Here is a 288,358-nt window from a genome sequence, read left to right as displayed (position 1 = left end):
TGGTTTTTCTTAAATTATCTATCTGCTCTAATGTTGAAATTATATGTACATTGCATCTAAATTTCGTTAAGACCTGGTGAAGGTGTAGGATATCAATTTTGCACCGGAGAAGAATCACCGAGTCCGCAATAATGGCTACATCATCAGCAAATAGTAAGATTGATAGATTTTGTATAGTTTCTTCGATAGATATTCCTCTTGTATCGCTGGATAATACTTCATTCACTACTTCTTCAATGTATAACAGAAAAAGTACAGGAGACAAAACGCAACCCTGTCTTTCACCAGCATATGTCATAAATATACCTGTCATATCATGTATTATTGGCTTTTACAGATGCTCATACCGTGGAGTACATTTTCTTTAACAGGCGTTTCAATTTCTCATGTATGCCAGATTGTAATAAAACGTACAGGAATTTGGATCTATCTGCAGAATCGAAGGCTTTATTAAATCAACACCGTTTCTTAGGTAAATACTTATGTTGAAGACTGTAGAGGGTAAATGCATGGTCGGTGGTAGATTAACTCTCTCTAAACCCCGACTCCATAATAACAATTGTTTGGTCGATATCCAAGATATTATACGATTGTCGAGGATTGTAGTAAATATACTACCGCATACTGCAGTATTATATAAGGAATTATATTTTCTCCCGTTTGTCATAAGTACAATACTATTTCATAACCATATACACACTAATGCACGTGTGATATTGTGTCTTTACGTATCAAAATGTATCTAACTTATCAAATACTACTATTTTTACAAAACATATGCTATGAAAGGTGTTGACGCAAATCCATCAATCTGCGCTGATAGATGTTAACATCATCGTATTGAGTTTACTGATGTTTTGTTGCGCTGAATGGTTTGACAGTGGACGTGAACTGTATGATTATTTTCATTTATATAGGAAATATAACAACGGAAGGTGTCTGAAATTACAATCATTGCTACAAATGGGTGAGTAGTGAGACATGCAATGAAACAAGTTACCCAGCCTGAACATACGATCCTTCGGTCTGGTGGTGTACAAGCAAGCCCATTCACCTCGTACGTATACTATCCCTTACAATCCACTATTGACACGTTTACGCCATGATACCGCCCGACTCGTGATCCGTGGTAGAATAGGTCTTCACCCACCCGTGCCTCAGCAACCCATGCTTGCCGTAAAACGCGACTATGCTTGTCGTAACTAACCGAATCAGATGGTCGGGCTCGCTGACTTGGTTGATGCATGTCATCGTATCCCCATTGGGTGGATGGATGTGTATGATGTCAATCACTGGATTGTCTGGTCCAGACTCGATTAATTACAGACCGCCGTCATATAGCTGGAATAGTGCGGCGTTAAACAGCAACAACAACAACAACATAATACTGTCCGGATGTTATTCGGATGTAACCATTAACTTCTAGAATTTAGTAAGCAGACAGTGGATAATGGTGATTACTTGAATCAAACTTGTAGGGACTGCAAGTCAAGTTATTTCGGAAGGTAACGCCAAGCTTAGAATTGGATCAGGTGGATAGGCTCGATGACTTGGTTAAGAGCGTGTCAACGTACTCCAACGGTTGGTATCGTTGTTCACGCTATCAATCACTGGACTGTCTGGTCCAGATTCGATTATTTACCAGCAGCCGTCACATAGCTGGAGCACTGCTTAGTGCGATGTTTAACAACAAAGAAACAACTCAGAAGAGCTCATCAAGCACGGACGGGGACGTTACGACAGGGCCATGCATGACACACGCACTGGGAGGCCCATGAATACCTATGTGTAATTACACATCTGCATTATATCATCGGTGTCGTTACAGGAGACGTTTACGAACGGCTTCTTGTGGACTTATTAAATTACATGTATTGATTTATTTGCCAATCCGACGTCGAGTCTCTTTCTCGGACTTATCCTGACGGGTCGCCATAATGAATTATTGAATCCGACATTGTAATCACATTTTTGTCGAGTCATCATAAACTCTCATGATAAACTACACTAAACTATTGTCAGTTATGTTTTTGACACATGAAATAAAATAAAATTTTCGTTTTAGTTTTGTGCACTCTGAAATTATACATAAATACATGTTTATCAATATTCCAGCAATATCACGATAGGGGACACCAGGCTGGGCTTCACACAGTGTACCCATGTGGGGAATCGAACCCAGGTTTTCGGCATGACGAGCGAATACTTTAACCACTAGGCTACCCGACCGCCCCTACTACAACCAGAAGCGGTAAGAACCTAATGGTATTTACTGACGGTGAAATGATAGTATTTATACACGTATTCGTTTTACTGAACCAAAATCAATCTAGAAAATAAAAAAGTAAGTCTAGCCAGCTCTAATCAACATAGGAAATCAGCATTAGAAACAAATAATTAGAGGACAGAAATGTATTGTGATAAAACATTTCATGCACTATATTATTAGTCTACCACTGGAGATGCACCATTAATTATCAGTTCGGCCAAATCAATATGTCTAACCAGATGAAACAGCGGATGTAGTAACTGATGCTGAACAGTACGTATTATCACTTTCACGTTATGTCTGACTTCACACAATGCAATATGAAGCAGCTCTGCTAAACACGTTTATTCAAGACTACCGTTATGGTAGACTGTAACTGTCTGTGTATGTCACGGTATAAAATATCAAAATCGCCTTTAAAATTATTCACACATGAGATGAGGTGAAATTGGGCTTAACCTCGCTTTCACTATGAATGCACTTTTATACCGACTATTCACTCATTAATTAAATACTTTCATAGGGAGTGAGTGACATGGGTTTAACGCCGCTGTTAACAGTATTCCAGTTATATCACGACGTGTCAGCTTCATGTGGAAAGCCCGAAGTGATGTAAGTGCCAGACGTTGTATGCTGACAAACACAGAAACATAATCAGGTCAAACCGGGAATCTAACCCACGATCATAGGTTTCTGGCGAGCACAAGGGACGCAACTCTGCACAACAATTTGCAGCGCCTAAGATTATTGGGCCACCCGTGCCCCCTTTTCAGTAGATAAACATTTTCAGTTGGGTGTCTAACAACTTCCCGAGGCAAGAGAGTTAACGGACTATAAACGTCCAGTTTCCACCCTTGCCGAACTGGGCTGGTATTATGGAGTTAGATTTTGGCTAGACTAGAGCATATGCATAACACTATGCATAGTCAAATCAAAATCTCGCAACGAAATCGAAATCCGGTTCTGTCGTGCAGATTTCGGTCGATATGCACCGCCAACTCGTTGTCAACAGATATTTTCCAAATCTCTTCATGTTTTTGATCAAGGTGCTCGCGTGATGTGATGCATATCGCGATGTAAGAACCGTTTTATCCCAATATAGATCCTGATTATCGATCAGATCGTCTTGACTTGGCGCCGCCATTTTGTTTGAAACAAATGCAAGTGATACATTAGATGGAATCTGATTGGTCCATAGGAGAGGCATAGAAGGGACATAACTCGTAATAACCACTGGCGGCACTACGATCGAGCCTAGGAATTCCAGCCTAGTTCGACAAGGATGGAAACTGGACGTTTAAAGTCAGTTAACTCTCTCGCCTCGGGAAGATGAGTGCCTAAGTGTGGAACAAGTGATGTTCTCACGCATTATTAGATGACACTGAAGGTCAAGTTCACTTAGTGTGAATGAGGCGTAAACATGCTTATATACACGATAACTTGATTATTGGGGATTGGAATTTACTATGATTTGTAACAACACATATGCTTTCAATCTGAAATTTTATGGCAGTGCCCAAGACTGAGTTTAAAGGTCAAGGTCATTAGACAGGAAATGCTTATAACTTTCTAAATAGGGTTGCTATTGGGGCATAGGAAATTCTGTTTTTACATTCTGCTGCATGTGGCATGTCTTTTCCTAAATGCCGAAGTGCGTATAGGCTAGAGCCATATGCCTAAGTTCTACAACATTAGAAATCAAACATGAATATCCCGACCGTGCAATCAACCCGTTTTGATTTCCTTGATCTTTCAGCTGAATTTACATCCTGGTCGTACCATTTGTGATGAGGGAAATCAGAGTGCTTACCAAAGACGTTCGTGTTAACTGATACGGCACTATACTGAAGAAGTGAAAATCCGCAAACTAGAGTCTGCTTGCATATTCTGTCAGTGGCAGCTTACAGCGAAAACCACCATCAGAATAAGAAAAAACAACCGTGATCTACAGAAGCCTTTTACATTACATGTGTGATGTTTGGGGTCGCAACATCTGACGCCAGAAGCACCTCCGTGGATGTTGCAAGAATTAGAGAATTGAAAATAGATGTGTTACAATGATTTGGTAATTTCAACAGAACTTGTTTAAATTTCAGTTCCTCGCGACGCCTTGACTGTCGTAAATCTACGCACGGCGGAGCCTGTCATTATCTGCATTACCAACCAGTCTCTTGGTTACAATGAGAGATCGATAGCGAATGTTATTGTTCATATTGGGGATGCTTTGGACCAAAAAATATGACGTCAGGCACACTTACAAGAAGCTTCCGTATGATTTGTATCGGGACTGATCGATTCGAGTGATCTGATCGCGCAGTTGTGTACGTTCATATATATAAACAAACACTTTCGGAGACTGTGCCACAAAATAGGGAGCACTGATGGTACAGCCAGATCATCCAACGTATACGTAGGTCTTAGTCTGTCTTACAGACCCTGATACTAATCTATATCAAATACAGCCCATGCAAGTCTATAATGTTTGGCAAGTCTAGATTTATCAGGAAATCTGAAGAGAGTCACTGGGCTCCCTTTTATTACTTTTTTATAAAGATAATTGAACAAAGGTTGTTGTTTTCTGTACGATATGTTCATTTCAGAGACTAGATGCTAGTCTGACGTAGGTCTAGATATCCCTCCAATATATAGTTTAAACTGACTTCACTTCGCCACACTTTACTTTTTACATTGTAAATTGAAAGTCGCGAAAGTGGCCGGTGCTTCGAGCCCATACAGACTATGATCTATCGGTAGTCATACATGGCAAATTGGTATAGCTCAATTATATCATGTCTGTGGTAGATCTATGCGAACTTGATGCATGTGGCGATCTTGTTTTGTTTATTTTTGTCTTACTTTCGGAATAGTCTTCTTATTGTTCATGAATAATATAATTAAACAAAGTTACAGCTTGACATTTCATGTCAACCTTGTTCGACACACGTGTGATGTATATATAGTATCTCACCACCTGACTCGTGACCCGTTAACATTATTCCAACGGCGCCTTCGTCGGCGGCGTCAAAGACATAAAGAATATTTTACAATTAAGTCTTGATGTCATTCAAATAGGTGTCAACCTTTCTGTAATTTACAACATTTGATTATCAGTATTCCATTAGTAGTTCATCTTCCCGAGGCAAGTGAGTTAACTGACTATAAAAGTCCAGTTTCCACTGGACTTTAATGTCAGTTAACTCTCTTGCCTCGGGAAGATGTTAATAGCTAGGCAACATGGCTCAAATCACATTTGCACAGGGGTCCTGACTATTTTTTGTCTAAGAGAGGGCCAACCGTTTATAGCTATATAACACGGTATTATTTTATTATTTTTTAGGGGGTACGATTTCATAATATATTATGTTATGATTTGCGATTATACCTGTAATTTTGGTTTCAGTATCCATGTGTGTGATAGAACAGTTTATTTACTTTACTTGGGCAAAACCATACGAAAATGCATTAGATCAGTAGCAAAAGCTCTCCACGACGAGCCATGTACAATGGCCTAGCGGACTTATGCTCCATTTGTGTCTGTTGACCTCATATACGATTTTCGTCTTTTATGACGAGTTATTTTTCGTATCGAATGTGCCAAGTCATACATAAGCTTCCAAATCAATATGATTTATTATGATTTTCTTCAGCTACTAGGCAGTAGTTTACATAATTCATTCATTTTATTTCCAATACATATAGGCCATAGGCCTTTGTGTACAAAAGGTGAGTACAGACAGGTTTTAAGCTTTCAGTTTCGCATTTCTTACTTCATTTGCATAATATAGATATTTTGCAAGATTTGTTATAATATGTGTATCTGGTGATGACAGAAGCATATTAAATTTATGAACGTTAGGATGACAATAGAACTTTGCTTTGGGATATAGTTGCCGTAACTTGACATACGATGGAAAAATAAGCAGGAAGTGGTACTCGGTTTCAACACAGTCTAATTTACAAAGTTTGCATTTTCTTAAATTTACATAATGCTGTCACAATAAAAAAAAATTTCACACAGTTCTTTTCTCGGTGAACGATTAAAAGCGTTCTTATTGAAACATGACAAATATTCGGACAACCTTTAACGCTGTTTGTCTTTCAAACCAAGATTATAGTTGTACAATTTTATACCTTAGGATAGGAATTTTAATATTCTACATTTCTGGTAATGATATAGTTGGTGGTTGACCCAGTTGCGGGCGACCGCAGTTCTGGCACAACATATAATTTAAAGAATTTATAAAACTCTGCCTCAGACATTGAACTCGGCTTCCAGAGAGTATGTACAAATCTCCACTTATCAGAGATCGCTGCATGGGTATTGATCAGCAGTTATTCTGCCAAAACAGAGATCCCTGCAGGGACATATTGGAATTTGTACCGCGAAACGACAAGACCTTGGGTAGTGAAATTGTTCCGCCAAATGAGAACATCCTAGTTATATAGATTTTTTCCCCGCCAAATGAGAACACCCTAGTTATATAGAAAATGTTCCACCAAATGAGAACACCCTAGTTATATAGAAGTTGTTCCGCCAAATGAGAACACCCTAGTTATATAGAAAATGTTCCGCCAAATGAGAACACCCTAGTTATATAGAAGTTGTTCCGCCAAATGAGAACACCGTAGTTATATAGAAATTGTTATGACAAATGAGAACACCCTAGGTATATAGACATTGTTCCACTAAATTAGAAACATCTGTTTGGGGAAGTGAATTTGTTATTAACGTCGCGTTCAAGATTACTGAATTTATATATACTATATATATAGGGTCGAGCACATGAAACTCTGACAATCTAATGTTTGTTTGAACGTTGTTTACATGGGAAATTTACAAATGTCGTGTCCTATGCTGTATTTCCTATCTTTAGACGTCAATGTTCATAGCTGCAGCCTGCACGTACTTTCTATTCTGGAATGTGTATGTATTTCCTTTGGAGTTTAATATTCATTCCTTTATTTCATTTAAGCAGGACAATGAATAGCCATTTCTTTTTATATTTTAATTAAAACTGAATATATTATTTTAATAAAATTATTGATATTTGTAATACGTATATGCACATATTATCATAAGGAACACGTGTTTCAAAATTGTTTTTGGTCGTTTGATTGACAGAACATTGACGCCAGGTGCCATGCGTATTTATCACAAACGATTTACAATTACTCCGCTGCGTGTTGAATACTTTGATAACGTTCCATAATTTCTTAAATGTTGTGTTCAAAGGATATTTGTATGCTTACTATATGTCTATCAAAATAGTAAATATACCCAATCCGTTCGGATCCGCCCAATACGATTTGTCCCGATAATTCCACATTAGAAAGGCCTTCTTCGCATCTTTTATTCTTAAAATATATGTATAAAACTGAGACAAAATGAAGAGAGTAACCACATTTTAATGAAACACATACACGTCTGATATTTAGTTATATCTATTTGTTTGTTTAGATTTCTTTTTGAGTATTTGAATTTATGTAATATTAGTATCTAACAGGTGCGCGTCTCGTCAAAGTATATAAACGAACTCATTTTCTATCATTTCAAAGACATTATTTACATGGTAAAAGCAACATTCAAGTACTGTCCCGAAAACGGTTTCAATCGAGTTGGGTTTTTTTCTTTTACAAAACGAAAATTAGGCGAGATATATATTAATCAATATAGCAGTATCGTCTTTTTGTGAAGTCACAAAAGACATAAAACAAGCCATGGCGTCAAAGGTTGTCAAATTTCATTTCATTTCATAAGATGATAATTGTTTGAGGCTAATGCTCCATTAATAATGGTGCAACATCAATTACACTGACACAATCAGTGAACGTGTGTTTGTTTGTTGTTTAACGCCGCACTCAGCAATATACCAGCTATATGACGGCGGTATGTAAATGATCCAGTATAGACCAGACAATCCAGTGATTGATATCATGAGCATCAATCCACGCAATTGGAATACGATGCCATGCATCAACCAAGTCAGCGAGCCTGACCACCAGATCCTGTTTTAGTCGCCTCTTACGACAAGCATAGCTCGCCTTTTACCATATGTTTTCGACAAGCATGGGTTGCGGAAGACCTATTCTACCTCGGATCTTTACGGGTCATCAGTGAATGAGTGCATATTCTAGGCGCTAATTCACGTGTTAGGGCTATCCATATCGCTATTACTTCCTTTTTTGTGTAGTATTATATCACCATTTCTTATTATTTGTGATGACGTTACTAAACGTAAACGGTTTCAATATTGATGTTAGTGTTGGAATAGATTGGTTAACCGTGAACAAATCAATACGAACATTTTATATTGTGGTTATCCACAGCAAATTCGCACCAAATGAGCTGACTAAGAATGGACTAGTTCTAAGTATGTCGGAGTTAATATTCTACATGCCGGAGTAAGGTTATATATATAGCCTGCGGTAGGCCCATGCAGTTCCGAACGACTGCACAATATTCACTTTTCAGATCTTATAATAAAGTGCGAAATAGAATTATCATGGCATCCAGATTGTTAATTCAATTCCTCCCAAATTATAAGCTGATTCTGAAAAACCGTTTTGTCCAAACTCATTCAACTTTATTATACAGATCCTTGATGAAAGGCAATGTTCAGGTGAAAAATGTTAGCTTTTTATCGTGTCCCATGTTTCGGTGATCTTTCTGATAACACCGAATTAACTTGTCACTTGATTTGCTAGAATTAGGTCATACACGTTGCTGTAAACATTATCATATTTGTCTTATAAATTACGACGTAAAGCCATCGTCTATGAGGAAATATCGCCTGATCTGACAGCATACGGAATAGAGACTAGAATAATCAAGATCTGCACTGTGAATGAAATGTACCAGTTGACCCCGTGACCTTCAATTCACGCATGCTCAAAAGTTGTTTACAAGCAAAATGTAGCCCACGTGACCATGATGGCGGCCATTAGCTGAGTCGTCCTTGAGTTGTGACAGAGAGAAAGCTCGGGTGTTTTGCAATCAAACCCAGTGTAATATCCACTATCGGATGCACGCGCTACAATGTGAATTCTTTGCTAAATCCATGATGTGAGCTGACAGCGGTGTTGCAGGACTGAAAATGGATTCTGCAATCCCGATGTGGATTGAGCTGATGAGGATGGGCTAGCAATGCACTAACTGGCCTAATATGTGATCGGGCATTGACCCACCTGTGAGATGGGCATTTGAAACAGGGCAAGAGTTTGGTGACGAAATGGCATTATTTGTCATAAGAACCAAGTTTGACAACGACTGACCAAATCTGACGTCAACATTCGCTAAAGTTAAGTCGAAATAGATCGAAACATGGCCTCGGAACGATTTGACAAGGGTCGGATCATTCCTCAAGCTTTTGAAAGGCCGGGATCGGATATTAGAAGAATGGGATACCTTAAGAAACTCAAGGTTCGTATGTCACGTTATGTACAGATGACCTTTGACCCTTATAGGAATTTTGTTATATTTTAGTGCATGCAACGTGTTTTATTACGTGCTTCTCCCTTCCTTTCGCCGAGGTGAATGACCCCACATGGAACAGATACTAATCGCTTCACAACAAATTCCAACACTTCTCCAGACACCCTGTTGGTTTAACTGTTTCCAACACATGTTTTGAAAATTGTTGTTTTGTCATTTCCTCGCAGATGGGAAATAGAATATTGAATACAATGTTGATAAGGACAGAAATGTTTTCACATCTCTATATGACAACAGGATTTTGTACCCTCGTCCTATATCCCAACGTCACCTGAATTTGACGGTCTCCTGTTTTCGGCAGTCATATTTCTTGCGTTATTGTCCAAGAGCATCGGCTGTGTCAGAGCTTTTCGTCTTCAGGTCATCTCGACCCCCCCAAATCAAAATTTTCTCCCAAGTGGAAATCAGGAAGGTATTATTGCTATAGATCTAGTTACCCCGGTGCTAAAACGTTGATGTATACTCTGGAAACTTTTTACCTATCGTATCCTAGTGTTGAAAATCGCAGAACCGAACTTCTTAAAATTCGCCTGTTGGCATTGTCTGCTTAGTTAACAATGTTTGTTGACGTTATACCATTGACTGACGTCATCCGGTGACGACTGGTTATAAACATGATAAAGGTATGGAAGCGTTTTCAGGGCATCTCTTATAATACTTGACCATTTGGTTGGATCCCCGACATGGGTACAATGTGTCAAGCCCCTTTCTGATGTCCCCCGACGTGATATTGCTGGAATATTGCTAAAAGCAGCGTAAAACCATACTCACTCACTCACTCCAATGGTTTCTAGATATTTCTTTACCCGGTATGTTCTTTCAGACCAGTATGACTGACCATTATAGATTAAAATACAGCATTGATGACTTGAATAACGCCTATATAAACTTGTAGTTGAAGAAAATGTACCGGCACAGTGGGATGCAGCTAGGTTGGGGGTCCAAGTCGCAACGCTTAAAAGCCTTCTCCTTGGAAATGTCAATCTTGGTACAGACAAAGTCAGAACCAATGGAGTTATTTATGTCAACTTAGAGTTTGTTTTTGCCAGTCATGTTTGGTTTTTGTCACACTCGTCAAAAGACTGTCAACCTTGCAAGATTATGCTGTCCACCAGGATCGTTCTCATCCATTGAACTTATGGTGGTTGTACAGCTTCACTGACATGTGGCCAGAACCTAAAGTCCAGATATCATGCAAACTACAACATGTGCAAGGGGGAGATCAGCAACTAAGGAGAACATTGCAAGGTATTTTGAAGAGCTATCAGAGTTTTTAAGAAACACAGGTTGGATAATTCTCCTCATTCTGTCTTTAACATTGATGAGAAAGTCCTCTCAACCTATGTTTCACCCCCCAAGATTGTTGTCAGTGTTAACTGCAAGCCACAGACTGTGATGTCAGCAAGTCTTAAACAGTCACGATAATCGCAGCTGTCAGTGCTGTTGAAAGGATTGTTTCTCCTTATTTTGTACTTCCTGGTCATTGAATCAGAGAAGAACTGTTGTCTGAAGCACCTCCTGGAGCCTCTGGCACTGTGTATGAGACCGGACAGTCGAATAAGGACATATTCTGCGTCTACGTGAAGGATCACTTGGCGAAATTCTGCCCCGCTTGTGACTCAGATTCACCCCTTCTTATTTTATATGACAGCCACAAGAGAAATGTGTCACTTGGTTTGATTGAATGAGCAAGGCAAAATCACATCATATTGTTTGTTCTTCCACCCAAAACTAGTCACCTTCTGCAGGCGCTTGTTATTTGGTGTTACAGTCCTTTTGAGACCACCTGGATTAGAGCCTGTCATTCATTTCTCATAAAAAAGTCCGAGAGAACCATCAATAAAAACGACATCTGCAGCTTAGCGTGTAAAGTGTTTAATTCCACTTTGACAATTATTAATATTGTATCTTCCTTCAGAATATCTGGAATCAACCCGTTCAACTCTGATGTTGTTGACGATTTACTGGTCATACCTGCCTTTTACCAGGCACCCCCAGTTGTGTGATTGAGAAGGAATGCATGCGGTTGTTGCCAATTCTAATTGTACTGTACAAGATTTTCAGGATCCAAGGTGGTGAAGTCTTGAAGAAAGCAAAAACTGACCATACTTAACAAAATCACAGAGCATCTTGACAGACAGAAGAAAGTAGGCAAACAGGATCAGTGTAAGAGGAAACAGGACACTCGACATGATCCATGTACCGACCACTCAACACCATCAGGCGTAGGGGCGGTCGGGTAGCCTAGTGGTTAAAGCGTTCGCTCGTCACGCCGAAGACCCGGTTTCGATTCCCGACATGGGTACAATGTGTGAAGCCCATTTCTGGTGTCCCCCGCAGTGATATTGCTGGAATATTGCTAAAAGCAGTGTAAAACCATACTCACTCACTAACCATCAGGCATGGACATATCTTTGGGAAAAGGAAGAGATCTAGTTGAGCGGCGCTGCTGCTAAAGCTACAACCACACCTGTATTCCCCGCCTAATGACAGTTTCACAATCAGTACGACGAATGATAACAAAGTCTTTTGTATATGCGGGAAATTCACTTCTGACACCTAAGGGCACACTAACAATCTCATTTGTAAAGTAGGCAGAGAGCAGTAAATGTAGACATTGGGTGCTTCTTTTATTTTGCACGAAGTTGAGATTTGTTTGCACTCATCAGAGCTGCAGGTAAGCAGAGTAATTGCACAAAGTACCCCCACCCCCACCCCCCCACCCCCCAAATATTCAAGACCCAATTACCTTCAATTAACTTGCGTACAGAAACATTAAATAAAAAAACTCAAATGTATAAAATAACCAATGAAGCTTTTCCAGCCATCTTCCCGAGGCATGAGAGTTAACTGACTATAAATGTCCAGTTTCCACCCTTGCCGAACTAGGCTGGTATTATGGCGTTACATTTTGGCTTGACTAACGAGTCTATGCATAGTCCAATCAAAATCTCGCAACGAAATCGAAATCCAGTTTGTAAACTGCTATGCACATTTCGGTCGATTGCAGGATTTGCAAAGCATGTGCATTGCCAACTCGTTGTGAACAGATATTTTCCAAACCTTTTCATGTTTTTGATCAAGGTACTCGCGTGATTTGATGTAAATCATGATGTAAGACCCGTTTTATCACAATATAGATCTTGATTATCGATCAGATAGTCTTGACTTGGCGCCACCATTTTGTTTGAAACAAATGCAAGTGATGGAATCGGATTGGTCCATAGGAGAGGCTCAGACGGGACATAACTCATAATAACCACTAGTGGCGCTACGATTGAGCCCAGGAATTCCAGCCTTGTTCGGCAAGGGTGGAAACTGGACTTTTTAAAGTCAGTTAACTCTCTTGCCTCGGGAAGATGTTTTCAACATGTGTACAAAGGAGCTAATTTCCAAAACAAAATTACAAGATAATTTACTTTCCTAGCCAAGCCTATATATTTAGAACAGTAGTAAACATCTAAAACATTATTTCATTTTTTTAAAATCTTAAGATGTTCACTCCTTTGGGAAAAAACTCAATAGAGTAATGAATAGATGAGTGAAAAAGTATTGGTCCAATGAAAAATGTAATAACCCAATTAAAATAGAAACCCGAGAGACAAAACTCAATTGCTCAAAAAGTTATCTGGAGCTCTGACTCGAACACAATTTATTTGTGACCACTGTGTGCCAATGACAGAAAAGTAAAATCTCATGAACTCATTCAATATTTCTCAATTAACATGTTTAATGCTGGAACTATGTAGAGTATGGTTATGTTTTCATGAAAAACATATCAACTAATGTGTATGAAACATAATCATGATAATGTTGACTTTCATCAACGGCGCAATGTACATTCTCCGTGTGAAACGTCATCGCCGAAAACATGTGACATAGGACACATCTTCCAAATATGGGACCCTGCAGCAATGGGGGCAAGCGACAGCTGAGTCTGACAAGTGCAGTCGCAAAAATCTGAGTGAATATCCTTTGACAGACGTGTGGTGACATGAATGAAAAATGAAATAATTTTATTAAAACGTTTATAATTTTACTGCGCATAAGTTGTACATAACCGAAACCAGGATAGAACTGCTACCCACAGTCATGTTATAGTTTACTATTTAATACATTAACACAGTGTCCATAAGTGTAGGCTTGTCAGAGGAGTCTCAGTAAAAACAGCCAGTGTTTGAAAAATCCTAGCTCCTTAGATCTAAGTGTCATCTTCCTCGACACCGGTTGACTAGATTAATTCTAGAACCATGTGACTGCATATTGTGGGTCCCCAGACCTGTATTGTTTTCACGAAAAAGACAGATGATTCTTCCTGCATAGTAATTACATTGTACCATTTGACTACTTCAATAGTACTGTGATTAGTACTGCTTGATCATTGATACAATATTACCCATTGTTATGAACACTCTTTATTATGTGAAGTTTCTTTTGGAGACAATGTGCCTCAAGGAATTTTGCCATGGGCTACGTATGGGCTTGCCATTTTACACTCAAGCTTGCTTGTCTGATGGCAATGTAGTTCTGTAGACAGAATTAACTGGTCACCTCACTGGAATGTGACAGCTTCACGGGTCACTAGATTCACTGCCTGAATTATATATAATAAGTCTGGAGCTAAACCAGACATTTGATTGAAGAAATGAGCCATACCAACAGGACCAACCTCTGGCAATAACCTAAACAATTATTTTTATTCAGTGCTGATAGAGGCAATAGATATCATGGTTATAGATTTGAAATCCTGTCTGTATGCTTAAAATACAAAAATATCGTGGTGTGCTGGCTCTTGATACTCCCCTGACTTGTCAAATCGGTAACTTAGCCACTAGTCCGAAGCCAGAGTCAAATTCTGTTCAGTTTCGATCAACTTATAAACTCTATATGATAACACTACAATTTAATGAAAATGATGCGAAGTGCCAAGTTCGGGCTTGTGGAATCAAAAGTTTTTAGCATAGACTGCTTGTCTACACTAATGATCACAATGTTAGTGTAATAGTAAACTATTGCATGAATGTGATATAAATAAAGGTGGCAGTTCTACTGTTTTTGTTTGTTGTCCGGCAATATTCCACCTATGTTCAAGCAGTCTGTAGATGGTCAAGTCTGGACCAGACAAGCCAGTGATTGACATCATGAGCATCAATCTACGCGATTAGGATACAAAGACACACATAAGTCAACAAGCTTCACCACATGATCATAACCAACCGACCCTCTTAGTCGCCTCGAACGAGAAGCATGGGTTGCTGCAGGCCAATTCTAACCCGGATCTTCCCGAGTTCTAAATGACGAGGATACAAAATACTGTTTTGTCACATAGAGATGTGATTTGCCTGTTAAGGCATTTTTGCGGTATTGCACGTTCTTGCATCCCTAGTCACATGCCATATTTTTCTCCTTGAAGATTTTCTCTACTTTCTTTATATCAAACGACCTGATTTCCTAAATTCAATAAAAATAAAAGTGTGTTCCATTTTATCAGTTGATGATTGCATGAAACATGTTTAAACTGAATCATGTGACGAGAGGACGTTTTCGTTTATCTTCCTGAGGCTAGCGTATCCACTAGTTATATCTAGCGTCTAGTTTCCACCTCGCCATTTCAAGCCTATTTTTCTGTGCAGATATCTGAGTGGACTATCACACATATCGAAAGTCAAATCCGAGAAAGTTTTACAAAATCAACATCTGTGTTATGAAAATGTGGTCGCTGCTTAGGCCACAGTCATCTTCTGTCGAATTTGTGCTGAAAGTATTCCAAAAAATGATTTAGCTAAGAGAAATATTTTCAACATGTTCAAAGTGGTTCAAAGTTATCAATCAACCACCCAATTACTTTAAATATATATTTGAGTGCACAAAGTGATCTTTTATTCAAATGACTGAATACTTATTGCAGCGACTGAGATCCAGTGCTATTTTTAGACGACTCCCCTACCTGAGTGTTTCATTTAGCTGCAATGTGTAGTCTCATTAGTCTGTTTGCCTCTGTTATTGTGAGAGTGGAAAAATGCAACAGCAATAAGTATCTTTCCTGTGGTAATCTGTCATTTTGTTTGTCTGTCAGGGATGAAATCTCAAATTTTTTCGTTATCTGATTTGTGAAGCCACTCAAAATAAGAACTGATCTGATTGGATATCACATTTTCACAACTCACATTCTACATGGGGTGGCACCATGTTTAGGCAAGAAAAGTAGAAAATAAGTTTTTATATAGGCGAGTAGACACTCTTGCCTCGGGAAGATGGATCATGTCTTTCTGTACATCATCCATATTATTAAGGCTCTGCAGGAGTAAATTAAAAAGCAAATATTATATTCTGCAACTGAAATAGCTGAGCTGCTTGTAAACATGATAAAAGAATTCACTGGACAACATGGCCTTGTGAACAAATTAGCCTTCCTAGCACTGTTGGGGGCACGGGTGGCCCAGTCGTCTGAGGTGCCGCGATTGGCTGTGCAGAGTTGCGTCCCTTGGGCACGCCAGAAACCTATGATTGCGGGTTCGAATTCTGTTTCACCCTGTTAATGTTTCCAGGTTTGTCAACACCGTACCCGTGCTCGTGGGTTTCACCAAAGTGGTAAATGTCGGAGACCTGCATCACTTCGGGCTTTCCTCCCAAGCTGACACGTTGCAATGTAACTGGAATACTGTTTAAAGTGGCGTTAAACCCAACTCACTCACTCATTCCTAGCACTGTTGATCTCTTGAATGTCGGACATGCCAGGTATGGTGATCAATTTGATTTTCAATCCTGACTGGGATATCACTATGACATACACAGATTACAATGAGCCTGTTTAGGATATAATGATAGATCAAACTAGTGATGAATTGCAATGGTTTGTGGCAGATCATATTGCATTGATGACAAGTTGAGATATAAAATAACAGTAGACATAGTTGACAGAGGTGTCACAATAACCTACCTAGTATATCAGTACATATCGCAATACTTAACATTTGCATTGTTTATTCATGAAATTCGACGAGTCAAATACAAAAGGTGGTGCTATTAACTAGTGCTGAATTTGACGTAATTAGTGCCCAGGGGGCTCTCAAAATTAGAAATAAGGGTCTCTCATAAGAGTTGAAAGATAAATTTCATGGTTTATGCTGACAACCTGAAATGTTTGTTTATGACAGATACTGTTTTTTTCCAGAATATAATTGCCCATAATTAAGGGTGCATATAACACACGAGTGCGTATTATACGCGAATAAATAAGTCTTGTGTACATTGATCAATCGGAAGGGGTGCTTATCGGGATTGTCCACTAGCCAATATCTTTGCAAATGTCGCTGTGGGCGCTTATTAGAGCGGGGCGTTTATTAGGTCGAATACGGTATGTGTTAACTTGCATGATTGGTTATTTGAGGCTCATTCTAATAGTATTATACAATCTAGCATTTTGTTATATAAGAGGCAGTGAGGTAGCGCTGACCATGACCCTTGTAATGAACTGTTAATGTGGTCTGATCACTCGTTAAATACAATCCAACCCCGGCAATGTCGGACAACTCTATTTTATGACCAGAGGGGTTAAGTTTGGTATTTCCCCAATATTCTCACAATTTAGATGTTGATTATCCATACCTTTTCTTCCAATACCAATTGTCATACCTGTGCCACTCTTAGACATGATCGTTCGGCCACTGCATTTATCTACATTGCCCACCCACATCTATGGGGAACTCACTTGACACTTCTCATGAATTGTTTTTGCTCATGAATTGCTCAAATATATTTCATAAATTTTTTTTAAATATAACTTTGTGTAAATAACTTAATTGGGAATATATTAACTTGGTCTTGTCCCTATATGGCTGAAATAATGCTGATGCAATGATAATTTTTTTTAACTCACTCACTTGACACTTCCCGCTAAAAATAGCGTCCAGTTAATGACATCATCAAGTTGCGAGGGTACGTTTGAATGATAAAACAATGTGAAATAAACCTTGCTTCATATATCACGGAGCGATCTTTTATATCACAATATACCCTTATTACGATTATATACACGTCTGTGATCTAGCCCCCTGAAGTTCCGGGTTAGAATAGGTCTACAGCAACCCATGCTTGCAGTAACAGGCAACTATATGCTTGTTGTAAGAGGCGACTAACGGGATCAGGGGGTTAGGCTCGCTGACTTGGTTGATACATGTCACCATATCCCAGTTGCGTGGATCAATGCTCATGACTTCAATGACTGGATTGTCTGGTCCAAACTTGATTATTTACGGACCACCGTCATATAGCTGGAATATTGCTGAGTGCAGCGTTAAACAAGAAACAAACAAACCTGTGATCTATGAATTATAGTATAACAGAAACAGTATGGTAGATTAATCATGGTCATGACTCACTATGTCATGTAGGTTGTGAGGCGTTTCAAACATTGTTTTTGTTTCAACAAAATCTGTAAACATGCTGTCATGTCACTGTATTATCTGGTCCAGACCAGCAATAACTGGATTGTGTGGACTTGATTGTTTACAGGATGCTGTTGTGAGGCAGGAGAATAGCTGGTGCAAAGTTTGGCAACAAACACTCGCTGTTTTATGTAAATTGTTTGAGTGGCATTTGCTACCATTAGAGCAAGACATGCATAGTGTGGCATGCTGGATTTAATAAAATATAGACAGACCAAGAACCCAACAAAGACAGCCTTGAAAATGACAGTTGGTAGCCTTGAAAAGCCTTGAAAAGCCTTGAATAGGCCATGAATTTTAGTGTTCCATATCTGTATGAACTTTGATTGCTGGCACCTGGTGTCAATGATTTTCAGTGATCCATTCATATAATTTTCATAACTATTTTGCCTTTTATGGGCAATCGGGTGATAATCGAGAATGAATACAGCCTGTGATTTTATCCACTAGTCCGAAGACCAAGTCAAGTAAAATTCTTGGTAAGTTTTGTTAATTAGAGTCTATACAATAACACTAAAATCTACTTAAAATTAACTCAAGTATAAGATTTGGACTACAGGTACTAGACTGAAATGTTTTGGCACAGACCGTGTACTCTCTAGCACTGATGTTTCGAATTAACAGTATCAGCTGAAATATGGTTGTACATATTGTTTGGAGTAACTGCCTTCTACAAGCCTGAACATGGTCTTAGCATAGTGTCAGTAGCTTTTACTGTTATTTTTAGATGATCTTACTAGATATCATGTACAAGGCTGTTCAGAAATTTACTAGACTGGGACTTTTGACGAGTGAGTAATCATGGCCTACTTCAAGTCTGTTGTTTCTGCCTATATCTAATACCTCCGAACAGAACGTGCAGCAAAGTGATTTTTTTGTTTTCCTTTAGCATATTACAGGGAAATAAGACTCAATTTGCAGTCTGGGCTAATTTGTTTCAACATGTTCATGTCAGTGATTATTTTCCTGTCTGTGGAGATAAATTTTGAGCATCTGAGTAAGGGAGTTAGCATTATCTTTATCCACTTTGGCCTCTTGATCCGCAACTTTGGTTCATGGTCCTGACCCTAGCCATTAGCGTACAACAGTGCTTCAGATATTCAGGGGCCTGGTCACTCACCGTGGTTTTCTAATGTAACGCTTGACCTAAGACTAATGTTTTTTCAGACAGTAGACATCTATCATGTCTATTGGGTCTATATTAATGGTATTTCTGAAGACAGGCACATTTGTTTTCATGGGTAACAGGTTACCATGGTTACATGAATGTATCCAAATCAGTCTAAACCCCAGAATAATGAAGGGGTTAAATTTTAAGGCATCAAAACCAGAAATTCAGTATTGGTGCCACTGGTAGCAATTGTGGATTTTAAGATAATCTGCTCCTCAAGAAACTAAACCAACAAGGCTTTTGGGACTGTAACGTTTGTAATAAATGCAAGCTTATGTAGTTCTTAATCTGTTAATTAGTTCAAGACATCATCATCATCAACATGTTTAAAGGAAAACAAGTACAGTAACACCTGGGGCTGGGACGATACACCAACTGTGCGATCCGATACATATCAAGATACCTTGCTCATAATCCAATATGTATCACAATACTTGCATGTGCTCTTACATGTGGTGCGTAAGCCATCTTATTCATAGACAGGATGGTCAAATATACCGGGCAGTCAGGCACACTGATGATTTACAGTTGGCAGTGTCAAGTATGGCGCAATGGATAAAAATATTTGTTTTCACTTTAACTGGCACTACTGATTAGTGTTTAAGGGAATAGTTATTAAAGCAAACATTTCAGGTCAGAATCGAAATTTTTTACTTAGCGTGCGACTGTGATCAATACTTGTATCAAGAAGTAAAAAAAACTCAATCCAACGATTCATTGATGTACAGTCCCACCACTAGTAACAACCTCTGATGACCCACTTGGCTGAAATAACAAAATGCCACTATGTTTGTGAGAAATAGCTTGATCTGTTGATTGAGTTTAGCTTTTACATGTGTGCTCCAAGGGCAGAGGTACGGAAGAAGCTTTAACCTACGATGAAAAGTGACTTCAAAACAAGGCAATCTAGTTAGTGCTGTTCTGATAAATTGATTTAATCAATGTCTAGACAGTAGACGCCAAGACAGGGTAAACGATCAGGATTTCTGAAGATTGATCTTATTTGAACTGAACAAGTTGCCTAAATGTTGTAATGGCTTGGGCGCAGTGTAGTATGTCAATGCCTGTGTACATGGATGCGTTTGAAGAGATTCAGACTGATGTGACTGGGTCAAGCTGCCCATTGCCAGTCAACATGGTCAAATGATGGGTTTCGGAAATATGTGGTAACGGGTGACATATTCATATTTCTATAATGGAATGTAATATGTTTTTCCGAAATCCAGGCCCTTTTATATTTTGAAACAGCTGATTTTATACACAGACATTTGTGACATGATTTGAGAACATGATTCTGATAAGTATGAATGTGATGTTATTTTTATTATTAGCTATAACCTCCAATAGTGACCTGGCAGATAGCATCATTAGAAATCCATGCTTGGTCGCTATTCATAGACTACTAAATTGTGCTGAAGACTGAAAAAAAAACAATAATGGTAGTTCTCATTGACTAGTACCATTTGAGGGTTATATAATATACCAGTTCTTAATGCTTCAATTGTGCTGCAAACTGGAACTGGATAAGATTGAAAGAATATGTAAACACAGAGAATGTTGTTGTCTCGTTCAAGCAGGACTAGCTTCACACTCTTATGACTGCTGGAATTAGGTTTCCACTAGTCCTCTGGACTTGTTTTAAAAAAATAATTTCTAAGGCAGAGATTTTAAGAGTCAATCTCTAATTCCTAAAAATTTCAAAGCAATTGGATCAAACTTTTGCAATGCCATCCTCCATGATCATGGCATTTGTCATCCAGATCATGGCATCTGTCATCCAAGGCACTGAAATGTTCCACATAGTTTCATCTATTAGATATGCCAGAAAGCTATTATTTTGGTTTTGATTCTCAGTCCACCCTGATTGTGTTTCGAGGTTTGTCAGAACCATATTGGTGCTCTTAGTGCGAACCCCGACTCTGTCAACAGATTATGTTGTCTTTACTGGTTTTCTTGTCTTTACTGGTCAAGGGTGGATCCAGCATTTTAAAAAGGGAGATCCAAACATATCATACACCTGTGAAGATCCGGGGTAGAATTGGTCTTCAGCAACCCAAGCTTGCTTTAAAAGGCGACTATGCTTGTCGTAAGAGGCGGCTAACGGGATCGGGTGGTCAGGCTCGCTGACTTGGTTGATGCATGTCATCAATCCCAATTGTGTGAACCGATGCTCATGATGTCAATCACTGAATTGTCTGGTCCAGACTCGATTATTTACAGACAGCTATAGCTGGAATATTGCTGCATGCGGTGTTAAACAACAAACCAACCAACCAAAATATCATTATCCTGTCTCAGATACCTGTAGTTTTGCTGACTACAACATACTACATTTGGTTTTCTTGTCTTTTCTAAATATCTTGTCTTTACTGATTATTTCATCATACATATCCATTACCTTAATCGGTTTACATTTTTTCTTCCAGACCAACAAAAAGAAATTTTTTGTGTTGAGGTCAACTAGTAGCAGTGGTCCAGCTAGGCTGGAATATTATGATTCTGAGAAAAAGTTCCGCAATGGTCAACTTCCAAAGCGCTCCATACAACTGCACACACTTCTCAACATCAACAAGAAGTATGACAGTAAGCATAAATATGCCATTGCCCTGTACACCAAAGATGATTGTTTTTCTGTGATGGCGGACGATGAGAGCGAGCAGGAGGATTGGTATGCGTTGTTGCTGGACTACCAGTGTGAATACCTGAGAGAGGGGGACAACAGGAGAGAACACTATGGTGAGTATAGACTAAACTTTACTTCCAGAAATAAAATATATATCTACGATATAAAAATACATTCTTAATGGAGCCCATAACAATGCTGGCACAAATATTCCACAGTCTTAGAAGTAAAGTTTTGTTTTATTAGTCTGCAAAAAAGATCCTGTGAAGATCCGGGGTAGAATAGGTTTTGAGCAACCCATGCTTGCCGTAAAAGGTGACTATGCTTGTCGTAAAAGGCGACTAACGGGATCGGGTGGTCAGACTTGCTGACTTGGTTGATGCATGTCATCGATAGCAATTGCATGGATCAATGCTCATGATATGAATCACTGAATTTTCTGGTCCAGACTCGATTATCGACAGACCGCTGTCATATAGCTGGAATATTGCTGAGTACTGCGTTAAACAACAAACCATCCAAACAAACAACCTTTAGCGAATTCATGTGAACGAACAGGTATGGCAAACTAGGACAATAAATACATGAAATTACGTATAAAACATCACTAGACATGATGATTTACCATTTAAATTGTATTTCCTGCTCTCCAAGGCATTGTTTTATATGCAGAGATTAAGATTACCGTGTGTATTTTCTTGTAAACTAAGCCGGAAATAGCAATCAGCTGCATGCATCTTTTCTCCCAATCTACCGGTTATTCAGTTAAAAAGAACGAAATGATGTAACTTCAAAGAATTTGATGCTGATGTCGGAAGAAATTGTGTCTGACATCACTGTTTTATCGGGAATAATATATTCCAACATCATGTTCTTTTAGTTGCAGCTTTTACTATATATATTTAAAATTGTAAGAACCATAAGCGTAGCACTTTGGTACAGCCGATTACTATTGTAGAATATATTTATATATGGAACAATCTGACCAGTCACCTTAGGGACTGTACATGCTACATGTATTTCAACTGAGAAAACATTATGTTGACAAATAATAGTGAAATTGCCACAAATATGACTTTTAACGAGTCAAAGTATGGCATTTATGATATATATGTGTATCCATTCTCTGGCAACTAGAGTTTGTTTCAAGGCATCAACAGCAGTAATCTGACTGTGGTTCTGTAAATATAAGTGAGTTGTGCGATCTATATCGATCACTTCACACACAATTTCACAGAATTTAATGTAATGAAATTTTGAATAAAATTAATCAAATATATCATAAACATGACTGGTATTTGCGGTGTTACGTGATCAGCTGATAATGTTTTTTTGAGATGGGGGAAAAACATCGCATCAGTGTAAAACTTTGTTTAGAGTTTAGTTAAAATGTCAGTAAATGTTGGTAGGCATGTGTAAGCTGTTTCAGTCATCACATCTTTTTTTCAGAAACACATGTCGGAACAGACCAATTAATGAGCAATAATTTCAGCCTTGGTAAACATTGTAAAAGAAAATGCGTTTGTAAATATCCTTTTCAAGTATGGTGGGGTACCCTTGTGACTTAAGTGTTCGCTCGTCACACTGAAGACCTGGGTTCGATTCCCCACACGGGTAAAGTGTGTGAAGCCAATTTCTGGTGTACTCCGCAATGATACTTCTGGAATATTGCCTAAAGCGAAGTTAAACCTCACTCAATCACACACTCGGTCATTATTTAAACATTATTTGACAAAAGCCATGTGGATTTTGCACTTGCACATTTTGTCATTAAAATATGTTCTGATCCTGCTCCCATGAACTGCCTCATTGAAAGTTACCCAGTTGGAGTCGCTACAATAGCTATTGAATCTCACTCAAGCGGTGTGCCTGGCGCATTTGAATATAACAAAGTACTCATCACCATTTCAAATTCTGGGATGGGCTTGGAATTTCATTTTTGAGAAATAATTTATTCTAGAAAGTAATTTTGCATCGTGTGTTACAACAATATGTTCACTAGAAATGCTTGATACTCAGGGAAAAACATGTTGTTGGTAAAAAAAAATTGTTTGTCGCAGTTGAAAAGCAGAAGTCTCTAAGTAGGCTGGCCTATGTGTGAGCTACACCTCACAGGGAGACACACACAGCGACACAAATGGTGATCACCACGTCATGATCTTGGGTATTCAGTATTTCAATGGAGTTTTACATGTACATTGTGTTTTCCAACACTCGCACAACAGGAAGTTTTTCAGACAGACGATCAGATGGTTTCTGCTTTCCTGAGAAATGGTTAAAAAGGTGTCACAAGCACCACTGTACTTTTCGTCAGTTGGATCAGACTAGTCTTGTTATTTTATTTACGTATCTTGATAATGTTTTATTTTAATGAAAGTGTTCATTAGCTGCCTATCGCTGAGAAATATGTTTGTTAAACATTACTGTTTGTTTTGGAAGCTGCTCATGCAAATTGCAAAATTTATAGAAATAATATTTGTCCAAATGTACATAAAGTGTGTAAACAAAACCATTAATTTCCCAGGTTTGAAGTGACCTTTCTGGTAAGAATGTCTGTAACATGAAGCGAGTCCTGGCATGGTGTATTCAAGAAATAGTGAAAGTCCCATAGCTTTAAGTCTGGTCTATATCTAAAACATTCACCTTCCCCTGTGCTGAGCAGTGAAACAGTAGCTTGTAGTGTGTCATTATTAACTAGATTAAGTGATCAGGAATAATGCCAACAGTCTCTCTGGTTACTTAATCCATATTTCTGCAGCAATAGTGCGTGGGTGTAGTCCCATCGTGATAAAGCCACAAGCTGTGTCGTTATGGTCATACAGCCTGCAAACTCGCAATGTGTAGTGACAGTCTTGGTGCACACGGACTGATGGTTGATGATGAGAGCCTGTTTCTAGTTTTACAGTTTAAATTGATTAAAATGTCCTTAATGCATTGTAACTTATTATGTGGAGGGGGGGGTTACGTGGACTTGACTTTAAGGATACAGTGCACCTGTTCAACAGTATTTCTGTTATATCACATGAGGTTTCATTGATTGGAAATTTTAGCATCCATATATCATGTATATAAACTCAAAAGTATCACAATATATCAATATCAATAATAAATTAGTTATTCTGTATGTGTATAGACAAAGATACCTCTTATTTATGCCTACTAAAGTGCTCGGTTCCAAATTAAAATATGAAGTAACTAATCCACGTTTAGACAACCTCAAATTTGAAAGGACAGTAGGGTTTATCTCCTAAGCAAATACAGAAGGGTGATTGAGTGATTGAGTGAGTGAGTGATTATGGTTTTAAGCCACTTTTAGCAATATTCCAGCAATTAAACATTGTACCCATATCAGGAATTGAACCCGGGTCTTCGGCGTGACGAGTGATGTCTTTAGCCACTAGGCCACCCGACAGCTCCTTGAGGGGTGATTGACAAGTTTCCTCATAATAACTGCGATAATAAATGTATGTTGTAGTACTATCCACCTGTTACTCAATTTTCAATCAAAATACCCTTGTTATAGTTCCTTGCGGGAAGAATTGGTCCCCAGTAATCTATGCTTATTGTTAAAGTCAACTAAACCCAGAGACTTGGTTGATTGGGTGTCATCAGGGCCAAAAGATGTTGCTGAAATAAAGCATGGAAGTTAAATGTTCCTGGTCATAACCATAATGTTAAAGAGCTGGGCCTAGATTTTCGAAACGATCTTAGCCCTAAGATTATCGTAAAGTTATCGTAAGGAAATCGTTGGCTATCGTAGTCTATTTTCAAAACTATCGTAGCCCTAAGATGAACGATCTGCGACAGGTTTACGATAGTTTCGAAAATCTATCTTATCTAAGCCTTAAGATATCTTATCTTTGAACGTAAGTTGTTAAGATTTATCTTAGCTAAGATCGTTTCGAAAATCTAGGCCCTGAAGATTTGGGGGGATTTTTCAAGTTGTATAGAAGATTCCTCAAGGATCACAGAACCCTAGTCTGTCATAGAGACCCTGAAACAAACATATCCAATACAGCCCATGCAAGTTTATAATGTTTGGCAAGTCTAGATTACTGCAGGAAGTCTCTTGTTATAACTGTAACAACTTTTTTCTTCTGTAAAGTATGATCATTTCAGAGACTAAATGTTAGCCTAGTAGAACCCCTTTAATCATGATGTTAATCTTTTACTGAAATGTTAGTGCAGCAGAAACTGTAGCAGTGTTATTTGTGGGGGTGAGGGGTGGGTGTCCCCCACCGTGATATTTCTGGAATATTGCTAAAAGCGGCATAAATCCAAACTCATTCATTCATTCATTATTTGTGGGACACTGAATAACAATGATGGACAGTGCTGGGGAATAATGGCAGAGTGGCAATCTTTGTGAGCAGTTGAGTCTTATGACTGCAGCTCAAACTTCATCTTTAATGCACAATCATCAATCAGACCACTGTAAATTACATTCAGTATAATTCCAGAGTACCAATATCTCCAGGGCAGTATATGTAATTGATATTTTAGTTTGTCTGACAGACACTAAAAAAAATGACAGTGTGCCAGATGATTGAAACATTTTTTAGTAGTGATGATGAAATACCTGACCATAACTGATACTTTCTGCTGACAAAAGAATGGTTACTCCATTTGATGATTCTCCAATCTTGAATCAAGATCAAGTTTTCTACCTCAATGTCTGCTATGAAATCTGTAACATCATGATATAAGGATTTTGACAAGGACCCCTTGATTGTTCTTATTTTCTAAAACTGTTTGAACGAAGCAGTGTTTGAAATTAAGCAATAAATCAATAGGTCCTTCTGATGACTGTAAAGTTTAAAGTGTAAGATTAAATTTAAAGGTACCCTGCATTTTAATTCAGCAAACGTAAACATGGTAAAAGACTCCAGGAACACCCTAAATTTCAAATGCTGCTAAGCTTGCTGAATATTAAGTTAAATTGCTCCCTCACTCACTCACTCACCCACTCACTCACTCATCCTACCAGGAGGATATTTCAGTTACCTTTTTGTACTTACCTGGTAGTGGCCACCAAGTTCGCCTAATTTGGGGGTAAAAGATAGATAAAAGTTATTAGGTGATGTAGATTTACTATGCTTGACTGGATTCGGGTAATTAGGCAGAGGTAGAAACTAACAGCTTTAGTCCACTAGTCCTTATAATGATAACAAATAGCAAAACCCTTAAAAATGGCAAATTTATACTAGTCCATATGACACCTTAGCTATTGGGCAGTTTGGCAAAGACGACAGGACAATTTCTGATGCTGTTTGGTGGTGTGGGTGTGGAAGATTCCACTCTTCGAGTTCTTAGGGGTTCACAAGAACTAAACAAATAAATAGAGGATGGCGTTTATGGCTTTTATTTCAGATGTACATGCACCATACAATTCCAACAGACAATGATCATAGAAAAAGTCATCATATACTCAAGTTTATGCCAGTGTATTCAGGAAAGCAAAAACCAACTATGCATAATGCTGTCACAGTACTGGCACCCCTTTGTGCTCAATGATGGACACTACCAATGTTAATCTGGCAGTTTTTGGGGCCTGGATGGCAGTATTTGGGGCATTGTGTTTTTGTTGTCATCTGGTGCTACTCAATGTATTGTCAGTGTTGCTGTGCTGTGCTGTGCTTTAGGAGGTAATAGATACTTTGTCCTTGAAATTTATGTTGTTTACGTGTCTGCCAGTCAGTGTCTGGTGTGTGCCTTGTAACTCAGATTAATGGCCGGATCTAGGTGACCTACCCTGGTCCTTTTCAAGATTGAAAATATATTTCATAAGCATTACAAAAGATGTATGTCTCATGTTCACTGAGCTGGAAGATGTATCTTGCTGGTATTGGAGCTATTACAGGCCAGAAGTGGGGCAAGTAGGAGTGTGATGGGATCATTTGAGTCTAAAGTTTACTGGCTTTGCCATTAACAATTATTGTTATCTCCTGTACTTGCTTAAAAGATCTGGTAAAATCAATAAATATTTCAAGAGGCTTCAAAATCGTTTAGCTTTTCAAGTTATTTCATTTGAGCACTATGCCCCAATGAGTTATGAACATGGTCAGTACAATATTCAAGGTCATGTTAAGAGACCAGTGTGTTTCAGGTAGATGTCGACATTGGTATCAAGCAGCGGTGGAAACTAACATTTTTAGCCCACTACTCCTTATAATGATAACATAAAGCAAAACCCATTAAAGTGGCAAATCTCTACTAGTCCTCATGATACTTTAACTATTGGGCAGCTTGGCAAGGACAACAGGACTAGTGCCCATTTCTAACGCTGTATCTAGTCTTCCGAGTTAGTCCAGGGGTTCTTAATGCATTGTGTGCCAGAATATTTTGAGACTACTAATCTGAACATGGCACTCAGCATCATTTTCAGTGGAGTTACTTTTTGTTTTGATTTGTTGTTTAACACCACACTCAGCAATATTCCGGCTATATGACAGCCGCCTCTAAATAATTGAGTCTGGACCAGACTATCCAGTAATTGACATCATGAGCATTGATCCATGCAATTGGGATACGATGACATGTATCAACCAAGTCTGCGAGTCTTACCATCCGATCCCGTTAGTCGCCTCTTACAACAAGCATAGCCACCTTTTATGGCAACCATGGGTTGCTGGAGACCTATTCTACCCTGGATCTTCCCAGGTGCACAATATTACTGGGATTTTGCTAAAACTGGCCGAGGAGTCACTGGAGTAAAGCCCAGCTTTTCAATCAAGCAATTAGTACCAGTGAATCAACATTTCTTTAGATTTTTTTATGTGATGATGTTAACATATAATATACAAATCTTTAAACTTTGACATGTTCAGAAACATGTACCGTATTTTCTAGAGTATAGTGCGCACTTTTTTTCCAAAAAACACAGCTGTGTATAAGGGGGTGCGCATTATACACGAATAAATGAGTTTTGATGTTTTTTCCCCCATGGAAAGACATTACTGTGAGCACGTAACACCGGAAATACCATGTCAACAAATCCATACTGAAGTTCGCAAATTAGTCATGTAATTACACTGTCTGGCTATAAAAAGTGTTCTTTTATACATCTGGACTTATGTTTGTAACTTATTTCACTAATTTTATTCAAAATTCCTTTTAATATTATTTTAATTAATTTCGTCGAAATCGTTTGTGAAGCCATCGGAAGATCGCACAACTCACCGTTATTAACAGCAGCCACGGTCAGATTACCGCTATTGACGCCTTGAAACGAACTATAGTTGACAGAGAATGGATACATATATCATAAATGCCATACTTTGATTCGTTAAAAGTCACATTTGTTTTGGTTGGACGAATCTATGTCAACACGTAATTCTCGCGATCACGCCATCATGCGATCACGTGCACGGGAGCCTTGACGGTGACTGGTCAGACTGAAAAAATAATACCCGGCAATAGCGATCAGCTGCTTTGCTTAGGGTTATTATCATTTTAAATATGTTTAGCATGTGTTTAGTAAAAGCTGCATCTAAATTAACAAGATATTGGAATATATTATTCCTGATAAAAAAATAGTTTCAGATACAACTTTTGCCTATCCTTGCATTAAAATCCTGTAAAGTTATATCACTGGGTGTGTCTTGACCGAATCACCGGTAGATTCCAAGAAAATGTGTACAGCTGATTGCTGTGTCCGCCTTAGTTTACGAGAAAGTACACAAGGTAATCTTAATCCCTAGATATATAACAATGCCTAGCTGAACAAAAAATACAATTTAAACGGTAAATCAACATGTCTGGTGATTATTTATCTCAAATGTTGAATTTGTACTGACGAAGTTTCTCATCACCCGTTCGTTTGCCGGACTTCGCTGAAGGGGTACGGTGTAATATTTGTTCTGCGTATAATATTCAAATTATACATGGGTGCGCAGTACACTCAAGAAAATACGGTATGTTGAAATATTAAAAGAGTAATCATGGAAACAAAATGTGATGATCAGCCTTTATAATGAAACATCACAGTTTGGGCCAAATGTGTCATTTAGCATGTTCAATTCCATCAGTGGTTCTATTGATTACGGTTGTATGGACTGCTGTCTGAGTTACTGAGTTAGTCAGTGACACTGTCAGGTCATATGGATCATTATCTAGCTGCGTGTGGACATGTTTGTTATGTTCAGTCAAGACCAACAGATGTTGCTTGAAGCTCTGCTGGTGTCCATGCAATGGCCCTGCTACAAGCTGATAACATATGTCCTTCACCTTCCCAGTTATCCTGTTTGGCTGCCTTTTCCAATCTGCTTGACAACAAAACCTGTCCAAGAAATAAGTCACTTAGTTATATATTGGTATCACAGTCACTAGGTTATTTTCATTTATTGTGCTGATCTGATTCCTAGAAATGGTTGCGTGTTTACTCGGAGTACAGCTAGCCTTGAGTTGTTTATCTACAAATATCTTGTGTGTTATGTTACTGGTCTAACATGGAAGAAATCAATACTGCCTTAAATAGAAACACCTTATCAACCCCACTTTGAAAGTAAGCTGCCATGGATGATCTCCTCCTTGTGTTGTCGGAGGGCATGTCAGGCACATATAGTCTGGCGCTTTCAGGCGTGGGGAGTAATAATAACATGTTATTGCCGGGGAATAAAAGCTGTGGTGCTCAGTGTTTGCACATGCATGTATAGCTGCTGGGATGTGAGGAGCAATTACTGTGATGACTGCCCTTGGTGGGGGGACTGTTGTTGATGAAAACCTGACATGTGTTGAAAGCAGTGGCAGGAATATTAAATGCACTAAATATTTGAACATCAAACCTATGCTGCACTGTTTAGGTATAACATGTTGTGCAGTTAATGAGTATTGTTATTTTTGTACATTATTTTGTCCACAGCTTTGTTCAGTTCAGCATCATTGTATGAAAAGACATATATAATAGGATGTTATTGATGTGGTGTACATGGTGTAGAAGTGTATTAAGTGTGTTTAAATCACTGTGAACCTATTTCTGGATTTTAGATTTTAGTGTATCATTGAGTTAAGTAACATCATTGCCTTATCATATTTTACTGGTAAAAAAAACCGGTATTTACCTATGGAAACGCAGTTGTGCCAGAAGTAGTCCGAAATGTAGTCAGTTTAGTGCTTGTAACATCAACGTTTTAGTGTATTACATATGCAGTCAAGTCAAGTTAATCTGACGTGGTTGGTTGCATATGATTATGTCGGATTAATGCGTATGTTCGATTAACCAAATTAAGTAGTATCAACGTTCGTGATTGAAAATCGGACAACTACACAATAGGTTACGATATAAACACGTAAGAATAAAATGTAATATTCATATTGTTATGTAACATTGTTTGTGGAATATGTTTCCTAATCATGCAACCTCTAAAGCTGAACACAAAACTACTGTTACGGGCTGTATGACTCATTCAACATACTTTTGAAAGCATAGTCTGGAATGAAACGAGTTTGAAACTAGTGCCGCAAAGGTCAAGAAAGCTGCTTTCTTAGTGGCTAATGTTGACTTTCATTTCATTGGATGGTCAAAGTTCGTGAAAGGTCATTCTGACGCTACCTGTAATGGGATAACCTCAGCGGTAGTCGTGGTAGCAAGAACTTATATCTGATTTTAATGAGATTGGGGTAATCTAAGCATCATCATCATTGATATTATATGTTTAGTTAATTCTCATAGTAGGCCGGTGCATTATTTGATCATTGTCCATAATTATCTCTGTGTATTGTGTTCATTGTGATCATGAACATGTGACCAGTCTATTTTCTTGTAAAACTCACCTGTACTGATGAGTCAGGCTTCTGACATAATCTTCTTCTTTTGTAATCTGTGAAATTGGCAAATAAGTTTCACTGGCTGCATGGATAGAAAGTAACCCATGCGAGTCTGGTAAGCATACTAATAGTTTATAATAACGTATGGCAAGGACACACCATATATGTATTATACAATTATCATTACTCACTCTTGAAGAGATCACCCACTTTTATTAAACAGTGTTTAATAATGTCTGTGGATGAGGCTCTTTTAACATTGTTTAACATCAGCTGGTAATTTGAATGGAGACGTTGGTAGTACTGTGCAACTGAACCCTGCGACTCCATTACGGATAATCTACTCCTGATAGGCACTATTATCTTTCACAAAACAGCAGAGATGCATAGACACACTACGCATGCATCTCAAAACTGTTTTACTTGAATAAGTCTGTGAGTTATGCCAGTTGCCTATCCCAGCGACTCGCGAACAAGTCATTAGAGTACACAAACTCTTACTTTTCATAGTACTAGTAGTAGTGTGAGCATCATGTTATTCTTAAAAAATTCTACGAATCCTTATGATACCTTAACTATTGGGCAGTTTGGCAAGGACTACAGGACTAGTGCCAATTTCTAACGCTGAAAAAACAAAATGAGAGCAACCTAACTTGGTATTTCTGATAAACTAAACAGTGTCCATACTAAACATGCATGCAACCTGATTCTTTCATGTTACTATAGTTGATCTGTCATACCAGATTAACTATAGTAATATGAAAGAATGGGATGATCCTAAACTTCACTTTAAATAGACTTATATGTGCAGACTGACACAATTATTGACTTTGACCTTGGTGCGGTCATGTACAGGGACTGTATGAATAACATACTGATATTGTTCCACGTGTCCTGCATGACGACTATGGGAGGGCTGTTATCAGTCTGGTTATCAGCACGATCAGTGTTTGAAATTTGGCCTGAAAGTCAAGTGGTCATGTCAGATTCAGGAAGTCCCTGTATTCAGGGTAGTATAGCATCAAACATCAAGGCTGAGCATTTGATATTTTGCTATCCTTGGAGCTCGTCAGAAACCTATTCTAGGTTTGTCAGCACCATGTTTGTGGGTTTCACTGAAGTGGTAAACGTCTAAGACCTGCATTACTTGGGGCTTTCCTCCCACATTAAGCTGACACGCCGTGATATAAATGGAATCTATAGTGTTAAAAGCGGCGTTAAACCCAACTCACTCACTCACTCACTCACTCACTCACTCGGGACGTCCTGGTATTTTTTACCCCAAAAATGATATGTTCAAGATAAATGCAGAAAAAAAAAATTTGGCCTCCAACTTTCAAGGAAAATAGGCTGGACGTCCTGAAACGTGTTGTGGTTTGTTCTCCGAAGGAATTATTTGGTTCTTCTTTTCCAGAAAAAATAAATGCATGTCTTGAACATGTTGAAACAGTGGGAGAAAAAATGAAACTATCAAAAATGAATAATATGTGTGAACCTTGTCTTCGTTTGGAAAATTTCCTTTGACAGACATCTGTTAATACCTTCTTCTGCTAGACTTGGTGAGGATTGTGACTCATTGCATTGACATCTTGTCTACAATGATTTACACGACTCCACACAGCAGCACTATCTATTTGTAATCACCAGGCTGCTCACTGTCAACCTGTCGGAACAAATTATGACTCCATTATAATCTTGTCACTATCAAGAGTACATCCATCTTGGGGTGTCAGTGATTGGAAATTTTAGTAGTGATATATCAGCTGAATGGTATCATGATATATCTACTCAAAATTAACATGCCTGGCCAGTCTGTGTTTGTTTATTGGTTGTTTAACAACGCACTCAGCAATATTCCAGCTCTATGACTGCGGTCTGTAAATAATCAAGTCTGGACCAGACAATCCAGGCATTATGAGCATCGATCCAGGCAACTAGGATACGATGACATGCATCATCAACCAAGTCAGTGAGCCTGACCACCCAAGTCAGGTCATCTCCTTAGACAAACATGGCTTGCTGAAGATCCATTCTCTATGCAGATCTTCACGGATCCCAGTCAGCTGCCTATAGCATGTCAGTCTACCACTGTACCACCCATTTTTACCCAGAAAATGTTGTTTTGCATTATATTTCAATAGATGTTAATGGGTTTTTTTGTTGTCTATGTTTTGGAGAGCTGACCATTGCTTACGGGACTGAATATGAATTTTTTACAAGATGGACACTTCACATAAATGGCTTAAGTTACCACTTCAAATGAAGCTCTGATATTCCTCTTTACAAAAAGAAAAAAAGACAAGAAATGCACGATCTTAAACCATGTTGGGAGGTCCATGTTTGATTCTTGATTCACTTTGGATGACATCAAGAGCCTCTTTGACATGCTTGAACATGACGGAAAGCTTGATTACTTCAAATGTTACATGAATTAACCATAACCTTGATCACTAGCAAGTAAACTTGCCTCGCTGCAGCAGTGGTGAGTTCCATCGGATGACTCAGTGCATGGTTAGGCCACGCTTGATGAACTCTGTGACTTAACAGTTTCCATTTGGCAAAGTCATGTGTCATGTACAAAGCTTAACTAAATAAAAAACTTCAAGGCATTGAGTTTTGTCAAGCGTGTTAACCATGCACTGAGTCATCCGATGGAACACACCACTGCTGCAGCGAAGCATGTTTATATCTCTTGTAACATGGATGGCCCTGGGGCTGTACACAACACATCCCTCCTGATCAAAGTGTGTATATGCACTGAGGATGGCATTGTGTCGGCTGCTGGGATCAGTGGTGTAATCTGCAGCCAAACACAGGTCAGTGACCAGTTCTGGAATGTCACCTGACACCACTGATGGGGTCGTGTGTGATTAGCACTGTTGACGTTATGAGCACTCAACATGCAATCAGTTGTAGATAGCAGAAAGTTGAGAGTATTTTTGAAATTCTTATGGCTGTCAAAATAGTTTAGGCAACAACAAAACAATCCTGAAGTATATGTTGTGTACAAATATAGGGATTTATCCAGGATTCCAAACCAAATTCCCATGGCAGACAAATTGGGAAAAAATAATTATTATGTTCATATTTTCTTAACAATGATTAAATTCAGAGGTATTCTAACCTTGTATTTTGAGATTGCTTTACAGCAATAGAAAGTAAGAGTTTTAGACCACTAGTCCTCATAATGATAACATATACCAAAATCCTTGAAAAGGGCACATTTCTTCTGGTCCTTACGATACCTAAACTATTAGGCAGTTTGACAAGGACTACAGGACCAGTGCCAATATGTAATGCTGTATTATGATACAATAGTATAAAACTAAGTATTCAAACCTCTTCCTATTTATGGTCCCGATATCAGTGAAATACAGGTAATCTCTACAAAGACATAAATCTTTTACACACTTGTTATATATTAACATATGAATTGGGAAATTGTAAATTCCAATTTGGGAATTTTAAATGACATTTGCTGCTCACTTGGAGCCAAATATCAGTTTCTGAGCAGGACTACATAAACCTCTGAAATGTGTATTTTTTCTCAGAAAATTCAGTTCTAATTTGAATAGTGTGTCTTTTGCATAACCTGCCTTGATCTTGGCCATAAGTGTCATTTTCTGTAGATTTTATTATTTCCAGTCTGTGCCCAAAGCTTGGCACCTGTCATAATTTTAGCAGAGACAAGTGTTATCATATGGACTATTATTAGCTGAGTTTACTAGACTCAGGCATCAGACCAGCAGCTAAAGTCATGCTGTTATAGTTATGACTAATGTTATGATTTGTAGAGGTGACTTGGATGTCACTGGTAACAGGACCAATATAGAGGAAGAGGCATAGTTCTTAGTTTAACATTTGCATTGAATGCAATGCTAAAATTCAATATTATAATGCCTCTCAATTTAGGTAAAAAATAACTATAAAAAAACAACTATTGTATCTTTCCCAATTTGTCTGCCATGGCACTTAGTTTGGAATCCTAGATAAATCCCTTGGCGTGCCAGACACCAGAATTGTGGGTTCAAAACCCAGATTCGCCCTGATTATGTTTCTGTTTGATATGACTGAAATACTGAGACATTGAACCTAAACACATTTGCTCAGTGTAAGTCAGTGCATGTTCTGAGGTCATTAGGAGGCTGATTCTAAAGCTTTGATATTTGTGGTTGCAGAGCACGTGTGGCAGGTGACCATCCAGCAGAAGGGGCTGGGGACGGGGAAGACGCTGAGGGGAAACTTCCGCCTTTGTCTCTCCAAGCAGAGCCTCAGTCTCTTTAGAATCAACTCCGACAAACCACAGGTGTCTTTCCAGGTAAAACCATATTCAAGGATTGAGCACAGAGGGTCATCACAGTAATCGATTAAAAGCAAGCATTTAGGATATGTGAAATGTTTGGTGAAATCTTGATTCTGAATCTTTTCGGGAATGATGTCTCAAAACATAACTCACTCAATAATCTTTGTGTATTTTAAAAAACACAGATATGCTCCTCCATTGTCTTTTTGAATCCTTATCCTGACCTTAAGTACAGTCAAGGTGAAACTGTTTCTGTTTCAGTGCATTGATTTGTGTTATATTGTCCTGGCTGTGGCAGATGCTGTCTTCATCAGGACTCAACTGTGTATTCTGTTGTTTCAGCTGGCCACAGTAAGGTCCCTGGCTCACCATGACAATCTGTTCCGTATGGAGGTGGGGAGCTGGGCTCCTACTGGAGCCGGGGAGCTCTGGATGCATGTTGAGGACTCAGTGATAGCACAGAGCATGCATGAAGCTATACTGAAGTAAGTGCTGGAACTCAACCATGCATGAACCGATTTGAAAACAATGTCATTCTTAACATTCTAGAGTTATTGCAGGCAGTATGTGCAAACTTTATGCCTTCTAGCTAGAACTTTCCTTCAGTAGATTTACTTCTTAAGGGGCATTAACACGGTACAACTAGTTGTATACAATTTATTATATACAACTCATTGTTCGTGTGAACGTGCAAGTTCAGGCAACTTTTGACATATGTAGGTTGGACGTGAGTTATACGAACATGCTCTATTTTCATGTGACAAGTTGTACGCACGCAGCCAATCAAAACTTGTATTAAAACTATGTGATTTTTACACGTCAATTTGTAAACATAAATGACGACTCAGATATACTTTGGTAACTTCTGCTTTTCGGCACCACTCTAAAAAGGACCTATGAAAAGTAGGTACATAGATCAACCCTGTAACAAATTATTACTTTTGACATCTCTCTTATTCTCGAGATGAAACTTTCACTGTGTTATTTGAAATGACAGGCTATGTGACTGTACACTGTAGGCCTTGATGAGTTTAAGTCCATAATTTGTTTCTAAAACTCAAAATACATCAAGCACATAAATACACTTTATAGTTTTAGAATCGGCAGGAAAGTATCTATTATCTAATGCCATTAACAACAATTTTAGGAAAAGTACAAAAAGCAACATCTGAAAGTATAAAAAACGAAATTATCGTACTTTTCACATTTTACTGAGTCCGCATTCTCAATGTAATTATTTATTTGAATAATGGATAGCTACATGGGAAGTTCAATTACAAAATCATTGGGTGTGTGCTCTTTTTCAAAACATGAATTATCATTTAAGAAAGCCTCCAATAACTTTATATTCATTTTTGAAATGTCAAAAAAAATCAAGAGCTGCAGTGAACTACCATGTTGGATAGTGTTTAAAATTCGCGATTCTTTTCACGTATGAAGAAATGCCTATCACATCACATATATTTCACACTCAGCTTCGATACATACATCCCTGACATCCCTGAATTCATCATAACATTAACAATTATTAGACTAATTGTCTAAGTCACTAATACAAATGGTCCAATGAAATCAATCGAAGTAATCAAATGTGAAACCGAACCCTGTGCCCGGAACCTACCAGTAGGCCTACTCGTTTGAAAATGAAAACGAACAAACTTCTAGTTTTACTGTTAACATTTTCTTCTGTTTCGAGAGATCCAGTCGTCAATTTGTTGCATACATTTTCATACATTCCAGTGGTAATGTAGTGAATCAAAAGCTTTTGGTTAGAGATCTCGCGAGATCTGAGTTGTATGCAACTCGACGCTGTGTGAATGTAGGATTGTATACAACTTCAGTTTGTACAACTAATTCCATACAAGTTGTACCAACTAGTTCTGCCATGTGAATGCCCCCTTAGATATGCATGGTCATAAGACTACTCTAAGGAAAGTAATTTTCACTTGATTCTGGATTTGAACTAAACTCGTAAATTGTATTATGAGTATGAGCATGTAGAATTTTCCGAGAAGTCATGTGATAGGTGGTTGGGTAGTCTGGTAGTTAATGTGCTCACCCCTCACACCAAAGGTCCAGGTTTGATTCTCCATATAGGTACAATAGGTTCCCTTTCTTGGTGCTGGAATATGCTAAGCCTTTTGAAAAGATTGTCTCGATTCCTGACAAGAACATTTCTGAAATTTTGATACCATCGTAATTTTCTTCTCAGTTGTATGAAGGATGCCACTGCAATGAGCAGTTTTGACGAGTCTGACAGTGGTCGCTTTGAGAAGCGGTCGGAAAGTATAGCTTACCGCAACCGACCACACAGCCAGGACTTCCGACCTCGCACAGTCAGTGAAAGTCACACACAGAGGTAAGAAAGTTCACACCACCCCCACTGTCACCCTTAAACCCACTGTAGTGAGTACACGTAGGGACAAATGTACAATTTGAAGAATACTCAATTCTGATTGGTGAATATAGTAGCAAATCTTCTTCAGAACACCTCAGAGTCCATTGTTGTGGGGATTTCAGGTTAGAATCGCTTCCCAGCCACCTTTGCTGGGGGTAAGAGGCAACCGGGTGGTCAGACTTGCTAACTTGGTTGATTGCGTGTCATTGTACCCTGACAGTGTAGATACTGCTGACAATATCAATAGCTGGATTGTCCTTCATGGAACTATGAAGAAATTCTTTTTCATAAGGCACTCCTTTCCTGAACTCATCGCAAGACATGGATTTAGTCTAGATAAGTCCACATTTTGCAGAATTTTTACAGTTCTGTTTTCTCAATATATATCATTTTAGTATGATTAGGGTTTGGGAAGAACACACATGTACAAAGTACAGTGACCACACACATTAGCAGACACAGTCTGACATGCACACCACCAGTAACCATGGAAACATGCATTAAAAGCATTGAATTCTAAAGTGACAGGTGAATTAGAAGTATAGTGTGAAAGTAATCGCCACCACTTACCGTATCTGACTGTAGATAAGCCCATCTCATTGTTACATATAGTCTTTATTCATTATGTATTGTAGGCCACAGGCCCATTATACATTACAGAGTATACAGCGAGAGAGAAACATAATACAAAATTTTAGGTAATTTACACAAGACGTAGTTTCATTGCTTTGTGAATGAATACGGATAGATTTTGAATGATTATTACATTATTTGATGCCATTAAAATATTAAACGTATGTATGGAGGGGTACATAAAAAAACTTTTTGGGTATATATTTTAGTCTTAAATGTACATATCGATCACAAATTATTATAAAATGAAATTCATCTTCAATTTGATTTTAATTGCAAGCCAGACACAACCTTTCAGATTTTAACTCTCATAGTTAAACCAAGGTATTAACTTGGTCCTTGGAACGTATCAAAATAGTATGTCTGGTACATAAACAGCATGGTTATGGCTATGGTAATTATTTTGAAGATATAGTAAAACCTGCAATTAAAATAACACAATATCAGAATACATTATTCCTGGTAAAATAGTTCAGATACTATTTTTGGTGATCATTCAATCAGTATTCTTTTCCTGTTGTATTATCGTATATGTTTAAACTTTATCGCCAGTATGTTGGGAGAAAATGTGCGTACAACTGATTGCTTAGTTTACGAGACAATACACATGGTAATCTTAATCAATGGCATATAACAAAATGCCCAGCATATCAAGAATACAATTGAAATAGTCAATCGTTTCGTCTAGTGACATTTTATCTCAAACTTCAAATTTTTATTGATCAAGTTTGTTATCATATGTTAGGCCGATGTACAATTGTGTTGGTTATTTACAAATCCACCTCGGTTAAACGGGTGTTTGTCTATAACGCTCATCAATTATTTGGACCCCTGGTTGTCTAGCGATGCGTAATTGCAAATTGCAAATTTTCATTTACACAAGTTTGTTATCGTGTTGTTTGTTCACCTGAACAATGCTGCAGCTATACTATGTAGTTTTTTCACAAACAGAAAAATAGTCTTTACAGTCTTTTTTTTGTGATCTTTCTATTTAAGGGAATCCCAAATTCAATTCAGAAATGATATGTAAAGAAATGACATTGTGGAATTCAATCTTCACAGTAAGTTCAATATCTCGTACATGCCCCGTGAGCATTGATGCAGGTTGACAGGATTCAGGATATACAGCAGTGATGTAATAGAGATAGTATTCTTAGAATTATACACAATGATAACTATTGTTTCATTTCACTCGAAACCTCTCCTTAACTCATTCAATTGTATTCAAGATGTTTTCAAGTATAAACAGTGACCTACCTCAGTTTTCAAAACACAGAAGGTTTTTCTCCAATTTTGTTTTGAATTACCTTCTCGCATCCTGTAGAAACTGCAAAACTTCAGTCTTTTAACTGTGTCTCTGTGTATTTCAGTCCTCATAGAGTGAGAGTGAAGCAGATTGATGACCATCCACGGCCGGTGTCAACAGTCTATCCAACCAATCGCTCAACCTCACTGCCAGCAGATACTATTTCCCCAGGAACTAGTCCACTAATGTATGTGCTGCTGTGACTTCTGCTACTTGTTGGGTCTAGTTCTCAGCCCAACTTACACCCTCCCTGCTCTACTGTGTCTGTTAATCTGCACTCTTTGATGTACTGTAAAACCAGGCTTCTTGTCATCATCAGTTATATATATTTCTATACTTTTCTTCACACTCATGATCTTGTCATGGAATAATTAACTTTGAGTTTGTGTTTTCAAACATCTAAATTCATTCTGAAAAATTAAATGTTTTCCTACTTCAGCTATGGTAATAACGTTTCTGACAGTTATCATATGCTTTATGTGAGCATTTTATGACATCGACTATATATGTGACAAGTTGCCTGATTTGTTAAAATATTCTTTGAACATCTCATGTCTTCAGTTACAGTTTAGCCTGGTATGTAATAGTCTTAACCCCAGGGGGGAATTCCAGGGTAGAATCAGTCCCCTGCAACTAATGCTGGTCGTAAGAGGGGACCATGTTGATTGGGTGGTCACACTCACTGACTAGGCTGATTGCATGTCATCGTACCCCAAATGTGTGGATCGTTGATCACAATATCAATCGCTGGATTGTCTGGTCAAGACTTGAAAACAAGTGTACAATTTGGAGAACACTCAATTCTGATTTGTGAATAAGATTAGAATAGCAATCCAACATGGTATCTCCATGAAATACTGTACAATATTGCTCTGTGTTGGATATGTTCACTTCTGAAAATCAATTCTTTGCCTCTAATGGTCATGAGCATTATGGTCAAAATGTATTCGTCTGTATCATAAATGTGACACGGGTGGCCCAGTCATCTAAGGCGCTGCGATTCCTATGACTGTGGGTTCGAATCATTGTTCGGCCTATTATGTTTCTAGGTTTGTCAGCACCATACCCATGCTCGTAGTTTTCACCGAAATGGTAAACGTTTGAGACCCGCATCACTTTTGGCTCTCCTCCCACATTATGCTGACATGCTATAACTGGAATACTGTTAAAAGCAGCGTTAAACCTCTCTCTCACTCACTCACTCACTCACTCACTCACTCACATACATAGTATTGAGAAAAACTCTATTTTTGAGAACAGCTAATTTTTTTTATCTAATCCAGTAATGCAGGATAAGTATCAAAATGTAAAAGAAACAAACTTATATTTTACTAATATTTTTTTTCCAGGCACCTAGACATGCACCTGGGCCCTCATCGGTTCCGGTCCGACAGCGCGGAGTCCCGGGCATCCCGTTCCAGTATGCTGGCCGGAGCAGAGGATCTCAGTCCAATGGAATTCTTGTGAGGACACCTTTTCTCCTGTAAAACAAGCCCCACCCATTCTGTTATTAGCCATTCAGGAAACAGTAGACTGTTAGTGGGCATGGCCTAATATGTTTTTGGTTTATGGACACATCAATGCACAAATATTTGCTCAGTTACCCAATGAAATGCCATGGAATCATTTGCAATTTTTTATATTTTAACATGACTAGATTCTGGGGGAAAGTCACTTGTCTTTGACTTGTGGTCTTGGGGCTGTGTCTATCCCAACCACATTTCGAGCCTTTCTGCTACTAATTGCTTCTGGTGCTTCTGAAGCTACTCATTAGTCATGTGCTAATGTTCAACATCCTTCTGTTCCCAGACCTCCATCGTATGCAGGGACAATGTCAGAACATTCACCCCAAGTGATTGATGAGGAGGATGACAGCTACTTCGAACAGGACTTTAGTTCTCATGACTTCACGTCCATCTCCTCCTCCCCTGCTGAAGGTAGGTGTTTAGTGCCTGTTTTACTGTTGTATGACCTGGTGAAGGTAAGTGTTCCATCGTTATACATGCTGGCTGTTTAGTGCCTGTTTTACTGTTGTTGGACCTGGTGAAGGTAAGTGTTGCATCGGTAGACATGCTGGCTGTTTAGTGCCTGTTTTACTGTTGTTGGACCTGGTGAAGGTAAGTGTTCCATCGGTAGACATGCTGGCTGTTTAGGGCCTGTTTTACTGTTGTATGACCTGGTGAAGGTAAGTGTTTCATCGGTAGACATTCTGGCTGTTTAGTGCCTGTTTTACTGTTGTATGACTTGGTGAAGGTAAGTGTTCCATCGGTAGACATGCTGGCTGTTTATTGCCTGTTTTACTGTTGTATGACCTGGTGAAGGTAAGTGTTGCATCGGTAGACATGCTGGCTGTTTATTGCCTGTTTTACTGTTGTATGACCTGGTGAAGGTAAGTGTTGCATCGGTAGACATGCTGGCTGTTTATTGCCTGTTTTACTGTTGTATGACCTGGTGAAGGTAAGTGTTCCATCGTTAGACATGCTGGCTGTTTAGTGCCTGTTAGTTAGTGAATGCTTTATGCCACGATGAGGCAAATGTTCAGCTATGTCACAGCAGCCTGTAAATACTTTGCCTAAACAAACCAGTGGTTGATAGCATGAGAATCGATCCAGCTACAATGACACACATGAGCCATTTGGCACGTCCTCTCTATCTAATGCCCATTCTCGATGTCCCTTTGTTCTAGCCAGACATCATAACATCATGACAGGATCCAATGGGGGGGATTCAATGTTATTATGAACATGAGATGTCTTTTAATTTTTCTCAAGGGTACACAATGTAGGAAGCCCATTTCTGGTGCCCCCCGCTGTGATTTTGCTGAAATATTGCTAAAAGCAGCGTAAAACTTTACTCTGTCACTCACTCTTATATTTTTTCTGCCAATTATTATCCAAGAGTTCAGTAGGTACTATTTACATGTTCTGCCATGTTAAAGGAGACAGTGGGGCAGCCTAATGGTTAAGGCGTTTGTTCCACAATGTTGATGATCGGTTCCCCGCATGGGTACAATGTGTGAAGTCCTTTGCTGGAAGCAGTGTAAAACCAAACTCACTTAACTTCCATGTTTCAGTGAAAACTCCTCTGGAGGAAGATGCTGGCCAGGCAAGCCCATATATGGACATGCGTCCCGGAAACACCACTCCTCCCACAGCCACTAGTGGGGGAGGGTATGTCGCCATGAACCTTGGCTCCACCCATTCAGGTAGGCCGTGGAGATGTCACAATGCGGATTCCTTAGTGCCATCAACTGAGGCTGTAGGATTGTAGCATGGTTAGGATTAGTGCTGTGGAAAATAGCATGTGAGAAATTTGAATAGACTCAAAGACTTAATTTTTCAGTTTGATGTAGAGGTGTGTCACTCTATGTGGACATAGGATTCAATTTATATGAGGCCAAAAGAAATACCAGTACTTGTGTTTCCAGTGTCTTGATCAATAATCATGACACGTGAAACTATTACTTGTTAAAGTCTCCACTTCTTCGTCACAGCTCTAGTTGTCAAGAAAACTAATACAAACTTCAATATGTTAAAAATATAAAAAAACTACCCACCTACCAGTCCCTATGCGTCATGTGCATGTAATCTAAGACACCAGTATTTCTGTTGCTGAATCATATACATCAATTCACTTTGTCCTCGAAGAATAGATAGAGATTATTATACATGCATGTGTGTCATACTGAATTTTAAAATGAGTGTCAGAATCCTTGTTTCCTCAACGATAGCGAGGGTAATACATGAATTCACAAGTTTCCTAAAATCAGTATGAGACACAAGACTGTAATAATTTCTTTATTACCCATTATTTTTTGTTGAGACCTCCTTTAGAAAAATGCTCAGATCACGACCACCATCATAGAAAAGCACAATTGTCGAATGACAACAACAATCAGCCATGGATTTTCTTTTGTGACGTCATTCCAACAATAAGATATGAATGACGTCAACAATGGCGTCTGGATGTCGTTAACAATACAATGGTGCCCGGGTGAAGTGATATTTGCACTGGTGATAAGATTTTTATGAACTTGGTTATCTCTTACCCTATGGGTAATAATAGATTCTTAGAGATGGGTAGAATTGTTCTGTTGTAAGAAGGACTTTTCCAAAGTATTTTCTTACCTCTGAAGTGGATGTTATACTTGGGGGATGGCCGAGCTGTCTAGAACACCACTGTTCACAAGGAGTGTTGTCTTACTTTGGACACTACATGTCAAGCTCCTTACAGCGATAGTCCTTTCACGTAGCTCTCACCAGTCACAGTCACCAGTCAAAGCTCCCCACTGTGACAGGCGGCCACAACCATGCATAGAGCTGAACCCACAACCAAATAACCATTTTGTTTACAAACAAGTTACGTCTGTCATGATGCGGAATACTAAGTTATTTTCTTTGTTGTCAATTTTTAATTTCTATTTCATTCAACTATCTGTATATAAGAATGAAAGGAGAAAGTTGGGTGCTTTTCTGTTGTCTGGAATCTCCAACCAATCTGATTAAACAAACTAAATGTAAATTCGTCCGTAAATAATAAGTCAATTGTAGTTCTTTTCAAAATTCCCCCCAAAATACACAAAAATATAAATGTCACTACATCTGGGGTTAAAGGGCAAATTTCAAGATTCTTGTAATGGCAACATCCACCCTGGTTGCAGGGTTTTAACGGGAGTGTAACGAAGGTGTCGCAGTGGGAAGGAGCTTGACACATGTTGGAATCACTGATTTCTAATTCGAAAGTGAGGTAAACATCTAAGACCTGCATCAGCCTTGGCTTTCCTCCCACATAAGCTGACTCACCACAATGTAACTGAATTATTAGTTGAAGCAGCATTTGACACAACTCACACACTCACTACCTCACACTGAGCTGAATTCCTCTTTCAGCTCCTCATGATGTAAGCACAGCCAGTGCCGAGATTGACGCCTACATGACGATGGGGCCAGGGAGGACCGTATCAGAACCTATCCCCATCAAGTCCGGGGTGCCTACCACAACTAGCAGTGGGGTTGGGGCTGGCGTGGGGGGCGGCGCCGGCTACATGGACATGAGTCACAGCTCCCATCTCCCCACAGTCAGAGAGGGTGGCAGTAAGTCAGACATTCCTCTCTCAGAAGCTGTTAGTAAACTGAAATTATATGATATTGTTGAATTGATTTAATCTGAAAAATACAACCATTTTACATGAATTATTACAAGTTTTCTTCTTAGTTTATACAGTTTTGATTTGGGCATTATCTGTTCCTATTGTTACCATAGATAATAAGCAGGGTTTAAGGTTTCTTTGGAATTTGAACGTTTCACAGTTGTTTGTTTTCTCTGTTTTCAATAACAATTGTGTTTGAGTCATACACCCCATCATGAAATCTAGAAGAATGAATTATTTTGTTTAACATCATGTTCCTTTGATGACAGGTAATGAAGGCTACCTCCCCATGACCCCGAACAGTGGACAGAGTCCCATAGACAGTAGCCACCTGCGCCCCGAGCCGGCCGTGTATATGTTGTCGGATGATGCCAGTGAGTTCCCTAAGAGAACATATTCTCTGGGCAGCAGACCGCCTACCAAGCCCACTGCCAGGATCCCAAATGTGCATGACCCTGTTCCAATCAAGCGCGGAATCTTGGATAATGATGGTCGAAGTTGTAGTGCACCTCACCTCATCACTCACCGAGGTCGAAGTCTAAACGTGGAGTCTCCTACTCCTAGTGCCAGCCCTCTCAGTATGTCATATAAATCGGAGTCATCTTACAGATCTGATGATTCTGATTCCTTCATGGAGCTGGACTTCCACCGACCTCGCACAGCCAGTGACAGTCATGGCTACCGCCCCCGAGCATCCAGCTTCGGCAAGTCCCCCATGCAGGCAATGCAGGGTCATCGACCCCGGTCATCTAGTTATGGACAGAGTGCTCGGACATACAAGCTGAAACATGGAGCAAGACTGGGATCTTATGAATCTGTGAGAACTACATCTCAAGAGCTGCTACATAAATCATCCATAGATTCATTGAGTCATCGTAGCTCGCGAGATTCACTTAGGGTATCTTCTAATGAGTCATTGAGGAAGTTGTCAGAGGAACTGAGAACAAAGACACACTTGTTAAACACGGACTACATTGACATGTCAGTGGAGAAGCGTAAGACTCCCTCCCCTCAGCCTCCGAATCGAGGGCGGGAGAACGGATACATGGACATGACCCTAGGTAGTCGCACAACCTCCCCAAGTCGGAGCAAGTCCTCTCATGACTCAGGTAACACTAGTAAGTCCCAGAGCTCAGAGAAGCTTCATGTCCAGGGGCATTTAGAAGACACTTACATCAATGTGGAACCTTCTGAAATGACCTCTTCATCTTCATCAGGGTCTGCCTATATCAATATAGACCTTCAAGATCAAGGTCAAGGTCATCATGCTCGGCATTCAGGTTCTGTTCAAAGTCAGTGTCGATCAGATTTCAAAGGCTCGGACAAAGTGAAACAGACAAATGAAACCTCCGATTCCTATGTTATGTATGAACCGAGTGTGAAGGGTGGTGGGCATGCAGCTGACGAGGGTCATCAGCCAGTGACATTGAGACATGGAAGTGGAAGTACAGACTCGCTGAAGAAGAAGTCAAGGCAGTCTGGAAGCCAAGAGAAAAGCAAAAGTAGAGATCACCGACGTAAAAGTGGGGTATCTTCTTCGAAGAGGAAGTCTCACATTGATGAAACTAGAGATGTTCATGTTTCCAAGGTGATACAGTCGTCCCATGTGACGAAGAGAGACTCTTCTGCTGCTGCCACTGGTGATGAGTACGTAGAGTTTGCTCCAGCAGGACATGCTGCGAAAGGAGCTCCTTCAGGCTTGAAGACAGACAGATCCAGAAGTGAGCCATTACGTGCTGAATCTGAGTATGTAGGCTTCGAACCAGGGAATGTAAGCTCTGGATCAGGGTTGTCTAAACCCCAACCAGTGAAATCATTCTTTTCTTCTGGGACAAAATCTGAAAAAGAGCCACCAAAATCTGCCTCAGGAGATTCACGGGTAACAACATCTCAAAGTGGTCTTGCTTCATCCAAATCTGCGAAAGCACAAGAAAGTGACTATGTGTTGAGTTCCCCAATAGGGAGCACCCCTAGCATACCTAAAGTGGGAGACAATCAGGGTGACTATGTACTCAGTTCTCCTTTAAAAAGTTGTGCACCCCCCACCTCGGGGACGGGGGATGCCAGTGACTACATGGTTAGTGCTCCTGTGAGACACACAGGTACATTTGTTCGGGATGAGGGGAAGAAGAAAGCCTCAGGTTGTGTTGGTGATGCTGCAGCTACTCGGAAGAAGTGTTCCAATATAATCCCACAGTCTGCCAGTAGCGCATATTGTAACTTACAAATTTCTCAGAGAACAATGGCATGTCATGAGGGCACATCCGTGGATCCTCCATTATCTAATACTGACAAACTGACTCAACAGAATACAGGAGAAATGTACAGGGGTATTGCACCTAGTGGAGTCAGAGAAATACCAAAGCCTCAGTCCAGAGTAGAGACTGTGAAGTCCCCATCAGGAAACAGGAAGGAATTTGAAGGGACGAGAGCCAAGCATTTTTCAGGAAGTGCTGTTACTGCTTCCCCAGCACCTGCTAAGACTGCTGGCATGTCAGGAGGTGAAGGTGAACTCAAGGTCAAGGATGGTCAGTTTCTGGAAGAACCAAATGCCAAGACCTTGACCCGCCCAGGGAGCACACCGGCCATGCTGACCTTGGATGAGACCCAGTCCAAACCGGCTGCTACCGGGGCCACACTCAGTGTTGACCCAAATCCTCGTAGCCGGCACAGCATCAGTGATCTCAGTGCGTATGAGCAGATGACGTTCCCTAGCAACACGCTGTCGTCACAACAACACTCATCTAGCAACACACTGTCGTCACAACAAAACTCGTCTGGCAACACACTGTCCTCGTCACAGCAATTGGCAGCCAGCAGTGAAAAGGTGCTGAATTACGCCTCTCTAGATCTTGGATCTTCCGAGGCCGTGGGTGACAGTGACAGTAACTTGCGCTCACCACGGACAAAAAGTCGCCATTGTTCTGCTGCTGACGATAAGGGGGAGCCACCTCTTTCTTATGCTCAGATAGACTTTGAGAAATCAGAGACTCTGAAAGCTGCAGCTGGAAACAAGGATGTTAAGTTTACATTATGAGCTGTTAATTTGTTAATTGATACAAGAGTCATTTTGTCTTCATATTAGAATTGAATCGCATTATAATCAGATCTTAGTGCCCACTTCTGCTACACAAAGACCCGAGGACATCCATTACAGGTCGTGTCAGAATTACCTTTCAAATACCAACAAAAACCGACAATTAAATGACATTAGCCAATCAGAAAGCAGCTCACTCCATGTCTAAAGTTCTCAATTCAAAATTTGAAAACTGAATAAAAGACAATTCTGAAATGTCTACTAGATGGCCGAGATAGTATGGCTGTACTCTTTCATTCGAAATGTTTATTCCACTGAAACGAGAGACAGATGATGATATTGATGTTCGGAATACCCCGTGATAATCTTTTTGAGGTTGCATGATAAAAAAAAAAAAATTCTGACTCACTTTCCCTGTCTGGTAAGCGATGTTCTGATTGGTCGGGTGAAAGGTCATTCTGATGTGACCCTTAGTGGGATGTCTGCAGATCCTTGTTTGGTGGTAGCAAACACTAAGATCTGATTGTATTGAGATTGTATTAGAATTTCTCTTCAGTGGGTTTCTCTCACAATGATAAATTGTCGACTGCCTAGGAGAAGCAAGTTCAACATATCCTGTCATCTGGATGCTATATTTGGTGTGAATGTGTGCTGATGTTACTGATTCTATATGAAATTGCTTTTGTAATGTGGCTCTTGTTGGTAGAGCATGGCCAGCTCTTCTATACTGTCAGAGTGTTGACAAGATCTCCTGTATATGTGGCCGGCGTGACAGTGCAGGGAATTTTTATATATTAAATCTATTCATTTAGATATTTAAATATATCTTAAACTGCAATATATTGCTGAGTAGCCTCATTTGTTTATTACCATGTGACCTTAAACTGTGAGATTGATGTCAGCGTCAACGCACATAAACATGGCATGTTTCAATATTCTCTGCTGAGATTTAACTCTGCATATCAAATACGTTTATACCAGACACTATTCTACTGCTTGTTAGCTCACCTGGCCTAAGGGGTCATGTGAATTTGTGTCATGATAAGTCATCCATTGTCACATGAGTTTTCGTAAGGTTTAACTTCACTTGAGCGGCTATTGAGCTAAAATTTGCAGAAATATGGCGACTTCTCTTTAGATTGTAAATTGATGCTGGCCCATATGGCAACTACAGCAGCCATATTGGATTTCATAGAATTAACTTCTTTTCTGAACTCTTGAGTTTGTTTGGCTTATTTCGCTGCTATGTAATACCTCGTGGCACCACTAGAGTAGTGTTCCTTGCAATTTCACTCAAGCCAAACCCAAACAACAGCGACTGTGAAGTCTTGTGCAGACATTCTTGTCACATTTTGGGTGTCCTCTTGGCCATCGTGACAGCCATATTGCAGGGAAGGGATTCTTACCCACTATTCTGAGGCAGTCTGCCCCACATTAATCCTTTGGGTAAAATAGAAAAAGTAAAAAATTGTTTGTTTGCCCAATTGTTATCACATTATTTTGGCGAATGTTGAGGAATTTCAACTGTTATCCCAATACTGACTTTCATTCAAGATTTTGTGCTGTGGATCTTTAACTCTTTCCTTCCTCAAGTTAGTCAATCAGGCAGAGCAAGTAAGCAAAAGGGCTTTTTATATATTCATATATGACATTTAAGGCGTTGTGCTGGCACAATATGAACCTATAGGAATGATAATAGAATGTTTTTGGGGAAAAGCTGTTGATTTTAACCTTGGAAATGATATTTGTATTTTTAATGTGTTTGTGGTTATGATTTTGATTAGCTGTTTGATAAAATAATGATTAACTGTAGCGTATGAAATGTAGAATTTACTCCCATGTGAGGCAAATCTTTCTCGTGATTATTGGACTGAACCACTGATGATTGATTTATCAAGATGATAAGCACATAAAGATTTTGATAATCAAAATTCTGGTTGGCAAGTTGAAAAAAATGTATTATAAAAAAATCCAATTTGAAATACTTTGTTTTGATTTCCTCAAAATGTTAAAAAAATGGGGGGCAGGAAAAGTGTTTTAAATAATTTATGCATATTGATAGCAACAGTAAAAAAGTTGGGTTTTTTGAGCATTTTACTAGTTCTGGTCAACAGAATGAAAAATACCCGCTGCTTTATTTTATTTTATTTTTCAATTTTAGATTTTTTCGAGTTGGCAGATTCGTAGACCAAGTTTTATTGAATTTTCTGGCCTAAGGAGAAATAAAGGTGAATCCTGACATCACAGAACAACAAAAAAACGCTGGTAAACCTGGCTAAATCTCATGCACCATCATAACATGAGACCTGAGAGGTAGTCGTTCAGTCTGATAGTTGTGATAGAGTGCTTGCTGTTTCTCCACAAGGGGGCCTAAATCCATCTGTTGTTATGACAACAGAGATCTTGTCCCCAGTTCCTTGTTTCTCTAGGGTCTCACTGTTGCCTCCTATATTGTTACGGGTGCCAAACATGTATCTGTTACCATGGTTACTGTTAATTTTTAATGGCACACTATTAAAGTTGAAGTTTGTTGATCATGAAAGATAGCAGACAAATTATTTACCGGTTGCAGTATATTTTCAGCCACAAGTGCATTGTAAGTTGTGTTCTCTGCTGTGCTGTTCCGGGGGAGCTCGGACTAGCGATGATTTATATTTTGTAAATGTTTAAATATGAAGAAACATTGCAGGGAAAACCCAGCACTGTATTTTGTGCACTTTTAATCAGTTGTGTTTTGCGAATGAGTACCGATCTACCAAAGATGACCAGTATTGGATGAAATATTGTACTATTGGAATTGTTGAATTTGACGAAATTAATGATGGTAATGTGCTAGAAAGGGCTGAAACTATATATATGTTCATTATTGATATTGCTAGACTGTATCACTGTCTGCACAGTATATGATGGAAAGACTTAGTGAGGACTTTGTTGTTTACAATGCTGATTTATACACTTGGTCACTATGCTGATCGACTGATCCAGAGAAGTTTGAATCTGTGTATGCCAATCTGATTGGTTATTTAATTGTTCCTTTGAACTGTTTGGCTGATCAAAGTGTGTCCTTGGATGTGATTGGCTGATGTTTTGTTACCTTGGAATTGATTGGCTTGTTGAATCATCTGCTTCTAAAACTTCTAAGTGTATGGCTGCTAGACATGTATATTATATATATTGTTCTTTTATTTGCTTTACTTGAAATGAGTATGATCATTATTGTCTGAAAGTTCTAAGTTGTGTTGGTCCAAATAATTTACAAAGTTTTATATGGTTGTTTGATTTTATTGGTGAACGTGAAGAAGAAAAATGTTGCCTGAGATAAACATGGGAGACGTGTGACCAAGCCAGTTGAAGCTGGAGCCCATTGTATACAGGCACCACATGGGACGTTATTGTTTGGATAACTAATGCATAAATATCACCTCTAATTGAACACACTTTCACACAGTATATTTAACATTTAATCTATGAAGAGGAGTGATAGTGAGTGAGTGAATAGGGTTTTAAGCCACTTTTAGCAATATTCCAGCAATGTCATGGCAGGGACACAAGATATGGGCTTCACACATTGTACCCATGTGAGGAATCAAACCTGGGATTTAGTTGCTACAAGCAAAAGTTTCAATGATGAAGCTTCCCTGCAGCCCAAGAATTAATCAAAGTCTTTGATTGGCATTTATATGTGAAACAGATAGGTGATGAAGGAGTAAGTGTATACTCCGAAACATTGTATTCCTCATAATAAAGAAGTTGACATCCATAAATTGTAATTGTTCTTCAGCAAGTCGGATACATTTATGAAATTCATAATTGTTTGTATCAGTTCCACATTTATTTCTGAAACATTTTTGAACAACCAAGGTTGAATGACCTCACTGAAATGGCTACTTCAGGTAGAAAGATAACAATGTGATGTATGCTTGAACTAGGCCCCATGCATGAGAGTGTCTGCGAGATATTTGCAACGCTATATTGGTAATGCAATCATGTGTCTTACACATGTACACATGATGTGACATGCAGTAAGAAAGGTGGAACTAGCTTGGTGGAAAACATCATGTAATATATATGACTGTAAAAGAGCTTTACAATTTCTCAGGTAAACGTCAGACTTGCGTCCAGATAGTGCCAGTGTTTTATTATATTTGCTAGCTGCTAATATATCCCCAGCCCCCCGTCTCTGCATGTAGACCTGTCCGTAGACATAGTGTCCTTTGATGGAGACAGAAGAACAGTTGCTTCAAAGACTTTTCGTAAAGGGAGCAAAGTATGTTTTAGATAAGTTTTTTGTCATTTCAATACGTGTGCTGCCTCCCAGATTTGACACATCCTTAGAAACAAGATTTTCGATTTTAGCCTTTTAAGGTTCCTGTGTATAATCTCTGCCTGTGAAAGTCTGGGTGTTTTATGTCTCTCTCACTGCAAGCATCATGTACCACATGTACTTGTAGCTTTGCTCTTACAGCTTCTTTAGGTTTAAGTTCTTGATAATGTAGTCGTTCCAAATCCAAGAGTATAACTTTAAAATGTAAAATTTCATCACAGCAAGAATTTATTTCTTCACGAAAGGCATGTAAGCAACATTTATGGAATGCAACTTCATTGCATATTAATGCATGTGTACCAGCAATGGTCTCTTTTTTAGTGTGAAGTACTACAATTAACAACTCTATTAAAATTACACAACTCTCTAACTATCCATTCAAACAACTATGACTTTCCTCAGATCAGGCACAGCAGATTCCATTGTATCAGGAGATGTTTACCTGTGTGAAAAAGGCACAGGTGTTTTACAAGCTAATGTTTTATACCTTGCAATAAATTCATCTTGATTAGTGATGATTGTTGATAGATCTTGATTTCCTGTTGTCAATGAGTTATATATTTTATGTCAGATTTTATGATGGATATGTTTTTTATTTCTGTTGTGAAACATGCAATGCCACTCAATGCCATGTTGTAAATGTAGTCACATAAGGATTTTATTTGTATTTTATGATTGTCAATTTCAAAATATATTACATCATGTGCCCATTCCCAATCAAAGCATAATATTGTTTCTAACAACAATAGAATAATAGAAATCTCATTTGAAATTTACTTGGCTCATCAATGTGATTTTTTAGTGATTCTGAGTGTCTTTGACTCCGAAGTTTGCATATTGTCGTGTTTACAAATGTACATAACTGCATAATTAAACCGGACAGTATACATAACAAAGCTCGGTAAGAAATTCATTAATTCTCTGTCAATGTTTAATAGTTTCTTTTTTTTCTTAATTTTACTTTTAACAATATTATTTTTAAAATCAACTTTCGGAAGTTTGTTTTGAATTAAAAATTCACTTTTATGAGCATATACCTTTTTTTATCTTTAAGAAGAGACACGCCTTCTGACCACTACAGTTTTTATATAGCCCTCTTTGTCGTCCAAGTTCACATTGATTCCAAACTCTACAACTCCTACTACTTCAGTTATCCAGAGAACATTGAACAATGGTTGTCACATGGTGTATGTATTTGAAAGCAAGGCGTCTAGCAGCCATACAAATTTGTGTACATGTCAGCATGATTCTGCCGGCCCGAGAGCTGGCTGGCTAGCTGGGGGACAGTCCGAGGAAGTCATTCCCTGTATGTTCTCATTACCAGAAAGTGAATGTCATGTATACATACAACTTGTTTTCTGTTGTTTGTTCTTTATGTCCTTATAGAGCTCTCATCATCATTTGGGCAATAGGGTAGCCTTGTGGTCGTGCTCGCCAATAATGCTGAAGGCCCAGGTTTGATTCCCCACATGGGTGAATGAATGAAGGTGCCATGGCTGGAACACTTTAGCCCTGAAATGCATCCTTTTCAGTGAAGACTACCTCCATATTGATCGCCAGACCCGTGAAGATTCCGGGATAGAATAGGTCTTCAGCAACCCATTCTTGCCGTAAAAGGTGACTATGCTTGTCGTATAAGGCGACTAACAGGATCAGGTGGTCAGGCTCGCTGACTTGGTTGATGCATGTCATTGATCCCAATTGTGTGGATCGATGCTCATGATATTTATCACTTGACTGTCTGGTCCACACTCGATTATTTACAGACCGCCGTCATATAGCTGGAATATTGCTGAGTGCAGCGTTAAACAACCAACCAACCAACCAGCCAACCATTGATCGCTGACTTGGTTGATGCACATCATCGTATCCTAATTGCGTGGAATCGTGCTCATGGTATCAATCACTGGACTGTCTGTTCCAGACATGATTATTTACAAACCGCTGTTATATGGCAGGAATATTGCTGAGTGCAGCGTTCAACAACCAACAAACCTTCATTGAAGTTTTAATTTGTCCTCGGCACAATTTAGTTGTCTCCAGCTGGTGTGTTTTGAAGGCTGTATATGACCAAGCTGATTGTGTATCATTGCACATGTTTGTGGTATAAACAGACTATTATGGGTTGGGCGGATTCCATGTATAAACTCTGCTTGGATGGTTGACCACCAGGATCGAGTCAGTATCTTTATCTCGGCTTTATCTGTGGATTGTTGCTCACATCATCATCCACACTCTAGTCATGGGACTGTCTCTGTGGTTCACTGGAAGAGCATCTGCCCAGAGAGCAGAGGGTCGGGGGTTCGATCCCCAGCCGCATCATACCAAAAGATGTTTAAAGATGGTACTTGCTGTTACCTTGGCTTGGCATTAAGGGGCTGGTTGGCTTGGCTTGGAGTCAGTATACTGTGTATGAATGAGGTGTTCAGGTTAAAATCCTCAGGATGATATCTAATTGGCTAGCACTATAAAATCATCATAAGTCCAGACTTTCCTCTATTCTCTCATTTTAACTGATCGGGGTAGAATAGGTTTTCAGCAACCTATTCTTGTAAGAGGCGACTAACGGGATCGGGCTCGCTGACTAGGTTAAAGCATGTCATCATCCGAATTGCGTGGATCGATGCTCATGATATCAATCACTCGAATGTCTGGTCCAGGCTTAATTATTTACAGACCGCCATCATATAGCTGGAATATTGCTGAGTATACCAACCACAACCAAATCTCATTTCAACTATTAATCGAAGCGTTCGTAAAATACGCACATTACCTTGACATGAAGTCCTGCCTAAGACGGCCTTATAGAAATGTAATATGTATTTAACCACGTCACTCTATTTTTAAAAGAAACAAAAAAAAACATTTCGAGGTTGGTTATTAGATTCGTGTCATTTTAAACGAATCTAAGGCAGGTTCTGGGTATTTACCCAATCTCATTACTATCAGATCTTTAACCCTGCACAATCAAAATGAAGAATGCATAGGTTCTTCAGCCATTCAGATGTAAACTATCTTAAGTGTTTGCTTAACGCCGCACTCAGCAATATGACAGCTATATGATGGCGGTCTGTAAATAATTGAGTCTGGACCAAACAATCCAGTGATTGACATAATGAGCATCGATCCACGCAATTGGAATACGATGACATGCATCAACCAAGTAAGGGAACCTGAACACTCGATCCCGTTAGTCGCCCCTTATGACAAGCATGGGTTGCTGAAGACCTTTTCTTTCCCTGATCTTCAAAAGTGATAGGGCGTCATTTCATTACCACCATGATTCGGAAAGTTCGATCATAAATAAAGGAAACCTGACCCAGAACACCAATGTTTCTTCCATGCACTCCATTTTGGTTGTAGGTGTCGTTGAGCGCAGAAACGACCGTGTTTAAAATGCCCACAACAAAATAGTAGCGCGGCCTTTATAATTCTCATTCGGAACTGCTCGTATTTTTATGTTCCTATGAGACATGGAGAAATCAGATATGCTGCTCTGAATGCTTCGCCTCTCAAAGCCTTGATACAATATTGGCTGTGTGAAAGTTGGCTCGATGCTACACACTATGGGGTGTTTGTGCCTGATATTCACGCAAAAAGGTTTGGTATCGGAGAAAAAGGTCTGCTTTTGATGAGAATGATTAATAGAGATAGGATACACTTGTCGCTATATGGCTGAAACAAGGCCGATGCGACGTTATATTATAACTTCCTCATATGATACACTTAATAATCGAGGGTTATGCGTTGAGAGTTCAAATTATAACAGTGCTCATATTCAGACACAGACACAGACACATTACTGACATATTCACTGGTTCAAGAAATATCGCTTTGACCACTTCGTTGACCCCAGCCTGTGGAATACCCAGAGTATCTTACCTGTCTATTTAATATACGATCTCGATTGTTGAGGTCCAGTGATCAGCACATTCTGCAATTTCATCTCCAGGCACAAAAACGTATGTGCGATCGCTCTTTCGAAAGATAAATTCACATTTTTACACTGTATGGAATATTTTCCTTCGTTACGGTACAGTTACATAAACAGGGGGATAAGCGTCCGTCCGCTTCTTAAAGGGGTCAAATTTTCTCAAAAACTATTTAAGTCAGGGAAATGAAATTTTACACACTAAATTTACTGGTCATGGTCACAACTGAAGTTACTTGAATGAAAGTTTGCGTGCACTTCTAAGAGATACTTGTCAAGACTGAGTTCGTTAATTGGTCCTGTAAGTTATTCTTTTGATAGAGTTATGACCCTTGATCCACGTTCATATACTTGGTGCGGGGCGGTCGGGTAGCCTAGTGGTTAAAGCGTTCGCTCGTCACGCCGAAGACCCAGGTTCGATTCCCGACATGGGTACAATGTGTGAAGCCCATTTCTGGTGTCCCCTCACCGTGATATTGCTGGAATATTGCTAAAAGCGGCGTAAAACCATACTCACTCACTCACTAATTATACTTGGTGCATAGTGTCTGCAAGTGAACAGGTTTTCTCAGAAACTACTGAAGTTAGCTTATCTAAGAGATACTTATCAACACTAAGTTATATTTTCCAGTGAGGCCTTTTGTGTGTATTGATTTCACATTTAATCATTTTTTCTGATGACATAAAGTGGCCCAAGTGCTTTATAGGACTCTTTTTTATAGTTTATATTCACTACTATATGAAAAAACATGGCGGGGGATAGTGATAACGCTATTTTCTTGTCAGAATACATTAGCCAAACCACTTGTTTCCTTCATATACATGACAGGCAGAGAAATGTCCGACGTCTGGAATAGTTCGTATTTTCATTATTACTCTTCCATATGGGATCGCGGTTACTGATTTTAAACAATCTCGTTATAATTAGATCTGTAACACCTGCATTGGTCTCTTCATGTGAACGGGGGCACGGGTGGCCCAGTCGTCTAAGGCGCCGCGATTCACTGTGCATAGTTGCGTCCCTTGGGCATGCCAGAAACCTATGATTGTGGGTCCAAATCCCGGTTCGCCCCGATTATGTTTCTAGGTTTGTCAGCACCATACCCGTGCTCGTGGGTTTCACCGAAGTGGTAAACGTCTGAGACCTGCATCACTTCGGGCTTTCCTCCCACATTAAGCTTACACGTCGTGATATGACTGGACTACTGTTAAAAGCGGCGTTAAACCCAACTCACTCACTCTTCATGTAAACTTTACAATCAGCGTCGAGGTCTAGATTCTCAGTACGATTTAGCTAAGCATTCAGACCTTCATCTCTAGTTTCTATATCAATAAAACGAATTGGCTTGTTCCCCGCTCTTATTACTGTTGTGGGTATTTTATAGTCTGTCAAACAGTCCTGAAACAAATATATCCAGTACAACCTGTGTAAGTCTATACTACTGCAGGTTTTATGTGATGAGAATCCCTTTGTATCATATTTTATATTATTTTATATTATTATTTTACAATTAAATTCGAAGTGAAGCTGAATCGTTTTAGAAAGGTGACATCTGAATTGGGCCACACTTCCTTCGTTTAGATTCCTTCTTGATGCAGAGAGGCGTCGTAACAGATCTGATTTGAATGAGATTTCATTTTTAAATTCGTTATCATTATTTATGTTTAGTGCAATCTATCTGTTTTGACATGTGGCCATGCCGATGTAAGCACGTATTTCACGTCCTGGTAGATATGTTTCCCCTTGGCTAGATGTGATATCCTACATTGTGACAGTTTACAGGAGACAGCTACAAGATATCACAAGGACATCCTGAACATGTAACAATGACACATACCATGACACACGCAGACACGCACACACTCACACACAGTGTAGTGAGTGCGCAGTGTATGTGTGTTTTAGTGTGTGTGTCTGTGTGTTTTGATGTGTATGTTGTGTGTTTGCGAGTTTATCTACAGTAGTCATTTAGTGGAATGTTTGTGTGTGAGTGCGTGCGTGCCTGCGTGCGCGTGTGTGTGTACACTAGATCCTCGATTCACAATCACTGGATTGCCTGGCCATGACCATCGTGGTCAGCCAAATGGACACTGAAATTTTTGGCATCGCATCACATTGTCTTGTAACGGCTTAATATCGAACTGGAGCGGTAGGGTAGCCGAAGGTCGGGGTTAAATTCCCCACATGGGTACAATGGCTCATGGCTGGTGTCCCTCGCCGTGATATTGCAAGAATAGTGTTAAAAGCGGCGTAATACCATACTCACTCACGCACGCACGCACCAATTCCCTCCTCACACAGTAATTACTTTCGATGAAATAATCTTATCACGAAGAAGATTCCAAGAGCTTCACATCTTGCATGGCGAGGAGAATATTACCCACGTGGCTACCCTCAGTACGCATGTACATTTTAGTAATATTTACCATTGATTGTATACTGGGACCAGTAAAAAATATTGTAGGTCACCGGAGGTGAAATCCCTCTTCAGCATCAAGGGTGCGACCATGAAGTCCTGCTTTACGACGCTACGTCGACCAGCTGGAATGCCAATGATCCTCGAGAGGTTTTCCTTTGGTGAGGCATGATATGATAGAAAGTGCAGACTGCTGTCTGGCATTCGGATATTCGCGCTGAGCGTTCCTGCACTTCAAGCGTTCGTGAATGGAGGGAATTGAGAAACACGTGTTTTACTGGATAAGACACTACATGTCTTAACATTCGTAAAGAGATGTAAGTGTTTGTTGAACTTTGTTCGTCTATAAGAAAAGTATGAGACGATGATTTCTTAAACCCGATGAAAGTACTTGTCGAGTCATTTAAGGTGCTGCGATGTTCTGTTAGAGACAGGATATTTATTTCGATCAATGGATTACAACATGACATTTTATCATCTTTTTCTATCGAATAATGTAATTTGGGGGGAAAAACCTCAGAACATTATTTCTGGAATAAAATAGTTGCTCCTTATAATGTGTTACCTGCTGTCCCCAAACACCCCCCCCCCCCCCTTCCCTCACACACACACCCACCCTCACCCTCACACCCCATCCCCACAAGCCCAGCCTCTCACCCCCACCCTTACCCCCGCCTCCACACCCCACCCACACACAGGTAGCAGGTGAGCTATAGTATCACATTGAATGTACGTGTAATAGGTTAGCTATGGTATCACTCTGAATCTAACATGTAGCGGGTGAGCTATAGTATCACATTGAATGTGCATGTGAAAGGTGAGATTTGTCTTTATACTGTGTCATATTTTGCTGCCCCACCACCACCCAACCACACACACACACACACACACACGCACGCACGCACGCACGCACGCACGCACGCACGCACACACACACACACACACACACGCTCGCGAACACACGCATTCCTCATGATGTAACATTTGCTTTAAGCACACCTACCAATACATGTTACATTTTTTTATGACACCTCCTCTCTATTAATTAATGACCACTCCCTACATAATATCCAAATTCTTTACAAAAAAAACCATCCCCACTGTCCTTTTTCATGAAGCCACTTAATCCCCCACCCCAACCCCAACCCCTACCCCAACCCCTACCCCAACCCCAACCCCTACCCCTACCCCTACCCCAACCTCTACCCCAACCCCAACCCCTACCCCAACCCCTACCCCAACCCCTACCCCTACCCCAACCCCTACCCCAACCCTTACCCCTACCCCAACCCCTACCCCAACCCCTACCCCTACCCCCACCCCAACCCCTACCCCTACCCCCACCCCAACCCTTACCCCTACCCCTACCCCTACCCCTACCCCAACCCCAACCCCTACCCCTACCCCAACCCCTACCCCTACCCCCACCCCAACCCTTACCCCTACCCCAACCCTTACCCCTACCCCAACCCTTACCCCTACCCCAACCCCTACCCCAACCCCAACCCCTACCCCTACCCCTACCCCAACCCCTACCCCTACCCCCACCCCAACCCTTACCCCTACCCCTACCCCTACCCCTACCCCTACCCCAACCCCAACCCCAACCCTTATAATATATGACCAGTACAAAAGTTTCAATCATCGTTTCATGCATGTGTAATGCATTGAAAGTCAAACTACAATGTATAATGGTCCGGCGCCTGGTAACAGCCCCTTTAAATTACACGGACTCAGTTTACGAGGTGTAGATCGGCGAGATACCATTACATGTATTACTTTCCTGATAACTTGTCGAGAAAGTAATCCGAGGTCCGGCCTGAAGCGACACGAGGCAGACACCGACTGTGTGGTCTAATGTACTGCACAGTTGGGAATTCGCTTGCTGGGCGCTGGAAAGCTCGGATTTGTCCAGCAGCTTGGATCGCGATGCTTATATATACGAACCGGTCGAGAGGAGACACAGTTCTCGAAACGTAAATACGGCTATCGACAACAACTGACCTCATTCAATCAACGATATTTACTCGAGGCGCCAAAAGTTAAATAAAAAAGGTGGATGTATTTCTACGTGTTTTATTAACAATAAAAGGTTTGAAATTACAAAGTACTTACGAAAGAAAATCAAGGATATGCTACTGGACTACATCCTCTTAAGAGCCCTGAAGCAATGAATTCTCAACACAAATAGACCCCGTACCTATACATTAAGGTGTACAGAGTTTGCAATTCCAACGCATAACATTAAGTAACTAGCCGCGTAACCCGATATTCATTAATTTGACCACTCTTGATACAACCCTGGGTAAGCTGCAGGAACAATGTTTGCTCGTCGATATAGCTTTTGTGAAGAGAGTCTGAGGTTGCGCTGTAGTCACGTCGGGGCGTGAGGTTTTGCGAGAATTCTTGACCTAGACAGGAAATAATCACCAAGTCTGATAGTGCAGACAAAATGACGGGAATTAGTTTGTGAAAGTCACACACGAACCATACCTTTTCGGGTGAGACTTGCTGTTATATTTTATATTGTCTTTTACAGAGACAGTCGACCGCCATTAAAAGTACAGTAGTAAAGGGAGGCTGCGAGGGATACACTGTCCCTACTGATGATTCACGAGTTCAGCAGAAACAGCGAGTGAGTGAGTTGGGTTTAACGCCGCTTATAACGCTATTCTAGTTGACGATGACGGAGGAAAGCCCGAAGTGATGCAGGTCTCAGACGTTTACCACTTCGGTGGAACCCACGAGCACGGGTATGGTGCTGACAAACCTAGAAACGGGGCGAACCCATCTTCCCGAGGCAAGAGAGTTCACTGACTTTAAAAGTCCAGTTTCCACCCTTGCCGAACTAGACTGGAATTCCTGGGCTCGATCGTAGCGCCACCAGTGGCTATTACGAGTTATGTCCTTTCTATGCCTCTCATATTGACCAATCAGATTCAACCTCTCGTATCACTTGCATTTGCTTCAAACAAAACGGTGGCGCCCAGTCAAGACGATCTGATTGATAATCAAGATCTATATTGTGATGAAACGAGTCTTACATCGCGAAGTGCATCAAATCACGCGAGCACCTTGATTAAAAGCATGAAAAGATTTAGAAAATATATGTTGACAACTAGTTAGCGGTGCACATGCTTTGCAAATCCTGCAGTCGACCGAAAATCTGCATGACACTTTACGAACCGGATTTCGATTTCGGTGCGCGATTTTGATTGGACTATGCATAGACTCGTTAGTCCAGCCAAAATGTAACTCAATAAAACCAGCCTAGTTCGGCAAGGGTGGAAACTGGACTTTTATAGTCAGTTAACTCACTTGCCTCGGGAAGATGCTTTTAGCATTAATGCAGCTGGTTGTGCTCTCGGTAATCTCGCATAACAAGTTAACAACTGTCGTCGATTCATCACGTGAGTACAACACGTGAAGAAGCTTTCTCTTGTGTTCTGTCGTGAAATAGCTGATAAAATACTTAATGTCCGTAGATCCACTCACTCCATCTTGGATTCTTGATCCGACCCACTGCTGCATGAGCGTGTATCGAGGGCGCCAGCGTGGTTCTGTAGTGGGCTTTCTGCATCTCAGCAAAAGTATTAACCTTGAAGAAACATCGCTGGAGAAATTCCCTTACGCCAAGCATCCTTATCTTGAGTAGCATTTCAATTTCCACGATAACGACATTTAATGATCAGCATATATGCCCGTTACCTTGCGGGCAGCCGGGCGTGTGCGGAATGTATCGCAACTGAGCTGTGAATAGGCACTGATGGAAACAGTGATCTGTTTCTGTAGAGGTGGGAGGCTTTAGTGGAGAGGTGTCGTTGATCTGAGCGTTAAGATGAAGAGGGGATGAAGACTGGAGCGGTGAAGTGGAGAGGGGATGTTGATCTGATCGGAGCAGTGTTGTAGATCGGAGCGGTGTGGTTTGGAGGGGTTGCAGACTGAAAGTAGTCTGTCTCAAAGTCCTTAAACCATATTACTTTCCCTTCCACCCAGCCCCTTTGGGTGGAATGCAAAAGCCCTACATGAAGCAGTTTAGATTTTTCTCTGAATGTTCTCACTGGGGCTCCGAAAATGAAGTTATTTGTTTTTATCAAAACTTCATATTTTCAGAGACTATGCGTTAGTCTAACTTGAGAGGTGAGGTGGAGAGGTGCTGTAGAATGTAGAGGTGTTGTAGAAAGGAGATGTGTTGTAGAATGGAGAAGTGCTGTAGAAAGGAGAGGTGCTGTAGAAAGGAGAGGTGCTGTAGAAAGGAGGAATGCTGTAGAAAGGAGAAATGCTGTAGAAAGGAGAGGTGCTGTAGAAAGGAGAGGTGTTGTAGAATGGAAAAGTGCTGTAGAAAGGAGAGGTGCTGTAGAAAGGAGGAATGCTGTAGAAAGGAGAAATGCTGTAGAAAGGAGAAATGTTGTAGAAAGGAGAGGTGCTGTAGAATGGAGAGGTGCTGTAGAAAGGAGAAATGCTGTAGAAAGGAGAAATGCTGTAGAAAGGAGAGGTGTTGTAGAAAGGAGAAATGCTGTAGAAAGGAGAAATGCTGTAGAAAGGAGAGGTGTTGTAGAAAGGAGAAATGCTGTAGAAAGGAGAGGTGCTGTAGAAAGGAGAGGTGCTGTAGAAAGGAGAGGTGCTGTAGAGTGGTATAGTGGATTGATGCTGCAGAGTGGTATAATGGATTGATGCTGCGGAGTGGTATAGTGGATTGATGCTGCAGAGTGGTATAATGGATTGATGCTGCTTAGTGGTATAGTGGAGTGACGTTGCAGAGTGGTATAATGGATTGATGCTGCAGAGTGGTATAATGGATTGATGCTGCAGAGTGGTATAGTGGATTGATGCTGCAGAGTGGTATAATGGATTGATGCTGTAGAGTGGTATAATTGATTGATGCTGCAGAGTGGTATAATGGATTGATGCTGCTTAGTGGTATAATGGATTGATGCTGCGGAGTGGTATAGTGGATTGATGCTGCTCAGTGGTATAGTTGAGTGATGCTGCAGAGTGGTATCATGGATTGATGCTGCAGAGTGGTATAGTGGATTGATGCTGCAGAGTGGTATAATGTATTGATGCTGCAGAGTGGTATAATGGATTGATGCTGCAGAGTGGTATAATGGATTGATGCTGCTAAGTGGTATAGTGGAGTGACGTTGCAGAGTGGTATAGTGGATTGATGCTGCAGAGTGGTATAATGGATTGATGCTGCAGAGTGGTATAATGGATTGATGCTGCAGAGTGGTATAATGGATTGATGCTGCAGAGTGGTAAAATGGATTGATGCTGCTTAGTGGTATAGTGGAGTGACGTTGCAGAGTGGTATAATGGATTGATGCTGCTTAGTGGTATAATGGATTGATGCTGCGGAGTGGTACAGTGGATTGATGCTGCTTAGTGGTATAGTGGAGTGACGTTGCAGAGTGGTATAATGGATTGATGCTGCTTAGTGGTATAGTGGATTGATGCTGCAGGGTGGTATAATGGATTGATGCTGCTTAGTGGTATAGTGGAGTGACGTTGCAGAGTGGTATAATGGATTGATGCTGCTTAGTGGTATAGTGGATTGATGCTGCGGAGTGGTATGGTGTTTTTTTGTGGACTGGTATGGTGGTGTGACGCTGCGCAGTGGCATAGTAATGTGATGTGTCTGAGTGGTATAGTGGTGTGATGTGGCGGAGCGGTACAGTTGAGTGGTGTTGCGGAGTGGTATAGTTGAGTGGTGTTGCGGAGTGGTATAGTTGAGTGATGTTGCGGAGTGGTATAGTTGAGTGGTGTTGAGGAGTGGTATAGTTGAGTGATGTTGCGGAGTGGTATAGTTGAGTGGTGTTGCGGAGTGGTATAGTTGAGTGATGTTGCGGAGTGGTATAGTTGAGTGGTGTTGCAGAGTGGTATAGTTGAGTGATGTTGCGGAGTGGTATAGTTGAGTGGTGTTGTGGAGTGGTATAGTTGAGTGATGCTGCAGAGTGGTATAGTTGAGTGGTGTTGTGCCCTGGTATAGTGGTGGGATGTTGCGAAGCGGTATAGTTGAGTGGTGTTGTGCCTTGGTATAGTGGTTTGATGTTGTGGAGTGGTATACTGGTGTGATGGTGTGGAGTGGTATAGTGGTGTGATGATGTGGAGTGGTATAGTGGTGTGATGATGTGGAGGGTATAGTGGTTTGATGTTGTGGAGGGTATAGTAGTATGATGGTGTGGAGTGGTATAGTGGTTTGATGTTGTGGAGGGTATAGTAGTATGATGGTGTGGAGTGGTATAGTGGTTTGATGTTGTGGAGTGGTATACTGGTGTGATGGTGTGGAGTGGTATAGTAGTATGATGGTGTGGAGGGTATAGTAGTATGATGGTGTGGAGTGGTATAGTAGTATGATGGTGTGGAGTGGTATAGTGGTGTGATGTTGTGGAGGGTATAGTAGTATGATGATGTGGAGTGGTATAGTGGTGTGATGTTGCGGAGTGGTATAGTGGTGTGATGTTGTGGAGGGTTTAGTAGTATGATGGTGTGGAGTGGTATACTGGTGTGATGGTGTGAGTGGTATAGTGGTGTGATGTTGCGGAGTGGTATACTGGTGTGATGTTGCGGAGGGGTATAGTGGTGTGATGTTGTGGAGGGTATAGTAGTATGATGGTGTGGAGTGGTATACTGGTGTGATGGTGTGGAGTGGTATACTGGTGTGATGGTGTGGAGTGGTATAGTGGTGTGATGTTGCGGAGGGTATAGTGGTGTGATGTTGTGGAGGGTATAGTAGTATGATGGTGTGGAGTGGTATACTGGTGTGATGGTGTGGAGTGGTATACTGGTGTGATGGTGTCGAGGGTATAGTAGTATGATGGTGTGGAGTGGTATAGTGGTGTGGTGTTGTGGAGGGTATAGTGGTGTGATGTTGCGGAGTGGTATAGTAGTATGATGGTGTGGAGTGGTATACTGGTGTGATGGTGTGGAGTGGTATAGTGGTGTGATGTTGTGGAGGGGTATAGTGGAGTGATGTTGTGGAGTTGTGTTACATAGTGGTAAAGGGGAGTGGTGTTGTGAAGTTGTATAGTGGAGTGGTATTGCAGACCTGTGTTGGAACAGTGGTGATGCCGAATATAGATGTCTGAAGCATTTTTCTCGTGGATTTCACTAAAGTGGTAATGTCGACGGCCTGTGTCATTGCGACTTATTCTCTTACATTAACCTGGCACTGAAATAACGCTCAAGGCGACGAAGACGCAACTCACTCACTCTATCCCCTGTTACAAGATGATATCATCCTTGACTTCCGTCTGAAGTGAGATCATCGAGAGTAAAGGGTATACACCATTACATAAACAGCGCTACTGTAAATGTTAGGAACAATATCAATTAACAAGCCTTCATGTTTCGAGGTCGGACTGAGAAATGTCAAAGCTTTTAAACTTTATTTTTTAATGAAGCAACAGTTGTAAATGCATATCCTAGCTGACAAACCTGCTTCAGAATTCGTGTTCCTCCGCCGTGTAGGGCGAGGGTTAGTTTGGGCCAGACACAACACGGCGTCGCCAGGCGCCTGCAGCAGGGAACAAGTGAGAGAGTATCTCGCGTGTTCAGATGTACAAACATCTCCCTGTTCCCTGACGTGATCAATAGAACATGCTGAACCAACAAGATATTGTTGATACCACAGCAGATACTGTTTTGTTTGGACAATAACTACCATCCGTTATAGATTTGCGTGGTTACAAAACTATATCTGTTTTATATAGTTTACATTTCGCCTCCGCCATAGATCCCAGCCATGGGCTTCTCCGGTAGTCAGTGGGATGTTTCATTTGGTTCTTCGGTAAACGTTGACGTTATTCGACGTATAGAATTCGACGGGATAGTTTCATGATTGTTAGATGTGTCAATGGTTTTACTAATATCACGGTGGGGACACCTAGACTATGTTTATACGTTGTACTAGACTGTAATACAGACCCTGATACAAATATATCCAATACAGCCCATGTTTGGCAAGTCTAGATTACTGCAGTATCTGAAAATGAAGAGAGTCTCTGGGCTCCTTTTTATAATATTTTTATTTAGACAATTTTTTCTGTAAGATATGTTAATTTCAGAGACTAGACGTTAGTCTAACGTTGTACCCACGAGGGGTCATAACACCGCTCTGTGACGTGAAGAAGTAAGGTCTTAACAGAAGACTACCCTCCCCATCCTAGTTTAATAAGATGATGGCAAATCATCGTTCCTCTGTCATTTCTACTGTGCTGATGACGGAAATGTCACCGGTACGCAAACAAATAAAAATATCCAGCTTGTGCAAATAGAAATTGGCTATTTGTTCAGGAAATTACCAAAGCAAAATGGTACAGGCTATTCTTCCAGTGTGTGCTTATGTAAAAATACACACTTCACACATGTACTGAATGAATAACCACACGTGTAAGCTATTTTCATCTCAAAACAGAAGTTTACATTTAGGATAGCATGAACAGCATTCATGAGATGTCATCTCAGTGCGAGTGATGGGGCCAAATGAGAAATGTTTCTTGATTGTTTAACGCCGCACTCAGCAATATTCCAGTTATATGACGGCGGTCAGTAAATAATCGTGTCTGGAACAGATAATCCAGTGATTGATATCATGAGCATCGATCCACGCAATTGGGATACGATGACATGCATCAACCAAGCCAGCGAGCCTGACCACCCGATCGCGTTAGTCGCCTCTTACGACAAGCATAGTCACCTTTTACGACAAGCATAGTCGCCTTTTACGGCAAGCATGGTCGCCTCTTACGGCAGGCACGGGTTGCTGATTCTGTCCCGGATCTTCACGGGTCAGATGAGAAATGACAGTGACTCGTATTGACATGCTTACAGTCGGGTGCTTCTCCTTCCCTGCTGCCATCTGTCTCGCACATGCATTCATGGTATGAAGGTATCCCGTCATGCCTTTTGTAAACTGTCAAATGCATGAAAAGGCACTGGACAGTGGGAACAAGAGTGACCAATTTACTGACAAACACTGACTCCCTCCATGTCCGTTGTGTGCCGCAGCAGTGTATTCTTCTGCTCTGATCATCCAGCTGCATTGTGATTAGTTGTCCGTGTCCACTGTGTTTAAGAATGGCCTCCAACCTCCAGGTCTTGAGTGCTGGACTGTGAAGACTCTATACAACAACCGCCCTGTCGCTCCGTTTGATTCCAGGACGAGGGGTCGTATCAACAATCAACATCAACAATCTAGATCAACATCTAGTTCATAACAATCTGGCCACAACCACTTCCGTACTACTACCGCTGTGCAACTACTACCGTGCAACTACAACCGTGCAACTACTACCGTGAAACTACCGCCGTGCAACTACCACCGTGCAATTACTACCGAGCACCTACCACAGTGAAACTACCACCGTGCAACTACCGCCGTGTAACTACCGACGTACTACTAACGTGCCACTACCACCGTGCAACTACTTCCGTGCAACTACTGCCGTGCTGCTACTGCCGTACAACTACCACTGTGCCACTACTGCCGTGCAACTACTTCCGTGCAACTACCACCGTGCAACTACTGCCGTGCTACTACCGCCGTACAACTACTGTCGTACAGCTACTGATTGGTCAGTGAGCGAGTTCGGTTAAACGCTTTCAAAGTAGTATTTCAGTATTACACCTGCAAGTCAGCTGTATTTGAGAGGAAAGCACGATGTGACAGACCAAAGACGTTTACTGCTGAAGTGAATCTCAGCAGCACTGGTGGGGTGCTGACTAAGGTTACCTCTTCCGACATGACATGGTATCACCCCAACCCACAGGTGCGTCGTGTTTTAAGAAGATGAAATCAGTCCCCATTATTGTGTGAAACACATTCCCATAACGATGATTTGAAGACCTTGAGACAACCCCCAGCTTATTGTCACTGTACCACCCCAGCCCACAGGTGCGTCGTGTTTTAAGAAGATGAAATCGGTCCTCATTATTGTGTGAAACACATTCCCATAACGATGATTTGAAGACCTTGAGACAACCCCCAGCTTATTGTCACTGTCCAGTGGCGTTCGGTTGACTGGTTTTCGTGACCGACGTTGAACTGTCCAGCGTGATTGTACTTATAAAGCTGCTACTTAAGGCCACACAAATAACTTTGACGTTTCAAGTAAACGGTGACACGAGGTAGGCACGACGTACACCATGTCTGTAATGTCAGATTTTGTGTTCACGCTAAATACATTTATAGTACATTGATAAGTATAAACTTATTTTATTTGACACATTACCACACGCTGATTTGAGGATGATAGAAATAGTGTGCGGTTGTTCGTTAATGTCCGCTTTCAGAGGCATGGCAATAACACCTCTGATGTGCTAGGCACGACTGGTGCAGGGAAGGACTGATGTTTTATGAAAAAGTTGAAGCGACCCCACGTGGAGTAGGGTGGTCAGTCCCCGTGCTTAAGGTAACACATGGAGTAGGGTGGTGAGTCCCCGTGCTAGCAGTAACACATGAAGTATAGTGAAGGTCAGTGCTTACAGTAACACATGGAGTAGGGTGGTCAGTGCTTACAGTAACACATGGAGTAAGGTGGTCAGTGCTTACAGTAACACATAGAGTAGGGTGGTCAGTGCTTACAGTAACATATAGAGTAGGGTGGTCAGTGCTTACAGTAACACATGGAGTAAGGTGGTCAGTGCTTACAGTAACACATGGAGTAAGGTGGTCAGTGCTTACAGTAACACATGGAGTAGGGTGGTCAGTGCTTACAGTAACACATGGAGTAGGGTGATCAGTGCTTACAGTAACACATGGAGTAAGGTGGTCAGTGCTTACAGTAACACATGGAGTAGGGTGATCAGTGCTTACAGTAACACATGGAGTAAGGTGGTCAGTGCTTACAGTAACACATGGAGTAAGGTGGTCAGTGCTTACAGTAACACATGGAGTAAAGGGGGTCGGTGCTTACAGTAACACAAGGAGTAGGGTGGTCAGTGCTTACAGTAACACATGGAGTAGGGTGATCAGTGCTTACAGTAACACATGGAGTAAGGTGGTCAGTGCTTACAGTAACACATGGAGTAGGGTGATCAGTGCTTACAGTAACACATGGAGTAAGGTGGTCAGTGCTTACAGTAACACATGGAGTAAGGTGGTCAGTGCTTACAGTAACACATGGAGTAAAGGGGGTCGGTGCTTACAGTAACACATGGAGTAGGGTGATCAGTGCTTGCAGTAACACATGGAGTAAAGGGGGTCGGTGCTTACAGTAACACATGGAGTAGGGTGGTCAGTGCTTACAGTAACACATGGAGTAAAGGTGGTCAGTGCTTACAGTAACACATAGAGTAGGGTGGTCAGTGCTCACAGTAACACATGGAGTAGGGTGATCAGTGCTTACAGTAACACATGGAGTAGGGTGGTCAGTGCTTACAGTAACACATGGAGTAGGGTGGTCAGTGCTTACAGTAACATATAAAGTAAGGTGGTCAGTGATCACAGTAACATATAAAGTAGGGTGGTCAGTGCTCACAGTAACATATAAAGTAGGGTGGTCAGTGCTCACAGTAACATATAGAGTAGGGTGGTCAGTGCTTACAGTAACACATAGAGTAGGGTGGTCAGTGCTTACAGTAACATATAAAGTAGGGTGGTCAGTGCTCACAGAAACACATGGAGTAGGGTGGTCAGTGCTGACAGTAACACATGGATTAAAGGGGGTCAGTGCTTACAGTAACACATGGAGTAAAGGGGGTCGGTGCTTACAGTAACACATGGAGTAGGGTGATCAGTGCTTACAATAATATATAGAGTAGGGTGGTCAGTGCTTACAATAACATATAGAGTAGGGTGGTCAGTGCTTACAGTAACACATGGAGTAGGGTGGTCAGTGCTTACAGTAACATATAGAGTAGGGTGATCAGTGCTTGCAGTAACATATAGAGTAGGGTGGTCAGTGCTTAAAATAACATATAGAGTAGGGTGGTCAGTGCTTACAATAACATATAGAGTAGGGTGGTCAGTGCTTACAGTTACACATGGAGTAGGGTGGTCAGTGCTTACAGTAACACATGGAGTAGGGTGGTCAGTGCTTACAGTAACACATATAGTAGGGTGGTCAGTGCTTACAATAACATATAGAGTAGGGTGGTCAGTGCTTACAATAACATATAAAGTAGGGTGGTCAGTGCTAACAGTAACACATATAGTAGGGTGGTCAGTGCTTACAGTAACACATGGAGTAGGGTGGTCAGTGCTTACAGTAACACATGGAGTAGGGTGGTCAGTGCTTACAATAACATATAGAGTAGGGTGGTCAGTGCTTACAGTAACACATGGAGTAGGGTGATCAGTGTTTACAGTAACACATGGAGTAGGGTGATCAGTGCTTACAGTAACACATATAGTAGGGTGGTCAGTGCTTACAGTAACATATAGAGTAGGGTGGTCAGTGCGAACAGTAACACATGGAGTAGGGTGATCAGTGCTTACAGTAACACATGGAGTAGGGTGATCAGTGCTTACAGTAACACATATAGTAGGGTGGTCAGTGCTTACAGTAACACATGGAGTAGGGTGGTCAGTGCTTACAGTAACACATATAGTAGGGTGGTCAGTGCTTACAGTAACACAAGGAGTAGGGTGATCAGTGCTTACAGTAACACATATAGTAGGGTGGTCAGTGCTTACAGTAACATATCGAGTAGGGTGATCAGTGCTTGCAGTAACACATGGAGTAGGGTGGTCAGTGCTTACAGTAACACATGGAGTAGGGTGATCAGTGTTTACAGTAACACATGGAGTAGGGTGATCAGTGCTTACAGTAACACATATAGTAGGGTGGTCAGTGCTTACAGTAACATATAGAGTAGGGTGGTCAGTGCGAACAGTAACACATGGAGTAGGGTGATCAGTGCTTACAGTAACACATGGAGTAGGGTGATCAGTGCTTACAGTAACACATATAGTAGGGTGGTCAGTGCTTACAGTAACACATGGAGTAGGGTGGTCAGTGCTTACAGTAACACATATAGTAGGGTGGTCAGTGCTTACAGTAACACATGGAGTAGGGTGATCAGTGCTTACAGTAACACATATAGTAGGGTGGTCAGTGCTTACAGTAACATATAGAGTAGGGTGGTCAGTGCGAACAGTAACACATGGAGTAGGGTGATCAGTGCTTACAGTAACACATGGAGTAGGGTGATCAGTGCTTACAGTAACACATATAGTAGGGTGGTCAGTGCTTACAGTAACACATGGAGTAGGGTGATCAGTGCTTACAGTAACATATAGAGTAGGGTGATCAGTGCTTACAGTAACATATAGAGTAGGGTGGTCAGTGCTTACAGTAACATATAGAGTAGGGTGGTCAGTGCTTACAGTAACACATGGAGTAGGGTGATCAGTGCTTACAGTAACATATAGAGTAGGGTGGTCAGTGCGAACAGTAACACATGGAGTAGGGTGGTCAGTGCTTACAGTAACACATATAGTAGGGTGGTCAGTGCTTACAGTAACACATGGAGTAGGGTGATCAGTGCTTACAGTAACACAAGGAGTAGGGTGGTCAGTGCGAACAGTAACACATGGAGTAGGGTGATCAGTGCTTACAGTAACACATATAGTAGGGTGGTCAGTGCTTACAGTAACATATAGAGTAGGGTGGTCAGTGCGAACAGTAACACATGGAGTAGGGTGATCAGTGCTTACAGTAACACATGGAGTAGGGTGGTCAGTGCTTACAGTAACATATAGAGTAGGGTGGTCAGTGCGAACAGTAACACATGGAGTAGGGTGATCAGTGCTTACAGTAACACATATAGTAGGGTGGTCAGTGCTTACAGTAACACATGGAGTAAAGGGGGTCGGTGCTTACAGTAACACATGGAGTAGGGTGGTCAGTGCTTACAGTAACACATGGAGTAAAGGTGGTCAGTGCTTACAGTAACACATAGAGTAGGGTGGTCAGTGCTCACAGTAACACATGGAGTAGGGTGATCAGTGCTTACAGTAACACATGGAGTAGGGTGGTCAGTGCTTACAGTAACACATGGAGTAGGGTGGTCAGTGCTTACAGTAACATATAAAGTAAGGTGGTCAGTGATCACAGTAACATATAAAGTAGGGTGGTCAGTGCTCACAGTAACATATAAAGTAGGGTGGTCAGTGCTCACAGTAACATATAAAGTAGGGTGGTCAGTGCTCACAGAAACACATGGAGTAGGGTGGTCAGTGCTGACAGTAACACATGGATTAAAGGGGGTCAGTGCTTACAATAACACATGGAGTAAAGGGGGTCGGTGCTTACAGTAACACATGGAGTAGGGTGATCAGTGCTTACAATAATATATAGAGTAGGGTGGTCAGTGCTTACAATAACATATAGAGTAGGGTGGTCAGTGCTTACAGTAACACATGGAGTAGGGTGGTCAGTGCTTACAGTAACATATAGAGTAGGGTGATCAGTGCTTGCAGTAACATATAGAGTAGGGTGGTCAGTGCTTAAAATAACATATAGAGTAGGGTGGTCAGTGCTTACAATAACATATAGAGTAGGGTGGTCAGTGCTAACAGTAACACATATAGTAGGGTGGTCAGTGCTTACAGTAACACATGGAGTAGGGTGGTCAGTGCTTACAGTAACACATGGAGTAGGGTGGTCAGTGCTTACAATAACATATAGAGTAGGGTGGTCAGTGCTTACAGTAACACATGGAGTAGGGTGATCAGTGTTTACAGTAACACATGGAGTAGGGTGATCAGTGCTTACAGTAACACATATAGTAGGGTGGTCAGTGCTTACAGTAACATATAGAGTAGGGTGGTCAGTGCGAACAGTAACACATGGAGTAGGGTGATCAGTGCTTACAGTAACACATGGAGTAGGGTGATCAGTGCTTACAGTAACACATATAGTAGGGTGGTCAGTGCTTACAGTAACACATGGAGTAGGGTGGTCAGTGCTTACAGTAACACATATAGTAGGGTGGTCAGTGCTTACAGTAACACAAGGAGTAGGGTGATCAGTGCTTACAGTAACACATATAGTAGGGTGGTCAGTGCTTACAGTAACATATCGAGTAGGGTGATCAGTGCTTGCAGTAACACATGGAGTAGGGTGGTCAGTGCTTACAGTAACACATGGAGTAGGGTGATCAGTGTTTACAGTAACACATGGAGTAGGGTGATCAGTGCTTACAGTAACACATATAGTAGGGTGGTCAGTGCTTACAGTAACATATAGAGTAGGGTGGTCAGTGCGAACAGTAACACATGGAGTAGGGTGATCAGTGCTTACAGTAACACATGGAGTAGGGTGATCAGTGCTTACAGTAACACATATAGTAGGGTGGTCAGTGCTTACAGTAACACATGGAGTAGGGTGGTCAGTGCTTACAGTAACACATATAGTAGGGTGGTCAGTGCTTACAGTAACACATGGAGTAGGGTGATCAGTGCTTACAGTAACACATATAGTAGGGTGGTCAGTGCTTACAGTAACATATAGAGTAGGGTGGTCAGTGCGAACAGTAACACATGGAGTAGGGTGATCAGTGCTTACAGTAACACATGGAGTAGGGTGATCAGTGCTTACAGTAACACATATAGTAGGGTGGTCAGTGCTTACAGTAACACATGGAGTAGGGTGATCAGTGCTTACAGTAACATATAGAGTAGGGTGATCAGTGCTTACAGTAACATATAGAGTAGGGTGGTCAGTGCTTACAGTAACATATAGAGCAGGGTGGTCAGTGCTTACAGTAACACATGGAGTAGGGTGATCAGTGCTTACAGTAACATATAGAGTAGGGTGGTCAGTGCGAACAGTAACACATGGAGTAGGGTGGTCAGTGCTTACAGTAACACATATAGTAGGGTGGTCAGTGCTTACAGTAACACATGGAGTAGGGTGATCAGTGCTTACAGTAACACAAGGAGTAGGGTGGTCAGTGCGAACAGTAACACATGGAGTAGGGTGATCAGTGCTTACAGTAACACATATAGTAGGGTGGTCAGTGCTTACAGTAACATATAGAGTAGGGTGGTCAGTGCGAACAGTAACACATGGAGTAGGGTGATCAGTGCTTACAGTAACACATGGAGTAGGGTGGTCAGTGCTTACAGTAACATATAGAGTAGGGTGGTCAGTGCGAACAGTAACACATGGAGTAGGGTGATCAGTGCTTACAGTAACACATATAGTAGGGTGGTCAGTGCTTACAGTAACACATGGAGTAGGGTGATCAGTGCTTACAGTAACATATAGAGTAGGGTGATCAGTGCTTACAGTAACATATAGAGTAGGGTGGTCAGTGCTTACAGTAACATATAGAGTAGGGTGGTCAGTGCTTACAGTAACACATGGAGTAGGGTGATCAGTGCTTACAGTAACATATAGAGTAGGGTGGTCAGTGCGAACAGTACCACATAGAGTAGGGTGGTCAGTGCTTACAGTAACACATATAGTAGGGTGGTCAGTGCTTACAGTAACACATGGAGTAGGGTGGTCAGTGCTTACAGTAACACATGGAGTAGGGTGATCAGTGCTTACAGTAACATATAGAGTAGGGTGATCAGTGCTTACAGTAACATATAGAGTAGGGTGATCAGTGCTTACAGTAACATATAGAGTAGGGTGGTCAGTGCGAACAGTAACACATAGAGTAGGGTGGTCAGTGCTTACAGTTACCAATGGAGTAGGGTGGTCAGTGCTTACAGTAACACATGGAGTAGGGTGATCAGTGCTTACAGTTACCAATGGAGTTGGATGGTCAGTGCTTGCAGTAACACATGGAGTAAGGTGGTCAGTGCTTACAGTAACATATAGAGTAGGGTGATCAGTGCTTACAGTAACATATCGAGTAGGGTGATCAGTGCTTACAGTAACATATAGAGTAGGGTGGTCAGTGCGAACAGTAACATATAGAGTAGGGTGGTCAGTGCTTGCAGTAACACATGGAGTAGGGTGGTCAGTGCTTACAGTAACACATGGAGTAGGGTGATCAGTGCTTACAGTTACCAATGGAGTTGGATGGTCAGTGCTTACAGTAACACATGGAGTAGGGTGATCAGTGCTTACAGTAACACATGGAGTAGGGTGATCAGTGCTTACAGTAACACATATAGTAGGGTGGTCAGTGCTTACAGTAACACATGGAGTAGGGTGGTCAGTGCTTACAGTAACACATATAGTAGGGTGGTCAGTGCTTACAGTAACACATGGAGTAGGGTGATCAGTGCTTACAGTAACACATATAGTAGGGTGGTCAGTGCTTACAGTAACATATAGAGTAGGGTGGTCAGTGCGAACAGTAACACATGGAGTAGGGTGATCAGTGCTTACAGTAACACATGGAGTAGGGTGATCAGTGCTTACAGTAACACATATAGTAGGGTGGTCAGTGCTTACAGTAACACATGGAGTAGGGTGATCAGTGCTTACAGTAACATATAGAGTAGGGTGATCAGTGCTTACAGTAACATATAGAGTAGGGTGGTCAGTGCTTACAGTAACATATAGAGCAGGGTGGTCAGTGCTTACAGTAACACATGGAGTAGGGTGATCAGTGCTTACAGTAACATATAGAGTAGGGTGGTCAGTGCGAACAGTAACACATGGAGTAGGGTGGTCAGTGCTTACAGTAACACATATAGTAGGGTGGTCAGTGCTTACAGTAACACATGGAGTAGGGTGATCAGTGCTTACAGTAACACATGGAGTAGGGTGGTCAGTGCGAACAGTAACACATGGAGTAGGGTGATCAGTGCTTACAGTAACACATATAGTAGGGTGGTCAGTGCTTACAGTAACATATAGAGTAGGGTGGTCAGTGCGAACAGTAACACATGGAGTAGGGTGATCAGTGCTTACAGTAACACATGGAGTAGGGTGGTCAGTGCTTACAGTAACATATAGAGTAGGGTGGTCAGTGCGAACAGTAACACATGGAGTAGGGTGATCAGTGCTTACAGTAACACATATAGTAGGGTGGTCAGTGCTTACAGTAACACATGGAGTAGGGTGATCAGTGCTTACAGTAACATATAGAGTAGGGTGATCAGTGCTTACAGTAACATATAGAGTAGGGTGGTCAGTGCTTACAGTAACATATAGAGTAGGGTGGTCAGTGCTTACAGTAACACATGGAGTAGGGTGATCAGTGCTTACAGTAACATATAGAGTAGGGTGGTCAGTGCGAACAGTACCACATAGAGTAGGGTGGTCAGTGCTTACAGTAACACATATAGTAGGGTGGTCAGTGCTTACAGTAACACATGGAGTAGGGTGGTCAGTGCTTACAGTAACACATGGAGTAGGGTGATCAGTGCTTACAGTAACATATAGAGTAGGGTGATCAGTGCTTACAGTAACATATAGAGTAGGGTGATCAGTGCTTACAGTAACATATAGAGTAGGGTGGTCAGTGCGAACAGTAACACATAGAGTAGGGTGGTCAGTGCTTACAGTTACCAATGGAGTAGGGTGGTCAGTGCTTACAGTAACACATGGAGTAGGGTGATCAGTGCTTACAGTTACCAATGGAGTTGGATGGTCAGTGCTTGCAGTAACACATGGAGTAAGGTGGTCAGTGCTTACAGTAACATATAGAGTAGGGTGATCAGTGCTTACAGTAACATATCGAGTAGGGTGATCAGTGCTTACAGTAACATATAGAGTAGGGTGGTCAGTGCGAACAGTAACATATAGAGTAGGGTGGTCAGTGCTTGCAGTAACACATGGAGTAGGGTGGTCAGTGCTTACAGTAACACATGGAGTAGGGTGATCAGTGCTTACAGTTACCAATGGAGTTGGATGGTCAGTGCTTACAGTAACACATGGAGTAGTGTGGTCAGTGCTTACAGTAACACATAGAGTAGGGTGATCAGTGCTTGCAGTAACACATGGAGTAAGGTGGTCAGTGCTTACAGTAACACATGGAGTAGTGTGGTCATTGCTTACAGTAACACATAGAGTAGGGTGATCAGTGCTTGCAGTAACACATGGAGTAAGGTGGTCAGTGCTTACAGTAACACATGGAGTAGGGTGGTCAGTGCTTACAGTAACACATAGAGTAGGGTGATCAGTGCTTGCAGTAACACATGGAGTAGGGTGATCAGTGCTTACAGTAACACATAGAGTAGGGTGGTCAGTGCTTACAGTTACCAATGGAGTTGGATGGTCAGTGCTTACAGTAACACATGGAATAGAGGGGGGTGGGGGGTGGGAGAGGGGTGCAGTACTCGTGCTTACAGTAACACATAGAGTAGGGTGATCAGTGCTTACAGTAACACATAGAGTAGGGTGGTCAGTGCTTACAGTAACACATGGAGTAGGGTGATCAGTGCTTACAATAGTACATAGAGTATGGTGGTCAATGTTTACAGTAACACATAGAGTAGAGGGGGTCAGTGCTTACAGTAGTACATAGAGTATGGTGGTCAATGTTTACAGTAACACATAGAGTAGAGGGGGTCAGTGCTTACAGTAACACATGGAGTAGGGTGATCAGTGCTTACAGTACCACATAGAGTAGGGTGGTCAGTGCTTACAGTAACATATAGAGTAGGGTGGTCAGTGCTTACAGTAACACATGGAGTAAGGTGGTCAGTGCTCACAGTAACACATGGAGTAGGGTGGTCAGTGCTTACAGTAACACATGGAGTAGGGTGATCAGTGCTTACAGTAACATATAGTAGGGTGGTCAGTGCTTACAGTAACACATGGAGTAGGGTGGTCAGTGCTTACAGTAACACATGGAGTAGAGGGGGTCAATGTTTACAGTAACACATGGAGTAGGGTGATCAGTGCTTACAGTAACACATAGAGTAGGGTGATCAGTGCTTACAGTAACACATGGAGTAGAGGGGGTCAATGTTTACAGTAACACATGGAGTAGGGTGATCAGTGCTTACAGTAACATATAGTAGGGTGGTCAATGTTTACAGTAACACATGGAGTAGGGTGGTCAGTGCTTACAGTAACACATGGAGTAGAGGGGGTCAATGTTTACAGTACCACATAGAGTAGGGTGGTCAGTGCTTACAGTAACATATAGAGTAGGGTGGTCAGTGCTTACAGTAACACATGGAGTAAGGTGGTCAGTGCTCACAGTGACACATGGAGTAGGGTGGTCAGTGCTTACAGTAACACATGGAGTAGGGTGATCAGTGCTTACAGTAACATATAGTAGGGTGGTCAGTGCTTACAGTAACACATGGAGTAGGGTGGTCAGTGCTTACAGTAACACATGGAGTAGAGGGGGTCAATGTTTACAGTAACACATAGAGTAGAGGGGGTCAGTGATCGTGTTTAGAGTAACACATGGAGTAGGGTGGTCAGCTTCCGTGCCTACGGGAACACAGGCGGTTAGAGTGGTCATTGACCCTTCTTACTCAGTCCGTGTAACGACACGAAGTAAACATTAGTCGTGCGATATCCCCCGTGCCGGGAGCGCTTGTTATACCTGGAAGACCACCACGTTGATTAATATCAGGAATCGACCCCACCGTGACTGTACAAGAGCAATGTGTGGGAGGCATCCACGCCCCGGCCACTCCTCCGTCAGTGCCATGCTCGAAATAACACAGTCTGCAGGGTAGTCCATCACTCACTTCGTGCTGATCCGAAGTCCAACTTACCTGTTCCGACTGACTGCTGGTTGAGGCTTCACCTCACCACCGTTCTTCCTTCTATGTGCTATTTCTGGTGACAATTACACGGCCAGAACTCGCGTGTATTCTTGTTCTACGTCGTGAGGAAGTGGAAGTGGAAGTGGATTAAGATAAATCATTGTGGGTTTTGTCAGTTGAGTATAATAGATTGCGTTCGGAACGGATTACAATGTACTCAAGAATATAATTACATGAATTTACATGATTCTCAAAGATCCAGAGAACCGCCTTTCCAACTTTGTTTTACCTCACGCCGTGGTGTAACTGAATTCTTGCATGAAGTGGCGTTAAACTGAACTGACTCACTACTTGACTCCTAAAGGCAGGGGGGAAATGTTGGACGAATAAATAGCCTGTGGAAATAAAGGCTCTTTGGCGATAAAAAGGGGCCAGTTGGAAAAATAAAAGTCTCACGTTAAATAAAAGGACCTAAGAGAAATGAGTGAGTGAGTAAGGTTTTACGCAGCTTTTAGCAATATTCCAGCAATATCACGGCAGGGGACACCAGAAATGGGCATCACACATTGTACCCATGTCGGGAATCGAATCCGGGTCTTCGGTGTGACGAGCGAACCCTGTAACCACTAGGCTACCCGACTGCCCCCTAAGAGAAATGAAGGACCTTGACTATTTTTGTATTGTTTATATTACTAGTATGGTATGCACATGATTTTTGATTTTTTGAAAATGATATAATTTTATTGCAGCTCTGAGGAGATATGTTCGAGTGAGTGACCATCGTTCACAAATAGAGTTAGATTGGCCTTCGCTTTGACATCTCTTGGCTTTAGGAGGTCTGCGATGGAAACCTGATCCAAACTGCAATTCATTTTTTTAAGAATGACAAGGGGGATCTTGCATATTTACACCATTACTACTTTCATATCTTTTTAATTTCTACTTTTACTGTGGTATGTAAGGTGGGGGACTATAAGGGTCTGTGGTATGAAAGGTAGGGGAATATAGGGCATGTGGTATGTAAGGTGGGGGAATATAGGGCATGCGGTACGTAAGGTTGGGGAATATTGAGCCTGTGGTATGACTGTGTTTGCAAGGAAGGCGATTGTAGGGCCTGTGGTATGACTGTGTATGTAAATAAGGGCATTGTAGGGCATGTTGTATGTCTGTGTATGTAAGGAGGGGGATTGTAGGGCCTGTGGTATGTCTGTGTATGTAAGGAGGGGGATTGTAGGGCCTGTGGTATGTCTGTGTATGTAAGGAGGGGCATTGTAGGGCCTGTGGTATGTCTGTGTATGTAAGGAGGGGGATTGTAGGGCCTGTGGTATGTCTGTGTATGTAAGGAGGGGGATTGTAGGGCCTGTTGTATGTCTGTGTATGTAAGGAGGGGGATTGTAGGGCCTGTGGTATGTCTGTGTATGTAAGGAGGGGGATTGTAGGGCCTGTTGTATGTCTGTGTATGTAAGGAGGGGGATTGTAGGGCCTGTGGTATGACTGTATATGTTAATAAGGGCATTGTAGGGCCTGTGGTATGTCTGTGTATGTAAGGAGGGGGATTGTAGGGCCTGTGGTATGTCTATGAGTGTAAGGAAGGGGATTGTAGGGCCTGTTGTATGTCTGTGTATGTAAGGAGGGGGATTGTAGGGCCTGTGGTATGTCTATGAGTGTAAGCTAGGGGATTGTAGGGCCTGTTGTATGTCTGTGTATGTAAGGAGGGGGATTGTAGGGCCTGTTGTATGTCTGTGTATGTAAGGAGGGGATTGTAGGGCCTGTGGTTTGACTGTGTATGTAAGGAGGGGATTGTAGGGCCTGTGGTTTGACTGTGTATGTAAGAAGGGGGATTGTAGGGCCTGTGGTATGACTGTGTATGTAAGAAGGGGGATTGTAGGGCCTGTGGTATATCTGTGTATGTAAGGAAGGGGATTGTAGGGCCTGTGGTATGTCTTTGTATGTAAGGAGGGGATTGTAGGGCCTGTGGTTTGACTGTGTATGTAAGAAGGGGGATTGTAGGGCCTGTGGTATGTCTATGAGTGTAAGCTAGGGGATTGTAGGGCCTGTTGTATGTCTGTGTATGTAATGAGGGGGATTGTAGGGCCTGTGGTATGTCTGTGTATGTAAGGAGGGGGATTGTAGGGCCTGTGGTATGTCTGTGTATGTTAGGAGGGGATTGTAGGGCCTGTGGTTTGACTGTGTATGTAAGAAGGGAGATTGTAGGGCCTGTGGTATGTCTGTGTATGTAAGGAGGGGGATTGTAGGGCCTGTGGTATGTCTGTGTATGTAAGGAGGGGGATTGTAGGGCCTGTGGTATGTCTGTGTATGTAAGGAAGGGGACTGTAGGGCCTGTGGTATGTCTGTGTATGTAAGGGAGGGGACTGTATGGCCAGTTGTATGAATGTGTATGTAAGGAAGGGGATTGTAGGGCCTGTGGTATGACTGTGTTTTAGTTAAGGAAGGGCATTGTAGGGCCTGTTGTATGACTGTGTATGTAAGGAGGGGGATTGTAGAGCCTGTGGTTTGTCTGTGTATGTAAGGAGGGGATTGTAGGGCCTGTGGTTTGACTGTGTATATAAGGAAGGGGACTGTAGGGCCTGTTGTATGTCTGTGTATGTAATGAGGGGGAATGTAGGGCCTGTGGTTTGACTGTGTATGTAAGAAGGGGGATTGTAGGGCCTGTGGTATGTCTGTGTATGTAAGGAGGGGGATTGTAGGGCCTGTGGTTTGACTGTGTATGTAAGAAGGGGGATTGTAGGGCCTGTGGTATGTCTATGAGTGTAAGCTAGGGGATTGTAGGGCCTGTTGTATGTCTGTGTATGTAAGGAGGGGGATTGTAGGGCCTGAGGTATGTCTGTGTATGTAAGGAGGGGGATTGTAGGGCCTGTGGTATGTCTGTGTATGTAAGGAGGGGGATTGTAGGGCCTGTTGTATGTCTGTGTATGTAAGGAGGGGGATTGTAGGGCCTGTGGTATGTCTATGAGTGTAAGGAAGGGGATTGTAGGGCCTGTGGTATGTCTGTGTATGTAAGAAGGGGGATTGTAGGGCCTGTGGTATATCTGTGTATGTAAGGAGGGGGATTGTAGGGCCTGTTGTATGTCTGTGTATGTAAGGAGGGGGATTGTAGGGCCTGTGGTATGTCTATGAGTGTAAGGAGGGGATTGTAGGGCCTGTGGTTTGACTGTGTATGTAAGAAGGGGGATTGTAGGGCCTGTGGTATATCTGTGTATGTAAGAAGGGGATTGTAGGGCCTGTGGTATGTCTGTGTATGTAAGGAGGGGGATTGTAGGGCCTGTGGTATGTCTGTGTATGTAAGGAGGGGGATTGTAGGGCCTGTGGTATGTCTGTGTATGTAAGGAAGGGGACTGTAGGGCCTGTGGTATGTCTGTGTATGTAAGGAGGGGGATTGTGGGGCCTGTGGTATGTCTATGTGTGTAAGCTAGGGGATTATAGGGCCTGTTGTATGTCTGTGTATGTAAGGAGGGGGATTGTAGGGCCTGTGGTATGTCTGTGTATGTAAGGAGGGGATTGTAGGGCCTGTTGTATGTCTGTCTATGTAAGGAGGGGGATTGTAGGGCCTGTGGTATGTCTATGAGTGTAAGGAAGGGGATTGTAGGGCCTGTGGTATGTCTGTGTATGTAAGGAGGGGATTGTAGGGCCTGTGGTATGACTGTGTATGTAAAGAAGGGCATTGTAGGGCCTGTGGTATGTCTGTGTATGTAAGGAGGGGGATTGTAGGGCCTGTTGTATGTCTGTGTATGTAAGGAGGGGCATTGTAGGGCCTGTTGTATGTCTGTGTATGTAAGGAAGGGGACTGTAGGGCCTGTGGTATGTCTGTGTATGTAAGGAGGGGAATTGTAGGGCCTGTGGTTTGACTGTGTATGTAAGGAAGGGGATTGTAGGGCCTGTGGTATGACTGTGTATGTAAGAAGTGGGATTGTAGGGCCTGTGGTATATCTGTGTATGTAAGGAGGGGGATTGTAGAGCCTGTGGTATGTCTGTGTATGTAAGGAGGGGGATTGTAGGGCCTGTTGTATGACTGTGTATGTAATGAGGGGGATTGTAGGGCCTTTGGTATGTCTGTGTAGGTAAGGAAGGGGATTGTAGGGCCTGTGGTATGACTGTGTATATACGCTAGGGGATTGTAGGGCCTGTGGTATTTCTGGCTATATATGGTAGGGTTTATCTGTGTTTGTAAGGTATGCGATTATCACTGCAGGGTGTCGATGTTTCTACGTCTCGGTATACAATATAGTTCGCCTACAACATGACCAACAGGAACATAAGGGTTGATTTAATGAGCCATGCTCCAAAACGCCGTAGCGCGATGACACACTGTTACATGAATCCGCTCAATCACTACTTTAGAGGACGCCTACGATAGCCATGATGTACTTGGTACCTATTCTGCCATGGAATCCCATCGACGCCTATCCAGGTTTAGTCCTTCTTAGAGGAACTCGACGCAGTGGGGATTACGGGTTAGAATTGGTCCCCAGCAACCTATATGCTGGTCGTTCGGGGCGACTTAATGGATCGGGTGGTCAGGTTCGGTGACTTGGTTAATGACATATCAACTCGGGTCGTTGGGTCGTTGCTCACAACATAAACCGTTGGATTGTCTGGTCCAGACTCGATTATGGACATACCGCCGTCACATAGCTGGAATACTGCTGAGTGCGGCGTTAAACAAACAATGCACACGCACACGCACACGCACACGCACACGCGCACATGAACTTTATCTACAGCTTCACATAATCTACCTATATTCACATGTTGCCACTTTAGCGGTTTTAGACCCAGATGACAGCTGCGATGATATTGGGTACTCCACGAGCTCATTAAGCTGAATCCTGCGACTTTCTATCCTCCGGGCTTCAGACTGACATGGTCCTGTTGGTTTTCGAGAGGAATACTATTTTAGAAACAAATACTAATATCATAATGTGATGTTGAGGCGGTATGTATATATCGACATCTTTAACGTGTGTATCAACGCGCAACGGGCCAACTACCTTACACCCTGGGACGGGTAGGTAGTGCGCGAAATTGATGCCACGTGCTACTGATTGCAAGTTTCAAAATCTGTAGGGGGCAAAACCACGGATAAATATCATCCCAGAATCAAACAGCTCGAGCAACGTAGGGGTGAATTCATACATAAGCATTCCTTAATAACACAGTTACGCTCACATACACAGCTGAGCTGAAATCTGTGGTGTGTGGAGTGCAGCCACTGCTATATAGCGTCTCCCGCAAGTACAGCGCTCCTCTGAGCAACGAAGTCGCCCAAGGGTAAAGCAGATACGGCTATCGCCGAATGATCACTATTTAAATAAGCGCCGGCAAACATGTTGCATGTAACAACGGGATTTAATGGTTGGAATCTAGCTCGTGTAGAGTTTTAATGCCGCTAAACTATTTCCTACTTGAATCTTCAAAGAAAATATATTCGTGTTCCCATTAAATGTCGAGATAAATCGTTCACTGGTATTTTACGTGGGAAGCCCTCGAGAATATCCCGACTGACTTATTATTCTTACATCTGAAGATCGAATACCGAAAATAACCATGTTTATTTTTTTACGACATTGAAGGTGCATTGACCGCAGCGGGGAACATCTTCTGCAATTAGCAGACATAATTATCCGGCCAGGAATCTCAATTTAATAATCAATGCTGGCATGTCTGAGTCATTCCCCGGCTTTGAAGATTAAAACCACTGTGGAAAAGAAACAAGGCAGTTGGGGCAACAACGTTAAGGCATGCTTCAGTGAACTTCTCTTACAGCGGAATAAGATTGAATCTGTCAGTGAAACAGATTGCTTAACCGGCAGTGCTTGCAAACTCAATCCCTCAAATAATGCCAGACGTATAATTGTCAATAAAACAGTATTATGTTTGACTTTGGGGCACTATCCGCGCAGTGTTACATTTCATTGAAGTTTATCCCATCGCCAGAACCAACCTCTACCTTAGATATGGTATTCATGTTGCTATCATAAATATACTCTTAGGATCTGGCAAATGCCTTGCGGGACGAAGAGAATTTGATTCCTACAGTCGAGAATTTGGTGGTAAGCGTTCCACAGCGTTTTCAAAGTTTGTTTGTTTGTGTGTTTAACGCCGCACTCAGCAATATTCTAGCTATATGACGGCGGTCTGTAACTAATCGAGTCTGGACCAGACAATCCAGTGATTGACATCATGAGCATCGATCCACGCAATTGGGATCGATGACATGCATCACCCAAGTCAGCGAGCCTGACCATCCGATCCCGTTTGTCGCCTCTTACGACAAGCATAGTCGCCTTTTACGGCAAGCATGGGTTGCTGAAGACCTCTTCTATCTTGGATCTTCACGGGTCCGTTTTCAAAGTATCATGCAGGCACATAGAGGTTTTACCCTATTTTGAGTCGTGTTTGACTTTTGATCTGTCTTCGATTTGGCAGTTGTCATTAATTGCCAACTATGAACCTTTCTACTTATAAGTATTGTATATTTTTTCGATGTCGGCAAATTTGATTATTTCACCGCATTATAACCCTTTCAACCTCAATAAAACATTTCTCGGTCTAAACCATTTTGATCATGACATGAAGATATCTCTGACTTCCTTATACTGATGAAGGACCCAAATGCCCAGATGAATGACCTCCTGGGAGGACCGACTCTGTCCCAAGTGTTCGGATGAATGACCTTCTGAGTGGACCTACTATGTACCAAGTGCCGAGATGAAGGACCTCCTGGGAGGACCGACTGTGTACCAAGTACCTAATGATGAACCTTCAGAGAAGACCGACCCTGTCCCAAGTGTCTGGATGAAGGATCTTCTGAGAAGACCGACTCTGTCCCAAGTGTAGAGATGAAGGCCCTTCTGAGAGGACCTACTGTGTCCCAAATGTCTGGCTGAAGTCCTTCTTGGAGGACCGACTCTGTCCCAAGTGTCTGGATGAAGGATCTTCTGAGAGGACGGACTATGTCCCAAGTGTAGAGATGAAGGCCCTTCTGAGAGGACCTACTGTGTCCCAAATGTCTGGCTGAAGTCCTTCTTGGGGGACCGACTCTGTCCCAAGTGACTGGCTGAAAGATCTTCTGGGAGGACGGACTATGTCCCAAGTGTCTGGCTGAAGTCCTTCTTGGAGGACCAACTCTGTCCCAAGTGACTGGCTGAAAGATCTTCTGGGAGGACGGACTATGTCCCAAGTGTCTGGATGAAAGAATTCTGAGAGGACCGAGTCTGTCCCAAGTTTAGAGATGAAGGCCCTTCTGGGAGGACCGTGTGTCCCAAGTGTCTGGCTGAAGTCCTTCTTGGAGGACCGACTCTGTCCCAAGTGTAGAGATGAAGGCCCTTCTGGTAGAACCGACTATGTCCCAAGTGTCTGGATGAAGAAATTCTGAGAGGACCGAGTCTGTTCCAAGTGTGGAGATGAAGGCCCTTCTGAGAGGACCGTCTGTGTCCCAAGTGTCTGGCTGAAGTCCTTCTTGAAGGACCGACTATGTCCCAAGTGTCTGGCTGAAGTCCTTCTTGGAGGACAGACTCTGTCCCAAATGTAGAAATGAAGGACCTGTGGGTAGAACCGACTGTGTCCTAAGTGTCTGGCTGAAGTCCTTCTTGGAGAACCGACTGTGTCCCAAGTGTCTTGGTGAAGGACCGACTCTGTCCCAGGTGTTTGGATGAAGGACCTCCTAGGAAGACTGAATCTGTCCCAAGTGTCTGGATGAAGAAATTCCGATAGGACCGACTCTGGCCTAAATGTCTGAGTGAACTACTTCTGAGAGGCCCGACTTTGTCCCAAGTGTTTGGATAAAGGACCTCCTAGGAAGACCGACACTGACCAAGTGCCTGGATGACGAAATTCTGACCGACTCTGACCTAAATGTCTAAATGACGGACCTTCTTAGACGTCCGACTCTGTCCCAAATGTAGGGAAGAAGGTCCTTCTGAGAGGACCGACTGTGTCCCAAGTGTCTTGATGAATTACTTCTGAGAGGACCGACTGTCCCAAGTGTAGAGATAAAGGTTCTTCTGGAAGAACCTACTCTTTGTCCAGTGTACACGTGAGAGATGTAAGAATGAATGAAGATCCAGGAAAGGATGTTTGATGGATGGTGGGTCTCCAGTTTGTCTGCTACAGGACTTGCGGACTTGGGGACTATACGTCCTCTCTGAGTATACATACATAAACACATACCCTACCGGCTAAAACGCTGCTCTTCCATCACTGTACCCCCTCTTGTACCGTAATAAAACAAACATGCGCAGTTAACGGAAATTCCAAGTTCTGCTGGGTGGTGGGGTAGCCTAGGGGTTAAAGTGTTCGCTCGGCAGGTCGATAATCCCGGGTTCATTTTCCCACATGGGTACAATGTGTGAAGCCCATTTCTGGTGTCACCCGATATTGTGGAATATTTGAAAAAGCGGCGTAAACCCATACTCACTCACTCACTCACTCTTAGTACTGTGTCCTCGGTACTCAGGGTCCAGAAAGAGGATCGGGTGGACGAATGGTGTTTGAAGTAATGTGCAACGTAAGGTTTCTCACAGTTCTCCAACATCTGATAAACATGTGCTTGCATAAATCTACTTATTTTGATTAACCTTTTGGCTCTTCCAGCCTCAATACACGTGACGACATTTTGTTCAACGCGGAATTCTGAAGGCAAACACATGTGGGGTCATGCTGTCACCCCGCCTCCGCCCCTCCCCCTCCCCCGGAGGGTTACGCTGACTCAGAGGTGTAAATCAACTCCTTATACGTTCTTTCTCTAAACTTGTCACACGGAAGTGCGTTTCATTAGCAAGAAAACATGTCATGCTGACATAGGCGATACACTCACATAACACATAGTTAACACATAACACATAATTAACACATAGTTAACATATAACACAGTTAATCACACCGTACATGCGAACACCAATAGAAAAGAGACCTGATACAGAGTCACGATCCTTAGGTGATACAGAGTACATACAGACATAACAAAGAGTACTTATAACCACCGCCCTTGGGTAATACACCGTACATACAGACACGGCCGTTAAATAACACAGGGAACATACAGACACAACCCTCTAAGAAACAAATACGAAATACATACAGACACAACCTTTAGATAACTCACCGTGCGTACAGACACAGCCCTCAGAGAGTACATACAGACACGACCCTTAAATAACACACCGTACATACAGACACGAGCATTAGATAACGCACATACAGACATATCCCCTTAAACAGGCACAGTTCACACACATATACAACCAGACATAGGCAGTCTCGCACTATACACTATACAATCACAGACAAACATGCGTCGTCACATATGGAACGAGGACACCGAACTTTTATGTGCGCTTCTTTTAGTGTCACCCGCTAATGTACCCTCTGTGATTGAAGTAGACAAGAGTAATTAAGCTGTACATAGTTCATGCAGTAGCAATGATTGCAAACGTCGCGAATGTAGGGACCGTCTCTATCATGGAAGCGGCTTGTAATAAGAGGAACGCCAAAACGACTGTAGCGCGTCTATCACCTGGACGAACTTTGTTATAAGATACAGAGTGCATTGTGGTATCATTCATAATACTAAACAAATATAAGTGTATCCCGAATTGCACTACATTGTATGTTCTGTAAAATCGTTTTTTTACAGTTCTCTCCCCTGTTGGTTACAATTCTCTGCCGTCTTGTTTACAGTTCCCTGCCGTGTTGGTAACAGTTCTCTAGCGTGTTGGTTACACTGCCGTGTTGGTTACAGTTCTCTGGCGTGTTGGTTACACTCCTCTATCGCATTGTTTACAGTTCTCTGACGTGTTGGTTAGAATTCTTTGCGGTGTTGGTTACAATTCTCTGCCATGTTGTTTGCAATTCTCTTGCATGTTGGTTTCAATTCTCTGCCATGTTGGTTACAATTCCCTGCCGCGTTCGTTACAGTTCCCTGTCGTGTTGGTTACAGTTCTCTGTCGTGTTCCTTACAATTCTTTGCCGTGTTGGTTACACTGCCGTGTTGCTAACAGTTCTCTGGCGTGTTGGTTACAATTCTTTGCGGTGTTGGTTACAATTCTTTGCGGTGTTGGTTACAATTCTCTTGCATGTTGGTTTCAATTCTCTGCCATGTTGGTTACAATTCTCTGGCAAGTTGGTTACAATTCCCTGCCGCGTTCGTTACAGTTCCCTGTCGTGTTGGTTACAGTTCTCTGTCGTGTTTGTTACAGTTCTCTGTCGTGTTGGTTACAGTTCTCTGTCGTGTTCGTTACAGTTCTCTGTCGTGTTAGTTACAATTCTTTGCGGTGTTGGTTACACTGCCGTGTTCGTTACAGTTCCCTGTCGTGTTGGTTACAGTTCTCTGTCGTGTTCGTTACAGTTCTCTGTCGTGTTAGTTACAATTCTTTGCCGTGTTGGTTACACTGCCGTGTTGGTAACAGTTCCCTGTCGTGTTGGTTTCAATTCTCTGCCATGTTGGTTACAATTCTCTGGCGTGCTCGTTAAGTTCGCTGTCGTGTTGTTTATTGTTCTCTGTCGTGTTGGTTACAGTTTACAGCCATGTAGGTTACATTTCTCTGTCGTGTTGGTTACAATTCTCTGCTGCACTGGTTACAGTTCTCTGTCGCATTGGTTACAATTCTCTGCCGCATTGGTTACAGTTCTCTACCGTGTTGGATACAGTTCTCTGCCGCATTGGTTACAGTTCTCTGCCGTGTTGGTTTCAATTCTCTGCCGCATTGGTTACATTTCTCTGCCGTGTTGGTTACAGTTCTCTGCCGTGTTGGTTACAGTTGTCTGCCGTTTTGGTTACAGTTCTCTGCCGCATTGGATACAGTTCTCTGCCGCATTGGTTACATTTCTCTGCCGTGTTGGTTACAGTTCTCTGCCGCATTGGTTACAGTTCTCTGCCGTGTTGGTTACAGTTCTCTGCCGCATTGGTTACAGTTCTATACCGTGTTGGTTACAGTTCTCTGCCGCATTGGTTACAATTCTCTGCCGTGTTGGTTACAGTTCTATACCGTGTTGGTTACAGTTCTCCGCCGTGTTGGTTAGTGCTACAATTTACTGAACATGTAGTGTTACACTTCACTGGACATATTGAGTTACAATTTACTGTCGTGTATCCCATATTCGCCTGTCTATTTTTCTAAGTTTTTAAACACCATACACGTTCTCTTAGGTTTTACCAAAAGTGTAACAACCTAAGACCTGCATCACTTCAGGCTCTCTTCTACATCGAGCTCAGACATTTTGAGGGGCGGTGGGGTGGGATAGTGGTTAAAGCGTTGGCTCGTCGCGCCAAAGACCCGGGTACGATTGCCCTCATGGGTACAATGTGTGAAGCCCCCTTCTGGTGTTCCCCGACGTGATTTTGCTGGAATATTGCTAGAAGCGGCGTAACACCATTCTCACTCACTCACTCACTCACTCACACACTGTGATACAACTGTTCAAAGTGCGTTAACCCTGACTCCCTCATATACACGCAGGACAAACTGCTAGGGTGTAGTTGTCCCAGAACTCCCTTTTATATTTAATCAATTTAGACGGTAGACACCAATCCACACCAAGGTATAACTTCCTGCGGACTAGACGGATAGAGGTGGTCCACGGGACAGATGACCGCAGTGTCTACTCGGACTCCAGTCGGCGGGTCACTGGTTTCTGCCATTCGCGTGTTGCTACCTGCCGCTGATTATCGCTAATTTCAAGTCTGTCAAACATCGAGATAGTGCACGAACTGGGCTAACTCCAAGTAGAGTTCTGTCTCTCCATGGCTGTAAGTTTCTATTTTGATAGTGTTTGTAAATATTTATTAGTTTTATCAAAACGGCGGGCATGTTGGGAGCACCCCTTCACAGAGAACAGTGGACAAGTTAGTGGCGTGTTCTCAGATTGTATTAGTGCAAGCGATTATATGTAGTTCACTTGTGATTACGAGTAAGACGAATATGAACAGTTTAATGAAAGAAAAATAAATGTAACAACCCGTCACTATCGTTCAGTTTGATCAATAGCTAATTCCAACCCGGAAATTTGCACGCGGCTGAGTTATAAAAAATATTGAACAAATAAAATAAATCCCTCAATCGATGCCGAACTGGGGAACATTTCAAAGCGTTAGTCGCTCATTTCATAGCAATACACGGCATGTATGTTTTGATAAAAAAACAAACATGGCCAAATACTCATCACTAACAACACATTACCAATGTCTGATGTTTATTTTCAAAGTCAAAGTGTTTTATTTTGGTATATGAGTTAATATCGGCAATGTTTTAGCCTTTAACTAAGCGACTGGTTTATTTGACTTATTGACTGTTAATTTAAATTATGCCAAACTCTACAGCAAAGTTCTTATGAATAAAGTAACCCCCGTGGTCATCCTTAGGGTTAGTCCAAACACCCTACATGCTTGTTGACCCGTGAAGATCCTGGGTAGAATAGGTTTTCAGCAACCCATGCTTGCTGTAAAAGGCGACTATGCTTGTCGTAAGGGGCGACTAACGGGATCGGGTGGTCTGGCTCTCTGACTTGGTTGATGCATGTCATGATGTTAATCACTGGATTGTCTGGTCCAGACTCGATTATTTACAGACCGCCGTCATAGAGCTGTAATATTGCTGATACGTCGTTTAACAACATCAAACAAACTATATGCTTGTCGTACGAGGCGACTAAATGTATTGAGAGGTCAGACACCCAGACTTAGCTGCGCCTCTTCTCATGCCGACGGCGTGGGACCCTCAGATGTGGTTTGTCTGGTCCAGACTCGATTCTTTAAAGGCCACTTAGTTTGGCTATATACAAGCGACAGATAAATAAACCTTGAAAAAAACGATATATGTTTATTAGTGTAAATGAAGATGTCGCTATAGTCATGTATAACAAATAATGCGTTGGTTTGTCAAGCGAAAGTCCCGAGTTGGAATCCGCAGATGGGTACATGCGAGAAGCCTTTTTTGGTCACCCTCGATTATTCAGTGTATAATATCTCCATTTCATTATGATAAATATATAAATCGTTATGGAATGAAGATATGGTACATCGGATAGTAGAGGGTGAGTTTTGGTGTCCCCCGCCGTAATGTCGCTGGAATAGTTTTGAAAAGGCCGTCAAACTCACTCATTAACTCTAGAATGATTATTTTGGGAGTGGAGCGGTATGCCGTTTGGATAATTAATTCATTTAAAAAAAACAGGATTAAATGATGCCCTTCTCCATCCCACAATTACATAAGTGTACACAGTGCGAGCGAGATGATACGCTTCAATCTATACCCTGGTTATATCTCAAGTTGTAAGGGTTGGTGGGTAGCCAACTGGCTGAAGCGTTCGCTCTTCAAGACGAAGCAATGGGTTCGCTTCCCAACATGAATTTAATACGTGTAGCCATTTCTTGGAGTCCCTGGCGTGAATATGAAATACTGTTAAAGCGGCATAAAATGTTTCTCACATACACATTTAAAATATTGCATAAGGTATTCTCGTTGTTCAATGTATCTATTTACCTTCAGTGCTACATAATGATAACTAATATGATTGTTCGTATGTGATGTCACATTTTAATGTAAAACAAGTTTTAAAAGTTGTGTTTTTTTAAATTTAATACAACTGTGTTTATTTTACCTCAATCCATATACCCTACATCAAGCTTAAAACTACTATCACCGTTCCCGGGACGCTGTTAGATAAAGAGTTTTTTTGACGCGCAAGTTTAATTTGCCTTCGCCTTAACCCATTTCAAAACCACAAGATTCTCTTTATGAAGGGGTGGGGGAAGTTTGCTAAGTCAATATGCATATATCCAATCAGAGGTTGCCTTTCATTGTCGGTGAACCAATAGAAAGCCCTGTTATAAATACGTCAATAATTTCCGCTCGGGTTGGTCTACCGAGACACTGCGAGTTGAGTGGCTCGTAGTGAACGGATTTACTAGGTCCGATAAAGGTACGTGACTCTTTCTGTCTTCATTCCATGTCCGACTCCTAACTTGTTAGATCTAGCCACTTGTCATGTCCACAGTGTAGTCAGTCAGATCAGTATCGACTGACATTTAACTGCGGTAAACCGCCGACGATTTGTGACAATCCCAACAACTTGGTTACAATCACAAAATCCCACGCACGCACTTCTCGTTTCACCAGTGTTCGTCTCAATAAAGTTGAATTTTATTCTCGACGGCGCTGACTGTATTTAAACATGCATAGTTCTTTTGATACCACTTGTTTTAGCGCTTGAAGGCGAAAACTTCATACTTAAGTCGTTTTAAGTAAAGACGAACCCTTAAACTTAATCAATACTATTCATTATCATTTAAAATTCGAGTAGTGACAAAAGTCATTACTTAATTGCTTGGAAAGCTTTGTTTGTGTGAAAACATTTCACAGTTTTAAGCCATTAATTGAAATATAAATTATTTTAAAGTAGTTTTCAAATTAACTTCAAAGCTGTCAAATTCGGTAAAAGACTGGGGTTTATCATCTAAGCAAACATGCTATTTATTGTTTTACTGTGAGAGATTTCTAGAGTGATGTACAAAGATGTGTGTATTATGATTCATGAGTGCACAATACACAGGAGCTAATTGCGTGGCGGAATGTTTGCTGAGTCAATACACAAAGCCTGTGCAGACAGACAGAGCGGCAGATCGGGCTAGCCAAGCTTGTAGCAGTCAACCTCAAACATATATTTGGGGAAATATCTACATACTATACATCAAGCTGTCTTCTAGGGGAACATTTCTTGTCTGTTATTGACTGAAGAGAAGGATCACTTCTGGATGCTGAATTAGAAAAAAAACATTTGCCCGAAAATAGTCAGTCGGAAAATTAAAAACTTAATTTTTGTAGTTTTTCTATTTTACTTACATCATTTACATTTTAGTCAGTAGACCAAATAATATATGTAATTTATATGTAGGGAAATTTAATTTTAGTAGTTTCTAATTGCCCAGTGGATGTTTTAACCCTTATGAATTGTGGACTGGGGTGCTATAGCTTTGAAAGCTGCTTCTAAGTGATTTTAATGCAGAATGCTGAAATTGTTAATCTTGTTTTTTTTTCTGGTATCTGAAGTCGGTGTAGTAAAGTGCAATGACGATTTAAAATCCATCAACTTTAACTCAGTATTTGGAAATATATGTTTGAACCTTTTTTGTAGTTAATACTAAGATATTTATCTTACAGTGATCTTTTGATCTAAAAAGAAAAGCTATGTGATACATATGATTCAGAACTAGATACGTGTTAAATGTGTCATGCAAAGGAAAAACTTATTCTTTACATTTAAGTTTTTCTGTGTGAAATATCCCCACATACATTAGATGTAATCAACAGTTTCATTTATGGGGAATCGTTGACAAATACACCTGTCTACTAGACAAATGCAGGTAAATCTGCACCATTAATCAGGAAACGCAAGTCACAAAGATTTTTGGGGTAGAAGTACAATAGAGAGGGTCCAGTTTGCCAGAGATGGGTAGAGTCAGGGGACTATTCTCCATAGAGTTTTGCCAGTTTTCTGTCCAGGATTTGACATTGTAATTACTCCAGTGTGTAAAACTAAGACATTGTCATTTGGGTGATCATTTACTGTCACACTTACCATTTGAGACAGCAGACCAAGAAGTGGTGTTTCACTGACTTGAATCAAACTCTGCTGGACTGCCAATTCAATGAAGTCAAGTGCCCCTTTAAAGATATAACAGAGGGACAATTATTGAAACATTTATGTATTGCAGCAGTTTAGCAAATGTGCTATAGAACAGACCCTGTTGTCTGCTGAAATCAGCCCCATTACTTCAGCATAGATCATACACCTTGGCATTAACCCCAGATGTGTGTACTGGTCAGTACATTGTTCCACAGTGTAATACTTATCTCAGCAGTGATTGCTTCTGTTTAACCCATGTGGAATCATTATCACCTCAAAGTGGGGCAGGGGACGAAGGAATGGTGTCCATCCGTCTATCCTTCCGTCTTCTACTTCTCTATGGGGACGAAACTATCTAAGTCAGAGAAATGAAATTTTACACACTAATGTTCCTGGTGATGATCTCAAATGAGGTGACAAAATTGGTGTTGCTAATTAATGTTTTACAGAGTTATGGCCCTTGCTCAGTGCTTTTCATACTGTGTGAAAGGGGGACCAGTTTTCTCAGAAACTACTGAAGTTACGTGAAGGACAGTTTGCATGCTTATTTAAAAGATACTTGTTAAGATTGAGTTTGACATTTGGTCCTGTCAAATATTGTTTTAGAGAGTTATGGCCCTTGATCCATGCTTTTCAACTTTGTACATAGTGTGTAAAATGGGAACAAGTTTTCTCAGAAACTACTGAAGTTACTTGAATGAAAAGTTTGCATGCTTATCTAAGAGATACTTGACAAGACTGAGTTCGTAAATTGGTCCCATCATTTATTTTTACAGAGTTACAGCCCTTGATCCATGTTAGTTTACTTGGTGCATTGTGAACAGGTTTTCTCACAAACTACTGAAGTTAGCTTTTCTAAGAGATACTTATCAAGACTGAGTTATTTTTGACAGAGAAGGGGCCTTTTGAGTGTATTAATTCCACATTTAATATTTTTTTCTGATGACATAAAGTGTCCGAAGTGGCTATCTCTTTTTACGGCTTTATCGGACACTTTTTTACAGCTAATATTCACTACTATATGAACAAACAAAGTTCTAATGTGTGCCATGGCGGGTGATAGTGATAATGCTGTTTTCTTGTTAATTAATATTTCACTTTTGATACCCAACATGCAGACTGTAATCTGTTGATGATATAAAGTGAGTACCCCTCTCATGAGCTGCTGTTGCCTATCACCCTGTCAGAGCTGTTATCGCCCTTCTGCTAGTTGACTTAACGCTTCTGTCTCCTTCTCACTATCTGACAGGTAATTATATTCTTGTAAGTGACTTTATCCCTCTTAACATTGACACAGCATCTTTAACAGACGTATCAATCTTGTGTATACCTCTTAGCAGCATATTGATAGTTCCCTCTCCAACCACCTGACCCATCTGTAGGTAAGTCACAACTGATAGGATGATAATGAGGAGATGCTGATTCCTCAAATGGCATTTTATAACCTGTGGTATCAAGAAAGACAGAGTTGACATAGATTTCAGCTTGTGTAATCTTTCAATGTACGTTTCCGTGCTTATTTGTTAAACAAACAATGGCTTAGTTTGACCTTTCACTGGAAATCACATTGAAGGAGAAAGAAGTTGCCATCCATCTCTTGCTTGATAAAGGTACCAACTGACACTGAAACAAGACACTGTATTGAAAGGAGAAAGAAGTTGACATCCATCTCTCACTTGTTAAAGTGAGTGAGTGAGTTTGGTTTAACGCCGCTTTTAACAGTATTGCAGGTATATCACGGAGTGTCAGCTTAATATGGGAGGAAAGCCCGAAAGATGCAGGTCTTAGACGTTTACCACTTCGGTGAAACCCACGAGCATGGGTATGGTGCTGACAAACCTAGAAACATAATCAGGGCGAATCAGTATTCGAACCGACAATCATAGGTTTCTGGCATGCCCAAGGGACACAACTCTGCACAGTGAATCGCGGCGCCTTAGACGACTGGGCCACCCCAATTGATAAATGTACCAGCACCTGTAATAAAACATTTTATTGAAAGAAGAAAGAAGTTGGCATCCATCTCTTGCTTGATAAATGTACCAGCACCTGTAATAAAACATTGTATTGAAAGAAGAAAGAAGTTGGCATCCATCTCTCACTTGATAAATGTACCAGCACCTGTAATAAAACATTGTATTGAAAGAAGAAAGAAGTTGGCATCCATCTCTCACTTGATAAATGTACCAGCACCTGTAATAAAACATTTTATTGAAAGAAGAAAGAAGTTGAAATCCATCTCTTGCTTGATAAATGTACCAGCACCTGTAATAAAACATTGTATTGAAAGAAGAAAGAAGTTGAAATCCATCTCTCACTTGATAAATGTACAAGCACCTGTAATAAAACATTGTATTGGAAGAAGAAAGAGGTTGAAATCCATCTCTTGCTTGATAAATGTACCAGCACCTGTAATAAAACATTGTATTGAAAGAAGAAAGAAGTTGAAATCCATCTCTTGCTTGATAAATGTACCAGCACCTGTAATAAAACATTGTATTGAAAGAAGAAAGAAGTTGAAATCCATCTCTCACTTGATAAATGTACCAGCACCTGTAATAAAACATTGTATTGAAAGAAGAAAGAAGTTGGCATCCATCTCTCACTTGATAAATGTACCAGCACCTGTAATAAAACATTGTATTGAAAGAAGAAAGAAGTTGGCATCCATCTCTCACTTGATAAATGTACCAGCACCTGTAATAAAACATTGTATTGAAAGAAGAAAGAAGTTGGCATCCATCTCTCACTTGATAAATGTACCAGCACCTGTAATAAAACATTGTATTGAAAGAAGAAAGAAGTTGGCATCCATCTCTTGCTGAATAACGGTACCAGCACCTGTAATAAAACATTGTATTGAAAGAAGAAAGAAGTTGAAATCCATCTCTCACTTGATAAAGGTACCAGCACCTGTAATAAAACATTGTATTGAAAGAAGAAAGAAGTTGGCATCCATCTCTCACTTGATAAATGTACCAGCACCTGTAATAAAACATTGTATTGAAAGAAGAAAGAAGTTGAAATCCATCTCTCACTTGATAAATGTACCAGCACCTGTAATAAAACATTGTATTGAAAGAAGAAAGAAGTTGAAATCAATCTCTCACTTGATAAATGTACCAGCACCTGTAATAAAACATTGTATTGAAAGAAGAAAGAAGTTGACATCCATCTCTTGCTTGATAAAGGTACCAGCACCTGTAATAAAACATTGTATTGAAAGAAGAAAGAAGTTGGCATCCATCTCTCACTTGATAAATGTACCAGCACCTGTAATAAAACATTGTATTGAAAGAAGAAAGAAGTTGAAATCCATCTCTTGCTTGATAAATGTACCAGCACCTGTAATAAAACATTGTATTGAAAGAAGAAAGAAGTTGAAATCCGTCTCTCACTTGATAAATGTACCAGCACCTGTAATAAAACATTGTATTGAAAGAAGAAAGAAGTTGGCATCCATCTCTTGCTTGATAAATGTACCAGCACCTGTAATAAAACATTGTATTGAAAGAAGAAAGAAGTTGAAATCCATTTCTCACTTGATAAATGTACCAGCACCTGTAATAAAACATTGTATTGAAAGAAGAAGGAAGTTGAAATCCATCTCTCACTTGATAAATGTACCAGCACCTGTAATAAAACATTGTATTGAAAGAAGTTGAAATCCATCTCTCACTTGATAAAGGTACCAGCACCTGTAATAAAACATTGTATTGAAAGAAGAAAGAAGTTGAAATCAATCTCTCACTTGATAAATGTACCAGCACCTGTAATAAAACATTGTATTGAAAGAAGAAAGAAGTTGACATCCATCTCTTGCTTGATAAAGGTACCAGCACCTGTAATAAAACATTGTATTGAAAGAAGAAAGAAGTTGGCATCCATCTCTCACTTGATAAATGTACCAGCACCTGTAATAAAACATTGTATTGAAAGAAGAAAGAAGTTGAAATCCGTCTCTTGCTTGATAAATGTACCAGCACCTGTAATAAAACATTGTATTGAAAGAAGAAAGAAGTTGAAATCCGTCTCTCACTTGATAAATGTACCAGCACCTGTAATAAAACATTGTATTGAAAGAAGAAAGAAGTTGGCATCCATCTCTTGCTTGATAAATGTACCAGCACCTGTAATAAAACATTGTATTGAAAGAAGAAAGAAGTTGAAATCCATTTCTCACTTGATAAATGTACCAGCACCTGTAATAAAACATTGTATTGAAAGAAGAAGGAAGTTGACATCCATCTCTCACTTGATAAAGGTACCAGCACCTGTAATAAAACATTGTATTGAAAGAAGTTGAAATCCATCTCTCACTTGATAAAGGTACCAGCACCTGTAATAAAACATTGTATTGAAAGAAGAAAGAAGTTGGCATCCATCTCTCACTTGATAAATGTACCAGCACCTGTAATAAAACATTGTATTGAAAGAAGAAAGAAGTTGAAATCCATCTCTCACTTGATAAATGTACCAGCACCTGTAATAAAACATTGTATTGAAAGAAGAAAGAAGTTGAAATCAATCTCTTACTTGATAAATGTACCAGCACCTGTAATAAAACATTGTATTGAAAGAAGAAAGAAGTTGACATCCATCTCTTGCTTGATAAAGGTACCAGCACCTGTAATAAAACATTGTATTGAAAGAAGAAAGAAGTTGAAATCCATCTCTCACTTGATAAATGTACCAGCACCTGTAATAAAACATTGTATTGAAAGAAGAAAGAAGTTGAAATCCGTCTCTTGCTTGATAAATGTACCAGCACCTGTAATAAAACATTGTATTGAAAGAAGAAAGAAGTTGAAATCCGTCTCTCACTTGATAAATGTACCAGCACCTGTAATAAAACATTGTATTGAAAGAAGTTGAAATCCATCTCTCACTTGATAAAGGTACAAGCACCTGTAATAAAACATTGTATTGAAAGAAGAAAGAAGTTGACATCCATCTCTCACTTGATAAATGTACCAGCACCTGTAATAAAACATTGTATTGAAAGAAGAAAGAAGTTGGCATCCATCTCTTGCTGAATAACGGTACCAGCACCTGTAATAAAACATTGTATTGAAAGAAGTTGAAATCCATCTCTCACTTGATAAATGTACCAGCACCTGTAATAAAACATTGTATTGAAAGAAGTTGAAATCCATCTCTCACTTGATAAATGTACCAGCACCTGTAATAAAACATTGTATTGAAAGAAGTTGAAATCCATCTCTCACTTGATAAAGGTACCAGCACCTGTAATAAAACATTGTATTGAAAGAAGAAAGAAGTTGAAATCCGTCTCTCACTTGATAAATGTACCAGCACCTGTAATAAAACATTGTATTGAAAGAAGAAAGAAGTTGAAATCCATCTCTTGCTTGATAAATGTACCAGCACCTGTAATAAAACATTGTATTGAAAGAAGAAAGAAGTTGAAATCCATCTCTCACTTGATAAATGCACCAGCACCTGTAATAAAACATTGTATTGAAAGAAGAAAGAAGTTGGCATCCATCTCTCGCTTGATAAATGTACCAGCACCTGTAATAAAACATTGTATTGAAAGAAGAAAGAAGTTGGCATCCATCTCTTGCTTGATCAATGTACCAGCACCTGTAATAAAACATTGTATTGAAAGAAGAAGGAAGTTGACATCCATTAGTCTGTTGATAACCCTTTGGGCCCACTCAAATATGTCCCAGTCTGCTGATGCTATCACATCTGTCACATCAGTGAAGAAAAAACAATACAATGTTTGCGACACTAGTCTGTGTGTAGCATCACCTGCCAGTCACACTGCCCGGAGTAGCGCTCTTGTCAATAGAGACTGATAACAGTGTGATATATATGCTATAATGCATGTCGGTGGAGGGGTTGGGGGGGTGAGAGGATGCAGTTTATCACCTGGCGCTATATGGCTCTGTATCACCACTCAAACATACAATACTGTTGTGACACATTGGATTATTTGTTATATATTTGTTAGATATGATCTGTTAATGGATCTCCTTGGTGTTACAGAAACTGTTATTTAAGTTAAAAAAAGGTCTGTTCAACAGAGATGGCTCATTTGCCCCCTCCTACAAGATATGTCAGCACAAGTTGATAAGAGGGATTTAAATTCAGAGGTTTTGCCTAGACTTTGTCCTCCTTGTTTCATTTATTGCTGGGCCTTGTATAGCGAGATGCTGCTCACTTGTGGCATTGATGAGGTGGACTGGACTGTTTGTAATTCATGCAGAGATTTGTCAGTTATTCCAAACTAATTTCCCTTGGCAGGCAAAATTGGGAAAAATTGTTATATTGTTCAAAATTAAAGTTATTTTTAAAGTTCTTATTTTCCAAAATTCAGAGGTATTTTAACTTTGCATTCAGTGCAATAATGTTAAACTAAGCATTAAGGCCACTTCATCTGTATTGGTCAGGGCCCACTTGCAGAAAGCGGTCTTAGCGCTAAAACTATCGTAAGCCTATGTTAAAGAGAGTTACGATCATCTTAGCTAAGATTGTTTTGTGCAAGTGGGCCCTGGTTATCCGTGAAATACAAGTCATCATCACATGACACTAGTTATAAACATAAGAAAATAACTTGAGAAATGTTTAATTCCAATTTTGGAATATTTTCCGACATTTGCTGCTGACTAGGGACTGACTATCAGCCTCTAAGCAAGACCTGTCATGTGACCATAGATATTCCATTTGGAACTTGTGAACTTTTGATTAAAACATTGAATTTTATTCTTTGCAAAAAACATCCTGTTCTTGATATCATTAAGTTATTTTAGTAATAAGGTGTCAGGCCCACATAAGATTCATAACAAATATAATTTAAACATAAGTACAACAACATACTCGTATCACATATGTTACAGGTATGAAGATTGGAGATTGACAGTATTTTAATTTGTTAAGTTCTTGCGTAACGGAGGGTAACGGAGGGTAACATCAGACTGCAACAGCCTCAGTTACAGGCTGTCTCTGTGAAGTATTTCTGAAACACTTAGTTGGATATTTATTCTATATTTTAGCAAGCTGATCACCAAGTAAGATAATAATTTGAATATCTTGTTAGTGAGACAGAAATCTTATTACCATTACTTAAAATCAGTAATGATATCATTATGAATGAAATAATTCAATCCATGTAAAATTCATGTCTTCTTGTGTTCTTTAATGTGAGTAGATAACAAGATCTTTGTTGACATAAGTACCTAACGATATCTTTGTTAATGTGAATAAATTATGAGATCTTCGATAATATGAGTAGATTACAAGATCTGATTTCAAACCATCTTCCACTGTTACAGCATATGTTGGTAGTCTTAAAAATCCACAATCACTTTGGTTAGGTGTAGTGTTATTTATTTACATATTCACCGAGACGTTCTTTTCTATACAGATCAGACAACCTTGTCATTGTGAGCTTGTGGCATGGATATGCTGTCCTCCATCAGTGACTTTAAAAATGTTTTCTTCCCCAAAACCACAGAAACATTAAAACAATATTATCCTGTGTTCTATATTTCCCTTAGCAACAATAAAGGACTGTTCACATCCAGAAAATATGTAAATAGCTATAACAGCAGCTGATTTCAATAAGAGATTCAAAAGCAATCCGACATGTTGTTTGTATAGAGTATGTTTATTACGTCTATCTCTTCAAGTAACAAATTACTGTTTTTATTTGAGAAACTACATGTGGCCACGATGGCAGCAGCTATCACAAAGTCAGTTAATATCAGACTGTGTCTACCTTGTGTTTAATATGAGACTGTGTCTCTCTTGTGTTTGATATCAGACTGTGTCTCTCTTGTGTTTGATATCAGACTGTGTCTCTCTTGTGTTTAATATCAGACTGTGTCTCTCTTGTGTTTGATATCAGACTGTGTCTCTCTTGTGTTTAATATCAGACTGTGTCTCTCTTGTGTTTAATATCAGACTGTGTCTACCTTGTGTTTAATATGAGACTGTGTCTCTCTTGTGTTTAATATCAGACTGTGTCTACCTTGTGTTTGATATCAGACTGTGTCTCTCTTGTGTTTAATATCAGACTGTGTCTCTCTTGTGTTTGATATCAGACTAGTTTTACCTTGTGTTTGATATCAGACTGTGTCTCTCTTGTGTTTGATATCAGACTGTGTCTACCTTGTGTTTGATATCAGACTGTGTCTCTCTTGTGTTTGATATCAGACTGTGTCTACCTTGTGTTTGATATCAGACTGTGTCTACCTTGTGTTTGATATCAGACTGTGTCTACCTTGTGTTTGATATCAGACTGTGTCTCTCTTGTGTTTAATATCAGACTGTGTCTCTCTTGTGTTTGATATCAGACTAGTTCTACCTTGTGTTTGATATCAGACTGTGTCTTTCTTGTGTTTGATATCAGACTGTGTCTACCTTGTGTTTGATATCAGACTGTGTCTACCTTGTGTTTGATATCAGACTGTGTCTACCTTGTGTTTGATATCAGACTGTGTCTCTCTTGTGTTTGATATCAGACTGTGTGCTTTTGCATGTCAAGGAATATTTCTGGCATTTCATTGGTTGAACCATGTACCCTGAACCCTGATTTTATGACTGAATCCTGGCACAATCTAGAATACAAAGAAGCCCTACGGAAGGGTCTCTCTTCAATTCAAAATGGCTGTAATGAGAAGGTTTTTGAAATGAACAAAGTAGCATATGAGATTTAATTTATTGAAATATTGGACCATCTGTGTATACAGTTCCATGTGTTGAAGGAGCTTGAATATTTAGCAGACTCACTTTTGGGACGTTTTAGAATGATTCATTCAAGATGGCCGTCATTCATCAAAACATTAAAGCTTTGAAGATTTTCCAATTTGTTCCATTAAAATAATTGGGACACTTGTGCTCTCTATGAATAAATCATTTCTTAAGTGCAAGGCTTGTTTTGAATATCTACTTAGGATTTACATTTATCAAAGCCTTTTAATAAAATCAATATGTACATATTTATTGAATCAATACAGTAGAAACTGAAATTGTAAACATGAAACATGAACACGTACTAAGTTGAGGACTATTTTGTTTTTACCTGTAGCATTCTTCTGCTGATCTCGAAATCTTCACCTCAAATATATAAAAGTCCCAGTGACCAGTCATGCAAGGACAGGTTTTGCCAGGGTCACATCAGAACGACCTTTCATCTGACCAAAATCAGAGCGTCGCATACCAGATCATGAAAGTGACAGTAGGAATGTTTTTTCTGATCATGCAACCCCGAAATATTTAACTGAAAGTATTCCGAATGACAGTTACAGGCTTTATGACTGAATCGTTACACACTAGGCCATCTATCAGTCAAAGAATGTTCTTTTGTTCAATTTTTAAATTTTTCATTGAGAAATTGTCAAAAAACATTCGAGGCATCGTTGCCAGTTTGACATTAGTGCCATAAAGCACGAGAAAGCTGCCTTTTGATTGGCTTATGTCGACTTCTTGTCAGTCATTCCACTGGTTGGTCAAAGTTTGCAAAAGGTCTGCCTGACATGATCTGTAATGGGATGTCCTCAGATCATTGTTTAGCGGTAGGAGAACTAAGATCTGATTTTTATGAGATTGCCAGTTTTACCTGAAATCAACTATTGCACCCTGTATGATTAAAAAAATGAAAATGAATGCCAGTTCCTAGACTAACATCTAGTCTCTGAAATGAACATATTGTACAGAAAAAACAGTTGTTCAGTTATCTTAATAAAAATATAATAAAAGGGAGCCCAGTGACTCTCTTCCTATACTGAAGTAATCTAGACTTGCCAAACATTATACACTTGCATGGGCTGTATTTGATATATATTTGTATCAGGGTCTGTAAGACAGACTAGCCAGTTCCATGGGATGCTCAAAACAAAGTCTGCTCGAATTGTGAAACCAATCCCCTTGTAGCCAGGGTAGCATGCACTTTAAAGTTTCTGTCCATATCCGATTTCCTTCATTCAGATACTAAATTTTGTTTCAAATAAAGAAAGTCCCATTCATAGTTGGTGTAAGGATTCACAGATACTTGATATTGTTTTTGTTGTTAGTACAAAGGTCATTGGACCCACAGTATCGGGCGGGGACACCCAAAAGGCTGACAGATTCACCAGGCCTCCCCAAGAGAGAGGCATCGTAAATCCCTGAACCAGAATAAGACATATTCTGCCTCTAAATAGCCATACTGTGGTGTCCTTACTTACAAAGAGCACAAGCAACCATACAAATGTGTTAAAGGGTTTATGTTTTGATATTTCAAATGTAAAAATGTTTTTGAAATGTTTTTAAAATGTGTACAGTTTGAAATGCCAACATTTATTAGATATATTAACAAATGCTAGTTATTTAATTTTATTAATATTTTACTTTCCTAAATCATCATTCCCTTGGACAAAAGGACATTTGATAATTATTTTTTCAACTTATATATTAAGGATAAAACTAAATAATTTGTGATGCGCCAACTGCTTAATGGTTAGGTTGTTTAGTGTTTATTAGATTTCAGATGTAATAGAATACAGTTTTATAAGATATTAATAATAGAGTTCTTTGTATTTTTTATTATCTGAAAGTGCATTCAAAATGAGATATTTTGTATGTTATGAAATATGTATTCCACATCATTGTTGAGTGAGTGAGTTAGCAATATTCCAGCAATATTCCAGTAGTATCACAGCAGTATCACAGCAGTATCACAGCAGTATCACGGCAGGGGGACACCAGAAACAGGCTTCACACATTGTACCCATGTCGGGAATCATACCTGGGCCAGGTTCAGCGTGACGAGTGAATGCTTCAACCATTAGGCTACCCCACTGGCCCTATCATTGTTGAGTGTGAGTGAGGTTTAATGCCGCTTTTAACAGTATTCCAGTTATGTCGCGGTGTGTCAGCTTAATGTCGGAGGAAAGCCTGAAGTGTTGCAGGGCTCAGACGTTTACCACTTCGGTGAAACCCACAAGCACGGGTATTGTGCTGACAAACCTAGAAACAATTGGGGTGAACCGGGATTCGAACACACAATCATAGGTTTCTGGCATGCCCAAGGGATGCAACTCTGCACAGCGAATTGCGGTGCCTTAGACGACTGCGCCACCCATGGCCCCCCCAATCATTGTTGAAGGGACACCCAGGTATGTAGCAAGTCAAACATGAACAAGGCCAACAAGGCCAACAAGGCCAATTAGTCGTCTGAGGCTGCTGACAGTGTGATTATCAGTTGGGGGATTGGATGCTTTTATGAAGCTGGAAAAATGGACAACGACTATTAAAAGCAATGAAAGGGAAAGATTGAAGGTGGTGGAAAAAGCTACCCAAAACACACGCCTGAACGCAGTCAATGGTTTAGTGTATGTACATGCATTACATGACAAGGAACAGTCAGTGTGGTTAATAAATGGTTCATTCCAGGTGCAACTGGAGTGCTCTCATGGAAGTTGAAAATGCCACATTTTATAGAGAAATAACTGATATTATAGCTAAAATGGATAGAATTATCATTAAACCGCCCGCGTGTTATCAGAAATCAGCGGGCCACTGTAATTTGATAATGCCCTCATATTGCTTGACGACGGGCCATTATCACGCCCGTTGTTAGGTGACGTCATAGGGTAGGGATATGTGACGTCACGTTCAATAGTGATGTCATCTGGTTTGTTCTATGACGTTTCCATATTCGTAAAAGTGGGTCAGTGACATTTGTGTTTATTGCAGAAAATGTTTCAAAACCGATATTGTTGCTTCTTTTTATTTGATAACAAATTCCATCCATTTTAGCTATAATAACGGTAACGCTATTTTTCAGGGCATTATCATTTGCAGAAGCCCTCGGTTTTTTCAACTGCCCTCCTTCGTCGGGGCAGTTAATGGAAGACCTCGGGCTTCTGCAAATGATAATGCCCTGAAAAATAGCGTTACCCTTATATTAGTTTGAACTTTGGATGGCTGTATGTGTACAGTGATTGGCTATTTTATTATGTTTTTCTAGCTTGATTAATTCTTGAGAATAAAAATGATCCGTCCTGGGTGTGAAATGTTATGTGACTTTTATCCCTTTTACCAGACTCTTAAGTACCAGGGTCTCATCCAATTATTTTGAAATGGATTTTATAAAGAAATGTTTCTGGTCTCGAAAGTTTTGTAAAATATATTATCCATTTTTTGACATGCAGAAGGTTTGATTTCCATGAATTTATTTCGTTTTAGGAAGCCAGTTTGTCAGCCAAATTAAGAAGTGATGTATGCCGTATTTCATGTAATAAGTGCCCCGCTCTAATAAGTGCCCACAGCGATAATTGCTTATATATTGGCTCGTGAACAATCCCAATTAGCACCCCTTCTGATTGATCAATGTACACAAGTCTTATTTATTCGTGTATAATACGCCCTCATATGTTATATGCACCCTTAATTATGGGCAATTAAATTCTGGAAAAACGTTTATAAACATTTCAGGCTGTCAGCATAAACCATGAAATTTATCTTTCAACTCAAACTCAAAAAAATATTATAATAAAAGCCCATTATTTCTAATTTTGAGTGCGCCCTGGACACTTATTACGTCAAATACGGTATTTCAAGTTTAGAAATAGCATCCTGCCTTTCAAAGGTTGTGACTATCTCCTTGGTCTTGTGGATAGAGCATCTGCCTGGACTGCCTGGTACTTGTTGTTGCCCTGCCTGGGTCTTGGCTAAACAAGGACTGGTTGACTGGTTGGAACACAGAGAACACGGAGCTTTGTTAGACAATCATTTAACAGTGCAAATGAAGTCATTTATAACTGGAACAATATGAAGGACAATTGCATGTTCAATTGCAAGAAGTATAGGAAGGGAGTGAAAGTATTTGAGTTATAAATAGGAGTTTGTTTTAGCATCTGGTCAACTTCCAAAATGTCTGAACTGGTACCATATGTACTGTAGTAGTTTCTGATAAGATGAATGTGTTTAGAAAAATGAATTATTTAATAAAGGGCCTTAATATCTTTTGTGTGAGTACGTTCAAGGACAAACGGTGGGTAGCCAGGTTAGAACAGGTCCCCAGCAGAGCGTTTGTCGTCTCACTTAGGATGCCAGGGTATCATTGTACAAAACAACCTTAGCGTACGACTGCCATTAGTCTGTTTTAACGTATAGGAGTTACAATCACCTTAGCGCTAAGAACTCTTTGTACAACAGCATCCAGGCGTCCAGGCATGTGATTGCGTGTCATCGTAGCCAGATGATAGGGATTGCTGCTCATGATATCAAGCACTGGTTTGTCTGGTCCAGATTTTAATTATTGCCAAACAAGCTGAAGCCCACTGCATAAACTTCCTGAAACCCAAAGGACAAACCATTCTGTTTTTATCTTTACCAGTATTGAATAATGATTTATATCTGTATGGATAAAACTTGGTATGGTCATACCGAATGTTTCATAACCTGGCCATTCTGTGAGGAACAATGGTGTTAGGGCTCCTGTTTGTGTAGGGTCCAAATTATCCTAAAAACATTGTACACGACACGTACCTTTGCCAAACTAAAATATGAGACTGATGCCAAACATAAAACCGCCAAAGATAAAACCTTTAATATTTGGCTAATGTAATTATTGTCTGGCATTGATGAATGTCACCTGTGTGATGCCGAGCTGTATTGGGTCAGACACACGCCTGTAGTTTATATCATGGAGTTAATTTGTTGAACAGTGTTTTAGTTTCGAGCCAGCATCCATGATCATGCCCAGAGGGAATGACAAGTTGAATTGTGGGTCTCCCTGAACCTTTAGACAGACCCTCCTCCGTGCAGGTGCTTCCTGTCTGTTGTCAGTTTGAACTCCTCATTGAAGCTAATTCAATGTAATTTACTCATTTCTGAAATAGGGAAGTTATTAAAACATCTATTACTGTCTCAAACCGGAAAATACTTCAAACAAATTGATTTGTAGCAGTGTACAGCTCTCTCCAAAACCTGTAAAATTTGGTGAGGTAGCTGATATGACATTTATATACGGCAGAGCTCCAGATAAGCTTTTGGTGTTGTGGGTATTTTACCCATGCATTTTAAAATCTGTGGGTATCAGTAATTCTATCTGGGTATTCAAATTTCTGTTAACCAACTAGTTTTTACACATGTGGGTATTTAAGTTAAATATTTAAACACTATTCATCTAGTCCCTGCAAACTGGTGCCGTGTGGGTTCGAGAGCTTTGCAGGACTAAAAAATACCGCGATACTTCCACAAGAAAGTGTGATGGCAAATGATCATGATGTAACTGTCATCGTGGAGTTTGGCAAGGTCGACGGAATGCCTGTTTATAATTTCAAAATAAGTTGCTGATTTGCTAATCGAATAGGCAGGGTTACTTCACAATATTTTGTGGATACGCACAAGTTTTATTTTTGTAGTGTATCTGTAATGTTCGTTGCGTATTTGATACGCTTGGATTTTTTTTTACTGCGTCTTTCTGCATTTCTGATGCGTATTTCACGCAGATACGCAGCTTATCTGGAGCTCTGTACAGACGTCAGGAGTCATGTCAGGACTGTTGTGATTTGTAGTTCTGTGGTACATTTGCTCATTGTTATGTCAATTAAAAAATTCCTGAGTATTTTCTGTTTGATTTGTGATTTGACATCTTGATACCATAGTCACCTCTTACGAGAAGCATGATTTGCTGAAGACCTGTTCTAACCCACGTCTTCATGTTGCGTGTAACTTGTGATGCATATTTCACAGTAGTTTAAAAGGTGAATTTTTTATCTTTCAGTATGCACATTTTGTTGTTGTTCCAAACAGCATCAATAGATTGTACCGATACATCAATACATCAATAGGTCACTTGTCAGTGACTGACATTGAGCACTCATCCCAAAGCAAGGCTTACAGTATTGTGTTCTCGTTACTGTCACTGCGTATCTAATGACATCACACAAGACAATATTTGTTGGTTTTGTTTGTTTGTTGTTTAATGCAGCACTCAGCAATATTCCAGCTATATGACAACAGTCTGTAAATAGTCAAGTCTGGACCAGACGATCCAGTGATTGATATCATGAGCATGGATCTGCTCAATTGGGATACGATGACATGCATCAATCAAGTCAGCGAGCCTGACCACTAGAACGTGTTGGTCGCCTCTATCGACAAGCATGGGTTGCTGAAGACCAATCCTAACCTGGATCTTCCCGGGTCACCCCAACGATGTGGATCGTTGCTCATAATATCAAAGAGTGGTTTGTCTGGTCCAGACTCAGTTATTTACAGGCCGCTATCGTACAGGTGTACTATTGCTGAGTGCAACATTAAACAAAACGCAAACAAACAAATCATCCTGGGATTGACTATTGACTAATTTTGCACTAATAAAGAATTCAGTTACATTTCAGTGTATTCAAAAGAAATATTACCTTACCCAATAAGGATATCTACACCACGAGACATAGACAGACATTTATTTCCAGAAATAAAGTTATCTTATAACTATATATATCTACAAAATAAAAATAAATTAAATCCAAACGGAGCTCCAAACAGTCCTTAATTTCAGGCCTAGATTTTTTTCTGTAGGATCTAGGAAACATGACACACTGTCTGACTACATGTTGCAAAGATTAGACAGGGGCTGCCTGGGTAGTGATGTTGTAAAACTTTTATGTACAAACATTGATAAAATACTTGAAAAAGAAGCAAGGTGGATTGTGACTATCTAGGCTTAAGAGTTGCTCACTCATCCCCTAATTTGAACCCATGAAGATCTGGGTTAGACTTGGTCTTCAGCAACCCATTCTTAAGTGGCGAGTAACAGGGTCGGGTGGTCAGGCTCGCTAACTTGGGTTATGCATGTCATCTTATTCAAGCAAGCAGGGGATTGTCTGGTCCAGACTCAATTATTTACAGATCACCATCAAAGCTGGAATATTGCCGCATGCAGCAGTAAACTACAAACAAATAAATCGAAATGTGAGAAATTGCAACAAGTAATGAAGTAGACTAGGTGTTAGACATTGTGGCTGTGAGTGGGACATTCTTGATGGAGTTTTGTGCACACAAGATACTATGTTGTGAATATGTCTTACAGTGTGTCTCTCAATGGCATATATTGTTATGTATAACACAGAAAGGTGAATCCTGTGTATACTGAGTAGTTGATAACTGCATGAGCAATGATCCATGCTGTATGTGAGACATTGTTAAAGCCCCCAGAGTTAAGTTTAGTCCTCTTTTACAACATGGATGGGAAATTGACATGATAGCTGGATCATTCAGCGGCATCTTAGGATGTACATGTCAATGTTTGTCACACAAGGTGTCTCCCACATAGGACTACAATGACATTTTTAAAACAACCTATTACTGAAAATGCTATGAAAGAAAAAATGTACCATTTAAAAAATAAATTGTTCAGTGGACATGCTAGAATATCAAATGGTCAGTCCATATGGCACCTCTTGTCAGGCATGTGTCTATGATGGCACCAGGTGTCAGTCATGTGTCTATGATGGCACCAGGTGTTGGGCATGTGTCTGTGGTGGCCCATCTTGTCAGGCATGTGTCTATGATGGCACCAAGCGTCAGGCATGGGCCTCTGATGGCACCAGGTGTTGGGCATGGGCCTCTGATGGCACCAGGTGTTGGGCATGGCCTCTGATGGAACCCATTGTCAGACATTTGTCTATGATGGCACCATGCATCAGTCATGTGTCTATGATGGCACCAGATGTCAGGAATGTGTCTATGATGGCACCAGGCAACAGTCATGTGTCTATGATGGCACCAGGTGTTGGGCATGTGTCTATGATGGCACCAGGTGTTGGGCATGTGTCTATGATGGCACCAGGTGTCAGTCATGTGTCTATGATGGCACCAGGTGTTGGGCATGTGTCTATGATGGCACCAGGTGTTGGGCATGTGTCTATGATGGCACCAGGTGTCAGTCATGTGTCTATGATGGCACCATGTGTTGGACATGGGCCTCTGATGGCACCAGGTGTAGGGCATGGGCCTCTGATGGCACCCATTGTCAGACATTTGTCTATGAGAGCACCTGGTGTCTTACATGTGTCTATGATGGCACCAGGTGCCGGGCATGTGTCTATGATGGCACCAGGCGTCAGTCATGTGTCTATGATGGCACCAGGTGTTGAGCATGGGCCTCTGATGACACCCATTGTCAGACATTTGTGTATGATGGCACCAGGTGTCGTGCATGTGTCTGTGATGATGTCGGGCATGTGTCCCTGCTATGAGTTTGGTGACATGAGTGAGATGGTACATCTGCAGACTGTCACAAGTAAACTGCAAGTGCATCTGTCCTGCCCAAACCAGACACAGTGGTGTGTCACAATGACAAGCTGAAGCAGGACCTGTTGGGGTTGTCCCAGAGGGGAAGTGAACACTGAAGCATCACTCCCACTGCAGATACAAGCACTTAGCGGTACATCACAGAGCATATGCTTCAGAAATATATGTGAATTTATGTTGAAGATGCGAACTACGAGAGGAGGTATAGGAGCTCCTAGACAGGGCCTCGAGACGGGTGCCCCTCCTGGCAGACAGCAGTGTTGGTTTGTAGGGAAAGGGTACACACTGTAAAGTCTCCGTTAGTCAGTGGCAGTCAATGTCCCCGGGACAGGGGGTTCCCCTCTGTTGACACTGGAAGACATTTTTTTGGCAGGTGTGTAATTGTTACGTTAGCTCTATTCCCCAAGTTTCGTTTGTTCAGTGAATCATGTCATGCTTGGCAACCAAAGACCGGAGTAATGCTCATCTCCTGCAACTTGCAGCTTTTTCTAACATCGCTAAAGATGACAGGTATTGGTGAACTCACCTGCTAGTTGTAGGTAGGTATGTGTATATGGACACAGGACAAGAGGTGCATTTGTCTATGTCACTCATGCTTCTGTTTGTTAATTAGACCTTGAATATTTTTGGAAGTGATTTTGTCCAAAGTTATTTCAAAGGTGTCTTTGGAAATTTATTTCAAATTAACCTAGGCAGTTTTGCCTGGTGTCCTCTTCACCAAGTCAATGTGTCAGTTATCAGATTTATTTGGTCGGGTCTATAGTATAAATATTTTTATTTAAAACAATAGTTTTAATTAACCAACTATAACAATCTATTGCTTGTAATGATGGTACCAGTCTTTCATTGAAATACAGGAAGTTTGTAGTCACAGGTCTTTTGAGAATGAGAAAATATTATTTTAACATATCTAATAAAATAGAATAATTAATTGGTTATGTGTCCATTGTCTGTTGTTCGTTGTGAACATCTCCACAGAAACCACTTGTTGTTTATTGAAATGGAATCAAATTTGGTTTATGTGTTGTTAATATGGGCAAAATAAATATTTAATTTTTTACGAATATTTTTAGATTGCCCTTTTTATCTTTCGTCATGCTCCTAAATTCACTCAAAATGTATTTGTTTGCACTATAAACATCCTCATTTTCAATATCACTACTACTTTAATCATGTTCAAAAAAACTATTAATGGCCATTGTGCAGCCATTTTTATACAAAATGGAATGAAATTAGTACATGTGCACATGGTGTAGTTAATAGTGGGGGTCTTCATATACGTTCCATATTTTGAGATATTTTATTTTTTTACCAAAATTTGACCTTTGTACTTTGGGCATACTGACAGCTGAAACTTCTTTTGGCAATTACTTGGCCATTTCTGTTCAAAATGTAATGAAATTTGGTACATGTGTAGTTAGTAGTTCAACATATATGACCGTTTTTGTGACATATCAGTTTGTTTGACCATGCACTTTAATTTTCTCGAAGACATATTGGCTCTTTAAACCTCTTTGTCTCCTTCATTGGCAGAGTAAGGAATCAAATTTTCAGCATGTTTCTCCTTATGATGACATCATATTTTGTTCAAATCATACGATTTTAGTTCATGGCAGTTAGTTTTTATTCCTCATAAGATATATGAATAGCCATGCGGACCCCAAGTTTTTATGAGTGTTTGTCTTAACATTGCCTACTGTTGACTACATATCTAGTTGAGATACAGAGCCATGGCACTCTTTGTTTTATTTACTGGCATATCTTCTTCTGGAACATATGCAAACAACAAAGTCTGTTTTTCTTGAATATGACGTTGTTGGTAGTTAATATACAACCACTTGTGAAAATCATTGAAAGGGTCTAGTGCTTAAAGCTACCTATGAATATATAGATGAGATATGAATGCCCAATATTATCCAGGTTGAAGGTCACCCATGACTGTGTTTACAGTTACAATACAACGCATGCGGCAGTGTTTGCACACTCCAATCTTCAAACACACTTTCAATATATGTTAGCGCTTGAAAACCGCAATGTGAATATACTTGTCCCCGTCAGTATTGCAGCTATTGTGTCTATCAGGGCTCGTGAGCCCATGTCATGCCTTGCTGACTGGGGTGTGTTTGCCTGCCTGTGTAGCAGGTTCCTATAGCTGGACAGGGGATCGCAGCCATCTAATGTGGGCTTGGAGTATGTCACCAGCCTGTCAACAGGCGCTGACCCTCGCTGACCTTATACTGAGGAGCTGCTAAGTCGGCACCTTGTCCGAACTTTGACCTTCTTGTGACTTGAAGTTACAGCAGGCTTGTGACCAGCTGTCTTTTAAGTGTGATTCTCCAGTATAATTACACTCAGCTGGGAAGAATTTTACTGATGCAGCAGTTTGCTGATTGAGTTACGTTCTTTTGTCTTAGCTTTTGAAGAGAACATGCAGGATGAATGAGAAGTTGCTACTGGAGTTGCTACAAACATTGTGTACCGAGGATGTCCTTTCATGCTCTGTTGTTGGCTTTTCCTGCTTTTTGTCTGGTATAGAGTTGATATTTTGTGATATTATGTCCTGGTTTTGGGCTGATGTAATATCTTGTCACATATTGTGTTATTTTGTCATCTTGTTTTTGGTCTGAATTGGGATGTGATATCTTGTCATAATCTGTTATTTTGTCATCTTGGTTTTGGTCTGAATTGGGATGTAATATCTTGTCATAATCTGTTAATTTGTCATCTTGGTTTTGGTCTGAATTGGGATGTAATATCTTGTCATAATCTGTTATTTTGTCCAGGTTTTGGTCTGAATTGGGATGTAATATCTTGTCACATTCTGCTTTTTTTGTCATCATGGTTTTGATTCGATTGAAGTTAATATCTTATTCTGCTGTTGCAACAATAATAATCACATACAACATTCTATTATTGGATTATATTTTATATGCTTTTCATGAATATTTACAAAGAAAACGCAGATGAAATATAAAATGAAAATGTATTCTGTATTTGGTCAAACTGTTGGTGCCTTATAATGAAGTTGGTCGGTTAATCTGAACCACATTTTATTTGTTATACTTTACATATTCTTTCTGTGCTTCAGCCATAAGACCTGACATTCACTCTCGCACATTATCCTACATGCTCACTTTTTGTGTGAATACACGGCTATGTTCCCAGCTTGTCCAATATTCCATTACAAGCTGTGTGTTTTCATGGTGTTCATGCGTTCTTCTCCATCCCTCTCAGAGAAATGTGAAATTCAATGCCCAGACTTTTTGCTTCAAATAAAAACACAAAGCAATTAGAATTTCACTGTCGTTCTAATCAGACTCCCTTCAGCAATATTTTCATCATTTTTGTTCCCGACATCCTGTGAACTAAAACTGCAAGCCTTCATGGCAAACAATAACCGACATGATTTGCTATCTGTGTGGAGGGAGGTCTTGGTGGCACCAGCCTTGCGCCAAGTATCCAGAGACTGGGTCACCCCGTTCTGTGGGAGCCATCAGAGAGTGTACACAATGGGGGGACACACACAATCTCCAGTTTCACCCCCCTTTTCGGCGATGAGTGCGCTGTGCATAGGGACAACCTGCTCTGCACATGCAGTGGAAGGCCGGAAGGGGGCATGCAGTTTGTGGAGGCCAGACAAAGGCGTGTAGTACGCAGTTGGAGATGGATATGTTCTGCTGATAAGTCAGGATGTTGTGTGAATGTGTTGAACTCGCCCTGTGAACCTGAGAAAGAACAAAACTGCGTTAAGAGGCGTAAAGCAACTTGTTGGCCCGTGTTGGTGGTAGACTTGTATACATGTGTTACAGCTGAAAGGCAAGAAAAGTAGATGAGTGATATAAGGTCTTTTGGCAGGAGGACAACTTGAACTCGAAAAACAAAAACATATAATTTAGATCTTAAAAGGTGCAACATTCAATAAGATCACCATCATTTCATGATCATGTGATAAAGTACCCTCTTTTGTAATTTGAGTTCTAATGTAAATTGTCTCATATATGATATCAGAACTTTCACATGGTACATATCTGACATGAATATATCTTCTGTATGTTACACCAGGAGAAAGATTCCCATTATGCATGTATGTAACTCCCAACACACCAGGTATGTGTAGCCAGGTAGGACACTTGTTACACCTGCATGTAACTCCCAACACACCAGGTATGTGTAGCCAGGTAGGACACTTGTTACACCTGCATGTAACACACCAGGTATGTGTAGGCAGGTAGGACACTTGTTACACCTGTATGTAACTCCCAACACACCAGGTATGTGTAGCCAGCTAGGACACTTATTACACCTGCATGTAACACACCAGGTATGTGTAGCCAGGTAGGACACTTGTTACACCTGCATGTAACTCCCAACACACCAGGTATGTGTAGCCAGGCTGGACACTTGTTACACCTGCATATAACTCCCAACACACCAGGTATGTGTAGCCAGGTAGGACACTTGTTACACCTGCATGTAACACACCAGGTATGTGTAGGCAGGTAGGACACTTGTTACACCTGTATGTAACTCCCAACACACCAGGTATGTGTAGCCAGGCTGGACACTTGTTACACCTGCATGTAACTCCCAACACACCAGGTATGTGTAGCCAGGCTGGACACTTGTTACACCTGCATGTAACACACCAGGTATGTGTAGGCAGGTAGGACACTTGTTACACCTGCATGTAACTCCCAACACACCAGGTATGTGTAGGCAGGCTGGACACTTGTTACACCTGCATGTAACTCCCAACACACCAGGTATGTGTAGGCAGGCTGGACACTTGTTACACCTGCATGTAACTCCCAACACACCAGGTATGTGTAGCCAGGTAGGACACTTGTTACACCTGCATGTAACTCCCAACACACCAGGTATGTGTAGCCAGGTAGGACACTTGTTACACCTGCATGTAACACACCAGGTATGTGTAGGCAGGTAGGACACTTGTTACACCTGTATGTAACTCCCAACACACCAGGTATGTGTAGCCAGGCTGGACACTTGTTACACCTGCATGTAACTCCCAACACACCAGGTATGTGTAGCCAGGCTGGACACTTGTTACACCTGCATGTAACACACCAGGTATGTGTAGCCAGGCTGGACACTTGTTACACCTGTATGTAACTCCCAACACACCAGGTATGTGTAGCCAGGCTGGACACTTGTTACACCTGCATGTAACAAACCAGGTATGTGTAGCCAAGTAGGACACTTGTTACACCTGCATGTAACTCCCAACACACCAGGTATGTGTAGGCAGGTAGGACACGTGTTACACCTGCATGTAACTCCCAACACACCAGGTATGTGTAGCCAGGTAGGACACTTATCACACCTGCATCAAACTGCCAACACACCAGGTATGTGTAGTCAGGTATGACACTTATCATACCTGCATCTAACTCCTCTCACATCAGGTATGGCCTCTGTACTGTGGGTATAGGTAGTCAGGTAGAGTGTATGTTACACCTGTGTCACTGAGGGCTGATTGTGAACACACCTATGATCCGTCATGTCTGACATGGGCACTGTGAGCACCCATTGCCTCATAGGGTTTCTTCTTCATAAAGTACCCCTGAATGCTAGGCCTGACTGAGTTCTCCAGTTGCCAGACCTATTTATTGCTTTTCTCGCCAGTAGTTTATTTGGTTAATATCATATTTAGGAGTTCCCCTTTGTGCTTCCAGGACAAACTAACCCAGTGCCCCATCAGGGAGCATGAGGTCACTGGAGAACCCTATGAGGGGACTGTGTGGGCATTTTACACATTGAGAGAGTCGTGTCGATGACGCCTTCATCAACCCCAAATGCAGATTTCTTGGCAAGACATTCATTGTCCAAAATGCTTTCCAGTACGTCTGGTCAGTAGGTGAACATCTTGTAGTGTGAAGCCCATTCCTTCTGTTCCCTGGCAATGATTATGGCTGTGATGTTGCTAAAGTGGGCTGAAATCCAACTCTCCGAGTGGATGTCCAAATGTCTTCTTCTTTTTTTCTTTTATTGTTTATAAAAAGATGTACCTGTTACATAAAATGGGCTTCCACCAAGGGTAGCAGAAAGGCCATGTCCATGTGTCTATTCAACAATCTGGCACACTTTCTTGAGGAGTTAACAATCAGGTTGATTTTGTTTTTACCCCAAGTGAAATTATTGATAGTCTAGTGTTTTATATGGCCATGGAGTCACAGACAATAACAATTTATAAGAAATTAAAGAACGTCCATTTTTTTCCAAGTTTAGTTAATCTGTCATAACATGACTACTCTGATTAGTATATTTGATCAATCAAGAGATTTCAGCAGCTGCCGAGGTTGTGGACTATATTGGTGATTTGTATATTTGCTGGTCACATGTAGGACATTGGTTCAACTCTCCACATGGTCACCATGTTGGAAGTCCATTCTTGGTGTCCCCCTTTATATATGGCTGGAAACTTCTGGAATATTGATGAAAGCTGTGTAAACAGTACTTACTCACTATAGAAGAAGAATTTAACACTTGGACATTAACCCCCCATGGGTTTATATGATGGCTGGCATGACTATTAACACCAAATAGCCTAGGACTTGTCTCCCCGTCCGGTTCCATGCATGTAAGGGGTAATTCTGTAAACCTGCCCAGTAGGGCTTGGACGAGTTCAAATTTACTACCCGGGTACCCACTGTAGGTCTCAAGAGATACAAAATGTCCAATTGGGAAAATGTTTTTACCACAGCACTTGCAAAACGTATTTAGATACATGTATTAAACGATCTGGTCATGCATACACTGAAGTTGACTTAAATTATATCTTTATTCAACCATTCAACCTTATGAAAAGTCGGAAGGAATGGTTGCATTGTCAGAAAGAAATGCGAACATTCATGACTTGTAGTGTAACCATAGAGTTCTAGATAATTTTTGTCATTAAACTATATATCACATGACTAACCACAGGTCCGGGTAGTCCTGTGGGTACCCGGGTCCTACTCAGTGCCCACCCGATCCAGGTACCCGAGTTACCCGCCCCAGCCCTACTGCCCAGACACCTCATCTCAGACTGCTCATGGCTAATAACAGCTGTAGAAAGGGAAACAAACTTTCAGCTTTGCTAAGTCAGTCTGTTGCATGGTAAGGACTTATAACATGCAAATTGTGTTGAATGAAAACTTGGCAGAAATCAATATGCAATAGACAAGACAAGACAATGTATTCTGTATACAGGCCAGTGGCCCCAAATACAGACATGTAGAGGTTACATTTCATAGCGCTACAATACATATATACATATATCATCCAGCAATAAACAGCTACAAACACAGACAGATAGACTAAAATCTCGTCTCTGACATGAAAATATTTATCAGAAAAAAATCATGATGAATTATCTTCACAAACTATATTTAAAAGGTGCCCAAAGACTCTCTTCATTTTCAGAAATTGCTTTGAAACTGCAGTGATCTAGACTTGCCAACTATCATAAACTTGCATGGGCTGTATTATATTGGATATAATTGGTTTCAGGGTCTGTATGACAGTAATCAAGACTTGCCAACTATTATAGACTTGCAATGGCTGTATTGGATATGTTTGGTTTTAAGGGTCTGTATGGCAGTAATCTAGACTTGCCAACTATTATAGACTTGCAATGGCTGTATTGGATATGTTTGTTTTTAAGGGTCTGTAAGGCAGTAATCTAGACTTGCCAACTATTATAGACTTGCAATGGCTGTATTGGATATGTTTGTTTTTAAGGGTCTGTATGGCAGTAATCTAGACTTGCCAACTATTATAGACTTGCAATGGCTGTATTGGATATGTTTGTTTTTGAGGGTCTGTAAGGCAGTAATCTAGACTTGCCAACTGTTATAGACTTGCAATGGCTGTATTGGATATGTTTGTTTTTGAGGGTCTGTATGGCAGTAATCTAGATTTGCCAACTATTATAGACTTGCAATGGCTGTATTGGATATGTTTGTTTTTAAGGGTCTGTATGGCAGGCGAATAGACAAAATATTTAACAAGGTTTTGTCACAGTTTCTTTCCACCTCTGAAGTCCCCTGCCATGGTGTAGCTTTTGTATTGTATAGGTGTAGCATAGTCAGCCGCTTAAAAACTGAAAAGTATTTCTTGAATGCAATGAAACTTGGACCTCTTCTGAGTTTGCCCAATGAGTTAGTGCAATTATAATATTCACCAATTCATTTGCCTTCAAGCTCATCGTGTTCCCGCCCCACGCGGTAGTCTTTCACACTGAATACTGCACATTTTATGAGTGTAAACATTCTTGAATGTCCATCCACATGACGGTTATTCCCTACTTGGGTATTGTGTGCAGTCAAGTTGGTTTGGGCGGACGTCTTCAAGGAGAAAATTGTTCTTTTCACGGATTTGGGAAGCTGATGAAAATAAAGCCAACATTCGGCACAAATGGCCCTTTAAATGAGATTTTAATGATCCACATAGTGCTACAATCAATTTGAGGTCTGTATAACTGCAGCTTTGATTACCCAAAGGTTGTTCACAGCTTCTTCAAGAGAAACATTTTCAACTGCATCTTCTTGCAACGGCATCTACTTGCAACACATCCAGTGCATATTCTTAGTGCAAATTGTTATAAATATACATTTTCTTAAATTTATGGTATGATTATTGCTGACAGAATTATTTGTTTGTGGAGTCTGTATTCATTTGTCTGTCTGATCTTGCATCTGTCTAAAAGATGTTTCAAAGACCCTGAAATGAGAGGATTTCCTTTAATTCCACCTAGTTGGTGTAAGGAGAGGCCTGGTCAATTTTCTTATCAAAGAAACTCTCAATTTTCTTCTATCCTTTGATATGATTTACTGGTTTTCTTCAGCATCTATATACTAGGACAGCCATTGTCATGTGGGCTTTGAGTGTTGTCCAAAAATATCGCACCATTGCAAGGCCTGTGCTTTGATATATTTTATACAACTGATAAGTCAAATTTTATATAATGACTTGTAGCAGACTTAAAACATGACAGAATTATTTTTTAGTGCACAAGAATATTTTGATGTAAGAAATAGCACTGGAATGGTCATTCCTTTTAGCAGTTTTCAATGTGAAATGAGGGTTTAAAATTGATAAGTACAAGACAGCTGGTCTTAATTTCATTTTGAAATTGAATGATGTAATTAAGGTTAATTAAAGGAAATGAGAAATGGCTTCTGTGGGATGTGAACAGTTTGTGAAGCTACCGGTCTCCCTGTCAGTCACATTTGGCAGCAAATCTAATCCAAGGCTATAAGAACATATAATCCTATATCCTGAACTACTTTCTACTAAACAGATCCATTGAGGAGTTTAATGAAAGGAATGTGACGTCTTGCTCTTACCGACATTTTTTCTCTTACTGACATTTTTCTCTTACTTTCCTTACCTAGCTGGAAGGTGAGCTACAGAAGGTCTGAGGTGTTAGAGCTAGCTGTACTAGAAGACATTCATTAAATGACTTAATGTAAGTCTAGGTGTGCGTGTGATGTACTCCGAAAACCTTTAATGAATTGATCATTTTAAGGTTTCTCAATGCAGATTTTTTGTTTGTGATCACATGCACATTCTTCCTGACTATCTGGCTTGTTGATAAAATTTCTTATTAAAATTTCGATGTAATAAATAAGAAAGCAGCATTAACTTCTAATTAATACATTTTGCACGTGCTTTGTCTTGATTGAAAACAGAACTAAGCTTCCAGTTAGAGTTATCTAACTTAGGAGAGGTCCTAATTTCAAACATTGCTCAGATGATCGTAACTCCCATACTTTAACATACACTTACTACAATCTTACTGCAAAGTTGGCTTTGTGGAATGGGGCCCAGCTGTCGACAATGGTAGAGCATGAATGCATGTTTCTCTACACAGACATTAATATGTCATCCTGTCACTTACACTTGTAAGATTTTTAAAACAAGATTAACTTTAGCACTGAAGAGTGAACATGACCGAGATGCAAATAGACGGAGAGTTGCTGTGTTACGTAAACATTATTTTTGTCCAGCAGTAATTTTGAGTTTTACTTGTCTGACTACCCTCAGTGTTTGCACTGAGGTCCATAACATTCAAGTGGCATTACTTCTCCAGAGCTATTTGTTGAATTGAGCTGAAACGTTGTGTTCTAAATCCTGGCTATAAGAAATTTTGTTCAAAATGGGAAATTTGTAACAACTGGCAAACGGACATCTTAAATTGTTAGCTCATCTAATTGAATGTCAAGGGAGCTTGTGTTGTCGCCTGTTTGTCCCTCATCTGTCGTAATCATCTCCTTCTCTCTGAAACCACAGGACCAATGAACCCATACATCCACATTCTTGTTGGGGCAGTTTGGTAGCCTATTGGTTAAAGCGTTCGCTCGTCCAACAAAGACCTGGGTTTGATTCCCGACTTGGGTACAATGTGTTAAGCCCATTTCTGGTGTCCCCCACCGTGATATTGCTGGAATATTGCTAAAAGCACATAAAACCTCACTTACTCACTCACTCACATGCTTGTTTCCACCAATGATATCACTCCAATGTGTATGATTTTAAGATGTATGATTCCGATTTTCAATATGTCCACCAGAGAAGCCTGTTTGCTGCCCATTTTTGAGCAATTTCTGGTCAAAATGAAGTGACATTTGGTATTTTCCATTCTTGCAATACTTTAAATGTTGACCTTCTTTTGACCTTGCTTTTATATTCTCTCAAAATTAATTTTTGAATTCGTAAACATCTTCTCTGAAGAGATTGCTAGAATGAGGAAGCTGTACTTTGGCATGATGTTCTCCTAATGATGACATAGAGGAGTGTTTTAGTGTGTGTTAAATATTTTTGCAGAAGATATTTGAATATCACTGTTGACAGCAACTTTTGTTAAGGCGCTGTCTCTGTTGACATTTTAAACTGGTGATCTCATATCCAGGTGAGCTACAGTGCTGTGGCCCCATGTCAACCCTGCATGTGGTATGCCCAATAGCACATGCTATATTTTGTCAGTGTGTAGTGATAGTTGGCACAACATCAACATTTGGGATTCATGTACCACTGTGATACCACGGGTTCCATGCAGTCATGACTAATTGTTTTTTTGGCCATCTACATTCATCAGTGTATAATTCCTGAACATGCTGTTACGATGTCTATCGTATAGAAACATCTGTTTGCTTCATTTTCTTATTTATCTTCACTATTGTACAACCATTTTGGTTCAAAATTATATTTAATAACTTAAATAATAACTTGGGTGAGTTCCAGTGAGCCATTTTTGGTTGGGTGCTACATGAGAATGAAAATCAAATAACAAAACACCCTATTTATTTCCTCACGCTGTGCAGTTATACCTGACATTAAACATGTTAACCAAAAGGTACATAAAGTTATTTACCACTGAAGATCCGGGGTAGAATAGGTCTTCAGCAACCCATGCTGTCCGTAAAAGGTGACTATGCTTGTCGTAAGAGGCGACAAAGGGATGGGGTGGTCAGGTTCTCTGACTTGGTTGATGTATATCATTGGGTCCCAATTGTGTGGATCAATGATCATGATGTCAACCACTGGATTGTCTGGCCCAGACTGGATTATTTACAGACCACTGTCTTACAAAAAACAACAAAGTTATCAGCCCAAAAAGGATTTGTTGGAATGGGTCATGAAGAAAATCCTTCCCTATGTATCGTAAAGCAGGTGCACAGTGCACAGAGAGCCTTGATCCAGTCTCAAAGTAGGGATGTAAGGGATTGTGTGAAGCACTCCCAATGTTCTCAATAGGTGGGGAGGTGAAATTGGGTTTAACATCGCGTCCAAGATTATTGCACTTATATAGCGACGTGCATGCACGTGTGTGTCTGTGGCTGCTTGTACTAGACCGGACTGATGCTGATTTATAGTGCTAGCTCACTGAGATACCATGCCGCAGTTTAACATGAATACCCCACTCAGACACAGTATACCGACTCTGAGCCGACCAGTCCTTGTTTTAGCCCCTTAATGCTGAGCGCCAGACAGGGTAACAACAAGTACCATCTTTAAACGTCTTTTGGTATGATGCGGCCAGGGATCGAACCCCGGACCTTCCGCTCTCCGGGCGGAGTTCTCAATAGGAAACGTTTAACGTTTAATGAGGAGTGCTGGTAATTCAGTGTATGCTCAACACTAAACTGATACCATGAGTTTGGCTGTCAGTGTTTCTGTATCAAGATATATTTGGATACAGAAGAAATACCATTCCAGCACCATTCCAATACCATTTTCAGTGCCTCTGTAATCTTTGGAAGGATCATATTTTCCCTTGTTTGGTCTTTCACCTGCTACAGTGAAATATGTTCTCGACAAGCTCCATGACAGCCAACTGAAGTGCTATTTTCCTGTTCAGCTGAGTCCTGCTTCTCCTCATGAAGAGACCCTCAGTTTCATCTTGATAATGTGGAACAAATGGCTCCTTGCAAGTTACATTTCTTGATTATTTTGGACATGAATGAGATGAAGTTGTTGCTGCCAGACCTCTGAATTCCTTCAGGATTGTAATTCATGAAAAATCCTTCAACTTTCAGCTTGAAATGTAAATTGATTTTCTTGAATCATGTTATTAGATTTGATGAAATCCAAGTCAACTGTGGTTCAGAGCTCGGCTGGTTAATGATCCAGCAACATGGCAGAGAGAGATAGTCAGGTCTGTAATGCATTCTGTCACATTAGCTGGATAGCACCCATAATCTCTGCATCTAAACAGCAGATTGTGGAGACTAGGACTCAAGACAATGTTCAACAAGGTGCCCTGGCATTTGTGTTGAGCTAGATGTAGGATATCAACACTATAGGGTTGCAGCTGGAATGCTGCTATTGTTGTGTGCGCTCCACTGACCTACAGGGAATTGGGCTGGTGCTTTAGCCATGGTCAGTGTGACTCAATTCTCAATGGTTTTAAAAAAACAAACAAGTCAAAACATTCTTGACATTTCCATGTGTTAGGGAAAACTTTTTTGTCTCTGATAAATCCATTATAGTCCTTGCAACAATGTAAGCTTTGTTTAGATATCAATGCTGAGTATAAAGAATACTCAAAAGGTACTGAAGCTCACCCGCTGATTCAGCACAATATGCAACTTTTTATCCAACATATACATTACCGTTACTAGGAAACAATAGAGTTAGGCTGTCCAAGAAAGTTGAAAATCTAGAGGCACTCAGCGCCTGACGTGTTCTCTAACTCTATCAAAAGCATTGGGTACTTGTACTTTTCTGATTGTCACCAAGATGGCCAACAAGATGATCTTAGTTTGATTAGGTAGATTTGAGAAAACATTCTCTTCCCAAAGTTATATTTACTGCTCCCTTTGGGCTGTACATCTGAAAATATGTAGTTTTGATAGAAACAAATAACTCCATTTAAATTGAAAAGGAGCCCCAGTGAGATGAGCCTGAGGAAAATCTAGACTTGCTTCATTTAGTGCTTTTGCATTCAGAAAGGTCTGGGCGGAAGGGAAAGTAATATGGATCAGGGACTATGAGACAGATTACATTTGTTCTGCCAAAAGATGATGTAACCATTTTTTTGATAGTTTTATGGAGAGTTTGAGAGTTTAAGCTCAATTCCTCATAAGGTCATTAAGGGTAGTCTTGAGTAAGTGCTGAAAAACTGAAGATAACAGATGATGTGTTACTTCCTGTTGTTTGAATAGGCGAGCTAAATTTTCAAAGCATTCTTAGGTTCCCTACAGATGTTGTCTGTTGCCATTTACTTTTTCCAATAATTGACTCTGATTGCCTTGCATTACTTATAGATGGTCACTTTTCCTAATATCCAAAAGCTAAATTGTGAATATTTTCCCCTTCAACTTAATCTGGTATATTTGTCTTTCCCTTAAGTTAATCTGGTATTATTCCATTGCATTTTTTAATGTGGAAATGTCTACAAATACTGTTATGCATAAGACTCTGGTACTGAGATGCTTGAAAGCACCTGGCGTGTGAGGTGAACGTTGTGCCCATCTGCTGTTTGACATGAGGTGAACTTCTCAGATGGTACATTAGATGGGAGAACACAACTCATGGTCATAGTTTGTTGTGAGGGAAACAGTTGAAACATTTCATGTTACCTTCAATTCCTATGTCTTTCATCTGCAGAACTCGGGGAAAGACATGTTTTCATCAGAATCAGGTTTTGGAGTTTTGAAGACAAATAATTGGGGTTTTATTGAGTCTTTCAATGCAGTCAGTGTTTAACTAACAGGATTTTAGCCTTCTGTCATAAAATACATGTTGGTATCAACATGTTCGGTTGTCTGTCCTAAATCTGTCTGTACAAATTTCCTTACTGGAGTGTAACTCAACAAAGTTGGACATCATGTGAAAATCATGACAATGGAGGTAATTTTTAAAGATATTTTTTACCGCACCTTGTGCAGAGTATGTGCCTCTTGCTGATAAAGTACAGTAGTAAACTATGGTTATGACAAACTCGAAGGAACCAGTAATTAAATTTGTTATATGCATATATACATCATATAAACCGCAAATAGACGGGACCCCAAAATAGTTCGTTAAAAGTGTGTTTGTTATAAACATAGTTTACTGTAGTTCACTTTTGGAATTTGGGCTTTTTGTTACTTACAGGGAACTGGTTTGAGGTCCAGGCAATTTTAGGTTTTGCCCGTCACTTTTTCTCTAAGGTGTTAAGGAAATGTCACCTTCTGCAAATCAATCTTTTCCATCAGGTGAATAATTAGTTTTGTGCATTCCAGTTCTAACAACCTCTAAATGTAAATCAAAGATTTCCAACATATATATATTAAAAATGTTATTAACCGCTATAATGAAATAAATATTGATTGGACACATTCAAACTGTTGATTATTGTGAAATCCCAATGGAATCGGTCCACTACTCTGTTAGGGTAGTGCATCGTCCTCACACTGCACCACAGATGGGGGACAGGGCAGTTAGTGCTCCACTCAATTTCAGGTTGTAATTTGTATGTATAAACTTTACAGGGGTAACAGGAATGTGTGAGTGACTCGCACGCTTTCTGAGGGAAAGGGCAGGATTGAGAACTTGCATATCAATGTTGTATTTTATTTGGATAAATTTGATATTTTAGGTTTTGATTGAGAATACGTTTGCACTTTCTGTGACTCCCTGTTTTCCTGAAACTGGATGCACAAACAGGCTTATCCAGGACAGGAAGATGAATTGAGATCTCTCGCTTGAAAGGTGGCTGTTTCTGGACATGTTTATATTTCATCAGTAGTAGATCAAAGTTAGGCTTGAGAAATGTGACCTTGGATAAAAACGGGTTCCTGTGGTCCTAGCTAACTTTGTTGCACTCAGATTATGTCCCCAATCCAGATTACCTTCCTCATGTATCCCAGATACAATTATAATGATCCTCTGAATGTCAAGATATGACCAGAATACTGTCATGATATGTCCAGAATACTGTCATGATATGTCCAGAATACTATCATGTGTCCAGAATACTGTCATGTGTCCAGAATATATGTGTCATCATGTCTCCCAAGTTCTCTCTATAGAATATGTCCTGAACTTTCAACATGTGTCCAGAAAACCGTCATCCCGTGTACTGATATATCTTCATCCTGTGTACTGATATATCTTCATGTGTCCAGAATACTGTCATACCAAGGCCCTGTGCACAGCGCTCAGATCACAAATCAGGTGAAGTCTTGAGAGTAGTTGGATGGGTGACCATGTTCAGCAGCTTGACTCCTGAGAGTTTCTAGAGCTTCGGTCCTGCCCCTCACTGAAGCACATGTACCACATGTGGCGTCTCATTAAGCAAGCGACTTTGTTCGAAATGTGCCTCTGTTCACCCAGCAGTGAGTGGGTACCCGGTAGGATGCAATGGTAATATGGCTGTTAGCCTTCTATTGCCTCACAGGCAGCTTGGATTGTATACTTCCCAGGGAGCTGAGAATGAAAATCGAGTGCTCACTGATCCATTGACAGGGGTAATAATAGTGTAGCGCTATGAGCATCCACTTGGTGAATGGAATCTGGCGCATTATAAATGCACTGCTTCTTCTTCTTCTTCTTCTTCTTCTTCTTCTTCTTCTTCTTCTTCTTCTTCTTCTTCTTCTTCTTTCTTCTTCTTATTTATACAGTGTACTGATATATCTTCATCCTGTGTCCAGAATCATCATACTGTCATCAAGTGTGTCACTTTGTGTGATCGGAATAATTGTATCTTAAACAATTATTTTAACAGGAATAATATGTTCCAACATCATGATATTTTAGTTGCAGATTTACAATATATATTTGAAATAAATTAATCCCTAAGCGTAACACTTTGGCGCTTTTGCTGGATATTTTTTACGTATGACTGTCAATGCTCACGCACTCGCTAAAACTTTATGTTGACATATAATAGTCAAACTACAACAAATATGACTTTTAACAAGTCAAAGTATTTTCATTTATGACATATATATCCATTCTCTTTCCACTAAAATTTGTTTCAAGGCGCCATTAGTGGTTGCTGTAAATAACGTTTTAGTTGTGCGATCTACCGTCACTTTACACAATTTTCGCCAAAATGAATGTAAGCAATATTGAAAGAAATTTTGAATAAAATTAATAAAACAGGTCACAAACATAAGTCCAGATATACAATAAAGACTTTTTATAACGGGACAGTTTAATTACAGGATTAATTTGCATACTTCAGTACGGATTGTTGACATGGTATTTCCAGTGTTATGGTGTTATCTTTGTCTTTGGGGAAGAAAACATCAAAACACTTCTATCCTGTGTATAGGGCGACCCTCTTTGAAACCCCCCTAATTCTAGGTACGAAAAACTTGCCTTGTACACAGCGATATACAGTTGTATGTATTTTGGGGACTTTGTTAGTCTGAATGAGAGACATGAAACATTTGCCTTTTTGATGTGTCTTGGAGTGAATTGTAAGACATTCTTGATACATACCTTGAATGTGTACATCTCCTTTATATGGCGATGCATCGGTGTGATCCTGCATGGGGATGGCATATTGCTGGAATATGCCTCTTTTCTGACATTCTTTCTTGTTACAGAGGATGGGTTTATTGTAAAAATGTGTTTATGTTATTTCTGGGTAATAAAAGATGTCTAGAAAGTAATCTTTAATGACTGCCTGTGACAGCTTTAAAAGCAGTTGAACATATCCCAGTTCTGTTGAAGTGCCATCATAAAAACTACATGCATGACAACTGTTATTAGTTTATCAGCTGCAGGGGTAACTTGAACCCAGAGTATTCTTTTCAAGACCCATGACTTTTGGGAGTTCAGAGATGAAGCGGTTTCACACTATAGGGAATGTGTGTCACTGTCACTTAGTGCTATGGAGAGGTAGAGGTCTCACACAACAGATAATGTGTGTCGCTGTCACTTAGCGCTGTGGAGACGATGAGGTCTCACACAACAGATAATGTGTGTCACTGTCACTTAGCGCTGTGGAGAGGTAGAGGTCTCACACAACAGATAATGTGTGTCACTGTCACTTAGCGCTGTGGAGAGGTAGAGGTCTCACACAACAGATAATGTGTGTCACTGTCACTGTCACTTAGCGCTGTGGAGAGGTAGAGGTCTCACACAACAGATAATGTGTGTCACTGTCACTTAGTGCTGTGGAGACGTAGAGGTCTCACACAACAGATAATGTGTGTCGCTGTCACTTAGCGCTGTGGAGACGTAGAGGTCTCACACATCAGATAATGTGTGTCACTGTCACTTAGTGCTGTGGAGACGTAGAGGTCTCACACAACAGCTGATAATGTGTGTCACTGTCACTTAGCGCTGTGGAGAGGTAGAGGTCTCACACAACAGCTGATAATGTGTGTCACTGTCACTTAGCGCTGTGGAGAGGTAGAGGTCTCACACAACAGATAATGTGTGTCACTGTCACTTAGCGCTGTGGAGAGGTAGAGGTCTCACACAACAGATAATGTGTGTCACTGTCACTGTCACTTAGCGCTGTGGAGAGGTAGAGGTCTCACACAACAGATAATGTGTGTCGCTGTCACTTAGCGCTGTGGAGACGTAGAGGTCTCACACAACAGATAATGTGTGTCGCTGTCACTTAGCGCTGTGGAGACGTAGAGGTCTCACACATCAGATAATGTGTGTCACTGTCACTTAGTGCTGTGGAGACGTAGAGGTCTCACACAACAGCTGATAATGTGTGTCACTGTCACTTAGCGCTGTGGAGAGGTAGAGGTCTCACACAACAGATAATGTGTGTCACTGTCACTGTCACTTAGCGCTGTGGAGAGGTAGAGGTCTCACACAACAGATAATGTGTGTCACTGTCACTTAGTGCTGTGAAGAGGTAGAGGTCTCACACAACAGATAATGTGTGTCACTGTCACTTAGTGCTGTGGAGAGGTAGAGGTCTCACACAACAGATAATGTGTGTCACTGTCACTTAGTGCTGTGGAGAGGTAGAGGTCTCACACAACAGATAATGTGTGTCACTGTCACTTAGCGCTATGGAGAGGTAGAGGTCTCGCACAACAGATAATGTGTGTCACTGTCACTTAGTGCTGTGGAGACGTAGAGGTCTCACACAACAGATAATGTGTGTCACTGTCACTTAGCGCTATGGAGAGGTAGAGGTCTCACACAACAGATAATGTGTGTCACTGTCACTTAGTGCTGTGGAGAGGTAGAGGTCTCACACAACAGATAATGTGTGTCACTGTCACTGTCACATAGTACTGTGGAGAGACACTTAATGCTGTTGTAAGGTCGAGGTGCCTTACATAGCAGAGTTGATGCCCTGTTTCTGACAAGGATTGTAAAAATGGTAATGGTGGGTTTTTGGTGCTTGTTGCGAATTTACTGCAGCATTTTGACACCACCATGGATAGGGTCGGCTGATAGTTTGGGCTTCAGTCCCAGTTTATCTAGGTCCTGATACAGCAGTTCCATCTCTATTCGCCTACAGTGCATTTCTGCCAATGTAATTCTGCTGTACTGTATATGTCCATGGTTCCTAGAGTCTGGATTCTATTGGGATGCCATCAGAGTCAGTTGTTTTAGTGAATCTCTGGAACACATTAGTAAATTATACTTTCTTTTTCAAACCTTTCTTGACAGTGCAATGTGATATCAAACTTGTTATGTTTGTTTCAATAAAACTGATGATCATAACATTGTTATTGATAAGTCTTAGATATATATAATTTGTAACAATATTTTTTCCTAAATACATGTTATTCTTTTGTAACATAATTACATCATTTGCATTTTCTGAACATGCTGCAGAAAAATGATGTGTATGTAAGTTGCACTATTGCTTAACTTAACTCCTTAGCACCCAGTGTCTGACTGTCGAGAGCATCTAGCACCTGACTGAAGAGGGGACCCAGTGTCGGACTGTAGAGAGCATCCAGTGTCTGACTGTTGAGAGCATCTAGCACCTGTTTGTAGAGAGCATCCAGTGTCTGACTGTAGATCCAGTGTCTGACTGTTGAGAGCATCCAGTGTCTGACTGTAGAGTGCCTTTTCTTTATGTGGCTGTAGAGTGCCTACTGTCTGTTTGGCTGTAGAGTGCCTACTGTCTGTGTGGCTGTAGAGTGCCTACTGTCTGTGTGGCTGTAGAGTGCCTACTGTCTGCGTGGCTGTGGAGTGTCTACTGTCTGTATGGCTGTGGAGTGTCTACTGTCTGCATGGCTGTAGAGTGCCTACTGTCTGTATGGCTGTGGAGTGCCTACTGTCTGTGTGGCTGTAGAGTGCCTACTGTCTGTGTGTCTGTAGAGTGCCTACTGTCTGTGTGGCTGTAGCACATGCCCCGGTACCTGACAGTAGAGTGCCTGGAAATTGTGTTCCAGCCCAAATTCCATGTGGTCAGCATGTGTTGAGGATTAGCAAGTACAGTGTTCTGACTTCGGTGACATAAAACAAAAATGGGACTGTCCTGAACATGTGCACAAGATCAGTCTGGGCAGAACCTGGGATAGGTGGAAGTAGGGGTTCACAGCAAGTAACATCTAATATTTATTCCCACATGTAGCTAGCTTTTACCCTACCTTTTGAGGGTGTTTTTTACAATTAGGATGCTTGATTCTTGATTTTATCCTTTAGGTGGCTGTTGAAATCAACAGTTAGGCCTTGATAGGCCCACGATGAAAGACAATGGGCAATGTTTAGGTAAAGATTTATAGTGAGTGAGTTTGGTTTAAAACCGCTTTTAACAGTATTACAGTTATGTCGCGGCGTGTCAGCTTAATGTGGGAGGAAAGCCCGAAGTGATGCAGGTCTCAGACATTTACCACTTTGGTGAAACCCATGAGCACGGGTATGGTGCTGACAAACCTAGAAACATAATCGGGGCGAACCGGGATTCGAACCCACAATCATAGGTTTCTGGCATGCCCAAGGGACGCAACTCTGCACAGCGAATCGCGGTGCCTTGGACGACTGGGCCACCTGTGCCCCCTCAAGATTTATAAGACTTTTGACTTGTTCTGTCAGCAAGTCACTGAATACATTCATATGAATCATCTTGTAAGAACAAATCAACTTCCAAATCCCACCATGTATCATGTTGTTCCAGCCCCCCTATTCGAGAGACGCCATGTCTGACCGTGTTTATATTTCATTGTCACAAAGGCAGGATATTAACATCATATCCACGAAACTAAATATCTCCATGTTTATTCATGATTGCCACAAAGGAAAGATATGAGTATCATCTCTCTAGAACAAGTGTGTCGGCTTGATTTAGAAGCCATAGATATACCACAAGATAGAGATCAGAACACAGGGATAGGTGGAATGGGATCCTTCCATATGAAAGAAAGAAATTTATGATGGTTAATCTATCTGATGACTGGAGTGATACTGTCAGGTGTGGGATAATGTATTTATAGATGCGCAACAAACAGGGTATATTGTGGTTGACAGATTAGTTAACCCTTCCTGGCCTCATGTGGGAACCAGGGCACAGTAAGTCCTTAGTGTTACATTCTTGTATGAAGAGGTGACGCAACTGGGGGCTGGTGAACACACTGGATTTCAACAGCGGAAAGTTGTTAGGTGGGTGATCACCTGAGATAGGAGCTGTATGCTGGCTAATTATGGGTTACCTTATGCATTTCATGTAGGATTTGATTACAAAACTTGTGTCAGCTCCAGGAGGGATAATGTTGCAGTATTTCCCAATATAGGTGATAACATGACAGTCTGCTGATATGGCTATGCTAATCCAGGTGTGATACCGCTACACTATGTCCTGATATGGCTATGCTAATCCAGGAGTGATACCGCTACACTATGTCCTGATATGGCTATGGTAATCCAGGTGTGATACCGCTACACTATGTCCTGATATGGCTATGGTACTCCAGGAGTGATAGCACTACACTATGTCCTGATATGGCTATGCTAATCCAGGAGTGATAGCACTACACTATGTCCTGATATGGCTATGCTAATCCAGGTGTGATAACACTACACTATGTCTGATGTGTCTATGCTAATCCAGGTGATAGCACAACACTATGTCCTGATATGGCTATGCTAATCCAGGTGTGATACCGCTACACTATGTCCTGATATGGCTATGGTACTCCAGGAGTGATAGCACTACACTATGTCCTGATATGGCTATGGTAATCCAGGTGCAATAGCACTACACTATGTCCTGATATGGCTATGCTAATCCAGGAGTGATAGCACTACACTATGTCCCTCCTGATATGGCTATGCTAATCCAGGTGTGATAGCACTACACTATGTCCTGATATGGCTATGGTAATCCAGGAGTGATAGCACTACACTATGTCCTGATATGGCTATGGTAATCCAGGAGTGATAGCACTACACTATGTCCTGATAAGGCTATGATAATCCAGGTGTGATAACACTACACTATGTCCTGATATGGCTATGCTAATCCAGGAGTGATAGCACTACACTATGTCCTGATATGGCTATGCTAATCCAGGAGTGATAACACTACACTATGTCCTGATATAGCTATGGTAATCCAGGAGTGATAACACTACACTATGTCCTGCCTGATATGGCTATGCTAATCCAGGTGTGATAACACTTAAGTCTGCCTGATATGGCTATGGTAATCCAGGAGTGATAGCACTACACTATGTCCTGCCTGATATGGCTATGCTAATCCAGGTGTGATACCGCTACACTATGTCCTGATATGGCTATGGTACTCCAGGAGTGATAGCACTACACTATGTCCTGATATGGCTATGCTAATCCAGGAGTGATAACACTACACTTTGTCCTGCCTGATATGGCTACAATACCCCAGGCAGGAATACTTCTGTCTCATCAATGTAGCTTTTGTACTCCAGGTGTGATAACTACCCTGGCTGGTGGGCCGCAAGAGTATGATCGTCAGTTCCACAAGAACTAATGTGTTCATGGCTCAGAAAAGCACAACAGCTGACACTATCATAAATTTTATCCTTTCGGTTTGAAATGGCTCGACTTTAGCATGAGCGGAGCTTTCTTTAATGTGTGAGAAAATGATACAAATAACTCTATTTTGTGAAGGTAGACCCACTTTACAGCAGTTTCCTATTTCTGAAAAAACCCTTTGTCCTGATGAGGTGAGCTGGGCCAGAGATCGTTGGCTGCTCACTCGGGTGAACACGCTCACATTCAGCAAGTACAGGGTTAACCAGCTTCCTGCCATATTTCTTACACCAAGATGTACCTGTACTGCAGTGATTCCTCCATGACAGTCCATGGGTTAAACATGCATTCAACATAACTATCTTCTATTTACTGTGCTCCTGTGTCAGATAATAATCCTGAGTCAGTGTGAGGTGAACCATAAGAATGTTATTCCAGGAAACACAGAACAATTTTGACATTAGAAGATTTACAGCTTATAGTAATGAGGATATTATTACAGTTAATACATTGAAGGAGCTAGAAATTGACCAGATTGAATGTCCTGCATGGTTTATCTAGTTACCCTCAATATTCCTGTCTGTCAAATAAGATAATTAGCTCTGCATGATAGATTGGATTTTTATTGGGCTATGCTCTTGTGTACACACTTCAGTCGATGTAAGATTCTGCACGAACTAGCTAATCTTACATCTCGTGACGTTGACAAATAAGATTAAGCAAAATTTGATTTTCTCCCTGGATAGATGATGGTAGCTAGATCAGTGCATGATCTGATTTATATTTTATTGCAGTTTTGTAGGATTGTTATCAGTTCATTCCAGTACAAGTGTTTATTGGGTTCCAGATTTTAGCAAAGAGGCAAAAAACAGTTCTCTTTCTGATTGAAAGGGTACTGAAGCAGACCCTGCTTTTGACACATGTTGGTGTCTCGGAGAAATATTGATGGTGTCATGCAGGAAGGGGAAAATTGGAACCTGCAGATCTTTCATCAGGATCTCAGTGATATCCTATCAGCTTATATTGTGTAGGAAGGTACTTACATGGTGTATCAGCAACCCAAGGCGTTGAATGAACTCATACCTCTGGGGTATCATGATGCTGTCCTGTTGTTGAGAGCAGTTGTTAAAAGCCTGTTGAAAGCAGTTGTTAGAGGGTGTTAATGGCAATTATTAGTGGCTGTTGAAAGCAGTTGTTAAAGGGTGTTGATGGCAGTTGTTAAAGGCTGTTGGAGGCAGTTGTTAGAGGCTGTTGAAGGCAGTCGTTAAAGGCTGTTAATGGCAGTTGTTAGAGGCTGTTAAAGGCTATTGTTAGAGGCTGTTGAAGGCAGTTAAAGGCTGTTGAAGGCAGTTGTTAAAGGCTGTTGAAGGCAGTTGTTAGAGGCTGTTGAAAGCAGTTGTTAAAGGCTGTTAACGACTGCCTTCAACAGCCACTAACAACTGCCATCAACAGCTTTAACAACTACCTTTAACAACTGCTTTCTACAGCCTCTAACAACTGCCCTCAGTAGCCTTTAACAACCGCCTTCAACAGCCTCTAACAACTGCCTTCAACAGCCTCTAACAACTGCCTTCAACAGGCTTTTAACAACAGCCTTCAAGAGCCTTTAACAACTGCCTTCAACAGCCTCTAACAACTGCCTTCAACAGCCTTTAACAAATGCCTCTGTTAGTGGCTGTTGAGAGTAGTTGTTAGAGACTGTTGAAGGCAGTTGTTAAAGGCTACTGAAGGCAGTTGTTAGAGGCTGTTAAGAGCAGGCAGATGTTAGAGGCTGTTAAAGGCTATTGTTAGAGGCTGTTGAAGGCAGTTAAAGGCTGTTAAAGGCAGTTGTTAGAGGCTGTTGAAGGCAGTTGTAAGTGGCTGTTGAGGGCAGTTGTTAAGAGGCTGTTAAAGGCAGTTGTTAGAGGCTGTAGAAGGCAGTTGTTAAAGGTAGTTGTTAAAGGCTGTTGAAGGCAGTTGTTAAAGGCTGTTGAAGGCAGCTGTTTGAGGCTGTAGAAAGCAGTTGTTAAAGGTAGTTGTTAAAGCGGTTGATGGCAGTTGTTAGTGGCTGTTGAAGGCAGTTGTTAAAGGCTACTGAAGGCAGTTGTTGAAGGCAGTTGTTAAAGGTAGTTGTTAAAGGCTGTTGAAGGCAGTTGTTAGAGGCTGTTGAAGGCAGTTGTTAAAGGCTACTGAAGGCAGTTGTTAAAGGCTTCTGAAGGCAACTGCCTTTAACAGCCTCTAACAACTGCCTTCAGTAGCCTTTCACAACTGCCTTCAACAGCCACTAACAACTGCCTTCAACAGCCTCTAACAACTGCCTTCAACAGCCTTTAACAACTGCCTCTGTTAGTGGCTGTTGAGAGTAGTTGTTAGAGACTGTTGAAGGCAGTTGTTAAAGGCTACTGAAGGCAGTTGTTAGAGGCTGTTAAGAGCAGGCAGATGTTAGAGGCTGTTGAAGGCAGTTGTTTGATGCTACCAACTGCTTTTGTGTATATCAGAGAAACATGGACATGCTTGCATGTAAGCTGAAGTTATTTACAAAAGCAAAACATGAACATACTACTTGCTTGTAAACTCATGATAGGTTTTCAGACAAGTACATATACCTGTTAGGTAACTACCTGCTTGTAAACTGATGCTGTGTATATTGGTGTTATATGTTTTGAGACAGCCCCCAAATACTGGGGTTAAGTGGTAAATGTCACCTGTCACTTTGAGGCAACAGCAGAACAGATTGCAGGGGAGAAAAAAGTAAGTCTATGTAGAAAAAGGAAGCCATCAACTTCCTAGGCCCAGCCAGGTGGTATTCTTGTTTCACAGGGCTGCTTCAAAGTTCTTAAACCCTGACTTTCCACAACACAGTATTTGGGGGTAAGTGTTAAGTTTGATTGATGGGGATACTGTTTAGATGTAGGACAAGACCCAAAAATGAAGTAGGGGTTATTTCCGGAAGGACTATTTCATGGGCAGTCTTAGATCAAACACTACCTCCATCATGTCATAGATGTGACACTGCCTCCACCATAGATGTGACACTGCTTCCACCATGTCATAGATGTGACACTGCTTCCACCATGTCATGGATGTGACACTGCCTCCACCATGCCATATATGTGACACTGCTTCCACCATGTCATAGATGTGACACTGCTTCCACCATGTCATGGATGTGACACTGCTTCCACCATGTCATATATGTGACACTGCTTCCACCATGTCATGGATGTGACACTGCTTCCACCATACCATAGATGTGACACTGCGTCCATCATAGATGTGACACTGCTTCCACCATGCCATAGATGTGACACTGCTTCCACCATGTCATAGATGTGACACTGCCTCCACCATGTCATAGATGTGACACTGCCTCCACCATACCATAGATGTGACACTGCATCCACCATGTCATAGATGTGACACTGCCTCAATCATGTCATAGATGTGACACTGCCTCAACCATGCCATAGATGTGACACTGCCTCCATCATAGATGTAACATTGCCACCATGTCATAAATGTGACACTGCTTCCACCATAGATGTGACACTGCTTCCATCATGTCATAGATGTGACACTGCCTCCACCATAGATGTGACACTGCGTCCACCATGTCATAGATGTGACACTGCCTCAATCATGTCATAGATGTGACACTGCCTCAACCATGCCATAGATGTGACACTGCCTCCACCATGTCATAAATGTGACACTGCTTCCACCATGTCATAGATGTGACACTGCTTCCACCATGTCATAGATGTGACACTGCCTCCACCATGTCATAGATGTGACACTGCCTCAATCATGTCATAGATGTGACACTGCCTTCACCATGTCATAGATGTGACACTGCCTCAATCATGTCATAGATGTGACACTGCCTCCACCATACCATAGATGTGACACTGCTTCCACCATGTCATAGATGTGACACTGCTCAATCATGTCATAGATGTGACACTGCCTCCACCATGCCATAGATGTGACACTGCTTCCACCATGTCATAGATGTGACACTGCCTCCATCATAGATGTAACACTGCCACCATGTCATAAATGTGACACTGCTTCCACCACATCATAGATGTGACACTGCTTCCAACATATCATAGATGTGACACTGCTTCCACCATATCATGAATGTGACACTGCCTCCATCATGTCATAGATGTGACACTGCTTCCACCATGTCATAGATGTGACACTGCTTCCACCATGTCATAGATGTGACACTGCCTCCACCATGTCAAAGATCTAACACTACCACCACCATCATATTTGGAGCTTGTCTTCTTGGACTGGTGATGGTCCCTGTGGTCACTGTATTCCAGCTTACAAACCCATGTTTATAATGTAGCTTGACCCTCTTTATACTTGATTAAACCAAGACTAATTCAAAGGCTGGATAAGATTTTTTTTAACAAGAGTATCCCACGACCAGCTCAACATGTATCAACTCTTAACAGTGGTTCATGCTCAGGCCAGTCTGCTTGTGTAATTGGAGAATCTGGCAGGCCTACTGTGTTATATTTTATCGCAGTTTTCATCTAACACTGAAGTTATGTCACTTTTCTGCATCTTTCAATAACTTAAGTTGAATATTTATTGTTCAGAGGTCAAGGCATGCTTTGGACAGGTCTTAATCAGTGGTTAATATGGCAAGAAAGTTATTTTGAGTTCCTTCCCAGCTTGTTACTTCTACTTCTCAGAACACATCTGGACCTAACCTTAAGGATTAGGCCAAAATGGACGAATAATCACAGTTTCATCCCCACTTGACCCACGGGAAATCCCTCACCTTGTGTCTTTCCAAGCTGCCCCAAGGGATTCAGGGGCAGAAGGGGTCCTCAGTACCCCATGTCGTAACATTAGGAACTAATGAGGATCATCCGTTTACAATGCGTGTCTCAGCTGATTGGGTGTGGTCATGCCCTGATTGATGACTCAGATTCTTGTCCATGCTTTCTACCATTGGTTTGGGCTGCAATGTTATGGCTTAAATAAACTCATTCCCTCACTCTTTGTCAGATACAGCTGTCTGTATGAGATACCCATTCATGTTGGTCCCTTCTCACTGAAACACTCATGATGCGCCACAACTCACTGATATCAATGATTCAATTCCACAGCATTCCTGTGCTCTCTTGCTCGCTCACTCACTCACTCACTCACCGAACCACCGACCCACCCACCCACCCACCCACTCACTCACTCACTCACTCACTCACTCACTCACTTGCTGCTGCTGCTGAGTTGCTAGGAATGGCCTACAACCCTACAGTCAAGAACATCAGAATGGTGATGAGAATTTTGAGAAATCTGGCTGAGTTCATTCAGTGCACAACAATGGGATTGGTGTACATATCCTGTTCATTGTTGTGCATCACAGCGATAACATCTGATGAAGAGACAGGAAGGTGGGGGGTATGATCTCACAGGGTTCGTCTTAAGTGATAGGAGATTAGAAATCTTCACTATCATAGGTTTCAAGCAACTTATACATTAGTAACATCAAAAGGATTTATTTTATTTTTATTTGCCAGTCTGCTCAGTTGTAATAGACAAAATACAACAAAAAGATATCAATGTGTCCAAATAATTACAAATGAAAGACTCAGTATACTTTGGCAACTGCAAGCTGCTTATAAAAACTCCAGACCTAAATTCTCTGCTACATGTGAATTCTTGTTACTTTATAGAAGGCTAGCGTCCTGTACTCAAAACAGATTTATTATTTATCCCCTTAAGTTAGCTGACCTCAACGACAAGACAATGTTACACAAATATGTTTTGGTTCAGTTTACATGTCGTATGTGTCAATCACTTGACATAAATAATGGGACACTAACAGTATTCCGTCATTCACACCACTTTCTAAATGGCATTGTGTGTTCAAAACATGATATGGTTGGAACGTTGCTGAAACATCATGAAATCTCAAACAGTTGCTCACACACCCACACACCCCCACCCCCCCACCCACACACACACACACACACACACACACACACTCAGCCAACCACACTCTCACTCGACCTACCGATCACTCACTCACACACCCATGCACTCCCTCATGCACCCACACACATACTCCTACACCCCAACACACTCACTGATCCACCCATGCACCCACCCATGCACCCACCCATGTACCCACCCATGCACCCACCCATGCACCCACCCATGTACCCACCCATGCACCACCCATGCACCCACCCATGCACCTCCCATCCACCCACCCATGCACCCACCCATGCACCTCCCATGCACCCACCCATGCACCCACCCATGCACCTCCCATGCACCACCCATGCACCACCCATGCACCCTTCCATGCACCCACCCATGCACCCACCCATGCACCCTTCCATGCACCCACCCATGCACCTCCCATGCACCCACCCATGCACCCACCCATGCACCCTCCCATGCACCCACCCATGCACCCACCCATGCACCTCCCATGCACCCACCCATGCACCCACCCATGTACCCACCCATACACCCACCCATGCACCCACCCATGCACCACCCATGCACCCACCCATGCACCTCCCATGCACCTCCCATGCACCCACCCATGCACCCACCCATGCACCCACCCATGCACCTCCCATGCACCCACCCATGCACCCACCCATGCACCCACCCATGCACCTCCCATGCACCCACCCATGCACCTCCCATGCACCCACCCATGCACCCACCCATGCACCCACCCATGCACCTCCCATGTACCCACCCATGCACCCACCCATGCACCCACCCATGCACCTCCCATGTACCCACCCATGCACCCACCCATGCACCCACCCATGCACCCACCCATGTACCCACCCATGCACCCACCCATGTACCCACCCATGCACCCACCCATGCACCCACCCATGCACCCACCTATCCACTGTCCTTCAGTCCCAGCCAGGCATGTACAGCCATTTCACCCACACCATTATAGGAACTAGAAAGAAGCAACACACTTCAACAGCAATAGTGATAAATAGAAATCACAAAAAATATGCAACCGTGACAGTTTTAATGTCTCATTATCTCCTACTCAAGAAGTTTCTCTGGTAATCTAACAAACCAGTGTTTCAATTACCCACTCAAATGAATCACCCTCAGTCTGTATCAGGAAGTGGACTCATTTACCCTCATAAAACTAACTGCACCTCATACATACAAGAAATGCCATGATTACAAATTACATTCAAAGAACAAATTTGTGAACAAAACTAGTCATGCAAAAACATTTGTGTCAGTTAGAGTGCACAAAGAACTTGCTGAAAGGAATGAGTATATCACCTGCACCACTGTCATATTGTTACTGGATGAGTTAAAAACTGTGATTAATGTCTGCACACTATGACATAAGTTAATGAAGAACTGTCACTTACACACAGCCCCCAAATTCTCCACATGAATATATGTATAGGATATGTCATGTGGAAATAGCATTTGCTGTTGTGAATGTTCATTGTCCAACAGGCAAGGGTCTGACCATGTTTTTCTGGGGAGTTCTGTATCAATATACTTTTCTTGTTTTATGGTGTGTAAAAATGTTATGATAAATATCTCCCCACTGTGTTTTGTAATAGAAGTCAGATAGTGGGGATGTTTGGAAGAAAGAAAGAAATAATGACATGGACCCTGTGTGATGGAAGGAAGCAGGCTGGCTTGATACCATTGATTGCTCATGCAGGATCTTGTGTAAACATGTTGCAGTAATGAAGCTGATTACTTCCATCAGGATTACCCCCTCCCTGCTTGCCAGGTATTGATGTGTTGTGATAGTGAGTTGTACAATTAGCGTGGGTAGTCATCCGTGACAAACCGACTTCTCCAGGTTCACACTTCACATGCTGCATTTAAGGATGCATCTTTCTCTCACGGGTTGACATAACCAACTGTGGCTTGTTTCATTAAAAATGTACAGTGTTTTTTTTAATAGTGATGTTTTGTCTGTGTTTTGTTTGGACACCTAGCTCTCACAACAAATGTCAGTGATGACTGTATTTGCAAGTATGTTGAATATGATGCAGTCATTCCCATACTCCTGGGCTTACATTACATGGGCAAACCAGTCACCCTGAAATAAGGTGTGTGTTGAAGATATAACAATGTGAAACATGACTTGCATATGGAGTCAGTTTCATGCATCTACCTTATGTGTGAAACGGGAGAGCTAGCAGAGCCTTGAAGGTAAACTAGCTTAGAAGACAGACCAGTTTTGAAGGCACTAAGTTCTGTTTAGATGAAAGACCAGTCTACAAATTAAGTCTGTTTAATTGGTAGACCTGTTTAGAAAGTAGACCACTTCTGAAGGTAGACCTGTTTAGAAGGTAGACCTGTTTAGAAGGTAGACCTGTTTTGAAGGTAGACCTGTTTTGAAGGTAGACCTGTTTAGAAGGTAGACCTGTTTTGAAGGTAGACCTGTTTAGAAGGTAGGCCTGTTTAGAAAGTAGACCTGTTTTGAAGGAAGACCATTTCAGAAGGCATACCCGACATAAATTTGTTTGTAGACAGTAGAAGTTTGGTGGAAAGGGTCGTAAGGACAGAGATGGTACCCAGTAAATGCAAGAAGGCATCTGCATTTCCAGTACTTACTGTACCCTGAAAATAGCGGGACATACCCAGTGAAGTGAATATATAATTATGCAGTAATATAAAGCCCAGGATCAGTTGTGATGTGATCTGTAGAACTACTGCTTCTCTTTACTTTTTTGGCTAGGCCATAAAGTGATGTCATGCAGGACACCTTAGGTAGGGTCTCTCACTATGAACACCCAGTACTATCCTTTCAAGTGCGACACAGTGCAACATTTACTGACACCAGAGAAAGGTAGGTGTGAGTGTGCTTGCATGCCCGCCCGCGTGCGTGCGTGCGAGTGTAGTGGAGAACAGATTCATTTGGAATTCTATTTTGTTATCCCTCACAGTGATCCTGATGCACTACAGTGTGCAATGTAACCTTGATAGTCCAGACCCTGCTAATCTGGAATTCCCATTTTCAAGGTGATCACTATGGGGATTGTAATTCATGCAGTATTGCAATGTATCCAGGATTCGCAGAAAATATGTCAAAACAAAGTTTGTAATTTTTTTACTTCAATCGAACTGTACCATCCATTTTAACAGGGTTCCTCGTTGTTCTCATTGACTGACACTCAGTGATGGATGGAATGGACAGCTTGGTGATTAGGAGTGGGATGCAAAGGAATTAGTTACCAGGCAGTTCAAGGGCAACTCAAGTGTGACTGATGTGTTTACAAGTTGTAGCTGGTGTGTACATAAACAGCCAATTCCTTCCCCCTTCGTGCTCTCTCCACCAACCTCCACACCAGGGCCCTGTTCCACAAAGCAATCTTAGTGCTAAGATGAGCGTAGCTCCTATACTTTAACATAGGTTTATGGTAGTTGAAGGCTTAGATGATCACACTGATATATAGACAGTGACAATGGTTGAAGCTTCTGTGTTTTTGGGACAGGTAAATCACCCACCCGATGTCCAAATTCACGTTCACGGTCGTGATTTCGCATCAGTTTAGGTCCTCTTCACCTCAAGCTTGTCGAACAATCCAACTAAATGGTGGATGCTGTGGACAGGCTACTCCATAACTTTGTGTTTAATATCCTACCCTGATTATGTGGATGATTTCCCCTGCTTTCAATTACTGGATTGTCTGGTCCAAGATTATTTACAAGTCTCTATGTTATAGCTGGAATATTGCTAACTGCTAAGTTGAACAATTCACTCATTTACCCACTTTCTCTAAATTCATGTTGACTCATATTTTTGTATACTATGATCAGATTTAACTTCCCTGAGCTATATCCAACAACCAAATCTGGACTAGTTTGGGTGAAAAACATAATTAGATTTTCGCAGAAAACAATTAATTCTTCATGGTGGCATGTCTACGGTGCCCTATGATGGTGGGTTCGAATTCTGGTTTACCCTGATTGTGTTTCAAGGTTTGTCGACCGCCTCTGTGGTCTAGTGGTAGATCGTCCAAAGTTTGAGTAGAGCATACAGACAGTGTGTTGGGTTGGCCCGCAACCAAGAAGGCCTGGTTCAATTCCTCACATGGTCACAGTAGTTCACGGTCATGAAGCCATTTATTGGTTTCTCCTGCTGTGATGTGATGTTTGCCACATTAAACTCACTCACTCACTCACTCACTCACTCACTTGCAAGAAGTGGATGGAACCCTTGAACAACATGGTATGCAGGTTGAAGTCCATGCCAGCAGGATAGTTCTGGAACAAGTCATATTGTATTGTTCATTCATCACAGTTCCTCCTTGTGCTGGTGAGAGGAAGCTGACCGTGTACTGACAGACCCTGCCAGCCTGTTTCTAGTTGCAGTAATCTCTGTATCAAGAGGCAATCTCTTCATATCCCCCCCTTGACCTGGGTGTGACAAGATGGGTTCATTGACCCTCCATAGTCAGAATTAAACATGCACAGTGCAGGCAGCATCATGTGTCATCATCAAGAGTGAGGGATGAATTAATTACTCTATTTGTGCCCTGCTTAGATTCTAATAGAATTTCTTGGTTAAGTTAAGTGGAATACCAGCTTCAGAGTCTGAGAATAATCCTGATTGACAGCAGGACACAGACACTTAGCTGAAGGTGATGGCTTTCTCAGTGACATTGTATGCAGGTTGAAATGGAGAGTTCTTGATGGGGAAGTCTTCGCAAAATACGCTTGTCTTCTTCCATCTGAAACAATGTCTGTGAGGTGAGACTTGAGTTTATCATGGACATATTGGTGAAATAGTGTTGATGGGATGAACAGGGTCTGAAATAAGGATCACATTTGTCAGCTGGGGATGAGTATGTTCTCACTCCACAATATCATCTGAGAAACATGAGGTGGCTACAAGACTATCCAACAGGTCAGTACCTACATGTATAATCAATACTGGCTCCTAAAAGGAGTTATCAGTTATAATGTGTCAGATATTGTTTCGTGGATCACCCAATGGCCAATTAACAATGGTTTTAGCTTATGTTTAAGTAGATGTTTATATCTTACAATACTGAATCTGTTTTTAACTCGTATCTAAAGCAAAGTGAAAGTTTACATAATTTCATATGTGAGTAAAGAACAGGTGCTTGACTGTCCATGTGACCTGATCTTGAGGTGATCACTGTACTGGACAAAGTAGGCGTGCATTGTCTTTAAGGTTAGACACCAAACAATAGTGAGTGAGTGAGTATGGTTTTATGCTGCTTTCAGCAATATTCCAGCAATATCACAGCGGGGGCCAAACAGTAGTATCTCTCCCTATAAGCATTTATTTGTATTGAATGAGATTCATGGATAAATGGATTTTATTTCACTTTCAATTGAAAATATGCTACTCAAAAGAAGTTAAAGAATCGGGTGTTCTTCCACTTCTTTTAAGTACTCAATTTAAATGAAACAAGGCTATGTTTCATACTTATTTTGTGTATTTTTATTTTTGGTACATATTATTGTAATTCTCCAAGTGCTTGCTGAATGAAAGTCTTGAGAAAACCTAGAGTTGAGTTCTCGTCAAATGACTGTCGCGTTGCACAAACACAACCGTAATTGAAATACGTGCATAAGTACTGTCCACTATACAATAACCACTTTTTTAAAATCGGCCTTTTATGTGGCATGATGGTGCCAATCACTTATTACACATCAGAGGGGGCACGGGTGGCCAAGTTGTCTAAGGCGCCGCAATTCGCTGTGCAGAGGTACGTCCCTTGGGCACTCCAGAAACCTATGATTGTGGGTTCGAATCCCGGTTCCCCTGATTATGTTTCTAGGTTTATCAGCACCATACCCGTGCTCGTGGGTTTCACCGAAGTGGTAAACGTCTGAGACCTGCATCACTTCAGGCTTTCCTCCCACATTAAGCTGACACGCCATGATATGACTGGAATACTGTTAAAAGTGGCGTTAAACCCAACTCACTCACTCACTCACTCATGTAAGTCACAAAGACAATTGTTATTTCCTAGGAAATTAACAGTAAATTGTTTTGTTTCTATGAAAGATTTGCATCCTCATGACAGTTGGCCTATGTAGACTTGCTGATTATTGGGACGCAGTTAGTGAGGTGATTAGGGTTTTTCCTTCAGTGCAGCCTTGGAGGAAGGCGAAGGTTATGTTTAAAACCAGCAGTCGCCATGTTGGTAGCGTTCTGAGGGTGCCACTGCTGTACTGGACTAACATTTGGCATATTAAGTTCCAGTGAAACATTATCTTATTTAAAAATATGTATCTACAAAATAAGTAGATCCAAATGGAGCCCAGAACAATGCTTAATATCTAGAGCTAGAGCCTATGAAGACTTGCCAAATCATGACAGACTTGAGTTGGATTCAATCTTATTTCTTCTCGGTGGCCTGGGAGACCTACCGACTCCTGCTGTACAGATGAGGAGTGTCTATGTACACCCGCCCTGACACCGTGAGGAAACTCTCACAGCTCTGTAAACTCTCACAGGAAGTACACCCAAGTAACAAACTCCAGCTGATTATGCTTGTTGAGGGCTGTATGGCCCAACTTTTGGGTGGTAGGGAGCATAGTCATCATCAATTGGCAGATGGACTCACACATTGTCGGGATCACATTAAGACTGCATCATTCATGAAGTCTTGTTTGAAGGATGAAATAAATGTTTATGATGTGAGGCTAATTACTATATTGTAGTAGACATTGTAAGCTATAGACATTAACAGAACTGGAATGACAATATGTGTGCAGTTTTATGATTTTGCCTCTTATTTTAATGAGCAGTTGAGTTAATTTGGTTGAGGCCACTTTCAACAGTAATAAGTTTTTGACTTATGAGAATAATATGGAAGGAAAGCTCATAGTGAAGCAGGTGGTCGATGTTGACCACTTATATATACCAGGGCTGCTGATAGGTCACTCTCGGTTGGTTTTCTATTACTTCTATCACTTCTACCTGAGTACAAATCGATTTATTGAGTTGTACACAGAATTTTGTTGTCGTATTGTTTGTACCCAGACAGTATGTATATGTACCCTTATTTATTAAATCTCAACATGGTCATGTCATAAATGTACCAGTGGCCTTGATTGGTTTTCAGCATTCAACAACATGGCTGCCCACTCCTACCAGACATCCTGTTCTGTGTGTTTAAATAGTATGCCAATGTTTTCCTGGTCTGGGTTCAAAACGACACAACAACAAATCTGGGTTCAACACAATATACATCATACAAGTGCTTAAAAAGCGTTCCTGTTGCAGACGACAATCTCTACTAAATATGTAAGCAGTTATTATGAAAACTCACTGAGGCAACTCATCAGACCTTATACTGAAAAGGGGGCACGGTTGGCCCACTCGTCTAAGGTGCTACAATTCGCTGTGCAGAGTTGCGTCCCTTGGGCACGCCAGAAACCTATGATTGTGGGTTCGAATCCCGGTTCGCCCCGATTATGTTTCTAGCACCATACCCATGCTCGTGGGTTTCACCAAAGTGGCAAATGTCCGAGACCTGCATCACTTCGGGCTATCTTCCCACATTAAGCTGACATGCTGTGAGAATATAACTGTAATACTGTTAAAAGCGGCGTTAAACCAAACTCACTCACTCAATTATACTGAAAATATGTAATAAACTATTTCCCCATATATACCACTCTATAGTAAGGAAGCCATCAAAACCCATGCAAAGGTGATATAAAGCAACACAAGACCTAGTGAGTACGTCACAATAGCATGCCCTTCCTGCACATGACAACAACGTTATAGCTACCAATTTGGACTTGTATGTAGAAAACCCAAAGACTCTAAACAATTGCACAACAAGACTCATTGTGGGATTATAGAGCAGGGTTTGGAAGGAGTGCTCGAAGTCTTCATTTAAGGTACTGGTACCTGAAACACACTTGCTTTTGTTTGCCTATCTGTAGTGCAGAACATGGTGAAGCAAAGCTGTGCTGCTCTTCTCACACGCTGTAATTAAAGGTAATAATTTCCCTAAAACTAACAATCTTTATTTGAGCTCACAAGACTAATTAGAATTAAGCAGATTAACTCCTAATTTCTTTACCTTTACGAAAGAAGTGTGCTGGTTAAATGCTAAAATTAAGTTCCCTATGGCCTGATCTGGGCTAATTGAATGTAGCCACATAAATAATGTAAAGCGCTAATGACAGGTCCCAGTTGCAGCTTTCTGTGTTTGATTGACAAGTGATTGACAGGTGTGTCTAGCCGTGGGAAACGAGGAGACTTGGATCAGGTAACTAAGTTGGCTACGTGTGAAGCATAAACAAGATCGGTGCTGTTTTCATGTCTAACGTAACTGCCCTGCCTCATAGGAAATTTGGATTAATTAACTTTTTACAGTTTCAAGTTCTGTCAAACATTTGGAATCTTTTTGAGGTGCAGCTACAGGATTAGATAGTTACCATATGCTGAGCTTTGCCAAGAAGGTGTGTTTGAGATCTTGAAATCAGTTTCTGTGTCTTGATCATGTGTTCATCTATCCCCCTCACTTGAAGAGTTATGTGTGTACTTCTAAACAGTAGAATCAGTAGGGCAGCACATAGATTTTCAGATCATCTGCACACTGACCAGCACTTATGCGTCCATGTTGATCATTGATATGTATTCTCCTATCATATGCACATATAGAATCCATTTGGCATTAAAAAACATGATGGATGTTTAAGTAGATGTTTGACAAATTTGTTTTTAAATATGACTTTGTATTTATAATGCACATGTATTAAAAACTTGTTTTCATCACTTTATGGCTAAAATAATGTCGATAGGATGTTAAATTTTTACTCACTCAGACACTTAAAGAGATGTTTACTCGCCTTCACTCACCGACATCTCACTGACGTCTCACCAACATCTCATCACAACCTGTGTATTCTTAGACTAACTTGGGTCGGTCAGGTAGCCTAGTGGTTAAAGCGTTTGCTCGTCACACCGAAGACAGGTTTGATTCCCGACATGGGTACAGTGTGTGAAGCCAAATTCTCGTGTAACCCGCTGTGAAATTGCTGAAATATTGCTAAAAGCGGAGTAAAACCAAACTCACTCACTTAGACTAATTTATATCATGTCAATGTTGGTATGAATGATGTCAGGTTGATATTTCGATGTTTGTCGAATGATGTCAGGTTGATTCACATCCTTGTCAGACTTAGTAACCTCTGTGCGGGAGTGTCCACATCTCATCAGATTATCTTGGTGCTGAAGAGACTCAGGAGAGAGTCTGAACCTGCTTTGTTCAGTGCAGTGGAGTTAGTGACATCCTCGTCTGATTTCCTCAGTACAGTATAGGGTAGTATCCACATCCTCATCTGATTTCCTCAGTACAGTACAGGGTAGTATCCACGTCCTCATCTGATTTCCTCAGTACAGTACAGGGTAGTATCCACATACTCATCTGATTTCCTCAGTACAGTACAGGGTAGTATCCACGTCCTCGTCTGATTTCCTCACTACAGTACAGGGTAGTATCCACGTCCTCGTCTGATTTCCTCAGTACAGTACAGTACAGTACAGGGTAGTATGCACGTCCTCGTCTGATTTTCTCAGTAGGGTACAGGGTAGTATCCAATCCTTGTCTGATTTCCTCAGTACAGTACAGGGTAGTATCCAATCCTTGTCTGATTTCCTCAGTACAGTACAGGGTAGTATCCAATCCTCGTCTGATTTCCTCAGAACAGTACAGGGTAGTATCCACATCCTCATCTGATTTCCTCAGTACAATACAGGGTAGTATCCAATCCTCATTTGATTTCCTCAGTACAATACAGGGTAGTATCCAATCCTCGTCTGATTTCCTCAGTACAGTACAGGGTAGTATCCAATCCTCATCTGATTTCCTCAGTACAGTACAGGTTAGTATCCGATCCTCATCTGATTTCCTCAGTACAGTACAGGTTAGTATCCGATCCTCATCTGATTTCCTCAGTACAGTACAGGTTAGTATCCGATCCTCATCTGATTTCCTCAGTACAGTACAGGGTAGTATTCAATCCATGTCTGATTTCCTCTTTCAGTGAAGAACTAACAGGTTTATTACTGATGAATTAAAGCATACAATCGATGCTGGGATGTATTGAAATGCCAAAATGAAGAGTGAATTCTCTTGACCAAGTTAAGAAGGGTATTTTGTTTGGGATGTTTGTTTCATGGTGGAGACATTCAGAAAGTTTACGACCCAATCTTCCAAATAATATTGTTACATTTGCTGCTTGACCAGTTACTGAAATAGTTCCTTGTGATCAAACTTATTCATGTCATATGGAAACGATAACTGTTTTCTTTAAGAAGATAAAAACTAATGGAAACAAGTAAACCAACATTGTGAAATACTGCGTAAAGGATTTTTCCACTTGATTGTAGCCCATAATGGAATTTTGAGACTAGCTCGTCTTAATAATTGAAGATTTCGTGAGGTGAATTCTCAAGATCCTTTTAAGTTGATTAAAATGTCTTTTTGTGTTGAATGTCAGTTTCTCAGTTCTGATCATGGAAGCCTGGCATCTACTGTGCTCGATCCATCTCTCCATGTGCTTGTGGGGGCACTGGTGGCCCAGTCATCTAAGGCGCCGTTTTTTGCTATGCAGTGTTGCATCCCTTGGGCATACCAGAACCCTATGATTGTGGGATCGAATCCCGGTTCATCCCGATTATGTTTCTAGGTTTGTCAGCACCATTCTCGTGGGTCGCATCGAAGTGGTAAACGTCTGCATCACTCCGGCCTTTCCTCCCACATTAAGCCAGTTATCAGTAGTACAGTTATATCACAGCAGCCAGCAGTTATCAGTAGTACAGTTATATCACAATACTCAGACTCGCGGTGATATAACTGGAATACTGTTAAAAGAGGCGTTAAACCAAACTCACTCTCTCACTCACTCACCCCATGTGCTTGTACAGCCAAATGTATGGAAGCCTGGCATCTCATACACTGCTACAGCTCAACATAGGGGACATAGGGTGCACCTGTGCAGAGTTGCATCCCATTGCTGTGCAAGGTTCAGGTGACAATGGGTTTGAATCCCTCACTTCCCTTGATTCTAATCCGTGTTTCCCCATTTCTGAAAGCTGTTTCTCCATTTGTAACAGTACTGAAGCACTTATCACTAAATTGATGAACAAGTTGAAATACAGCCATTGCAATTATTGATGCCGACATGTTTAAAGTTTCTCCTTTGTTATCATGTAATCAGTTACAGAATGGCTGAGTAACTTCTATTAGATATTTATTTCCTGCTTTGTAAGAAAGTTAGCGTATGATGCTGATTTATTAGATTTCCCACTCTACTGATAATCAATGACATTTTCCTCTCTTGATCACCTTCCTAGATCTTTGCCATGTCTCTTTTACCTTGCTAATTCTATGCCAGTTTCATCTTCCTTCTTGATACAACATCTTATGTTGAGGATTTTTTGTTTGAACTTAATTAACAAGGTCAAGTATATAAAGCATGATGTTAATCTTGTGTAAGGAAAGTTGCCAATGTTTGCACATCTGCAGACTTGAAGAAAGGGTTGGTGCAAAGAAAAGGTTTTCAGTATCATGATATTGATATGTAGTTTTAGGTAAACAGGGTTTTACACTTTAGCCAGCAATTATATACAGTTATATCATGGCTGCCTGCAGATATCCATAGTACAGTTACATCAGCACCGGGCAGTTATCAATATTACATTTATATTACAGCACCCTCTGTTAGTAGTACAGTTATATCACAGCACCCAGCAGTTATCAGTAGTACAGTTATATCACAGCACCCAGCAGTTATCAGTAGTACAGCTATATCACAGCACCCAGCAGTTATCAGAAGTACAGTTATATCCCAGCACCCAGCTGTTATCAGTAGCACAGCTATATCCCAGCACTCAGCTGTTATCAGTAGCACAGCTATATCACAGCACCCAGCTGTTATCAGTAGTATGGTTATATCACACCACCCAAGAGTTATCAGTAGTACACTTATATCACAGCACCCAGCAGTTATCAGTAGTACAGCTATATCACAGCACCCAGCAGTTATCAGTAGTACAGCTATATCACAGCCTCCAGCAGTTATCACTAGTACAGTCATATCGTAGCACTTACTAAATCATAGGTGCACATTAGGAATGAGAAAAATCATAGCTCTGAATCCTTTTTCAAGAGCATGAAAGATTATATTAACATTGAAATGAGCAAAAGGTTAAACAGAGTACATAATACAGAATACAGATGTCATGAACCGAGGAAGAGAGCAGTTGTTGCCACACATCATTCTGTTATATACATAAAATGAACTTACAGCCTCACCAGGCCGGCTTCCCCATTGTCTATTTGAACACAGAGAAGGAGTTTGTACAACAATTGGTAAGTAATCTAAGCCCTCTGCAGCCTCCCAGACCACAAGAACACCTCGAACTGCAGTGCCTATATCCCCTACCCTTATTTATTTGGAAGACCCTTCATTCATTCATCACTCTGCAAGTTATCAAGAGAGCTCTCAGTGTGTTGACTGAGCCTGTCTCCCTGTGAAATGTAAGGCTTATTTACTATTACTCTGCAGGTATTTACCAACTGTTTGCCCATCTGTTCCTGGGATAGGTTTAGGGGGATGGTTATAATTCTCTCCTGTTTTTCTGGCCTGGCTTTTTGTGACTTTTCCCCCTTACTTGCGAACATATATCTTCCATTTTATTTCTTTTTATCTCATGGTGATCTCGTGAGATTTCGGCAGCCATTGGTTGGTTTCTGTCTTGTATTTCGGCAGGTCTATGATCAGATTAGTTTTTATGCCTGGTCTCTTTTGTGTTTTTGATGCTGGTTGTAGTTGGTGTGCTTCATTTGATCTTCTTGATTTTTTTACAGTGAAAAAATGTTTCCAACAGAAGTGGAGAGACATATATCCCTTCTCTTTAAAATGATGGTCTTTCATGGCTCTATTTCCGATCTGCTTTGTACTTTCTGGAGACATTCTGCTCCATGTGGACTTAGAGCTGTGACATTGATCCCGGGTGAGCATGTAATTTACGGGGTAATTATTTTACTGAAATAGTTGCTTGTCAACTGAAGTGTACAATTTTTATGAGAAATGAAACCGACAACTGCCTTTCTGTTGGGAGACTTAAGGATGTCTATGTTTGGGGGAATTTTATTGCAGTTAAAAAATAGTTTGACCAATTCTTTGGCAGTTTCTTTATATTGTTTGTTGTTTTACAGTGAAGTCGGCAGTATACCAGCTATAGTATGGCAGCCTGTAAATAGTCAGATATGGGCCATACAAATCAGTGATTGATGATATGAGCAACAGACCACATTGTTGCAGCATAATGACGTGCCATTTACCAATTAACCTGATCCAGTTTAGTTACCTCTTGTTGCCATTAGATAGAGTGAGTGAGGGAGTATAATTTTTAGAAGCTCTTAGGAATTTTCAAGCAATATCACAGGAAAGGGACACCAGAAATGGGCTTCACACATTGTATCCATGTGGGGAATCAAACCTGGGTCTTCTGTGTAACAAGCGAACACTTTTACCACTTGGCTACCCCACCCCCCTCGACCATTTGAATTTTGACCGTGTTGTTGACACCCTAATACAGCGAACTTGAAACCCTGTATATGATGTGATGATGTGTTAAATCATGATATACAATGTCCTTATGTGTGAAATGATATATGATGTCCTGATGTGTGAAATGATATACAATGTCCTGATGTGTGATATGATATCATTTACACTATATAATGTCTTGATGTTGTGATATGATATAAATATACAATGTCCTGATGTGTTATATCATGATATATAATGTATTGATGTGTAGTATCCTGCTTTCGTACATTCTAATATTGAATATAGTGGTCTTTTTGACGGTTGGTTGGCGATGACGCTTGTTGGTTGGTTTTGGAACCTGTTGGTTGGTTATGGAACATGTTGGTTGGTTGTAGAACCTGTTGGTTGGTGATCGAACCTGTTGGTTGGGTGTAGAACCTGTTGGTGGGTGATGGAACCTGTTGGTTGGTTGTAGAACCTGTTAGTGGGTGATGGAACCTGTTGGTTGGTGATGGAACCTGTTGGTGGGTGATGGAACCTGTTGGTTGGTTGTAGAACCTGTTGGTTGCTGATGAAACCTGTTGGTTGGTGATGGAACCTGTTGGTGGGTGATGGAACCTGTTGACAAGCTAGGATCAGCTGGTCATTGGTTCTAACCCTAGATTATGTCCTGTCAGCACCACATCTGTGCTAGTTGGTTTTACAAAACATTTATGACCCGAATCACTGTTAACTTTCCTTCTCCAAGAAGCTGTTATGCTGTTCAATTAACAGTTGAACAGTGCATCTTGCAATTTGTTTATAGCAGCCTAAGCCCAACTCACTGATTCAGTACATCACCATGTGGTAATCTCAACAACTGCATTACAAAAGTAAACCTAGATATTATGGTCACTTTGGTTGTAAAAGTATAGTTTCCTGTGTGATTTAGCTTGCAAGTAGGGCTAATGTCCTACTACCATATCTAATTCCTCAATCCTTTTGAATCTTTCACAAGCCCATGCTGGCAAGATTGTGTTAATTTCTAATACAGCTGTATGTGATACATTGTTTCCGGAGTAGAATTATTTAGCACCTACTGGTTGTAATTAACCTAAGTCTATCTCATGTACTGTACCGGAGGCTTTAACATATGAACAATTGTCAGAGTCTCAGCCATGAACAGAGAGTCTTGGTTGACCACTGTTGAAGTATTGAATGGGAATTGGACAGTCTGAATTACAGTAAAATACATTTATAACAAACACACTTATAATGAACTGACTGATATTACGAAATTATTTCTTGGCTGCGTTCATTTTTATACCCCCGACAAAATGAGGGGTGCAGTCAAAAGAAAAAAATTGTTTTTATTAATTTTCCATTTTTTAATGAAATTTTCAAACCCTAAAGGCTAACCCTATCCTAGCTATTTGTAACTACTGACACACTAGGTGGGTCAGGGGTGTTAGTGAGCAACGCTCACTTTTGAGATGTTGTATATATTCTGAATTTATGCTTATAACGAACTAAATTTAAAGGTCTCTTTGAGTTCATTATAACCGTAGTTTACTGTATTGATTTAATCTTGAATTTCATTTCATCATTAGAGAAATGGCGGTGAAATCTAATGTGCCTGCTTGTGTTACAATTGAATTAGGTTTGATGATTCAAGCAGTAATATTGTAATTAATGTCTCCTGCCTCAGTGCATATGATTTCTGTCCATTCTCAGTTTGTAATGGGTGCATTTTGTGTCCACCGTTGAATTCTACTAGCCATCTTCAATCTTAATTTCTCCCATGGTTTCAGTGTAATTAGTGTAGTTAGTAAGACCTGACATTTGCTTCTCTTCTTTATCTATTCCTCTTCTTTGTAAGTGCCAGTTGGCGACTGTGTGACTAAACAGATAATAAAGGTCTCATTTCTCAGACATAATGGCCTATCAGCATGATCATGTTGAATCTATAAACACTGCCCTCCATGGCTGGAGTGTGTAGTAACATATATATGTAATTGATGCGTTTATCGACTGTCTCACAACAAATATTTAGGTAGCAATTAACATTGTGATAAAGAAATTTCCTGACAGCTTTGTAAGATGGTATGTAGTATAAATGGTTGTCATGACAGCACCAGATGAGCACCATACCTAGCCAGTATCAACATACCTAGCCTTGATCCAAGCCTCTGCTGAATGATAAGTCCATGGATGTATAGTAATTCTATCCTTGTATAAGGCAAGTCTAGATAAACGGATGACACATAAGTCTTTGAGGATGCCAGTCTTTTACAGGGAAATTTTGTTTTTATAAACATGTATATTCATAGAATCTAGGAATAATGATTTAAACTAATAATCACAGCCATAGAGACTTGTGCAAGTCTACAACAGACTGAAATTGGCTGGCTGCTCTTAGAAAACACTCAGCTCTCTGGACAAGGAGATCCTTCTTACTGCTGTGGTAGAGGCCTATAAGGAGATGCTTCTTACTGCTGTGGTAGAGACCTCTATCTGCTCTCTGGACAAGGAGATCCTTCTTACTGCTGTGGTAGAGGCCTATAAGGAGATGCTTCTTACTGCTGTGGTAGAGACCTCTATCTGCTCTCTGGACAAGGAGATCCTTCTTACTGCTGTGGTAGAGACCTCTATCTGCTCTCTGGACAAGATCCTTCTTACTGCTAAAGTAGAGACCTACAGGTTCCATCACCCACCAACAGGTTCCATCATGCACCAACAGACCCTTCCAGACACAGTGTTCTGTAGTCCATCTGACAGTTCCTGAACCATATTATTTCCACTTCTGCCCAGACCTTGCTGCATGTAATGATACTGCCTGAAATGAAGCAAGTCTAGGTTTTCCACAGGTTCTGAAACTAACATCTCATCGAGGCTCCTTTACAATTTGGATGTGTTTTTTTGTGAGACTAAGAATTGGTTTAGGTAAAAATTATATTTTTTGCATGACTTAGCATTAGTTAAGGTAAAAATTATATTTTTGGCGAGACTATCCATTAGTTTACGTAAAAATTATATTTTTGGCGAGATTAAACATTAGTTTAGGAAAGATTATATTTTTGGCAAGACTTAGGATTTAGTCTAGGTGTCGTGCTGCAGGGGGTAATAGGGAGGCAAACATAACTCCCCTTCCTTAGATATTATCTGATGTGTTTAAGACTTAGATGTAGGTAGTTGCTGAGATGAGATGGTCCCCGCGTGTTAAACAGTGTGGGTTTATCTGTGATTTATCAGGTGATTCCACTTTGCTGTCATAAAAAGTAACGATGATGCTAATAAGTACATTTATTATGTGTTTAAGAGGCTGTTCCTGATTCTGGGCAGATGTTAATGTTATGTAAGACATTCTCGGGTTGTGGTTTATGGCAGACCTATAATAAGTGTATGTTCAGGTCCCTTTGGAGTATACAACTTGCAGCTAGCATGTGGCGCTATTCACATCAAGATGTCAGAATTATGAACCCTCACTTAAAGCTCCAGATTAGTGGATTCGGGAAACAGTCACAGGATCTCACTCACAAAGCAAGCTTGCACCAAAAGCTGCAAGTGGGGTGAGATTTATCAAGACTGTACTGCTGGAAGCACTTTGTGTTAGCGGTCTTGGTAACCTAATAGTAAGTAGATGGGGTTTTATGTCATATAGCCTGCAGTATCTCTTTCAACATCCTATGGGGATGTTCAAGTATATCGCCAGTACAACTTGTAGAGCTCATTCTCAGTGTCCCCTGCTGTGGACTGGCTGGAATAGTGATAGAACATGAGGAGTAAAGCATTTTCGGTTCTGTTTAACACTGTACTGAGGGCTATTCCAGCTTTAGGAAAGAGGTTTCTTGATATCCTGGACCAGACAGTTCATTGACTGAGATCATGAACATCGATCAACGCAAATGGGATATGATGACATGCATGAACCAAGTCAGCGAACCTGACAATGTGATCCTGTTAGTCGCTTCTTACAATCTGTTGATGAAGCCCAATTCTAATCAGAATCTTCTAACACATATACCTGACAGAGACACACGCAAAGACACACACACACACACACACACACACACACACACACACACACACACACACTATAATCTGAAACGTGACGTTAAAGCCCAGTTCAGTGCACCTCCCATGATGTCTCTCTTCACGCTGGTGGAGATGACGTGATTCAGCTGTTCTACACGCTGTTTTACACGCTGTTCTACACGCTGTTCTCCTTGTGATGCACACTTGTGCTGATCAGTGCAGTTACAGAGAAGGACTAATTTGTTAATGAGTACTGATGAACTTGATTAGGAATCCATGACTCTGAATTAGTGGATAATTGTCTTTTTGATGCTCATCGATAGTGAACCATTAAGTTCGTTTGAATCAAATTATTCGGATGAAATTATTTTAATTGTTCTATATTATATTGCAAAATGCGCCACAATTTAAATACAAATTACAGTTGAATGAAATAAAGTAGTGCTTTCGAAAATTAACTTCCCTCCTGTGTGTAATTCCACCTACATCCCCAATGATTGGCATCCAGGTTGATGTTTGGTTATTGGATAGGAGTGAGGTCTTCCCACCTTAGGGATGTGCAAAGGGACTTAACGATGAAAGACTATTATCCAAAAGCCTGACCTTGGATAGCTGACATTGAAGAGGACTTCTGTTGCAAAAATAAAGATACATTTATTGTGATGACAGCCAAAACACAGGACCTTAGGCAATGATGTAATAGAGATACTCTTCATAGAATTTTTAAGAATGGTAATTATTGTTTGATATTACAGACATAGTTGTTTTGTTTCAGGTTTGTGACTATGAAAACAGCATATCCAGACATCACTTGACCTCTGCTGAGCACATCAACTGACCAATCACCATGAGGGCGAATCTTCTACACTTTGGACTAACACTCATAGTGTTCTACACACTAGCGGAAGCCAATAACCGCTTTCATGATAACAACAAACCATTTCATAGGATTCCAAGACATCGGAGAAACAAAAGTGAAAAGCCTAATATAGTTATTGTGCTTACAGACGATCAGGACCTATTATTAGGATCGTTAGATGTCATGCCGAAATTGAATCGGCTGATACGAAATCAAGGAGCTTTTTTTAATTATTCATTTTCATCGACACCCATGTGTTGCCCTTCACGGAGTTCTATATTGACAGGCATGTACACACACAATCATAATGTGTATACAAACAATGACAATTGTTCCTCTATACAGTGGCAACAGACCCATGAAACAAGGACGTTTGCCACCTACCTTAATGACAGGGGCTACAGAACAGGTAATCAGACTTCTCATGCTTATGTAATAGATGGCAGTGTCAGTACTTATTCAGGATAGAAAGTTTTGCCTTGCCCTTTGTTCTCATGTCGATATGTTTATGTCCATATAAAGTACTGGCACAAGGTCTCTATCTATCTTAGATCACTGGCACAAGGTCTCTATCTATCTTAGATCATCAACACAAGGTCTCTATCTATCTTAGATCATCAACACAAGTTCTCTATCTATCTTAGATCACTGGCACAAGTTCTCTGTCTATCTTAGATCACAGGCACAAGGTCTCTATCTATCTTAGATCACTGGCACAAGGTCTCTATCTATCTTAGATCACTGACACAAGTACTCTATCTATCTTAGATCACTGGCACAAGGTCTCTATCTATCTTAGATCACTGGCACAAGGTCTCTATCTATCTTAGATCACTGGCACAAGGTCTCTATCTATCTTAGAGCATTTACACAAGTTCTCTATCTATCTTAGATCACTGACACAAGGTCTCTATCTATCTTAGATCACTGGCACAATTTCTATGTCTATCTTAGATCACCAACACAAGTTTTCTATCTATCTTAATCACTGGCACAAGTTCTCTATCTATCTTAGATCACTGGCACAAGGTTTTCCTTAGATCACTGGCACAAGTTCTCTATCTATCTTAGATCACTGGCACAAGTTCTCCATCTATCTTAAAGCACTGACACAAGGTCTCTATCTATCTTAGATCACTGGCACAAGGTCTCTATCTATCTTAGATCACTGGCACAAGATCTTTATCTATCTTAGATCACTGGCACAAGGTCTCTATCTATCTTAGATCACTGGCACAAGTTCTCTATCTATCTTAAAGCACTGACACAAGGTCTCTATCTATCTTAGATCACTGGCACAAGTTCTCTGTCTATCTTAGATCACCAACACAATTTCTCTATCCATCTTACAGCACGGACACAAGGTCTTTATCTATCTTAGAGCATTGACACAAGTTCTCCATCTATCTTAGATCACTGGCACAAGGTCTCTGTCTATCTTAGAGCATTGACACAAGTTCTCTGTCTATCTTAGATCACTGGCACAAGTTCGCTATCCATCTTAGAGCATTGACACAAGTTCTCCATCTTTCTTAGATCACTGGCACAAGGTCTCTATATATCTTAGAGCATTGACACAAGTTCTCTGTCTATCTTAGATCACCAACACAAGTTCTGTGTCCATCTTAGAGCACTGACACAAGTTCTCTATCTATCTTAGATCACTGGCACAAGTTCTCTGTCTATCTTAGATCACCAACAAGTTCTATATCCATCTTAGAGCACTGACACAAGGTCTCTATCTATCTTAGAGCATTGACACAAGGTCTCTATCTATCTTAGATCACTGACACAAGGTCTTTATCTATCTTAGATCACTGGCACAAGGTCTCTATCTATCTTAGATCACTGACACAAGGTCTCTATCTATCTTAGATCACTGGCACAAGGTCTCTATCTATCTTAGATCACTGGCACAAGATTTCAATCTATCTTAGATCACTGACACAAGGTCTCTATCTATCTTAGATCACTGACACAAGGTCTCTATCTATCTTAGATCACTGGCACAAGGTCTCTATCTATCTTAGATCACTGACACAAGTTCTCCATCTATCTTAGATCACTGACACAAGTTCTCCATCTGTCTTAGATCACTGACACCTGTTATGCTGAAATGAACATGTTTCTCGAAGCACAAGAGTTTCACACCTCTATAACTGTATACTTTACAATGCTTTGTCGGCATATAGATGTACTCCACCTGACCGATGTAGTGACCAACCATTTGTCAAAAGTATTTTCTTGTGCTCTATATAATCCATATTCCTGTCTGTGACATCTCCTACAATTCTAATTGTTGCTAATCATGGGACACTGGACATGTCGCCATTACCAAATGGCCTTCATTTTGTAGCATACTCCTTCACCACCATTCTCTGTCAGCAATCAGCTGTACACTCATTTGTACACTTCTTGAGATGTTACCATGATGAATGGTTCTGTGGGTAGATATACCCATTCAGGTCCCTCAATCATGAGTTTGACAGTAGCTATTTCGTGATCATGTGATATCTGAATGCTGCAGAAAATTATGTATTGGGACTATTTGTAGTTTGTATTTAAATTTTTGTTGAAACAGTTTTTCGAGGAAAATGAACAAATAACCTTTTAATTCACAGGAATTTAAAAAATGCAATATTCTTGTTATTAGATTTGCATTGATTTTTGTGACTTCTGGATTGATCATCAATCAACCCTGTTTATTTTTTTGTTTTTTAAGACAAGTTGATTAAGATTCAGAGTAGTTATTTGATTGACTATTTTCATTTCTTGGTGTGTGTGTGGGGGGGGGGGGGGGGGGGGGAGGGGTAGCTGGAGATAGGGCTAAGGCAAAGAGGAGGGCAGGGTTATTTTAAGAGGGAAGTCTCGGTTTATTTGTTAAAAATCTTTTTTGGTTCTTGCACTTCTTGAACTTACGAACCTAACTTGAATGCAGCTTGTTCCTCAAAACCAATATCTAAGATCAACGATGATGAAGTATAGGTTTAACCAGTTTGTGTTCCCATCCCATGTAATGCTACAACAGGCTTTATCTTGGATTCCAGACACAGTGCCTTCAGCAGGCAACTTGGGAAAAATCATTACATTGTTTGAAATTGTGATTTTTTAAAGTTTATATTTTCTTTAATACAGAGATATTTTAACACTGTATCTTAACATTGCATTCACTGCTTTAATGTACAACTGACGCGACGTTAAACCCCATTTCACCTCACCTTAATGTAAAACTTGGCTTTAAAGCCACTTCCTCTTTATTGCTCCTGTAGTGTAATACAAGTCTCTTCTACAAAGCCATAACATTACTGATGATTACATAAATATGAATTTGGGAATTATTACTGACTTTTGCTGCAGACTTGGGGCCTTACCCGTATTGTCCTCAATGCAGGTCTGGTTAAATCTCTGTATCATGTTTTTGTTGGATAGAGTAGGATTTCAGTGCTTGTGTTTCTGTTTCAGGTTATTTTGGGAAATATTTAAATGAGTACAATGGAACATACATCCCGCCCGGCTGGAAAGAATGGGTCGGACTAATTCGGAACTCCCGCTACTACAATTATTCAATCAACTTCAATGGGAGGAAAATTAAACATCAAGATAATTATTACAGTGACTATCTGACAGATCTCATAGCTAATGACAGTGTTACATTCCTTAAACAAAGCAAACAGTATTACCCTACCAGGTGAGTAGTCCTGCCAGTAGCTCATCTTGAGCACTGAAAGGCCTTGTTCCTACTTGTAAATGTGGAGACAACTCCTGTAGTTTTCAGTGATTGTGCAGTGATACATTCTACTAGTAATTATTATGTTCCTGTTTTTTTCCATTTTGCGAACAAAGTTGACTTAGGATTACAAGAATATTGTTGGTTCACAGCCATCCCATTTCAGTTACACACCATGGCATGTCGTATATTATCTTAGAGAAAAAGTATTAAAATTCTCATACATTTAGTGCACTTTTTCAACTGTGCAAATATAAGACTGTATGCCTGCTCCAAATATTCAGGTCACCCAATTTTCTAGTTTTGAAATGGGTCAGTGTGTTATTGGCTCATTATGCAGCAGACACTGGTTCCAGTCCCCATGTTGTGCTGTGTGTGACTACCATGGCGACTCCTCCACTCCGCTCTGTCTGGAAGCTTGCTGAAAGTGGCATTAAACAAAATGGCGGTCGTGTGAAATAAAAAAGAAATGGAAAAGAGTCCGTTATCTGTATATTTAAGTTTATTATGGATACTGAAATTAGTTAATAAGCAGGAACAAAATAATAATTTTTCAAATTTTATGTCCATGAACCATGGTACAAACAAAATCCCTAAGAAAGCACACAGGGACACACAGACGCACGCGCACACAGGTGCACACACACACACATGCACACACACACACACAAACAGAGCATTATTAAGCAACATTTCTAACTCTCTACAGTTCATAAGAATACAGTTATTCCAACACATGCAGAAATAATGTCCCAGACAGACACAAGCACTGAAGAGTTGTCTCCCATCAGGGCTGCAGTACACTACATCCAGTGTTGTTGATGTTGCAGGCCTGTGCTGATGGTGTTGAGTGTGCCTGCCCCTCACGGACCTGAAGATGCTGCCCCACAGTATCAACACATGTTCAAAAACAGCACCTCCCACAGGTACAAGATGTGTGCAGACTTCCACACTGTCCAAGAGGCCCACAATGGGGCGGTTATTGAACACCGTAATTACCTTATTGGCATGCATAGCTCCCAGTTAAACCGATCGGGAGGCTTCATGTTTTAACCCCTGGTAATTGGGAGTACTCCTTATCTCGACTACCATGCTTAATCTGGAAAATAGATTGTAGAAACACAACTATTTCTGGAGCAGGTAAACTATAAAATTTAGTAAGTTGATGCAAGTACCAGCATTGAGTCTATGCATAGACCAATCGCTGGTGGCGCTATGATCGAGCCCAGGAATTCCAGTCTAGTTCGGCAAGGGTGGAAATTTTAAAGTCAGTTAACTCTCTTGCCTCGGGAAGATGACCGTGATATTGCTGGAATATTTTTAAAAAGCCGCATAAAACATACAGCAATCATAATACTTAATGTGGGCATTAAATTGACATTGAATTCATTATTTACAACAGGCCTGTTTGGTTAGAGAACTGTAACTCAAGGTAGTAGCTTCTTGTGAACAGACAAAGGGGTAGGCTAGTGGTTGGAGCACTAGCTCTTCTCACCAAAGACCTGGGTTTTAGTCCTAGTGGGTACAATTTGTGAAGCTGGTGTCAGCTGCCATGATATTGCTGAAGTATGGTCGAAGGTGGTGTGAAAGCCTACTCACTTAAGCTGACTAAAATTGAGAAGGACTGGACTACATTATGGGATGTGAGGAGTCATGGTGGTAGTGATTGTTGGTCATTTGCCACTCCTGTGTCAGGTCCAGATTGGATTATTTACTGAATTCAATGTAGAGATTTCAATGTTTTGGAAATCTTCTGTGAAGAACATGTATTAGTATGAAAACATGTCCTGGCAGGACTAGCTTTCCTATACTAGTATGTTTTGTCCGAAAGACAGAATACCGGAAAGGTTTCTACTTTTTACACATTAAGAGCTGTGTTAATAATGTCTACTCAAACATGGATATGATAGTATCAGTAAGAACTATTTCAGGCTTTTGCCGATAAAATAATCACACAGCGACATAATGCTATCTTTAAGTGGAAGATGCTGAACTCATGCCCAAATTAGTATGGTACTTGTTTTGTGTAGGACACCGAGCTGGAACTTTGCTCCAAACCCAGACAAGCAATGGCTTCTGCAGTACACAGCGTCCATGACACCACTGTATCGCCACTTCACCGACATGCTGCAGAGGAAGCGGCTACAGACGTTGCAGTCTGTTGATGACCTTGTGGAGAAGGTGAGGACAGAAGCAGTTTACTAACACCAATTTACAAACAACAGTTTTTGAACACCAGTTTATAAACATCATTTTACAAACATCAATTTGCAAACATCAGTTTTCATTAATTATTTTTACAAAGATGAATTACAAGCATCCATTTGCAAACATCATTTTACAAACATAATAAAAGAAGAACCAAAAACTTCTATCACAAGACCAGGAGATGCATTCTTTTCCTTTATTGTGTTATATCTCCAGTTATAATTAAAATACTCTGGCCCCATTTTCTGTCCTTGCTTCACTTGCCAGAGGATGTCATTGCAACTGTCTAACTCTCACTTCCAACAGAGTTTCTCAGGCATATGTGTGTAATTTAATTGGATAACTATATTTAGCATTATGGCATTTTAATAGAATAAAGCCCTAGTAGCAATTGGGTCTAGGGTATTTAATGCACTGAGTAATCAAGCATGGTCAGTTTGTGAAGCTTGTTCATGGATATCCAAGCCATGTGAACTGCAGTACAACAGTGAGAGAAGAGGAGTAAAATCGTCCCTTTTCTGACAGCTATACAGGAAGAATTGTGTGAAAATTCTTGTCATTATTGATAGTTGAAAGTTTGAGGTGCAAGTTTTGTTTTCATCAGGTTTACAATGAGCTGAAGATGCTTGGAGAGCTTGACAACACCTACATCATCTACACCTCCGACCACGGCTACCATCTGGGACAGTATGGGCTCGTCAAGGGCAAGGCCATGCCATATGACTTCGACATCCGGATCCCCATGATAATGAGAGGCCCTGGTATCATGCCGAGGACAGTGTATGTTGTTGTCCACCTGAGAACATGTTTAGCAATGTAAAGCAATTGAATCCGTGAAGCAGAAGATTTGTACAACCTTTTTTTTTTTCAAAAGTCAGCCATTTTGAAATCTTTCTATTCACATATCTGTCTGTGACCACATGGCAGAATTGCAAACCGTATTGATATGATTCTTTTCCTTCCCCAAATTACGACATTTTTTACATGAATTATTTACTTCCATAACATGTCATGGAAAGTGAATTGTAAATACACCATCGATATAAAGCATTTTACATCAAAACAATGCGGAGACAAGCTTTCAATTCACCTAGCTTTAAAATATTAATTACTCAGTCATACGAAGTTTGTGAAGTGGTGTATGCCTGAGGCTTTCATCTCACATAAATTTGCATACTCCCCAGGGAGATGAGAATGTAAATTGAGTAAACACTTATCAATTCACCGGGTTAATAATATTGTAGAGAAATGAGCATTCACTTGGTGATGTTAATTTGCCGCATAATAAGTGCATTTATTATGATACAATAGGCTTACATGCCCTGATATAACTGAAATACTATTCACTCAGTGGAAGCCCAGGGCCCACTTGCACAAAGCGATCTTAGCGCTAAGACTATTGTAAGCCTATGTTAAGGTATGGAAGTTACAATCATCTTAGCGCTAAGATCGCTTTGTGCAAGTGGGCCCAGGTCACAAAGGTTCAACTGTTGAGACCCGTGAAGATCGGGGGTGGAAAAGGCCTTCAGCAACCCATGCTTGCCATATATGTTTGTCGTAAGAGGCGACTAACGGGATCAGTTGGTCAGGCTCGCTGACTTGGTTGTTGCATGTCATCATATTCCAATTGCATGGATCGATGTTCGTGATGTCTGTCACTGGATTGTCTGGTCCAGACTCGATTATTTACAGACTGCTGTCATATAGCTGGATTATTGCTGCGTGGGGCAATTAACAACAAACATACAAACAAACAAGCTAACAAGCAAACAAAAATCAACTGATGAGGATGAGAGTTTTGTTTTGTGTCTCCCTAGGATCAACAATCCTGTAGCTACCGTGGACCTGGCCCCGACAATCCTGGATATCGCAGGGGTGCCAACACCTGAGCAGATGGATGGCCGGTCCATGCTTCGGCTTCTCAGGATGGCCAAGGATCAGCTGCTGTATGTGTAAATATTGCTGTGGAAAGTTTTCACGATATTGTGCCATCATAATTAAACAAAATCATATTATGTACCAAATCCCATGATGTCTAACTATAGCCCCACTTGTCTGAAAACAAGATTTCTTGTGTCTTTTATTTATTTCACCAGTGAAATGAATCCGTCTAATATGGTAGAACTCATCTTTTTTTGGCATCTGTAAACTAAGCGGTCTATGCGATTCAGCAGATATTTTAGCCATCACTCTGTGTCATCCACCCCTGCATCAGTGTACATAGCACTTTTACCTTATATCATACATTATCATTTAAATCAAGATGTATTCACTTTGGTATTCAGTTGATTTTACCGAACTACATTTGGGTATTTTATTAAGTTTCCACAGCCCTTGTGGACATTTCTTCAAAGCTGAAATGTTGTGATATAACTGACAAGACTGTCCAGTGGTGTTTAGACAGTCTTCACATGTTGTGTGTGTCCCTGTAGGGAGGCGAATGGAGGATTTGTCCCCATGAAGAGGCCATGGAGGGACACCATCCTCATAGAGAGAGGGTAAGTAGATTATGTGTTGCTGGAAATATCTTCACATATAACCTGTTGAACATCCTGGCAACAATGTGATCCATCAAGTTTATAGGGGTCAGGCCATCATAGATTCCCAGTGCCTCATACTGTAACTGTGGTAATAAGCTCCCCGGCTACTTTGAAAATTAACTTGGGGAGGAGGGGGCTCTTGTTAAAACCATACACACATTAAAATTATTTTTTTTCTGTAAGCAGTTGTGTCATGTACACATGAAGAGGGTGCTTATATAACTTACTAACAGATTGGTCATGGGGCCCTTGTTGGAACAGGGTGCTTAATTCAATGAAAACAATCTGTTGTTTAATACTGCCCATTTACCGGTAGTTGTCTTGAGTGACAGACATCGGGTGCTGCGGACCTGTTCTAACTGGGAATAACTACTGTGTGTAAGGGCTCAGTCACACATTCAGGATTATTACTGCCATCCTTGATGGGACCATTCACGATTAAAATTTGTCAAAAGTCTGATCAAGATCCTGTGATTCGTGGAGGGAAATTTACAAACAATAAGATATTGTTCAGGAAGCGTCCTGATTCAGCCATTTCCAGCCGAATTTGTCATGATTCTCCCATTCTTAATCCAAATCTCATCCGATTTGTATCTTCCGCATGGTAAAAAACGACCGAATCTGTCCCGACAGCATCCCGATTCTTCCCAATGCGATCCGACAGAGATCAGATAGTGACCATACAGTGAAGCGACAAAGACGACTTGTATTTGGCAAAATCTGGACACAATCTGGACTCAATCGCCAAGAAACAGCAATAAACAATGCATGGTGTTCATCACGACTGCGTCACGATCCACAGGACATCTTCCAGACAACACAGGACATTGTTACGATTTTGATCCGATACAGCAGAATCTGTCACGACATAGTCTTGATTGTAATACGACTAGACAAAATCGGCTGACTTTGCCAAATGTTACGAGACACACCATACTGTCAGGAGTGCTTGGTTGACCTCTCTGGACCTTTCATGAACCTTAGGACTCTGTTACAAACATATACGACTGTGTTCAGAAAATGATAGGACATTAGAGATGATTGAGGATAGTAATCCGACTAGTTCACTTTTCGTGTCGTAGCGCTGAACAGTATCGGGAACCATAATTGGCACTGTATGACAAAAGTGTAAAATCATTTCTTTCACTTTTTGACTTTAAAGCTTTTAAACCAATAGTTATGAATGTGTATAATGAAAAAAATGAATTACAAATGTTTAATGGTACCTAAATTGATTTTGTTGCCTTATTTTTTTTTAAAGAATCTGAAATGAATTATGGCTTATCTCCCCACGACTTTGATGCATTTGGTGTCATTAGGTGGGGTTGAGCAGGGTGAGGGGGGGCATTGGGTGGGCCGGAGCATGGTGAGGGAGGGCACTGGGTGGGGTGGAGCATGGTGAGGGAGGGCGTTAGGTGGGGTGGAGCAGGGTGAGGGAGGGCACTGGGTGGGGTGGAGCAGGGTGTGGGAGGGCACTGGGTGAGGTGGAGCAGGGTGAGGGAGGGCACTGGGTGAGGTGGAGCAGGGTGAGGGAGGGCATTGGGTCGGGTGGAGCAGAGTGAGGGAGGGCACTGTGTGAGGTGGAGCAGGGTGAGGGAGGGCATTGGGTGGGGTGGAGCAGGGTGAGGGAGGGCATTAGGTAGGGCGGAGCATGGTGAGGGAGGGCACTGGGTGGGGTGGAGCAGGGTGTGGGAGGGCACTGGGTGAGGTGTAGCAGGGTGAAGGAGGGCATTGGGTGGGGTGAGGGAGGGCATTAGGTGGGGTGGAGCATGGTGAGGGAGGGCACTGGTTGGGGTGGAGCAGGGTGAGGGAGGGCATTGGGTCGGGTGGAGCAGGGTGAGGGAGGGCACTGGGTGGGGTGGAGCAGGGTGTGGGAGGGCACTGGGTGAGGTGGAGCAGGGTGAAGGAGGGCATTGGGTGGGGTGAGGGAGGGAATTGGGTGGGGTGAGGGAGGGCATTAGGTGGGGTGGAGCATGGTGAGGGAGGGCACTGGTTGGGGTGGAGCAGGGTGAGGGAGGGCACTGGTTGGGGTGGAGCAGGGTGAGGGAGGGCATTGGGTGGGGTGGAGCAGGGTGAGGGAGGGCATTAGGTAGGGTGGAGCAGGGTGAGGGAGGGCACTGGGTGGGGTGGAGCAGGGTGAGGGAGGGCATTAGGTGGGGTGGAGCAGGGTGAGGGAGGGCACAGGGTGAGGTGGAGCAGGGTGAGGGAGGGCATTGGGTCGGGTGGAGCAGGGTGAGGGAGGGCACTGGGTGGGGTGGAGCAGAGTGAGGGAGGGCACTGTGTGAGGTGGAGCAGGGTGAGGGAGGGCATTGGGTGGGGTGGAGCAGGGTGAGGGAGGGCTTTAGGTAGGGTGGAGCAGGGTGAGGGAGGGCACTGGGTGAGGTGGAGCAGGGTGAGGGAGGGCATTGGGTGGGGTGAGGGAGGGCACTGGGTGGGGTGGAGCATGGTGAGGGAGGGAATTGGGTGGGGTGGAGCAGGGTGAGGGAGGGCACTGGGTGAGGCGGAGCAGGGTGAAGGAGGGCACTGAGTGAGGTGGAGCAGGGTGAGGGAGGGCACTGAGTGAGGTGGAGCAGGGTGAGGGAGGGCACTGGGTGAGGTGGAGCATGGTGAGGGAGGGCACTGGGTGAGGTGGAGCATGGTGAGGGAGGGCACTGGGTGGGGTGGAGCATGGTGAGGGAGGGCACTGGGTGAGGTGGAGCATGGTGAGGGAGGGCACTGGGTGAGGTGGAGCATGGTGAGGGAGGGCACTGGGTGAGGTGGAGCAGGGTGAGGGAGGGCACTGGGTGAGGTGGAGCATGGTGAGGGAGGGCACTGGGTGAGGTGGAGCATGGTGAGGGAGGGCATTGGGTGGGGTGGAGCATGGTGAGGGAGGGCACTGGGTGAGGTGGAGCAGGGTGAGGGAGGGCACTGGGTGAGGTGGAGCATGGTGAGGGAGGGCACTGGGTGAGGTGGAGCAGGGTGAGGGAGGGCACTGGGTGAGGTGGAGCATGGTGAGGGAGGGCACTGGGTGGGGTGGAGCATGGTGAGGGAGGGCATTGGGTGGGGTGGAGCATGGTGAGGGAGGGCACTGGGTGAGGTGGAGCATGGTGAGGGAGGGCATTGGGTGGGGTGGAGCATGGTGAGGGAGGGCACTGGGTGAGGTGGAGCAGGGTGAGGGAGGGCACTGGGTGAGGTGGAGCATGGTGAGGGAGGGCACTGGGTGAGGTGGAGCAGGGTGAGGGAGGGCACTGGGTGAGGTGGAGCATGGTGAGGGAGGGCACTGGGTGGGGTGGAGCATGGTGAGGGAGGGCACTGGGTGGGGTGGAGCATGGTGAGGGAGGGCACTGGGTGAGGTGGAGCATGGTGAGGGAGGGCACTGGGTGAGGTGGAGCATGGTGAGGGAGGGCACTGGGTGAGGTGGAGCAGGGTGAGGGAGGGCACTGGGTGAGGTGGAGCATGGTGAGGGAGGGCACTGGGTGAGGTGGAGCAGGGTGAGGGAGGGCACTGGGTGAGGTGGAGCATGGTGAGGGAGGGCACTGGGTGAGGTGGAGCAGGGTGAGGGAGGGCACTGGGTGAGGTGGAGCATGGTGAGGGAGGGCACTGGGTGAGGTGGAGCATGGTGAGGGAGGGCACTGGGTGAGGTGGAGCAGGGTGAGGGAGGGCACTGGGTGGGGTGGAGCAGTTGGTTGAGGTAACCCCATAACTTAGTTCTGATTTACGTGCTTAGTGGTGGGGTGGCCTGGTTAAAGTGTTTGCTTGTCACACTTAAGTTTTGGGTTCATTCCCCACATGGTGTTTGAAGCCCTTTCTGGTGTTCTGTCAGATGGATCTGGTTGTAGTTGGTGCTGATGTTGTTCCAGTAAGGTGACAAAGAAGCAGATGACGATGTTGATCCGTGAGGAGAAGAAAGACTTCTGGTCTGGCTACACAAAGGACAAGGAACAGTACCATTACTATCTGAATGGTCGTCTACGTAAACTGAGAGACTGCTCCAAGCCAGACTTCCAGCGGCCTTGTAAAGCCAATCAGGTCAGGATGAATATGATTGCTAAACAAGTGAAAGAATATTTTGTTTGGTTTAAAACAAATTTGTGTCTCTCAATCTTCGCAGGAGCCAATAAATCATCTGTGGTGTAAGCCTTTTGTACAGTGTTATTCAAATGAAGTCATCTCACCAGTGTTCAAAATGTTCATTCATCCTTTGAGATGCTTATTAAACTAAGCAAGGTAACAAACGTAATATCATCTCAATTTGGGTGAGGCAACAATGATAAACCCAAATATGTGATTTGCCATGGAATACCCAAGAGCAATGAAAGCCCAGCCTTTCAGCTTGCAAGGATTGCACAAGACAGCGACTGGTCTACCGGAGAGCTATGATCTATTTCAGTGATGATGCTGTGTATTAGGGCTGGGATGAGTCCAGATTTACTACCCAGGTACCCACCCCACTATCACCCGACCCTACTAGGTACCCGACCCTTGTAGGTCTCAAGAGATTGGTACAAAATGTCCGATAGGGAATTGTTTTCGATCAGCGTCCTGGCAAAAAACAATCTCATTAAAATCAGATCTTAGTTCTCGCTACCGCCAAACAAAGATCTGATGACATCCCATTAGGGGTCATGTCAGAACGACCTTTCATCCAACCAATCAGAGCGTCGCTTACCAGATCATGAAAGTGATAGTCAGAATGTGATTTTATTTCATGCAGCCTCGAAAACTTTAAAACGGGGTATTCCGAACAATAATTATGGGCATAACAACTGAATCTATTCAATCTCGAGACATGTTCTTTTGTTCAGGTTTCAAATTTTTAAGCAAAAATTTGTCAAAATATGTTTCGAAGCGTAGTCGCTAATTTGAAATTAGTGCCGTAAAGCACAAGAAAGCTACCTTCTGATTGGCTAATGTCGACTTCTTGTCAGTAATTCCATTGGTCAGTCAGAGTTCACGATAGTTCGTTCTGACGTGACCCGTAATGGGATGTCCTCAGATCTTTGTTTAGCGGCAGCGAGAACTAGGATCTGATTTTAATGCGATTGGGCAAAAAAATATTTAGGTACACTATAAATTGATCTGGTCATGCATAACTGGGGGGCACGGGTGGCCCAGTCGTCTAAGGAGCCGCGATTCGCTGTGCAGAGTTGCGTCCCTTGGGCACGCCAGAAACCTATGATTGTGGGTTCGAATCCCGGTTCGCCCCAATTATGTTTCTAGGTTTGTCAGCACCATACCCGTGCTCGTGGGTTTCACCGAAGTGGTAAACGTCTGAGACCTGCGTCACTTTGGGCTTTCCTCCCACATTAAGCTGACACGCCGTGATATAACTGGAATAATGTTAAAAGCGACGTTAAACCCAACTCACTCACTCACTCACTCATGCATAACTGAAGTTGACTGAAGCTTTATCTTTATTCAAAATTATATTTCAGAAGGAATAAGTGAATAGTCCGGAATAAATGTGATAATTTTTAGCTTTAAACAATATATCATGTGACTAACCATGGGTTTGGGGAGTCCTGTGGGTTCCCGGGTCCTGCTCAGTACCCACCCAACCCGAGTACCCAGGTTACCCGTGTGCGTGACATCCACATTTGTGTCGTTACAGAAGTGGTACTGTGAGCAGACCCCGAGTGGAATCCCCCGGAAACACAAGTGTCGTGGGGAGAACCAGGTACAGAGCGATCAAGCGTTCGGCTGCAACTGTGCAGGGCGCAAGAAGAAGTTGAAGCAAGAGAGGAAGAATCAGCGCCGGTTCCTCAAAGCCCACCTCAATAAACGTAAGACAGACATAAGGACAGGTCATGTTCAGCAGCCATGGGAAATGGGACTGCTGTAAGGTGTTGGGATTGGACCTTTGCCACTGCTGATTTCTCAGAGGGCGGTCGGGTAGCCTAGTGGTTAAAGCATTCGCTTGTCACGCCGAAGACCCGGGTTCGATTCCTGACATGGGTACAATGTGTGATGCCCATTTCTGGTGTCCCCTGCCGTGATATTGCTGGAATATTGCGAAAAGCGGCGTAAAACCCCACTCACTCACTCACTAATTTCTCAGATGTCTGCTACAGAGATAGAAGTCATGAAGATTAATTATTTAACACATGTAATGGTATATGAACGTCTTGACACAAACTTGTTGGGACTGCCAATTTACCTAAGCCTAGCTACTTGTAACCATGTTGTTTAGTGACATCATGAAAAAAGGACGATATTTTGCTTATCCATTGCCTTGATACAATTCTGCCATTTAACAAGATGCAGTCACTCATTTAACATGTTTTACAAGTTTACAAATGTCTCTCCTTGCAGCATACCGTCCAAAGTTTCTTCGATCCAAGAGATCTGTGTCTGACTTCGATACAATGAACAATTCACCAGCAGTTGATCTTCAGAGTAAGATAGGTGGGTGTCATCTTGTCAACATGACACCACATTTGCCTAGGTGGGGCTTTCAGGGGTCAGTGCAAAGCTCTTAGTGAACTTCACTGTCTTCGAAATGCATTGTCTTGAATCATTGCTACAATTTATTTATATATCCTGACATCTTGAATCATTGCTACAATTTTTTTCTCTAAAACAAAAGTAGTTGTGATTATGTGACATAATTATCAAAATGTGGACTATTTGGCTTTCTGATTGATCAATCTTATAACTCTGTACAACATAAAAACCCTTGTCAAGACAATCTAAATAAATATGCGCGGTGTGAAATTTGAAGTTGACAATTCCCCATTTGGGATTATTGGTTAGAATAGATCCCCAGCAACCTATGCTGGTTGTAAGAGACGACTAAATGACTTGGTTGGTTGCATGTCATCATATCTTGGATTGTTGCTTACAATATATTAAATCACTGGATGTCAGAGCCATACTCCATGATTTACAGACCACAAGCATATAGCTGGAATATTGCTGGTTGTGACATTTAACTTCACACAAACAATAAACACACACGTTTTAAATTAACCCCAAACTTATGGTTTATCATGACCTGATGGCCATTGATATCACGAGAAGGTCAACATGTGAGCTGTAGAGAGAATCTAGAGTGTCTTTTGATATCAAGTACATCAACACAAGTTGATATAAGTGGAAAAACTCTGAGGCTTGCCTAGTAGTTTGTCCACTTTCATCAACGAATGTTGATATATTTGATATCAAAAGACACGAGGGTGAGATTTTATTTATCCTCCAACATCATTCTTCCAACTTTTTCAGTTTGTAGACAGTAATAAGCTGTGTCTTAAGTGTAAAAAGTACTGCTAACAGCTTCAGTAGCAGAGCCTTTAGTGATGTCATTTGATTGTGACGTTATGGTAACCAATGATGTCACAATGGTCTGCAAAGCATTGTGATGCAATATTATTGCAGCGATATCTACAATGTAGATATCGCTTGATCTCACCCAAGTGATATCTCCTGTGTTAGATGATAAAGTGTTTTGTTCTTAGTTTGTTTTGGTGTTTTTTCCTGTTCATAACTGTGTGTTGGCTGGTGTGTGAGACCAGCTGCCTGATACAGACCTATCTGTTGTCTACAATTTGAATCCTTGTTCAGGATTTTGTTTTCCTCAATTTGTATCGAACAACATTTTATGTTCAGGTTTTAATCTGTTTGACCGCCGATGTCGCATGTTGGACAACGGCACAATATCTTGCGACCAGCAGCTGTACCAGGATCCAGGAGCCTTACAAGACCACAAGGAGAAAATTGAAGAGATGATCAAAGAATACCGCAAGGCATTAGAAGATCTCAGGGTGAGTTGAGCAGGATCTCAGGATGTGCCAAAGGGCCTTAATATCAGCAAGAGATGATTTGAGAAGTACGACATAAAAAAGATTAAGGTGAAGTTTGGATGATGGTAGAAAAGATTCCAGGTGATGCAGGGTAGATTCAGAATGAGGCAGGGAAATTCTAGGTGAGGCAGGGTAGATTTAGAATGAGGCAGGGAAGATTGGGAATGAGGCAGGGAAGATTCCAGGTGAGGCAGTGTAAATTCAGAATGAGGCAGGGAAGATTCAGAATAAGGCAGGGTAGATTCAGAATAAGGCAAGGAAGATTCCAGGAGATGCAGGGTAGATTCAGAATGAGGCAGGGTAGATTCAGAATGAGGCAGGAAAGATTCAGTAAGAGGCAAGGAAGATTCCAGGAGATGCAGGGTCGATTCAGAATGAGGCAGGGTCAATTCAGAATGAGGCAGGGAAGGTTCAGGGTGAGGTAGGGAAGATTCAAGGTGGGGCAGGAAGATTCAAGGTGAGATGGAGAAGATGCAGGATGAGGCAGGGTAAATATCTGTGGGATTCAGGTACTATTTCAGGGTGAGCAGAATAAGCATGTGTTTTATGCTGGACCTGATCTTATATCTTTGCATAAAGAATTCTTTATACCTTCTCCGCCTGCTTCGCTACCTCTCTGTAATGGCAGACATGCAGTACTGATCATGCATCAAAGTAGAAAACTTTTATTTCTACCACTGAGAAATATGGGTCATGCGAATAATCTCACATGCAAATTGCATGATGTTTATTTCAGGCCATTCGCCGACACCTCCAGGTAGGAAGGCAGTTCTCCCCTCTGGTGGGGCAGTGGCAGGCTTTCTACATGTTGCCCATTGTCTGCAGAGCAAGTCTGATGGCTGTTTGTCATGCATGGCAGGTCATGTTGGCTGTTTGTCATGCATGGCAGGTCATGGTAGCTGTTTCTCATGCATGGCAGTCATGGTGCGATTTGTCATGCATTGCAGGCAATGCTGGCTGTTGTCATGCATTGCAGGCAATGCTGGCTGTTGTCATGCATGGCTGGTCATGCTGGCTGTTGTCATGCACGAGATCTGCAGTCAATATGAATGGACACTTCCCCTGAGATACGTCATGGAGTTTGTGCATATGCTTCTGATGTCATGGCTGCATACAATGCCAAGGTCATTCCGAGATCACATACAACAACTTGGCATCATTAGTGTGATCTTCACACTCTGTACTAAACCGAATGCTTATATTTTCATGTTAACCTGTTTATTACCTGAGTGCACCTGTGATGCATCGTGTGTGATTCAGCCTGGTAAATATCAATCTACCTTTGGACTCAAATGGGATCTTTTTAACTCTGTGTGTGCGTAGGGTATGGAAGAATTCAACCTGGTTTTGTAAAGTTGGTTGGTTGGTTTGTTGTTTTACGCTGCACTCAGCAATATCCCAGCTATATGACGGCCGTCTATAAATAATCGAGTCTGGACCAGACAATCCAGTGATTAATGTCATGAGCATCGATCCACACCATTGGGATCGATAACATACATACAGCCTGACCACCCGATCCCGTTAGTCGCCTTTTACGACAAGCATAGTCACATTTTACGGCAAGCATGGGTTGCTGAAGACCTATTCTACCCTGAAATCTTCACGGGGCGGTTATTATTTATGGAAAAGAACTTCTTTCTCAACCATTTTCAGTAGGCATTTTGAAAATGTTGAAAAGACGAAAGGAAATTGGCTGAGAAGGTGTATTTGATGTTTAGGGACAATGTTGAGCTTGAAATTTGGCACCTTTCTATATTTGACTGACACGTCATATCCTTTGCATCACAGTGTGTGGTGTGACATCATAATAGTGATGTGTATTGTTGAACTAAACCTTGCAAGGCTTGCTTATTTTCTAATAGGGCACCAACATCATGTTAGCTTAAGAAGTAGCTATGCCCCACACTTTCAATGTCTGAACTACATGGTATAAGTGATGATGATATGAATAAACAATGTCTGAGCATGTGTGCAACTTGGGCATTTGTGTTTACACAAACAATGTCAACTTGTGGCATGTGTGACACTAGTCACAACATCAGGTTGACATGTGTCATAACAAGTTCCAGACACAACAATGAGTTAGATTTGATGGCTTCATTCACCTAAGAGTGGTCACAATCATTGATTCTCTCAAACATGGACAACACGCAGTAATAAAGTTCCTTACCAAGGAGGGATGCAAAGCAAAAGAAATCTATGGTTGCATGTGAAAAGTGATGGGTAAGGATGCTCCTGACTATTCCACAGTTTAGCGTTGGTCTCTACAGTTTAAAAGAGGTAGGGTGTAGTCCATAGACGATGACCCAAGGTCAGGCAGGCCTTCAAATGCCACCCAACCGGAAACCATTGCTACTATAGAAAGAAGAATTTTGTCTGACCGACGAGTGAAAGTATCTGAACTTTCTGGGGAATTCCAAATATCAGTTGGAACTGTTGTAACCATTATTCATGAGCATCTTGGTATGTCCAAGGTATCTGCAAGATGGGTACCTAGAAACCTCAGAGCTCAAGATCGCCATCAGAGAACTGAAAGTTGTCGAGACCTCCTGCATCTCTTTACTGCTGATGAAGCCGGATTTCTTTCTCATCTAGTGACAGGTGATGAAACATGGATCCACCACTGGGACCCAGAATCTAAATTGGAATCCCTGCAATTGAAGCACCCCAATTCTCTGCCTCCGAGGAAGTTTCGCACATCGGTTGGCAAGGTAATGGCCTCCATATTTTGGGATGCAAGAGGCATATTACTGATTGATTATATGCCACCAAAAACTACATTCAGTGGACAGTATTATACAAATGTAATGAAAGAATTGTGAATATCTATTCACCAGAAACGCTGTGGGATGATAACACGTGGTATTCTACTTTTGCATGACAACACTCCAGTTCACAAGTCGAGAATTGCACATGCCGCCTTATGGGAATGTGGATTTGAACAGTTAAATGACCCACCCTACAGCCCTGACTTAGAACTCCAGTGACTATTTCCTGTTCTGGCAAATGAAATATGCCCTATGTGGAAGACGCATCCAGGATTACGAGGACATAAAGGCTGCCACAGAGGCGTGGTTAGAGGGTCAATCTGCGGATTTCTATAAAAGTGGTATTAAAAGCTTGACAAATGGAATAAGTGTATTGAGGTAAATGGAGATGATATTGAAAAATAAAAGTGCAAAAGATATTCTGCGACTTGGTTTCATATTGCAAAACTTATTGAACGCCCCTAGTACTTTGTTAATACCATCAGTATATCAGTGTTTTCTTAAGTCAGATCAAAAACAAACTCAAAACACAAAACTCAACCAATGATGTATCATTCAATTTCAACTCCAAAGAGCTCACGTTTAAGTATACACTATCTGGTGTATAACTGGCAATTGTCCGTGATTAATTGCGAAAAAATTGATATGTTATAATACAAATAAGACAACATTCTTGAAAAAATTGTGAGAAAAAGGTATTCTTATAAGCTTTTCTAAAAATTTATGTTACTATGAAATTAATGATTTTGTAATTGTAATTTGTATAATTGGTAAAACTGAAAAAGAAATGATTATATTTCCAAGTTCAACAGCGATGAAATGCAAATTTGGATTTTGATGATTGTTGTGAAGTTCCACAACCTGTGTATTGTGCATTCTGATGTGTGCATGTGGTTGTGTGCATGTGATTGTGTGCATGTGGCTGTGTGCATTCTGATGTGTGCATGTGGCTGTCTGCATGTGGCTGTGTGCATTCTTATGTGTGCATGTGGATGTGTGCATATGCTTGTGTGCATGTGGCCGTGTGCATGTGATTGTGTGCATGTGGCTGTGTGCATGTGCATGTGGCTGTGTGCATGTGATTGTGTGCATGTGGCTGTGTGCATGATTTACACAGAGTAACAGAACATTTCAGGAACCAAACAATATTGACTGTTTACAGTGTGACAAAAAGTCGTGTGAGATAACTGTACATAGATATTTTTTGTTCCAATTTTGTCAGAAAGCAACATGAAGTCCATGAGGAGCTTGTTATGCTATTGCCTCAGCCTAGTGTTATCATTGTCCAAGTTTGGTTCTGTTCTCAACAAGTTGTAAGGGCTGCTATTCCTGTAGGTGGCCCGTGGTACATCAGTGCCAGAATATCCTGAGTTTGAGTCCCAGATCCTTGATCAGCACCATGTCCACACCCTACATCTTCCCGAGGCAAGAGAGTTACCTGACTATAAAAGTCCAGTTGCCTCCCTTGCCCAACTAGGCTGGCATTATGAAGTTACAATTTGGCTTGACCATGCATAGTCCAATCAAAATCGTGCACCGCAATCGAAATGTGGTTCGTAAACTGTCGTGCAGATTTCTGTCGATTGCAGGATTTGCAATGCTTGTGCTACGCCAACTCGTTGTCAGCAGATATTTTCCGAAACTTTTCCTGTTTTTAATCAAGGTACTAACGTGATTTGATGCATTTCGCAATGTAAGACCCGTTAGATCACAATATAGATCTTGATTATCGATCAGATAGTCCTGACTTGGCGCCACCATTTTGTGTGAAGCAAACGCAAGTGATACGAGAGGTGGAATCTGATTGGTCCATAGGAGAGGCTTAGAAGGGACATAACTGGTACTCACGTGATTTGATGCATTTGGTGATATAAGACCCGTTATATCACAATATAGATCATGATTATCGATCAGATAGTCCTGACTGGGCGCCACCATTTTGTGTAAAGCAAACGCAAGTGATACGAGAGGTTGAATCTGATTAGTCCATAGGAAAGACTTAGAAGGGACATAACTGGTAATAGCCACTGGTGGTGCTACGATCGAACCCAGTAATTCCAGCCGAGTTCAGCAAGGGTGGAAACTGGACTTGCCTCGGGAAGATGACACCCTAAGGTTTCCTCAAAGTGACGTATGCAGCCTGCAACGATATGATGACATTCTGTGATATGATGGAAATATCAACATTAAAGCACAGCATATTTAAGTACACATAAGAATCCTTGAAAAGTGGAAGTAAATCTGAGCTGTTCGTATTCGAAAGACAAATTTTTACCAATTTGTTTCTACATAGCAGTTATCCATACATGGTGTGTCCCATGCTGAAATGAGGGCTGTGATTGGCCGGTTCACATTCACATGTCCTGATTGAAAGACAAGCTTGTGATGTGTCACCGCTGAACTTGCGTGGGTTGGTGCATGTCCAGTTGAAATGTATATCCAGAACAAACTCAGAGGTCAGACCTAGATGACATTAACTCATAACCAATACCTCCTTGCCTATTTCAGGTTATTCGTCGACACCTCAAGCAGCAGCGCCCTGATGACCTGAGTATGTTTGACCTGAACATGAGTGGCCCTCTGTTGTCGGAGACTATCAATATGGAGGACGACTGTGACTGCGAAGATGATGTCATATCAAGGTTGGTCAGGAGCACATATTTTGTTGATAATTGCTGTTTGACACACATTATTTCATTGTGAGGCTTTAAGTCGTCTGTTCTTATGCCCCACTACAATGTTGTGTCACTGGTCACAAAATTAAATGATAACAATGAAAATATTTTTAATCGGACATGAAATATTACAAAATTGTTATTTTTAGATAGGTCACTGATTATTATTCGATTTTAACCAACTTTTGTTGCTTGACTGTGTGTTTAATGGAAAATAATTGTGAAAAAAAGGTGCCAAAGGTGTCATGACGTCATTTCTGGAAATTCGAACATTCGCTTGCAACTCGATGATGTCCTAAATTGGAAGATGTTATTTTGTCTATGTCTCCATAGATGTAGCTGGACAGCACAGATGGCCAAATGATCCAATCCAATAGTAGTCGAGATATGACAATCGGTATTGGTGGAAAATGTACAGATAATTGATGAAGACTGGGGGAATATCTGATTAATACCAAACTTAACCTCCCTGTTCATAAAATGGACTTGTGCGACATTGTCGTGGTCGGATAGTATTCAGGGAGTCATCATTATTTAGATAAGGGTGAATATCAAACTTTGTACATTTTATGAACATGCTCAAAGAGGCGCTATATAATGTTGAAATATCATATAAGAAAGAAACGACTTGTGGTCGTTTTTTTAATTTTTGTGCACCCCTCATGGTTTTATCTCCCTGCGTTGTTTTATTGTACGATAAACAACGACCACGAGTCGTTTATTTCTTGCATAGGATACAACTTTTTGTAGAGCCTCTTTAAGGATGATGATAAATTGTACAAGCTTAAAAAAATATTTACCCATATTTTACTAATGATGACTCCCTCAACAGAATCCGACCTTGGCAATGTCCATTTTGTACACAAGGGGTATTTCATCCATATTCTCGCAATCCTCACTTCGATTACCTTTACCTTTTCTCCCAATTCTGATTGTACGATTATAAAAACACCCACTCGTTGTTTATTTCTTAATTATATTAGCCTCAGAAATGGCAGACGAAATATATGTCTGTTCAGTTACTTTGAACATGGAGAAATGGACATATTTCTATACGGTCAAGATATTGAATGAACATGGTTTGACTGTTCCAGTTCCAAAACTTCAGGACGCTTTAATCAGAAAGATGATAGGTCATCAAAGAAGATGAAGAAGCGGAAGCGTCAGAGGAAGAGAAAGAAGAATGTGAACTGTAATTCCCCCAACATGAAATGCTTCACCCATGACAATAATCACTGGCAGACACCCCCGAAGTGGAACTGTGAGTTACCAAACACCTTGCTTCTCCATGACCCATCCTCATGAGTCAGGGATGTGTTGGCATTAGAGTAACCTCCCTTTGGCCTCTGGCATTTGACTGCAATCAGATGCCCATTCACCACACAATTCAATGGCAGTTGAATATGATAGAGCATCAGGACAACATCACTAGTACTTCAAAGAACTATTTATTTAATCTAACCAAGACCATGATGAGATGTTTGTTTGAATTTGTGAACTTACTTGACTTGAATCAATCCATAGAGCTTTTTATTATGTGAACATGTTGCACAAAGCGATCTTAGCTCTAAGGTGATCGCGACGCCTATACCTTAACACAGACTTACACGACTTTTGTAGCGCTAAGGTTGTTTTATATGTTACCCCGGAAATGTATGCTGTTGATAGAAAAACACCTGAACAAACCCTACCAGTTCACTGACAAGATGAAAACAAGGCCCTGTAGTAGTGATTTAAACACACCACTAGGCTCAGTATGTAGAATCCTCTTTGGTAAAAATTGACATACCCGGTATCTAGACTTTGTGAAAATCCTGACAGACTTTAAACAATAAAGTCCTCCACTCCATGACTGAAATTTGTGCTCTGGAATACCAGATTAAACATATTTTCCAAAATCTAAACTATAATCACCTCTACCAGTAACACTTGACTCATGAGGATGTCAGGGTCATGGTCATGACGCATTTTTATTTTGTTTGTATTAGGTTTTCAACTAACAACCTATTCCTGTCTGCATGGATTGATACTAACAGCTGCTAACTGACTAACAGCTGCTAACTGACTAATAGATGCATGTATTATCCATAGGATTAACAGACTTCAAAAAATTGTATGTGCACTAGGGCAAATATCTCTTCATGCACTCAGTGTATTGCTTACAACATCTGGACGCCATTGTTGACCTCATTCGAATCTTATTGTGGTGTAAGGTTGGTAAGACTGACGTCACACTAGAAATTATGTCATAGCTGAAGATTGTTAATGTCATTCAGCAGTTGTGGTTTTCTTAGACAGCCGTTGTGATCAGTGTATTGTCTTGAGGGAGGTCAAAAGGATTAAGCAATACATGTAATGGGTAATGAAGAAATTATGCCATACTCTATTTACTGATTTCCTTCCACTCAGAATTCTGACACCCGCTTCATAAAAAATGTGGTGTAGTGGATAGAGTGTCTGCCTGGAGAGCAGAAGGTCGTGGGTTTGATCCCGAGCCGCATCAGACCTAAAGACAGTAAAATATGCTACTTGTTGTTACCCTGTATGGCGCTCTGCATTAAGGGGGTAAAACAAGGACTGGTCGGCTCGGAGTCAGTGTACTGTGTCTGAGTGGGGTATTCATGTTCAACTGCGGCATTGCATCTCATTGGGCTGGCACTATAAAATCGGCATTAGTCCACACTTGAACAAGCAGCCACATGCGCGCACACGCATACATGCCCACACGCATACATGCCCACAGACGTACATGCATTGTTCATTGATGTATTCTGCTACAAGTGTGCTCAAAATTGTAAATTATATTGTACATGTATGTGAAACAAAGTTGTTTTGAAAAATTTGTATGTGTATCTTGATGTAGTACATGTAGTGATTTGGTACAGGACCTACACAGCAAGGTGAGCTACAGCCCTGAGGAAATATAGTTGTAAGCATATGACACATGAAGTACCCCGATTGGTGGCCACCACATGGCTGGTTACACGAGGATACATTCTACCCAGACTTGATTGTGTACAGGGCGTCGTGATGTAGCTGGAATATTGCTGACTCAAGGAAAACCACAGCTACTGAACATATTAAGTATTATCCATTTTATTACTAATTCCTTACAAGACTGACAGCATGTACACATCTCATTATAAACACATCTCCTGGGGGCCAGTTCAAAGTCTCCATGTTATGTGCAGCATGTAGCACCTGCCCGCTGCTAGGAGACTGCAGTTATGAGATGATCCCCCTCGCCATTGTGCATTCAGAGTCCGTGTTCAAAATAACTCAAACTTGTGACCATCACTCAAGGGATCACTAACCAATAGTGCCAGGCATTGAATGCATTCACCTTCCAGTGTAGAAAATCTTGAAGGCTTCGGACGTTCTTCCTCACAGTTGGCTTGCAATTCTGGTGATTCTAACTTTGGGGGTTTTGTCCCCCGACTGAAAGTAGTAGTTATTTTCAAAACTATTGATCGATACTTATAATATTTCCCATGGTAATAACCAATGTGATGTCTTCCTAAGTTGGAAATATATAGATATGAAGCAGACAGTTTAAAAAACCTGAAAGATTTCCACTCCACCTTCCTGTCCATGGGACAATGAGCAGGCAGGTGTTTCGAACATGGTCCATGATGCCATGTGGTAGTGTTATCTTCTACAATATTGCATCATTCTATACTTCATTTTACCATCTCTCTTTGGTTGGTGGGATGCATTATAAAGTTAGATTCCAGTACATGACATGAAGGAGTATGTCCTGCTAGAATACAGTAGATCCTCATGGTTTGAACACACTAGTGTCTCCATGGTTCCTACAGTACTGGAACAGGCTTGTGACTGGTGTGACAGTTTAGTAGAACCAGATGTGGCCAGTCTGTCATGACGTTGTCCTGTGTCCATGAAAGTGTGGGGAGCACGGGTGGCCCAGTCGACTAAGGATGAGCAGAGTTGCGTCCCTTGTGCACGCCAGAAACCTATGATTGTGGGTTTGAATCCCGGTTCGCCCCGATTATGTTTCTAGGTTTGTTAGCACTATACCCGTGCTCGTGGGTTTCACCGAAGTGGTAAACGTGTGAGACCTGCATCACTTCGGGCTTTCCTCCCACATTAAGCTGACACACCACGATACAACTGTAATACTGTTAAAAGCGATGTTAAACCCAATTCACTCACTCACTCACTCATAAAAGTGTGGAGATTTTTTTATTCCGTGGACATGTGAGTCAACCAGAACAGCAGCTCTAATAACAGCATATGGAGTATATCACCTCGCCTGTAGCATGAATAGCCGAGGACAAACTGACATCCCAGCTGTAGTGATAGTTTCATGTTGTGGATACTGGGGATTGAGCTTTGCTCTGCGTTATGTCAGTTATTTCTTGAAATTGTTCCATAGTGTAATAGCGGGAAAAAGTAACTGGTCAAATAATATGTATTTCATCAGTCAATGAAAATTAATAGCATCTTTGAGATATGTACTATTTGGCTTGCCACTTTGATCAGCCTTCTAACTTGGCACATGGCAAATCACTTAAGGCGGTCCTTCAAAATGCATGTATGTTCATTTTGGGAGTAAAAAATATTCAACCAATCGTTGCCTTCCCTTTCAAGCTTCTGTACACTGAAAGTAGGAAGTGCCAAAAGCATGAAACTTAGAACTTCAAATTTGAGCCAGCACTCCAGCACAGATTAAAAAGTCTTCAGAGAGAAACAGCTAAAATTAAAACTGTAAGTGCTTCTATTAATATTTGATAAGAATAATGTGTACAATTACAAAGTTTCTTTTCCCCGCTTTAAACTTAGGTAAAAATACTTAGAATTATTTGCGTGTGCTTGACAGTTATTGTGAATACCTTTATGATCAAGGATATTTTCTCTTTTCCTTAACATTTTCAATCATGTTGCCAAGATACTTGTGTCATTAATATATGGTACTCTCTGAGAATGCCCTAATGTCTTCTCTCTATACCCTCATTTTCATTTGTATCTTCAAGTCTTGATCTGGTTTGTGCATGTATGAAATTCACCCCTGTGCACTGTTTAAAACATTTGCATGAAAATATGATTCTAGCTATGAAGAATATTTCTTCATTAAATTCTGTCCGTAGCTCAACGCAAATGGAAACGATTTAATCACGAATCCTGTAGAAAAGAAGGAATGGAATGTGCATTGATGGACACCCATCACTGGAAAACAGCACCATTCTGGAAATGTAAGACATTGTCTGGCATTGTCATATCTTCAAACCTAATATGTGTGGATTATTGTAGAATATGGCAGATTTTGACGGATGCTCGGCATTATGAATTTATTTATTTAATTTTGTTAATATCTATGTGTCCTGTTTACAAATGTAGGTAATTGCATTCTCTGTTGACACAGAGGATATTGTTTCTATGAAATTCATCCTTGGTAAACAGCATCAGTTTGTTAGTAACTTCTAGGCATCTACATGGGTTTGGACTTGTCTGGTAAATATAACACTGTAAATGTGACAACTGGCACAATAAATGCCTTGACACTGAAAATGATAACACTCATGTACCTCTGAATAGATATAAATAAGTTGTATCCCATGAAGATCCGGTTAGAATTGATCCTCAGCAACCCATGCTTGTCGTAAGAGGCGACTAACAGGATCATGTGGTCAGGCTCGCTGACTTGTATGATGCATATCACCATATCCCAATTGCGTAGATCGATGCTGATAATGTCATCACTGGATTGACTGGTTCAGGTTCAGTTATTTGCAGACCAATGCCATATGGCTAGAGTATTGCTGAGTGCTGTGTTAAACAACTAAGATACAAAAAAGAAAAAAAAAAAGGTTGTAGTTATTGAACCTCAGACTCTGGAACTGACCATTTAATATTTTGGATGCGCCTCGGAATTTTGTTGTAGACTGAAGAAGACAAAAAATGTTTTTGTTTTTCACAACTTGTCTGGACAACCATCATGTCCAGGCAACATTGTTGATTGGTAAAACGTGATGCAAAATATTTTTCCAACATTTCTCCCCCATCCCGAGATGTCTTCCTTTAGTGGCATTGTATAGAAATGTACTAGAATGTCATTTATCATAAGAAGAAGTTCAGATCAAAGGTGATGTCAATGGTCACTGTGAGTAACTGAATTCAGAAAAATAGACACTGCTAAGGGTATGTATGTCCCAGTTCTTCTTCACGTTTTTTTGTGGTTTTATTTGGTAATCGTGAATTTTTTTATGAATGAATATTCAGCCTTCTGTAAATTGGTATGATCCTCACAAAAGGCCAGAACAACTGCCAGATGGTCATGTTGCACTTACTGCCAGATGGTCATGTTGCACTTACTGCCAGATGGTCATGTTGCACTTACTGCCAGATGGTCATGTTGCACTTACTGCCAGATGGTCATGTTGCACTTACTGCCAGGTGGCCATGTTGCACTTACTGCCAGGTGGTCATGTTGCACTTACTGCCAGATGGTCATGTTGCACTTACTGCCAGATGGTCATGTTGCACTTACTGCCAGGTGGCCATGTTGCACTTACTGCCAGGTGGCCATGTTGCACTTACTGCCAGATGGTCATGTTGCACTTACTGCCAGATGGTCATGTTGCACTTACTGCCAGGTGGCCATGTTGCACTTACTGCCAGGTGGCCATGTTGCACTTACTGCCAGGTGGCCATGTTGCACTTACTACCAGCAGGTCATGTTGCACTTACTGCCAGATGGTCATGTTGCACTTACTGCCAGATGGTCATGTTGCACTTACTGCCAGATGGCCATGTTGCACTAACTGCCAGATGGCCATGTTGCACTTACTGCCAGATGGTCATGTTGCACTTACTGCCAGATGGTCATGTTGCACTTACTGCCAGATGGCCATGTTGCACTTACTGCCAGGTGGCCATGTTGCACTTACTGCCAGATGGTCATGTTGCACTTACTGCCAGATGGTCATGTTGCACTTACTGCCAGGTGGCCATGTTGCACTTACTGCCAGGTGGCCATGTTGCACTTACTGCCAGGTGGCCATGTTGCACTTACTACCAGATGGTCATGTTGCACTTACTGCCAGATGGTCATGTTGCACTTACTGCCAGATGGTCATGTTGCACTTACTGCCAGATGGCCATGTTGCACTAACTGCCAGATGGCCATGTTGCACTTACTGCCAGATGGTCATGTTGCACTTACTGCCAGATGGTCATGTTGCACTTACTGCCAGATGGTCATGTTGCACTTACTGCCAGGTGGCCATGTTGCACTTACTGCCAGGTGGCCATGTTGCACTTACTGCCAGATGGTCATGTTGCACTTACTGCCAGATGGTCATGTTGCACTTACTGCCAGATGGTCATGTTGCACTTACTGCCAGATGGCCATGTTGCACTTACTGCCAGATGGTCATGTTGCACTTACTGCCAGATGGCCATGTTGCACTTACTGCCAGATGGTCATGTTGCACTTACTGCCAGATGGTCATGTTGCACTTACTGCCAGATGGTCATGTTGCACTTACTTCCAGATGGTCATGTTGCACTTACTGCCAGGTGGCCATGTTGCACTTTCAAGGAGATGGCCATGTTGCACTTTCTGGCAGATGGCCATTGCTGGTTGTGCAAATATCTGATAGGCCACCTTACAAAGGCTGCTGCACTAGATGCCCAAGACAACTGTTTTATCTCATGGTATAGGCCTGGTTGGGTACTGTCTCACTGATGCCTAGATGAAGTAAATATGTCTAAGTATGTTCAATCCAAAAGCAGAGGGCACTAAAACGCACACTCCCTTTACTATAGTCTAGTTTTCATTTCTTACAACTAGTGTTATGTTTGTTTCCTTATTGCAAGTTTTGTTTTGGAAGTTTGTGTTAAGTACAGACTTTATGTATGCTGCTAGTTATCTTTTTGTCATTGCTTTGTTGCACCTCATATCCAAATGAGCACTGTCCTTCAAGTGAGCTTTTTGTGTAACAGCTTTTATTCATATTCACTTTTATTTTGTTTTCATTCATCTTTTATAGGAAGCTTGACTTTATTCACGCATTTCGTTTGCAAATTATTGATGACAAATTTATTGACTAAAACAAGGTGTTTTGTTTTCAGCTTTATAGATTCAGCAAATATTTCTTATTCAATTTAGAAAAGTATAATCTTGTGTAAGAAATCATAATCTATGTAAATAAGAGCATATAAGATAGAGCTGACTTGTCTGGTATGAAGTTTTAGATTATAACCTTGACATTTTCTTGTGTTTTATTTAGTAAGATTTATGAGTATATTTTGTTTTCAGTGATCAGGCTTTAATAACTATGAATCATTATCTTGGTTAATGTTTTGTGCTGCATTGTTGAGTTATCATGTTGTATGTCAGTTCTCTGGCTTCAAGTGGAGGGGATCCCCGTGGGGAACTGGGTTAGAATTGGTCCCGAGCAAACTTTACTTGTTGTAAGAGGCGATTTAATGGATCAGGTGGTCAGCCTTGGTGACTTGATTAATGGTGTGTCATTGTACCCCATTGGCATTGATCATTGCTCACAATACCAATCACTGGATTGTCTGGTCCAGACTTAATTATTTACAGGTTGTCATTTACAGTCCAGGGTTAAACAAGTGCACACACTTATGTGGAGGTAGACTGTTCTCAAACACCAGGATTATAATATCAGTAATTCATACATTTTACAAATTACATCCTGTTTCTGGGGTAGAAATTTAATGTTACTAAAAGTAAGGAAACAAAAGATGACACAGCGTTAATTCCTAATAATCATTTATCCATCAGACTGCACTGTTGTGGCTAAAGGGTTTGATTAATGTATAAATGTAAAAATCAATCAGCAGTTTATGATTTGTCACATACTAATTATTCCTTTGTACATGGTGTAGTGTAGATTGGAATGTGGTGGACAATATTTAGTAATAGATCATGATACTAACGTTTTGTCAGGTGTTGAGTCTATGTTACAGTGGGTCCATTCTGCTTCTGCCCCAATGCCAACAACAACACCTACTGGTGTCTCCGCACTGTCAACATGACACACAACTTCCTGTACTGTGAGTTCATCACACGTTTCTTCAGTTTCTATGATTTCAACAAGGATCCATATCAGGTAAGCCCATGTTTTTTTTCTTCTTCCTTGTTAAGATGCAAGGTGAAATCTTGAAGGGGATCACATAAAAAGTACACAATCTCATCTGGCAGCAGTCTGCCTTAGGCAGTATCTGGCAATATATCACACACTAGTCCACAATTAGGTGTGATATGGCAATATTCATATTAGGCAGTATATGGCAATATATCACACACTAGTCCACTATTAGGTGTTATATGGCAATATTCACACACTATTCCACTATTAGGTGTTGTATGGCAATATATCACACACTAGTCCACTATAAGGCAGTATGTGGCAATGTATCACACACTAGTCCACTATTAGGCAGTATGTGGCAATGTATCACACACTAGTCCACTATTAGGCAGTATGTGGCAATGTATCACACACTAGTCCACTATTAGGCAGTATGTGGCAATGTATCACACACTAGTCCACTATTAGGCAGTATGTGGCAATGTATCACACACTAGTCCACTATTAGGCAGTATGTGGCAATGTATCACAAACTAGTCCACTATTTGGCAGTATGTGGCAATGTATCACACACTAGTCCACTATTAGGCAGTATGTGGCAATGTATCACACACTAGTCCACTATTAGGCAGTTTGTGGCAATGTATCACGAACTTGTCCACTATTAGGCAGTATGTGGCAATATATCACATTCTAGTCCACTCATTCCATCATTCCCAGTGGTGTGGAAAATCAATGCCCGTGTTGCATCATATCATGATATCACCGAGAACAAAACAAAAAAGAGCTTCATTTACCCCTGGACAACCTTATCAGAAAAAGGGTAGCCCAGTAGTGATAGGTGTCCGCTCACCGATGACATGTGGGTACAATGTAGGGCTGGGACGAGTCCAAATTTACTACCCAGGGACCCACCCCCCTATTACCTGACCCTCCACGGGTACCCGCTGTAGGTCTCAAGAGATAGGTACAAAATGTCTAATTGGGAATAGTTTGACCTGGACAAAATGTTTTTAGATACATATATAAATTGATCTGGTCATGCATACACTGAAAACTGGAAGTTTTATCTTTATTCAAACATATAAACGTCAGAAGGAATGGGTGCATAGTCAGAAATGCAATCATTAGTAACTTGTAGTGTAACCATATAGTTCTATGATATTTTTGTCATTAAACAATATATCACATGTCTACGGGTCCGGGTAGTCCTGTGGGTACCCAGGTCCCTCTTAGTTCCCACCCAACCAGAGTACCCGAGTTACCCATTCCACCCCTAGTAAAATGAGTGAAGCCTATTTCCGGTCTCCCCAGCCCTGATATTGCTAACAGCGATGAAAAACATACTCAATGATATTGTTGAAATAATCTTTTAATCAGACTGTACTTACCTAGTCTTTGACTGTTTCAGCTTGAGAACTCTGTGGCCAAACTAAACTTTGGGGTGCTGCAGCAACTCCATGAAGACCTGAAGCACTTGAAAGCATGTTCTGGTCGGAATTGTGACACTCGCAGCCGCAAAGGTAAAACACGGTCTCAGGTGAAGAGTTGTCAGTGACAGCTTGTGTGGCACCCCAATGTACTCAGTCTTGTCTCTTTAGGTACACAAATACATGTGTATCAATGTCCAAATACGCCCTGAGTAATAAGTTATCAGGCAACCTGATATAACTTGTAAATACAGCACAAGCCAAATCAGGAAACTAGACATCTTGATATAATCTGTATATATACAACATATCCCTATACAAGGAATGTAGGCACCCTGGTATAACTTGTATATACAACATATCCCTACACAAGGAATGTAGGCACCCTGGTATAACTTGTATATACAACACATCCCTACACAAGGAATGTAAGCACCCTGGTATAACTTGTATATACAACATATCCCTATACGAGGAAAGTAGGCACACTGGTATAACTTGTATATACAACATATCCTTATACAAGGAAAGTAGGCACACTGATATAACTTGTATATACAACATATCCCTATACAAGGAAAGTAGGCACACTGGTATAACTTGTATATACAACATATCCCTATACAAGGAAAGTAGGCACCCTGTTATAACTTGTATATACAACATATCCCTATACGAGGAAAGTAGGCACACTGATATAACTTGTATATACAACATATCCCTATACAAGGAAAGTAGGCACCCTGGTATAACTTGTATATACAACATATCCTTATACAAGGAAAGTAGGCACACTGGTATAACTTGTATATACAACATATCCCTATACGAGGAAAGTAGGCACACTGGTATAACTTGTATATACAACATATCCCTATACGAGGAAAGTAGGCACACTGGCATAACTTGTATATACAACATATCCCTACTCAAGGAAAGTAGGCACACTGATATAACTTGTATATACAACATATCCTTATACAAGGAAAGTAGGCACCCTGATATAACTTGTATATACAACATATCCTTATACGAGGAAAGTAGGCACCCTGATATAACTTGCATATCCCGTAACACATCCCAATACAAGGAATGTAGGCACTCTGATATAACTTGAATATACAAGACACCCCAATACAAGGAAAGAAGGCACCCTGATATAACTTGAATATACAAAACACCCCAATACAAGGAAACTAGGCACCCTGATATAACTTGTATATACAACCCCCCCCCCCCCCCCCCCCCAATACAAGGATAGAAGGCACCCTGATATAACTTGTATATACAACCCCACCCCCAATACATGGAAAGAGAGCACCCTGATATAACTTGTATATACAAACCCCCCCAATACATGGAAAGAAAGCACCCTGATATAACTTGTATATACACCCCCACCCCCCACCCCCAGAATACATGGAAAGAAGGCACCCTGATATAACCTGATTATGAAACATAACTGCCAGTTTTAGATGTATGTGATTGTGTATGAATAGTTTGCTTCCTTGAGTTGCCTTTTGTTGAGCAACATGGTTGTTTTGGTTGCATGATCCAAATGGACAGTTACAGATATTTATCTCACACAGATGTCAGTGTTTGTCTGTGAACTATTCTGAAATGATCTGTTAATTTGCAAATATATTTCTACCCAACTATTAAATTATTGAATGTGTGTGATTGTTTATATTCGATTTTTATCGAAGGAACATTCCATTTGAAACAATATGATTTTAGTTCACCTGGGCACATGGTTCAGTTGAGCATATGTAGTCCCTTGCCTTTCACCCAAGTGTTCATTTGTCTGTTGTAAACTTTTACTTTTTTTCCTCTGAAACCACGAGGCATATTACGCAGAAATCACATCTGATTTTAAACATGGAATTGACCTGTGAAGATCCGGGGTAGAATAGGTCTTCAGCAACCCATGCTTGCCGTAAAAGGTGACTATGCTTGTCATAAGAGGCGACCAACATGATCGGGTGGTCTGGCTCACTGACTTGGTTGATCAATTCACGGTATCCCAACTGTGTGGATCAATGTCAATCACTGGATTGTCTGGTCCAGACTTGATTATTTACAGACCGCCATCATATAGCTGGAATATTGCTGTTTTGGGCGTTAAACAACAAACAAACAAACACATTAACATGGAATTTTATTATTATGGAATTTGTGATGTAGGTATATTGTTTGTGGGATGACATATTGTACATTGTCAGCACAGTTTGACTTTTTTCACCCTTTGTATGACCTTCATTACCTAATGATGCAAATACTCCAGAAAAACTCAGGTGAGCTACAGTACCATGTCACTTTGAAAAAATATACTGAGGTATTATTTTCTGCTAAACAATTCACATGGTATTCAAGGAAAAACTGTTTGTGCTCAGTTGTGGCCACTATGTGGTGCTTGTGACTGATCCTCCTGATCCTCAGATTGATCCTCAGATTGATCCATGTTGCTATGTATATTACAGGTTTAAATCAACGGAAACGCCTTAACCGGATATATCGTGGCAACACCAATACACTGACTACTGATTACAGTGTGCAAACCTTGTAATTGTCATACATCATTTTCATTGGTTGCTTTCCTCTGACATTGACACCCAGTTCTGGCTGCTTTGTGTTGTGTGTGACTCTAGTTGTAGGCAGCACTGTGTGTAGCTAGTTCCATACGCTTCAAGGGGCTGATATCTTACTAGGCCTATTATGCAAGGATATGAACTGAAATATTGCATATTTTACGAAGATAACAGCTGATATGTTACACATTGAACCATTTTTATGCTTATTTTGCAAGGATATGAGGTGAAACATGCTTTATTTTGCAATAATACTCGCATGAGATAACAGCTTGCTTATGTTTAAGGAAATGAGCAGACAACTTGCTAATGTCGCAAGAATATGAACTGGCAATTTGTTCATATTTTAAGGATGTGATCTAACATCTGCTTATGTTGTAAGGATGTAAGCTGTCATCTTGCTTATGTTGCAAGGATGTAAGCTGTCATCTTGCTTATGTTGCAAGGATGTAAGCTGTCATCTTGCTTATGTTGCAAGGATGTAAGCTGTCATCTTGCTTATGTTGCAAGGAATTGCACTGACATCTGGCTTTTGTTGCAAGGATGTGAGGTGACATCTTTCTTACATTGAAAAGAAATAAGCTATTATCTTGCTTGTGTTGCAAGGATATGATAGTTGTCATACTGCTTGTGTTGGAAGGATATGAGCTGAGCTGTTGCTTAATCTGTATGGATATGCACGGACATCATGCTTTTGGGGATGTCCAGTGTTTCTTTTCATAGACATGTGCTTTGTGATTGTCTGTACAATACCATAGAAACAGTGAGTGTCTAGACCCCTAGAAACTGATAGTGAGGCTGTAGCAGGCTAAGAACTGAGATTGTCTGTACAATACCATAGAAACAGTGAGTGTCTAGACCCCTAGAAACTGATAGTGAGGCTGTAGCAGGCTAAGAACTGAGATTGAGATGCTGATGGAAGTTGTATTGGTTGACAGGGCAGTGCTATTGGGGTCTGGCTCAGCTGGGATTAGTGTGGGTCAGTGTGATTGCTTGAATCCCCTTCTCTGTGTCGGGGGACCTGTTAATGAAGCACATTTGCCAAACATCTTGAAATTGTATGAATCGCACACAAGTAAGTGTTAATTCTTTTTATGTTCCCAAACAGAAAGAGTTATCAAGGGCATGTGAATAACAACATAATCAACAATGCAGTAATATTATGTCCCTGATTACAACATGATGCTGACAAATCTAGAAACATAATCTAAGATTCAAACCCTCAATCATTTCCAGCACACCTTAGTGAGTGAGTGAGTGAGTCAGGTTTAATGCCACTTTTAACAGTATTCCAGTTATATCAGGGCATCTTGGCTTTATGCAGGAGGAAAGCCTGAAGTGTTGCAGGTCTCAGACATTTACCACCTTGGTGAAACCCACGAGCATGGGTATGGTGCTGACATACACGAAACATAATTGGAGCAAACTGGGATTTGAACGCATGATCATAGGTTTCTGGCATGCCCAGTGGACCAGCAAGTCTAAGGAATGCAACTCTGCACTGCCCAGTGTAGTACTAAGAAAGCAAGGCTACCATGCCCCCTTTCTTTGGATGAAAATTATGTTCCTTCAAAAGTATTGAGTAGGCATATTCAGAAATTCAGGTGAGCTTCTGCACCCTTATGTTTTTGTGTAGAACATTGTGTTTGTTTGGGGATTCTGATGTTGTGGCTGTTATGTTTGTACAACAAGTTGCCCTATCTGTGCACACACCGGATGTGCCCCTCATCCCTGCTTGTTGCCCCGTGTGTCAGCATGGAGTGGCATTCGGTGACACTTTTATGTTTTTCTTTCACAAATTCGACTGATTGGAGAATAATAAGCCACAATCAGAAAACACAAATTGGTTAAATATATGTTTTGTTTCTTGACCACAACTACAAAAATCATACACTAATTTGAGTAATAATTAATTTTTTAACAATAATTGATCAAATATCACTGGCCTCGCAACCCTCTTATAAGGAGAACAAAGGCTTTTCATAAGTAAAATAGAAATACAAATACAGTGGAATCTGTCCAATTCTGACTCGGTTGGGATCGGTAAAATAGTCCGGTTTACAGCTAGGTCCAAGATTACACAGAGGTGCAATGAGGAGGCAAACTTTCAATTTCAAGTTGCCCATTACGATGTTTGGATGGGATGGAGTGTATGAAACAGAAGAATTTTCCTACTCTTTCTACACATCTGTCTGTTCAAAGTCATTGGGCCAATCAGAATAAAGCTGTCTCAGTAACGGGGAACGATTGATAATGACAAGCTGTATTTACCAATATTTATTGACACTTTGTTAATCCAAGAAAGCTAGACTAACAGTCGTCAGACTTTCATTTTTGTGGAAGCCTTGGTGGCTGTTGGGTTAGATCGTTAGATGTGCGGGCGATTATGTTGCTCACTCTGGGAGTGTGAGTTCGAATCCCGGATGGGACTCTACCCCAAAAAGTATGAGAATCTGTACTTTACTAAAAAAGTGTTATCCCAAATATAACATTTGTTACATTTGACCACTTTATAAAAAGCATTGTGTGTTTCTCATTAACTATGAGTAAATTCTAATTAACTTAAGCAGACGACAAAGTGTTAAGATCTTTTGCATTACATGCAGGATCGGCATTGTTGTTTCAGCTGACAATGACTGAGCTTACTTCAAAGTAAGAGAACATCCGGTCCAGTCTGGCCAAGTCCGATTTAGACAGCTTCTTTTCAATAGTAAATTGGTTGTTGGCACCGTAATTTTAGTGTGAAGCGTCCAAATTAGAGAGTTGTAGGTCAGTTTGAGTAATGATAATTTATTAGGTAATGGAGGGGACCGGAGAAAAAGTCTGGTTTTCATTGAAATCTATATTTGACAGAGTCCGATTTGGATAGATTTCACTGTATCCAGCATTCAAACAGTATATACATTTACTTATCCTACCAAACCAATCGACCCGAACAACAACTGTCAAATAAGATGACAAATATTTAGCTACACAAACGACCCAAGTTAACTAGCGAGCAAACTTGTGTAAACCAGAAAATCAAAAAAGTGTGGCGCTACGCTTGTATATCATGCTGAATTGTACATGTGGCTTTCCTGGCAGCAGTGCCTTAGTTACCCCCTTCCCTGGTCCCACGGGCAATGCTATTGTGTGTTCCCTGGCTGTGAGAGCAATCCTATGGTGTGTTCTTGGTTTACAAATGGATGCATGTAACACAAATACTAGCTACTGTAGAAATGGTGTTGTAGTGTGTCCTGAGGAATAATGGAAATAATATTATCTTAATGGAACTTTGTCAACTAATAGACTCAGCTTTGTGTCTTCTAACTGGAAACTGTTAATCTAATTTATTCAAACCTGGGTGTCAACCTCAAGTGCAGTTTTCCTTGAACAATACCATGACACACAGATTGTCATAATTCAACATGACATTATAAATAATCTTTAGATGATTTCAAGGTATTTTTCAAATGAAAATGTTCATGTTGAGATTTTAACGTTTTGCTTGTGTTGGTTTTTCGTGGGAACTGAGTATGTAATTTGAGCATGTAATTGAAAGATGTCTTTACGTTTTAGGCGGTAATGATGGCAAGGCTCACGACTTATTGGGCTCTGGTGATGGAGACACAACGAGTCAGAAGCCGGACCAGTCAACCAGACAGAAGCTGAGAAGCAGCATCGGGAGTAACGTGACACAGGTGTCAACTAAACGCAGAGATGCTTACATGGACACCTAGCTGCCCTGGCTGTCTTATGCACAAGATCAAATTAACTCCAGTCTGAATTTCAGTCAACAAATACAGATGTGCTTATAGCAAGTAAACAGTAATGGTAAATGCTGTTGTATGATGACTTGATGTATCGAAGGAGTTGTCAGCCGAGTATGTAAAGTTGTGTCATAGTGGCAACTTGATACATTGTGAATGAACACGAGACGAACGTTTGAATACATCATCATGCCCAGGCCCACAAAGCTTGGCCATTTCTGCAAGGTCAACATTCTTGCAGTTTCAAATATTCTCTACTGTAATTTAACATAAAAGGATTAAACATACGTGAATTTGATTTTTGCCATTTATGTGATATGAGATGTTTTCATTTATTTGTAATGAAAACTGTATATATATTGACAAGAGATATCATTTTATCTGAATGTACTATAAACCTTCTGAGGTTTCAAACTATTAAAGCATGGATTTATTCTCTTCTGTTTCAATGTTCTGTACACTTATAAACAAGGTGGAAAAAGAATATTCTAAAGTTACGGAAGGGGCGGTCGGGTAGCCTAGTGGTTAAAGCATTCGCTGGTCACGCCGAAGACCCGTGTTCAATTCCCAACATGGGTACAATGTGTGAAGCCCATTTCTGGTGTCCCCCGCCGTGATATTGCTGGAATATTGCTAAAAGCGGCGTAAAAACATACTCACTCACTCTAAAGTTAAAAAGGTTAATCTCCTGTATTGCATGTATATATTCTTCATGTACAATTCAGACCAACATTGGGAATCTATGATGATATTGAGGATTCACGATACAACATATGACAAGGTTCTGCCTCCTTGATATGTATGTCTTGTGTTATTTCTTTATTAGGTTATGATACAATAATAAGATATAATCCTGGTTCTCAGGCACTTGACATCAGTGAACACAACACTGGAAACATTATTTTACTTTTTGACATTCAAAAACACTTGTCCCAACCTATAAAAAATATGCCTCCTGACTGCCCTCTTAAGTTTTAGCCATTGTTGAGCCTCTTATAACTCCTATAACTGTTGTCAGCGATGGGTACAATATGTCCATGAATAGGTAGCAGTGTATATGAAGCATGTGTAATGTCAATGATAAATTATGTTGTATATTTTCACCTACTGCCATCAAGTGTTTTTGCTGCTTTGGGTAGGCACTTTTGAAGTCATGTATATGCACAAGTTGTAGATATATTGTCAACCGTTGTATCACTGTTTATATAGCCATGCTTTTTACATGCGACAAGTGGATGAAATCAAGTAAATGAACCTCAGTGGTGTTGGTGGTGTAGAGGACCTTGTGTGTGTTCTCACATGCTATTGGTGGGGTTTGTAAAGAGGACCTGGTGTGTGTTCCCATAAGCTGTTGGTGTGGGAGATACACAGAGCCTTCTGTGTGTTCCTCAAGCCATTGATGTGTGTGGTGTGGGTGATACAGAGAGCCTTTTGTGTGTGTCCCACAAGCCATTGATGTGTCAGGTGTATTGGTGATACAGAGGGCCTTGTGTGTGTTCCACAAGCCATTGATGTGTCAGGTGTATTGGTGATACAGAGGGCCTTGTGTGTGTTCCACAAGCCATTGATGTGTGTGGTGTGGGTGATACAGAGAGCCTTGTGTATTCCCCACGAGCCATTGATGTGTGTGGAGGATACAGAGAGCCTTGTGTGTGTTCCTCAAGCCATTGATGTGTGTGGTGTGGGTGATACAGAGAGCCTTGTGTGTGTGTTCCACAAGCCATTGATGTGTGTGGTGTGGGTGATACAGAGAGCCTTGTGTGTGTGTTCCACAAGCCATTGATGTGTGTGGTGTGGGTGATACAGAGGGCCTTGTGTGTGTGTTCCTCAAGCCATTGATGTGTGTGGTGTGGGTGATACAGAGAGCCTTGTGTGTGTGTTCCACAAGCCACCGATGTGTGTGGTGTGGGTGATACAGAGGGCCTTGTGTGTGTCCCACAAGCCATTTATGTGTCAGGTGTGTGGGTGATACAGAGGACCTTGTGTGTGTTCCACAAGCCATTGATGTGTCAGGTGTGTGGGTGATACAGAGGACCTTGTGTGTGTTCCACAAGCCATTGATGTGTCAGGTGTGGGTGATACAGAGGACCTTGTGTGTGTTCCACAAGCCATTGATGTGTGTGGTGTGGGTGATACAGAGAGCCTTGTGTATTCCCCACAAGCCATTGATGTGTGTGGAGGATACAGAGGGGCATGTGTGTGTTCCTCAAGCCATTGATGTGTGTAGTGTGTGGGTTACACTGAGGGCCTATTGTGTGTTCCACAAGCCACCGATGTGTGTGGTGTGGAGGATACAGAGGGCCTTATGCGTGTTCGTCACACAGATGAATGTGCTGCACATCATGTTCTCCAGTGGAGAATTGGTATCTATACTGCTTCTATCATATTGGAAACTTTGCAAAAAGAACAGACCGTGAATGAGATCAAACTGAAGATGTTGAAGGATCAGAGACAAAAACAAACCGGTACAGACAGTTAAACTGATGACACAGGACATTTGTTCTTGGTGCAGCCAGACTGGATGTAACAGTGTCTACAGACACCTCCTCTGGACAATGTATTCTACACAATACTGCAGTCTTAGTTAGCTACTGTTTGTCACTTTTGTCTGTATTAATCTTGATATTTCTGTAGCATGTTTGAGCCTGGTTCGAAAATGACAACATCTTCAGTTGGAGAAGGTATATCGTTGCTGTCTTTGCGTTGTGCGCTTTGCAGAATGACGTCCATGGATGACATTTCACACAACAATTAAATGTGTAAGAAATAGGACAGTGATGAACATTTGGTTGATGAGGCTGGTGGAAGATGAAATGCCCCGCACTTGATTGGACATGTACATTAACAGTATCACATCCTCTCTGTATCTCTCTCTTGTGACAGCCTGTGTGTGTATATTGATGTATAGTAGTTTGGGATATTGTTACGTCAAGCTATTGTGTCAGTATGCCTTTGTCACGTCTCATTGTAGATACCTTTGGGATCATTTTCTCTTTCTGCAGAAGTGGGTTAGTTGTTAGTACTTGGTATTATATACTGTGTTTACTTTAAACAAAGTCATTGTAGAATGCAGAATATCAGTGACGACAGGAAGGAAACTGTGCTAGCTCCATGGTAGGTGCTGACATTATCACTACCATGGTACAAGGCTGTGTCCCTTAGGCATGACCAGTAAGTTTAGCAATGAACCAGAAGAGGAACAGAAAATATTTTGTTGTTGTAACTACTCCATTGTTCTCTTTGTGATTTATGTGCACTTTCTCTATGTACATGTAGTATGTTTCTGTGTGATAGTCCCTTGTGTAAGGAGATGTAGAATTCTACAGTGTTTATGAAATGTGGTGTATTTGGAAATAAAGATGGGTCCGTGAGATATGCCTTGATAATAAATATGTTGTGCTCTAAATCAAAACGTTAACATTTCCTCAGGTTTTTCAGTTTAACTATTCATCAACTATCCAACTAAGGAAAAGATATATTCAACCAAAGTACATAGCTTGATCCAGCTATACACACTTGGTAACACAGCACATGTCTCCGGGAGATATGGTACCTCTTGGCTCCCTGTGTCGACATTAGATATGGTACCTCTTGGCTCCCTGTGTTGACATTAGATATGGTACCTCTTGGCTCCCTGTGTCGACATGAGATATGGTACCTCTTGGCTCCCTGTGTCGACATGAGATATGGTACCTCTTGGCTCCCTGTGTCGACATGAGATATGGTACCTCTTGTCTCCCTGTGTCGACATGAGATATGGTACCTCTTGGCTCCCTGTGTCGACATGAGATATGGTACCTCTTGGCTCCTTATGTCAACATTAGATATGGTACCTCTTGGCTTCCTGTGTCAACATTAGATATGGTACCTCTTGGCTCCCTGTGTCGACATTAGATATGGTACCTTGGCCCTCTATGAATTATGCACTGCCTGAACATTTAGTTTTGAAACAGTTTCTATAGAAAAGTAGTTTATTGAGTGGCTGTGTGTTGAGTACAGGGCAAGTATAGGCACTCAACATGTGGCAGTAGCTATACTGCCTAGCTTGGCATTTCACTCCTTATTTGGGGTGTACACATCTATACTGAACTGAAATGTCTGACTGATCAGCAGCAAATTTACTGTAAATGTAGGAAACTGAGAATGAAAGAGATGGGGTTCTTGTCATAGGCAAAATGGTAAATTGTATAGACTGAGGGGGCCGTAAACTGTAAATGTAGGAAACTGAGAATGAAAGAGATAGGGTTCTTGTCATAGGCCAAATGGTAAATTGTATAGACTGAGGGGGCCGTAAACTGTAAATGTAGGAAACTGAGAATGAAAGAGATGGGGTTCTTCACCTAGGCAAAATGGTAAATTGTATAGATTGAGGGGGCCGTAAACTGTAAATGTAGGAAACTGAGAATGAAAGCGATGGGGTTCTTGTCATAGGCAAAATGGTAAATTGTATAGATTGAGGGGCCCGTAAACTGTAAATGTAGGAAACTGAAAATGAAAGAGATGGGGTTCTTGTCATAGGCAAAATGGTAAATTGTATAGAATGAGGGGGCCGTAAAAAATACTATAACAGTGAAAACAAGCCACGTTATAAACAGTAGACTGTATGGTAAATTTCCTAATTATAAAACACACTATTTTTTATCTTTCCAAATGAACATATTTTTATCAAAACAATAGTTGCAGAGTTCAATGTTTTTCCTTTTGAAAATTTTGAAGTTGGCTTATCTGTAACAGAAAAAATGCCTTGGTAATATTCAGAGATGTACCAAGAAAGACATTGTTTTGATTGAGCTTAGATGGCGTTGAAGTGACCAGCCATACCTGTGGTACGATTGTCTGTGACAGGAGCAGATAACTCTCAAGCAATGTGTAACTTGTTCTGTTTTTATTTGTAGACTGAATATTATATGTCATTTTAGATTATATATATTTTTCTGTTCTGAGATATTTTTATCAAAAAGCTTTTTCGCCATGTGAAGAGAAAATAACTGAAATAAATCTTTTTGAACTTTTATTATGAGTATGTTTCTTTGTTTCAAGGATCATCATTTGAAATATTCTGCTCAACTTTTGAAAGGGATATGTCATTCTCTGTAAATATACACATGACATTATAAGAATCAGTTTCGTGTATCATGGAAAGATAGAAAACATCCCTGTCAAAAGCGGAGTAGTATATATCGGTTGTCTTACCTCTCCAGACTCCATTATTTAAGGACGGTCATACAGCTGGAATATTGCCGAGTGGAGTGCAAACTTGTAGGCGCAGGTTCAGATGTTGCTGCGGGGCGGGCGGGTAGCCTAGTGGTTAAAGCGTTCGCTCATCACGGCGAAGACCGGGTTCGATTCCCGACTTGGGTACAATATGTGAAGCCCATTTCTGGTGTCCCCCTCCGTGATATTGCTGGAATATTGCTAGAAGCGGCGTAAAACCATACTCACTCACTCACTCACTCAGATATTGCTGTAGAGTAACTTTGCCCTATCAGATCTGCTCAAATTGGAGAACTGATTGCCAGATGGCCTAAGGTGCTGCAACTTTCTGTACAGTGTTATGGCCATAAGTTGTGCCAGTATCTCCTCATCTTTGGTTTGAATTGCGTTTTTGCCCTGATTGTGATCATTTGTGAGAAATCTGTTACAATAAGTAAACATGTAAGACCTTTGTTACTTTGGGCCTTCCTCTGATCCAGTTTATTTACTGATATACTGTTTACAAATTCACTGACATCAAGGGTTGTATTCAGCTGAACATATATTCACTTACTCTTTCCATATGTCGATTTTCGTTTTTATGTAAGGACTTGTAAGCGCTGGGGAAGCAAGGTGTTGGCCCCTAGAAGTTTCATGACTGTGAAGATGTCCAAATCTCCATCATTGCAATCAAATCCTCTAAATCACAAGGGGGACGGGTGGCCCAGTCGTCTAAGGCGCCGCGATTCGCTGTGCAGAGTTGCGTCCCTTGGACACGCCAGAAACCTATGGTTGTGGGTTCGAATCCCGGTTCGCCCCGATTATGTTTCTAGGTTTGTCAGCACCATTCCCGTGCTCGTTGGTTCCACCGAAGTGGTAAACGTCTGAGACCTGCATCACTTCGGGCTTTCCTCACACATTAAGCTGACAAGCCGCGATATAACTGGAATACTGTTAAAAGCGGTGTTAAACCCAACTCACTCTAAATCACAAAATAGTGTCCAGAGTTGGTGGTCTACCATTGATTGGAACACCATAATCATCATGATAATGCGTTTTATGTCAACACGGTATTGGTGCTCACCAAAATCGTGTAAACAACTAAAACCTGCATCACTTAGGGCTTTCCTCACACATTAAGCTGGATAAAAATCCATTATTTACAGACCACCGTCATATAGATGGAATATTGCTTGAGTGCGGCGTTAAACAACAAACAAACAAATCTTTTACGCCCACTGGGATCTTTGTCCGCAGATAGTCGAGACTGATTGTTTTCTGGGGCTGACGTTGTAAATTCACATCCAACTTTGCCCTTCAACTAACCATGTCGTTCATAATCCGTCGGTTTCCAATCAGCACTGACTTACAAAGGAGATTTATGTATTTACTTACTGCTTTGCGTTTTAGAAACACAATAGTTCTTCCCCTATTTTCAGATGAATGAATCAGATTAACGTCCTTCAAGAAATAAATATATTCATATACTGAGGGAAACAAATAAGGGAACACATGAAAATACAAGCGCTCCTTTATTGTTTTCCAGGTTTTGTTCCCAAACTATGAATGTCACTGTGGGTAAAAATCTGGGAATAAATAAAGGGACACTGCAATTAAATGGTGTTCCCTTATTTGTTTCCCACGGTATATATGGACAAGTATCAAGACTATAAGTGTCGAAAAATAGTTCAACCATTGAATATACATATGCATTTGTATATCAATCTACACAGTAACACAATAGATTGCTTCAGTGATCAACAACTGCTGCCGGAGCACCAGTTCTATGTTATTATCATCTGTCAGTGGTCCTCAATACACATCAACCAGCATGGCGGCCCTTTCGACAACGCCATTAACACCACCGTAACTCAATTATCCCTGGCCGAGACCGACGGAAGCTGTTAGATTTCATACAGTAGTGCTATTTACCCGACTTCTACAAACACTCAATTAATGATACACAAAGTCAATGTTTGGTGACATGGGTGATGTAACCCCAGCACGTGCCGAGGCGATGAAGCTGGAGGTTGTTGACGCGACAGGAGAGCGAAATGAACGTCACACCTTTACTTGGTGCCTTCACGTTTTGCCTACAGTGATATCTAAAACAGCTTCAGGGGTCAGTGATTATGGAATGTAAACTAATTTAGCTTAAAGTACAAACATATTTGCTGAAAAGAACCTATTTACTAGTTTACGATTATTCTAATAGTTGTGATAATTTATGCAAATATGATATTTTACTATTACGAAATAGGGAATGATTTGCATACAGATTTTGGAGATGTAAGACAATCAAAGGGTTGGGTTTTTTGGGTGTTTGAAAAATGGACAAATAACAGATCATGATATTTATAGCCAGGATCATTCACGTTACGTTTCTTACTGTTATTCATGGTAGTATATAATTTGAGGTCCTGCATTTTAACAGTTGTCGACAAAAAGGATAGTTATCTTATTTTAGTTTTAAAGTCAAAATAACCTGTTGTAGAAGATTGTCAGCGGAACTCGATATCTGCTAAATGATTGTCATGATGCTGAGATCTTATAACGACGAATATAACTTCATACAAATAGCATGATATAATAACAGGGTCTTTCATTGAAACATGCAACATTCACCCATCGGACAGAGCTGTATTGTGGTTCGGACATAGTAAAAATAATGCATTGTTGATTTGGAAATGTTGAGTCCAGACTCGATTAGTTAGTTCAAGTGGGATACGCTGCTAGTGCATTGATTTCTCCATGTTCAAACAAGTAACAACGTGGTCGTCTTTCAACCTATCACTTCCATTTACAACCATTTCTGTTTGGAGAGTCATGATTTGGTGCATGTTGACATGTTAGATGTTTCTGGAAATATTGATGATATGATAAATAACTTGATGGTCAATGTCTCTGAATGAATAATAAAAGACTGATATTATACATTTTGATGTGCTCTAACTCAAAGATGCGAATGTCTTAAAATTCGTACATGGATACAAATAATATTAAAAATGACATCAACGATATGTACGCGGAAACCCGATATTTCAGACTTGTTTGGGAGATTAATCAAAAACTTCTAAACAGATGACATAAGAGTGAAAAATAATCTCATGCTTACCTCGTATGTGTTTTGAGAAGACAGAATAAATATATTCTCTCGTCGCATCAATACTACCGATGCAATATAAAAGTTTAACTCACTCACTCATATGTTTTGTACATTTCATATATCTTGACCACTGTCACAGAACATGTGATTATAAAGTAAACATAAACGTTGAAAATAAGACAAACACATGTGACTTCCGCGTGGCACGCACCGAAGCGCGTGCGTGGTCTGACGCTGAATCGAGATGAAAATGATGACTTTACCTCCATCAAGGGGCTACCTTCCTGCATGGGTGAACGAAGGAGTGAGTGAGTATGGTTTTACGCCGCTTTTAGCAATATTCCAGCAATATCACGGTGGGGGACACCAGAAATGGGCTTCACACATTGTACCCATGTCGGGATTCGAACCCGGGTCTTCAGCATGACGAGCGAACGCTTTAACCACTAGGCTACCCGACCGCCCCGTGAACGAAGGAATTCGCCACAGGCCCAAAATACTTTAATACATTTATTTTAATAAATTATATATTTTAAATGAAACGAAAATAAATGCTTTGTGTTCGGACTTGCAAGCATTATTCTCATCAACAGTACATAACGTGAAAACAGTGGTCGCAGCGCTGCTATCGCTTTAACCCTTCAATGACCAAATATGTACAAATTGAACACATTGTTCTCATCGCGTAAATCAAAATTTAAAAAATCTGTTCAAATATATTAATGTACTGTTTAAACATGTTGCCGTAGAAACATCATTTCCATCCCTGTCATATTCCTTGTATTACTGGGGCGGTCGGGTAGCGCTTGTCACGCCGAAAACCCGGGTTCGATTCCCGACATGGGTACAATGTGTGAAGCCCATTTCTGGTGTCCCCCGCCGTGATATTGCTGGAATATTGCTAAAAGCGGCGTAAAACCATACTCACTCATTCCTTGTGTTATTTACTGAACGTACATATGTATGCTTATGTACCACGATTGGTGCTAGGTTTTCTGGTAATAAATTGAATAGAGTTGCTACCAACATGGTCATATCATCAGTTTATCGTAATCATTACTGTAATCACTTGTAAATCAGTTGACGCCGGGACAGATGCGTATGTTAATTTAGTTGGTTAATCCGTCTTGAATTAAAACCCTAGCCAATTTGTTCTTGTGACCAGGGGATATAGAAAAACTGCCGTACGTGTTATCAGGTACCTATGTTGTTTTAGCTCTCAGTCCCTGTACACAAGTGTGTCGTGCAGCGCCATCTGCCGATTAGCTGATTTCTTTTAATGCCGTTCAACTATAAGAAGATCAAACTGATTCGTTTAATTTGCTATGAAAACAAGCACTTAACTTGTGCCCTGACAATCATCTCCCGAGTCCGCTTGATGAAGGCCTCGCCTGCCTACCTGTGTTAGGTGATAGGATATTGATCAACTTGTGATGAAGCAGATTGCCAGATTTCCCTTACGTAGCCACATTGTGTTACATAAGACGTAAAAGCATGGAAATGGCAGCGATGTAAAAACATCCCATGGGTTGTTTGCTCTATCGATTGGGTTGGTTTAAATCACTGTTATTGTAACGGTCGCGTGTCCGGCGCGTGTTGAAATTGACCATCATGTTTGTCGGACAATCACAGACAATTACGTAGGTAGTCTGGCCCAAGGGAGCTCGGCTGATTCTATCGTTGTTCTTCTATAACAAAGAGTTACTCCTGCCTAAGTCTCACGGTTGAGTCTCGTACTGAAGTCGTCATCAAATACAACGGGTCAGCATAGTGAAGCGTAAACATGAGTGCTGCACGAGCATACTTGTGTTGTTGTATGTATGTTACATGTAACTTGACAGCCTGAAAATTAGATATGGAAATACTATTATAATTTTTCAAGATTTAGAAAAGGACATGTATGATAATTTCGGCCTCTTGATGAAGGGGAAAGAAGTAGCCATGACATGCTGCGTTTGTGTAATAAAGACGTTGCTATCCCTAATATCTCTTGTCATAAGAGGGGCGGTCGGGTAGCCTAGTGGTTAAAGCTCGTCACGCTGAAGACCCCTGTTCGATTCCCGACATGGGTACAATGTGTGAAGCTCATTTCTGGTGTCCCCCGCCGTTATATTGCTGGAATATCGCTTAAGGCGGCGTAAAACCAAACTCAATCACACTCTTGTCATAAGGGACATTTTGGCCAAAAGGACAAGTGTGTAAAAGGCTGATTTAGAGGTTTTCAGAAGCATTTTATATATATTTGAACACGTAACGCATAGTCAATATTCATAATAATAAACGTCTCTTTCCTTCATGATGCAGTAAATCACAACGGCCACGTCATGAACTATATACAATATTCTTTTGAACCTTCGCGTCCCGTTACAGCTGAAATGTTGCCGATGTGATGTTAACTAAATCACCATACAGACAAATACTACATTCACTCAGAGCTATCAGACGCTGCCCGTTCAACTTAACCAGTCGTAACCTATATCGTAGATATCCTCTACTTAAGTCTCACAATCTGGTTTACATAAAATATAAATGCATGGTTATTTTTATGTTTGGACCTTCTCTGAAATTGTCACGAGAGTGAAATAAGATTTTTTTTAAAAAAAGAAAATATTATATCATACACATTGTAAGCAGTTTGTACAGAAGCTCAAAATGTTTAAAAAATATTGGTGGCAGTTTTGGGGGTCAACAAACCATTCTTGAGAATAACATCTTCATTTATTATTATGTTTAATACATATATTGTAAAACACTCAGTAAAATATAATTGAAAAGGTGATGCCTCATACTGTCTCTATTTCAACAAAACACGTGCTCTCTGTCCATTCACGAAGTCCTACATACACGTAATTTACAATTTCCTGCTTTATTTGTCGAAGTCTTACTTGACAGAAAACTCTCCATTTTTCAAACTGGCACCCTGTCACTTGCCTTTTTGTTAATATCTTAAATTCTAGATGTGAGAATGTGCATATCACCTCTACCAGAGAATGTCCACGTAAGTCTTGTAACCCTCCGGTATTGTAAAACACCTTAAATGTAAAAAATATAGTGTCAAAACTGACCATTGTGTTGTTGAAATGTTTCTTTGTTTCACTGCAGGAAACGATGCCGTCTTGGTTCTATTTAATTTCAGTTTCCTATAAACACATTTTCAAACCAAATAAAGATTTGATTATGATTTGTTAACAACGAAGGTTGTCGAGGGAAGTAAGACCCCTGCTGTTCACGTGAGTGACAATTAAGCTAATTAACCTGGTGAAGGTGTGAGGTGTTTCACAACGTCACGCCCCTCCCGTGGGACGCTCATCAAGATGGGGTAATCACTTCGCTTGTGTTGACAGCCACATGTATACAATAATATCCCAGCGCGACAAACTGCAAACATATATTGTTAGTTGTCGGCAGATGTAATCATGCTGATATTAACAGATGTACATGGTTCAGTACAACAGGATTAGATGTAGAAGGTGACAAAGTAAGATTGACTGCGAAATGGTATCGTTACACCTTGGGGGGATTTAAAACCCGGCATTTAGAAACTTAATGGAACGTTTTTTGCTCTCGTGTTTTTAGACAAAAACATTGGATAACTGTGAAGTTATACTTTGATCGCAGTGGCGAATACCAAAACAGGTTTTTTCAACCACAGTGTTGACAACTTGACAAAGAAACATCCTGCTTCAACCACAAGTTCTTTAAACAGTCATAATGACTAACGATTTAAGAGTCCATTTTCGACCACTGCTTCAAGACATTCCTTTTATTTCTGTGAAAGGAGGAGCGGGACATTTTCTTGGGCGCAGCTAATTTTTCAGGACAGCATATCCAGCGAACAAAATTCTTGAAAACCGGAGTCAAAATTATTTGGTCAAGAATCTACTAAAAGCAATGCACATGGATACAGCGACGTACAATACTAATGACGGAGGCAAATAACACCAACAGTTTTAAACAATGACAAGCGATAAATAAAACATATGTATAGTCAGTTAATAAGCGGATTGACGCACCTGGCGTCTGTTTAGAACGAAGGGAGATAATCAGCGATCTTGTGTGGTGATCGCCTAAACCCAACCGGTTGGCCTGAAGCGGTTTCTGTCAATCGGATTTCCTCTCGCTTGACTGCCTGCAACATATGTCTATTACTTAACTGCAATATTCGGGTACGAGTAAGTAAATACACTCTCTGACAGGTCAAGACTATGCAAAAGAATAATGAATTGAAAAAGGGATAGCTTCTGCGGCAGAAATGTGTAGCTGTCTTTTACGTTTGAATTATTCAGTATAACTTAAACAACGTAGAAACACTTCCAAGCAATATATACCACCCCTTTGTAATTCCTTTAAACAGAAACGGAATTAAAAGTGTGAAGTATATTTCACATCAGAACGAAATTTTCCTTCCGACGGAATCAACTTTACAGCTTTACAGTTGGTACAGCTAGTCGAGATGTCGAATGGTCACACTCACATTTACTGTGGCAATAAGGAGCTCCATTACCCCCGGTGATACAAGGTGACACACAGAAGCAACATCGTTCCAAATAAAAAAAAACAACACCTTCGATGCTTGGTTTGCCGTTGACAAAGTAGATAACAACTTCTTTAATGCCGTGAAGGCGACGTTTCGGTATAGATCCTTATACCGTTGTCAAGCAAGACTCAAGTCTGGTGTTTTACAGCTTGACAACGGTATAACTGAAACGTCGCCTTTACAGTATTAAAGAAGTTGTTACCCATAAATTGTGCCTACTTTGTCATCCGTCAACTTCTAAGTAATGCCTATCAAACAATTGGTTTGCCGTTGTTGCTTCTCGACTTCTGTTGTATTATATTTTGATACCGTTTCTGCATTTTATTATGATATTTTATTTCTGAAAATCTTTTTGAGGATGTCAACTTTTAAACACATAAGTTTTAGGGTATGTGAGTAAAGTCTCAAACGTAAGGAACGAAATAGTTTCATCTGACACCGAATTTTTATCCTGCCCTCTTAGAAAACCAGCCTTTTTACTTGATTATTGTAGAACCCTATACCTCAAGTAGGAGAGCTTTAATAGACTTTCAGCCATGTTACCCCAACAAAGTATGCCAGGCTGCATGATGCTGGCTGGCACAAAACTACACTACACTAGACTGTGCCTGTAACTGTTTTGCTAACAGAATAGGCCTTCATTACACCCAGACCGCTATCGGCGGTATAAGAGATACACAGGTGACATAAATGCATACACAGTATTTATTCATACATAGATGTGAATGTACGTTATGTACACATACTATGAAACGTGTTTTTCAGGAGGACGCGGATGTGAGCAGTCGGACGCTTGGGGTATACATATGGTTGGGTGTGATTTAAATTTACTCAGAATTAGAACGAACATTTTTTTAGATTTTATCATTATTTTATGTGAACAGGTTACACATTTTAAGCACTCTTGGATTTTTGTAATATGAAGTTGGATGATTATGGTGTCTTATTGTTTCAAAATACTGGACACATGAAAATACGAAAAATCATCTTCAATATCGTTTTTTAACATAGATTATAGATTCTATTGCGGTATATTTCTACATCTTTCCTGTTAGGAAGATTTTATTTACAAAAGGAATTTCAAGTAAGTACGCATTTTATTTCAGAGACAAAATTCTAGAAATATACGGTCTCTGAAAAATATTAAGTGACCCCTTTGAATGATTTGTTTTTTAGATAACCCCATTTTTTTATTACTGTGAGAATGCTTTTGAAAGTTTGGTTTTCCCAGATATAACTGAAAAGCACCGCGACACTCGACTAGACTGAGAGTGTAATCTGTAGTCGCAAGCCCCTGCTTCATGTAAGGTTACCCCACCATGGGTTAAACAGCCTTGTCCAGAAGACGCTTATCTCGTGAACATTCGGGGAAACAACTGGATATGTCGGGATTATAAGGCTGGGATTTATCGCTTATAACAATCTCACCTTGAAGGCGTATGGCGCTAATCTTTGATCATTTAGGATCATCTGTGATTGGTTAAACTAACGTGGTAATACTTAAGGAATGATACACATAGTTCACCATTATAGCTGTAAGTCTCAGCAGTGTTATAGGCCCGTCTATTGTAAACTGACTGACTACTGACTGCTGTCTACTGATAGATCTATGGGGTGTTGTCGTCCTTGTCGGAATCATGTTAACATTCACAATATTACACCTGATTTCATATAAACTGCAGGGCAAAAGAAAGTATACACTTGAAAATTGGATTTGACCAAAATATAACAAACGTTATCAGAACGGTACTTGGCTGAAAAAAGTCTCCGAAACACCGCAAACTTAACGCCAAAACGCAACTGCGATACCCGTTGAAATACATCACCTTCGAATAACCATTTCGTGTTTGTTTCGGTTTTAGCCAACATCAAACAGGAGCATACTTTAATGGAGCGTCAATTTAGCTAAAATATGAAATAACATGCATATTTCTAACTTTATATGCTCACGGTTACGTTATATTCAACTATATATTATTCAGGAACCTGTCATTGGCATTTGAAATTAGATACCACAAGGTTTAGTGACTGAGATAGTGAATGGTGAACTTTCGAACACCCTCAGCGACCAGCGATCGAAGTCATTGTGAACTGTCAACCGATCTCGATACGCGCTAAATGATTGTCATAGCTGCTGAGAACTTACAACGACGCATGCAACCTCATTTAAAAAACATCCTATAAAGACTTATCCCCACAGGTCTTATACATTTATTGCAGCCTACAGAAGTTATCATAACGATCACATTTCACATCGGACGGAGGTATACAATGGTTCGGACATAGTCAAAACACATATTGTAAGCCTATACGTATGCCTATCTCGAAGCAGCCTAGTCGTCTAAGGCGCCGCACTTCATTGTGCAGAGTTGCGTCCCTGAGGCATGACAAAACCTGTGGTGGCGGGTTCGAATCCCTGTTTTCCCTGATTATGTTTCCAGATTTGTCGGCACCATACCCTTGCTCGTAGGTTTTTAGTCAAGTGGTAAGCGTGTAGGACCTGCATCATCGTCTTTCCTCGCTCATCAAGCTGAGACTACAGTTGAGACTATAAAAGCATCTCTCTGTGCGTGTAGGATTGGTTGGTTGGTTGGTTGTTTAACGCAGCACTCAGCAATATTCCAGCTCTATGACGGCGGTCTGTAAATAATCGAGTCTGGACCAGACAATCCAGTGATTGCCATCATGAGCATCGATCCACGAAATTGGGATCGATACCATGCATCAACCAAGTCAGCGAGCCTGACCACCCGATCCCTTTAGTCGCCTCTTACGACAAGCATAGTCGCCTTTTATGGCATGCATGGGTTGCTGAAGACCTATTCCACCCCGGATCTTCACGGGTCTTGTGCGTATAGGAGAACCTCACTCAGCGATCAGCAGCATTTTTCATTTGTCAGTTGTATGATCTGTATACATACACTGAATATTATTGGTATTAAGATCATCATAATCCAACGCTAGCCCTTTGTTAATCAATGTGTTTAATCCCCCCGTTTCCTAATAGGAATTAATCCACACTATTGTTGAATCTGTCGAGTTTTGTTACTTACACAGAACATATGGTCTTACGGAAAGTCCATTTGCTTCGATGCCCTGATATACTTACAAGTAGCGACAGTAGTCGCATTGATAATCCAACTGTAAGAACATAGGGTGTGTCGCCTCAGGGTCTGTGCCCGTTCAGCTACCGTCTGACACAATATGCTGATGTATTTGTTACCAATAGTGTCTCAGCTAATAAGATTTGTCAGTTTTAAATTAATCTGCATCAACTTGTGACACGAAGTTGGGGCCCTGATTTCAATAAAGGACGGAACGGGTGTTATCTTATGTAAAATGTCAGTTAAAGTAAGCATTACCAATTGAGCAGGTAATCCAACATTGGGCCCAGGTTATGCGGTGAGCTGATGCGTCGATGCAAATACCTAGAAATAGAAAAACGTAATGTTCCCGCAGCAAAAGGCCATCGAGCTACATATCCTTAGCTTCTCAGTGAAGGTCCATAATGTTCTGATTGTATTGAGACTTGATCAACTGTGTAAACATATTTTCATGATTATGAAAACGCAGAAGAGTGTAGGTAATCCACAAAGTAAAACGCCGACTCAGTTTATTGTAAAATGAAATAACAGTTTTAGTTTTACAAAGAAAATGAAAAAGATAAATTTATTGCACCATAATAATTTTATGTAAATATTGAAATACATATATAAATAAATATTGTAAATATATAAATAAATATATATTCTAATTCTCGTAACTCTGACGAGTGGCTCCATTTTTATTAATTTGAACTTGATGCTACTTTTTTTTTTTAAACCACGGACACAAAATAATATAGATTAATTCATAAGTCCACTCACACAACATTTCACTCGATACTTTACAAGATACACACTGTAACGTACTTCACACTGTCGCATGGTATCTATCGGCCCATCAATTATTTACGCAATAGCAATACATGGCGTCCCTTTGCTGATGTGATTTTTTCCCCAGACGCCTTCTGTGGGTATCTCTTAATTTAAAAAGTCCTGTGTTATTTGGCAGAACAGAACAGAACAAAATTTTATTCCACTCTTGGAGTGAACAAGAACAAAACCCATCTGAAAACCAATATTAATGTCATCTTTTCCATCAAGCATCACTTTATTCAAACAAAGACGTGTTAAAATATACGGAGGACATTAGTAGATCCATGCTCATCAACCAATCAAATCACCCGGTTTCCTGATGGCCTACGGTTCACGGGTGTCCATCGCCGTCAAAAGGAGCAACGCAGTATTTGATTGGTTACCGCCTCGCCTCTCATTGGCCGAGCCTCAACACCCGCCGTTCTGTAGTTAGAATAAGGTAGATACTTTGGATTAGGGGTTGCAGATTTAGGTGAGCGGTTTAACTGTACACAACACATCACAGCTAATCCGCTATGCCCAAATCATTCCTAATGAGCAGCAAGAGAAAGAAACTACTGGAGGTCTTGTACCGAGAGCAAGAAGGTAAGAATATGCCCCTTTCACTTATTTGTATTTGGAAATAAACAATTCCTCTTTATACTTCATTGAAGGTAAAATTCACGATTTTCGACGTACAGGTGACTCTAATTAAGATAGTCCGGTGTTCTGATGGACCGACATCGGAATGGTGAGATCTTATGTCATTATAGTTGTCTATCTTAACCGTTATCCCACTTATGCGGCGTCCTGCTTGAACCGACAAAAGTGTGTTCCGACGCTCTGACTCAAAACGGTCCACATTTTTGCCCCGGAAAGCTACACACCTGGACAAATGTTGAGCCCCATCCCGTCTTTATGTTCATATATCTTGCATGTATCTTTTGGAAATATCTTTATATAACATTGGTCTAATTTAGAATGTGCCCCATGTGGTCGCTAGAACTGAGTCATATCCTATGATACAAAGGGCAGGAAGCAACTGAAAGGCTGTCAAATAACTACTGACGTAGAGCAGAAGTCATTTGATCACCAGTTTCGGTTTCTGTATTCCAATATTGGTATGTCACATTTTAAATAAAGATAAATGTGTTTTGTTATAAGATTTAAAAAGGATACAATGTCCAAAACTGACTATTTTAAATTGAATATATAGTAAGCAGTGCTTCATATGTCTAGGTGTATACGAAGTCTGTTTAAACGAACATGTTTACCGATCCCACTCGATGGCGGTGTAGCCGCTGCACAATCATGACATGATTTGCAATCTCTCGGCTTCGTCACAAACCGAGGGGTTGAACGCCAGTGTGGTCAGTGCGGGGCGGTTTCATGTAGGAGTAACGTCTCATTCTAACACAATTATAATTGACACTTTAGAAACAAATCTCCTTCTCTTTCTTTTAGGAACAGAAGGCGATTCAGAGACGTCTTCCGTCGACTCCTGTGGTGACAGCGGCGTCGCCGACAGCATGGCCTGTTCTGAGACTTCTCCCTCCCCTGAACATCTTCGCGAAGACAAGGTGTCATCACCTCTCAATCTGTCTGAGAGGTCAGCATTCGAGCCCATCCTAAGATCCAACACGCCCTTCACCCAGAATAAACGATCTCCCGAAGTCGCTTACGGCCAGCCATTCCCCCATCCAATGTTCAGACCATTTCAGAAGGCAGAAACTCTGTCGACTCGACCTCTTCAGATGTACCCGTCACCAGCATTCGCCATCTCGCTTCCCCCCTTGCCCACTGTCTGTGTGAAGGGTCTGCCTAGTGATCCGACTCGTCCATGGACAACTGTTGACACGAGTATACCGTTTACGACATACCTCATGAACCTTTCAAAGCTCCTTCACAAATCATCCAGAAATGCAGACAACTCTGAGTCTGATGACTGCAAATCCGAAACAGACTCTACACAAACAAATGAAAACAGTAAAAGTCAACATGAGCATGATATTCCGAAACTCAGGAGACCGGATACGGAAGTAATGGGTGCCCATATGCCCGCCGACGCGTCAGTGATGAAGCGTCATCTTGCTTCAGAGCAACACTCCCCTTACGGTAGGCTGCACCCCAAGTCTCATCGACATTTCCCCTTGGCTGGGATGGCTCATGGGGTGGGTGGACTACACCCGGCGTTCTTACAGTTGGAGGGAATGCACCATCGGCGACCCCATACGGACAAACCCCCACCGGTCAAGAAGTACAAATGTGACACGTGCGGCAAGTCCTTCTCAAGGAGCAACACACTCGTCACTCACAAGGTACGTTGTTATTATGCAGAAGCATACATTGTCCTGTATTTACAATGATGCAATGTGGTAATTATTTGTAGCCAAGACTCGCCCTCAATGATGTGTCTGGACTAAAGTAGCTTGAAGTTAGCAGCGGGTTCGTTGTTAGTTACTAACCTTTCGAATAACTAAAAACAACCAACGGATTCAATATTCAAAGGGTGTATATTAAACAACCACAGCAAGTTAACCTAATAACTCATTTCAGTATCCAAGTATATGAGGGCAGGTTGTCTAACAATATTTTTAGTTATTCAGTAGTTTTGAAAAAATGAAACCCAGCAAGCAGCAGGTTTGTTATTCAGGCGTTGTACAACAAAAGTAAGAAATGAAAGGTCATATGGTGTGCCAAGTCTGAATAACGAAATAGCTGTTGGTCAAGTTTTATTTATTCATATGTACATAATAACTAGACATATATTAGACCTGTTCTCATATACTTAGATATTTAAATGAGTTGAGTTATTATTGTTGTTTGATGCACAGTATTTGACTATCGAATCCGCTGCTGGCTTGTGTTTAGTTATTCGAAAAACTAATGACTGAAAACGAACCCTCTGCTATCTTCAGAGTGCTCTGGACTAATAGGGTGTGACTGTATCTCATTTCATTCAGCCCTCAATTTCAGAGAGTTTATTCTTTTGTTATAATCAGTTTAATGAAGAGATAAAACAAGCTTCGGGCAATTGTGAAACGAGTGATATTTTAAATTTGACGGTAAGAACTTCAAATATATTCACGTCATGGTTATGCGATATACTTATCACAGTTTAATTTTAGTGTTGTCAAATTTACATTGACTTTTTTATTTCAGCGCATTCACACAGGCGACAAACCGTTCAAGTGTGAGCAGTGCGGGCGAGCATTCCGCCAGCCGGGAAACCTGACACGTCATCGTTTGACCCACACGACGTTCAAGCCGTACGTGTGCTCCACGTGCAACAAGGCCTTCAACAGAGCCTCCAACCTCCACACGCACATGCGCACTCACACCAACTACAAGCCCTTCCTGTGCCCCTACTGTGGGAAAGGATTCCATCAGAAGATCGACATGAAAATACACTGTTACACACATACAGGTAATACAACCGTCTCGTTCACAGCGACAACACCCGTGAAGATGCGGGTCAGAATGGGTCTTCAGCAACCCATGCTTGCCGTAAAAGGCAATTATGCTTGTCGTAAGAGGCGACTAACGGGATCGGGTGGTCAGGCTCGCTAATTTAGTTGATGCGTGTAATCGTATCCCAATTTCGTGGATCGATGCTCATGATGGCAATCACTGGATTGTCAGGTCCAGACTCGATCATTTACAGATCGCCGTCATGTAACTGGAATATTACTGAGTGTGGCGTTAAACAACAAACAAACAAAAATCATCATGATGACAACGTATGGTAAGTGAGTGAGTGAGTTCCTTTACGTCGCATTCATCAGTATTTAGCTGTAGCACGGCGATCTGTAAATGATGGCGTCGGGATCAGGTAATCCAGTGGTTGACGGGAGAGCAATTCTCTACGCCGTCGGGACACGTGGCACACAACCAACTCGGTGACCCATTGTGTCCACATGATCATCATTAATCGCTTCTCAGACCAAGGCATTGGATATTGGGGCCATATTCTGCCTCGGAATTCAGTGCAAGATGAATTGAGCATGTTTATATTGTTAGACTTCAAAAGGGGCACATACAAAAGCAGAATAGGTGAGGTGAGGTGAAATTGGGTTTAACGTCGCGTCCAAAATTATTGCACTTATATAGCGACGTGCATGCACGTGTGTGTGTGTGTGTGTGAGGCTGCTTGTACTAGTCCGGACTGAAGCCGATTTATAGTGCTAGCTCACTGAGATACCATGCCGCAGGTTAACATGAATACCCCACTCAGACACAGTATACTGACTCCGAGCCGACCACTCCTTGTTTAAGCCCCTCAGTGTCGAGTGCCAGACAGGGTTACAAAAAGTACCATCTTTTAACGTCTTTTGGTATGACGCGGCCGGGGATCGAACCCCGGACCTTCCGCTCACCGGGCGGACGCTCTACCACAAGACCACGGAGGCGGCGAAAAGTAAAATATGAATGCATTCTTTTAATTGAATAGAAATTAAAAATCATAATCAAACTGTAACGCGCTGCCCCCAATACAAACGGACGATAAAGAAATGGGGAAAGAACTCGTGATTTTCTGGTCAGAAGGTTTGGACATAATTTCCGCTGTTTTGCCACCTCGCTTCTAATATGTCATTTTTCTTCCGTTTTGTTGATTTCATCTTGTTTGTGAATGGGGTTAGACTCGTTATTTTCGACTTATAAATTCCGCTCTATATTTCATTTGGTATTGTATTTGTTTGTTTAGGCGAGCGACCTCACAAGTGTGACATCTGCGGTAAAGGATTCACTCTGGCCAGTACCTTGACTGCTCATCGCCGCTCGCACGTGCTGGAGAACACACGTAGCCATACACATGCGCAAGATCAGACAGTCATGTGCCAGTTTTGCGGAGCAGGCTTTCTGCATCAATCGGACTTGACAACTCATATTTTGACGTCACACCAGAATCACATCCAAGTTCCCGTGTGAGAACTAAAAAGTCTCATCACTACTGCGAGATGCATCAAGATAATTCTGTGTGAGGAATGGTGACTCTACTAGAAAAACGAATATTAAAGAAAATCATTTGTTTGAATGTCTGTGCATATGGCGTATTTATTACCTGTGCTATTTACCTGTAACTGTTTAAATGTACGTGGTTTGTGTTATACGCGGATATTTATCCTCTTGTAGAAACGTTAGTAATTTATTTTTCATTTTATCCGTTAATAAACATATTCGTCCCATCTTTCTTCCTGTTGTTAAGACACAACATGAAAAAAACGCAGTAAATATGTTAAAAGGGAGACTATTCAAATACCGATTTTCAATACATTTGCAAATTATATCTATATTACTATTGCTTGAGAAAGGGTTACATGATCTTCCTTAAAACAAGGTATTGCCCCGAGACCCAGCGATCAAAAGTGGTATTGCCCTGAGCGATGAAGCCATCAACGAGGGCGTAACGCAAGGCCAGTTGTGAATCGTCTTCTGTGACTTCCCTTGACATCCGATTCAATTACGGTTGAATTTTAAATATTTGGGTTTTATATATTATGTTATAAACCAATCATTGACCACAATTCGGTCTATTTTATGTTCTGTTTGATTGATAAGATTTACATTCATTCTTCAATGAATTTGGCTAATACTCGATTCTGATTGGTCAATCAAAGGTTTCAAATCACAATAATTATCTCTGATTGAAACCCTTCTTTTAACGGCTGCACCACCACCTGATACGTTGATTCTTATGAATCAGACAACTGTTTAAATGGGTTAAATATTTAGAATAAAACTGTGTATATTAGACACGTGTCTAAAATCCGAGCAAAATGATTTAATATCTCCATGCATCTCGTACCCACCTAGAGGTTATCACATGGATATACTTGTGTAGATGTTAAAGGTAGGCTACACCAGGTAATGGAACAACATGAACTCTGTGTGTGTGTGTGTGTGTGTGTGTGTGTGTGTGTGTGTGTGTGTGTGTGTGTGTGTGTGTGTGTGTGTGTGTGTGTGTGTGTGTGTGTTTGTGTGTGTGTGTATGTGTGTGTGCGTGTGCGTGCGTGCATGTGTGTGTGTGTGTGTGTGCTACTCTCTCATTTCTTGGTGACATTCCACTCTCTCCACTGATCCTTAACTCTGATACACCATTTCCAGCTTTTCTCATACTTTATTCTTTACAATATTGTCTAGTTGTCATGGCTGACAAGGAAAAGTAGGGCGAGGTTTGCTGCCTCGTTCTGATCTGCCTCGTGCATTGGTGAAACAATGGAGGTTGACGTCAATACACGTTCCCCTGAAAAAATCTATGATATCGATCTCTGTGCCATACTTTCGTTCAAAACAGACAACCTTGCCAATCCCTGCACCAATATACGAGATATAGATCTATTAGAAAGTTGAAAGAAAACTTCACCGGGAAACAATATATAGCAACAATTTAAATTCATCTTTGATCTAATATATTTCTTAAGCAAACGCTCTTTCTGCACAAATCACAACAATGAAATGACGCCATCAAATTCTATACCGTGTGTATAAATAAGCAGATATAGTGACATCAGTAAGGCAGGTAGGCTAGCAGTACGTCTATCATGAGGTCACTTATAACGTTGCTCCTTCTGGGTGTGCCTGTATTGGCCGTGCTCCGCTACAGCCAGGAGGATATGACCACACCCCAAATCGGATTGGGTAGAGCCGAGGCAGGGAATCCGACCAAGCACGGTATATTAATGAGTATTTGTGTTGATAACAAAATGTCGTCTTACAGTAGATAGTATTCGGGGATGATAAATGGATGCCGACTTACAGTAGGTAGTATGTTGGGACTCATTAAAGGTTGTCGTCTTACAGTAGTTTTGAATCCAGGGTTGAAAGAACGTAGTCGTACAGTGGGTTTTATCATGGGTTGAAAAAAGAGGGTCATCTGTACAGTAGGTTGTATCCTGGGTTGAAAAAAGTGGGTCGTTGTACAGTAGGTTTTATCCGGGGTTGAAAAAAAGAGGGTGATATTTACAGTAGGTTTTATCCTGGGTTGAAAAAGGAGGGTCATATTTACAGTAAGTTGTATCCTGGGTTGAAAAAAAGAGGGGCATCGTACAGTAGGTTGTATCCGGGGTTGAAAAAAGAGGGTAATCTTACAGTAGGTTGTATCCGGGGCCGAAAAAAGAGGGTCATCTTACAATAGGTTGTACCCTGGGTTGACTGAAGATGAATGATTACATGTTCTGTGTGTAGCCTCCGAGCAGGAAGCATGGAAACGCATGGTGTTGTCCCGACTGGATCAGCTGGAAGAACCACAACAAAGCGTGCGCTCCACAAACGGTAAACAACCATGAACAATATATGTTGGTTGACTGTTTACATTTAATATGGAAACAGTCCATAACCAATAGATAGTAGATGTTTTGCATTGAAAATGTACATGTACTCTATGGTTGGTAGATTGTTTGCGATTAAACAATACAACTAATGAGGCGTAAATATCTTACCCCTGGCCATCATAACCCTATGGGGTTTCCGAGTACAGATACCCAGTGGCCCAACCTAAGAGTCGACTTATGAGGTTAGCCTAGATGCAATGTAGGACCCATGGTTAGTAGATGGTTCGCATTGAATAATTACAAATAATCCATAATTGTTTGCTATTAAAATATGTACCTCATGGCCATTATAAGAGCCGACGAATATAGGACCTGGTTGATTGTATTCTCGCAACGGATGACGGGGGGGACACGGCTTTTGTTGTCACTAACCGTTATGAGGCTGCTGTGATACAGCTGGATGATTGTTGACTGCGGAGTAACACACATTCACTCATTCATTCTGGAGATAACACGTATAATGATAACCCTATTTCCGACTCCAGACCAAGTAGAGGAAGGTATTAAGTCTATAAGGGGATGTAGAGATGACGCATACAATGATAACCCTACTTCCGACTCCAGACCAAGTCGAGGAAGGTCTGAAGTCTATGAGAGGATGTAGACATGACGCATACAATGATAACCCTACTTCCGACTCCAGACCAAGTAGAGAAAGGTCTGGAGTCTATGAGAGGATGTAGACATGACGCGTACAATGATAACCATATTTCCGACTCCAGACCAAGTAGAGAAAGGTCTGGAGTCTATGAGAGGATGTAGACATGACGCGTACAATGATAACCCTATTTCCGACTCCAGACCAAGTCGAGGAAGGTCTGAAGTCTATGAGAGGATGTAGACATGACGCATACAATGATAACCCTACTTCCGACTCCAGACCAAGTAGAGGACGGTCTGAAGTCTATGAGGGGATGTAGACATGACGCATACAATGATAACCCTATTTCCGACTCCAGACCAAGTAGAGGACGGTCTGTGGTCTATGAGAGGTTGTAGACATGACGCATACAATGGAACCCTATTTCCGACTCCAGACCAAGTAGAGGACGGTCTGTGGTCTATGAGAGGTTGTAGTCATGACGCATACAATGATAACCCTATTTCCGACTCCAGACCAAGTAGAGGAAGGTCTGAAGTCTATGAGAGGATGTAGACATGACGCATACAATGATAACCCTATTTCCGACTCCAGACCAAGTCGAGGAAGGTCTGAAGTCTATGAGAGGATGTAGACATGACGCGTACAATGATAACCATATTTCCGAATCCAGACCAAGTCGAGGAAGGTCTGAAGTCTATGAGAGGATGTAGACATGACGCATACAAAGATAACCCTACTTCCGACTCCAGACCAAGTCGAGGACGGTCTGAAGTCTATGAGAGGATGTAAACATGACGCATATAATGATAACCCTATTTCCGACTCCAGACCAAGTAGAAGAAGGTCTGAAGTCTATGAGAAGATGTAGACATGACGTATACAATGATAACCCTGTTTCTGTTGCAGACCAAGTAGGGGAAGACCTGAAGTCTTTGAGAGAGGATGTAGACAGGCAGAACCAAAGCATGCGTAAGTATGTTTTATACAGTGAAATCCTGCTACTCCGGACATCCCACATTGAAACATGTTAATTCGAATGATTCACCGTCCGGTTTAACGGAGCTTTACTGTGAATCACTATTCCTTCACTGTGTGTTCACTAAACAATGTTTCACCGCTACAAGTATCGTAAGTCTAGTGTTGGAGTAACGATTGCCTTAGCGCCATGGTCGTTTTTTTGACGACGGATTTCCATATTGGTCATAACAATATGCACAAACCAGCAAAGACTTTGGGTGTTCAGAACACGTCGACAGTATTTCCATATACACCTGTATGTGCGGCTGTGTGGAAGCTAAATTTGACTTAAGAATATCCATTATATGTAAGAGACTGCGAACATTTGATTAAATCTCTAACCGTTAGCGCTCAGTCAGAAATTCATATTGGTCCTTCTAAGTTGAAGGTATGGCGTAAGGTATGGCGTTGTTTGGTTTCAGTGAGAATGGATCTGTTTGCGGAGACGATGTTACAACGTTTGCTGGTTTTGGAAAGCAAACATAAAGGCGACAACACAAGGAAAGGAATTGAGCAAGGTAAGCACATCTGATTTATATTACATACGATCATTATCATTACTCCTTTCAGTTTGCTTTAGAAATTGTCAATATACATGACAAAAAGGTATTCTTGTCTAATAAGAGTCCTCATCTTGCCCGAAACCGGAAAGGAACCCCAACACATAGCCGTGCCTAACGCTGTCGCTGTCCTGGGTCCATTGGGGAACCGGATGTAGAATACATCTGGCGCATATGAACAAGCATACGGTTCCCGTGGCCATGAGTCATTTGCCATCACTTGACAATAGCGTACGGACGGGGGTTTCAGTCTCGCCCTTTGGACCCGCGTTGTACACGTCGTTTTTCTAGCAGTTCGTAATGCTCTCAATACAACATATTTTATCACACCTGCATGTCAGAATTATGAGATCTGATTGGTACACGTGAACGTGATAAAATACTATGTATCCCGCCTTTGAAGGAAATAAATTTCTCTGCTTGTGAATTCATCCCTTATACCCCACCACGAGCAAGACCGGATGCACGTGGATTTCGGAGAGGCAGGATGAATCCCTCATATCCAGCTTCCAGGCAAAAGCCGCACGCTTTTTGTCGAGTCATTGAAAATCTCGTGACAGCACAAGCTGACCTCCGCTCAATCGAAGAACTGTTTTCTATCAATTTTGAACTTGTTTTAATTTTCACAATGTCACCTTAAAACATGTCGGTAAGATAAATTTGTTGTAGCAGGATAACAAGGGGTACATGGGGTTTTATGCGTCACTCGCCCCCGGTTCAAGGAATAAGACCTAGCGCGGGACGCATAAAACCCCATATACCCCTCGTGATCCTTCTACAACTTATAATAACTGTTGTATGAACCTTGGCTAGTATTGGGATAACTGTTGTACTACTGCCGTGGTGTCTTCTGATTCACCCTGGGATACAGTTGGGGGTCTGTTGTCAAAACGGGGTAACTACTTTATAAACTTTTGTCCGGATAACTGTTGTATAAACCACGGCTACTGTCTGGATAACTGTTGTACAAACCACGGCTTCTATCGGGATAACTGTTGTATAAACCACGGTTACTGTCTGGATAACTGTTGTATAAACCACGGCTACTGTCTGGATAACTGTTGTATAAACCACGGTTACTGTCTGGATAACTGTTGTATAAACCACGGTTACTGTCGGGAGAACTGTTGTATAAACCACGGCTACTGTCGGGAGAACTGTTGTAGCTATAGTCGGGGTAACTTCTTTATAAGCCTGGGCTACAGTCGGGGTAACTACTTTATAAGCCTGGGCTACAGTCGGGGTAACTACTTTATAAGCCTGGGATACAGTCCGGCTAACTACTTTATAAGACTGGGCTACTGTCGGGGTAACTACTTTATAAGCCTGGGCTACTGTCGGGGTAACTACTTTATAAGCCTGGGCTACTGTCGGGGTAACTACTTCATAAGCCTGGGATACAGTCGGGGTAACTACTTTATAAGCCTGGGATACAGTCCGGCTAACTACTTTATAAGCCTGGGCTACAGTCGGGGTAACTACTTTATAAGCCTGGGATACAGTCGGAGTAACTACTTTATAAGCCTGGGATACAGTCGGGAACCGGAGAAAGCAACACGTACGAAACATAAGATTGACTATTCGAGAGATGCAATATTGTAACATTTTAATGCTCACTTAACTGAAACACTGTAGATAGCGACCCAGATATTGTTGAAAGCGGAGGTACAACAAGTCACTCACTGACACCCCCTATCTGTTCGACGACACCACCACCACCACGAGAGGGAGCCACCGTCAATAAAACACTCACAGACAACGGCCTTGTTGCAAAGTACTCGTGTCGTTCTGGCTATTTCAACATCGGCGGTAACGTCCTCAACTCTATGTGCGACGCCGCGGGGAATTGGTCACAAGTCGACATTTCCTGCAACAACCGTGAGTTTTATATAGCAAAAACCTCGTTAACCCGGACGACACCGGTACCAGCGAAAATCCGGATATCTTAAGGGATAATTGTAAAGTAGTGTTAACCCTGTTACAATGAAGGCGTTCCCCATTGTGAAGACGGGTGTGCGGATTAACGAGTTTTCGCTGAGCTTTATAAGTGTATACTTCTGGGCGAAGGGTCGGTCCCTCTGTTCTAGGTACGATGGGCGTCACGGTATCACTTGAGACGATGTCAATACAATTATACTGTCATAATACAGCAGATAACGTTAAAACGCTAAATGTCTTAACGATTTTCCATGTATCGGGGTTGTTTCGGTTATTATACTTTGAATTATATTTTTATGATGCACACAGTTACGATTTTGTATCCAAGCACGAAATTGATATCGTGTATCGTGTCGTGGACACAACGACGAATTGTAACACCTCAAACTGTGAGTGAGTTGGGTTTAACACCGCTTTTAACAGTATTCAAGTTACATCGCGGCGTGTCAGCTTAATGTGGGAGGAAAGCCCCAAATGATGCAGGTCTCAGACGTTTACCACTTCGTTGAAGCCCACGAGCACGGGTATGGTGCTGACAAACCTAGAAACAGAATCGGGGCGAACCGGGATTCGAACCCACAACCATAGGTTTCTGGCGTGCCTAAGGGACGCAACTCTGCACAACGAATCGCGGCGCCATAGACGACTGGGCCACCCGTAACCCCCAACCCAAACTGGTTCAGGGAAAGCTGGTGTGAGTTTACTATCTCGTTTAAGGTATATAAAAACTAAGAATAACCAAGCAACCCGATGTAAGGGAATTTAAAGAGGGACAGTGCTCCGCCAGGTTCGATATTCGAGTCAAGCAGCTGTAACGTGGGCCACATATAAGACTGGCGCATTATCTCAGTCGTGATCAAGGGTTAGGTTGACAAACATCGTGACATTTGGATTACTTGAGTCAGATCTCCTGGGGATCCCGAGCTGATTTGACGGTTCTATATTTGTTTCATATTGCCTCTTTATCACAAGATAGATGAAGTTGAGGCTCATATTAATCTTCATATTATTCTACCTGACTTGCGTGTCATTGTACCCCGACGGCAAGGGACTTTGCCCATAAGATCAACCACTGGTTTGCCTGGCCCTGGTTATTTACAGGCAGCCGTTATAGAGCTGGGATATTGAATCATATGAATATAATCTCCTTTTCTCAATATATGAATGTTATTTTCTTGTCTATATCAATAAATTATCATCATCTTGTGAATATGAATATTGTCTTCTTTTCGTGGCAGTAACCACATGCCATTATCGGATCGGGAGGAGGCTAGTGTACGGGGGGACGACAGCAAATACCTGGTCAGGGCGCACCTGCCAAAAATGGCACAGGGAACGTCCGCACAGGCATGGATACGCCCGAGATTTTTACTTCTCCCGAACGTCCTTGGCTGGTGCTGAGAGCATCAAAGACGTGTCCAACTTCTGTCGTGACCCAGGAGTATTGAAAGGATCAGGGAAGCTATGGTGCTACACAACCGACCCCGGCACACGCTGGGAGGAGTGTAACATCCCCAAGTGTGAGACGGCATCCACGAGTGTACCTTGACCTGAGCCATCAGCCGGCATTATCGGAATAATAAATCTTTGACGTCAGGTTACAGTTTTTGTCGTCTGTTTAAAGCAATTAGATTGTATCTATTACCTCTCGCAGAAACATAATCTAAATAAATGCTCTTCCTGTTACGTGTTGATTCCCAAATTGTAACAGGAATGTTAACCCTGAAATCGATACGTACAAAACTAGATTGTGTAATCAGTAAATAACCACACAGGATCAATGAACAACCAACAAATCACATAGAAACACACAGGATTTGGTTTACAATCATAAAAGGCAGTACAGTGGATCAAATACGTAAGATGCGAATGAATAATAAGCTAGATTAAAAAAGACAGTGCACTCACGAATGTCCTGTAATTGTCACGGTAGATAAAGCTAACAAATGTTATATTTGGCTTAACACTTTCTGAGTATACAGATTCTCGTACTTTTTGGGGGTTGAGTGCCCGAGATTCGAATCCACACTGCCAGAGTGAGGCACCCAATCGCCAGCACACAAAGTCAGCGATCTATCCAACTCAGCCACCGAGGCTTCAAGAAAAATGAAAGTCCGACAACTGGTAGTCTAGATCACGTACTTTTTGTACCCCTCTGGCACGGCTCCCCTGGCCGAAAGCTGTGAACACACAATGCCATTAGGAAGGTGGTCAAATATAACATTTGTTACATTCTTTGTGCTGCCACCTACAATCTACACTACTGCCTTTGTTTGATAGTGATAAATAAACACATGCTCATGATATAGTGGGAATCGTATAAGATTTCTTTAATAAGATAACGAAAATGTTTTTTGTCGCTCTCGATTATATAATAGTCAGCAATAGTCCCGCTGTGTCACGGCAGACTTTCCCTCCACAATAAACTGACCCGTGAAAGAACAGAAATACTTTTTAAAAGCAGCGTTAAACCCAACTTACTCATTCACTCACTCCGGGTGTTGGCCTCTTTCTCTGAGTCATCTGTTAAACGCATCAACAGACTTCTGGTGGTTTGCAAAACAGCCGATATTTGCGGTATGGAAACACTCTGCTAACACGTTCAATAAAAAATGACAGGAATAAAAGACAAAGTTTTAGCCGTAAAAACTTCAGCCGTAAATATACCACATGCGTGAAAGGGGAAAGAGTAGAGAAAGAGTTAAAATTTAACGTCGCATCGGCATTATCTGACCCATATAGCGACGAGAACAAGTTGACACACATACAATTGAGTCCTCGACACAAAGTTATATTTAAAAACAAATCTGTCAAACATATTTCGGTTCAACAATATTTTTTACAACTGTTTAACACACGGGCTATAGGCCACCAGTAACCGAAGCTAGGTCACCTGACTGGAGATCATAGGGACTTACGGCGCCTCAACTTCCTGCACGATACCCCAGGAGTCATCACTTCAGCTACTGGTGGTTATGCACAATATGAGCAAGTATTAAAACATTCACAGCAATGGGTTGGCTTAAAACACTTGTTTATGATTGATACATAGATTATGATAGGAATTATGTGTCACACAGGGATTCAATCATTTTACCGTAGTTTAACCTCCAAATCCTGCAATTCTGCTCAGGACTTTGCAAGCCATCTTTCACAAGTGGGTATGCTATCTCATTTCAATGCAGACCATTATGAGCTGGAATCCACACAATAACACACGTAATATACTTTGAGTTAAAAAATGCATCCAGCTTTAATATTCCATAAACAATGTCACTTCGTGAACCATTGTTAATAGATTAGATTGCCTTAACAGCTGCCATGTAGTCAGAAAATATAACTTCCTCATGATCATATTAATTAGCTCACCTTGAGCTTGAAGAATAGCTATCAGTTCAGCAGGCAATACTTAGAGATGGTCATATAACCTGAATACACTTGAGATGTAAAACTCAGAAATCCAATATGCCCCAGCAATTCGAACCAAGGCCGAATCCTTTGAGACCATTAAGAACGTGTGTGAAGTTTGCATAATGTTAAGTAAAAACATCTTGAGATATAGCTTTTATAACATTTGTACTCATTCTTTTGTTAATGGTTTAATTAATATCGTAACAAAGCCCAGATTTCAGGAGCAGCCAAGGAGCAGTATCATGGGGTGCAGAGGAACCTATTGAAGGCTTGTTCCCTTGCTGAAATAGGATTTGTTTGTTTGTTTGTTTAACGCCGCACTCGGGCAATATTCCCGCTATATGAAGGCGGTCTGTAAATAATCGTGTCTGGACCAGACAATCCAGTGATTGATATTATGAGAATCGATCCACACAATTAATATGCAAAAACTGACATAACCTTCATTTTAAATACTTATCTCCGGCCAAAGGAATGTCTCCAGAACACAGATAACGTCTGGAAACTTAGAATTATTTGATATGAATTGTTTAAGATTATCGCCATGGTCTACCATACTTTGAGTACCAAGGCAAAACAGTTTGGTAGACAAGAGTGTTAGCCATTATTCCGTTACAACAAGTAAACTTTTCAAAATATATTTAGTGACATCAAGCAGTAGATTAGTTTCAGTAGGCGATTCGATCTATTTGTTCCTCCTTGCTGGTCGCTTTGAGGCAGCCATTACTGTCCGCTAATGCAGGCGTGAGAGAGGTTACAGGAGTGATCTTGACAATGCGAGTGGCTTCCACATACGAGATTATTTTTTCAACCCGGACTCGCTGAATGGACACTGCTTCCTTATATTGTTCACAGCCTCGGTACAGATTACAGTGAATGCTCCATAATTTCGACACTTGGACGCACCATCAACCTTATAATCCCCACTACCTCTTGTACATACTGGACTTTTACTCTTGCTCCGCGAAGACACGTGGCCCAGCTGTTGACAATTGTAAGACCTAAATGCTGGGGGTACGTAAAGGCGGACAGGAAATGATTGAAAGTACACATTTATGTGTTCAGGAAGACGTCAAACGTCAGTAAAATACTTCTTAAATACTGTGAAAAGAAATCCATTGAGTTAGATAACAATTAGCAATTAACCAACGTAGTATCGGTTAACCCTTTGAACAAAGTATGTTGTTCTTACATCGGCACTTCACGCAAGGATATGAGTGTATTCCCTTTGTTTTAGAAAACCTAGACATGTAAACAGTCACTTTTGACATATCCACCGTGCAAGATAACAGTGATTAATCAATCAATGTCTTTTCTGTTAATCCTGTGATGACTACGAACGATCCGCTGATTTACAAAAAAGTAAATCAACTGATCATTGATCTCTTGCTGGGTTGCCACGTGCATATTGCATAACACACATTTCACCTCACTTCCAACCTGGATTTAGATAGAATAATTACAATAAATGAAAAATGGGAAGCTTTCTCAGGTATTCGGAGTGGTGCTACCACTAATTATACCTGTAATAAATTCATTAACTGAGCATCAAGTGAATGACGACAGATACACAAGTGTACGTTATACCAGAAAACGTGGATGACAACAAGGGTGTGGTTCATATCATCGACGCAATCCGAAATCCGAAAATGCTTTAACTGCATTGATACTTTCTTTAAACTATAACAATCAGGGGTATTTCCAAATGACGACAACCGATGAGCTCCGCCGTTCTTTTTGTCTGTTTGTATAGGCTGAAGAAATTAATTAACATGCGCCCTTTTTCGAAATCTTTATAGATCACGGTTAACCAATCAGTGTTCAAAAATGGGTAAAACAGATATTTCCTTCAAGTTTATTTTGCTGTCCTTGCAGACGGAAGCCCAGTCTCTTGTCACGCTCAGTTGCGTTGCGTATCATTCGGGTACTCACGGGCAAAAACAATAACAAAGGCAACAACCAGTCCCGGGGAATTGCTTTCGATCAGTGCCCCTTTAACATTCCACACTGCAGCCTTTAATAAGAAAGTGAGAAAGATTACTTAAGATTGAGTGACACATGACAGGCCGTTCCGGCATTATATTGCCTGCCAGGAATGAGACAGGTGCATCAAATTTTCTCCAGAGAGTATATGATAAATTGTTGAATTAGCATTAGATAAGGTTGAGAATTAATTGTGTTTTTCTCAATACATCTTAGACTGGTGAGTCGTCTGTTAGCCCAGCTAGAGTTAGAGGATAACCAGCCTGCTCATATTGAGCTATTTTGTACTGTTCCCCATATTTGGAAAGCGTATCGTCTACTACCCCAGCTGGAGCCATCTGGTAACAATCAATCACAAACTTCCCAAAGCCGTTCAAAAAAACAAAAATCCATCATAAAAAATGACAGAGTAATAACTAAACTACAAACAGTTCACACTGTTAAACTCCCACCTTCATCAAATTAAAAAAAACACCAAATCGTTAAATGCCCCCACTGCAACTTAAAAAAACCCGCCTGAACACGTAATACTATATTGCACACATTACCAGCAACACAGAACAACACTCCAATCCACACTAAATTTTGCAACAATCAAATGACACTAGAAACGGTACTTTACCCCCTAAATGACTTACAAACATTTAAAGCACTAGACATACATCTAATAAAAAAAGGCCTACTTGGCCAACAAGCTGCCAATAAACCCTAAACTTCTAAACCTATAAAAACACACATACTCCCTTTAGCCCTCCCCCCCCCCCCCCCCCCCCCACCCCACCCCAACACACACACACCTTTCACCTTTTGCATGGCATATTTCAAAATTCCAAATTTGCTCTCCAAATTAAGTAAGCAACCCTAAAAGCCCCACCTAGGTTGCCTCAACTTTTCGGACATACCCTTTTCGACCAAACACCAAATGGCCTGGCGGGCCCGTGCGCGAAATACGCATGTCGGAAAGCGCACGTTAAATTCCTAATTTAAGTAAGTAAGCATAAGATAAGGTTGAAAATTAATTGTGTTTTTTTTCAATACATCTTAGACAGGTGTGTCGTCTGCTAGCCCAGTTAGAGTTCGAGGCTAACCAGCCTACTCATATTTAGCATAGTTGGAAAGTGTGTCGTCTACTACCCCAGCTGGAGCCATCTGGTAACAATCAATCCCAAACCGCCAGTCACCCACTGGCCCATAGCCCCGACAGCTGAATGTCCTCCTATTTTTCACAAATTAAACTACCAGGCGGTACAGGAGCATATATCCAACGTCATACAATACAGAATAATACATCAAGATGGCAGATTCCATGTAAAGACTAAGTATTTCTATGGTACTGGAAGATATGTACAATAAATCTTGCTAACTGTTTTTAATCTGTAATCCTTTTGGAAGATAACAGTGGAAAATTCTGGAAATGGTAGAACCCGAGTACACCTGACGTATTTTACGTTTTACACTAAAAATGACATGGATGTGAATTACATCATGAACAGATAAAATAATCTACACACTGATACAATAAAAAACAAGCATATAGTCGACGAAGTTATCTATATCCCCCGTCCATTGTATAATTAACGCCCCGCCCCAAACCAGGTAACTGATCCAAAATTTCTCTTAGCCCATGTCAAAATAGCTGCAATGGAAATTCTAAAATAAACATTTCTAAAACTCCTTAATATAAAATGGCACCAGTACCGTTCAGTATGTGCTTTATTGACATGCAATGTTTGGCAAGGAAATATTTCTGGAAATAATGCCCAGTAATACAAATTTCTAAAATTCATAAATAGCAAAAGGCAACAATTCAGTATGTGTCTGATAGATGTGGAAAATTTCATCCGGAATCAAACCCTACCCATATTGCTTTCTAAGTCCAACTTGTTGCCATGGAAACGTAAAAAAGTGCCAGTTCAGTATGTGCCTAGTAGACATGCAAAGTTTTGTAAGAAAGTATTTAACGTTTTTTAGAGTTGTGCTCCGGAAACGAACACCACCCTTATAGTACCTACATGTAAGTCCAATTTGTTGCCATGGAAACGTATAAAATAAACATTTCTAAAATTCCTAAATTTGCAAAAATTGCAAAAGGCACCAGTTCAGTATGTGTCTGGTAAACACACAAAGTTTTGTTAGAAAGTATTGGAAGGGTTTTGAGTTAGCTCCAGAAACGAACTCTACCCTATAGAACCTTAGTCCAACTTGTTGCCATGGAAACATAAAACATATAATTTTCTAAAATTCCTAAATAGCAATAGCAAAAGGCACCAGTTCAGCATGAGTCTGATAGACATGCAAAGTTTCCTAGAGAAATATTTAACGGTTTATGAGTTATGCTCCGGAAACAATTTCGGGACGCACGCACACACGCACAGACGGACGGAACCCCGTTTCTATATCCCCTGCCAACTTCGTTGAGGAGGGGGATAATGACAAGTTGTGTGATTTATGTAAGAACGTTGACGTTGTTATTCGTTAAGTGTTTAAGAGGTCGCCTTCTACCTAAGCAATTTCGACTGACCTGTCCCTCTGTCATCGTATCCCTATTGCTGGGGCTAAATGCGTTCACAAAGTCTGTGCCTGCGTGGTGTATATTGCCAAAAAAGGATGGCATATTCTGTCAATACGGGCACTGTTTATAAAGAATAGGTAAATGTCTTTTTAGATATAAGGACAGTTTTTTAATAACACACTCATTTCTTGTAGATAGAAGACTGATAAATTTTGGGACAGATGGTTGAACATGGTAACATTTTGGAATCAAATTTCTCTTCTACTTTATAAAAAGGACAAATTAACCCCCAAAAAATCATTTTCTATTTCATAGCGAATACGTTTCATACATAAACTAGACGATGACTCTGTAGCTGTATTAAATCGAGTTTTCTGTACATTTAGATTATGACTTAAACAACGGAATGTACATACAGCTCTAAGAAGATCTCTTTCACATGCTAAAGTAGACAGATATTTTTCTGGTTCGAGTTGTGATTTATGAGATTAATAAACATTAAAGAGGGAAGAATTGGTGATTTTGTAATGCCAGTTTTGGAATGCTTTAGCTTTACATCGTTGTTTGAATACACCCATGAAGCATTTCATATCGCCGCAATCCTGAGACAACCACACATATGAAAAAACAGTCTTATATTAGAAACCCAGTTAGATTGACCAAATGCTTTTAACATATGGTAACAGGCAGACGGATATCTTGTTTCATGTAATCTAAGTAGTCGAACCAGTAGTGTTTATACATCCATTAATGATTTTTTAATTAAAATATGAAAGTGTGTTTAATAGGATCACAATAGTACAGGCAATTAAAGCGACAAAACGCTTTCCATATTCAATAGAAATTTCTGCATAAAGCAGAGTCGATTGTACAATTCCGACAATATAATGAGCATGTGTTTATGAATCATGAATACCACATGGAATGCCACGTGTAATTCTATCATTATGTTTTGTAACACTTAATCAATTCATGTACAGTGAAACCTCATTCAGTAGAAAACTCATAAGTAGAAAAAAATCTTCAGTCCTGCGCCAAGACTGTGGAATTTATATTTTTTAGGTATTTCTTTTACTAAAAGCCTAGGCAAGTCTGGATCAGTCTGGATTAGTTTTCCTTATTCAATTTTTAAATATATATATTTTTACTGTGATATTGAAGGTACAAGGTAAATGTCTCTCATTGGCCGGGTGCATGCCAAGGCAGGCCAGGTGCAGGACTTCAAAACGACTCCCAGCATATATCATGTACTTTTTAGACACTATAACTATAACTATGTATAACTATAATATTATTATTATTGTTGTTGTATTGTTCTTGGAAAGAGATGATACAATTTGTTTGATGTTTATTTAATATTACATTTAAACATGAACTACAGAAGATAACCACATGACTATGTTTCACAATGTATAATCTGCTAATATAATGTGGAATGTGTGAATGAATTTATATATAGGTAAGTGTGCCATGATGGTATTCTCAATAGTTACATTTGTATTTACCAAATGTAATATTTGGGATAACACTTTCTTCGTGAAGTACAGATTCTCGCACTGTTCGGGTTCGAACCCACACTGCCAGGTAATCGCCAGCACACAAAGTCAGCGATCTAACCCACTCAACCACTGAGGCTTCCACAACCTGAAAGTCTGACAACTAGTAGTCCTAGTAGTCTAGATCACGTTCCTTGTGTACCCCTCTGACAAGTGTAAATTGGCACGGATCCCATGACCGAAAACTATGTATACACAATGACATTTTGAAAGTGGTCAAATGTAACAAATGTTTAAATCCCAAATGGCATTGTGTAGCCACACGTTCGTATTGACCATGAGCTGAAATACACCAGCAGGTGACTCCCCTTGGTGTTCGGTTACACACTAACAGGTATTGAAACCATGCAGTGACCAATGTTATAACTGAATGTAGTTTGTTTGTTTCTGAGGCTGCACTCGTGAATGTTACAGCTATATTCGAGTATTGCCAAAGACACATAAGTGATTATGATTTACGTCGTTGGAATACGTTGAACGATATACAACGCTTATATTCCAACTTAAGAGCAGTGTTGGTTTAAGCCTTAATCAGCTATGACTTCCCCGTTGCTCAACATGGCCTACCCCGGGAGAGCGCATGCGTGAGTGATGACACAGATTAGGCAATCTGGGCTCACCAGTAATTAGACAATGTTGGTATTAATTGGTTTAGACAATGTGGGTATTAATTGGTTTAGGAAATTAGACGATCTGGGTATACTCCGCATATCTAGTGTCACTTAATTGCCCAGTGTCCTGTAACAGCGACACTTAAAATGGGAAATGATAAAGAAAATGATAAAGAAACTAACTAAACTTTAATGTTGTAGAAAATAACGCAAATGAATTGGAGTACAAGCGCATGAATTGTTATGATAAACTATCAAAACATTTTGAGAGTTAGGCCCGGGTTCATTAAAGAACAATATGAAAAAAGGTAAAATTTGAAAAACCTCTATAAAGTAAACATCCAACAAAAGGCCCTTTTTAAATAGTAATGTAATGATATAATATAAAGTATATTTCACATGATACGATATACTTTGCACACAATTAGTTAATGCTTTAAAGGGACTGACGAAATATTTTAATAACGCAACAAATCAGTTGAATTAAGTTAAAATGAGTTGAATCATGTGCCATGCTTGTAGACATACCTTTACATATTTTCGAAACTAAAACTGTTGAGCAAAGGAAAATATTCTCGCCCAATGCGCCGGACTTTCTCGTCCAGGGCGAAATATTTCCATAACGCCGTAAAATAGTTGAATTAAGTTGAAATGAGTTGAATTATATGTCATGAAACTTATAAGAACACCTGTATGTATTTGGGAAACAAAAACATGAGTTTTGAGCAAAGGAAAACATTCTCGCCCATGGGCGAAATATTTCAATATAGCTATAAAATCGTTGCATTAGGTTAAAATGAGTTAGATTTTGTGTCATGAAACTTGTAAGAACACCTGTATGTATTTGGGAAACAAAAACATGAGTTTTGAGCAAAGGAAAATATTCTCGCCCATGGGCCAAACCTTTTCTCGCCCATGGGGAAAATATTTCAATATCTCTATAAAATCGTTGAATTAGGTTAAATGAGTTAAATTTTGTGTCACGATACTTGAAATAACTACATTTATGTATTTGCGAAACAAAAACATGAGTTTTGAGCAAAGGAAAATATTCTCGCCCATGGGCCAAACCTTTTTCTAGCCCATGGGGAAAATATTTCAATATCTCTATAAAATCGTTGAATTAGGTTAAATGAGTTAAATTTTGTGTCACGATACTTGAAATAACTACATTTATATATTTGCGAAACAAAAACATGCGTTTTGAGCAAAGGAAAATATTCTAGCCCATGGGCCTGGCCATGGACAGACCCGTGGGCCACACTTCGCCCATGGGTGTCATAGTGTAAATATTGAGTTTTTAAACAATTTTTTCTTAAATTCTTCTTCCTTAGTATGTTCCCATGTAAATAGCATTTTTAATTTTGTAAATAACTTTGACCAGACTGGGCAAATACCGTAGAGTTTCTGGACTATTGGGTTTCCAGAATTCAAATTGGACGTGTTATATTCAAAAGATTTCCAATGTATGACTAAATCATCTTTTTCAAGGTTTTTTTTCATGAAATCGACTTCACCAATGTTTTTGTTCGCAACATCACAAGCCACAGAAATTGGACTTAAGCTTGAAAGTCTCAATCTCGGGTCAACAGGAGAAAATACCACCACAAATTTAATTGGAACACCAGAAATAGAGTTGGTTTCACTCGGAGTGATGTCTCGGTGCTTGCATATTTTTTATACCATTATGTTATAATTTTCAGCAAATTCAGCGTCCGTAGATATTTCTTTAAAGTCAAATGAATTTGCAATATCCTCATCCCCATTCACCTCATTTTCGCAATCCATATTGAAGTTGGGGTTTAAAGCCGACAATAAACTCACCCAAACAACACCCACGAAAACTGAAACCACAAGTCAGGTGGGGCGAAAACACACATCAAACGACACCAACATAGTTAGCTAATATTTTATGTCGACAGTAATTTAAACCTACCTTGATATAAGATCCTCATAAATTTAACAAAATCAAGAGCTGATAATGAATGTTGTCAGCTCCTGCTGCAGGTTCATGAGCTTGCCCTTGGGCAGGATGCAATTCATGGAGTGAAAATGTTTCATTATAGTCCTCACCATTATCAGAGTAAAAAATCACCTTTTTCTTCCCTTTTATTTTCGAAACCACTAAAATTGAAGGTTATAGTTGAATGATGAAGAATGGTTTGCCAAAGTTTCACCAAGCTTATTGGCAATTTTAGTTGTTAATAGTGTGAGATGGTGAATTCCAGAATTTGAACCGTTGCCTGTAATCTTTTGAAACATATTCCGAACCTTGGACATGGGTGTGCTGGAATTGATGTTTGATACATAGTTCCTCCAGGTTTGACGTTTTGTTTGTTTAAAAGTATGTCTGGCCTTGGCGCTTGTGATTTTAACGTCATGCAGATTTTGCACGGTAGGATGTCGGTGGAAATATTTCTCAGTTTTTTTTCTATTTTTTCTAGCTTTTTTACAGGCATAATCAAACCATACTTTATGTATATGAAGGTTTGCAAAGGACTTTGGAATGTTTTCGTCTCCAAAAGCATTTAACTCATCTGAAAGTAGTTGTATAGAATCAAGAACATTCCTGGAATTGTCATGTTTTAGTTTTTAAGTACATAGTGTTTGAAATAAAGACCTATTGGCTTTTGTAAAGTTCCACCTTGTTGAAGGTGGCTCATCAACGGGATTGATACTAAATTGTTGGAAAGTGGTCACTCCCACAAAGGTCATTATGAACCGACCATTCAAATTCGTTTAAAAGACACGGACAGGAACAGTTTGGAGATTTGAGTTAAGTGGAACAGGGCTATGGATTATGCTCTGCCTTTTGCTATTTTTGTCTTAATAATTTTTTCTTTCTTAATTAGATGAACAATTTCAGATTCTGGTTCAAGTACCGGTTCTGGTGTGTGAGACTCCGCAGTTTTACAGTTGTTGGTTTGGGAGTTGTCACAGACGAAGATGTCACAGACAAAGGTGTCACAGCAGGTTTTTCGAGTGAAGCTGTAGGGAGTGGTTGACAGACTTGACCCATGTCAGATGACTCTGGCAGACAATAGAGGCATTAGTAACAGCAGGAAAGGGAATGCAGCAGAGTAAGACATAGTAGAAATGATTGTAGTCAGAAGGGAATGCAGCAGAGTAAGACATAGTAGAAGTTATTGTAATCAGAAGGGAATGCAGCAGAGTAAGACATAGTAGAAATTATTGTAGTCAAAAGGGAATGCAGCAGTGTAAGACATAGTAGAAGTGATTGTAGTCAGAAGGGAATGCATCAGTGAAATACATAGTAGAAGTGATTGTAGTCAGAAGGGAAATTAATGCAACAGAGTAAGACATAGTAGAAGTGATTGTAGTCAGACTTGCAGCTCTGCAACTCTCTTTGTTCATGCTTAATCTTCAGTTTTTGTTTATTCAAAACATATGGATGAACAACTTCTTTATTACAATTAGGAGCGACGTTTCAGTGTACATAACTTGCTTGATAACGGTGTTAGAACCTACACCGAACGTCGCTCCTAATTGTAATAAAGAAGTTGTTCCTCCATATATCTTATTCTCACTACATCTTTATCAATTTAGCACAACTTGTCTTCCGGCAGATGCAGCAAATTTACAGAATTCAAATGAACTGTTCGATGACTGATCTTGTCTGAACTATCTTTATTTCTGATCCGCATAACAATGAGCGAGTTTGCCAAACCGCCGCTTTGAAAGTATTGCAGTTATATGTCGGCTTGATGCGTGGGGAAAGTCCGAAGTGATGTAGACCTTAGACGTTTAACACATCGGTGAAAACTGCGAGCACGGGTAAGGTTTGTCAGGAGGTGCTGACTAACACAAAAATCTGGTGATTCTGGGATTTGAACCCGGCATCCCTGAGTGACGAAACTTAAATCTATTAACTTACTTCCCCTTAGACGGCTGGGACCCGTATCAAATGCAAAAGTATATCAAATAAATGTGATTGTAGATTTTCAAGCGTTTTTCTAATAATTTCAACACGATAAAAACTTCATAACAGCTGAAGTTAGATTCAAAATCCTTATCTCTGAGACCATTTCCAGCTTTTTTCATACCTTATTTAAAAAAAAATACTTTCTAGGTGTCAAGGCCGACAAGGTTAAACTTGTAAAAAACTTCGTGTAAAAGTAGGGCAGAGGTCTGCAGCCAAGTTCTGATCTGCCTTGTGCATTGGTAGGACAATGGACGTTGACGTCAATACAGGTTTCCATAAAGATATCGATCTGTCTGGAATTCCGTTGGTCCAAAGAGGCGACCTTGCCTATTCCTGCACGAATATACGCGATACACATCTATTGAAAAATTGAAAGAAAACTTCAGTACAACACGATATATAGCAATAATTGAAATATATCTTTGATCTAATATATGTCTTAATCAAACGCCCTTTCTGCACCAATCACAACACTGAAATGACGTCACCTCTTTATATATTGTGTGTATAAATAAGCAGATATAGTTACACAAGTATAGTAAGCAGGCTAGCAGTACGTCTATCATGAGGTCACTTATAACATGGCTCTGTCTCTTCCTCCCTCTGGGTGTGCCTGTATTGGCCGTGCTCCGCTACAACCATGAGGCCCTGACCCCACCCAAAATCGGATTGGGTAGGGCAGAGGCAGAGGATCCGATCAAGCACGGTATGTTACTTAATATTCATCCGAGGTTATATCCGGGGCTGATAACAGAGGGTTACGTTCTATCCGGGATTGCCAAACGAGCGCCGTCTTACAGTAGGTTGCATCGGGGATGATACAAGGGAGTCGTCTTACAGTAGGTTGTATCGGGGTTGATACAAGAGCGTCGTCTTACAGAAGGTTGCACCCGTGGTTGATACAAGAGCGTCGTCTTACAGTAGGTTGCATCGGGGTTGATACAAGAACGTCGTCTTACAGTAGGACGTACCCGTGGTTGATACAAGAGCGTCGTCTTACGCTAGATTGTACCCGTGGTTGATACAAAGGCGTCGTCTTACAGTAGGTTGTACCCGTGGTTGATACAAAAGCGCCGTCTTACAGTAGGTTGTGCCGGGGTTGATACAAGAGCGCCGTCTTACAGTAGGTTGTACCCGTGGTTGATACAAGAGCGTCGTCTTACAGTAGGTTGTACCCGTGGTTGATACAAGAGCGTCGTCTTACAGTAGGTTGTACCCGTGGTTGATACAAGAGCGTCGTCTTACAGTAGGTTGTACCCGTGGTTGATACAAGAGCGTCGTCTTACAGTAGGTTGCATCGGGGTTGATACAAGAACGTCGTCTTACAGTAGGATGTACCCGTGGTTGATACAAGAGCGTCGTCTTACACTAGGTTGCATCGGGGTTGATACAAGAGCGTCGTCTTACACTAGGTTGTACCCGTGGTTGATACAAGAGCGTCGTCTTACAGTAGGTTGTAGCCGTGGTTAACACAAGAGCGTCGTCTTACAGAAGGTTGAATCGGGGTTGATACAAGAACGTCGTCTTACAGTAGGTTGCACCCGTGGTTGATACAAGAACGTCGTCTTACAGTAAGCTGTACCCGTGTTTGATAAAAGAACGCCGTCTTACAGTAGGTTGTACCCGTGGTTGATAAAAGAGCGTCGTCTTACAGTAGGTTGTACCCGTGGTTGATACAAGAGCGCCGTCTTACAGTAGGTTGTACCCGTGGTTGATACAAGAGTGCCGTCTTACTTTAGGTTGTACCCGTGGTTGATACAAGAGTACCGTCTTACAGTAGGTTGTACCCGTGGTTGATACAAGAGCGCCGTCTTACAGTAGGTTGTACCCGTGGTTGATACAAGAGCGCCGTCTTACAGTAGGTTGTACCCGTGGTTGATAAAAGAGCGTCGTCTTACAGTAGGTTGTACCCGTGGTTGATAAAAGAGCGCCGTCTTACAGTAGGTTGTACCCGTGGTTGATAAAAGAGCGCCGTCTTACAGTGGTTTATAGAGGGGTTGATACAAGAGCGTCGTCTCACTTTAGGTTGTACCCATGGTTGATAAAAGAGCGTCGTCTTACAGTAGGTTGTACCCGTGGTTGATACAAGAGCGCCGTCTTACAGTAGGTTGTACCCGTGGTTGATACAAGAGTGCCGTCTTACTTTAGGTTGTACCCGTGGTTGATACAAGAGTGCCGTCTTACAGTAGGTTGTACCCGTGGTGGATACAAGAGCGCCGTCTTACAGTAGGTTGTACCCGTGGTTGATACCAGAGCGTCGTCTTAAAGTGGTTATATGGGGTGTTGATACAAGAGCATCGTCTTACTTTAGGTTGTACCCGTGGTTGATAAAAGAGCGTCGTCTTAAAGTGGTTATATGGGGGTTGATACAAGAGCGTCGTCTTACAGTAGGTTGTACCCGTGGTTGATAAAAGAGCGCCGTCTTACAGTAGGTTGTACCCGTGGTTGATAAAAGAGCGCCGTCTTACAGTAGGTTGTACCCGTGGTTGATAAAAGAGCGCCGTCTTACAGTGGTTTATAGAGGGGTTGATACAAGAGCGTCGTCTCACTTTAGGTTGTACCCATGGTTGATAAAAGAGCGTCGTCTTACAGTAGGTTGTGCCCGTGGTTGATACAAGAGCGCCGTCTTACAGTAGGTTGTACCCGTGGTTGATACAAGAGCGTCGTCTTACAGTAGGTTGTACCCGTGGTTGATACAAGAGCGCCGTCTTACAGTAGGTTGTGCCCGTGGTTGATACAACAACGTCGTCTTACAGTAGGTTGCACCCGTGGTTGATAAAAGAGCGCCATCTTACAGTGGTTTATATTTGGGTGTTGATACAAGAGCATCGTCTTACTTTAGGTTGTACCCGTGGTTGATAAAAGAGCGTCGTCTTAAAGTGGTTATATGGGGGTTGATACAAGAGCGTCGTCTTACAGTAGGTTGTACCCGTGGTTGATACAAGAGTGTCGTCTTACAGTAGGTTGTACCCATGGTTGATAAAAGAGCGCCGTCTTACAGTAGGTTGTGCCCGTGGTTGATACAAGAGCGCCGTCTTACAGTAGGTTGTACCCGTGGTTGATAAAAGAGCGTTGTCTTACAGTAGGTTGTACCCTGGGTTGACTGAAGATGAATGATTATATGTTCTGTGTGTAGCCTCCGAGCAGGAAGCATGGAGACAAGTGTTGTCCAGACTGGATCATCTGGAGGAATCACAACAAAGCGTGCGCTCCACAAACGGTAAACTAACTGTAAATGTTTCTTGTGAGGAATACTCTTAAATCTTGGTGGTAGATTGTTTGCAATTTACTTATATGTGTTGGTTGATCGTTTGCTGCATATATTAAGAGAGTGAGTAAGTGAGCGAGTATGGTTTTACGCCGCTTTTAGCAATTTTCCAGCAATATCACGGCTAGGGACACAAGAAATGGATATGTTAATATAAACGACGGTTAGTAAGTGGCTTGTATTTCATATTACTTATACAACCCATGGTTAGTAGATGGCTTGCATTGAATAATCACTTATAATCCATTATTGTTTGCCATTAAAATAAGCAACTCATGGCCATTAACTAACCCTTTTGTCAGGTCCAGACATAACCATTAACAAGCCGATGTGATGAAGCTGGAAGTTTGCTGACTGCGGCGTGAAACAAATTCACCCATTCATTTTGGACATAACTCATTAAAAAATAACACTCTTTCTGACTCCAGACCAAGCCGAGGAAGACCTGAAGTCTTTGAGAGAGGATGTAGACAGTCAGAGCAGTAGCATGCGTATGTATGCACTACACAGTGAAACCCGCTACTCCGGACACCACACATTCCCGATACATACATAATAACGTCCGGTTTAACGGGGTTTTACTCTATATCACTATTCCTACACTACGTGTTCACCAAACAATGTTTCACCGCTACGACTATCGTCAGTCTAGTCTGGAGTGACGATTGTCAGCGCAATGTTCGTTTGTTTGACGACGCTCAGATTTTGTTGCCTCCGTTTTAAGGATTTCCATATTGGACATGGTCATATTTATGTCTATGCAAATCAACAAAGACCAAGGTTGTTCAGAACACATGGACAATATTTCCATATACACTTGTATATGCGGCTGTAGGGACCCCAACTTGACTTAAGCATATCCATAAGAGAACGTGCCTCCGCGCACTTTCCATTAAATCTCTAACCGTTAGAGGTGAGATGAAATTGGGTTTAACGTCGCGTCCAAGATTATTGCACTTATATAGCGACGTGCATGCACGTGTGTGTGTGTGACTGCTTGTACTAGACCGGACTGATGCTGATTTATAGTGCTAGCTCACTGAGATACCATGCCGCAGTTTAACATGATTACCCCACTCAGACACAGTATACCAACTCCGAGCCGACCAATGCCCCTTAATGCCGAGCACCAGACAGGGTAACAACAAGTACCATGTTTTAACGTCTTTCGGTATGACGCGGCCGGGGATCGAACCCCGGACCTTCCGCTCTCCGGGCGGACGCTCTACCACTAGATCACGGAGGCGGTCTTAACCGTTAGAGCTCAGACAGAAATTCGTATTGGTTTGGTTGATAGCCGTCCTTCTAAGTTGAAGGTATGGCGTAAGGTATGGCGTTGTATGGTTTCAGTGAGAATGGATCTGTTTGCGGAGACGATGTTACAACGTTTGCTGGTTTTGGAAAGCAAACATAAAGGCGACAACACAAGGAAAGGGATTGAGCAAGGTATGCACATCTGATTTATATTACATTCGATCATTATCATTACTCCTTTCAGTTTGCTTTACAATTTGTCAATATACATGGCAAAAAGTCTTGTCTAATAAGAGTCCTCATCTTGCCCAAAACCGGACAGTAGGGTTACAAAGCCGTGCCTAACGCTGTCGCTGTCTTGGGTCCAAAGGGGGAACCGGATGTAGAATACATCACGCGCATATGAACAGGCATACGGTTCAGGTGACCACGAAACATTTGCCATCACTGGCTTTAGTCTCGACCTTTGGATCCGCGTTGTACACGCGTCGTTTGTAGAAGTCCGTGATGCTCACAATGCAACTTATTGCATAGTCTCTCCATGACACTCATTCTGGCTTCAATTGAACATAACTGGATATCACGTAGGGAATCATAGGCTGTACAGAACTTCAAGCAGTGCGTTAAATGATTTAGGCCAGTGTATACAATGAGGAGGCAACGACGAGGCGTTGTATTAATGATCAGGAGGGCGCATGCGCAGCTGGCGTTACGTTTTGAAAATCTCCTTTCTTTTTAGCTCTTTGTTGAACCCATTGACATGTATGGCTATCTGTTGTTTTACATCTTGACTACTGTCGGAGTAACTGCTATTCAACCTTGGGCTAGCGTCAGGGTATCTGTTGAAATATAACTGGTAACTGGGTAACTGTCGGAATAACTGCTGCATAAACCTTGGCTACTGTCAAGGTGTCTGTTGTATAAGCTTTTAAGTCTAAGATGCAGTTGGTTTTACTGTTGTTAAAAAGGTATTGGCGGCTTTCGAAGTTATTACGTATAAAGCGTGGGATACCATCGGGATATCCGTTGTATAAAAACAACAACTGGTGCTACTGTTTTTGTAACATTTTGATAAGCCTAGGCTACTGATTTGTTAACTGTGGTATAAACCTAGGCTACTGTCGAAGTAATTACTTTATAAGCCTGGCAGGTCATCGTATCCCAACTGCGTAGATGGATGCTCATAATGTCAGCCATTGGATTGTCTTGTCCAGACTCGATTATTTACAGACTGCCGTCATATAGCTGGAATATTGCTGATTGCGGCGTTAAGCAACACACAAATGTAAGCCTGGACTACTGTTGGGGTACCTACTTTATAACACTGGGCTACTGTTGGGCTGACTGTTTATTCAGCTGATCAAAATAAATGATGTTGCTTTTAACCTCATGGCTCTTACAGATCAAGCTAGCAATGATAAACCTAATAAGGATCTCCAGCAAACATCGAAGCAGCCCGCTGATGAGAACAACAAAGTTTCGGATATCGGGCAAGGATCTGAGCAATCTGTTGATGAGATTAAACACACATCGAAGAAAGCGGTAGACGATATAGGTCAAAAGCCGGAGAAAGCAAAAGGTAGGTACGAGAAATGAGGTTTACTGTTCGTGAAGTGCAATATTGTCTCATTTTCATAGTTACTGAACTGCCACAGACTCCATCTTAACAGTGCTCAAAAGCCCCGCGACACGCTATGCTAAATTGTGTACCTTGGTCGTGCCAGGATCTGCTGAGTCTCAGATTCGCACTTCAAACTTTTGCATTCAGCTGTGCTGAGGTACTTGTCTAACAGACCCGGGAAGATCCGGGCTAGAATAGGTCTTCAGCAACCCATGCTTGCCGTAAAAGGCGACTATGTTTGTCGTAAGAGGCGACTAACGGGATCGGATTGACAGTATCGCTGACTTGGTTGATACATGTCATGGTATCCCAATTGCGTGGATCGATGCTCATGATGTAAAAATCACTGGATTGTCTGGTCCAGTCTTGATTATTTACTGACCGCCGTCATGAAGCTGGAATATTTCTGAGTGCGGTGTTAAACAACAAACAGACAAACTGTCCATGTCACCTATAGAGCTTCAACAATTACGACACACTCGTCGCCCCTTCCTCAATTCGCCTTACTACAGCTAACATACTGTAGATAGCTACCTAAATATTGTTGAAAGCTGGGGAACAACAACTCACTCACTAACACCTTGCAGTATCACCAACCTGTTCGACGACGGCACCCCCACCACGAGACAGCACCAGCGTCAAAATAACCCTCACAGACACCGGTCGTGTTGCCAAGTACACGTGTAAATCTGGTTCTTTCAACATCGGCGGTAAGGTCTTCACATCTGCGTGCGACGCCGCCGGGAGTTGGTCCCAAGTCGACATTTCCTGCAACAACCGTGAGTTTTGTACAGTAAAACCACGTTAATCCGAACAATAACAGTACCAGTGAAAAACCGAATATCTAGATTAACGAATAATTAACGAGTAGTGTTAGCCCTGTGACAATGAAGGCGTTCCCAATAGTAAAGACGGGTGTCCAATCTATAGAGTGACTAAGCTCCGCCAAGTTCTATATTCCGATGCAGCGTCTGTAACGTACACTGAGGCATACTCTCGGTAATGATTAACTCCGACACTGGAAAACGTTTGAATTGCGTGAATCAAATTTGCTAGGGACCCCAATCTGTTTGACGGTTCTGTATTCAGTTTAACATCTTGGATCACATGATAGTTAGACGTTGAGCCATATATTAGTCTTCATTTCATTCCACCTGACTTGCGTGTCGTCGTACCCCGATGGCAAGTGGCGTGGTCAATAATATCAACCCCTGGTTTGTCTGGCCCAGACTCGATTATAGCTGTCATGTAGCTGGGATATTGCTGAAAGCGGTATTAACCCATGTGAATGATAATCTCCTTTTCTCGATATATGAAGATTATCTTCTTGTCCATATCAATAAGTTATTATCCTATATGAATATTATCTTCTTGTCTAAATACGAATATCATCTTGTCTGTATATGAATAATATCTTCTTTTCTCTACATGAATATTGTCCTCTTTTCTCCTTATGACTATTATCTTTGTTCCCCATATCAATGCATATCATCTTGTCTCCATATGAATATTATCTTCTCTATTATAAGAATATTATCCTCTTCTTGGCAGTCACCACATGCTATCATCAGAAGGGGAGCAGGCGATTGTATGGTGGGACGGAAGCAACCACCAAGTCAGGGCGCACCTGCCAAAAATGGTACAGTACAAAACCGCACAGTCATCCATACGAGAATATTTCCTTTTCCGCTACGTCCATGGCTGGTCCTGAAAGCATTATAGACGTCGCCAACTACTGTCGTGACCCAGGAATGATGCATGGGTCGGAGAAGCTATGGTGCTACACAACCGACCCCGGCAAACGCTGGGAGGAGTGTAACATCCCCAAGTGCACGACGACATGAGCTTGTGTAACATCCACGAGTGTACCTTGACCTGAGCCGTCAACTCAGGAATATCGGAATAATAAAACTTTGTTGTCTGATGACAGTATGGGTCTTCTGTTCAAAGCAATTATATTGTATCTACTACCTCGTGCTGAAACATTTTCCAAATGCATGCGCTTACTGCTATGTCTTGATTCCCAAATTGAAACACGAAGGTTAACCCTAAACGCTCGCAATAAAGTTAAAGCCACAAATACTAATATTGTACCCGTCCTTTCATATTCTTTTGGTGTTTTTGATTGGAGGAACTTCACGGCATTTACACCCTCACACGAAAAATCATGTCAAACAATAGATTCCACCACCCGCGCTCTTCCCTCAATCGCTTATATTTACTATATCACAGGGGGGTGGGGGGTGGGGGGGGGGGGGGTGGGGGGGTGTGTGTGTGTGGGGGGGGGGGGGGGGGGGGGAGGTTGGGGGGGGGGTTGCACAATTTTATTTCTCTGATGATTTTCTTGTGAAGCACGTCAAGACTCATGGTGAAAGTAAGGCATTCCACAGTTTCCGTAAACGGGCCAAGGATGTGGTACATATTATCAATGTCAGTGATGCTTTTGTTGATGGTTCTGTACTGCTGGATGGTACAGAAGTGAGTGTCAACCAAGCGCCATATAAAATCGGCCCAGACTTTTAAGGAGAGGCTATCTAAACGACCACTGCATCGAGATTAAATACAGTGTGTTGAGAAGATCAGCAACCCGGCAGAGTCCTTCGCTTGGATGAGGTCGGCTCGCCTGAAAAGTGAAACAGAAGGCTTTCTGTTTGCTACTCAGGTCTGGTCACTTCTCACTCGAAACCATCAATGTTTGCATCAAAATGTAAATATGAATTGTAGATTATGTAATGAATTTAATGAGACTGTCCAACACATTGTCAGTGAATGCCTATACACACAAACACAGTATCTTAAGCGACATGATGGCGTGGCTCCATCATTTTATTACCGTCTTCGCCATGCTTGTGGTTTTGAAACAGAGGTGCGACCCGGAATATTTAGAGGGCGTCATTGAAAATGAGAAATACAAAATCCTTTGGAATAGGGTCGTATACAGCCTAAGACGTATCCAGGCCAACAAACCTATCTTGTCCTTTTTGATAAATCCAATGAAATCATTCATATTTTTGAATTTTCTGTCCCTCTTGACACTATTGTGATTGACAAGATGCAGGAAAAACATGGCAAATATGCGGACCTCGCTTTCGTAATGTCACGCTTGCCTCCCAAGTACCAAGTTGTCCGCTTCCCCATTGTTCTCGTTGGCTTAGGTTTGGTACCTCCCAATCTGTTGACTGACAGTGGGAGAGTACCCGGATTTGCTTTCAGGAATACAGCCCTTCTGACAATCTGGGTGATGCAGAAGGCTGCAGTGTTTGGGAGTCTTCACATTCTCCGAAAGGTTCTGGGTGGGTTTGACCAGGCAGCGCTTCCTGGGCGAAGTTCAATCCGCTGTCTGGTCGGCGAGTTGAGGGGGCAATGGCCCTGAGCTGAGTCTAACTAGCCAGGATCACACAAACCCTGCTGTATTTAATTAATCTGTAAATAACAATAACGTTCCATCATCAACACTCCTGCAGTTTCAACATTCATTCTCAGGAAAGCCTTGAATTCATAAAATTTGTGGTAGACATATGAAGGACATTTCCAAATTTGACGCATCAGTGAAACTGACGTCCAATGCAATTCCCTATTTTGACTTACCATATGTTGCCGTGATTGTTTAAGGTGAACTGTTTCACATATGTTTGTTACGGGTTCCACCTTTTCGAAAGCACCTAGAATCATTACTTTTTGACAGCGATTCATAAACTCATGATATAGTTTAAATCTTTCAATTTAGCAGAGATGTCTTATGATTTTGGAAAAGTTTTTGTCGCTTTTATTTACACCACGGTCAGCAGTAGTCCAGCTTTATCACGGCGGGCCGTAAATACACGACTTTCTGCGTGGTAAACCAGTGGTTGACAGCATGAGCATCGAATCAACGATCCACACTGTCGTACATCCACTTTATTTACAACACGGTCAGCAGTAGTCCAGCTTTATCGCGGCAGGTCGTAAGTACACGGCTTTCTGCGTGGTAAACCAGTGGTTGACAGCATGAACATCGAATCAACGATCCACACTGTCGTACGTCCACTTTATTTACAACACGGTCAGCAGTAGTTCAGCTTTATCGCGACAGGCCGTAAGTACACGACGTTCTGCACGGTAAACCAGTGGCTGACACCATGAACATCGAATCAACGATCCACACTGTCTTGCATCCAATTTCGCATTGAGACCATTTGATTGTCGTTTTAGTCGGTATTTTAATGTCAACAGTACCACACCCTCAATAAAGCATTTGGGGCGTTGGACTAACCTACATCTTCTGACCACATGGATACCATGCCTGAAATCTATCTGTGGTGTGACCCCAGTCGTGATATTGGTGAAACATTGCAACACGCGGCTTGAACCCATTCTCACTCACTCACTCACTCTTAAATGATCTATGACTTTTTTACTTAATAAAGTATCTGTAGAAAGCGCGTATGAAGACAATGTTTGAGTAAACCGCCTCATTTATCAAATACATGTAGTGCCAAATTATTTACAGTCATGTTTGTCCACAGAAACACCCATATATTAGGAAACAACTAATGGGAATATCAGATAATAACTTATTGATCAAGCAGCTGTGCAGAGTTGCGTCCCTTTGGCACGCCAGAAACCTATGATTGTGGGTTCGAATCCCGGTTCGCCCCGATTATGTTTCTAGGTTTGTCAGCACCATACCCGTGCTCGTGGGTTTCACCGGGGTGGTAAACGTCTGAGAACTGCATCACTTCGGGCTTTCCTCCCACATTAAGCTGACACGCCGCGATATAACTGAAATACTGTTAAAAGCGGCGTTAAACCAAACTCACTCACTCACTCACTCAAGCAGACGTTATACAGCTCAAAGGTAGTTCCTGCTAGGCGATCTCATTTGCATATTTATAGGATCGTGATACCAAGTTTATCGGATCTTTTGTCGCATTGACAATACTCCATTATACCATACTGCCATTTCTTGTTTTCATTGTCTTACCAACAGAAAAAAGCAAGTAAGTGATTTAAAGGCCTTTTGACATTCAAAATTATCCCTTTCAGTAGAACATTCTGCTTTAGAGAATAAATAAAACAATCAAAATTGAAAGTAATGAATAACTAAATGACTAAATAGTAAGACTGCACGGTATTACCGGTAAACAGAACTTCATTGTTTGTTTGTATATTTGTTGTTTAACGCCGCACACCGCAATATTCCGGCTATAAGCGGCGGTCTGCAAATAATCGAGTCTGGTCCAGAAATCCAGCGATTGACATCATGAGCATCGATCCATGCAATTGGGATACGATGATATGCATCAACCAAGTCAGCAATCCTGACCACCCGATTCCGTTAGTCGCCTCTTACGACAAACACAGTCGCCTTTTTCGGCAAGCATGGGTTCCTGAAGACTTATTCTACCATGAATTGAGAAATTGCTCGATTTTGATTCTTAAGTGGCTATTAAATCAAGATAAAATCCCCTCTGGTTGAAACAGCTTGTTTTACGGCCGCATCACCGCGGAAGCTAATATTCATAAAAAAAGTACTTTTTTCAGTCTTGTCGGTAGGCACATCTGTTTAATTATATCTACAATTATAGGTTACAAAATGTCAGGTTGCGGTTACTACAATATTAAAAGGACGTGTGACAATACAATTCGTGCAGAAAACACGACTTTAATCTAGACAGAGAAGGTATTTAAGTTTTGGGGAAAACAGAGAGCTTGAAATTTGGCGCTTTTCTATATACGACTATGACGTCATATCTTTTGCGTTTTGTCAATAAAGAAATAAGTTAAGATCTTCGTGGAACAACTAGTCTTGATGGAATAATACTAGCACGCACTGCTAGTTGTCACTGTGTTGTTCCTCAATGACTGACCTTCCCGATTACAAAGTCACTCTCAACAAGAGAAAGAAAGAAGGACCGTTCGAAGGAGGAAGAAATCAGCAGTATGTTCAAGACCAATATATTGCAATCCATGTCACAAAACACACCTAAGTATTGCAATACATTGCAATGGAAAACTTCAGCCAATACATCCCTAATAATAAGGATGACACAATAGCGGGTTTCCTTAGTAACACGTACAAGTCATACTTCAAAAGTGCAACTGAGAAGCAGTACCACGAGCACTACAACCTTGCCCTGATGGTGAGGTGAGGTGAGGTGAGGTGAGGTGAAATGGGGTTAAACGTCGCGTCGAAGATTATTGCACTTATAAAGCGACGTGTGTGTGTGTGTGTGTGTGTGTGTGTGTGTGTGCTTGTACTAGTCCGGACTGATTCCGATTTATAGTGCTAGCTCACTGAGATACCATGCCGCAGTTTAACATGAGTTCCCCACTCAGACACAGTATACTGACTCCGAGCCGACCAGTCCTTGTTTTAGCCCCTTAATTCCGAGCGCCAGACATGGTGACAACAAGTACCATCTTTTAACATCTTTCGGTATGACACGGCTGGGGATCGAACCCCGGACCTTCCGCTCTCCGGGCGGACGCTCTGCCATTAGACCAGGGAGGCGGTCTTGCCATGATGGTGTGAACATGAAAATAAACACGAGCGTTGTTAGGTTCCATAAACATTGTGTACGTACGCGTTGTGATCACGCCATCAGGTCAATGAAACGATTTTGAGCGAGTGAGTGAGTGAGTAAGTTGGGTTTAGCGCCGCCGTTAACATTATTGCAGTCATATCACGGCGTGTCAGCTTAATGTGGAAGGAAAACCCGAACTGATGCAGCTCTCAGACTTGTACAACTTTGACGGGATTCACCAACACGGGCATGGTTCTGACAAACCTAGAAACAAAATATGGGCGAATCTGGGATTCGAAGCCATGATCATACGTTTCTTGCGTGTCCAAAACAATCTTGTTTCGACAAGGCCAAAATATACCATTCAAAATAATTAACTTCTTTTGAATAGCATATACGTCTCGAGTTCGCACACAAAACTACTGCTAGTCAATTTTTCAACTAACGAGCACTCGGAGAAGGCCAAAAATGATGCAAAACGTCGTTTTTTAGAGCGCTTGTGTCACAAAGGACACATAATGCTATATCTTGGGCCACATCTTAGATACTTTGATTTGAAGGCTTGAACCTGCTAGTTGTGATAGTCACGTGATCCGGAGGGTGACACAGGATGGCTGGATGTTTGCGATCTTTGTCTTCTAGCTTAAATAATCGCACTGCACACACGCCACAGCATAGTGCATCAACACGACTCGAGCTGGTGTCTGCTTGTCAGTCCTTCAACTCAGACGTGCACAAACAAAGCACGCCGACACCGCTGCCCGCCACGTTTCTTGTCCAGCCATGTTTACAAGACGTCCCTGGTGAAATCGAAGATATAGTTCAGTTATTGTGATTCCAAACCCTTGCTGTTTCAAGTGTGAGACGGTGCGTGCTGGGTAACGAAGACTGTGCAGTTGTTGTGATTCCAAACCCTTGCTGTTTCAAGTGTGAGACGGTGCGTTCTGGGTAACGAAGACTGTGCAGTTGTTGTGATTCCAAACCCTTGCTGTTTCAAGTGTGAGACGGTGCGTTCTGGGTAACGAAGACTGTGCGGTTGTTGTGATTCCAAACCCTTGCTGTTTCAAGTGTGAGACGGTGCGTTCTGGGTAACGAAGGCTGTGCAGTTGTTGTGATTCCAAACCCTTGCTGTTTCAAGTGTGAGACGGTGCGTGCTAGGTAACGAAGACTGTGCAGTTGTTGTGATTCCAAACCCTTGCTGTGACAAGTGTGAGACGGTGCGTGCTGGGTAACGAAGACTGTGCAGTTGTTGTGATTCCAAACCCTTGCTGTTTCAAGTGTGAGACGGTGCGTGCTGGGTAACGAAGGCTGTGCAGTTGTTGTGATTCCAAACCCTTGCTGTTTCAAGTGTGAGACGGTGCGTGCTGGGTAACGAAGACTGTGCAGTTATTGTTATGCCACATCCCTGCTTCTACACGTGGTTGACGGTGTTTGCTGGGTAACGTATAGGTAAAAACATACAACTCGTGTATAATAATATGTGACATTCACGTTTGTGCAGAAAAAAACAACGCTCATGCCAGAGAACGACTCATTAAATAACGTCTGATTAAAGGCTTACAGAAACTAGGTAGATTTTTGTTTATGTTTGCCTGCTTCTTGTTCCTATCTCTTTTACCGGTTACATACCCTCTGCGACCGCCTCTGTGGTTTAGTGGTAGAACGTCCGCCTGGAGAGAGAAAGGTCCGGGGTCTGATCCCCGGCCGCGTCATACCAAAAGACGTAAAAAGATGGTACTTGTTGTTACCATGTATGGCGCTCGGCATGAAATGGCTAAAACAAGGACTGGTCGCCTCGGAGTCAGTATACTGTGTCTGCGTGGGATATTCATGTTAAACTGCGGCATGGTATCTCAGTTGGCTAGCAATATAAATCGACATCGGTCCGGACTAGTACAAGCAGCAACACACACACACACACACACACACACACACACACACACACACACACACACACACACACACACACACACACACACACACACACACACAAACACACACACACACGTGCATGCACGTCCTTATATAAATGCAATAATCTTGGACGCGACGTTAAAGCCCATTTCACCTCACCTCGCCTACATATCCCCGTCCAAACCAGTTCAAAGTTAAATTCCTATCATAATGCATTAGGGGCTGGTCACGTGACCCCTTTTGGAAACCATACCATGTGTTACAGATATATAGAAAGCTCTTGGAAATGTGCTTTCCACAGTATCACTTAAATAAATAAAAACAACGAAAGTAATTACTTAAAGCCATTTGACGTTGTGAAAAAAAATAATCAAATTTTCTGTGATTTTATTTATCAGTAACCCCTTATGCTTCAAAACCTCTAAGGGGTCACGGATAGCCCAGTCGTCTAAGACGCCGCGATTCGCTGTGCAGAGTTGCGTCCCATGGGCTCATAAGAAACCTACGATTGTGGGTTCGAATCCCGGTTTGCCCAGGTCATGTTTCTAGGTTTGTCAGCACCATTATGGTAAACCTCTGCATCACTGCGGGCTTTCCTCGCACATTAAGCTGATACGCCGCGCCATAGCTGTAATACTGTTAAAAAGAGGCGTTAAACCCAACTCACTCACTAAAAACCCCTAACGTTATGGTATTTGTGGAAAGAGTAGACTCCGGGCAGTAATCGCAATTGTTATGTGTATGGGTGTATGCTTTTATATGTTTGTTAGTATATCAGATGCATTTAGACTTGAATTGAAACAAGAAGGCTTGGGTTGCGTAATTTTGTTTGAATACTACACCTGGGGAGCGGGCTGACTGAGCGGGTTAAGTAATTATGTCACAAGTGAAGCTTGTAGCTAATCAGCATTATAGTATAAGGTGGTGGTGATTCAAAAATAGTTTTTTTCAGCTTCTTGGGTGTTGGCCAGACCTGTATTTTAACCTCCTCATTTTTAATGTTAAAGTTCAGAACACTGTGTGAGAGATTGTATCCCATGTCGGGGCTTGTGAAACTGAACTAGAAATCATGCTGATATTTGCAAATGTGTGCCTTGGAAAACTTGCAGTGTGAGCTTATGTGCAACTATGGATATATGTGTTTTCGTGGACCAAGGAGTGGAGTGAACAATCAAACATGGAAATCAGGGTGACTATATAAGTATACAATTTGCTGTAGCCCTTTGATGGTGGTATTATTTGTACATGGTAGCCCAAGCCTAATTCTCCCATAGTAAACTTAGCTGTATGGGTAATCTATCATGCATTGTTAATAAATATCTGTCTTAATTGTTGTGCGATCCTTTAATTGTGCGAATGGATTTGGAGTGTATCCCTTCGTTCCACTTCCACTCGTAACACAATACAGACAGAGAAAGGCCTAGAGGATAAAATGGGACAAAGAGCAAAAACAAACAAACAAAAAACACGCACACATTTAATCTGACCAAAGTGTGTGCAAAACGTTTCCCCAAGTTCCTAATGCATTTTTAAGATGCTTTGGGTATTACCTCTGTGACTGCAAACTAGACACCAGTAATTTGACCTATTTCGAGCGGTTCACCTGGGTACTTCCGATACGGCCCTACTTAGGATATATGACATTCATATATATTGGATACAAGTAGCAAAATTCAACTGCAAACGTCAATACTACCGTTCAAAAGGACTGGATAAGATTTGAAGAGTACATGTGGATGTTAGGCGTTAGAATAACTGGCATGTCCTTGCACTTCGCTTAATGCCCTCATGACATTGACTAAAGCATACAGTTTGCTGTGTGTAGTTGCGTCCCTTAGCTGCAAGGATCTGGTAATTGTGGAATCGAACGTCACCACGATTATGTTCCTTGTTTTATCATGTTTCTAGATTCGTGAGTTGTAGAGGTCAATAATATGCACTATTTGCCTACAGACTAGGTAGCAATCGAATGGCAATTTCACAAACGACTGCGTGAAGGCTCTGTAAACGATGTCATTATGTTTCCTCAATGAATTGTTTGTATATTGAGATACTTTTAATCAAGAACGTGTCCTCCTGACGTGATTGTGATATATCGAGGCCACTTATTACTTTAGGTCGTGCAGCCTTTTAGTATTCGTGACTCGATATATACCTGACCACCGCGAGATATCATCCACATCTTACTGATATGTCAGCCATAACTAACAGACTAAGAAGTGTTTGAATTAAACATCTATTTATCTGCTTTTAAATATCCGTCATGTTTCAATAAATCACATTTCAGTACACCTAAACATTTCGTTTTCAAGGAGTATACATGGCTGATGTTTGCTTTAGTGTGATAATCTGTGTATCGGCTGTCTGTAAGTTTTAGCTTTCTGGAATTTGAAATATGTCTTTGTAATTACAGGAGCTGCAGATTTCAAGCCAAACGTGTCCGGATATAGTGTGCTTCATGCATGCACTTATGTGGATGCTCAACTAGTACAGGACCTCTTTTTCTGACAGTGTGAGCTGGCACAGGAACCGCATGTGTGACTGTGAGCTGGTACCGGACCCGTACAACTCATTGTGTGAGCTGGTACATGACCCGTATATCTGACTGTGTGAGCTGGTACAGGACCCATATATCTGACTGTGAGCTGGTACAGGACCCATATGTCTGACTGTGTAAGCTGGTACATGGCCCGTATATCTGACAGTGTGAGCTGGTAGAGAACCCGTATAACTGACTGTGCGAGTTGGTACAGGACACGTATATCGGACTGCGTGAGATAGAACAGGACCTGTGTATCGGACGGTGAACTGGTACTGGATAACTATAACGTTAGTAAAATGTGTATATGTAGACGCCGTTCAAAGTCAATTATATTAGCATTTCAGACCACTTGCATTGTTGCCACGGTCACCAATCTCCTGTTGTTATTTCTGACACTACATAAGAAAAATGACATTACACCGAGCAGGTTTTTATACAAAGGAGAACGTGGCAATCTCACACAGTGTTCGGGGGAAATGGAATATTTGCAGTCACATGTAATGCAACTGCAGAATGTTGTGATTAACTCTTCAAAGGCTGTCGGTGTCAGGCGAGGAGGGGAAAACATAGCTCATGTAAAATACCAAAACGAAAACGAAGAATATTTCAACTTTACAGACAGATTTATAACAACAGGCTGTTCAGGCAAATCTCGTCTGATGAAAATGTTTAAACTCGCATATAAGAGAAACCGCGTTGCACCGTCTTCTGCATACGGTATCATAACTGCTATTGGTGAACCCGATGGAGGTGCGATAACGTATAAGGATCGCCTTGAGGGACTGACTGTTGGAATTGTACGTGGCGACTATGCAAATATGTACTGGACCGTCATAGAGCTGTACAGTGCCTATCTGAGTGCCCGGGTATTGAGCAGAACTGCTATCGAGACTACCATTCTCATCCTTGACGCGCATCCAGCTTCTGCCCTGGACGGATTGTGGGAACTGCTGTTCAAGAAGGTCGTCAGAATGGGGTGGTTGAAGGAAACAACACTCCTGGAGCAATTTGTCCTAGTTCCCCATTTAAAACTCGTGCCTCTTGTGCGAGACATCAATACTATTCCGTACATCGACGACTTCCGGTATGATGTCTCCAATCGCGTAGGGGGAGATCCGGCTAGAAAGATAGTTTGTGACAGGTTTCAGATAACAGTTGTGTTAAGAAGAAACTACGTAGCCCATGCGCGAAACTTTGAAGGTGTCATAGGCAGACAGTTTAATAATTCAGATGACCTAATTCAGTCTCTGAAAAGCACATTTCCTAAGGATTTTGTAAGAGCCGTGGCTTTGGAGACGCTAACTGTCACTGAGCAAGTAAAACTGGCCACCGAAACGGATATTCTTATCGGTGTACACGGTGCAGGGTTGACCCTCACGTTGTTCCAGGTTCCGGGAACAGGTTTAATTGAGCTTTTTACCTTTGAGTATAAACAATACAGAAACAATCACATGGAACAGCTGGCTGTTTTTGGAGGCATATTATACAGCAGTTGGTACAGCGACACGAAGTTTGCCACCTCTGTGTACGTACCTCCAAGAGTCCTGGCGGAGATGGTGGTAAATATCCGAGGCAGAATTTGCAATTGTCCTCAGACATTATGAGATTAACCGAGAGCCAAGTATGAAACAGTGCAATTCTGTTCGTTAAGATATAGTTGTGGCACGTTGCAAGTGTGTCCATCTAAGGAGCAAGTCTACAGAGACAAATTAAGATTTGGCAACAGAGAGCCACACATAAAACAGTGCGATCCTGCGCAGCAAGAGCACGGTGTTTGCTGAAGTGAGACACGATGCAAATGTGTTCATCAAACGGATCGACTACTTGATATTCTTGTAGATCTGGGATTATTTCTTTTTAAATTGTTCTATCAAATATTTGAAAGGCATTTAGCAGTGACACACATACGGAAGAGAATTTATGGATGTCAACTCCTTTTTTATGAGGAACACAAAGTTTCGTAGTATGTACTTACTCCTTCATCGGGTGAATGAATGCTATGATGCAGAGAGCATATAGATGTACATGTAAGGGCAACAAAAGTAATAAGATAAGAAAAGGTGGAAACTAACCAAGGGAACCCAACAGATAATTAGCACCGATAGCTGATAGTTATGGACAACTGGAAGCCAGGACATGAATTATTACTTCCTGATAATTGGCAGTGGACAATGGGCAAACGGAAGACCGGAGATAAATAGCGCTGAGAGGTAAAAGAATGGAAATAGCAATGGGCAGTTGGAAGCCAGCTAGATAAATATCATCGACAAAGATCAAAGCAATTAGTTTGGCCAATTTCCTCTTGTGTAGTTGATTCATCACTATATGATTCTAGTTTATTTCCATTATCCACCGTACTTTATTCAAGTATTTCCATATAACTTTAATTAAGTTTGTGTTTCCTTTTCTTCTTCACTTGCATTATTTTCCATTCAGACAACACTTTGTCTATTCAGGTAGAAAATAGCGTATATCCCAGAATAGCCACCTACCTTTAATATACACCACCTGAAGTATTAATTGCCTCAAGTTAAACTTAATGTCACATTGATATTAATATACCTTTGCTCTAAAACTATATCAAGCACAGACAAAATAATTTTCTGTTCCTCCACGTACTAGATTCTTTTTGAAAGGCAGCCACTTGTTTTATTTTCACCTTTTCCCCCTTTATTGTGCATACCCTCATTGTACTCTGTTTGTCATGGCATCATCCTCAACAATAGCATCTCCTCGGGCTCCATCACTCTTTCCCTCCAATATCCAGCAAGCCAAACTTCCCACCCCCATTACCAAATCGCCCAAAAAATACAACCCTTAGAAGTACATACCATCCTCCAAAAATATACAACCCACACCAACAATCTCAAACAAACAATCTGAACAACCCACTAAACCAGCCCAAACAAAACATACGTCAGATCAATACCACGCCATCTGATGTTGACCAAACTAAACAAATCATGCTAGATATCCTAGATATCCTTAACAGTAGTTGCGAGATAAATAAATATGTATTCATTGTGTGTATAATTACTTTAGTTTCATGAACTCGCAATACTTGGGCCGAATATAAAAGTTAATTTTTCATGTTTTGTTGCCTACATTTGCAATATATTTACTGTTGTAACTTTGTGGCAGCTGCCATCGGTGTAACACAAGTAGCCCCGAATGCTTCTGTCGTACTGACAGTGCTTTTTAAAAATAAAAATGAATTCATGTTGTTGAAAGACAAATTTGTCTACATTGCTTCAATGTGTTTTTACATAAATATTTTGTCTCATAGTTTTAATTAAACAAGAAAACAGCGTTATCACTTTCCTCCGCCATGGTGCACATTAGAATTGTTTTGCTCATACACAGTATTGTTGTGAGTATAAACTATATAAAACGAGTCCTGTGAAGCCTTAAGAAGAGATACACACCACTATCCTCCGCCATGGTGCACATTAGAATTGTTTTGCTCATACACAGAGTTGTTGTGAGTATAAACTATATAAAACGAGTCCTATGAAGCCTTAAGAAGAGATACACACCACTATCCTCCGCCATGGTGCACATTAGAATTGTTTTGCTCATACACAGTATTGTTGTTAGTATAAACTACATAAAACGAGTCCCATGAAGCCTTAAGAAGAGATACACACCACTATCCTCCGCCATGGTGCACATTAGAATTGTTTTGCTCATACACAGTGTTGTTGTGAGTATAAACTATATAAAACGAGTCCTATGAAGCCTTAAGAAGAGATAGACACCAAATATATGTCATGAGAAAGAAAGTGATTAAATGTGAAATAAATACATACAAAAGGCCCCTTCTCTGGAAAAAATAATTTATGGCACCGATTCTCGAACTCATTCTCTTAGTATCTCTTTGATAAGCTAACTTGAGTATTATTTTAGAAAACTTGTCCCTATTGAAGACGCTATCAAACGTCAAGGGACGTAACTGCATGCTCAAAATCTTAAAACATGTAGCAGGGAAAGTAACTCTGGAAAAAATATCATATACGGCACCAATATTCGAAATCAGTCTTGGCAAGTCTCTCTTATATAAGCATGCAACTTTCAGTCATCTAACTTCTGTAGTTTCTAAGAACACTTGTCCCCATTTCGCGCGGTATGCACTAGGTTGAAACGCACTGAGCAAGGGCCATAAGACACACATTTTCGAACTCATTTAAGATCATGACCAATAACATTAGTGTGTAAATTGTCTTACTTAAATATTTTTTGAGAATATTTGTCCTCTTTGAATATACCAGTAACTGAATTCTAACTGAGTGAGTGAGTGAGTTTGGTTTTACGCCACTTTTAGCAATATTCCAGCAATATCACCCTTCATCTTTGGAAAGTATTTATGTGATATCTGTTGACGCCGAATGAACAAGTGCAAGTCGGAACACTTACTTGAAGAACCGAGATTGGAGTTACAAACGCTCCAGGGCGAATTCTTAGAGCTCTTGAATGAATGTGATCAAGTTTAATGAGTCGGCTTTGAGAAGCAGACATGAAGACTTGACAGCCATAGTCAAGGTTTGATAGGATAGGTGCTTTATATAGTAATAACATAGTAGATATATCAGGTCCCCATTGGGCTTTGGACACACACTTCAATAGCTTAATAACACTGTTACAATGGCTGCAAAGATGAGGTATATGACCTGACTTTAAACTCTGATATAACATCTAGGTTATGGTCCCCAAGTGATAACTCAACCTTTGAAGGGATTTTACGATGAGTGATCATCATTGCTACTGATTTTGAGTGGGATATTTTGAAACAGTATTTTGAACACCAGGCATTAACTATGTCCAAAACAATTTAATTGCTTCTATAACAAACTGAAACTTAGCAAATCGTCTACAGAAAGAACCATCTTCTGCAAACTGTGCAGCATCGACATTAACAGGAAGACTAATAAATGCCATTAAACAAAACTGGGCCAAAACACTTCCTTGTGCAGTACCATTATCTATGATGTGCACGACAGACAGAACTGTCCTAATACGCACCTGAATACCCTTTCAGACAGAAATGACTGTATCCATCTAAACAAAACAGATGAAACCTGTAAACAATTATCCTTTGTGATGGAAAAATCAATACAGTCAAGCAGGACATACTTAACTGTGATTCTTTCATCAAAAGGGACACAGAATGGAGGTTCTTCACCTTGTAATTAGTACTCATGTGTATAACGCGAATGGCCAATACGACATCGTCGCATAATGACCTCATCAAATCTGGACTGACAACCCAAGTAAGGATAACCGATAGTTGGTTTTATTGCATGTTATTCATTAGTACCTACATGGGAGTCCCACTTCTTTTGCATTAGATCTTTGATATAGTACCTAATGACAGGTTTGTAGTCACTGTATGGTATTAGAAATGGGTGTCACAGAATTGTTGAGAACTGGTTTTGCTGCAGCATCAGCCATAGTTTTACCCGTGATTCCAACATGACTGGACAACCAGCAAAAAACGTTGTCGTAATGGCCAGTAGCAAGGTCATTATATAGTTCTAAAATATCTAAAATGAATGGATGACCTGAAGAGCTAGATTTTATTGCCTGTAGACATGATAAAGAATCTGAAAAGATGATGAACCGTTTACATCTGAACTGTTTTTGGATATATTCCAAAGCAGTTAATAAAGTCAGGGGAGTTAGGTAGTGTCGAAAATATATGAACTAGTTTTGACAAAGCTAAAGTTTTAATGACTGTAATTTTTCCTATTAGCGTTAGATTTCTTTTTCTCCATTTAGCAACCAATCTATTTATTATATCCCCGTTTACGAAGTAAATCGAGGTATACAGCCTTCCGTCCGTCCGTCCTTCCGACAGTCCGTCCTTCCGTCCTTTAGTACTTGTGCCTTTTGCTAGTTTGAAGATTCTGAACTTTTTAATATTTGCCGTTTCCATGGAAACATTAAGAAACTTAAACTTTTAGGGTTGGTGTTTTGTACGGCCTATATCTTTTTAACTATGCACCCTAGCTTCATCAAACTTTCTGCACAATAACCACAATGAGTACTTGTGCCTTGTGCTAGTTTGAATATTCTGAACTTTTTATTTTTTGCCGTTTCTATGGAAACATTAGAAACTTAAACTTTTAGGGTGGGTGTTTTGTACGGCCCATAACTTTTTAACCATGCACCCTAGCTTCACCAAACGTGCTACACCCATTTACCACAATGAGTACGTGTGCCTTTTGCTAGTTTGAAGATTCTGATTTTTTTCATTTTTGCCGTTTCCATGGACACATTAAGAAACTTAAACTTTTAGGGTGGGTGTTTTGTACGGCCCATATCTTTTTAACTATGCATCCTAGCTTCATCAAGCTTGCTACACACATTTACCACAATGAGTACTTGTGCCTTTTGCTAGTTTGAAGATTCTGATTTTTTTTTATTTTTGCCGTTTCCATGGAATCATGGTGAAACATAAATTTTGGGTAGAGTTTTTGTACGATCCATGTTTACAATATTATGTATCCTAGCTTCAGCAAACTTGCTACATTAACCACTATGATGGTTGTTTTTTTTTATCTTTTATAAGATTCTGAAAGTTTCTCTTTTTCTGTTTTCATGGAAACATGATGGAATTTAGAAATTTTGATGACTGGTTTTGTATAGCTGATACATTTTCCAAAATTGTTTCCACACATGTAGATCATCATAAGTATCTGTGCTTTGTGTTAGTTTGAATTTAGGAATTCTTTACCATATCTGTTAAGGCTAGATGGAAATTATTAATTTATTAATTTTCTTATATGATATTGTTCCATTTTTTAAGTAATAAATCTCAAATTATGTGTTTTTATATAAACATTTTTTGGTCTTCATCAATCAAATTTTTATTCAAAGGTGTTCATGGCGATCTACTTCCTCGTAATGAACACTGGTAACGTGGGAGATTTGGGGGCTACTGTCACTGGAACTCAATCTTAGTTTTTAAAACATTGAAGTTAAGTTCAGTTAGAAATGTGTAACCATATTCTGATCGAAATTATTTAGATCTTATAATGATGCTTTGTTTGTTTTGGTATACAGGTTATAACTCCTCGTTTCCCTGTCATACTCATTGTGTTATTTGCAGATATGCGTATCCAGAATTTTAGTTCTTTCCAGGAAAACTTTAAAAAATCAATAGCAAAGCGATCAATACCGGGACTTTTATTGTTTTTCATGTTTGTAACTGCCAATGAAATTTCTTTAAGCTCAATTTCTCTTTGGTAATAAGTTTTTCATTTGGTTGTCTAACGTTGGAGTCTCTAAATTTGTTAAATTTTCGTAATTTCTGTCATTGCTATCAGAAGTTTATAATTTTTTTATTAAAGTTTCTTAATTTATCTAAAATGCAATTGCCGTCTGTTATTACCGTATCATCTTTAGTTATAACTTTTTATTAATTTACTGACATAATTTCTATTTTCTAAGTGGCAGAAATAACTTGTTGGTTTTTCTCCTTCCTCATACCATTGCATTCTATTTCTAATTTGTATTCCTCTTATTTCCTCTTCTTTAATATGTTCCATTTCTAATTTGTATTTTGATAATTCGGATACATGTTTTTCGTCTATTTGTTGAAAATGTCGCCTTATGTCATCTTCCAAATCGCTTATCTTACTTTCTAATTATTTTGTTTGATTGATTTTGGTTCTTTTAATGATTGAAGAAAATGAAATTGTTTTCCCTCTAACTTTCATTAAGAGGGTTTCAAGAAATAAATCATCTATTTTAAGTTTGATGTCTAACTCACTTTGTTCACTATCACTATTCTCAGAATATTCTTTTTTAGTTTCTTCTATAACTGTTTTAACTAAATCTGTATAATCTTTATTTAATAGGAGTGAAGTATTTAATTTCCAATATCCGCGTCCTCTTTCTTGATTAATTATACTGGAGAAAGATAACGTTATGACTGAGTGGTCGCTTCTATATCCGGGTAAAATGTTTGTTTCCAATGTCATATTTCTTATATCTTCAGACAAAGAAGTCCAACCCAGCTTGTTGTCTTGGGTTTTTCTTCAACCATGTAAATTTCTTTAAGTCTGTATTCAGTTCTCTACATATATTTATCATATTTAACGATTCTATTATTTTTCAATACTATTCGTCTTGCTTTTGGGTTATTTATATTTTTATAATTTTCTAAATCAACTGCAGGATTAAGAATAAGGTTCCAGTCACCTACAATAACTAATGAATCATTTTCGAAGTTATCGATATTATCAAATAGGTTTTTATAAAAATCAGGATCATCACAATTAGGTCCATATAGATTAGTTAATGTTAGTCTTGTACCTTCAAGAGTTATATCAGCTATCATATAATTGCCATTTTCATCTCTTTTAGTGTTATGAATTGTTATGTCTACATTATTATCAAAAATTATAGCAACACCTCTAAGTGGATTTATATGGTGCAATTATGCAATTATGCTTTATAGACCCCATTCATTCCTCAAAAGAGTAACATCATTTTTTGAAATGTGAATGTCTTGTAAACAAACAATAGAGACCTTTCTTTTTCTCCAAATATTCAGGACTTCCTTTCTGATATTTATATCTGCTAAGCCTCTGCGATTAACCGAAATCACTTTTATTTTTTTAATATTAGCCATACCAAAAAAGGGAACCATCAATGGAATCATATCAATCTTTATACTAAACAGAGTTACAGACAAAATACTGCCTTGTTGGACTCCCTGATCCTGATTATAATGGTCAGATAAGGTGGAACCCACACGAACCTGAAATTGTCGGTCTGTTAAATTTTTTCATATAATTTGAGGCAAACGGCCTCTTAACCCCAAATCTTTTAAAATGCCATACTTCCATGTGGTATCATATGCTTTTTCTAAATAAAAAAAGATTGATACTGCATGCTGATTATTGACAATTGCATTTTTGACAAGATGGTCAATGGTACTTCTATTTTGACGGAAACCACATTGAATGTTACTTATAAGATTGTTAGTTTCCAAGTACCACACCAGTCGATTGTTTACCATTCGCTCCATGGTTTTGCACATGGTTTGGCATTTGTGATTTTAACACGATCCAAATTATGTACAGTTGGATGTCGGTGGAAATATTTCTCCGCTTTTTTCCTGCACTTCCTAGCCTGTTTGCAGTCTTTATCAAACCATGGTTTCCGAATGTGTTGATTTGCAGAGGACTAAGAATGGTTATAACAGCAATTTCATTCAGCTTATCCGACGGTTAAAGTCACAACACATATTTGAAACCAAGAAATCCAGAAGTACTCCAAACCGATGAGAGCCATCTTACCGGAAGCCGTCAATGTACGGAACAGACTGGGCACGGCGCACAATAGGCACATGTTTCAACTCGAGAACTAGGCCAAAAAGCTCGAGGAGCGTGTTTTTTTAACCATCCTACTCTGACGACCTTCATGAACAGCAGTTCCCACAGTACGTCCAGGGTAGTAGCTGGATGGGTGTCAAGGATGAGAATGGTGATCTCGGAAACAGTTCTGTTCATTTCCCGGGAATTCAGATTTGCTCTGTACAGCTCTATCACGGTCATATTCGCACAGTGGATACGAACAATTCCAACAGACAGTCCCTGTTAACTCTGAATAGTGACAATAATGTTCGTGAAACCAACCTAAATCTAAACATATTTATGAACTATATGTTATTAAAACAATGCCCTTAACTGACTGCTTACAGATTACCAAGCTTGAATATATTATTGAAAATATATAATAGTATTCTAACGTCTGTGTTAATTGCGAATTATACGTATTTAGTGTGATGCTGATCAGTAACATACGATGTAGATGGTTCTGCCTGCCAATATACTATGGCTGTCTGGAGATCGCACTTGTGGAGATGGCCCCCAATGCAACTAATGAGAAATATAACTGATGACCACATATGCTGATGTGTACAAAATACCTTGAAGGCAGCCTGTTCCTTTCCCCACGTGAGGAAGTATCCACGTTTGTGATGAGAATGGAAGTACAGCTTAAACGTACACTGTTAGAAGACATAAAACAGACTGCACAAAATATGTCCTTGTACAAGCTGTACGTATGTTGTGTCTGTGTCTTGCAATAAAATGAATAAACAGAAACAACCCCTTTCTAATGAATTCCAAACATTGGGGTGAACAGAAAACGGTTGACCTCAGGGGTCTCCAGCAAACCATGCTTGTCGTAAGAGGCGACTACATGGATAGGGTGGTCAGGCCCGGTGACTTGCTTCATTGCATGCCATCATATCCAAAATGCGTGAATAGATGCTCATGATGTCAATCACTGGATTACCTGGTCCAGACTCGATTATATACAGATCGCCGTCATACAGCAATATAGGAATATTGTTGCTATAGTGCTATTTGCCACAATTGGCACTGAAGATATCTCCTCTTCAGTGACGCTTTGTACCACCATACATGATTAAGATCATGACAGAACAACAGACACCATTTCTAAGAGCGACATTAGACAACATCGTCAAATGGAAAGGCTAACGAACAATTTGCTCGCTATAATACTGTCCTGCATCAGCTTGAATAACACTATCAAACTCATCTTATTTACGATGCAACATCTGTCAGAGATGACAATCTGGTCCTCATTTCACGTTATTTAACCTATGACATTAACTGAGGAAAATTGATTAATTAGAATAGTTATTCAATTTAGCAACTATATCAAACAGCTTTACATCCCTGCAGATGTGTTTGTATCCACATGACATCGCAAATGAAATCAATACTTAACATATTGCATTAAACTACATATACAACAATGACAATATTTACTAACGAACTTATTGCAGAAGATCTTCACTTCACCTATCACCTAGCCTCTTTACTGAAATGCGTGCATACAGTCTAAATAAGAAATAATGTTTGCTCCACCCACTGTGTAGTGTAATAAAGTATAGTTTTGCCCTGAGCTATTATAGTTAAAGCACGGGGACACCGAGGCCAGAATACTCACTCAAGGCTCAGATCACTCCCCGTTCGGTTCAAATGTATTCCCCACATATATATATATATATATATATATATATATATATATATATATATATATATATATATATATATATATATATATATATGATAAAATAAGTATGTCAGCACAGATTTCGTTTGCTCCATCAAGGCTAGAACAATCTGTGCAACGCTAAAAGAATATCTTATCAACCATGGGGCACAGCTGCAGATGACAACATATTTCGTGGTTGCGAACGTATCAGTCATATCTCTCAACAGTTTTAACCCTCAACCGTTGTATAGGGAACAGATAATGATGGACATTGATGGGGTATATAATCATGGATGTCGAAATACAGGAGGGAACTATTGTTGTCGCATATTAATGACACATAAACTGGAGGAGCCCACGACGCATTACACTTCAAACATCACTGGACAGTGCCTGAGTATTAAACGATAAATAATATATAATGGGCAGTCATTTAGAACGTGTACATAGTAGATTGAGCGTTACAATACGGCAGTACTGATTCAACGCTAAAATTTTCCAGATAATAATATCAATGAAATGAGAAGTTTAGTCATAGAATAGGAATATTTAAATGTTTTCTTAGCTTGAAACAAGAGAGAAGAGAGCTGTGAGGTCCTTAGGGTTCATTCAAGCAAGTGTGCCGAGGACCAATACCCAAGGAGTTATATATCCGCACAGCTCTACTCGTATCACACTAACAATTACTTTGATGTTGTAATTTCCGTCTATGTTATCTACCATATGCCGTCAAAGTTGACTACACAAAACAGGTGGTACAGGTGGTTTAGATGATGGTCAAATTTCCTAGGTTAAGTTATTTTGTGAAACATATAAAAAGTGTAATGAAATATATGCACTGTAATGCTTCCATCAAGACACGTCGTAGTACAATCCTACACATACAGAAATATAATCAGAGGTAACACTGTAAAAAATATCTATCCTGGTCAAAAGATCTCAGACAATGTAAAGATAATTATCACACAGTGATTTCGCATGTATATGTAGTATAGATCTTTTGCTGAAACGAAATACTGAACAACCCTGATGTACAGCTGCGGGTGACACCATATGTCGCGGTTGCGCGTGTATCGACGCATTTAACAGCAACAGGTGAGGTGGGGTGAGGTGAAATGGGGTTTAACGTCGCGTCCAAGATTATTGCACTTATATAGCGACTTAACAGCAACAGAGAACAGTCGTCGCACAGCAATGTACCTCTGCCATTCTGTCCACTGTGTTATTGTTTTTACATTTTACAGGTATGTGTTGTCCTCTTATGTATAAATGCATAATTATTCATTCATCAGCCTTTTAACATGACAGTGGCTCACACCACGCGTTTTAAACATTGGTTGATCTGTAAAGAAAGACATGTACGTTTACGCATGATGGTAAAAGGGACAATGAAGAGGTGTTATGTCAGACGACTAAATCTGCATTGTATATGTTGAAATACAAAAAAGGTGAGTTGATATATCAAATAGATTTTAAAACTCAATTTTCCATAGACATTTTGCAAGAGGCGTCTACATTCATTGTAAAAACACCGAACGTTAATCTTTAAATATGTTATACCGGAGGATTTCATTGGTAAATTTTGTATCCAAGTAACCCAACGTATGCTTTAATTTCTGCTATAATATTCAGTATCTTAATTCTTATAGCCACTGAGCAAGGCAAAACAATTAAACACGTTTCAAATTTGTATCCATTTAGGAATTATTAAGCAGCCGCCCGTGAATAACACGTGGGGGTTACACTCGCTGCTGAGTTCAAGGATTTTGATTTGTCTATATGAGATTACAATGAGCGTTTTCGCATAACAATGGTCATTTATACCCGATCTTACAACTTCCCAGATCTATCGTTATTATGGTTCCCATTTTGATTCAAGTACAACACTGTAGAAACTGCTAATCGCGCAATGAAATTAACACACACCAGCGACGTCGTATTATTGTTTAAACGCTCCATTATTCTTCAGGAATAGGCAGCTGTTTGTCAATTATACATTATCTTTAAGCAACGTTTCAAATATTCAGGTGAATGATTTCAACATTTTGTCCGTAAATATGTGTCGCCAGCGATGCTCGAACACGCATCATTTCATTTGGGGACGTCCAATTGTCGTTCTAAACTACAGCATCACAAGACGGCATTAATAATATGTAGCATAATGTGTAACTGCATGTTACCTTAACAATGTTCATTTTAAAAGCAATTTGATAAACCATATATATATATATATATATATATATATATATATATATATATATATATATATATATATATATATGGACCTCGGCTCCATTATTTTTGAGGAATGGAGAGTTCATTCGGACATTCCCCTTTACATATTGAACATTGCCATCGTCATCTGTGTTTTCGTTACTCAAGTTATTCAAGAGAGCCTCCAGGTAGCTTTTATTTTCCCATCATATTTCAGACTGAACGCGAGTGAAACGATGTTGTCAGATAGCGTTGTCAAAAAAACAGGGGGTGCTTGAAGAATTTCCAGGTGCATCATTTACATTTAGTTCGATTGGGCAGAAAATGTAAAACCAGGTACAAAACTAACCTAAAACTCCGATCGAGATGAAGAACCGATAACCAGGATTTGTCATTTGATGTTATCTCAGTATGCGAAATAGTATACCAGTATTGAACAAACTGATGCTGATATAACTGCAAAATAATTGTTTGAATAAATAAGGATAACCTCCTTTCTTTCTAAAAGGATTTGTGAAATTTGTTACAGAGAACAAAGGCCCTGAATCTGCTGCACCCTCACTCCCATCACAAATGTTGATACAGATCTCATGTGAGGGAGCATACTGACCGTCCTCTTGTACTGCGTCGAAGTTCTAGATTTGTGAACAAAACTTGCAGTTGCATTCACGTTTAACGTCGCTCATCAACAACAACGTACGTGTAATATTATTTGTTTTGAGTAGTGGTTGATATCGACAGTATACTCACAGACGCTCAACTAAAAATCATACGATATTAATCATCATCATGTGTATGTTTAATCCACAATCATCGTAGACATTAGAAAATTATTATCTAACTTAAATCTTTATCTGTTTCAAGCTGGTTAAGAGTACGTTTTAGTAAGCAATCAGTTATTGCCGTTATTTGTTTAAAATATAGCTGATAGATATTTTAATATGTTATTCAGGCGTACAAGAAAACTAATGTCGCGATTGAAAATCATCATTTATATCATTGCGATATCCTATCTCGTCGTAGCAATAACAAACGCAGGAAGCTGGGTTTTCTTTGGCACTAAACGATTGTTGTTGAACAGAAATGGGCATGAACGAGAATGTTCAAAGAGCATGGGGTATTTGCCATCTGGTGGTATGAAGTTAGAGGACATAGTTTTAGATCCTTCAAGAAGTTTTGGAACCAGAAGAGGAGGCGAGAACATCACTGAAGTTAAACATCAAAATGAAAGTATGGAATATTTAAACTTTGAATTCGGCATCTTAACAGCCCTATGCAGAGGAAAAACCGGTTTAAAGAGACACTTGGGAATATCTCATCAACGAGCACCTCTAAATGATTTGACAAACGTAATCACAGTGTCCAATAAAACAGAGATGGAATACATTGAGAGTTTAGACGGACTAACTGTTGGAATTGTTCGCATCAACTATGCAAATATGTACTGGACCGTGATAGAACTGTACAACGCATATCTGAATACCCGGGAAATGAACAGAACAGCTGCCGAGACCACCATTCTCATCCTTGACGCCCATCCAGCTACTGCCCTAGACGGATTGTGGGAACTGCTGTTCAAGAAGGTCGTCAGAGTGGGATGGTTAAAAAAAACAACGCTCCTGGAGCAGTTTGTCCTTGTCCCCGAGTTGAAACGGGTGCCCATTGTGCGCAAAGCCAAATCTATTCCTTATATCGACGACTTCCGTTATGATGTCTCTGATCGTGCAGGAGGCTTTCTTGGCAGGAAACTAGCTTGTGGCAGGATTAGGATAACTGTTGTGTTGAGAAGAAACTACATAGCCCATCCACGAAACGTCAGGGGAATAATAGAGAGACAGTTTAATAATTCTGATGAACTTATTCAGGCGCTGGAAAACACATTTCCTGGAACTCCTGTACAAGCCATAGCGTTGGAGACTTTGACCATCAGAGAACAAATACAACTGATCACGGAAACGGATATTTTGATCGGTGTACACGGTGCAGGGTTAGCACTCACGTTGTTCCAGGTTCCTGGAACAGGGTTAATTGAACTCTTCCCTCACAAGTATACACATAACAGAAATAGTCACATGGAACAGTTGGCTGTTTTGGGTGGTAAACTATACAGTAGTTGGTACAGCGACAACAAGTTTACCACCACAGTGTACGTCCCCCCACGCGTGCTGACGGATATGGTGCTGGACATGAGCAGACGGGTGTGTGGAGGCACCTTATAAGATGGTAATCAACAGAATTAAATTGATGTGACTGCGTTAAGTCATACACGTTGTTTTAAGAAAGGATTGGTGGCAAGAAATCACCCTTAGTTTGTTTCTCTAAATACCTCACCTCATGATATTAAACAAATCAAATGCATAGATTAATATTAATGTTACAATAGCCAAATACGAAATTATATGAGAAATCAACTTCAGTAAGTATCTTGTGTGCTTCATTCGCGGAATGTGTGACACATCAATAAATCTGTATGAGCCGGGCGTTGATTAAATCGTACACATGTGTTGATAGCGAACTCAAGTATGTGTTGCCTATCAAGTCATGAAATGTAATTGTATATCACAAAAATAAATGCCAGCTGTAAAAGATGTGTTTTCATTTTTCTTCACAAGGGAAACATATATGCAAAAGATGTTATAGTATTACTTTAATCTATCTTGGAAAAATCATTTTTTCATATTCACATTTATGTATTACAAAGAATACGTTACAGATGATAACTTTGTGTATTGTTTTAACAGCTCATTCTTTACTACATACATCATGTTCAGTGAACATTTGTTCTTGTAAAACCCGAGGCACACTTTTCTTTTTCCAATGTTATTTCAAATTTTTTTCAAAGTAAATATGGCGTGAAATCATGTTTGTCTAGTCCCAGTAGAGTAGTTGTTTTCTTAACACCGTAAAGCTATATGGCCTGATATCCATCGAATAATTGATAGTATCAGCATTGTCCGGGCATCACGCGTAATTGTATTATTTACACTCTTCAAAAAAAGAAACGCACATATAGTATGTACTTCATTGAACCTGACGACGCAAAACATCCGGTATATAAATCGAGCTCCAAAATTTCATATTTGTATGTATGATATTAAATCAATATATCGACTTTATCAGGTACAATGCATTTACTAATAATCTACCTGTGCGCTTCTTTTTTTGAAGAGTGTATGGTACTCATTGATTGGTACAAACTGACTCGGCGGATAGTTTGCTTTACGGAATATTTTCTCGCTATTCCAAGGCTTTTCTAATTGTTCGTTTCCTTTCACAGAACAATATCGGCTGTTTTGAAGCACTGATCGAAAATATATCTTGTCTTTAACAAGACACCCAAGCTAAACCCAGAATATTTAATGGAATGTTTCCGAGTCTCAAAAAAGAATTCCAATCTATTATTGTTCCCGTTTGAATAAAAAGTGACTATCAGTGTAACTGTACAGCACAATTGCTTTTTCCCCTCGGTCTACAGAAACTACAGTGAACCTCAGAACGTATGTTCAAAACTCGTGAAGATCCGATTTAGAATTGGTCTTCAGCATCCGATGCTAGTCGTAAGAGCCGACCAACGAGATCGGTTAGTCAGATTGCTGACCTGGTTGATGCATGCTATCGTATCCCAATTACGTAGATCCATGCACAAAATGTTAATTTTCCCTAAAACGTTATATTCTTTACATGCAAAAAGAATATAACATGACCCATTTAAATTTTGGAAACCCATTTGTCCAGAAACTCTCCATGCTGTGGCCAGTCTCTGTCAAAGGTACTTCGAAAATTGAACATGCTGTTCTCATGGGTACGTCAAAGAAAAAGGAATAAAAAATGTAAAACAAAATCTTTCGAAAACTCAAAATGTTTTTTCTTTTGCAAATGCATAAAGTTGTGTCTACAAGCATCATGACACATGATTCAACTCATTTTAACTTAATTCAACTAATTTGTGGCGTTGTTAAAATATTTCGCCCATTGGTGAAAAGGATTGGCCAACGGGCGAGAATATTTTCCTTTGCTCAAAACTCATGTTACTCTTTTACAAATACATAAAGGTGTGTTTACAAGCATCATAACACATGTTTCAACTCATTTTAACTTTATTCAACAAATTTCTGGCGTTATAAAAATAATTCGCCAAGGGGCGAGAATATTTTCCTATGCTCAAAACTCATGTTTTTCATTTGCAAATGCATCAAGGTGTGTCTACAAGCATCATGACACAAGATTCAACTAATTTTAACTTAATTCAACTAATTTGTAGCGTTATTAAACTATTTCGCCCATGTTGTGGTCGGTCTCTTTGAAACATTAACTACTTGTGTGCAAAGTATATTGTATCATGTGAAACATACGTTCTATTATATAAGTACATTACTATTTAAAATGGGCCTTTTGTTGGATGTTATCTTTATAGAACTTTTACAAGTTTTACCTTTCGTACATATCGTAACGATCTTTTATGAACCCAGCCTCATCTCTAAACATATATTTATAGTTTATCATCCGAATTCATGCGAGTGTACTCCAATTCATTGGCGTTATCATCCACAACATTTAAGTTTACTTGGTTAATTTTCTTTATCATTTCCCATCTAATGTCTCGTTGTTACATTTCTATTCGTTACATTGTTTATGGTGACATACAAAGACGAGGCCACAGAACGGAAGAACCCGGTCTGCAGCATCTTTGGTTTGGTGTATTGTAGTAAAATGTTAACGGCCTACGCTTTCAAGTGGATGTTACGTTCCATATATACCTTCCATTCATCACACTGGGTAATTCAGTGATTAATTAATTATGGTATGCGATATACAGGTACACATGCGCGTATTTTAAAGAGAGAAACCGATTCGTCTTTCATTTCACAACGTCTGGCTGAATATATCACATTCTAACGAAATCTCGAAATAATTATTTCTTATATGAGGTGTCAAATTGACCAATGGGAATTATGTTTGAAGCCGATTGAGGAAAATTTGAGTGAATATTGTGACACGAAAGCAAGAGAGTGGGGTGGTAGTTCACGCGAAGCGGACAACACTGTCTGTTGGGCGGCTCCTTTGATATCGCCTCAAACATACACTCTTCAAAAAAAGAAACGCATAGGTAGATTTTCAGTAAATTCATTGTACCTAATAAAATCGATATATTTAATTCAATAGAAAATAAAAGATACAAATATGCAATTTTGGTGCTTGATAGTCACATGTTGTCGGTGTACAAAGGCATTGAAAACTGTTCAGCGTCATGTCACAGAAGGCCACAAGGTTGCGCTGAACTCTGTATCTCGTGTGACCGCCCCGGTGTCAGACCCGGCTCTGCATCTGCTCGGCGCTGACTGGATAAGTGTACGAATTCTGTCCTGCTGAATTCTGCGCCATTTTGCTTGTAACGTGTTGGTCAGTTGTAGGGGTGTGTGCGGCGTCTTCTGACGTTGACGTACACGTCGATCGAGTTCACCCCAGAGGTGTTCGATTAGGTTGAGATATGGAGATCTCGACGGCCAGGGCAAGCCGCTGATGTTGGCATTATGGAGGTAGGCTACCGTGACACGAGCTGTATGCGGTGGAGCGTTGTTCTGTTGAAACATCTCCATCTGGCGGTCAATAATTGGAAGAAGGTGAGGTTGAAGAATTTGATTCATGTCGCGATTTGCTGCAAATTTCCTTGAACCACAACCAAGCCAGATCTCGTGGTGTAGGATATGGCCCCGTACACCATGACACTACCGCCACAGAAATTGTCAAATTCACGTACACAATGTAAGGCAAAACGCTCATTTCGACAACAATAAACACGTTGTCTTCCATCTCGCCGGTGAAGAAGAAATCGTGATTCATCGCTAAACCACACTAGTCTCCTGTTTCTCAAATTCCAAGGCTGTAAGGTATGGAACCAATGCAAGCGTCGATGCCGATGGATCTGTTGCCAAACAGGGACGATAATGGTCTTCTGGGTCGGATTCCAGCCTCGCGAAGATGGTTCCCGACAGTCTGGTCCGATATCCTCCTCAAATCAGGGATGCGGTCTCCGTAGCTTTGGCATTGCGGTGACGTAGGTGGAACAGTCGACTGGAGCGGTGACGTAGATGGAACAGTCGACTGAAGCGATCCTGTGCAGGGATGGTAACTCTTGTTCGGCCGGTTCTCGGACGGTCTGCAGTGGAAATTGAACTATATGTATCGGTACCAAAGACGGCAAATGGTGCTGTGGTGGACGTTGTAACAGAAGACTCAAATTCCCCTCTTTGGATACGTCCTATTGCGATATTCCGATCGGCAGCGATGAGTCTCTGCATTTTCGAACAAATTGTTGGCTTATGCCTGCCTTTTTATAGCCATCACCACGACTTACGAATGCCATAACTTGCATGTGCATTTTGCTTTACTGACATTTGTGAACAAGTGTAAAAACAATGCTGTTTAAGACATTGCAAATCGACAACGGCTGCGTTTTGACGCACCGTTGGTCGAATATCAGGCCACCAACAATTTCCAATAACATATATCCAATTTTTTATACCGGATTTTTTGTGTAGTCAGGTTCAATGAACTACATACTACCTGTGCGGTTTTACTTTTATTGAATGACCCATTAAAGGATGATACACATCAGGATCTCGGAGAAAATACAAGATTCGTTCTTGTTGAATATATCAAGACATCAATTCATCTTTCATAAACATTTTGTGTCTTTGTGCTTAATACATCCACAATTAACGAAAATATGTAATACATGTATCTACAAAAATATATGTACAGGCTAGGTATTTGCCCACACCACAACCTGCATAGCTGTTTATTCACGCGTGGTGTATTGTGGACTTATCTGTAAATTAGGCCGACACTGTAATTAGATGTAAAGTACTTGTGAGAATATGGGAATTAATATAAGAAGGCTGTTGTTTTGTATTGACTGTTTCCATTGTTAATGCCAAAAGTGGCAATGCATTTAAAAGTTGCTTTCGTGTCACAATATTAACTCACGTTTTCCTCAATCGGCTTCAAACATATTTCCCATTGGTCAGTTCGACACCCCATATAAGTAATAATTATTTCGAGATTTCGTTAGAATGTGATATATTCAGCCAGACGTTATGCAATGAAAGACGAATCGGTCTTTTTCTTTAAAATACGCACATGTGTACCTGTATATTGCACACCCAGTGTCACTTAATTACCCAGTGTCATCGGTGGAAGATATATGGTACGTAAAATTAACTTAAAAGCGTAGGCTATTAAAATTTTACTACAATACACAAGACCAAAGTTGCGGCAGGCCGGGTTCTTCCGTTCTGTGGCCTCGACCAAAACATGGGCGAACTATTTCAATAACGCCACAAATTAGTTGTATTAACTTAAAATTAGTTGAATCATATGTCATGATGCTTGTAGCGGACCTTTATGTATTTGTAAAAGAAAAACATGAGATTTGAGAAAAGAAAAATATTCTCGCCTTTGGGCTAAGTATATTTATATTACGCCACAAATTAGTTGAATTAATTTAATTTTCGTTTTGGTAAAACGATAACAATAAAATAGATAAGAAATATATCCTGTATAAGGATTGGAAAGAAATGGCGGTAACCTATATCAATGGCCTAACTGATCAAAATGGACTTTTTTTTCGTTTGAAAAATTCAAAGAGACCTTTAATAAAAAAAAAACTTTCTAAAATACATGAGTTTACTGATCTTTGTAAAACAATTCTGCCGTACAGTGGGGATAAACAGTTTCCAAAAGAATACTCATTCTTACCTTTTAACGTGTTTCACCAACTGAAAACACAAAAGGGAAGTCAACATTACTACTCAACAATCCGAGGGCGGGGAAACTTACTTTCCATCGTAATTGTGTGAAAACCATAAGGACAAGTTGCAAATCATGTGGATATCTATAAATAGATTGTCAACAGTCACATTGCCCATGTTTTATATCTGGTGCTCAAAGTAAAACCAATATAATCTGAAAGGAATAGATTAGTGGGTCTTTTTAATGAATAAAAATAAAAGAATAGTTGATAAAATCAAAGCAGTACATATTTCCCCTCACTGCTACATTGTTTTATTATATAATAAATGATTCATAACATATATTTCATTTGGGCGTCTGGATAGATCTAGACTTGCTCAGAGGCTGATATTCCGCCCCAAATCTGCAGCAAATGTCTGTAAGCTTTCCCTCTGCAAAAGTTTTAACATATCTTTGCCATCCTAAATTAACTCAGAATTTAATGAAATTATTACAGTAAACTACGGTTATAACGAACTCAAAGGGACTACTTATTTTAGTTCGTTATAACCGTAATTCGTTATAAGCATATATACAGAATAACTACAGCATATAGTCGGGACTAAAAAGTGTGTTCGTTATATCCGTTAGTTCGTTATAAGCGTGTTCGTTATAACCGTAGTTTACTGTAGTTTATAATATAAGGTATATCCCAATCTGTTTGCCAAGGTCACTTTGTTTGGAATTCTAAATTTAGATACAAATCCCTGGTCACACTTCCAGAATATTGGACTTCATGTAACTGCCAGTATTAAGGTATGTGACAGCAGGGGAAACTATTGACAGGATCCAAGATACAATGAGCACGGATCCATATTCCAGAAAAGAGAATACTGTGATAGCAAAATTATCAGAAAAGAGGGTCTGCCGTACTTAACATCAATTAATTTGCATTGGTAAAATATACAACACAAATTTAAATATCTGATCTTTTATTCAAAAGAATTGTCGTGAATCCAAGAATTATTACTGTTAATACAACTTAAATTAAGTAAAATCAAATTTATTACTTGCCCGTGAAGTGATCACCTGTTTAATAAACATACAGCTGTATTACACATTGTGTAATACAAAAGCGCGTGCTTATGTACTGCGGGGACAAGTTACACTAACAAACATTGAAAGCTCTCAACATCCCTTGGCTTATTCAACGACATTGCGGGAGGAGATGATAGATCACTGAGAGGAGCTTATGCATACTCAATGACCCCAGCAACCCCGTTGCCAGGCTGACGTCCCATGCATTGTTTCGCCGGTGGATCTTGCAACAAAATTCCACAAATCATATCATTGAGTATCTGTGTCCCAGGTGGATGAGAAGAAAAAAACATCCGATACTCGCTCTGTACTGCTCCACAGATATGATATATCTATATATATGGAATTCGAAGAAATGTTGGCTAAAATAACAGTAAACAACAAGTCAACATCAATATGACTTAATGTGAACATGTGAGGTAATGTGATATACGATACATAGTGTGACTTAAGGTGACTTAATGTGACTGAGAGTGACTAAAAGTGATGTATGTGACTTTGTGTGCTGTTTGTGACCTAATTGTACTGGATTTGGCTTATTGTGACTTAATGTGACTTAATTTTTATATGTGATTTATATGACTTTATGTTTTTATATGACTAAATGTGACTCAGAGTAAGTTATTGTGATGTACATGACTGTGTATGACTTTGTTTGACTTACTGTGACTTTGTGTGACTAAATGTAATGAATGTGACGTAATGTGATGTACATGACTGTGTATGACTTAATGTGACTTTGTTTGACTTACTGTGACTTTGTGTGACGTAATGTGATGTATGTGACGTAATGTGATGTATGTGACTTAGTGTGACTTAATGTGACTTTGTGTGACTAAATGTGACGAATGTGACGTAATGTGATATACGTAGCTTAGTGTGATGTATGTGACTTAGTGTGATGTATGTGACTTTATGTGATGTAAGAGCGATAACCTGCATGTAGCCCATGCATTACTGTCAAGCATACACAAAGTTACAAGTTACAGATAGATTTACACACCAACTAAGGATTACCTTTTGCGACCGTTGCTAGCACGAAAGGGGCGACAATCAGAAACGGTAAATGAGATCGCGTACAACATTAACCTCTGTTGCGGTGTGAATTTACAGTATTTTCAGTTTAGAATAAATTCTAAATACCTAAAAAACGCCTGGTTATCAGTTCCGTAGAATGGATCTTCAAATGCTAAATTGTAGAAATCTATGCTATTTATCCAATATATTAAATGCATTGAAAGAATAAAACATTCAGGAAAATGTCTAAATACCACCATAACTAAAATAATTAAATCTGATTTTTGATACACCATGTCACGATGTTACTGAAATATAGGTCTTCAGTGTGGAGAACCTGCTGAGTTGATGTATTTTTATGTACAAAGCGAAACATCTGGAGAACTTAATTTATTATCGATCCCAGGGTCCTCTACCAAGAGCGAAATGATATGTCAGTTCATAACGTTAATACGAGCATCACGGTTTCAACAGGTACGTGTAGCTATATATAGAAAATCGAAAGGCATCATGATACGATACCTCAGAAAATCTCTGCATGGTCATAATTCAAGGTCACCTGACTGCCGGAAATAAAAAAAATGACCCATGTAATAAACACATTTTCGGTTGTAAACTGTGATGTACCAAACAGTCTACTCATTTGTCTACTCAAAGTCTGCATGATGTGGTCAGATTAAGCAGCAACTAAACCGTGCCAGTGCGACCATTGCGCAGGTGGCCAACAACTGGTCTAAAACGCATTCACGTGCACGCACTGAAGCTTCTCATAATTGTCTAGACTGGTATGAGTGATTGAGTGAGTGAGTGGGGGTTAACGCCATTTTGAATAGTATTCCAGTAATATCACGGTGTGTCAGCTTAAAGTGGGAGGAAAATAGAGAAAATAAAATAATATCTACCTATATACCACTTTATAGTGTCTCAGATCGCGGTATGTAAAGAAAACTTGGTGCTCAAAGTGAAGCCCTTTTCCCTCTACATTGATGATACATCTGTGTTTTTAAAGTTGATTTTGACAGCCCGGGCCAAGTCGGACACACCACAAGCCAAACACTTTTGATAGAGACTATGTTGAGAATGTAGAGGGGAAAGGGCTTCACTTTGAGCACATTGTTTTCTTTAAAAACCGCGATCTGAGACACTATAAAGAGATATTTAGGTAGATATAATACTAATCTATAGGTGTGAATCCATTTCATGTTACATCTGTGAGGTTTAAGTTGATTTTGACAGCCCGGGCCAAGTCGGACCGAATACTTGTGAGACTGTTGAGAGTATGGGGAGAAGAGGTCTACTTTAACGAACATGTCTGCTTTATACACGATGACATTATTAAGTGGTATTTACATAGATATAGTACTATCCTATAAATATAAACGCTATGCCGACAGATGGAAATTTGTATCGTGCGATAGCTAGAAGTATTTGATACGTTTCAAATCTTATTTCGTTTAACGATTGCTCTTTTACATGTTACCTAGATCAGCGACGCTTACACACAGCTCCACTTTCTGGTTTTCAAGCGATTTACTCCGAAATACCTAATTATGTTGCACGTTTTTGGTTGGTGATTGTTCAGTAATGTCATGTGTGTATGTTGCATCAATAATATGTACATTGTAGGTATGATCCCCGATAATGAAGTAATTAGCCAATAACACTTTGGCCCGGCCCAGCCCGGCCCAGCCCGACTTTTAGGCAATGCCTAACATTTGTACTTATGAGATATTTGGTGTCCCATAGGCCGTATCGGCCGAATGATATGCAATAATTGTTTTTAACTGTTTGTCCTTATGTATGTATATCATGCGACACCTTAATAAAATATTTTCTTCTTCTTCTGTAACAATTAACTGTCTACTAATTACATGTTTGAATATTACCAGTTTTGCGTTCTGAGATACAGTGATGTAAGCATCTTCTACAATTAACAATAAATGTATATAATAAAATACAAAACTCTCTGCCGGACTTTTTCGTGGAAACCATTCGATCAAGTAAAAATGACTGCGTGGCATGACGAATCGACTATTTATACCCGATAAAAGAAACTGCCTTATTTTAGGAACAGTGCTATAACAGGACATTTGAAATTTCTAACAAGCATATATTAGAAACAGTGACTAGACTACATGTACGTAATCCGTATCAATCAAATGTGTAAATAACTGAAAATCCTATCTGTCGGAGACCTACCAAGTTTTATTATTACAATACTTATTACAATGCAAATACTTTAGTGATACATTTTTCAGAGGAGAGGGCATACACACAAGTATGTTGCATCCGTGTGTGAATGCAGGTTAAACTTGGCATATCAGTTCTCAGTTTTATACCGGTCGTATATCTGAATTTGTATATGGAGCCATGCGTACAACATGACAATTACTTGCTGGTCGTCAGTCTACAACACAAATAACACTGTCAAACAATTTTGGGCACCGCTTTTGCAGGTTATTTAGTACAATAATGTTTTATTGAAATCTGTTTCAATTTGTTTTCACCATTTTCCCTATTCCATTCCATGCATGTTTATGTTGCTACATCTTATTGCTCATGTTCCCAAGTATTATAAAACACTTTAATGTTTCTCCTTCCTAATCTAACGTTAAAACATTTCAGGTCATTACCATCATCTAATACACAAGAGATGATACCAAGACATATTTAATTCGGTTTTATGGTCTATGCGGTCTTACAATTGATTTTATTAGTCTTTAAATCTTGTGTCTAGTACATATTTTCACAAACAGAGCTGTTAGCTGATATAAGGAAGGTAACATCCAGTTGAATTCCCAGTTGACGTATTTACTTCTTTTTTTTATGGGATTGCCTAAAAGTCGGGCCAAGAAAAGTCGGGCCGGGCCTGGCCAGCGGGTAATACTAAAAATGGATTGCAGAATAATAAAACGAAACGCGCATATCTAGGCAGATCTCAAATGTCCACAAACGTATAGTTTTGCTCATTTAATTGAGTTTGAATAAAAATGCACCTTCAACAATGTAATAAACTGGTGATTATGACTACATACCGTGAGTCTCGTACTTACTTACTTACTTTGGAGATTTAACGTGCGCTTTCCGACTGATGCGTATTTCGCACACGGGCCCGGCCATTTAATGTGTTTCCGAAAGGGGCGAGGGTGGTCTATGCAACCAAAGAGGGGGCTTTAAGGGTTGCTTATATAGAATTTGGGAATTTTGAGATTTGGAATAGATGCCGATGGGGTTGGGGAGGAGAACTAAGGGAGCTGGGTATGGTGGGTGTTTGTTTGTTTATGTGATTTTGATTTGGTAGGTTATTATGGTTTTAGATGCGTTTTATTAGTTCCGTTTTGATTAAGAATACGCCTAAGGCCTTGAAGTTTTCTAGTTTATTTTGTGGGTTTAGTATTGCTTCTAGAGTGAGAGCCTTGTTTAGATTGAGGGTGGTTTGTAATGCGGTTCGGTGTGTTAGGTAGTGTGTGCAGTGGATGAGTGCGTGTTCTGGGGTTTCTAGTTGTTTGCAGTGTGGGCAGTTACCTGTAGTGTGTTTTTTTTAATTTTTTAGGTGGTTATTTAGGTTGGTGTGTCCTGTTTGGAGTTTAGTGATTACTCTGTCGATTTTTTTTGATGGATGGAGAATTTTTGGTTTGGTTAGTGGTTTGCTGAGCACTCTTTTGATTTGGCTATTTGAGTTTAGATATAGGTTATGCCATTTTTTTGTGACTTTTTGTTTGTTTACACTTTTAATTTCTGATTTTGAGATGGGTAAGTTTAAGCTTATTTCTGGGATTTTGAGGGATAGTTTAGCTGCTTTATCGGCGTTTTCATTACCGTATATTCCTACGTGGGCGGGTATCCACAAGAAGGTTATTTGTTTGCCTACCTTAGTTAGGTCGTTGGAGCTTTTAAGTATTTGATTTATTAATTTAGGTCGGTTTTTGGTATTTTTGTTTTGAAGGGCTTGTAGTCCACTTAGGGAGTCAGTAAGTATTAGGATTTTTTGGTGGATTTTGGATTCTTGATTGTGGAGGGCTGAGGCCATGCCCATTAGTTCTGCCGTGAATATTGATTGGTTATTTGGGAGTCGGAAGGATTGTGTGGTTTTAGTTGGTTGTGTGGTATGGACTCCGAAACCCGTGTGTTTGGAGGTCGGATCTGAGGATCCGTCCGTGTAAATATGACACCAATTTGGCCAATTTTTGTGTATGTATGCTAGTGTGGTAGTTTTAGCTATGTTTGGGTCGGTTTGTTTATTTATTTGGCTAGCTAGTTTTGTGTCTATTTTGGGTATTTTAAGTTTAGGGGTGAAGATATTTGATTGTTTGCAGTTTTTGTTTAAGATTTTTAATTTGGTGTTCATTTAGGTAGTTTGTTATTCTTTGGGATATTGGGGTAAGTAAGGGGTGTTTACGAGCTAGAGCTTGGTTTTTAGGGCTGATGTTTTGGTTTATTAAGTTTTGGATGAGAGGGTTTGATTGGGACGCGGCCCAGAAATTTAAGCTTAGCTGTTCCCTGCGTAGACTTAGTGGCATTTCTCCTGTTAAGGCCTGAAGTGAGGTGTAGGAGGTGCCATGTTGGGTGCGTGTAATGAGTTTGAGAGCCTGATATTGTATTGAGTCAAGTTTTTTAGCTAGAGAGTTGTTTAGGGTGTTGTATATGGCGCAGCCGTAGTCTAGTTTTGATCTAATTAGGGATATGTAGAGAGAGAGGAGAGTATCTTTGGAGGCCCCCCAGTTAGAGCCAGTTAGGCATCTTAGGGTGTTTAGGTCTTTACTGCATTTAGTTGTTAGGTTTTGGATGTGAGCATCCCCAGTGAGATGTTCATCGAAAATAAGTCCTAAGAATTTGGTTTGTTTTTTAAATTTGATTGTTTGATTGTTTAGCTGGTGGATTGGGGAGGCGGGTTTCATGTTTTTATGTTTGAATACTATTCCTGTTGTTTTTTCTGAGTTAAGGGAGAAGCCCCATTTGTCAGCCCATTGTTGTATTTTATTAAGAGATTTTTGGAGTAGATTTTTGGCCATTTTCATGCTTTTAGTGCGGATCCAGATGGCTCCATCATCCGCGAATTTTGATGTGTTTACTTGAGGGGAAAGACCCTCGAGAAGTCTAAGAAGATGCCTGTGGTATATTGTTTATTTAGTTGTCCTGTCTTAATATCTTGTTCTAGTCGGACGAGGTTATCTAGGGTTGAGCGGCCAGGAGTGAAACCGCTTTGATCTGGGTATATGATGTTATTTTGGGTTAAGTAATGTTGTAATCTATTTTTAGCCATTGATTCCATTACTTTACATAAGTTTGAAGTTAGGGATATTGGTCTATATGAGTTAGCTTGATTAGCTGGTTTATTAGGTTTAGGGATTGGTATGACTAGGGCCTGTTTCCAGGGAGTAGGAACCTGTCCGTTTAGGTAGATGAGATTGTATAGTTTGAGCAGTGCCTGGAGTAGTTTTAGGGGGAGTTTTTTAATTATTTGGTAAGAGGTTAGGTCTAATCCTGGGGCTGTGCCCTTTTTCCTGTTTTGGATTACGTAGAGGAGCTCCTCCATTGTGTAGGGTTGATTTATTTCTAGATTGTTATTGTTTGGTTCTTTTGTGGGTTTGTTTTCTGTTTTAAGTTTATCTTGGAATTTTTGGCTGAAGTTGCTGTTACTGCTAACGGCCGAAAAGTGGTTGGCGAGATTATTTGCTTTTTGGGCGGGGTTGGTTGAGTTGTTAATGTTTGTTTTTTATGTCGTTTTAAGCCTCTAATGGCGTGGATTTTGCGCCAGACGGTTCTGGCATCTGTACGGTTATTTATACCTTCGCAGAATTTTTTCCAGTCTCTACTTTTGGCTATTTGGACTAGTTTTTGAACCTGGTGGTTTAGTTCGTGGGCTATGTTTAAATATTTGTAGTCGCGTTTTGCTTTATTGAAGGCTGGTTTACGCTTTCGTCTAGTCTGTTCTATTTCCTCATTCCACCATGGTACCGTCGGTTTGCCTGTCTTAGATGTTTTGAAGGGGATGGAGGTTTTGGCTGCGTTTATTATATAGTCTGTTAGGTTTTTACAATAGGTTTCTGGATCATTATTTTTTATTTCGTTTAACTTAGCTTCGTTGCAGATATCTTGGAATTGGTCCCAGTTAGCTTTATTGTAATGGAATTTTGGTTCTTGGTTTTCTGTTTGGATTGGTACGTTTGTATTTCCTATGGTTATGTTTATGGGGAAGTGGTCACTACCTAGCGGGACGTCGTGCACTTCCCATTGAGTGCTTTGGGCTAGATCTGCGGTGCATATGGTTAGGTCGATAGCCGACATTTTTTGGTTTATCTTATCGTACCTCGTGGGTTGGTTGCTATTAAGGAGTACTAGGTCGTTTGTTTCTATCCATTCGGAGATTAATTTGCCATGATTATCTATTTTATCATCTATGCTCCATGTAGGATGGTGAGCATTAAAGTCTCCTAGGAATATAGTAGATTTATCGCTTATTTTGAGTAGTTTGTTTAGATCCTCAGGTTGGACTTTTTGTTCCGCCCAGTGGTAAATATTTATGATGTTTATGTTTCGGTTATTTAATGTGATTTTAATGCCGTTGGCTTCTAGGTTTGGCGTGTCTATTTTTATTTCTTCGTAATTTATATCTTCCCTGATAAATATGATTAGTCCTCCTGCGGCTCTTCTTGTTTTTGGTTTAGCTCTGTCAGTTCTAACTGAGTTGTAGTTAGGTAGTGTGAATTTCGATTTTTTTGAGAATTTGGTTTCCTGTATACAAGCAATGTGAGGGCCTTTATTTAGTTTAAATTAAGTTTTTAGTTCATGGCCGTGGGAGGTCCGTTGGCGTTCCACTGAAAAATATTTAGTCCTTCCATTATTGGTTTCGGGTGATTGGTGATTTAGTTTTTAGTTTTTATTTTATTCGGTGAGTTCTTTTAGATGGAGGTTAAAGAGGAAGAAGGGAAGATCGGTTAATTTTAGATTGAAAGCTACTTTGTGGAAGGATTCCATACTAGCTTTTGGTGAGTCTCGTAGAAAAGTCAGTGTCTTGACTGTGTGTATTCTTTGATTAGAATGCTTCTCGCCGACCTTGGCGTGTAGGGGTGTGATGTCCTGGACAGGAAACGACAGTGTTTTGACTACTCTTCTTTCATTAATTAACGTGTTGGGCATCCCTAATTAACCTTTACTAATTCGTGTTAAAGCAACACAGGATGTTTTCTGGAAGTGGATATTCGCGAATGTCAAAGGGCTGACACGACACGTGTTAATAACTGTCCAAGCACTTCTAAAGTTCCTAACATTCTTTATATCTAAAGATTAGTATTATATCTAATTATATACCACTTTATTGTCTCATATTTCAAGTAGTTAAAGAAAACACAGAGCTCAAAGTCTTTTTCAGTCTACATTCTCAACATACTCTCTATCAGAAGTGTTTGGCTTGTGTTGGGTCCGACTTGGCTCGGGCTGTCAACATGCACTTTAAACACACAAATGTATCATCAAATGTCTTTAAATCTATAGACTAGCATTATATCTACCTATATACAACTTTATAGTGTCTCAGTTCGCTGTATTTAAAGAAAGCTCCTTTCCCTCTACAAGTGTTTGGCTTGTGTTGGGACGGACTTGGCCCGGGCGGTCAAAATCTGCTTTAAACACACAGAGTTATCATCAAATGTGTTTACATCTATAGAATAGTGTTATATCTACCTATACATCACTTTATAATGTCACAGATTGCAGTATTTATAGAAAACAAGGGGCTCAAAGTGAAGCCCTTTACCTTCTACATTCTCAACATAGTCTCTATCAGAAGTGTTTGGCTTGTGTTGGGACGGACTTTGCCCAGGCTGTCAAAATCTACTTTAAACACATAGAAGTA

General features: G+C 40.7%; 8 protein-coding genes across 20 annotated transcripts; all 8 read left to right on the top strand.

The window, feature by feature from the left end:
• The first annotated feature begins 9,205 nt into the window (after nucleotides 1–9,205).
• LOC139464158 (insulin receptor substrate 1-B-like) lies at nucleotides 9,206–54,267 on the top strand. 2 transcript variants are annotated; one of them, XM_071245719.1, is made up of 11 exons: nucleotides 9,206–9,689; nucleotides 21,806–22,115; nucleotides 35,946–36,085; nucleotides 36,413–36,555; nucleotides 38,283–38,429; nucleotides 40,472–40,594; nucleotides 41,757–41,870; nucleotides 42,217–42,344; nucleotides 43,481–43,612; nucleotides 45,297–45,500; nucleotides 45,826–54,267. In XM_071245719.1, exons 1-11 carry the CDS (start codon nucleotides 9,591–9,593, stop codon nucleotides 48,591–48,593), a joined length of 4,308 nt encoding a protein of 1,435 aa, XP_071101820.1. In that variant the 5' UTR covers nucleotides 9,206–9,590; the 3' UTR covers nucleotides 48,594–54,267. The 2 variants fall into 2 exon arrangements, with proteins under 2 accessions (XP_071101820.1, XP_071101886.1); XM_071245785.1 differs by lacking the exons at nucleotides 9,206–9,689; nucleotides 21,806–22,115 and adding an exon at nucleotides 34,492–34,583.
• Nucleotides 54,268–59,356: 5,089 nt separating this feature from the next.
• LOC139457200 (protein TsetseEP-like) lies at nucleotides 59,357–60,888 on the top strand. Its single transcript, XM_071238621.1, has 2 exons — nucleotides 59,357–59,415; nucleotides 60,384–60,888. Exons 1-2 carry the CDS (start codon nucleotides 59,357–59,359, stop codon nucleotides 60,886–60,888), a joined length of 564 nt encoding a protein of 187 aa, XP_071094722.1.
• A 32,814-nt stretch (nucleotides 60,889–93,702) lies between these two features.
• Nucleotides 93,703–198,291, top strand: LOC139463495 (putative extracellular sulfatase Sulf-1 homolog). Of its 12 annotated transcripts, none has more exons than XM_071244985.1 (21): nucleotides 93,704–93,784; nucleotides 143,859–143,969; nucleotides 144,266–144,409; nucleotides 159,471–159,963; nucleotides 163,017–163,242; nucleotides 164,112–164,207; nucleotides 165,312–165,462; nucleotides 166,094–166,269; nucleotides 167,307–167,435; nucleotides 167,922–167,987; nucleotides 171,869–172,037; nucleotides 173,620–173,791; nucleotides 174,321–174,413; nucleotides 175,614–175,768; nucleotides 176,544–176,564; nucleotides 181,087–181,220; nucleotides 182,348–182,514; nucleotides 186,362–186,466; nucleotides 190,212–190,354; nucleotides 191,748–191,859; nucleotides 197,913–198,291. In XM_071244985.1, the coding sequence occupies exons 4-21, from the start codon at nucleotides 159,543–159,545 to the stop codon at nucleotides 198,071–198,073; spliced, it is 2,697 nt and encodes an 898-aa protein (XP_071101086.1). In that variant the 5' UTR covers nucleotides 93,704–93,784; nucleotides 143,859–143,969; nucleotides 144,266–144,409; nucleotides 159,471–159,542; the 3' UTR covers nucleotides 198,074–198,291. The 12 variants fall into 12 exon arrangements, with proteins under 12 accessions (XP_071101676.1, XP_071100900.1, XP_071101595.1 ...); XM_071244921.1 differs by lacking the exon at nucleotides 144,266–144,409 and adding an exon at nucleotides 122,164–122,237 and having other exon boundaries at nucleotides 93,753–93,784; XM_071245575.1 differs by lacking the exons at nucleotides 143,859–143,969; nucleotides 144,266–144,409 and adding an exon at nucleotides 194,247–194,328 and having other exon boundaries at nucleotides 93,703–93,784; nucleotides 197,913–197,999.
• Nucleotides 198,292–215,371: 17,080 nt separating this feature from the next.
• On the top strand, nucleotides 215,372–219,764 carry LOC139467729 (uncharacterized). The gene is made up of 4 exons (XM_071249242.1): nucleotides 215,372–215,441; nucleotides 216,300–217,153; nucleotides 217,998–218,262; nucleotides 219,541–219,764. Exons 1-4 carry the CDS (start codon nucleotides 215,372–215,374, stop codon nucleotides 219,762–219,764), a joined length of 1,413 nt encoding a protein of 470 aa, XP_071105343.1.
• Nucleotides 219,765–221,377: 1,613 nt separating this feature from the next.
• LOC139457191 (uncharacterized) lies at nucleotides 221,378–227,834 on the top strand. Its single transcript, XM_071238613.1, has 6 exons — nucleotides 221,378–221,507; nucleotides 222,021–222,107; nucleotides 223,677–223,739; nucleotides 224,210–224,305; nucleotides 225,983–226,225; nucleotides 227,524–227,834. Exons 1-6 carry the CDS (start codon nucleotides 221,378–221,380, stop codon nucleotides 227,832–227,834), a joined length of 930 nt encoding a protein of 309 aa, XP_071094714.1.
• Nucleotides 227,835–240,865: 13,031 nt separating this feature from the next.
• Nucleotides 240,866–248,288, top strand: LOC139467719 (uncharacterized). Its single transcript, XM_071249232.1, has 7 exons — nucleotides 240,866–241,007; nucleotides 243,438–243,521; nucleotides 243,998–244,060; nucleotides 244,920–245,015; nucleotides 246,226–246,402; nucleotides 247,032–247,223; nucleotides 247,996–248,288. The coding sequence occupies exons 1-7, from the start codon at nucleotides 240,866–240,868 to the stop codon at nucleotides 248,286–248,288; spliced, it is 1,047 nt and encodes a 348-aa protein (XP_071105333.1).
• Nucleotides 248,289–257,906: 9,618 nt separating this feature from the next.
• On the top strand, nucleotides 257,907–259,010 carry LOC139457181 (uncharacterized). Its single transcript, XM_071238603.1, has one exon. It carries the CDS (start codon nucleotides 257,907–257,909, stop codon nucleotides 259,008–259,010), a length of 1,104 nt encoding a protein of 367 aa, XP_071094704.1.
• A 12,220-nt stretch (nucleotides 259,011–271,230) lies between these two features.
• Nucleotides 271,231–272,876, top strand: LOC139457170 (uncharacterized). Its single transcript, XM_071238597.1, has 2 exons — nucleotides 271,231–271,249; nucleotides 271,582–272,876. Exons 1-2 carry the CDS (start codon nucleotides 271,231–271,233, stop codon nucleotides 272,874–272,876), a joined length of 1,314 nt encoding a protein of 437 aa, XP_071094698.1.
• The last annotated feature ends 15,482 nt before the right edge of the window (nucleotides 272,877–288,358 follow it).

This window comes from Haliotis cracherodii, unplaced genomic scaffold (assembly GCF_022045235.1).
Source record: "Haliotis cracherodii isolate W230 unplaced genomic scaffold, xgHalCrac1.p SCAF_1, whole genome shotgun sequence".
In the NCBI taxonomy this organism is placed as follows: Eukaryota; Metazoa; Mollusca; class Gastropoda; order Lepetellida; family Haliotidae; genus Haliotis; species Haliotis cracherodii.
Note: the sequence above shows the minus strand (reverse complement) of the source record. Positions and strands in the feature narration are given on the sequence as shown.

Coding starts and splice junctions, on each gene's coding strand:
- LOC139467729 (XM_071249242.1), top strand. CDS start 215,372: ATGCCCAAATCATTCCTAATGAGCAGCAAGAGAAAGAAACTACTGGAG. Junction 217,154..217,997: donor ACACACTCGTCACTCACAAG/GTACGTTGTTAT, acceptor TTTTTATTTCAG/CGCATTCACACAGGCGACAA. Junction 218,263..219,540: donor ACACTGTTACACACATACAG/GTAATACAACCG, acceptor TTGTTTGTTTAG/GCGAGCGACCTCACAAGTGT.
- LOC139463495 (XM_071244799.1), top strand. CDS start 159,543: ATGAGGGCGAATCTTCTACACTTTGGACTAACACTCATAGTGTTCTAC. Junction 167,436..167,921: donor ATGGCCAAGGATCAGCTGCT/GTATGTGTAAAT, acceptor GTGTCCCTGTAG/GGAGGCGAATGGAGGATTTG. Junction 181,221..182,347: donor GAAGATGATGTCATATCAAG/GTTGGTCAGGAG, acceptor TGACTGTTCCAG/TTCCAAAACTTCAGGACGCT.
- LOC139457200 (XM_071238621.1), top strand. CDS start 59,357: ATGAAGTCCTGCTTTACGACGCTACGTCGACCAGCTGGAATGCCAATG. Junction 59,416..60,383: donor ATGCCAATGATCCTCGAGAG/GTTTTCCTTTGG, acceptor TTTTTCATGAAG/CCACTTAATCCCCCACCCCA.
- LOC139457191 (XM_071238613.1), top strand. CDS start 221,378: ATGAGGTCACTTATAACGTTGCTCCTTCTGGGTGTGCCTGTATTGGCC. Junction 223,740..224,209: donor CAGGCAGAACCAAAGCATGC/GTAAGTATGTTT, acceptor GTTTGGTTTCAG/TGAGAATGGATCTGTTTGCG. Junction 226,226..227,523: donor CGACATTTCCTGCAACAACC/GTGAGTTTTATA, acceptor TTTTCGTGGCAG/TAACCACATGCCATTATCGG.
- LOC139467719 (XM_071249232.1), top strand. CDS start 240,866: ATGAGGTCACTTATAACATGGCTCTGTCTCTTCCTCCCTCTGGGTGTG. Junction 243,522..243,997: donor AAGCGTGCGCTCCACAAACG/GTAAACTAACTG, acceptor TTCTGACTCCAG/ACCAAGCCGAGGAAGACCTG. Junction 244,061..244,919: donor CAGTCAGAGCAGTAGCATGC/GTATGTATGCAC, acceptor GTATGGTTTCAG/TGAGAATGGATCTGTTTGCG.
- LOC139464158 (XM_071245719.1), top strand. CDS start 9,591: ATGGCCTCGGAACGATTTGACAAGGGTCGGATCATTCCTCAAGCTTTT. Junction 22,116..35,945: donor CAACAGGAGAGAACACTATG/GTGAGTATAGAC, acceptor TTGTGGTTGCAG/AGCACGTGTGGCAGGTGACC. Junction 45,501..45,825: donor CACAGTCAGAGAGGGTGGCA/GTAAGTCAGACA, acceptor CTTTGATGACAG/GTAATGAAGGCTACCTCCCC.
- LOC139457181 (XM_071238603.1), top strand. CDS start 257,907: ATGCAACTGCAGAATGTTGTGATTAACTCTTCAAAGGCTGTCGGTGTC.